Source organism: Barbus barbus (assembly GCF_936440315.1).
Source record: "Barbus barbus genome assembly, chromosome: 34".
In the NCBI taxonomy this organism is placed as follows: Eukaryota; Metazoa; Chordata; class Actinopteri; order Cypriniformes; family Cyprinidae; genus Barbus; species Barbus barbus.
In genome coordinates, this window is record NC_136762.1 from 15,344,628 (window position 1) to 15,567,627 (window position 223,000).

The window sequence follows — 223,000 nt, forward strand, 5'->3', positions numbered from 1 at the left end:
CGCTTTAAATGGAGTCGAAACACTTTAGGCACATAACCTTTTCTATGCTTCAAGGTGAGTCTGCAATCACCTGGCCCGAATTCAATACACGAGTGGTCAATTGAAAGTGCCTGCAGGTCTCCAACTTGCTTAACGGATGCCAGCGCGAGCAGTAGCGCTGTCTTGAGCGAGAGCGCTGAGGAAGTGCGTCTATTACTGGCAAACTCCGTCGAGCGGCCAGACATGAAGGCTCCATGACTCTGGATTTGGGTGCCATATCATTCCTTGTGCTTGAGAGAAGAGGTCTCTCTTCACTGGGATAGTCCACGGGGGGCTACCAGCATCTCCGCCAGTTCTGGGAACCACGGCTGATTGGGCCATTTCGGTGCCACTAACAGAACAGATTCCTTTTCCTCTCTGATTTTGCAAAGCACGCGAGGCAGCAGTTTCACTGGAGGAAAGGCATACTTGAGTAATTTCGGCCAGCTGTGAGCTAGTGCATCCACTGCCAGGGAAGAGTGTGTCAGTGAATAAAACAACGGGCAGTGAGTGTTCTCCGCTGATGCGAAGAGATCCACCTCCGCCATGCCGAATACACTCCAAATCATTTTGACTGTCAGAGAGTGTAATCTCCACTCCCCGTGGATTACCCCGCCCCTCGACAGTAAGTCCGCGCCATAGTTCAGGCGTCTGGGGACATGTACTGCCCGGATGGAGAGGAGGTGTTGGTCTGCCCACAGAAGGAGGTCTCTTGCCAGCTGTAGCAGTGGTCGCGAGTTCACACCGCCTTGGTGATTTATAAACGCTGCCACTGTCATGCTGTCCATCCTGATGAGAACGTGAAGTTGAAGAATGTCTGGGAATAAGCACTCGAGCGCTAGGTGTACAGAACGGAGCTCCAGATAGTTTATGTGCCATGACTTCTTTCTGACCATGTCCCGAAGGCTGGTCTGCCATCGCATACGGCTCACCAGCCTGTGCTCGATGCATCTGTCATAACATTCTTTCTCCTGATCGGCCTGATTGGCCAATGCGAACACCCCGGCGATACAGAGTCATTGCGCCAAGGGTTCAGCGTATGCAAACAGTCGCACGTCATTTTTATGCGCAAGGTGCCCGTGCGCCATGCGTTCTTCAGCACCCGACTCTTTAGCCAGAGCTGAAGCGGTCGCATATGTAGGAGCCCTAGATTGCACACTGTCGAGGCAGCAGCCATCTGGCCGAGCGTCCTCTGAAAGCATTTTAGTGGGGAAGAACAACCTAATTTGAGGACTGCGAGAGAGCTGATCAGTTTTTGTGAGCACTCCTCCGACAGACGCGCTCGCATATTGATTGAGTTCAGTTCCACTCCTAAAAAGGAGATGTTCTGGCTCGGTACCAGCATGCTCTTTTGCATATTTACAGTCAGCCCTAAGCTCTGAATATGAGTGAGGAGTCTGAGCTTGTCGCTTAGCAGCGCGCTCTCTGATTGGGCTAAGTCGTCGTCGAGATAGCAAGTCGTCGAGACATTTCGCTCTGCTTCAGAGAGAGAGCAGCATCCATGCATTTCGTAAACGTGCGAGGGGCCAGACATAAGCTGAAGGGCAGGACAGTGAATTGGTATGCTATCCCCTCGAATGCCAATCTCAGGAAGAGCCTGTGGCAGGGGGCTACCTGAATGTGAAAATAAGCATCCTTTAAATCCACAGAGATAAACCAATCTCCCGGTCTGATATGTGAGAGGATTTGTCTCAGAGTAATCATTTTGAACGAACGCTTTGAAAGCGCCTGATTCAGGGGTCTCAGGTCCAAGATTGGGCGGAGTCCGCCGTCTTTCTTTGGCACCAGAAAATAACGACTGTAGAAGTCGCTCTCCCGGTCTGTGAGGGGCACTGTCTCTACAGCGCGCTTTGCGAGAAGATTGTGTATTTCCTCTCACAGAACTGAGGCGTTCCGATCCTGTACAGTGGACATTAACACACTGTTGAAACGGGGCAGTCTGCGGAAGAACTGAAGCGTGTAGCCATTCTTTATTGATTTCATAACCCACTCTGATACCCCTGGCAGTGCCTGCCACACTTCTGTGAACTGTGACAGCGGGCGAGGCGGACTGCGTACCGTGAGGGATAAGTGTGAGAGTGAGTGATGGGGGATAGGGGAGTGAGAGGAGGAAAATTGCCCTGATATTGAGGTGAGTTTTGTATGTTTTTTGACTTCATTGCACTGCATATTGGAACAGTCAAAACACAAACATGGCAATTGCTCTCGCCACCCGCAACAGGGAGGGGGGCGTGTTGAGCACACACAGCGGAGCGAGCGAACTTCTTCAGTGGCTCGTCTTCGGTGCTGGGTGCAGCTTTCTTCCTCCGAGAGACAGCATCAGGAACGCGGATTCGATTCCGGTGCCGGCAGGGCAGGGTCTCTGGCCCTTCGAACCCTGATGGCGCTTCGGCCACGGTTGTCTTGACCTCACCTTCCCCAAGAGGTTTCGCTCCAGCGCGCTTTGGCAGGAAGTGCCTAATGGCTTTCGACTGCTTTCGTCTCCACCGCCGCTCTGAAGACACCTGAGGGATTCACGGGAGCATCCAGAAGGGCCGTTTTAAGTCAAGTCCTTTAACTCGGTCAGAGTAAGCCACAGGCGACGATCTAGCACCACAAGATTCCCCATATTGCGGCTGATCGCTCGAGCTGTCACCTTTGTCGCTCTGAGGGCCAGATCCGTGGTGCGTCGGAGCTCTTTAAACACTTCAGGGTCCAGCCCATCCTCATCCTCAGTGCTGAAGCTGCTTGGCCCTCTGCGGAGAAAGTCTTGCCGGCGAGGTTTGCAGTGGCGCAGCAAGGTTTAGAGGGGAGAGACGCTTTGTGTCTCACTCTCCAGTTCGCCGCAGCTGAAGGACAGAGATGGGCAGTGACGGCTTCTTCCACGGGGATGGGAGTTTGACATACCCAACTTGGTCAGCTCCGTCCACAGAAGACAGGAGGGAGGATCCCAGATTATGCACCCGACTGGTGAGCCGGGTCTCCGCGGGGTGTCTTTTCGGCCGCGATCCGACTGGAGGTACCACTCGTCTAGACGGCTTCTGACAGGATCGGCAGGAGGCACCCACTCCAAACCGAGCTCATCCACTGCCTTGGACAGGACACTTAGGAGCTCGATATCACTGTGATGGAGGTCCTCTGCGTTGCTTCCGTGGGGCGCAGTGTAATCCAGCGGGCTGTTAGACCACTCCTCTCTCGCAGACGCTGCCACCGAAATGGCATCATCCTCCTCGTCAGCGCCCACCATGGCATCGAAAGATACCACATCTTGAGTTTCAGGGGAGGGGCGGAGATCAGCGGTCATGAAGCGCACTGGAAGGAGACCTGCAGCAGGGGGGTGAGGAGCGTGTGGGCACTGAGCCGGCGCGGGCTCGTCACCTGATCCTGACAGATCCGAATCAGAAACTCGCGGCACTTTCCTCCTTGGCTCGAAAGAGGCTGCAGAGGAAGAGCGCAGCAGAGTTAGTTAGGCGAGTTCATCGCCTTGGGCGATGGCCACACGGAGCCTGAGAGTCCGGAGACTCATATCCCCGCAGTGGGGGCAGTCCGACCCCCCAAGCGCCGCCTCTGTGTGGGTGCGACCCAGGCAGAAGACGCAAGATTCGTGGCCATCAGAAGATTCGATTGGCTCCGCACAGGAGAGGCAATCACGAGTCATCTTTGCTTCCGAAGCTCACCGGAACACAGCAGGGTAAGAGAAGGCGTGTCTGCTGCAGCGTGTAGATCATGGTTAGTAGTCTTGTTGATAGGCTTCTTGCCTTTCGTAGAAGGTTGGCTGAAGAAAAAGATTCTGAATGGATGACGTACAAGCACTGCCTTATATAGAGTGGGATTCCCGCTCATATTTCAGGTGCTTGAACGCCATTGGCCAGTTTCACTGGCGTGATTCAATAAGGCTTCAGTAGTATTCAAGGAAAATTTATTTCCCATAGCAATGTAAAGTGACCGAATTGAAGGGGAACACTGTCTACACTGGATGCGGGCAGTGTGAACATGACAGATATTTTTTAATAAAATTTTAAATCCAACAGCCAACGTGTTTGTTGGAGTTTGTTGGCATTTGTCTGTGCGGTGTGAATTGGCAGAGACAAGAAAGCAAACACAGAGGGTAAAAGTGTTTGAAAGGCATCGTGAATGGAAAAAAGAGGGCATTGCGTGGGAGGATAACTAAGTCACTTAGCCCTCAAATTCATAACCATTCACACCGCACAGACAAACGCCAACAAACTCCAACAAACAAGTTGGCTGTTGGATTTAGAATTTTATAAAAAAATAACTGTCATGTTCACACTGCCTCAACAAACACCAACAAACTTCGAGTCACAGAGAGTCAAGTAACACCGTGTCTACACCGGACGCGACAGTTGTCGCATCGCGCCACATCCAGTGTAGACAGTGTCACTGATTATAATCAATAGAACCTCTATTGTATTTTGTCACGTTGCACCGCGCCGCTCGCGTCTGGTGTTGATGGTGTAAGTCTGATTGGCAACGAAACTGATGATCCTGTAACCACAATCAAAATTTTACTGTTATTAATGTCTTTGCATGTCATTCTTCGCCTGAAAAAACAAAGAATAAAACAAAAGAGGCCGAAGGTGAAGCACGCTTTAAGTGAAATATGCGCATCATCATGGAAACGGTTCATGGGCACGTCAGAATTTGTTGTAGTTTGTTGGAAAACCTTTCACGCTGCTCAGACATTCCACGACCCAACAAACGCCGATTAAGCATGCTCAGTCGGGTGAAAACAAACTCCAACCAACGCCAGCAGACGCCGACAAGGGTAACACATTGATCCAACAAACTCCAACAGACTAGTTTGTGAATTGGCCTTTATAACTAATTTGAGATTATGACCCTGATGTTGAAGCTTTGCCATGCAAAATCCTCATCTAGTCACTATGTTTTAGCAATCATGTGTCCCTCTGGATCTGTATCACTTTCTGTCATCTGTCCTCTCATCTAGTCTGTGTGAAAAAAGGAAAGAAAGAAAGAAATCGAAGGCAGGTCTCTCCTCAGTCTCACGGCTCCAGTGTTCCAGTTTCCATGGAAACACATTAACCCCTAACCTTGGCATGTTAGGTGGCTATGAATGTGAGTGCTAAGTGACTGCTCCTCCCACGCAATGCCCACTTTTTTCCATTCACAACACTTTTACCCTCTGTATTTGCTTTCTTGTCTCTGCCAACAGATTGTTGGGGAGCAATATGACTAATCGACTGGCCCTAAATGTAAAATCTTGTATATTATCACACAAGTTCACACCTATGACATCCCAGATTTTGCAGTTGCTTCTCAACAGACTGTCCTAGAGATGGACATAATGTACATCTAATCTGAACATGCAAAAAAAAAAAAAAGCACTTTATTAAAAGCATATTATTAATTATGCATTGCTGCTTGCATAGTTCATCAAAAAATTTAACTTTGCTGAAAACGTAGGCCTACTTACCTTCAGGCCATCCAAGATGCAGATGAGTTTTTTTTAAAAGATTTTTTTTGAGAAATGTAGAGATGTAGCATCACAAACAACTGATAAAAACATTACTATTTCTTTAACAATTAGAACAGACCTGCAACCAACCAATTGGAAACTACTGCTCTACTGTGTATATACAAATACCGTTTCCCTCAATTAAAACACCTTTGCTCACAGACTGAAGAATTTCTTAATCTTAATTTTACTTTGATCATTATTGTGAGGAATCACATGCTGTTTAGACGGCTGTGAAGGCCCAACTGGTCCAAGTTACTTCCGCCTCACGTCCTCTTCTTGCTGTGAGCTGCTTTCTCATACTGTACTGATATAATATGTAAACAGAGCTTTATTCAGAAGGATCAAGGATTGAGTTTTACTGTAAACAAGCAGCAATTTAAATTAAGTTCCAAACATAGGTTCAGGAGGAGCCTAATTATTCAGTTCTGTCAATCATCATTACGAGCAGCTCTCATTGCAGCATCAATTCTTCCTGCATCCCTCCACCTCCCCATCTCCTCCTCTATTTCTGTTGTTTTTTTTGTTTTTTTTGTGAATATATTGAACTTGTAAATACATACCCCTGAAGTTGTGAATATATAGTTTAATGTATTTGAGGAGTTGTATCCATAGGCATTCCTTCCCTGGCCCACTTTAAATGACTTTCATGAGGGAATTAGTGGAAAATCCAGTGTTTTTCTTTAACCCACAGTCTCTCTTTCTCTCTGTCTTCCACCCACACCTTCTGCCTTGTTCCTCTGACTAACCTTGCTCTGCTCTGTGAAGGCTTTAAGTAAAGGATAGATGTTCCTTGTCGAGGTCCTGATGACCCTGTCAGGGTTTGTTTTTGCCATAATATCCAACCTGGTCCATTCACATTGAGAACGAAAACTACACCAGCGACAACCACACCGATGCATATAAATCCCTTTCACAAGACTCATCGTAAATCCTCCAAAGTATCTTAATATTTTCTTTTTTTAATGTATGTATATTTATAACACTATACTTTATATTATATTACCTTAAATTACAAATAACTAGTTAATGCTAATGCCAGTTTCTAATACAGCGTCTATCGGAGTGATGGTAAATTTGAGTCATGAAAACACTATCGTGGAGTTTTTCTTTTGCTATTTGAGCAAATGTGAATGTAAAAATGTGTTTGTGGTAGTCTCCCATTCACTGCTATGTAAGTTTACCTAACTATGATAACTGCCGCTTTTGTCATCTGCAGTTTTTTTCAATGCTCGAATTCTTCAAAGTAAAAGGATTTTGACCAGTTATCTTTCATCAGCTGGAAGAAACATTCTTTAAGTGAGTTTTAAGGTATCATTCCTGTGTTGTTGTTGTTGTTATTTTAATACTGGTGTTTTGGCCAGCAAAAGCCAAATATGAGACATCCCGGTGCTCGTTCCCATGAGAAACGATTGGTAGGCCTATGTGTGAATTTTTAAAGATGCGATCTGAGAAAAGTACTGATGCCCAAGAGATATTAAGCAGGTTAAATATTTAGACCTGTCTGTGATCCAAGTCCTACAATGTGAAATGTCTGGAAATTACGTCAGTGATAATTAGCTAAAGTTTGGCCCATATGTGATCCGCAATGACATACCTAGGCCAAATGTGACAGCTATCAGCCACATTTGGCCCAAACATTCTTGCTATCTGGGGGACTGTTGAGTAGTGTGAAATGAACAGTAATTTGAGGACTTTAAAAGCAGTATAGAGTATGGGCGACATTACCATTAATGGTGTGAACAGGCTTTGACTGTAGGCTACATTATCACATTTAATACACAGCTAATTAAATCAACACACAACCTTTAAGTAGTAATGTGCTGATATAGTGCATTACAACATCAAAAATCTGCCTAGCAACACTGCAACATATTTATTTTAGGAGTAATCTACAATCAGAGTGGCTTGCACTATGCACTAGTTAGTTAACATTTTTACTATTGTAATAATAACTGTTTTGAAGGTGCCACAGTTGTGTATGACAAGAGAATGATAGAAGTAACACTGGAATGAATGATAAAATGAGAAAGTTCAGTGGTCACCTGACAAAACATATCATTGCCCACTGCTGTAATTGACCAATCAGAATCAAGTATTCCAAAGAGCCATGTAAAATAAGTTCAATAAACCTTCTCTCAATGTCGCTGTCAGCTGAATCTGTCTCTGAGGGTTTTCACTGCAGTCCTTGTTCCAAGGTCAAAAAGTGAGAAAGTCTCTCTCATGCATGACTGTCTTTCACTCCTCACTCTACAACAGACCCTTCATGATGCAGCGATTGAGGAATCCTAAGCCAAGAGCTCTCAGGGCTGCTAACAAAGGCTCGTGAATCATAAAAGAGCCCTTTGTTTACAAGGATTTCTGCCCAAATTTGCTGTGTTTTGAGCCTTCAACACATTGTTGAGGTATTTGTTTGGAAGGGTGTAGCCGCAGCAGTTTTTCACAATGTCCCAGATTCAATGAAAAAAAGTATTAAATTCAATACAAGATTGTATAGAATTTTTTCTTGTTTTAGTCATTTAATTAAAATTTTGCTCTCTACCAACTAAAATGATTAAATTAACTCTAATGAGGCTCACGAGTGGAAATCAGCTTGCAAATGGCCTAAATCATCCGAACATGGTAGCTGGTTTCTGGTCCAAGCTGGTCTAACCAGCTACAATGCTCAAAACATCTTAAACTGAATATGGAAAGTCACTTGTACTTGAAATATTGTCTACCTTGCTTGAATGTACTGAACCAATTATTAAAAAATTCCAAAATGGCTGCACTAAATTAGAAGCAGATATGATCATCTCGGGCGAATAACCTTGAATATTTGGTCATTTCCAGATGACATCTGGCTTCAGTTTGATCTGGCACAGAAGTTCAAATATTTAGATAAGTTGCTGCATCCTTACTTTCCACATTTGCTTTGTGTTGTCATTTGTTTTCAATGAGCCTTTCCTTTTTCTGGTGCCATCTCAGGCTTAATGTCAATGTTGAGATGGAAATATGGATTTCAGATAAGTAAGCACCTTTCACCACTGCAATTATGCCCAAACTCAAATGTTGATATTTCCAGACAGTATTGATCTCTGGTCTCCAACTGAGAGTGTCCATTTGCGTAATAATATCAGTGTGAGAAGGTGCCATTTGTGCTTTCTGTTTATCTAAGTGCTTAATTACCTTTCCTATAGGCTGTAAACAATGCCGGTTCCATTACGTCAAAGCAATTTCCAGCATTGTTTAAACAGAAAGGTGCCTTGAGGGATGATATTAATGGCAAACTGTGAGATTCTCAGAATGAAATAAAAGCATTTAAACAGAGCAGCTGTTCAAATACTTAGTAGTTTCCCTGAACTTACATTCTGAAAATTAATATGTCATTACCTTCCATAGCTTTGTCTGTCGCAGACCAAAACCCAATAATGGGGTACATTCAAAGTGCAATAAAACTGTAGAGACGCCTGGATTTTTCCAAGTGTCAGTGTTAATTGTGTGTTGCTGTGGAAGATTTCGACCTGTGAATCTCAGTCACAGGTGCCGCTGCAGTAAAAATAATGAGGTGCATTCATCCTTTATCGTCAACCTTGTGAGGTCAACCTGTCATCATAAATGACTGCTGTAAGCCTCTGAATCCCCAGACGTCCTCCTTTGGGCCTCTTTTTATCTCTCTCTTTCTGTTGCCCTTTCATGTATTTTTATGCTGAAGTTGATTAAAATAAGCAGTATGGTTAGCAATAATAGGCTATTATTAGCTGCAAGAGTTTCTCAAAATATTGTCTCAAAATATTTTTAATATTATGAATTCTTATATATTTCCGTATATATTATATATTCTTATATAAGTCCAAGAAAACTGCCATATAGGACAGCACATCAGAAAACCAAAAAAACCAAAAAAAAATTAATTTATTTGTTTGATTGTTTATTTAAAGGGATAGTTCACCCAAAATTTAGATTTTTAGAAAAACGTAGATAATTAAGATGTTTTTGATGAAATCCGAGAGCTTTCTGGTCCTGCACAGACAGCAACGCAATTAAAACATTCAAGGTCAAAAAAGGTAGTAAGGACATTATTAGTATATTCTCATAGCTTCCTAAAATTAAGGTTGAACCACTGATGTCACATTGACTATTTTAACGATGTATTTATTTATACCTTTCTGGGTCTTGAACATTGTAGTTCTGTTGCTGTCTATGCAGGATCAGAAAGCTCTCAGAAAGCTATTTTTTCTTTATTTAATTTATACTGAAATTAATTTAAAATGTATCAATTTATTAATAATTTTGTTCAAAAATGCAGACTCAGACAAACACGGATGAGTGTTCATGCATCACTAAGACGTGTATGGACAGAAGCTGTGCGGGTTGCCAGTTATACTCATTAAAACCATGCCAACTTTCATCAAAGACCCTTAGGCGGCAGAAAGAAGGAAAACATTTATTTCGGTGAGGTCAGATTGCAGGCCTGTAGTTATTTTCTCTTGAGAATCCTGTGGATGGTAGATCCCCTGTGGTTAACAGTTTTTGTGCCAGTTCCATTTCAAATTAAGCAGTTCAGCTGCTGCACTAAAGAAACTCAGCCCTAGATTTGTATTGAGAATTTTAGTAATTCAAGTAATGAACAGAAGTGATTGTTCTAAATTTGAATAAGATGAAACTCAAAAGGGCTGGCAGTTCCATATTTATTTCCTATCTAGAAACTCACAAACTGACTATAACGTTAGTTCAGAAGTTAAAAACAACTCAAATATCTTGATTGGTCTAGAGCAGGGATGCCCAAACTTGGTCCTGCAGAGTTTAGCTCCAACCTCAATTAAACACACCTGAATCAGCTAATCAAGCTCTTACTAGGCATGCTACAAACTTCCAGCCAGGTGTGTTGAGGCAAGTTGGAGCTAAACTCTGCAGGACTCCCTCCAGGACCGAGTTTGGGCACCCCTGGTCTAAAGGAAAAAAAAATATGCTCAGATGTTGATCATTTATTGCTTAGAAAGCAGAATGGAGGTCTCCGTTACATTCAATTCTCAATTTTATCTCAGATGTTTCACCTAAAATAGCGTAAAATAAATAAAAATAGACACAAATTAGAAAACAGGAAATACAGAAAATATTAAAATTAAATTAAATAAAAAAAAAATTCAGAAAAAAATAAATAATAATAATAATAAACACCATGTTCATGTGTTCCTGTGGTCTTTTTTTTTTCAAGAGAAATATATGAAAAGTCTAAAAATCTTAACTCAGTCATGTTTATGAAAAGCTACTGAGAAAGTGGTAATAATTTGGCGGCTGCCAGACTTTTGACTGGCACCCACAGATTTGATCATATCTCTCCCGTACTATGCTCTTTGCACTGGTTGCCGGTCTGTTACAGAATCGAGTTTAAAATTTTACTGCTTGTTTTTAAAGCTCTAAGTGTAACGGCTCCTGAATATCTCAGTAATCTTTTAAACCCAAATACATCTTCTAGACCACTGAGGCCTTCGAAGAAAAGAGTGTTCATGGTCCCTAGATCTAGATTGAAGTTGAGGGGTGACCGTGCGTTTTCAGTTGCTGGACCAAAATTATAGAATAGTCTTCCAGTCTCCCTCCGATTAGTTTCTTCAGAATCTGAATTTATATCTAAGTTAAAAACTTACCTTTTCTCAAGGACTTATAACTGTCCTTAGAGTCTCTTTAGTGTATTGCGGTCAAAACTGTTCATATTTATTTGTCTTTTTATGTCTATTTTATTTTTAGCAAGGTTTGTACAGCACAGTGGTCAGCTACTGTTGTTTTTATTGTGCTTTGTAAATAAATTTAGATTTTTTTTATTTAAAATAATTGTTAAAATAAGTAAACTGTATCATGAACTAACAAAGAGCAAAACTTAACAGCATTTGTTAAAGAAATAGTTCACTTGCAGAATAAAGATTTCCTGATACACAGAATTTCCTTAAAAACATTCCAGGATTTTTCTCCAAATAGTGGACTTCAGTGGGGTTGAAGGTCCAAATTGCAGTTTTAATGCAGCTTCAAAGGGGTCTACAAGATCCCAGCCGAAGAATATGTGTCTATGATGCACGTCCATGCCTTTATGCATTAATCACATTGGAAAGGTCACGCACGGTTAGTTCTTTGTCTGTGTATTTCGGTTCAAAAAGGTTGGGTAGGGAGAACAACTCCATCTCATTTTCTCCTCCAACTTCAAAATCGTCCGACATTGTTCAATCTTAAAAATAAAAGGTGCGTCACGATGCCATAGAAGAACCTCTTTTTCTAAATGGTTCCATAAAGAACTTTTAACATCTGAAGAACCTTTCTGTTTCGAACAGGAGCAATGTGGGAGATTCGTTCTAGTAACATGGGAAACTGGAAGGTAAGTACACACCGCTTAGTAACATCAGAGCGTCAGGTACTGTTCAGGGGAGTGAACGGTACACCAGACGAGGAGCGTGTGTGACGTGAGCCTTGATAAAGGGGAGCTTGATGAGCTGTAGCAGGTGCGGGGAATCAATAATAAGGTGATTGGGATCTGGTGATCGTGGATGCTGATGACTGTGGTGACTGAAGTGACTGTGGTGTTTCCCTGACAGTATATCAATATATTTTTTAATTTTTTTTAGAAAATGATGGATCGTTTCACTAGATAAGACCCTTATTCCTAAACTGGGATTGTGTAGCTGTACTTTCAGTTGAAGCTGTACTGAAAATGCAATTTGGACCTTCAACCCATTCAGTCCCACTGAAGTCCATTATATGGTGAAAAATCCTGGAATGTTTTCCTTTAAAACCTTAATTTCTTTTCGACTGAAGAAACAAAGACATTAACATCTTGGATGACATGGGGGTGAGTACATTTTCAGGAAATTTTATTTTAGAAGTGAACTAATCCTTTAATATAATTTTGATTTACAGTAGAAATATACTATTGTTCAGTATTAATTTAATTCATAATATATTAATTAAATTTATACTTAAAAGATTAAAATATATTATATGGAAATTAGCATTAACCTTGATTGATAACTGCTGTAAATCATTGTTAATTCATGATACCTAATGCATTAAGTAATGGTAAATCCATTCATACATGTGTCATCTCAGCAGCCGGAGGACCCCACTGGCTTTGTGCTGCTGAGCACAGATGGCGTTGAGACAGTGTAACCAGAGCCCACTGGAGAAGAGCACTGATGGGCTTCTGCACAAAGTGACAAATCCCCTTTCCCTGGGTGGCAGAGCCTGGGCCTGCAGCCCCACAGCAGGGGATTGTGGGTTGTGGACACAGCAGACACTGAGCCTGCAGATACTATAGCACATACCAGACGAGAGAGTGCTATTTTCCCCGATACTGACCGGCAGAATGTCTGACCTTGCACATTTATGAAGTCTCTAGAAACGTTATGGCCCTTGATTGGTCTCATATTTCGCCGCACAGGCATCGGTCGTAGCCATGAATCCTTCAGTCTTTGGAAAATTGCGGAAGACAGACAATTAAGTGTCAAATCTTGTTAAAGAACAAATCTGTTTTGTTTCATTAGCTAAATGCATAGTGAGTTTGCAGCATGCAATTTCAGAAAAAATCCCATTTGCACTCCATTTTATTTGCTTAGGCAAGGAGTGGTGGGAGTACAAATCTTGAGTGTGAGCGTGCTGTTTGCCGCTTCGCACTATTCATCTGTGTCAGTGTTTATAATCATAAGACTGGGAATAGATACCGTATCCATGCCTGATAACAGTAGAAGTGTAATACAGCTAATGCTCATAAAAAGCTCTTTAGGTTTGTTATGATTCTATAAAAACAATGACTGTTTAATTTAAGCTAATATGCACGAATTTGGTTGGGATCTTAAAGGAATATTCCAGTTTCAATACAAGTTCAGCTTATTTGACAGCATTTGTAGCATAATGTTGCATTACCACAAAAATAAATAAATAAATAGACATTAAAAATGTATGCTGTCAAATGATTAATTACGATTAATCGTATCCAAAATAAAAGTTTTTGTTTACATAATATGTGTGTGTACTGTGTATATGTATTATGTATAAACTAATATACACACATACTGTATATATTTTACAAATATATTTACATGCATATATATATTTATATTCTTATATTATACATAAATATATTTAATATATAAATATGACATATTTTTCTTAAATATATACATGCATGTGTTTGTATTTATATATGTATAATAAATATACACAGTATACACACATATATTATGTAAACAGTTTTTTTTATTTTGGATTCAATAAATTGTGATTAATCATTTGACAGCACAAAACTAAATATAAATATAAATAAAATACTAAAAATAAACATTAAATAAATATTAATAATACATATTTTATATTAATTTTATTATTTTTTCAGTTAAAACTTATTTGAGCTGTATATCAACATTTTTACAGCCTTTTTAGGTTTATGGCATTGTGCTTCAACAAAGTTGTAAAACTGGATTTAACTTTACACAGAAAAGGTTGGTAAGCATGTTTTCCATACTAAATTCATATTACCACATATTGTTGAAGTCTTCAGTCTAATGAAACGCTTACTATTTTTAATTTACAGATTGGTCCCATTTACATACATTGACTTTTTTAAGAAAAGTAAGGACAATTGGTCATTAATTTGTCAATTAAGCTTAACTTTACTGAACCCAGTGCCCTTTAAATGTCAGATTAGCTGACCTTGTCCTGAATACGACCCAGCTGGTATGAAGAAAGAACATAAACAAAATCAAAAGTAGGCTACTTATGAGTTTTTGGACAATAAAATAGCATCAAATATCACACCATCATATTTCATTATCGCAGCAACATACCAAGGCTGTTCAAACAAGCGCTGGATGGTGGGTGGATGACGAGGTTGCTGTTTGAGGCACATTGTTTGTGTGCTGCGCTGCGAGAAGAAAGGAGATGAAGAATATCTCGGAGGCTCTGACAGCCGCTCTCCTGCCAGCTGCGGTTTTAAACTTTGAATTACTGTAGCTCTGCTCACTTTAATGAATCAGACTTGGCGTTTATTTGCTCTGTAACAAGCAAGGCTTCATTTGACTTTGACTATGAGTCTATTTTGCCAGACCTGAGGTCACCAAATCTTTTTATGAACTGCGAGCTGCAGAGAATATCCGTTGTTGGTTTGTCTGTCAGCCTCCCTGATTTATTATTTCTGCACTGTCATCCCTTACAGGCTTGTGCTGCTTTTTATGGAAATATGTAGTTTACAGTAAATGCTCCTGCTATTGTAATTTCAAATCATCTTTCTCCACTGATGTCAGTTTAAAAGTATGTGTGCATTCTGATTATTTGCTGCCAAATTTAAGCTATACAACAGCACAACTGAAAGTCTTCTATTCCTGCTGGAATTTTTTCATTGTTTTGATCACTCCTTGTCCCAGGCAGACTTTAGTCTGTGTACTATTTTTCAGTTACTTTTTCTGCAGGATATATTGTTATGCAGGTGGTGAGGACTGTATTTCTAAGTCATTGAATCATTCTGTCAACCGATTCATTTAAATGAAACTACCAGTTAATTTAGAAAATAAACAGGACAATTGTGTGGTTGTTTCTTATTTTATTTAGTTTGGAAGTATTCCGTTTAGTGATTCAAAAATGGCAATATTGTGTCTAAAATGTAATATTAACTAATTAATTTGTGTTGTTTTATTGATGTTTATAGTGCTTGTTTTGTGTTATTGGGCACCTAGGTCAATAACAAGCAAAAAAATTAGGGTGACCGCATGTGCCATTTTTCCTGGACGTGTCCTTGCCAGGATTTCTTTATTGCTTTGATTCAAAGTACCCCGAGAGCGTTCGAAAACATAAGGAACCGATGTAATGCACCGATCGGTCTGCACACGCAAACAAAGACAAATCCTAGATATTTTAGGCAATATAGAAATCCTGGCCAGGATGCGTCCGGGAAAAATGGCACGTATGGTCACCCTAAAATAAATATAATTCTCATTTATATTATATATGCAGTGTTAAAATTCATTAAATTATTTAAAAATTAATTTAAATCTTACAACTGAACCACGATCAGTTAAAGGGATAGTTCACCCAAAAATTAAAATGTCCCCATGATTTACTTATCCTCAAGCCATCCAAGGTATATATGACAGTCGGAGTTATATAAAATAAATGTCCTGGCTATTTCAAGCTTTATGAAGTCCAATTAAGTGCATCCATACATAATAAAAAGTGCTCCACATGGCTCCAGGGGGTGAATAAAGGCTTTCTGAAGTGAACTGATGAATTTGTGTAAGAAAAATATCCACATTTAAAACTTCATAAACCATGATCTCTAGCTTCTGCTAACTGTCATACGCACATTCACGAGAGAGTGGCATCCAGCAGATGACGTAGGAAGTAGGCGTAGCGTAAACTCGGTGAGAAGTGACGAACACGGAAGCGCAGAGGAGAGAATAAAACAAAACAGCAGTCACAAATTAGAAGTACAAAATGAAAATTTATTTAGAAAAATGTTGGAGGATTTCGATATAAACCAAGAAGAGACTGGTTTTCATTTTCTTTTGCTTTTGTAACAAAACCTGGTTCTCACTAGACTAGAATAATCTTACCAGAGCTCACGCTGTTCCTACGTCATTCGCTGGAACGTCACTCTCTCATGGACACGCGTAAGACACCACGGTTTATTAAGTTTTAAATATGGATATTATTCTTACACAAATGCATTGCTTCACTTCAGGCCTTTATTAACCCCCCGGAGCCATGTGTGGAGCACTTTTTAGAATGGATTTATGCACTTTATTTTGCTTCAAAATCTTGACCACATTCACTGCCATTATAAAGCTTGGAAGAGCCTGGGCATTTTGGAGAGTACACCAGAACGTACTCAACATAATCAGTGTTGTTTACGTTCAGCATGTGCGCGCTGTCTACTGAACGTAATCAACGCTGATTGTGCTGATTACGTTCTGGGGTACTCTCCAAAATGGCGGAAGACAATAACTCAGGGAAAAGAATTGTTGAATAAATTATGTTATTGTTGTTTTCTTTGTGCACAAAAAGTATTCTTGTAGCTTTGTAAAATTCTGGTTGAACCCCAGATGTCACATGGACTATTTTACCGATGTCCTTGCTACATTTCTGTGCGTTGATCATGGTAATATCCTTGCTGTCTATGGAGGGTCAGAGAGCTCTCAGATTCCATCAAAAATATCTTAAATTGTGTTCCGAAGATGAATGAAGGTCTTAAAGGTTTGGAACGACATGAGGGTGAGTAATTAATGACAGAATTTTCATTTTTGGGTGAAGTAACCCTTTAATATAACTCAGATTGTATTCATCTGAAAGAAAATCAAGGATGGCTTGAGGGTGAGTAATCAATGGTGTAATTTTTGGGTGAACTATCCCTTTAAAACCATTGGACACATGCTTTTTCTGCATGTCTGCTGCCTTTCACATCAAAATTCAGTATAGTCGTTAGTGCAGGTTTTGGGATTGTGTTTCTTTGGTGCCCAAGAGATGTTAAAGCTCAGATAATTGGATCAAAAGTTTTGTAAAACCACAGTTCATTTCAAAGATATGACATGAACAGTGGCTGCTTTGAAAATGGCATATGATGACATTACCATAGCTACACATAGTCAGCTTTCAGTTTCAGCATTTTCTTTACAATTTGCATTAACTACCCAGCTAACAATGTTTGGTTCCTAAAACGTTTTGGGAAGGTTAGTTTTTGGTTAGATAAAAGAACCTACAGAGAACATTCTCAGAATGTTCACATTTGTTTTTCCCCAAAATTCAAACGGAAAACCATATGGGAACATTATGGGAATGCTCTGTGTTTGCTGGGTAATAGCTAGCAACACACAGAGTACACTTTGTAACTGAAAATAATTAGCCTGTGACTCAGAAACTGAGCTTGTTTGCTGATAAGTGTTTCTTAGAACTGTCAGGAAACTGTGGTATGATGCAAATGTTTCTCCATTTTGGAAACACGAAACCTTCCTCTTGTAATTCTTTGGTCTACTGCCTTTGAAATGCTCTCTGATCCTAACCCTGCAGAAGTCAAAGGGGGTCAGAGGTCCCGTATCTGGATGTCTCTGAAAGGACGTCCTCTCGGTTTTAGAAGGACCCAGTGGAATGCACAATGCAGCGGTAAGGCCACGGGTCTCCTGACCCTCAGATATGTTCCACCGCCCTCTGGTTAAGATATATGGTCATGCAGTGAGGTAGAGTTACCACACAAGCTGAATAATGCAACATTCTTCGACGTCTTCCTTTCCTGCATGCTGTGATCTTATTATCTGTTTTTCTGAAGACTCAATGTAAAAAAGAACAATGCAGTTACCACCTAAAATGTCGTCTTTCATTGTCATAATTTTGTCAGGCAACTTATTTCAGCCCAATTAGCGTTTGCTGAACATTAACAAACTGTATGGGCGTAGTGGAAGTGATCCCGGTGGGGCTATTTGTTCACTTTTCTGCCTGACTGAATGTTAAACAAATGAAGGACCAATTTTCTTCTCATTTGCACACATAGTTGTCTGTGTGGGCCGGATACAGCCATTTCCTGCAGCCGTGTCCGGCATGCGCTGTCCCTTTAACCCCCCACATAGACAGTCCTGTCTCTGCTCCTGCTGCCCCTGTTAAAAACTAAAACCCTTAAAAGCATCAGAAAGCTAGGTGCTGTAGAGCGATAAATTAAAACAGACACTGTGTTTGTGAGCAAAACCATGATTGACTTGTGTTAAGCATTGGGACATTTGGACATTTTAATTTGAACCATCTGAAAAAATATATTTTTAGGGTGCATTCTGTTGAGGATTGTCTCACACAATGTAAAGTTGCAAACTAAAATTTGGAGTTATATCTACTACAAACTCTACTGTTCAAAATATAAGTCTATTCTTTTCACCAAGGCTGCATATGTTTGGGCAAAAAATACAGTAAAAACTGTAATATTTGAAAATATTATTATCATTTAAAATTATTTTATCTTAACGTATTTTAACATTTAATTTGTGATTGCAAAGTGTGAATTTTCAGCTTCATTACTCCAGTCTTCAGTGTCACATGATCCTTCAGAAATCATTCTAATAAGCTGATTTACTGCTCAAGAAACATTTCTTATTATTATCAATATTGAAACAGTTGCTTAATATCGGTAGTTTACTTTTTCTAAGACTTCTTTTCCCTGGGAATTGAACCTATGACCTTGGTGTTGCTAGCGCCACGCTTTACTGTTCAAGAATTCAAAAATGTAATCCAAGTTGCCTTTTTTAACCAACTTTTTCTCAATACCTTTTTTTTCTCTTTTACAGTGCAATACCACGTAATGACCCTTACTAAATCATTCCAGCTGTGAAAGCATGTAAGCAAGTCCTAATGATGACACAGCATTCATGTAAGCAGTATCTTTTACTTAAGAAACTTTATACCTCTACTGCAGTTAAAAGCTCTCACTGGGCATGTGCAACACAAGCCTGTTTGTACTTATTGTGAACTGTGTGTCACTAAATTACGGATGTTGGTTTACCTCTAAATCTCACTAGATGTACCATCTGCCTCAGGATCATATCCCTAAACAGTGGGCAATGAAAATCAGCTTAGTCAAAAATCAGACCAGGCACCCTGCCAAGCCCGATTCACCTCAATTAAACTGTGGCGACAAGCCTGCTAATTCAGTGCATATAACATTTGCCGTGGAGTTGTACACAAACTGCAGACTTGTTTACAGTCGGGCCAGCTGGACGCACTGCTAAATTGTGTTAGAGCGCTAGATGCGGCCATTTTTTTAATGAACTAGAGTAGTACCTTAAAAACAGTTATGGAACAGCATCTAGCAGCAAAACGGCACATTAATCTTTCTTTGGTTTCTGCAGAAAGTGCTACAAACATGGCCAAATGTATGTGGACACCCCTTTCAGTGACATGTTGACATATTAAGCTTTGCCTATATTAAGTACATTTATTAATGTATTTATATATACAGCTGTTCAAAAGGTTTGTAAGATTATATTTTATTTCTTAAATTGATAGTAAAGACATTTATAATGTCACATAAGATTTATTTGCAAAATTCTACAAAAATATTAAGAGGCAACTGAGTAATGTTCCTGGAGCACCAAGTCAGCATATAAGAATGATTTGAAGATCATGTGACACTGATGACTGGAGTAATGATGCTTTATCATCACAGAAATAAATTACATCTTAAAATAAATTCAATAAGAAAACAGCTCTTTTATATTGTAATACAGGTCCTTTTCAAAAAATTAGCATATTGTGATAAAGTTCATTATTTTCTGTAATGTACTGATAAACATTAGACTTTCATATATTTTAGATTCATTACAACACAACTGAAGTAGTTCAAGCCTTTTATTGTTTTAATATTGATGATTTTGGCATACAGCTCATGAAAACCCAAAATTCCTATCTCAAAAAATTAGCATATCATGAAAAGGTTCTCTAAACGAGCTATTAACCTAATCATCTGAATCAACTAATTAACTATAAACACCTGCAAAAGATTCCTGAGGCTTTTAAAAACTCCCAGCCTGGTTCATTACTCAAAACCGCAATCATGGGTAAGACTGCCGACCTGACTGCTGTCCAGAAGGCCATCATTGACACCCTCAAGCAAGAGGGTAAGACACAGAAAGAAATTTCTGAACGAATAGGCTGTTCCCAGAGTGCTGTATCAAGGCACCTCAGTGGGAAGTCTGTGGGAAGGAAAAAGTGTGGCAGAAAACGCAGCACAACGAGAAGAGGTGACCGGACCCTGAGGAAGATTGTGGAGAAGGACCGATTCCAGACCTTGGGGGACCTGCGGAAGCAGTGGACTGAGTCTGGAGTAGAAACATCCAGAGCCACCGTGTACAGGCGTGTGCAGGAAATGGGCTACAGGTGCCGCATTCCCCAGGTCAAGCCACTTTTGAACAGAGAAGCAGCACTGGACTGTTGCTCAGTGATCCAAAGTACTTTTTTCGGATGAAAGCAAATTTTGCATGTCATTCGGAAATCAAGGTGCCAGAGTCTGGAGGAAGACTGCGGAGAGGGAAATGCCAAAATGCCTGAAGTCCAGTGTCAAGTACCCACAGTCAGTGATGCTAGTGTTGGTCCACTGTGTTTTATCAAGGGCAGGGTCAATGCAGCTAGCTATCAGGAGATTTTGGAGCACTTCATGCTTCCATCTGCTGAAAAGCTTTATGGAGATGAAGATTTCATTTTTCAGCACGACCTGGCACCTGCTCACAGTGCCAAAACCACTGGTAAATGGTTTACTGACCATGGTATTACTGTGCTCAATTGGCCTGCCAACTCTCCTGACCTGAACCCCATAGAGAATCTGTGGGATATTGTGAAGAGAAAGTTGAGAGACGCAAGACCCAACACTCTGGATGAGCTTAAGGCCGCTATCGAAGCATCCTGGGCCTCCATAACACCTCAGCAGTGCCACAGGCTGATTGCCTCCATGCCACGCCGCATTGAAGCAGTCATTTCTGCAAAAGGATTCCCGACCAAGTATTGAGTGCATAAATGAACATAATGGCCATTCTTTTATTGGTCGGATGAAATATGCAAATTTTTTGAGATAGGAATTTTGGGTTTTCATGAGCTGTATGCCAAAATCATCAATATTAAAACAATAAAAGGCTTGACCTACTTCAGTTGTGTTGTAATGAATCTAAAATATATGAAAGTCTAATGTTTATCAGTACATTACAGAAAATAATGAACTTTATCACAATATGCTAATTTTTTGAAAAGGACCTGTAATATTTTACAATATTACATAGACTTTTTTTTCAAATAAATGCAGCCTTGGTGAAAGACTTCTTTCAAAAACATTAATAATATTACTGACCCCAAACTTTTGAATGGTAGTGTTTTTTCTTTACTGAAAAACGTCTTACTGTGCTTATACGCATATATTGTAAAGCCATTAAAACCATCATTATTAATGTATATTTTCATAAACTTATACATTATACATTTTAATTTAACTACATAGATTTTAAATGGGCAGGGATAATGAATATTTAGCTTAGCTTCTTAAATTGATCTTTTGTTGAAGCTAACGTCATCATTACACGGTTCTGTGGGATACTTGATTCTGATTGGTCAGTGACTACCTTCTGAGGTATGTTACTCCCCAATAACGACCGGTAAAAACTAATAACACAGACTCATCCAGGTAACTGCAGTCGGCGATATTCACATTGTGGGAACATTTTTGGAACATACATGGAAGCTCTGTGTTTGGTTGGGCTTTGCGTTCAAATATTTCAACTCAAATCAATAAAAAAATAAAAATAAAAAATACTAATATTTTGAATAATAATATTTTAAATAAAAAAAATTTTAATTGTCTATTTATTTAGTTTTGTGGCAATTAGCTGTGTAATAAGGCAAGGCAATGCAAGACCTTGACTAGTCTTCATAAAACACCAGCCTGAACCCCATAACACACTTCTGGGATGAATTGAAAAGCAGACTGTCAGCCAGACCCCCTCGTCTATCATCAAAGTCTGACCTTAATGATACTCTTGTGTCTGAACGGGAGCAAATCCCAGTATCCGTGATGCAGCGTCTACTGGAAAGCCTTCCCAGAAGAGTGGAAGCAGATATAGCAGCATTTGGATGACTAACTCTCTATTAATGCTCATGAATTTGCAATTAAATGGTCAACAAGCACAACTGGTAAATGTCCAGGTACATTTTGCTGTGTGCTTGTACAAAGTGAGATGGTAGTTTAATCAAACAATTGATGGTGAAATACAGAAAGCTGTGGAGTGGTTTAGTTTTTGTGGGTACCCTTGAGAATGAACAGACGAGATATCTGGGCCAAGCACTCCATCACCCTCCCCTTTGTCCCCCAATTTTCTGGATTTGGCAGAGCTTGAAGGCTTTTACCTAATCAAGCCAGACACTGTGTGACTGATTAAGAATTTGATTGCAGGAGAGGAGGACGAGGACAGAGAGCTCACGCATGCACATTCATCCAGACATCCATCTTTTGTCGCAGATATTACGTTGCACATCACAAATAACCAAAGTCTTTTGTATTCTTACTTTATACACAGTGTCCTTCCAAATAGTTCCAAATACTTTAAATTTCGTGGTTTCTTAAAACATGTGTTTCCAATAAAGTATTGATTCTAACCTGAAGCTAACTGTCTGCAGACACATGATCCTTTTCTCTCAGTGCTTCTTGGTAAATGAGAGCCAACCAGCTTCATTATTGCATCAAAACTTCTTTGGATACCTCAATAGGCAGCTGAATGGTTTTAATTCAGAACAAGGCTGTGTGCTTGTGTTTTTAACGTGTTCACTGGTATGACTGAGGATCTCTATGGCACTGTGGATTCCAAGCACTGCTGGTAAGATCAGACCTAACAGAAGAGCTGTGCGTGTATGATTCAACTTCTTAAGCCGCAGTCAGTGTTTTTGTTTCTCTGACAACAGTTAACACAGTAATTTAGATTTAATGGTCAAGTTGGACTTTTTAAGGATTATTTTGAGGTTCTGGAAATGCAGCTTTAAAGGATAGCAAAATATATAAGAACATTTTGCTAACGTTCCTATAAAGTTATTTCCGCTCTGAAGTTTTAAAACATCCAGTTTTTGAAGTTATTTATTTTTGGGTTATGCAAATTGTAAGGAACAATCCATTTAATCATTTTGCAGTCATTATGGGAACGTTACTCTTGAATGGAAACTTTGGGAGTTCACCCAAAAATTAAAACTCTGTCATCATTTACTTACTCTCAGCCAAATCTATTAAGACTTGATCTATGATAAACAAAACAAGATATATATATTTTTTTTGTTAAGTGTTTAAGTTTTATTTTGTGGAACAGTAGTACAAAAAAAGCAGCTGTACAAATTTAAAACCCACCCCTTGGTAGACTCAAAAAATAAATAATAAACACATTAATTAATATTAATAGGTAAACAAATAACAATAAAATAATTTTTACAAAGATTTTAGAAAAGAAGACAACATTAAAAGCTGAATTCCATGAATTTACAGTTTTCACGTTAGATCCATGTATACGAGAAGTAGAGAGTTCCATTGAGATAATTTCCAACAAATACACAGTCCAGGTTCTTCTGTCTATTGTGTGAGGAGGATTCCAACGGTTGACTAGCATTTTTTTTGATGCTGTGAGAGCAGCTAACAGTAAAGATCTTTGTTGGACGGACAAGATGAAGTTCCAAAAGTCATTCATGAAAAAATGGCGCGGAGTCAGATCTCAGTACCCAACAAATATGATAGGTCCTGTGAGAGCTGGGTCCAAAAAGGTGAGAGAGAGGGGCACTCCCCAAAAAAGATTTTAAAAATGTGCCTAAAACTCCTTGGGAACAGAGATTAAACTTAGGAGAAGACGACAGATTCATATAAAAACTTTTCATTGGAGTCAAGTAAACCCTATGCAGCAATTTCCAATGAATTATTTGGTGATTAGGGTTTTTAGAAGACAATTTAAACATACCCCATACCTGATCGGAAAATAAAACATGCACATCCTCAATAAGATCCTTAGCCCAAACAGTTGTAATAGATAAAGGTTTGTATGAATGCTCAAGAAGAAAGAGATAGATGACTGAAGCAGAGGAGGGGGATTCCAAGGCACCCCATATGCCCGTAGGGCCGATCTAATGCACAAATACATAAAAAAGGAGGTGCCTGGCAGATTATATTGAGTTTTAAGATTCTGGAAAGATTTTAAACCACTATCATCATATCTCCCAGAGTGTTTACTTTATTACGAGTCCATTGCGGACAATGAAATGGAGTACTGCCTGACAAAAGGTTATTATTGTGGAAAATAGGTGAATGCCTATGCCATTTTGTAACTAGTTGTGAACATCTTTCAACATCCCTCCATGTGGAGAGGAGATGGGTTACAATGGGACCAAACCGAGAATTACACTGCCTAAGCAGAACTCCCGAAAAAACAAGATGCTTCAATTTATACGGATAAACAATAGATTCCTCAATTGCTCTCCAAGACACAGAAGCGTCAGGATCAAACCAAACTGCTAAAGGGCGGAGGGAAAAGGCTTGAGCATACAGTCTAAAATTAGGGAAAGACAGACCTCCATATAATCTACATCATTGTAAGGTAGTCAGTTTAATACGAGGACATTTCCCATCCCATATATACCGTGAAACACATGCATCTAGTTTATTCCAGTAGCCAACCGGTGGAGCGAGAGGAATCATGCAAGAAAATAAATTAATACGTAGGAGAACATTAATTTTAATCACCGATATATGGGCCTGAAAAGAAGTAGGAAGACGAGACCAATTTTCCAAATCTGAGGATACTTTGGCTAGAATACCATTATAGTTTTTTAAAACGATTTCCTGCAGGGAAGGAGAAACATCTATCTCCAAGTACTTAAAGACTTGAACCAATGGAATAGATATAGAAAGGGACATGGAATACATTTTAAAATTGAGGGGAAGTAAACATGACTTACTCCAATTCATTTTAAACCCAGAGAGAGATCCAAAATGGTCAAATAAATTCAATACACGAGGAATAGAATGTGACGGCTTCTCCAAAAACAATAAGATATCATCAGCAAACAAAGAAATATGATGATGAGTATTCCATATATTTATGGGAGAAATAGTTTCAGATTGTCGGACCGCTTCAGCTAAGGGTTCCAAGGATAGGGCAAATAACAGAGGAGAAAGCAGACAACCCTGACGAGTACCTCGATGTATAAAGAATGGGTTAGAGCGAACAGCACCTGTGAGAACAGTGGCTGCTGGATTGGCATACAGAACTTTTATCATATTTATGAAACTCCATCCCAGACCCAGATGCTCTAGGTTGGACAGAAAAGATGCAAAAGAGTCAGGGTCAAAGATAAGGAACAGATATCGGCATCACGAACAGCTGAAGATAAAGAAGTAGAAATGCAAATATAGTCAATTTGCGAATAGGATTTATGAGTAGCTGAAAAGAAAGTGAAAGACTTAGCAGAAGGGTTTAATAAACGTCAACTATCCACCAACGAGGATGAGGTTACACTGCTGAAATTTGTCAGAACACAAAGCTTGAGAGTGTGATTCCTTTGGTCCAGATCTATTTAGAATATGCGACATTACAGAATTCATATCTGGAGCCAATACAATTTCAAAATCTGAAAACTTCAAGAGATAGGTTGACAAAACAGAGAAAAAAGTAGGGTCAGGAGTACAAGGGGGATAAACTGAGAGATATACAATATTCCTATTCTCCACTATTGTTTTTATATGTGTTATTCTACCATCTGTATCACAACCTTTATCTAAGATAGTAATATTTAAAGTCCTCCGGACCAATATTAAGACACCCTTGGTTTTAGTATCCAAAGATGAGTGAGATACCACTTCATAAAACTTATTACACCTGTGTATATCCTCCTCTTTCAAATGGGTTTCTTGAACTAACACTATATCAAACTTTCTCAAGAAATCCAGAAAACCTGTATGTTTGTGAGGGCCATTTAGCCCATTAATATTACAACTCAGAATATTAAGGTCAGTCATAGGTATCAAACAGAATTACTGCATAAGACAAAATACAAGTTTGAAAATAAAACCAGTTGAGTCTACCATTAAACCACCACCCACCCTCCCAGTTACCATTCAAAAAAACATAAACACATTCCCATGAACTATGGCAGATCAAACTAAGAACAAACCTTGATCTGCCAGCACCCCTTAATATGGTCCGTGGTGTCAACAAAACCCTGCACATTACTGTAGCACCAACATTTGGCCCCATAGTCACATATTGACTAGGTAGTATTGTTATTTAAAAAAAATAAAATAAAAAAATAAAGAAAAGATACAGAATGCAGCTAAAACAAATAAAATATCATAATCAGTAAGCAATACTGTATGCACAATTAACTATGCATTAAGAAGTGAACATTAAAGTGAACAGTGAAAGATACAGCCACGTCGGTATCTTTTCAAAAAGCCCATAGGGACGTCCTTTTCGGAACCTTCAGGCAATCCACCAGACGCAGATTGCTGCACCTATTGCGATCCTGTAAGTCCACAACCTGTTGCTCGAGCGCGGCTACTCGCCTATCGTGATCTGCAACAACTATCTTTTGTTCTCTCTGCTCCCCTGTAAGAAGATCCAGTTTAGATCATAGCGACTGAACAACTGACATGTGAGAAGTGAACTCGTTCCGCATCGCCGTCGGTTCTTAGAATGTCCTCAAAGTGTGTAACAGTGTTCACCATCTTGTCATCATATCGCTTAAATTCGGTGACTTGGATTTCTTCTTAATCGGAGAAGCCGACGGAGACAACTCCTGCTGTTTACGACTGCATGCTATAAGGTAAAGCACAACCAATGAATACAACTTAAAACAAAAGAGAAAAAATCAGCAAAAAGAGGCTCTACTCAAGTGCGACTAGGTTCATGAGCACGTCACGTGACTCCCAAAACAAGATATTTTAAAGAACGTTTTAAATGATTTACCCATACATTGATAGTTAATACACTTACTATCTTACTATACTTACTATACTACACTTACTATAATACACTAACACTTTCTTCAGTGTTGTCCTAAACAACACTGAAGAAAGAAAGTCATACAGGTTTAATACTTTAAAGTGTTTAAATTAATAAGTTATTCCTAAGGGGATGTCTACAGAAAAATAGAAATTGTATCACCATTTACTCATCTTCATGTTGCTCCATACCTGTTTCACTTTCTTTCTCCTGTGGAACATAAAAAGAGATATTCTGAAGAATGTTATGGTACAGTTCTCATTGACTTCCAGTGAATGGTCAAAAATAGAATGCACATCAATGGGAAAAGAAACTCTGATTACCAACAATCAAGAATCACTGCTTCTTGAATCACAATAAAAATCATTTAAAATTAACATAGAAATAATTTAATTAATTGAATAATAAATCATTTTAAACTCATCCCATAACTTAAAACTGGTAAAACTGTGGTTTTCTTTAATGCACAGTTTCATTCAGTCATTGCTGTATATGTTTAGGATGCAGTGAGTTTATGCAAGCAGCCACATGAAGCAAATTACACAGTGGCCATATAGGAAGAGTGCACACTCGGGGGTGCCTGTCCCACTGCAGATTTGAACAGGTCCATACGGCGACACTCCATGTTGCACCACACAGGCTGTGATTTCCTGCCATTCTCTCAGGACCCATCTGTTCCCACACTTTGGAGTGCTTTCTCAGCACCATCCATTCCTCTCTCCAGGGACATATTGTTAAAGATGCCATGTCTGACCCACCTGCTTGTTAGTCATTACATAATCGGTCATATTTTTGTCATCTTTCACAGATGATATTTGAATAGCCGGAGCTACAGACCAGGAAAAACGGCCCCCCAGAGGGAAATTGTATTTTTTTTTTTTATTGTCATCTCACTAAAATGTATGGTGAGAATTTTTCACAACCCCCTGAACTATGAGGAACTTCCTACTGAAATGAACATATGGAAAAATCAGAATTAACTCATAATTTAATCTCAATTTTAAAAGCCACAGTTCAAAGATCTGACCACAATAATGTTTTCGCTTTAAGGCAAAAGAGAAAAAGACTCCGTTCCGAAGTGCTGTCCATACTATTATAATATACAAATTTAAAACACTCTGTTGTAGCTATTTATTTTTCTACATGTTCTCAAAAAATATGTATTCAAGACAAAGGTGTGCTGAATAAATCCGTTATTTGAAGAATGTCAGATCACCTCCACATCTCCAGTGCGTTTGACCACAGCATTAGCAAGAAACATGAAACATGGGCTGAGAAACTATGGTGATGGGAGCTTTTAGGGCCTCAAAATATCTTGGTTCTGGAGCAGCTGAGTGCTCTGTGTTTGATGTTATGGTCTATTAGTGCAGTAAAGGCTGTCAAATTAAACTTATTCTGCATGATAGTGCATGCATTCCAACTCGGGATGTCGGAATTTCCAAATTTCTTCAAAAAGAATGTTACTTGAAGCCGGACTTCCTTGGAAACTTCAAGTTGTCATGTGCTCAGGGAGATCATATTTACTAATGAACATGAATTAATCAGATAAAATGCATTATGTGTCAAGATTTTAACATTCAGTTCAAACAAGTATTCGAAACGTGAAAATACTGAACATTTAATTCATTTGATTCTAAAATATATATTTTTTAATTATGCCCTTATTAATATAACTACAAATGATTTCAGTTGTTTAATATTTTACTTTGTTCATATCAGTGATATTTGTTCCAGAAGCCACAGTCATAGTTTCAGATGCGCTTTCCCTTTAAGAACCCTGTAAGACCACGGTGCTCTCCTGCAAAACACAACCAGAGAGGGAGGGGTATAGCCCCTGGACCAATCGGAGTGTTGCTATTAAAATTTTTCTTCAGACAGTGAACCAGTAATCGTGTTGCCTGTGTGAGATAAAAGCTTCACACGAAAGACCGTTTTCAGCTCAGTTACTTATATTTAAAAAATATATATATTTAAAATAATCGTCTAATGCGATTGCGCAACTTTACAATTCACCAAAATCAGGTCGTAGGCCTACTTGTTTGCGACAGTGCACTAAGAAAAACCTCTACGGGTATCTGGCATCCTAGTGAAGGTGACGCTCTTCGATGTGATACAGTTGTGGCGAGCGCAGCGTCAGTGTCGCATTTAAAGCGGTGCATGGAGCAGCTGAAGCGTCTGTGCGTTGGTCCTCGACTACAAAGAGTTCTTGTGTAACCCGCTCATCGTCTGTCGTGACGGATCTACCAAACCAGGTGCGTTTTTTTTTACACATAATCCAAAAGTGTTGCAGCGTTACAATGTTTTTGCATTACCGTCCGTTATAGCCGCATCTCAATCTACTTTCCGTCGGAAAAGCCAAAACAACCCTTTCCCTTGTTTTAGTCAACCTTAAGTTTTTGAGTCTTTAAAAAACCGCCTGGTATGTTTTAACTGGGGAAAAATTATGCGGACTTTGCACGTGCCAACGTTTGAATTGAGCAGTATAGGACTAGAGCAGAGCTGTCAGAGACATCAATCTGCTTTGTCTGTCAAACCCTGATGTGTGCATGTCAAATAAGATAAAGATTCAAATATAGAGTTAGAGACGACCTTTTAAGCACTATTACTATTCGTCCTGATTATATAAACAGGAATAATATGTTATTAATTGTATCAAAATTAAAATTATTCCTCGCAGAAGTAGATTTGATGATTGACAAGTGATTCTGTTTAGGTTTTTGTGAACAGAGTCCGTCTGTAGCCCCATGGCCTGGCAGTCACTTCAGCCAAATTCATAATTTATGGTCAGACAGTCTCTTGAGATTCAAAAGATTATTTTGGACAATAGAAATACCTTTCACTGAAATTAGGTTGTGCTTTGGCCAAGCATTAGTCCAATGGGAATGACCGCTGACTGATTTTCTTTTCTGATCTAAGAGAGACAGATGTGCACACTGTTAAATGTGATATATGGCACAGAGATTTGTGTGTGTATGCATATTCTTGATCGTTCCTCGGAGTTTTGGCTGACCCCTGAAGTTGTCTAGTCTCATAGACTTTGGAAAAGTTTAAGTTTCTGGTCAAACTCATGAAAATATATTAAATTTGATTATAATTTATTAATTGATTTTTTTTTCATCTATTTTTATATTTAGGTATTTATTTATTTCATTGGTATATTAGCTTCATTTTGAATTTAAGTTAGATTACTGTCATACTTAAACTGAAAATCTACTTTGACAGTCCTTTTTGCTAACATTTCTGCTGTAACACTAACTTCTCTTGTGGTTTGGTCTCACAAGAGCAACACTTGCGTATTGATCTGTCCTTGCATTTTGCGCAATCATGATTGTGTACAGAGACCTGAAATATGGACTTTCAACAAAGAACTTCCTATGGTGTTGTGTCTCTTCTTTAGAGTCTAAAACATGCATTAACTGCCTATGATGTGTCATGTTTTTAATCCTGATTAATATGTGTGGTTCTTTGCATGATCACTCAGGATTCTTCCAAAAGTAAAGATCGTTCTGATCTAGCCACTAGAAGGCAGTGGGGATTGAGATGTTTTTAACTCTTGTGATTGTCAGCCAATTCTGATGCTCAAGCACTATCATTTGTACCGAATGTGAACTATGGAGAAATTACTCTGGAGGTTTTATACTTGTGATCTGATTGATTTGCCACTTCAAATCAGTTTTTGCACTGCAACACCGCATTTTTGGCATCTTGGATGAAGCATCTGAATATTAGGCCCTTTGGTTCTCAAGTCCACATTGTCATAGATCAGTTTAGATGTGCTGCAAAATGTCTTCAATATCGCACGATTCATTCAAGTTCATTCAAGAACCTAAAAGCCTCTCTCAAAATGTAGAAAATTGCTGTCAAAATGTGGATGTACTAATATGAAGTAAAGCGATCTTAAAAGGGTTTTTACAGTAATGACTTGAGGTTGGAGGTCGCAAGAAATAAGACCATCACAGATTAGCAAGTGCCTTAATGCCACTCTTTATCCCAGTGTCTGTTTCAGCTTCGATTGAAGATTTAGATTTAGCCAATGGCCATCAGATGATTACTGTTTTAGTGAAACATTTTTGACATTGCTATATTTTATGGATGCACCCTTAAAATTCTGATATAATTTGATGTTACAGATGATGTTAAAATTCTATATAGTTTTGTGCAAGCAAAAATAATAGCAAATAAATTAAAAAATAAATTAAATTTAAATACTAGGCATTACAACAATATTAACTTATAGTAAGACATATTTAAAATAAAAATTCAGTGTTATTAAATTATTAGTGTTTTTAAAGATTAGCATGAGTGATAGTTCTTTCTTCTTTTGAACATATAAGATATTTTGAAGAATATGGGTAACCAAACCATTGCTGGTTCCCATTGACTTCCATAATATGGATAAAATACTATGGAAGTCAATGGGGACCAGAAACGGTCATTTTTAGGTAAACTATCCCTTTAAGTGAGGGAAAAAGTAATCAAAATTAGAATACCAGCCAAGAAATAAAAAAAAAACTTAATATTAACTGAATTATATTCCAAATACGGATACACTGTGCAACCCTAACTCTATTTATTAAGGTTACCTAAAAGCTTTTCTCAATGCAACTGCAACGGTTGCATTGAGCTTTGACAGGTGAGATGGGTAGATAGTGGGTGCATGTGCGTGATTGTTAAGGAACGGTTGACACGTGACCTGAACACTCCTTTTGTGTCTTTTGTAATTGTTCAGAAATGCCATCATCACACGCCTGTCAAATTCAGGAATGATTGCATGGTTCTGCTCACGAAGCGCTTTCTACATCAAATGTTCCCATTCTCTCCTCTCCTTTTGAATAGAAGCCCTCATATCTAAAATGAAAAGTATCTTGCTCATTTTGTCTGTTGCTCATTCACCAGTGCTGGATTTCATTTTCTGAGGTATCTTTTCTGAAGGGTTTTGTTCAAGTGGTCCAGATTGAAGCTCCTTTGGAAGGAAGGATCAGTGTTATATGAAAGGGAAGATTACGGAGTTTGATCTTTTCCCATGTCTGAATTGTTAGACTTTCTTTTTCTGTGTTAGTCTAAGAGACGCATTTCCTGTGATACCCAAGTAACCCATATATAATTTTCTTAGGCTTTTTAAACATCCAGTCTTTGGTTTTAAAGCCTTCATGAAACAGAAATTGTGATTTCAGGTCAGAAACACCTTTTTGAACAAATTACCTTCTTGGAAAAAGTAGGGAAGAAGTTCTTTGTCCAAATGGGTATTGATTGAATTGTAGTTGTTTTTTTTTAATGCTGCAATCTCACGTAAGTGACAGTTTGTCCCGCCCTTGCGCTGGTAAACACATCATCTGAGAAGAGAAGAGATGTTGTAGCAAGAGAGAGGGGACGTTATTTTGATAAAAGATTATGAGGGCACATTAATTAAAATTATGTGCATGGATAAATCATTTGTAATAAATACAGCAGTGTTCCATAAAAAATAAGAGTTGTAAATTTAGATTTTATGGTGATTTTAAAATGAGAGAAAAAAAAAAAAGGGGATGCACTGATATTAAAATTGTGGGCAATACCGATAAGCTTGTAATTATTTTCATGTTACGGATGAAAATGATAAATAAAATAAAACTAAAATACTAAAAACTTACAATTAAATAAAATGTATTAAATTAATTTAAATCTCTAATATAAGTGATATAGACCATGGTTCAAAAGTTTGGGGTTAGTAAGATATTTATTTATTTTTATTGTTTTGATTGAAGTTTCTTATGTTCACCAAGGCTACATTTATTTGATCAAACATACAGTAAAACAGTTGTGAAACATTATTACAATTTAAAGCCTGTCTGTTTTCTGTTTTAATATAGGCTATTCTTATTCTTATTCCTGTGATGGCAAAGCTGAATTTTCAGCAGTGTGATCCTTTAGAAATTTTTCTAATATCCTGATTTTCTTTTTACTGTATCAGTGTTGAAAACAATTGTCGTTTAATATTTTTTGTGAAAACAGTAATAGATTTTTTTCAGAATATTTTTGGAAGAACTTGGGCTAGTGATGTACATCAGTAAGGAGTAACCAAGGCAAGAATGAACCAAAAGCAATGATGCATTCTTCATTCCAGAAAATAAAGAAGAGTGAGAAACCCTTCATGCCTTGTTAAAGAAACGCTTCTCAGGCTCTTCTTCTTATTAAGTGATGCTGTGGTCTGGTTTCAGCTCAGACCAGTGGAGGATTCCCAAACAGATCAATGTCAAATCCAGACGAGGATATCCGTAACAGAAGTGTGGAAGCTCGATTAATTTCATACCAACACCTTCTTGATTTCTCATTCACGAATGTGAAACGCGAGACCAAACATCGCTTAACCACAATAGTAAATCAGCTAAGAGGTTGTTCCTCGCTGGAGTGGAGAGATTTACATCCAATTGATGCTGGCTTTTAAATGTCTGTTAATGACTGAGTAAACATCCATGCCTTCCATTTGTTCAGTCTTTTCTATCTGATCAGTAATGTAGCCTTCTCATTAGCTTTACAAGTCTGAACATCCCACTCAGCTTTGTGTGAGATCCGTTTCTCCTCTGTGGAATAAACTGGAGTGGGTTTCTAGCATATGAACGTTTTATAAGTGAGCTTGAACTTAAAGCAGACAGGGAAGAGGATGAAACCGTGACTCATTGTGCGACACATTTCAGGGAAGATGTTCCTGAACAACATGGCTTCCTCCTGTGGAGAGCCTCATCCATTACACTGAGAATTCTGGGTGTGGAATTTCTGTTTACCATCTGTCAGCACTAACAGCCTGCAGCCAAGAAATCCATCACGAGCGAGGCTCCTCTCCATCAAAGTAACTCTGCGCAGACCTTGAAAGAGAGCTTTAAGTTCCTTGCACTTATCAGAGGCGGCTGATGTTCATAGGATGTCATGGTTTAATGAGGGCGACTCTGACGTTTATGTGAGTGTATGATTAATGCTGTAAGATAGACGTCACCGATAACATCAACATTGATTTCAGTGTTTGCTTGTCACAGCAGTTTTATTTCTGTGAGTGATACAGAAGGAAAGATAGTCAGTGGTTTATAGATGATGAATGACGTTAAGAATTTGAAATATATTAACGGTTAAGTTGGTATGCCTGGTTAAAAAAAAAAATATTTTGCATCATGTCATGCATTTAGGACAGGTTAATTGTTAGCTTAAATTTCCATCACATATTGCTGCTAAACGCAAAGCGTCATTTGTGATGTTGTGGAAATGATGTTGTTGTGGAAATGTTGAATTACTTTCAAATAAAATGACAAATGTTTCATTAGAAACTTAATGTATTTTAACATTGGTACTTTAGTTGAACCAACTGAAAATTTTGAGTGCTGCAAGTCGGCATAAAATTGAGTTCTGACGTCCAAAAACTTTTACAGTGCTGATTCTCACCTTTTTGCAATCCACTGCACTGTTTTTTCTAGATTGTCGTTTTTAACTGTGCGCTTAGCACTTTTGCAGCATCTTGCGAATTACACTAAATAAAATTTAAACTAAAAATTAGTTTCTATACCAATTCATTAGGGGTGGTCAGTCTTCCCAAAATATCACATCACAAACTTATAATGTAAAATCATGATCCACGATCTGAATCGCGATCTTCCAAATTTTGAAATATACTAGCCTACTGAGAATATCCAGACCGGAACAAGCCTATGACTTTCCTATTTGCATACTTTTATTTGACAAATATATCTATATTTATATACCAACTTCATCTAACTGCAATAAAGACAGTAAACATTGTGCCAGAGTGGCGGGAATCAGAAAGTATGACTTCAGTGCTGCATTTTCAACTCCTTCCTCGACCTCAAACAGGAAATCTCGCCGACTGGTATTCGGTAAATTGTTTGAGATGCCAGACGCCTCGCCTTGAATAAGGATGACAGTAGACAGAGGCAGTCATCCTCTAACCATATTTTTGGCAGATGTACAAGCGTCTGGGTGAACTCCATGCTGGTAGTGATAGCGCTTTCCTGTGCTGGCAGAAGTAAGAATACCCTGCTTCGCGTCAGAATGGAAGTTGTGTGACGTCATGTGAAAAGGGCCTATTCCTGCCGGACCTGAGACTCGAACTTGCGACCTTCGGATTACAAGTCCGACTCTCTTACCCTTAGGCCACGATTGCCCCCTTTTATTTCGGGACCACAAGAACAATCATTAAAATGTTGTATTATTAAACATATTCTGTTGCCATCCAGTTCAAGTGTCACAGTGCTAAAAGCACAGCAGATTGAAAGGTGTTTCACATCAGCTGTTACTCTATAGTGCAATGGTTGGCAACAAGCGGTTGTGGCCCAAAAGTGGCCCGCCAGCAATAATATCTGGCCCACGCCCGTACCCAGATTATTTTGATAGTGGCTGGTTCTGAAATAGATCTGTCATGACCGCAACAGTTACTCACAATCAGAGTATGTGAGCGGAGCGGAGCGTGAGTGGAGCGGTGTGATTTTGAATGAAGCGAGGAGCGGATTTTTTATGAGGACCTATTATGCCCCTTTTTACAAGATGTAAAATAAGTCTCTGATGTCCCCAGAGCGTATATGTGAAGTTTAAGCTCAATATACCCCACAGATATAAAACGCGCTGATTTGAGTGTGTTGCTTTAAATTCAAATGAGCTGTTGCTCCCGGAGAAGAGGGCGGAGCTTCAAGAGCTCCAGCTCATGCATTAGCAGTGCTAGCCTTTGCAAATAAACATTCCTCTATTAATACAAGCCTGTTATCTTTACAGAAAACTACTCGGTTTCAAAGTCAGTCATCTGATGATATTGTGCATAATAAATTCACGTTTATGAATTACACAGACGGGGAGCACGGTGGGATAAAAATAACAACATTGCTGTCTCATGCTATCACAAACTTTATAAGTCCCACTTCTGATTATGAGCTCGACAACTGCAAACGATCGACTCCCTTCCTTTCATACGCAACAGCGTCAGTGAAAACACTCATAGCTTTAGCAATTAGCCTTACAGAGTGCCAAGCAGCTCTTTCAGAAAGGCAATTTGGAAAACAAACACATGATACTTACTTTGCAGCTGACGAAGCGTTGGTATTAATTTCTAAACATATAGGGGACTTTATATGTATATATCAGTCTTTTTTCCCCCCTCAAAACTGGACTTTAACTCGCAATTCTGACTTTATAACTCGCAATTGCAAGTTTATATCTTACAAATTCTGAGAAAAAAGTCAGAATTGCGAGTTTTTATATCTTACAATTCTGTGGGAAAAAAAGTCAGAATTGTGAGAAGTCGCAATAACCTTTTTTAAAAAAAATTTATTCAGTAGCGGAAACGGGCTTCCATAGAACTGTGATATTTCAGACATAATAAAATACTTCAGATGCGGAGCGGTGTTTCTGATCTCAGTGGGCGCGGAGTGGAGTGATTATTAAATGCTTGGAGCGCGGAGGGGAAATTGTTGACGCTCCACTCCGCTCACATACTCTGATCGGACACCGCTTTTTGTTAATGACTGTTGCAGGATTTTACACAGAGTAACCACTCACTACCAGTTACAAAATACACTGGAACAGTCAGTCACAGGCAATTCTGGTTGCATTTTTCATCAATTAATATCTTAAATTATCCTTTGACTATGCTCTGGCCCGCCATCTAGTGGTGAAATTAGTTTGTTTTTTTTGTATGTGTTTAAGCAGCACAGTGGAGCTCTGTATTGGCCAATCAGGATCCAGGACGGGAACTATCCGTTTTATAAGGGAAACCACAGTCTTGGTGATCAATATTTGTTCCCTGCCACCTTAGTAGATTCCCTAATGCCAATCTGTCTGCGTGCATAAGTGTCTGCGTGTAAGTATTTCAGTCCCTCAGTGTTGGAGATTCTCATCATATGATGTAAGGTAATGCAATATTGGCCCTTTTTAATTCTTGACGTAATGAATAATGGTGATCGCACATAATCTCCTTTATGTGGACAGAGATGAAGAGCTGTGTCAATTAAGGGTCACTTTACCATCACCAGCATCCTGGAATAAATTCCCAGAAGTACCAGGCTCAGGTGTCTCAAGAAACTTTATTGGCTGGGTTCCCAGGTGGGTCATTGTGGGTAACCTCCTTCGAATGGCTTGAGAGGGTCTTGTGGGACTGTTCTGAGCCAAATGGCTTAATGCCTCCACACACCTTTTGTTCCTTTGCCGAAATCTGTAAGTAATGTAATGAACACTACAGGTGACCTTGTTTAAAATATTAGTCTTTGGAATATTGATATTAGCTATTGGAGGCCATTTTTGTATTTGACAGATTTTAGGTTTAGCAGTTAAAAGAGCTTGAATTAAAAAAAAGCAAAACAACAATTGCAGCTTATTGACAAGATCAATTTTGCGCTAAAGGCCAATGTTTCACTACCACTTGGAAGTTACCAAAGCAGTGCCAAGACACAATTGGAGCTTGTTAAGACCTACATGATGTGGCCAAACAAAAACTTTGATAAATATTATGATATTGGTTTGAAATGCCATTATACTGTAAACATATTGTATCAGCTAAGATATCAAGAGTAGGAAGGTTATAATTTTCAGTTGAATTTATTTACTTATTTATAATGATTTACTTTAATGTTGATATTTAATAATTTTTTTTATGCTTCAACTTAAAGGTGCAATAGGAGATCTCGGAAAATGCTAACTTTGCCTGATAGCACTGAAAGCGAACTTCCCACCCTCCCTGCAATCGCCGTCCAAAGCCACGCCCCCTGAACGCACATACGCTCAAAGAGCAGAATACCAGAGACAACATTAAATTACTACAATAGGCTACATCAACGGTTTCCAATTACAGTCCTCACGCCCTCCCCACTCTGCACATTTCATATGTATATCTTATCACGTCTGACGGTTGTTCTGTTCGACCGTAAGTCATAAGTGCCCTGCGAAGTGGACATCACCAGATATTTCGCCATGATTCCAGTTCAAAGCAAGCGTCTATGTTCCATACAAAGGGCATTAAAGTGTATGAGACATGAATTTAAATTGTATTTATTTATTTATAGAGGTATATTATGGCACAGTCACACTTTACACTTCTCTAGTAAGTTTCGTCTGTGTGTGAAGACGCACAGCGTAAATGTTCCGAAGTGAAATAAACTTAAACGGATTTCCCCTTCTCAGGGAGTGGGGAGCAATGGACACTGTGTAGGGAACATGTCAATCAGAACACAGTTCATGCACGTAGCTCTCTTCTAACGAGCTGGTTATCTGAACCGAGTGTGTTAACTAAGCGAGACATGCAAAATATGCAGAGCGGGGGGCGCGAGGACTGGAATTGGGAATCGCTGGGCTACAACATGTCATTCACCGGTGAGAGAACTTTATAGCACGGTTAGTAAAAGTACTACAACACCAGGAAGGAAGATTGGGTTATTGTATCAAACAGGGTGTGCAGAGGTATGCAAACACATATGCTGACAGGCAGATAGGAAAGCCAATTAAAACGCTCGGACCGAGCGTTTTGATTGGACGAACATTTCTTGGTCCTACACCTTCCACAGAATGTATAAATAAAGATAAATATATTTAGACCACTTAACTTAATGATTGCTATCAGGATGTGAGGAGACTTTCAACCAGAATAACAAAAAATGTTTCTGAAGACAATCACCTATTGCACCTTTAAACTTATTTCAGTTATTCCAATTTTTTTATTGTACCTTTTTTTTTTTTTTTTTCTTTTTTTTTTACTCAAATATTAAACATTTTTCAACTTTATTTTAATTTGCAATTAAATGTTTTTAATAGTTTTAATTTTAGCTTTAGGTAATTATACTAATAAAAACTCCCATAACCTGCTCCCATAACCAATATTAAAATGTTGCAATATTTTGTCTAAATAAAGAAAGAATATGCTAAATAATTAAAAATGAACCATTGTATTTATATATATATATATATATATATATATATATATATATATATATATAATTTTATCCTATCTATCCATATAAATAATGTTTTATATTATTATTATTATTATCATTATATAATTTATTTAAAAAAATACAGTATTGACTGAAAAAATATATTTGTGTATTTTATTGTGCATCCCTAATGCTAAAGCAACCACCTAGCTTATCAACTGCTTAGCAACATATTCAGAACACCTTAGTAACCAAATGGCAGTGGCTCACAAGACCAGGCACAGGCAGATTTCTTGAAATGTACTTGAAGTATAAAAATAAAGTTAACATCACGATCTCCAGGGATTCTCCCTTGCCGTTTCTCCTCTACTAGTGTGTTTAAGCGCTGTGCTGACACAGGCCAACATGTGCTACACTGATCGGCACTTTGGTCAGAGAATAGCACAGGAAAACCTTGTAACAAACCCAATGTGTCAGAGCCAGAACAGTGTGGTCAAGTTTTATGCTTGCTACTTGTGTTGAGTTGGCCACCCACTCCTTAAGGTTGTGTAGCACACTGTGCAAATTAAAGACTGCAAGGTCATACATTTTGTAGCTGCTGGAGATGTGATCTCTGTACATTTAGAGTGGGAGGAAACATGAGTCAATCTTAAGATATCCGACCAGATCTGTCTCTTATTTCAGACTACTATATCTCGCAAGTGTCACTCTCCAAAATCCAATTGTGCTTATCGTCCAATATGTTGAAGTCTGATACTTTTTTGTCCTTGCTATCTATATATATATATATATAACTTTTTTATTTATTAGATTTTTTTTTTTTGTTGAACAGGGTAGCTAGTAGTATTCGTTTATATTTTTTGCAGTGCAATTTCTAAAAAATACAATTAAAATGCAATTCATATACACAATTAATCGACTAAATCTATTCTACGATGAGCTTGTCTTTCATTTTTGTTTTTAATTAATTATAATATTTTTGGGTATCATGGTGATGTCCTGATATCTTAAAGAAGAGTGTGGTAGTTTTTTTTTTTTTTACCAAAAAGTGCTTTTATTATTTGAAAAACCAAATCTGAGTACACTCATCTGACTGTGCATCAAGGTCAATTTATTAATTTAAATTTAAAATATTTAATACATTAAAATTTGACCTTTTCATGACAACTATAGTTGTCATTTGGTCTGACTCCCCAAAAAAACACAAGTTTATTAAATAATAATTTGTTTAAAAAATACTATAAAAGTATAAAAAACAAAATACTTTAAATACTGTAAATACTACTGTAAATACCTAATTTGCAATCATGTGTGTTCAAGGTGTAAAGAAAATATATTTTTATGTTTTACTTGATGGTAAAATAAAATCAATAAATTGAAACCTTTATTGAAAAGTGCTTTATTATTTGAAAAAAAACAAACAGATGAGTAGACTCATCTGACTGTGCATATTGGTCAATATATTCATTTTAATTTAAAATATATTTAATAAATTAAAATTTATATACAATTTATATGAAGTAAACTAATTTGACCTTTTCATGACAAGACAACTTAGTTGTCATTTGGTGTGACTCCCCAAAACCATACAAATATTTATTAAATTATTTAACTTAAAAATACTTATAATGCTATAAAAATACCTAAACATACTATAAAAAATACCTTAAACACAAAATTATTAATGGATGTGTGCAATCATACAGTGTTTACAGAAAGTATTCAGACCCCCTTAAATTTTTCACTCTTTGTTATATTGCAGCCATTTGCTAAAATCATTTAGGTTAATTTTTTTTCCTCAATGTACACACAGCACCCCATATTGACAGAAAAACACAGAATTGTTGACATTTTTGCAGATTTATTAAAAAAGAAAAACTGAAATATCACATGGTCCTAAGTATTCAGACCCTTTGCTCAGTATTTAGTAGAAGCACCCTTTTGATCTAATACAGCCATGAGTCTTTTTGGGAAAGATGCAACAAGTTTTTCACACCTGGATTTGGGGATCCTCTGCCATTCCTCCTTGCAGATCCTCTCCAGTTCTGTCAGGTTGGATGGTAAACGTTGGTGGACAGCCATTTTTAGGTCTCTCCAGAGATGCTCAATTGGGTTTAAGTCAGGGCTCTGGCTGGGCCATTCAAGAACAGTCACGGAGTTGTTGTGAAGCCACTCCTTCGTTATTTTAGCTGTGTGCTTAGGGTCATTGTCTTGTTGGAAGGTAAACCTTCGGCCCAGTCTGAGGTCCTGAGCACTCTGGAGAAGGTTTTCGTCCAGGATATCCCTGTACTTGGCCGCATTCATCTTTCCCTCGATTGCAACCAGTCGTCCTGTCCCTGCAGCTGAAAAACACCCCCACAGCATGATGCTGCAACCACCATGCTTCACTGTTGGGACTGTATTGGACAGGTGATGAGCAGTGCCTGGTTTTCTCCACACATACTGCTTAGAATTAAGGCCAAAAAGTTCTATCTTGGTCTCATCAGACTAGAGAATCTGATTTCTCACCATCTTGGAGTCCTTCAGGTGTTTTTTTGTGTCTTGCACTGAGGCCATAAAGCCCCGACTGGTGGAGGGCTGCAGTGATGGTTCACTTTCTCCCATCTCCCGACTGGATCTCTGGAGCTCAGCCACAGTGATCTTTGGGTTCTTCTTTACCTCTCTCACCAAGGCTCTTCTCCCCCGATAGCTCAGTTTGGCCGGACGGCCAGCTCTAAGAAGGGTTCTGATCGTCCCAAACGTCATCCATTTAAGGATTATGGAGGCCACTGTGCTCTTAGGAACCTTAAGTGCAGCAGAATTTTTTTTGTAACCTTGGCCAGATCTGTGCCTTGCCACAATTCTGTCTCTGAGCTCTTCAGGCAGTTCCTTTGACCTCATGATTCTCATTTGCTCTGACATGCACTGTGAGCTGTAAGGTCTTATATAGACAGGTGTGTGGCTTTCCTAATCAAGTCCAGTCAGTATAATCAAACACAGCTGGACTCAAATGAAGGTGTAGAACCATCTCAAGGATGATCAGAAGAAATGGACAGCACCTGAGTTAAATATATGAGTGTCACAGCAAAGGGTCTGAATACCTAGGACCATGTGATATTTCAGTTTTTCTTTTTTAATAAATCTGCAAAAATGTCAACAATTCTGTGTTTTTCTGTCAATATGGGGTGCTGTGTGTACATTAATGAGGGAAAAAAAAAATAACCTTAAATGATTTTAGCAAATGGCTGCAATATAACAAAGAGTGAAAAATTTAAGGGGGTCTGAATACTTTCCGTACCCATGTATGTGCTCAAGGTGTAAGGAAATCATATTTTTATGTTTTACTGGTTACGCTACATACTTGAACATGTTGAAAACCATTTTTTTTAAACCCCATGAAACCCACATAAATACAAAGAGCTCATTTCAATAAAAATTCATTACCTTTATAAACGGACACTCTTATTATTTGTCATTGACCCTCACATGCTGTAATCATATCTGTTCTGTTGTGTTTCAGGCCTGATGGATTCAGGTACTCGACGAGAGCTGCGTACAGCAGATCCCAGCCTCCACTCGCTCCGTCACGGCCAGTCCTGAGTATTGGGCGTTCACCACAACCTCACCTTCCCTTTTTCTGCTTCTTCCCCGTCTCACTCCACCCCTGGCTCCTCAACCGGGCCTCCAGCTTGCCCTCGAGATGATCGGCAAGCTGAAGCAGAACTTACTGGTGGCCTGCCTGGTCATCAGCTCCGTCACGGTCTTCTACCTGGGTCGGCACGCCATGGAGTGCCACCACCGGATAGAGGAGCGCAGCCAGCCGGTGGTGAGTAGCCTGCGCACCACCCTGCGCACGGGCCAGAACCTCAGTACCCCCTTCATCTACAATAAAGACATGCCTCTTATATTTATCGGTGGCGTCCCTCGCAGCGGCACCACTCTTATGCGGGCCATGCTGGATGCTCATCCTGATGTGCGCTGTGGAGAAGAAACCCGTGTCATCCCTCGCATTCTGGCCATGAAGCAGATGTGGAGCCGCTCCGGCCGGGAGAAAATGCGGCTAGACGAAGCTGGAGTTACAGACGAGGTCCTGGACTCAGCCATGCAGGCTTTCCTTCTGGAAATCATCGTAAAACACGGGGAACCGGCCAACCACCTGTGTAATAAAGACCCATTTGCTCTTAAATCACTCACTTATCTGGCTAAGATCTTTCCTCACGCTAAGTTCATCCTCATGATCCGTGACGGCAGGGCCTCCGTCCACTCCATGATCTCCCGTAAAGTCACCATCGCTGGGTTTGACTTGAACAGCTATCGGGACTGCCTGACAAAGTGGAACCGGGCCATAGAGACAATGTACACTCAGTGTCTGGAGGCAGCGGACAAGTGTCTGCCAGTGCACTACGAACAGCTCGTCCTGCACCCGGAAAAGTGGATGAGAACGCTTCTGAAATTCCTGAACATTCCTTGGAATGATGCAGTCCTGCACCACGAGGATCTCATTGGGAAAGCAGGGGGCGTTTCGCTCTCCAAGTAAGTGCTGTTGACTTGTGGACTAGTTTAATTTGTGTTGGGTCAGGGGCCTCCTCTCTGATTTAAACAATAAGCTATAATTGTTTTCTTGTTAAAGACAAAGCAGGATTTTGAGCACTGCATTCTGGCATGAGTATCTTTGTGAGGTTTATGAGCCATCTGGATTATTTAAGCTCGGTTCAGTTATCTTATCTAGTTAATGTCACCAGCCATTTGTGTCACACAGGCTATGTTTGGCATACTAGGGTAATGCTTGCGGCCTACTGCTTAATATATTCTTTTTCCAAAAATAGCATGTGAAACTGCATGTGTAATGACGTTTTGAACAGACGTATGCTACATTGCTTTCACAAGACTTGCATATTTTAAAAATACAGATATTTAGCTTTTTTATAAATAAATATGTAAATATTATATACTAATACTTATTAATAATAACTAATAACAAGTTATTAATAATAATTATTTATATTGTAATGCATTTAGTTTGATCTATAAAATAAACAAATATGATTCACATTACTTGTTACAAAAAAATATAACTGTAGACTACATTGCTGTCACATAACTTGTCAATTTTATTCAGTGTTAATATTTATTATTATTTTAATTTGTATAATTTCAGTTGTAGTTTTAGGTCAGTTCAATCTTGTTTTGTGTTTTTTGTATTTAATTGTTGTTTGTATTAATTTCTATTTTAGTTTTAGTAATTTTAGTATTTCAATTAAATCTTATTTCAGGGAATTTATTTAAGGCGATATTTCATAATTTTGTTTTAAGTTTAACTCATTTATTTTATTTTAGCCTTTCAGTTTAATTATATTTTAGAACATAGGTACAAATATATGGAATTTTTTGTAAATAATTATATATTTTAGAATGTATAAGTAATTTGTGTAAAATATTCTAATTTTAGTATTCTGAAGAAACGATTAGGAAAAAATCTATTAAATATTGTGATTTGATTAATCTGTTTATTCATCACAGCGGTAAAAGCATTAGATGAGGCATTAGATCACCTGGTTATTCCATGCATGCAGAAAGTTGCATACTGTGGATTGTATACGTACTGTATACTGCAGAAATAGACTAGTCTGGTAGTGTGCTATTCCAAACATAAACAACACTTTGTGTTCATTTATGTGCAGATGTGTGTGGGTGTTTCTCTCTCTGTCAGACTATAACTGTACATGTGCTAAAATTCTCACTGACCAGTGATAAATTATTTTCAATTCTGGCTGAAAACAACTTCAAAAATCCCTCGTGTGCAGTTGAGTACACGTTCTGTTTGACCACAGTGTGTTGTGTTGCAGCTTCTAGGGCATGTTCATGAATCTAATGAGTTTTCTGCACAGTTCATCCCCTGAATAGAACAAATGAAGGGTGTAGATCACCAGCAACATTCCTGCAGCAGTAAAACATGTTGTTACATGTTGGAACGTGAGTCCTGATGTGTTTTTTCCAATAGGACGAATTTATGTATAATGAAAAGAAAATCTATAATGTCTTTGTTTGTTAAAATCAGGTCTTCTTTTTTTTTTTTTTTTGTAAATGCAACCTTGTTTTGTCAAACGCTTCTCAGAGGTAAATCGTTTCTGCACTTCAGGGAGTACATATTACATATTCAAGAACAAAACAAGGTTAATTACAGTTTCATTAATCACTCCAGAAAAATCCTAACTTCAAAGTTTTGGTCATATGGTGTGGAAGGCGTATAAGATACACATGGCCTGCAGAAGTCATTGAAATCTCGAAAGCACAAAGGGTCACTGCCATTAACACATCAATCAGTTGAGCCCCTTTATGTCCCACAAAGAAATTTGGCTTCTGTCTGGTGTCCATTTTTAGAAATAAAAAGCTTATGGTCAGAGAGGGCTCACACATTTTTTTTCTTATTTGGATGCTGTAGCATATTTCTTTCCCTTCTTTGTTCTCAAAGCATCTGTGGTCTGTGTTTCATCTGTGGTCAGTCAGATATCTGTGAGCTGGGTGAACTGCATACGTATTCTGACCTTCCTAGATATCCATCCTCTCTTTTTTTTCATTTTCAGTCCTTATTACTTCCTTTAGATGAGAGCTGGACAATATAACAACAGTTTTATTTTTTTTAACAATATTTGATACAGGTTGTTGTTGGTTTTTAATATACAATATTTGCAGTATTAAAGGATTATTCAAAATGCAAAGTTACTGTAGTTACAAAATTGTTCATACAAGAAGTAAAATACAGTGTCAAACTTTTTTCACTATACAATGGCATTCAATCATTATTTTTGCTGTATGCTATAGTTATAAACTGTAATATTTACCTGTAAATGTTTTGTTAGCAAATAAAATGTTAGCACTAAGTGATGCTGCATACAAATATATGAAGAAAAAAAATTAAAGTTGAAAGATTAAATAGGGTTTGGCTATATATTAAAACATTATATCAAAATCTACACTATATTTGATGCAGTATATACTGTATGACTCAGCCCTACTTTAGATAAGACAGCACAGAGTTTAGAACTCGTTGGGTCATTGTATCTTCACTGCATTTTCTTAAGAAGGTACCTCTGTGGGCGGAGCTAATGAGTTACAAGCACATAAGCGTGGATCGCAAAAAAAACACAGACATTTGATGCTGTTTCACTTACTATCTCGAGTTCTTAATCATGACCAGGATCCTTTATAGCTGGGACCACTCCATCTTTCAGTATCGAACGATGTGCAAATCCAGCGTCGAACTGGGCCTTGTTTATAAAACTTTTGTCAACAAACACAGTTGTGAATCTCCATTGCTGCCCCGAAAAACAAACTGCATCCACTGTTCACATAACGCTGGGTTCTTTTGGGAAGCTGAACAAGGTTGTCTTTCTCTCACAACCAAAAACGCACTTCTTTAGAGACATTCTTCCCGAGCGAGTCCCGTGCGTCCCGTAACAGTGTAAATAACTCTGAATGCATGAAACAGCATTGTACCCCCCCCCCCCCCTTTAAGTTTATTTTTATTGTAATCTAAATCACGACTACAAAGCAGACTAAATCAAGTTATTTGAGGTCTTGTGTCTTAAGCAGGGATTGAGATTTGAGCATTTAGCGTGTTATTGGTGGCTGCGGTTTTTACACTCTGTGTCCACTCCTTTGAACATTTGTGGAAAGCTAAAGTGCACACAGTTCAAAGGCAGCGTTTTATAGAATAGAATAGAGTGCTGTCAATAAAAGTGCTTCTTCATATGGTCTGCTGTGGTCAGGAAAGGGATGAGTTAAAAACACCTCAGCTGCCTGCTGAACACTGTTGTTCTTCCAAAAGCACATAATGAAGGGCTCAGGGTCACACAGTATCATTCGCCACTGAATGGACAAGTGGATTTTTGTGTGGCGACACTGACAGATTCAACCTTTCCTGAATGGATTTTCACATTAAATGAATTGAGCAAATCACTAGGCGCTTGACTACCCTATTTCCTAAGAAAGCATATTTAAGCTCATCATAAGAAAACTGTTTTAGATAATTTTGTATCTTTTTTGTTTTTTTTTTTGGAGATTTTCGAAAATTCCAAAGCATAGTTGTTATACTTAAGCGTAGGGCTGTGCGATTTGGGGAAAATATCTAATTGCGATATTTTTGACACATCTTGCGATTGCGATTTTTTTTTTTTTTTTTTTTTTTTTTTTTTTTTTTTTTTTTTTTTTTAAATTTGCGAAGTCAAGCTTCAGCTCAATATTTTCAATAATGTGCAGCACAGTATGAGTATCGTTACCCTGCTGGAGAAAAACAAAACAATAGAAACCATCACAGAAATTCTTACAGTTTCCATAAAAACCATTACAAAATTCCTTTTTGTTTTGGGCATTATTCCAATAGGAATTACTATTGTGTTTTGGGAGGGGTTCTACAGTTTTTTTGGGGGGGTTTTTCTGCAGGGAAGATTATAATGGTATTACTACTTTTACAAAATTACTGAATTTCACAGGAAAGATTAGTTTATTTTTTATAAATAAAGAACTGTATTTCTTTAGTCAGTTATTAAATTATTAGTATGTTACATGGGCTGATTTATTAATTTTTAAGTATCTGGGATTTTAAGAACAAGTGGGAAATGTGTTGAATGTTTCATTTCATCCAAGTGAAATTGGCAAGCGGTTAGACTTACTTTACTTTCATTTTAAACACGGGGCGATGTGCGAGTTGACACGGGTTGCGCGCGTGCGTCAGGCTTCGTCCATATTGCCAGATGCACTCGTGAGAGGCTTGCGGAGCAGAACCGGGCACGAGACCGCGAGTATAAAAGAGCATTACGAGACAGGCTGTGTGTAAACGGCTCGTCCGTGAGACGCGGGAGACGCGCAGCGTGGGGCAGAACGGAGTGAGTATGAGAAGCATTCAGAGATACGGGCTGTGTGTGTGGTCTTCTGAATTAGCGGACATGCATTATAAACTTATTTCAAATTAATCTGTTGGGGAGATAAAATGTGTAAGATAACGTTCATGTAGCCTACTAATAAAAACATCTAAAAATTTATCTCTTATTCTCCAGTACTGAAAGCAGAACCGATAAAGGAGCTCTTGATATGCGTTGTGACGCAGCTCTTGCAAATTACCTTTTTTGTTCGTTGTCTGTCATTTCGAAGCTGAAGCTACATAAGTTTTTCTTTAGTTTTAATTTGCCTAACTTTCGATCTGACCCTTTTTAAAATGGTGGGCGTTTACGCAGTTGGCTAGAGCAGTCCTGATCGGGGAGAACGGAGGTGCTCTCACTCTATTGGTTAGTAACAGTGTGTTCACACCAGACGCGACTTGCGCAGTCGCGCGTAGTTGGACGCTTGAACACTCTGAGTTTACTCGCTTCATTCACGCGTGAAATTCGCTTAATTTGCGCGTAATCTGCGGTTTATTTATAAAAACAGTGCCTATTTGAAAATGTGCTTCGCCGATTTCGGAGCTGTGAGCTCCAGGCGATCACCGGGTGCTCAGTGCTCATGTATCCCGAAGAGAGGAGCATAACCTCGGCTAGTCCTTCTGACATTTGCCGCTGGCTCTGATGTCTCTTTAGTGGATAAACATAAGATATAATTCGCTTTGGGTAAATCTAACAAGTAAGCTTTGGTCTATCGTACAGCTCCGGGTATCCACATACAGGACGATGATTTTGTCCTCTGTTGTTTCGGATTTCTGCCTCCGCTCGTAATCACTTCACTACTAGAGCAAGCTCCCGATTGAACGCCCAAAACGCTCAATTCGCTCCGCAGGATGTCTATTTGCGTCTTTGCAATGACTTAACATGTAAATCACTCGCGCTTAACGCTTCATTCGTGTCTGGTGTGAACGCACCATAGTCATGCATATGCTCTGAAACAGAGTAATATCGCGTCCACATCGCATGCTTTGCGATTTAGCAAATCGCAATGTCTCAAATCGCGATTGCGATTCGATTTCGATTAATCGCACAGCCCTACTTAAGCGTGAATTATGAATAATGTGGTTTAAGGTTAGGTGTGCTATTACATTTCCGAATGACTATCTGAAATCATATACTGTATGAGAAGGTGCTATACTTGTTGAAAAAACTGTGACCATTAAAAAAGTATGTTCTATATAGTATGAATATGTTTAGTGTGAGTGTTCCATGTTGGCTTTGTCATGTGGGATACGGCCAATCACATATCCTCTCCTGTGGCCCCATGGGATTGTAAAATATCCATCAGGTGATTTTCAGTGGAAACAGTAAGTCATCCAGGTACTTTGGGGTACTGCTTTGTAAAAAAAAACTATGAATTTGGACATGCTACTCATTTCATATTTTTCACCTGTTATATAGTAGGTAAATAGGTATAATAGGACACAACACAACAAGCAACTGAATTAAACTAAGTCGCATTTGGAGACCAGTGGCCTCTTTTCTAAAGATGTGCGTAGAATGGTCTTAAACGTGAATGTACAATAGTTTCCAAATTGTTCCTATGCAAAAAAAAAAATTCCTAAATGAATCCCACTCAATAAATCGCAGTTCGTCTTAAATTAAGAAGTTTGGCACTCATCATCTTTGGCAAAGAAATCCAATTGCACTCTTGGAAAACACATCTTCTACATTTATTTATATATATATATGATGTGATGCAGTTTATGTAATTGTCACACAGGAGTTAAAATGTTCATAACTTGATGCATATTAATAATACATATTGTGAATGTCTATTTATATTTACATATTTAATAAAGAATGTTGAATTATTTTCATTATTGGTATTAGGTGTGGGAGATATACTGTTAGAAATTTGTCAATCGGTAGAAATTTTCAACTAATGTCTATATCACGGTTGCATGCTCAAGTGACACTGTTATGCTTGTGGTCACAAAAACTTTTGTGTTTGTATGCGTTTTTAAGCCTTTAAAAACAAGTGATTTTAAGCTGTTTAAATGCAATCAGCAGTGAAAGAGAACTCATTTGGCTATATGTGGGAGCTGTATGAAATTTTGCTGTTTTATAGGCCTTGAACGGTTAAATACACACACTTCGAAATGCCTGTCTTTGCAAGTATCCTCGTAAAAACACCGTAAGGTCTTAAAGGTCCCCTGAAGCGTCTTGAAACACGCAGCGTTATTCTATGTGGTGACGTAATTTCGGAAGGAAGACAGGGCGGAACGTATCGAGCAGCCCCACCCCCTTTTTAAAATAGCCAATAGTGTTTTGTTTATATCTGCTCAGGCCAGAGCCTTGAGCTCGGTAAAGCCGCATTTGACAGCCACAGTCTGATAGATTACCCCTTAAGCCCGAGAGACACTCCACGATTTTCGGCTGTCCCAGACGAAAGACTGGCATCGTGAAACAATCGTGGCGAATCAGAAATTGCCGTGATTGTTTCCCAATGCCACTCTTTTGTCTGGGACAGCCGAAAATTGCACAGTGTGTCTCGGGCTTTAGATTCAATATGAAACTCTTAGTAAAATAAAATGGTGATCATAATCGCGGTGTAGTTTTAAAAGTGTTTAATATATGCTGACTCACGCATATGATCCGCTCCTTGCGATCGAAATGACGTCCAAAAAATAATTGATCCATTTTGGCGGAAGTGACGAACTGCAAGTTTTGAATGCTTATATCTTCTAAATCCGAATTTTGTCACTGTTTTGGAGCACACTGGCTTATAGATAACCTTAAGACTAACATATTGATACTAACACCCAAAAAAATTTATTCATTTTGATTTCATGGGGACTTTAAGTGAAAGCAAACATTTGAGAAAGAAAACACATGTGTAACAGTATAGTGATCCGGGAATCTCTTAAAGTGACAGCAGTCTAATATTCCTGCTGTCTCTCATTCATGTTAATAAAACACCAAAGAGAGAAAATCTCTTGCTGCTCTTGTCTAAATCCCTTTTGTAACTTTAATAAGAAATAAATATTTAATTTACGCAGTGAAAGAATACGTTTTTTATACATTTGCATAGCATTTTTTTTTTTTTTTTGTTCTACTGTAGTTTTTTTTGTCCTTTTGCTTGCAATTAGTTTATTCTAATTTAATTGACTGTTTACTTGTCTTCAGTGAGCTTGTTTTTTTGTTAGTTTTTTTTTTTAAATTAAGACTAGCATTAGTTTTCTGTAATATTGACACTGGTGACAAGGATTATGAAATTTCTATGGAATAAATTTTTTGATATCATAAAGACCTTATTTAGAACAAAAATAACTATATTATGATAAATATTACGGTGAAAAAAAATTGTCATATCATGATATAGATTATTTATTCAGGCTTTGCTGCAGCTTCCCAGCTCTCCTTTCTGGCAGGCTCTATACCACTACCACTGCAACATCCATAATGCCTCTTACTGTTGCCTGATCAGGCTTTCCAGGCTTAATGGGGATTTCTGGAGGTTTATACGATGCTGTAGGAAGAATCTCACTGTAGGATCTGTGGTGATTTCAACAGGTTCAACTGTTGTTGTTATTCTGCACCCATATCCCATGTGTCCTGAGGCAAGACTTGAGTGCTTCTTGTGTCTGCTCTAGTGAGTCCAAACCAGGCTCTGTTAAATTAACTAGAGCCCTTCTAGTGAAAAGATCCCTGTTCCGGTCCTTCACTGGGCTCTGTGAAGGGTTGGCTGGCTGCTTTAGATATCCATAAAAGTCCTTAATGAGTGCTAAGTGAGCAGTACTGCTGTTTGTCACGTCTCAGTGACAGTGAGTCTGAGAGACTGAATTCTTAACCTGGCCCTCAGGAGAGAGATGGAGGAGGAATGGATGGAGCTTGTTTTGTATCCAGACAGTAGCACATGCATTCTTCAGCACACTGTCTCCATTGATTAGAAGCAAATGCTCATTAAAAGGGGACATTATATGCAGCTTGTTGCAGATGCATTATGGACATGCTTTGTCTTGTTCTTTGAAGTTCATATGCAGCTTAGTTATTTTATCCTTGACACAACACTTTTTTTTTTTTTTTTTTTTTAGTATAATTATAACTGTGGCTGTCAAGATTAAAGTATTTAAAGGCTCCATACAATTATCATAGGTATGACTTTGTGCCTTATTTTATAAGAAATGGAGAGAATTTTAAGTTTTTATTCACTAAGTGTTTGCCTCATGTGAGATGTTAAAGGTTAGTTCACCCAAAAATGAATATTCTGTCATCTACACATCCTCAAGTTGTTCTAAGCCTCTACAAGTTTTTTTTAATTCTTCTGATATTGCTAATATATTTTGAAGAATATTAGTAACCCAACAGTTAACAATAGCCATTGACTTTTATAGACTTCTATAAAACAGAATATCTTAACAGAATATACAGAATATCTTCAGATAACAAAAGAATCTCACACAGGGTTGGAACAACTTGAGGATGAGTAAATGACTGTCAAATTTTTGGGTGAACTATCCCTCAAAATAATCAGACTAGATTATTTAGACTGGATCAGTCTGGTTTCTAAACGAGCCATCCATCCTCAAGAGCAGACTATCCCAAGATTCATTGCCCGCTGAGAGAAAATGCTATATTACACTCTTAAATGTAAGTACTGGGTTTCAACTACTATTTATTAAAAATAAATGTTGACTAATTCAAATATTGTTCTGTGAATGTTGACTTATTTCTTACTAAGATTTTATAGATTTTTTATAAGAGTTTTATAGTTTATACTTTTTACTATGTACATACAGTTGAAGTCTAAACTTTACATACTGTCAGCAGATAGATACAGGACACAGAGGTAAGTGCAATACAAACAACAGGTTTATTGAAAAGCAGCAGAGGGAAATGAGAGGAGCAGTAAGTCCGGGTAAGCAGGCGGGGAATGGGAAACTCTCTTGGGGCTTATCTGAGTGTTAATGTCCTTGTTTCTTTATCCAGGGGATCCAGAGGGAACAGCGAAGCGTGGATACGTTGGCGCACAGGCGCGATGGAGAACGGGAATAGGAACACAGGAGCAACTGGTAGGTAGACAAAAGGTAAGTGAGTCAGGTTAGTCAACAGAATGTTTGAGACCAGACAGTAAGTGAACGGGAGGAGTGCAGGGATATAGTGCTGCTGATTAGTGCTGACAGGTGGCAGTGATCAGAAATCAGGGGATTGGGATCTGGTGAGTGTCGTTGGTGGAGACTGCGGTGACTCTCTGACAGTACCCCCCTCCTCCAGGGGCGGCTCCTGATGCCCTACTACGGCGACTGGTTCGGCCACGGCCTCTGGGTGTGGGACGGTTAGGGTGGTACTGGTGAAACTCGGCCAGGAGAGAGGGATCCAGCACATTGTCTCGGGCCACCCAGGAGCTTTTCTCCGGCCCGTATCCCTCCCAGTCAAGAAGATATTCCAGGCGGGCTACCCCGTCGCCGAGAGTCCAAGATGTCTTGCATCCTGTAGACTAGGGGCTCCTCGATGATCTCGGGAGGAGTAGGTACTGCAGGCTCGTCGAGTACTGTGACAGAGGGAGAGACAGGCTTGAGGATGGAGACGATACCGTGCAGGGAGTTGGAGACGGAAGGGTGGACAGGTTCTGGCAGGACAGGTGGAGACGCAGATCCCTGGTGGAGAGCCAGACCTTATCTCCAGGATGATAAATGGGGGTGGCAGACCCACGGGCATCTGCATCGTGTCTCCGCACTGCCTGCTGGAGTTGGACATGAGCGGAGTCCCGAACTCTCTTGCTCACTCGGAACCAGTGGTCGACAGCTGGAACGTTGGAGGGCTCTTCTGTCCAGGAAAACAGAGGGGGTTGGTAGCCGAGTATACACTGGAAAGGGGTGAGGCCGGTGGTGGTTTGCTTGAGGGAATTTTGTACATACTCGGCCCATGGAGGAAGCGGTTCCAGCTGTGCTGGTTGTCATGACAGTAGACCCGGATATATCTCCCAATCTCCTGAATCTTCCGTTCAGTCTGGCCGTTAGCTTGCTGGTGATACTCTGAGGAGAGACTGACGGTGACATCGAGGAGTTTGAAGAATGCCTTCCAGACACCGGAGACAAACTGTGGCCCACGGTCGGAGACGACATCTTCTGTGATGCCGAAGGTGCGGAAGAGATTATGGAAGATGGCCTCTGCTGTTTCGAGGGCTGTGGGTAAACCCCGGAGGGGAATTAACTTGCAGGCTTTGGAGAATCTGTCAACTGCAACGAGTATGCAGATATAACCTTCTGACTTGGCGAGATCTGTGACGAAGGGACCAGGGGCGACGTGGAATGGGTAATGGGACTAATTTTCTGGCAGGTAAGTGATGTGGAGTCTTGGAGATGGCGCAGACTGAGCATCCACGAACGTACTGGGAAACATCCCGGGCCATACTGGGCCACCAGTACCGAGCTTGGAGGAGCGAGAGAGTACGCTGGCTGCCTCGGTGTCCAGAGCCCAGAGCAGGTTTTGCCCTCTGGGCCTCCCAGCGGAGCAGGTTCGGTGATGGATGCGATGCAGATCTGTTCATCCAGGGCCCACCGGATGGGGCTCTCAAGAACGGCTGGAGGGAGTATGGGTTCAGCTGTGGAGGGTTCGTCGTGGGCATGGATACGTGAGAGGGAATCTGCCTTGACATGACATTCTTATCTCTGGGTCGATACGTGATGGAAAACTGGAACCGGGTGAAGAAGAGGGCCCAGCGAGCCTGCCGGGGGTTTAACCTCTTAGCACTTTAGAGATATTCCAGGTTTTTGTTTAGGAACACCTCGTTCATAAACCCCTGGAAGACGGACAGAGAATTGGAAAGGCCATACGGCATGACCTGATATTCATAGTGGCCTGAGGGGGTAATGAACGCCGTCTTCCACTTGTCGCCATCCCGGATACTAACGAGGTTATAGGCACTCCGCAGGTCCAGCTTGACAGTGTGATCATTGAGGGTCCGGTAGTCGATGCAGGGCCGCAAGCCTCCGTCCTTCTTGCCCATGAAGAAGAAGCTCTAGGCTGCCGGAGAGGTGGAAGGGCGATTGAACTGTTGTTGGAGAGCCTCCTTGATTTAATCCTCCATCATCTTGCGCTCCGGGATGCACAGGGGGTATACTCGACCCTTGGGGAGTATAGTTCCAGGCAGCAGGTCGATGGCACAATCCCATGGCCGGTGCGGTGGTAACTTCGTGGCTGCCTGTTTGCTGAAAACATCCTGCAACACCAGGTAGTCAGTGAAGTGAAGTGACATACTGCCAAGTATGGTGACCCATACTCGGAATTCGTGCTCTGCATTTAACCCATCCAACGTGCACACACACAGCAGTGAACACACACACACCATGCCATGACTTCCCCAGATGGGATCAATGGAACCTCACGGCTCTCCACTAGGGTGGAATGAACTTGGAGCTTCAGGTTACTAACCAGGGGTACAGGGACGTTGGAGAGATCGTTTTGGATGCAGGTTTTACTCCATCGGAGGATCTCGCTGGTATCCCATCTGACTTTGGGGGAATGTAGAGATAGCCAGGGGCATCCCAGGATGATATCGACGGTGGGTCCCTCCAGTACCAGAAAGGAAATCCTTTCCTGATGAAGACAGCCTACTTGCAGAGTGATCGCGGAGACCGGAATTTGATGTGTCCACGCCCGAGCGGTTTTCCCTGTATGGTCTCGATATTCAGCTCGGCCTGTCTCTGGCGGGGTAAATCAAGTGGTTTTCGGAGGGCTTGTGAGATGAAATTGCCTGAGGATCCACGAGAAGTGAGAAGTTTTCACACCCCAGCTTTTAATGCATGGTTTTTCCTTCTGGAGCATCAGTGAGCGTTTGAACTTTCTGTAATAGTTGCATATGAGTCCCTCAGTTGTCCTCATTGTGGAAAGATGAATCACAAAATTATACAGTCATTGTTGGAAAGGGTTCAAATACACAAAAATGCTGGAAAACCAAAGTATTTGTGGGACCTGAAGGATTTTTCTGAAGAACATCAGGCAGTTTAACTGTTTAGGACAAACAAGGGACTCATGAACTCTATCACTAAACAAAAAAAACACAGCTTTGGATCGTTCAGGTAACAACACAGTATTAAGAATCAAGTGTATGTAAACGTTTGAACTGTCATTTTTATAAATTCAACTATTATTTTCTCTTGTGGACTATATGTAAACATCTTTTATGTGAAATATCTTATTCAGGTCAGTACTAAATAAACAATAACTTGCATTTTGTATGATCCCTCTTATTTTGGTAAAATAATTAACATTTTGCAGATTCTGAAAGGTGTATGTAAAGTTTTGACTTCAACTGTAAATGGATAAAGGTACACATACAGTATTTAGACCGGTTGTGTTTTGTTTTCAAACTGCTGAATATAACTTTTAAAAAAGTCCAGTACAAACATTACTGCCAATTGTTACTACAATAAGCAGGTATATACTTTCATATTTTTAAATGAAATGGCACATCAGAGCAGCCTTTTTTATTTTTATTTCATTTTTATTTTGTTTTATAGTTCAGCCTAAACGGCCCAATGATAAAGCAGGTTAGATCTGTGTAACATTCGATCTAAAGACCTCATATAAATTAGCATTGTGCACACATGCATGAATATTTCATTGCTCAGATGCAAAAACACCTCTCAAGCGTGATGTTGCAGAGCAGCTCCCATGCAAGACTCGGCCAAAGAGGCGCCTTTGCTCTCCTTGCAGGCATCAGAAAAAAGAATGCCAGCTCAAGCCTTCATGGCTCTGCAGTCCTTGAGGGGAACTGAACCACCATAGCTCATTTTAGAGAAGGCACTGATATGATTTTAGGCAGAGGGAAGCCTTGAGGGCTCTAATGGCTAGTAATAAACACTGAAACCGCCCTTTATCCCAGAGGGGACGTACAAATACAAGTCCATTAAATTTGGCCCACAACACCTGCCAGGGGAGCGGCTTTCTGCACTTAGGTTTGTTTGCGCTGGGTCTCTATCTGCTTGTTTTTTTGCTATTGATCAATGTCTCACCACCTATGAGCCTCTCTGACCAACATATGAGCCACCAGACATGAACCTGCCCATAAACATAAATTCTGAATGCATGATTTAAGCGGCTAGTGTCAGAGATATGGCTATTAGTACGAGCGGCTCATGTAGCTCAGGGGTCTGTTATTTGGTTTTAGTACTACTCCGCCATGCTAAAAAGCTCTAGCGCCCTCCATGAATAATTGACAAACAGCCAGAGACCATTAAGCCGCTCTTCCAGAAGGGAGCTCCGCATGACCTTATGAAAGAGTATGTGTGTTTGTGTACTCGCAATATGGCAAGAAAGGGCCAGCGTGTTTGTTCTGAGTGAGTGCAGCAAAAAAATCTAGTGAATCGCCACCCTTTGTGTCATCGTATTATGATATATGCAGCGTCTGCTGTCATATAGCTCCTGCTGTGGAGTAATGGATGTAGCTGTAGCGAAGTTAAATTATCTCTTTCATCTCTCTAACCCGGCCACTTATAGACAGCATGGTGATTTGTGTTGCTGTTGGAGCGGTTACTGTACATATGGGCCGTGGGTGGTGAACACACACTGAAGATATGCACCTTCTCTGGGAAATATGGGAGTGTAAGTAAGTTTTTCATGATTAAATGTGTTGTTCGGTGGAGATGTGGTCTAGCGGCTGGCCTATGTATGTGCTCCTACACATGTGGGCAACACGAGTTTGAATCCAGCTTCCATCCTCTTCCATCCCGTTCCTCTTCTATTCCCATCATTTACTTTTCTTTTTACACATTTACACTTCCTTTTTACACTTTCCTATGTAATGAGAAGTGACAAAAATGACAAATAAACTTTTAAACTTGTTTTTAATTTTTTTTTTCAGTGTATCTTATTTAATAGGTTATGATCATTTTTTTTTTTAAGAAAAAAAAAAACCATTTACTGTAGGAAATCTTAATTCCCTAATCAAGTTCTTTAATATCATGCTTTACACTATAATTTTGTGATTCCTAAATTCACTCCTAAATTCAAAATTTAAAATGTATAATTTTAATTTTAAGTGTTTTTAATTTATTTAGACAAAATATTATTGGCCCTAATATCAGTATTAGCCAGAATTTTAAAATTTGTGCATCATTATTAATATTCCTTATTAGGAATCAATTAAGGCTTGAAATACCTATATGCAAATCATATTTTAGCCAGCTTTAAATTCTTTTTTTCCCCAGTTAATATGCATATGTTTATTTGCATATTGTTGGCTCTGTAACAAATTGCTTATGTTCCTCTATTGTAAGCTGCTTGGGATAAAAGTATCTGCTAAATGCATAATGTGATTAATTAATCAACATATCATGAAAATAATTAATAAAATATGAAATATGGTGTATAGGTTAACCAGTTCTGGTTAAAGAGTTCATATGACGATGCTAAAAATAATATTATTTCATGTATTTGGTGTAATTCAATGTGTTTTATTGGTTTAAGGTTCAATAAACACATTATTTTCCACACACCCTTCATTATTGTTGGACCTCTCTGCCCTGCCTTTCTGAAACGTGTTGATTTTTACAAAGCTTATCATTCTGAAAAGCGTGGTGTGCTCTGATTGGCCAGCTATCCAGTGCATTGTGATTGGACAAATACCTCAAGCGGGTGATGGAAATGTTATGCCCCTTACCATATTTGGAAACACAGTGTCTCCACGTCATGGCGGCGGCAACAACACTACAGCGAGAATAAGTTACGTCATCTTTCTTTTGCGTAAACATTTGGGCGGTGTTATGCAAATCGTCCAACACAGTGACGTAGATATGTGGGGGCGTGTTTAAATGAGGCGTTCTAGGAAGGCCTGGACATCTTAACTTTTATAAAGAATATCTCTTTGGGTTTGAGACTTGAGTCTTTGCAACTTTACGGATCTTATATATGCACGGACAGATTGTAACACTCCAAAGTCAAAGGAAAACTTGAAATCGCATCATATGACCCCTTTAAATCAAACAGCTTATCTGCATCCTTGTTCTCTGGCTACTGCAGCAACACATCCCTGCTGTTTTCTTTCATACAGTATTTGTGCTTTTACAAAGCTTACAGATGCAAATCTCACCTCAAAGGGTGTCAGCTATGTATCATAAAGAGATTCATACCGATTAGCGTCAGTGCAGGCAGACTGCGTGTTTGGCATGTGTTGGCCATAGCAACTGCTGAACAGAGGATGTTATTTTCTAGAGAATGGCATGATGCATCCACTGCCAGGCTGTCAGAAATGGCTTTTCCTCCTGTCCACACTTGCGTGTGCTTGCTTTTTCTGTTTTTCAATGAATGATTTTTGAGTTTTCCACTGAGGAAAATAACTGCAGCAAAGAAAGAAAACAGTCCTCTCTGTCTTGGGAAACAGTAAATCTATTAATCACGTTGCAGCCGAAGTGCAATTCCAATGTAAATGGATTGGAGAAGTGAAGGACTGCGTCGGCCAGGGACTTGAACAATGAAATGTACAGCGGAGTGGCTTGCCAGTATAAATGGACTTTGTGGTGCCTGGGGAGAAAGGCCGGTCTCTAACGCTGAGGCTGAGGTCGGGGAGGGTGTTATGGGAAGGTGAATTCAATAACTCATATAGACCGCTGGGTTCCTACATTCCAGGAATAAGAGGAGACAAGGACTAGATGTTCCTCAGTTTAACATTTTTAGATTGCCAAATACACACCTCAAAGTGTTAGACCTTAGGTTTGTAATTATGAAGAGCAAATGGCAGCACGTGACTGTCTCCAGTTATATCTAGTGATGTCCTGTTCACAAACTAATCATTCTTTTTTTTTTTTTTTTTTTTTGTGAACTGGATGAACCATTTCATCAAATCGGACTGAACCGTTTGAAACCATTTGGCTCAAGTTAGCATAAAGTTATTCAATCAGAACTCACTTTTAGACATGTCTGACTGTTACGACTCTTCCACGATTCTAAACAAAACAATGTGACAAAATATTAATTGCTGCAGACTATTTAAATGTTTAATTATTTTGACTGAATTATTATACATTTTAATATACACTATTTAAATGTTTAACAAACCAATTTTTAATATAAACATTTTGAAAAAAATGGTTTGAATGAAACAGTGTTTTTGAACGAATCTCTTGAATGACTGATTCAATGACAAATAAATTTAAGTCACTTGTCGCTGCCTAGTGGTGAAACGATGTAATCAACACAAATGTTATTTGAAGCGCCAGTTACTTTCAAAAGGTGATTATAAGGTAGTTCTCATGTCAACTGTAGTATACTAAAAGTGGTTCTCTCTCAAGTCAAGAGTCGGTTAATGGTTTCAACAGTTCTTGAGTCACTGGAAACAGTTTGGACTCAGACATGTCTGAAATCGATGAGCTGTTGATAATATGAGCATGTGTGAACCAAGCAGTTGACTTGAATGAGCTTTGTAAGGCAGGTTATGGTATCTCATGGTTTATGGGAAAATGTGAGATGATTAGAACTAGTTTAATTTAGATAATTTAGATATGTATAACATTAACATTTCACATCATTATTAGGTGCATTGAAGGGATAGTTCACCAAAAAAAATTAATTCTGACATTAATTACTCACCGTCATGTCGTTCCAAGCCCGTGAGACCTTCGTTCATCTTCAGAATACAAATTAAAATATTTTTGATGAAATCCGAGAGCTTTCTGACCCTATGTGAACGCGTGTCAAAGTCGGAAACAAAATAGAAGAAATGGTTGAATAAAGGCATTATTTTTGTTTTAAAAAAAGTATTAAGTAAAATATCGTAATTTATCTGCCGAAGATGAACAAAGGTCTTATGGGTTTAGAACAATATGATTCTAAATTTCATTTTTTCATTCAGAATTTTCATTTTTGGGTGAACTACCCCTTTAATTTTAGCATTGTGTATACATGATGTCATTGTGTGATTACATAAACTAATTGGTGAAACTCCGAAGGAGAGAAAGGATTGGCCTTCCCATCACTTTTCGTGGCTCTGTAATGGATGTTTGAGAAGGCATGACGAGGTAGTTTGTCACGCAGACTGCTGGGTTGTTCACTTGCTTTTACACATACACACACAAACACTCCTAAATGTGCCAGCATGAGTCTTACCACTGGTTGTTGTGTCATTGTTTGCTGTATTCAGGGATTATAAGCGCCTCAGGGTGTTTTGCACTGGATCCACAGAGCACTCTCATGTGGGGCGGCAGTAGAGCTGATGTTCCCCAGTGTCTTGGCTGCAGATGGGGATTGAGTGTAGTAATCTGTTCCCATCTGGAGCCAGTCTTCTCTATGAGGGAAGAAATAATAAAAACAGGGATATGGCCTCAATGACTCCATCCGTCTCCAACTGCAGGCATCTCAGTCCAAACAAGAGGCAGATCCATTTAAAGTTGGAAATATATATATATATTTTATTATATAAAATAAATATTAGGGGTGGGCAAGTTAATGTGTTATCAGTTTATAAAAAAAACAATTAATAACTTTTTTGAAATGTGTTTTTCTGGATTTTTGTTGTTCTGTCTCTCACTGTTAAAATAAACCACTAAAATTATAGACTGATCATTTCTTTGTCAGTGGGCAAACGTACAAAATCAGCAGGGGATCAAATTATTTTTTACCCACTGTATATATATGTATGTGTATATGTACAGTCATGGCCAAAAATATCAGCACCCTTGCACTTCTCTCAGAAAATTGTTCCAATTGCAAATGTTTTGGTATTCATGTGCTTATTGTTTTTGTTTGCACTGCAACAACAAAAAAACAGAGAAGAAAAGTCAAACTTGATAAAATTTCACACAGAACTCAAAAGTGGACTGGACAAAATTATTGGCACCTTGTCAAAATTGTAAGAAATAATTGCTTTTCAATATAGTAATCACACTTGCAACCAGTTAAAATGAAGAAAAGTTGACTCAACCTTTTGGGTTGTGTGTCACACTGAGCATGGAGAAAAGAAAGAAGTGTAAAGAGTTGTCTGTGGACTTGAGAGAAAAAATTGTGGAAAAACATGGGCAATCTCAAGGCTACAAGTCCATCTCCAGAGATCTTAATGTTCCTGTGTCCACTGTGTGCAATATCATCAAGAGGTTTACAGCCCATGCCACTGTAGCTAACCTCCCTGGACGTGGACGGAAGAGCAAAATTCATGAAAAATTACAACGAAGGATTGTTCGAATCGTGGATAAAGAACCCCGATTTACTTACAAACAAATTCAAGCTGATGTGCAGACACAGGGTACAACAGTGTCTGCTCGCACTAGCCGTCGTCATCTGAATGAAAAGGGAAGCTATGGTAGGAGACACAGGAGGACACCACTGCTGACACAAAGGCATAAAAAAGCAAGACCGGTCAAAACCACAATCCTTCTGGTAGAATGTACTGTGAACAGATGAGACAAAAGTTGATCTTTTTGGTAAAGGACATAATGGCACGGTTTACAGAAAAAGAAATGAGGCCTTTAAAGAAAAGAACACAGTCCCTACAGTCAAACATAGTGGAGGTTCAAAGATGTTTTGAGGTTGCTTTGCTGCTTCTGGCACTGGATGCCTTGACTGTGTGAACGGTATCACGAAATCTGATGATTACCAAAGAATTTTGGGGCGCAACGTAGTGGCCAGTGTCCGAAAGCTGCGTCTCCACCAGAGGTCATGGGTCTTCCAGCAGGACAATGACCCGAAACACACTTCAAAAAACACTCAGAAATGGTTACAAACAAAGCGCTGGAGAGTTCTGAAATGGCCAGCAATGAGTCCAGATCTGAATCGCATAGAACGCCTGTGGAGAGATCTCAAAACAGCAGTTGGGAGAAGGCATCCTTCAGATCTGAATGACCTGGAGCAGTTTGCAAAAGAAGAGTGGTCCAAAATTCCAGTAGAGAGGTGTAAGAATCTCATTCATGGTTACAGGAAGCGATTGATTTCACTTATTTTTTCCATAGGGGGTGCTACCATATATTAAGTTAACGGTGCCAATAATTTTGTCCAGTGCCTTTTTGGGGGTTTTGGGTGGAATTGTATCAGATTTTACTTTTTTCTTCTGTTTTTTTTGTTTTGTTTCAATGCAAACAACAACAAAAAAAACATGAGTACCAAAACATTTGCAACTGCAACAATTTTCTGACAGAATTGCAAGGGTGCCGATATTTTTGGCCTTGACTGTATAAGTTTATGTATATGTGTGTATAATATGTATGTAATATTTATAATGAATAATATATCATTGATATTTATTTTAATGATTATTTTATATATATTATGAACCATTTTTGTCAAGAAATGTATTCATTTTATTTTATTTTGTTTGCAATTCACAAATTTGCAATTTATTTGCATCTCTGCTAAAAACAATACTTTTTAATAAAAAATTATATATAATTAACAGTAATTAACAATAATGTATAATTACTTAATTATCTTAATATATTATAATGAGATGGTGGGATAATATGCCAAGTTGTCAAGAAAATAATATCAATGCAAAACCATTTAATTTCTTCTGATTTTCAAGGGTATTATAACCCGCACATGTTCTTGACAGGCTTTGTGGGATTGACCCAATATTTGCAATTCCCATCTGTTGTCATATGAGAACAATGATGGGCGTCCAGTAGATTATCAGATTTTCTTGGAAAAGAGGTTAATCCCTATGCAAATGTCAGTAATAGGTAAACTAAACTCTCCTAAAAAGTAAGCCACTCCTATGTGTTCTCTCTAAACAAAAACCTGACATGTACTGGTTTTCCCATGGTTTTGTAAATATTTCATTTCAGACAAATGGATAATTTCCCTAGGGTGTGACATAATGCCTAATTCATATTTAATATCTCTGCAAATTTGAATCCACACGTTTTATGGTGAAGTAATGGAAGCAGCTTATTTAGCAGGTTAGAAAGTGGAATATGCGCTACAGTAAGCAGTAAAAACTAGACTATAATAATTTATTGGAGTTCAATAAAACCGGTAAGTTCATTTATGTCAGCATAATGCCTTTGAAACTCTGCCATGTTGTGTTGAAATTTATACATCTACAGGTGCATCTCAATAAATTAGAATGTTGTGGAAAAGTTCATTTATTTCAGTAATTCAACTCAAATTGTGAAACTCATGTATTAAATAAATTCAATGCCCACAGACTGAAGTAGTTTAAGTCTTTGGTTCTTTTAATTGTGATGATTTAGGCTCACATTTAACAAAACTCAACAAATTAGAATACTTCATAAGACGAATAAAAAAAATTTTTTTAGTGAATTGTTGGCCTTCTGGAAAGTGTTCATTTACTGTATATGTACTCAATACTTGGTAGGGGCTCCTTTTGCTTTAATTTGTGGCACTGCTTAGGTGGTATGGTAGCCCAGGTTGCTTTGATAGCGGCCTTCAGGTCATCTGCATTGTTGGGTCTGGTATCTCTCATCTTCCTCTTGACAATACCCCATAGATTCTCTATGGGGTTCGGGTCAGGCGAGTTTTGCTGGCCAATCAAACACAGTAACACCATGGTCATTGAACCAGCTTTTGGTACCTTTGGCAGTGTGGGCAGCTTAAAATTAAATCAGCATCTCCATAAAGCTTGTCAGCAGAAGGAAGCATGAAGTGCTCTAACATTTCCTGGTAGATGGCTGCGTTGACTGTGGACTTCAGAAAACACAGTGGATCAACGCCAGCAGATGACATGGCAGCCCAAATCATCACTGACTGTGGAAACTTCACACTGGACTTCAAGCAACATGGATTCTGTTCCTCTCCACGCTTGATTTCCAAATGAAATGCAAAATTTACTTTCATCTGAAAAGAGACTTTTGACAGACTTTGGACCACTGAGCAACAGTCCAGTTCTTTTTCTCCACAGCCCAGGTAAGACGCTTCTGACGTTGTCTCTGGTTCAGAAGTGTCTTGGTAGCCCTTTTCCTGAAGACGTCTGAGCTGGTGACTCTTGATGCACTCACTCCAGCTTCAGTCCACTCCTTGGAAAGCTCTCACAAGTGTTTGAATCAGCTTTGCTTGACAGTATTTTCAAGCTTGCGGTCATCCCTGTTGCTTGTGCACCTTTTCCTACCCAAATTCTTCCAGTCAACTTTGCATGTAATATGCTTTGATACAGCACTCTGTAAACAGCCACACCTTTCAGTAATGACCCTCTGTGACTTACCCTCTTTGTGGAGGGCGTCAATGTTCGTCTTCTGGATCATTGCCAAGTCAGCAGTCTTCTCCATTATTGTGGTTTCAAAGAACAAGAGATACCCGTAATTTATACTGTAGTGATGGTCATTAATTTTAACTCAAATGTAAATATTGTAATATTTTGAGATATTACTGATTTTTGACTTTCATCAGCTGTAAGCTCTAATCAAAATTAAAACAAAAAAACTTTTGAAATGTTTTACTTTACATGCAATGAATCTAAAATATATGAAGGTTTCACTTTTTGAAATAACTTACAAGAAAAAATTAACTTTTTCACGACATTGTAATTTATTGAGATGCACCTGTAGACTAGCAAATCAAGAAACATCCATCAATGTCATTTGCACCTCATCAAATATATGTAGTGTGGAATATGAAATGGGATGCGTTTGGGTGATGATCTTGGAGAGAATGAAATGCTGTCCGTTTAAAGCTTCATACACAGTCTAGAGCTTTCTTTAATTGCATTGCTTGATCTAATTAGACCCAATTAGTCCACAGCGGTAAGACTGTAAAGCACCTGTGCACATGTTCCTGCTCCACTGACACACTTCTCTTACTCCACAGGGTAGAGCGATCTACAGACCAGGTGATCAAGCCTGTCAACGTGGAGGCCTTATCCAAGTGGGTGGGTAAGATCCCCCCAGATGTGCTGCGGGACATGCCTGTCATCGCCCCCATGCTGGCCCGGCTTGGCTATGATCCCCACGCCAACCCTCCCAACTACGGCAGGCCCGACCCCCTCGTCCTGGATAACACTAGAAGAGTGAGCATCTCCACTAAATATCTTATTCATTTGTACCTTAATGCACCTCAACCTCATTTTCCTCCATCCTAGTTAATCATCTCACTGATATTATCAGGTCAGATATGTATCGGACACACAGCCATGTTATGTAGGTTAAAAGTGTTCCTCAAGCTAGGCTGTAATATGTTATGAGACTGGGATCAGAGGATTTGGTTTCGCTTGGTTTTTGTGCTTTTTACTCTTTAATCCAAGTATTAAAAGCCATTTACATTCCACACATACAGCAGGGGTGAGCAGCTCCATGTGTGAAACGGGTACTTAGGTGTGAGTTGCGCACCTGGGAATAGCGCAGGGTGGTTTTGCAGATCAGAGAATCTGCATGTGAGCTATTACAGCTCCAATAGGTTCTCTTGTGTCTCTCTTAGATTTTGAAGCAATGCTTATAGAAAGACCTGTTGTTTTTAGGTTTCAATTGATTAGATTGACACTGAGGGACAGGACTGTGCAATATAACAAATGTTGACAATATACTGTATTTGTTGACATTTATTGATATAGATACAGTGGTGTGAAAGTGTTGGCCCCCTTCCTGATTTTTTTTTAAGTTTTGTCACACTTTAATGTTTCTGATCATCAAACAAATTTAAATATTAATCAAAGATAACACAAGTAAACACGACATGCAGTTTTTGAATGAAGTTTTTTATTATGAAGGGAAAACAAAATCCAAACCCACATGTTGTGTTTACTTGTGTTATCTTTGATTAATATTTACATTTGTTTGATGATCTGAAACATTAAAGTGTGACAAACATGCAAAAAAAAATAGAAACTCAGGATGGGGGCCAACACTTTTTCACACCACTGTATATAAAAATAGAAAATAGAAAAAATACAGTTTATTATGTATGGATTGTTGGTCCATAAAAATAATATTAAATATTTGTCTGTTTCTGTTTCATTTAGTGAAAAACTGTGAGGACCGTATGAGTTTAAAAACTAGGGGTGGGAGAAAAAATGGATTCTCCGATGCATCGCGCTTCTCTCTTCAAAGATTTTGAATAAATTCTGAGCTTGGTTTTTTTCCCGTATATGGCACGTGTGCGCGCTAGAGACGCGGCGGGTTTAATTGCACAGAATTTGCGCTGTGAGACATGTGCGTATTTCTTGACAGTGTGTGCTTCCACCCACCCTGTTTTACTTTAGATGTGCTTTAGATATGCTTTCATTTATGCCGTTTGGAATGCAGTACTATTAGATGCACGAAACCTCGAGCACTGACAGACTTTCACGTTCGCTTTGTTTGTCCTGAAGCTTGATTGCGGCTGCGGTTAAATGCACTTGCATTTTCGAATACTTTTATATGAAATTGATGTAGGCTACACACAGTCAGTTATGTTTTCAGAGCAGGATAAAACATCTGATATATCGAAATAGATCTGTGCATTAGTGTGAATGCAGCCTGTTAAAGCTGCCACTGTCTATGATGTCATCAGTAATAATCAAACGGCAATAATGCTGAGGAAAAAGAAAAAACCTATAACTATTGTCTGTATGCTCTCGGACACTTAAAGAACACTTATTTTTAAGTAAATAATTATTTTAAAAAGTAACCTGCTTAGATAATAAAAAAAAAAAAAAGTAAATTTTGCTCAAAATAAATTTGAGAGAAAATGTATATGAAAATGTAGCCGTGTGCAGTAATATTAAAAACTGAGAATGTGACGCATCGTTATATTGAGTTGATAATGATAATCGTAATTGAGTTGAAACTTGAAACCAGTGAAGATTCACACCCCTATTTTTAAGATGGCAGTACTGACACAGAGATTCCAACTATAAAGAAAAAGCATAGAAACTGCAATTTTGGTTAAAATGTAAAGTTATAAAGATGTATTTGCACAGCAGAAGAATTAATTGGGGAAAAAATGTAGATCAAGAATCGTTTTGTAATCGGATCATCACTCCCAGAATCGGAATCAGATCGGATCGTGAATAAAAGTAAAATTGTAAAATGTAAAAATCTTTTTAAATTATATTTTACATTTTACAATAATATAATAATAATAATTATTATTATTATTATTAAAATAATAATAATATTGTAAAATGTAAAATATATTTTAAAAACTTTTATTTTACATTTTACAATATTGTTGTTGTTTATTATTATTATTATATATCTACTCTTAGGTAGACACTAGAAATCTCACATTACCCATCTCAAATAAGAAAGTTATTCTTAATGAAGGATAATACAATTAAACTTTAGTCATTTTGTTTAGTTCAAAGAGTCCCACATTATTTAGATGAAGTCGGTGTTCTTCATAAAGGACCAAACATTGATTGACACTCTACTGAATCCATCTCTCATCATCATTTCTCTGAAGTTATTGATTTGATGATGATTCATGGTTCACTGGTGGATATAGACCCAGCTTACGGCTGTCAAACCTTAATAAATGTGCGTTCTATTTCAAGCCGAGCTTGTGAATTGACCAACTATTTTTCGCATTAATCTCAATTCTTTGTGTAATTCGTTTCTCTCCCTTGTTTACTGAGCTAAAGATCAAGACAATTTGGATGCTAATTCAGTCTATGATGATCGTTCAAGAGAAGTGGTAGCTGCTTGCTCACTTTATCATCAATAGCTCAAAATGATGATCAGATGACAGAAATATTAGTATGGTGTCTCATTTTAATAAAGAGAATTTAGGCTGAGTTTTTACATCAGCAGTATTACACCATCCTCTCTCACAGCTGCCATCCATTTGCAATGGTTAATGATGAAATCATATGCTAAACCATGGCGAAAAAATTATATAAAATGTGTTTAAAACCCCGTAAGAGCCTTTAAGATTGATCAAAATGGCTCCAGGCAGACAGGTTTCGAGGTGCTGTGAGTTACAGAAAAACAATTCTGGTTGTAGAAGTGTCCCGTTCCTTACTTAATAATGAATGGCGTGCCACTCAAGGTGGGCTAGGTGGTCTTGTCATTCACTATGAAAGGCCTGATATAAAGCTTCATTCTATTAGAGCTTTTCCATGTTGAAACATAACAGAACTTTGGAAAATTGCTTGACTTGATGGAGTGCTGACTGTGGTGGAAAGCATTTTTATGCTACTTGAGCAGCGAACCACAGTCACGGTGAAAAGTGGGGCATTTTTTCCTCTAAGGTCGGGAAGAGGCCCCTGTCGTGCTCTATCAATGTGCCAGTCCGGCTCAGAGGGTTAGAGGGGAAAAGCCATGTCAGATTCCTATCCTTGGAAAACTATTAGTGGCATTGACACGGCTGCGCAGCGCAATATTTTCTGGCCACAACTTCATCCCGGTTGCCCTTTTCTCAGCTGTAGGAATGTATTTGTGGTTGGAACGTCTCAAAATCCAATTCAATTTTTTTTTTGTAGTAACACTTCTCCCAGAAATGAAATTGTCATGACTTTCTTTCTTCTGTGAAACATAGAAGAAGATAATTAAATGTTTTTCCTATACATTGAAAGTAGGGCTGGGAAATAAAACAAACTATAATTATCGCGATTTTAATTTTCCTCGATAAAACTAACAAGAATTCGATAAATGTTCGATATAATGTTTATGCAGCAAAAACACAATAAAAAAAGAATTCAAAAATGTGAAGAGTTTGTCATGTTCTGACCATAAAGAGTAGTTTAAAACCACCATTAATGATCTGGTTTCTACAACTATCACTTGGGAGAAAAAATCTGCCTTTAAACTTGAAAGGAATAAAGATTTGAAATTTATCGTGATAATTATTGACTGATATTGATATTTTTTGCCCATATTGCCCAGCCCTAATTGAAAATCAGTGGGATCCAATGTTGTTTTTCATTATAAGGTCAAAACATTCTTCTTTTGTGTTTCAGCTTTGGAACAACATGAGAGTGAGTTTTCGGTGAACTGCCCCTTTAATACTCCATGTCTGCTATGACAGTCTAAAGCGTTTGTCAACCTTGAACTATTCTGCAGTTGCACTTTGCTTTCCATGACAGTTGTTCCCTCTTTCCCACACACAGAAGATTCCTTTGTTGAGCAATTGCTGCTTTTTTTGGACATATCACTCAGCGATTCAATTGGCGCCAATCTCTGTCAGTTCCATATGTTTCGTTGTTGAATAAAACTCGTGTTGTTCTTCTCACCGAAACCCTGCAATCTTCAAAGCTCTGTTTTGTTTGAAAAGAAAAATTATTCAACTAGAAAATTCTACAAGTTGGACAAAGCATGAATGTTTGATGTTTTGTTTCAAAATGGAGCAGGGAGCTTGTAAAACTAGGCGCAGGAGTGTGTTGTTTGTTTGTAACCGTATTGTATTTTATCTTTCTTGCATTTGTTTGTGTTACTGCATATTTTGGCCAGTTTTGCGCAACAGTCCGGATTTCATTCAGCGTTCTTTTGATAAGCAATTGTTGTAGTCCCTTTCCTTCAACAGCCTGATCTTTTTGACTCAAGGCTGTGTGTGAGAGAGAGACATAGCGAGAAGCACATCTGCTGCGTATTAATGTGTATTTCCCCTGGATCAAACACAGCTGCATGGATCAGTCATTAAGCCTCCCCCTCCCTCCTTCAACATGAAGTATGACACTCACACAACAGCGATGATCTAAGATCTGCTCACAAGGTGTGCGACGCAGACAGGCCGTAACACAGAGCATGTGCAGTCAAATTTGTGAAATATGCTGTGACTCTATTTTTGAAGTCTGTGCTTGTCAAGCTGTGCTTCAGAAGGTGAAGAATATGAGCCGTTTTATTTCAAATCGTTTTAACATCCATTAAATGCAGGGTTTCTCTGTGCTTTAAGTATTGCAGTGATGTCACAATAGGTCAGTTGACATTTAATTTGCTCCTCTTGCATTTTCAGGCCTTGGATTGCTGAAATTGATGCAGACTAAGCCTGTGGGTCAATGACAAATAAGAGCTTCCACCAGGGAGGACTGGGGCTAAAAAGTGGCCCTGGACTTTCTGGCACAGAGTAAAGAAAAGGGAAATCTTTTAAAAATGTAGATTTACTACATGTGCCGTGTGAAATGTATGGTTTGGAAAAACTTTTACGTAGTTTTCAAGCAAGGTTTTATTTGAATGAATCCAAAAACAGTGAAATATTTTACAATTTAAAACAACTGTTTTCTATTTTAATATATTTTTAAATGTAATTTATTTCTACAATGGCAAAACTGATTTTTTTAACAGCCATTACTGCAGTCTTCAGTGTTGCATGATCCTTCAGATATTATTATAATTTCTTAATTATTACTGTTGAAAACTGATTCATATTTTTTTGGAAACTGTGATGCATTCTTTTTTTTTCCCAAGATTCTTTGATCAGTAGTAAAGTTCAAAAGAACACCATTTATAAGACATTATAAATGTCCTTTATGCCACTTTTGATCAATTTAATGTGTCCTTATAAAATAAAAGTATGAATTTATTTTAAAAAATCTTACTGACCCCAAACTTTTGAACAGTAGTGTATATTTCTAGGTAAAAAGTTTTACAAATATCATTCATTCATGCATACCATTAAAATTTTAGGGAGTCACCACCCCCTTTTTTAATTTCTTCAAAATTAAAATAGTATTTTAAATTGCCTTTAAAATTTCTTTTTGAATCAATTATTAGATACACACAAGAAACGACTGTAATGTCATTGAAACGTGCATTACAAATGAGTAACTCGTTTTTGAAAATAGCTTGTTGACTGGTGAAAACACCACTCAAATTACTCGCAAATGGATTTTTCTGTCATAGGCAACAATGACATGTTCTTTCACATTGAATCTCTCAACCAAATCTCACGGGAACGACTGAATGCAGTTGGTGACATTATGGATACAACTTTGAGCTGATGAGAGGTGATGGTTTATTTTTACAGGAGCATCAAAGTGGCACTATTGTGATTCGTATTGGTATATTTGCTTCTTGTTACAGTAGTGCATCCCACCGGATGAGGATCTGCTTATGTGGAACAAAAGTGAGAAGTGCACAAGAAATACTGTCGCTTGTCAGATCGCTATCAGCAATCATACCCAACAGGCTCCAACTATCGCCATGTATCACCTCAAACATGTGAAATGCTCAAAAAGTGGTGTTTAGATAAATAGGGTTAGATCAATGTACAGAAATTGATCGCTCATTGTAAGTTTTATAGCAATCGACTACAAAATTATCAAAGTGCTCTTCCTACTGCAAACATTTGCATACAAAACAACTGCCTGGAGTGTTTCAAAATGAGAGAATCCTCAATGTGAGAGGAGCGTTTAGGCTTGTACATTATTTGAATACTTCGTTTTCCCACAGCGACCGTCCATGTTTTTGATTAATTTGGCTCTAGATACACTTGGTCTCCTTCACATGATGTCCTTGCTGTAAGCAGGCCGTTGTGGCTTTTTATAATACGCTTTGAATGCAAGTCTCCCTGCCATTTCTGTACAGTATCTGGATGGCTGTTGAAATGGCTTTGAAGTCGCACGCCTCTCAATAGCAAGGTTTCCTTGGAAACAGAGGCGAACTGCAAGACTCCAGCTCATCAGAGAAAAAGCTGCTATGTTGCAGAGTCATGGTGCAGGTCTGTAGAAGAGACCTCATGAACTCAGGGTTACAGCTGAGGTCTGGGACGATTTGATTACTTTTGCAGCTGCTCTGACATTAACATGCATGGTTTTGTCTTCTTTGTTTTGAGATGGATTTGAGGCAAACCAAGTATTTGTGTTGCATTTAACTTCAAAGATTACTCAACGTTGCATCAGTTACAATATCAAATACCTGAGACAGGCGAACTGTCTAAGCATTTTTACTACTACTTTATTACTTTTATAAAGTACCTTGTTAAAGGGATAGTTCACCCAAAAATTAAAATTCTGTAATTAATTACTCGCCCTCATGTCGTTCCAAACCCGTAAGACCTTTGTTCATCTTCGGAACACAAATTAAGATATTTTTGATGAAACCCAAGAGCTTTCTGAACCTGCGTAGACAGCAACGCAACTGACACGTTCAAGGCCCAGAAAGGTAGGAAGCATCGTTAAAATGGTCCATGTGACATCAGTGATTCAACCTTAATTTTATGAAGCTTGCAAAGAAAACAAAAATGACGACTTTATTCAACAATTTCTCCTGTGTCAGTCATGGTACTGTCGTGAATACGCGTTGAAGGCTGACATGGAAGAGAATAAATTGTTGTATAAAGTCGTTATTTTTGTTTTCTTTGCGCACAAAAGGTATTCTCGTTGCTCGTAGTCTATGGAGGGTCAGAAAGCTCTCGGATTTCATCAAAAATATCTTAATTTGAGTTCCGAAGATGAATGGAGGTCTTATGGGTTTGGAACGACATGAGGGTGAGTAATTAATGACAACATTTTCATTTTTGGGCGAACTATCTTTTTAAGACCCGATTAAATCAAAAGGAAAGTTTTGCGGCTTTTAGTCTGTCTGTTAGCTTTTAGGGCATCTAAATGCTATTGTACTCCTAAATAATGAGCATTTAAAATGTAATATTTTGAAAACTATTTTGAAAAAATATAAAGCTCCAAACGTTCTGTTTGTTAAGTGACATCATTGAGTCTTTAAAGAGACAGATTACCAAAAATTAAACCTGTATGGCTTTATTCTTTCTGTGGAACATAAATGAAGAGATTTCAAATGAAGTTTCAACTGTTTTTGCTTGTAAAATAAAGTCAATGAGGTCCAAGGTATCACTGGAATTCAGTGAGATTAATTTTTATAGCCCCCGCCCCCAAAACCCCCCATTCTTCAAAATATTATATTTTGTGATTCTGCAGACAACCGCATAAGGGTGAGAAAATGATGACAGAACCCATTTCTGCCATTAAACATCAACAAGTTGAAAGGCAGTGTCACTCATTCTCAATATCATTGCACTTTTAAATGCCTGCGTTTTGTGGTAATTAAACTTGGACCCAATTTCTTGTGGCAGTAATGCACCATTTCTACAATTAAGTAATGATGCTTTACTAGATGGTAATATTGATCTGAGCACTCCAGACTAATTTGACATAATGAAGGTAGCACTGTAACATGTCCATTGTCTTACCGTTTAGTGAAAAATAAGTAGATTAGAGTAATTCAATGCATGCAAGTTACAAGGAGCACTTTTGTATTTTGAAACCGTGTCTGCTGGAGCCTGTCAATTTTGGTCCGGTTGACATTTTTACCAGGTCACAGTAAACTTGAACTGTGCGGTCATGCCAAGAGTAAACAAGAAAGGAGTAACAGCTGTTAGTCCATGGCCATGGACTAAAGGATAAAAAACTTGAATTGTATTTCAATGGACTTCCTGTCAACTGCTTCTATAGCCATCTCATGTATTGTCTTAGGTGTAAAGGCTTTGAAAAATGTTTTGTTGGTGGCCTTTGCTTATCTTGCTTCCATCTGATTTGTTCAGGCAGATTCAACATGATCCACCTAAACTATGTAGGACAGCGGTAACATGAGGACAGATGTATATAGTGACATTATCGTATCGAGGCATCTGTAAGTTTCAGTTTTTTTCGACAACATATTGTTGCTCTTCACAAAAGCTTCTATACCTTGCAGGATGCAGAGAGCAAGTGACAAGTTTTGCTTTTCCACCCTTTAATTGTCTGTCATCAGTCTCCTGTGAATTAGTCCATTTTGAATCCTGTCCAAAGCCACAATCGATGCCTATTAAGTGACTTTGCAGCTTTGTTATAATTCATGTTGGGAAATTGATATTAAGATCAATAAGTCAGTCTCAACAGTGCTGCTAGTGGCATTATGTGGAAATGGTCGTGCTTCACTGTATTGGAGGCCAGAATGATTTGGAAGTTTGTTTACCAGAAAAGGAGGTCATGGGAATGAAAAGTTTGATTTAAAATTGTAACACTTTATATAACAAGATTTTCTGAAGAAAATGTGTGATTCTTGCCCAAAGCATGTCGCCAGCAGTTGCTGTCCTTATTTAACACTGTTAAATGTAATCTTTAGCAAACATTAATTTTTCATACTGTACATTATAATGTTGTAATTACTAAATTAACTTTTTATCAGATAAATCTAAAAATGTATAGGCTATGGCCTTATTTTTATGTTATGCATAACATAAAAATAACTATTGACTTATCTATCAATTACAATTTTAGTATATTTTTTGATACTACACACAGAAATTTTACAGCTCCCCGGAAAGCCATGTTTTAAGGTATTTCAGTATTATTTATATACCATTGTAGAATATTATAAAGTTTTTGTTTACATAATATATTTGTGTACTGTGTATATTTATGTAAATACACACATACAATATATATTTTGAAAATATTTACATGTATATATTTTTATATATTCATATTCTTATATTTTATATTATATATAAATATAGTTAATATCTAAACATAACATATTTTTCTTAAATATGTACATGCATGTATATAAATGTGTACACATATATTATGTAAACAACCTTTTATTTTTGGATGCAATTAATCGTGTGACAGCACTAGTACTTTTTATGTTCGAATTTTTATTAGACTTTGTTTTAACATTTCTATTTAGCTTTAATTTATTTGAAAATAAACTTTTTTAGATAAGTCATTTTAGTACTTAAACGTATTTATTTCTGTTAGTTAAGTTTTAAGTTAGTTTTAGCTTAAGTTTTTCATCTAATATTTAGATTTTTTATTTCAGCTGTTTTTTGTTATAATACCGATATGATTTTTAATAGTTTTAGTTAATGATAACAACATTGGTTATCATTCAGGTTCATAGCACAAATTGTGTGGGAGTTGTACTCTAAAGTTTAATATATAAGCAATTATAAGTTTTTACCCAGAGTTGAATTTAGTGTGTAATAGTGTTAAATGACCCTTTCCTGCCCATAGTTCTGCCCAAGGTAAGAGAAGGTGTGAAAGAGTCATGAGTCACGGTACGGGGCTAAAGCCCTGTGCATCTGATGTGTGTGTTAACACATTGAGTCAGCAGTGTCGTCCTGCATTAGAGGAGCTGTTGGTGTATGACTGTCCTACCACAGTTGAATTCATCTTTGATGAACAGCTTTTGCTATTTCTGTGATATGGAACAGTGAGCACCAGCTCTTCTGCGGTTTCTTCCTCGCTCGGCTGCGTCTCTCGTCAGAGGCTACAGCAGGTTATTCTGGATGTGCTGCTGGGAGATCAGGACCGACGCTTCCTCTACCCGCGGATGAGACTCAGTCAGCTGCACAGATCTGTCAACATCCCTGTCTGCTCGCCACCTCTCATTGCTGACAGCAGTCTGAGCTACCATTAGGGATTAACCAGACCACCCTACTGTGTCTGAGCCATTACACTATAAGCTCTTTATACATGTCTGTACATAAGGGGGAAAGAAAACATTCGCTGTAAGTGGGCATCAGATGACAAGAAAGGTAATGCAATTTATATAAAAGTAGAAGAAACTATAAATGAAAAAAAAATAGTCTCTTATGCTCACCAAGGTTACATTTCTTTGATCAAAAGTAAAGTAAAAACAGTAAAATTGTTAAATATTGCAATTTACAAGTATTGTTTCCTATGATAAAATATATTCAAATGTAATTTATTCCTGTGATACAAAGCTGAATTTCCAGCAGTCATTACTGCAGTCTTCAGTGTCACATGATCCTTCAGAAACTACTTTAAGATGTTGATTTGTTTTTAAGAAACATTTCTTATTATCATATAGAAAACATCACAAAACAAAACCATTTTGTCCGGATTATTTGATGCATAGAAAGTTCAAATGAACAGTGTTAATTTTAAATCGAAATCGTTGTAACATTATACATGGCATTACTGTCACTTTTGATCAATGTAAGGGTCATCTTTGCGGAGTAAAATATAAATGTTTTCAAAAATCTTACTGACCACAAACTTTTGAACAGTTATACCTTGGCTTGAACTTAATTCTGTGGAACAAAAAATATGTTAGGCATACTGCACTCTGTTCCAAACAGAAAGCTATCAAAAGGCTTCAGAAGGGTTGTAATATAGTGATCAAATCATATGGACTGCTTGTACAGTTCTACAGATCCTACTCATTCATTTCGTCTTCATTCAAACAAAATGAATGAACCAGATCTAGTCACAAAATATGGGAGTCTTTCTCCTAACCATTGTTTGTTCTCTAGCCATGGTGATGTGACTTACGAATCCCCGCCTCTAGTGTAACATTCACAGGATTTAGTGTCGCTAACAGTCTTGGATGAGTGATAGATTATTACGAAATGGGAAACATTCGCGCCTTTCTCATCGCAAATGAATTCCACTCAGGCTCTGAACCGCAAGCTTGGCTAGCCAACTCGACTCAAACGAACTCACTTCCTTCTGCACCCACCGGCTGAACCCCCACCTCTTGACCCACCAGTAATACCAGCTCTCTTTAACCAGCGGCCTGGAGACTCCTCTCGGTAATTGGGTCTGAAGTCTTGCGTAACAGCTATATCCCACGGTTGAGCTGGCTGAGATGGGGAGAGTGAGCCAAATTCACTCATTTCCCCTTTACAAAAGAAACCCAAACACCCTCAGAAAAAAATACATATTTTTAAAATCAACTAGTTGTATTTAATCATGTGTATTGAGCCATTTAAAACTGTAAAGGCTGTTTCAGATTCTCTTGACCCTGATTATGCTTTTGAGGGCATTTACATAAGAATCGTAGTTAAAAAGAAAAATGGAACCGGATACTTTTTTTTTTTGACTGCAAGTTGGACTATTTTTTTCATGTTACACTGAGTAAAAGCAAAAAGACAAGACAAAGACACAACCTAATGGCAAATGTCCATCTGATTGTGTAATAAGGCTGAGTATCCATACAGATTTCCAGTTTTGATTCTGATTCACAGGCTCTTAATTCAGCTCGATTCGAAGATTCATTTGGGTATATTTCTGTATTTAATACACTGTTTGTTTTTTGCTTCAGAATCGGACTACAGTCTTATTTATTTTATTCACTTAAAGGAACTTATTCGTGAGAGTAATTTATTCATTCTTCAGAAGACTACATAGTTTGTACTGTATTTTTTGTTCACTAAAAGGATCTGGTTTGTAAGAGACATGTAATCATGAATCAGACTACCTTAGTCATGCTGAATGTTTTCGATTCACTGAAAAGAACTGGTTCATGAGTCATTTATTCATGAATCAGACTACAGTTTGTACCGTTTTTGTTTCAGACTGCATAGTTTGTGCTGTATTTTTATTCATTCACTAAAAAGAACTGGTTCGTAAGAGTCATTTATTCATGAACCAGACCACACAGTTTGTACTGTATATTTTTTGATTAACTTAAAAGAACTCCGGTTCGTATGAGTCAGCTGATCATGAATCAGATTACCTTAGTCATGCTGAATGTTTTTGATTCACTGAAAACAACAGTTTCATAAGAGTTTATTTATTCTTGAATTAAGTTGCACAAATGAATGAGTTGTTTATGAGAAAAACACCGTCATAGAGCTCCAGTAAGTGACAGCCCCAGCAGTAATGGATAAAGAGCTCAAGCTTCAGGTTTCTCAGTCTAGACCTGCCACAACGGAAAGTGTTTTGAAATAATGGCTCAATCTCCAAGTTGTCTGGCTTCTCATCAGGTCAGCGCTTCTTTCCTATGGCACGCAAACATACCCCAAAATGTTGCATGAGCTCCTCATTTGCAATTTCCTAAGCTTAGAAAGCCAGGAAATGAGATCAGCTGGATGAGTCTTAAATGCAGATTGTCATTCTCTCTGGAACAGATGTACCGGCTGCTTCTCATACCAGCATTCAGTCCAGCTCTCTTTTTATTCTCAGTCTTTCACTCTTTCTTTCATTCCTGGATAGAGCTTGTGAATTTTGAGAAGTTAGACACCCTGGGAATTGACACACAATATCCTCCTAGCAGCGCGAGAGAGCGGTTCACATAAGAGGACTCTGTTTTCCGTTCAGTGCGAGACTTTTCATTTGGCCATTACTGCTTTCTGGAGGCATATAAAACCGTTTGTATCGATGCTGTTTAGAAGGATGTTTTCAGAGATTAGAAAAGCTTCAGGTGGAGAAATAAAAACAGAAAAGGGAAGAATTTGAGCTTGAACTGTGTAATGAATGAGCAGTGCCCTCTGATTTGTGTGGAAAGACTGTAGTTCCTGTGTTTGCGCACAGTGTGACAGTCTCTAAAACCGGCTCTCTGTTTTTCCAGGTCTTTAAGGGTGAATTTCAGCTACCAGATTTTCTTAAAGAACAAACACAGGTATGTTAGATATTCTGCCTGTCCTTAAGCTCTCCATAAATTGATTTTGTTCTTCCTTTTTTTTCTGTAAATGAAACGGTGGTCATTTAATTCCCATCTGCTTCCACTTACTCTGATTCTTTGCTCTTCACGTAATTTCTGATCATAACGCTGGTTAATGCGGTGTCCTGTGCTCCTCTGATCTCATGTTTTCATCACATAGCTGTAGATCTGTGGCCTCATTTCAAATGCTCTTTCATAGTCATAGGCTGTTCTGCTGACTAGAAAAGAAGTCCTGTACTGCCCCCTCTTGGACAGATGATGGGAATGTTTTTGGGTGATTTTCTAGTATATCTTTGGTCATCAAAATATGAGTTAAAAAATAACTCATTTTATAAGAAAATTAACAAATCATGGTAGGTTTACAACTTAATATGAAGAAAATATTTTTCAATGAATATCTTAATTATGTTTTGAGTACAGTGAAAATGACAAATAGCAAAAAACATGTTTTGCCACCTTACTCATTCAGGAAAGGGGTGGCTTGCAAGAAGATCATATTTGTTTTCCAAAAAATTCAAAACCACTAGTTCATAGGGTGTTGAAAAGTTTATGAGGGTTTGAGTTGCTTTGGTTAAAAATCTATGACTAATGAATCACTAAATGCATATAAACATGAACTAATCGCATGCACTCTCATCAGAGATCTCAAGAAGAAATAAAAGCTAACATCACAACAATAGAAATACAGTGAAAAGTGTTGATTCATGCATTGCTCTAGGCTGTACTGTACTGTGTCCACACACGTGTAACACATGTTTCTCTTATCACAGCTTCAGAAGTCCCCAGAAAAGCCAAACCCAAGTTAGGAGGAGAAGACCAGAGCTTTATCAATAGAAGTGAGTTATTATCATCTTTACTGGCAAACTTTGCTCTCTAAAAACGTAAACAGGTTTGTGTAAGTAAATTGCTCAGTGCAAAGAAAGAGAAGTTATGGGAACCTGGTATTTCTTTTTTCATGTCTAATAGACATGAGCAAGTTCTTTGAAAAACATCTATGACGTTTGAAACATGTCTAGTCTTCATGCTCTGTTGACTATGGTTTCAATAATAATAAACATACATTTGCATAAAGCATCCATATTTATCCATGCCCATGCTGATTAGAGTATTAAAAACTAAATTAAGGTACATTTGGATGTGTGATTAAGTTGCGATTAATCACGAGTTAACTCATGACAGTCATGCGGTTAATTGCAATAAAAATAATTTAATTTAAAGTATTATTCCAGAAACAGACTTAAGTCTTAATATATTTGAACCATGTGGTTAAAAGTCAGACACATTCTTTGATACATTGGCATTTAGTATCATTTATTATTCATATTATTATTATTATTATTATTATTATTATTATTGTTACTAATAATAATAATAATAGTAATTTATTAATAATTTTATATTATATTGTTATAATTTATTAATGTATTATTAACAATAATAACAACAACAGTAATAATAATAATAATAATAATAATAGTATTTTGTTACCTGTATTTTAATTTCAACTTCCTATATAACATATTGAAATGTTATGTTGATGAATGGGGAAAAGATGATGGAAGTATGTTAATGGGAATAAAAAAAAGTGAAACATTTAAAAATAAACCTCTTTTTTTGCATTTTATATGTAGTCAAATCTATCAAAGAATGTGAGCGTATTCTGTGAATTTGAAGTCATTTAGCAATCAGACGTCTGGTTCCTGAGAGTGATTAGTATGTTGTATGTGTTGTGAAAGCATCATGATATTTGCTGGCATTCTGTCGCGTCAGTAGAGGTGAGGTGACGGAGCTGCTGTGTGCTTGCTCTGTTTCAGGGCTGAGTAGAAGCAGATGTCATGGGACCATGATGGACTTGCATCACCCCCGCTATGCAGGGACCTCCATGCATGGAAACACTTACACAAAAACACACACACACACACAGGCCTCTGGACCCGGACCACTCTTTGGAGGACAGTTTTGGCCTTTGATGTTGTACTGTAACAATTGTGGCCTAAGAATGTCATTGCTGAATTTTGTGTTTTCTTCTTCTTCTTTTTTTCCCACACTGTACTGTTTCATTAATTTTCCTGGCTACACAAACCTGTGATTCTGTTATAAGAAAATACAGTGGATTTAATTATCAGCAAGGAAATATTGATGGAGGAGCGTTAGCTTTAGATGACGCTATGTCATTTTTTGTTTTTGTTTTCATGCCTTTGTAATGTGCAATTCCTTGGGTACTGAATTATGTGCAAGACTTCAATCTTGTGTAGAGATAGACATGCATTTTGTTCTCTGCATTCATAATGGAGTGACCTTATGTACATTGAGAGCTGTAATAAATGAGCTGCCAGTGTTGAACAGAAGAGGCTCATTGACATTTTCTCCATTGGCAGAGAAGCGCACATCAGTGATGTTTGTTGTTGTTTTTACGATTGTTATTTTTGTACTTGCGTGTAAATCATAATTATGTACTCTTATTTCTTTCAATGAAATAAACCCCGAGCGCTGTTGGCAGCCAATGTGCTGATATTAGTCACATTCTTATATTAGTGGGCCCTCTAGTGTTTACTGTGATGCACTACACATTTTATGTGCTATTTCCATTATTTTATGTTTTAGATGAGACCGTTTAAAAGACACGATTATCTTCCAAGAGATTCAAAATGTACACTAAGTTTCTCTGCATATGAAAATGTTTTAATCTTTAGGAACGACTTTTTTTCCATAATACATGTACATTCAAGGTAAATGATACATCCGATACAGTACATACTTCATTCTGATGTTGGCGTCCAAACAAAAATGTACATATATATTTGAAACGTTTAGAAACCAGTGCACAACGTTGATAAGGGACATAACAGTCAACAAGTAACAAAGGTTTCCCACATTCAAATTGTACAGCGCTCCAGGTTAGCACAGTCTCTAAAACCAAAGTAAAAAATAGAGTCTGAAATACAGCTGACAGCCGTGTCCTCATAGAAATCCAGGGCTTTTCTCTTTATTTACAGTGCAATAATACACACATAAAGGAGGATAATAAATCTCACAGTAGAAATGAAAAGAAATGATTGGTCTTTTATACACCAAATCAACAGTCTTTGAGGTGTGGTTTAACATTGCACGTGTATGACAAGGATGAAGATGTTTTAGAGGCTTTGGTACATGAGCTCCTGCCGGAAGTAAACATCCTTCTCACTTGCCAAGAATTGAGGCAGTCACATCATAAGATCACTTCTCCCATAATCTCTGTCAGCTGTTAGAAAAGTTCAGTTGCTTTTTGTTTTGCGAGATTTCGGCTGTTTGGCATAGCATACTAGCATACTACTACTTCTGCAGTATACAGTATGCATACTAATGTGTGAATTTTCTGAATATGTGAAATACCCTGACGACCAAATGTGTAGTATATATCAGCACACTGCATGGAATATAATAGCCACACAATGCAAAGTGCTTGCCTTAACAGTCCACTTCCAATATTATATCATTGATTCTTTTGAAGAGAATGTCAAAAGTTAACATTTGAACTATAAATAAGCTTTTTTTCCAAAATGACGATTGAATGTCACACACTGCATATTGCAGTACTTGTTTGTTTCACATACTATTCAAGAAAATATCATTTGCAGTACTGTGTGAAGTATTCAGTTAGCTAGTATTTGATTCCAAACAGCCTTAGGCATTAATTACTTGGAAGATGGGGAAGGCTATATGGAAGTGAATTACACTTAAAAATGTGCAACTATTATGCAATGTTTCTTTAACAAGACACATTTGATGATAAACAACCATAATGTGGTAAAAGCAGGTCAAATGTAGTGGCATTTCTCATTTAAAATCCAATTTTTTGAACAGTCAGATCAGATCAAAAGTCGGGACATGATCAAAGTATATCATTTGCAAAATGACAAGTGTGATTAATCAGTAATAAAGATTGGATATGGAAATATGACAAGATTTATGTGTACTACTGTTTAAAAGATTGTGGTCAATAAGATTTGTTTTCATTTTTCTTTTTTTTAAGTATCTTATGCTTACCAATGCTGCATTTATTTGATTAAAAATAGCAATATTGTGAAATATTATCTTTAAAATGACTGGTTTCTGTTTGAATATATTTTAAAATGTAATTTATCCCTGTGATGCAAAGCTGAATTTCCAGCAGACACTACTCCTGTCTTTAGTGTCACATAACCTTTCAAAACTTATTTTATTATTAATGTTGAAAAGAGTTATGCTGCTTAATAGTTTTGTGGAAACCACACATACTGTACATACATTTTTTCAGGATTCTTTGAAAAATAGAAAGCATTTATTAGAAACAGAAATCTTTTGTAACATTATAAATATCTTTACTGTCACTTTTGATTAATTTAATACATCCTTGCTGAATAAAATGATCAAAAATCTCACTGACCCCAAACTTTTGAACAGTATATGCAGTGTGAACAAAGCCTGAAGGTAGTGAGCATCTAAAATGTGAATAATTCATCTCGTCACATCATGTGGAAGCAGTTTTCAGACCCCTGGAAGAGCCTGGACCCTTTCCAGACTTTAGGACACTGAGGGAAGTAGTGACCCCTGATAACACCTGTCAGTGAGGAGCATCACAGGTGTCATGGAGTGACAGATTCAAAGTGCAGACGTATGGACGCAGGTCGTGAAACGTGTTACAAAGGCAACATCAACTACTTTTATTCCGAGCTCATCGTCGTCATCACATCAACCGAAACATCGTACAGAAGTAAAGGGGCAATAGAGATGCTAAACGATAAAACAAGGCATAGAAATACTAGCACAAGGTTATTGGCACAGTCCTTTTGGTCACACACTGTTTGGACAACTTCTTCGTGGCTTAGTTAGTTATTATTTAAGGGAGCTATGCTCGACGCCGGTTTTTATTCATCGTGGAATACTTACTGTACATTTGACAGCCATTAGGGAAAGGAAACGGTTGTGCCCCTTGTACGAGGCTTCTCATTTCTTATAAAAGCAGATCTAAAAGGACCTGATTGGTGCGGTGTGTGCTGGAGGCATGTACAGCGAGAAAGGAAAAAAACCTCAGTCACAGTGTGCTCAAACACCACGAGCATGCAGACAACGCCAGGGTCTGACACAACGCATTCTGTGACAGGCAAACGATATTAAGAGTCGAGACAGATCCCGGGCGGTCTCAAGTCTTGAGGAGGAGATTTGGCCAGACGGGACTCGGTGGGCGGCAGCCTACTCTTATTCTCACTTGTTCTCGATAAGGGTCTGCACCTTGTGTACCAGCTCCCGCGCTATTCGGAGGATGTGCTGCACGTCGTGGCGCTCGGCCATCTCTGTTAGAGAAGAACACAAACAATACAATTAATCAATAGACTGATACTTTCACATGGCCACATGCTGCATTTCCGGTTTAAAACTCAGTGTCGTGCTGTGATATTTTAAAGCTGAAGTTTGCTGGTAAAACATCTCTTACTAAGGGTTCTTAAACTAGCGTTCAAGGATTCCCAGGGGGCTGCAAGGAGGTGCTGGAGGGTCAGCAAAAATGTATTTTATAAGGGATACCAAAGTTAGTGTGTTAATGTAAATATTAATTTTAAATATATTTAATGCATTTGAACACATTTGCAGTTTTTTATATTGCTATTTCATTCTGCTTTTTAAGGACTCAAGCTGAAGGTCATTTATTGAGAAGTGCTATAAAAATACATATGAATTTAATTATATTAAAAACGTTCCTTTTCAGGTTTATACATCTCATATTACTGTAATACTGGGTAGAAAAAAAGAACATTTAATTGAAAGTATTTTCTTTTATCTTTTGTAAAATTATAAGATAAAAGGCAATTATTTAATTTAGGAAACAACATTTATAGTAGCAACCTTTATATTCTTATTATTTTTTAATTTGATTTTAATTGTGTGTGTGTATATATATTATAATTTTTTTTTTTTACATAGCAAAAATATAGCTGACTTTTTGTTTTAGAAGGGGGTATTTTACAAAATGTCATATTAAAAACTAAATTCTAAAAACATTAAAAACTAAATTCTGAAATATTTGAAGATACTATACTATATTTAAATAGTATATAGTAAATATACTATATTTCAATAGTCAGTAACAGTCAGTAAGATTTATAAGTAAATGAATTAATACTTTTATTTAGTAGGCGCACATTAAATTGATGAAAAGTGACAGTAAAGATGTAATGTTACAAACAACTTCTATTTCAAATTAATGCTGTTCTTTTGAACTTTATATTAATCAAGGAATCCTAAAAAATACATTACAGTTTCCAGAAACAATTTAAGCAGAAATATCAGAATGATTTCTAAAGATAATGTGACACTGCACACTGGAGTAATGATGCTGAAAATTCAGCTTTGCATCACAGAAATAAATTAAATTGAAAAATATATTAAAATAGAAAATAGTTAATTTAAATTGTAATATTTTTTCACAATTTTACTGTATCTTTGTTTTTACTTTTGTTGCTTACAAAAAAAACAAAACAAAAAAAAAAGTTATAACACACTACTACTTTTGAAAGTTGGCTCAACCAATGGCGTGTGTTTGGGGTGGAGCTCTTCATTTTGTTTAATCGATGAAAGGCAGGGAGTGTGTTTGTAAAATCTGAAAACAGTCACTTCAGTTTACTCACCATTAAAGAACTTGATGATATCAGTGAAGTCCATGTTGTTGTCCAGGATAATGTCCCTGTACACCTCAACCAAGGCCAGTGCAATGAACAGGACAAAGTGCTTGGAGGAGATGCGAGGGGCGACCCAGATGACCTCCCATACCGCAAACACATCCTCATAGAGTAGCTCTGACACAGACACACATGATACACAGGAAGTTAAGCAATGAAGGTACAATCTGAGATACAGCATCTTCACTGTGTTTGATAACACACAGGCTCCATTTCAGTGTCTGAAAGAGACCTCACCTCTTTTGAAGTCCAGGAGGAACCAGCGGTAGCAGAAGTAAAAATGGGTGTAATCTCCATTCTGATGCATGAGCTCAAACAACTCTGAGTCAAGGATCTGAAAAAAAGAAAAAAACTTAATGTTCAGAACTCATGATGTCACAGATGGCATCAGAAGAACAGACGAATCACAGCACTGACTCAGGCAGGAAGAAGAAGAAAGGTCATGTGTCATGTTACCTGTATTAGTGACCTCATATTGGCAAAATGAGTGTCCATGACTCCTCCGGTAGGGAAATTCTGACTCATCCTTTTCATTAGCTGAGTGAAACAGCTGTAGGCCAAGCACTCTTTAGAGGGGGTAAAATAAGAAGAGAACATAATTGTAAAAATAGTATATTTCATATGTAATTTTAACCGAAAATGTTCATGTTTAAAATAGTTTCTAATATAAAAATATGTTACATAACATTTAAATACATAAAATTAGGCCAAGCACTTCAGAAGGGGTATTTTATAATAATATTTTATTTTACATAGACTTTAATCTGAATTCTTAATATTGGCAAATGATTTATATATATATATATATATATTTTTTTAGTGGTGTCAAACGATTAATCCAGTACCGCCGATCCCTATATGGAGAGTACACAGTTTACGTAGGGCACCAACTCCCGGGGGGTCACCATCCCAGTTGCTCAAAAATAAAATAAAAATACGTGATGCGCCATTCCCGTATCCGCGACCACTCGCACCTGATGTTTGCGGCTAAATGCAGATGATCATAATTGATGGACAACTATGCCCGTGAAAAGACATCAGTAATCCGGCGCCGAGAAAAAAAATAAATAAAAGATGAAAACGAAGCCCGCACGTCACTTTCAGGTATAGGCTACATTCATAATCAGAGAAGTATTAAGATAATATGTATTTTTTTTTGTGGTAAACACAGACCTAAGCCAATAACAGCCTTTAAAATGACTAAAAATGCATTATATAAAAACAGTAAGTCAAACCCTGCTGAAAAAAAAACAATATAGACAATCACAGAAAATTGTAACACCATCACAAATTAATCACAAATAAATCACAAATGCCATTACAAACCATCAACTTTTAACCATTAAAACCATAAAAAAACATGTTTTGGAACATATTCCATTAGGATTTATTGGTTTTAACAAGCCACCAATAGAAGGTGACCAATTACCAGTAGAGACCAACAAGCTCCATTACAGTTTCCATTAAAACCAATCACAAATTTTGTGATGGTGTCTATTGTTTTTTTCAACATTACATGTTATTACAAATGCCTGCAAAGGGAGCCAAAGGCCTAGTCATTGCTGCTGTTATACTTACAGGACGATCAAGTCCTTGTTTAATAGGCTATTGACCAAACATTTAATTAAAATATCCATTTAATCTTTCATTTTTGACCACCTTTTTGCTATAGATGACACAGCCTCTATAATTTCTTCAACAAAAAACATATGGACATCCCTTACAAAAATTAACCATGGTTTTCGTAGTAAAACTGCTTAACTTTCTTTTGCGTGATTTCTTAATGCTTGAGACCATAAAATCAATCAGACAACTGTATTACTGCCATATGGTAACTGTCTAGAGCTACAATTGTCATTTGTAAATAATAAAATTTAATTACAATTTATTTACTTTTATATTTTATTAAAGTTCTATTTTGACCCCTATGGTAGGTGTTTTTTTTTACTTCCATGATATTTGAGGGAGGGGGCACAACAATAAAATCCTGCTTAGGGCACCCATTTGGCCAGCAGGAGCCCTGGATTAATCGCATAAAAAAAAAAAAAAAAAAAAAAAAAAAAAAAAAACTTTTGGCCACATAATCTTTGTGTGTGTGTGTGTGCTTTGTTTGTTTATAATGTATATATAAATACACACACATACATGTAAATATTTAAGAGAAATTGGTAATGTTTATATATTAAATATATTTATATATATTATAAATTATATGATTATAAATATATAGATGTAAATACATGTAACTATTTTCAAAATATATACTGTATGTGTGTGCTTTTATATATACGTAATAAATATACACAGTACACACAACATATATTATGTAAACAAAAACTTATTTTGGATGTGATTAATCGTTTGTCAGCACTAATATATATATGTAAATTGACGAACGAACGATAGATATATACACATACATGTTTTAAATAGTCCTTTTGTGCAACAAATTAATTTAATGTAAATCAAAACTTAATTTTTGATTAGCAATATGAATTGCTAATAATTTAATTTGGGCAACCTTAAAGGCAATTTTCTGCACCCTCAGATTCCAGATTTTCAATTAGTTGTATCTCAGCCACATATTGTCATATCCTGACAAACCATACATCAATGGAAAGCTTGTTTATTCAGCTTTCAGATGATGTATAAATCTCAATTTCTGAAAATGTACCCTTATTTTTGGTCCAGGGTCACCTATAATAAATATACAAGTCAAGGACGTGAAACATTTTAAGAAGTCTGTTTGTCAATTATGTTTCAGTGTCTAAGTCTCACTCACCATCATCCAGAATGACCATCAGTGGGGCTAGAAGGTCACACATGCCTTGCACATAGCCAATCTCCAGATGTTCCCACACGTAACTGGATCATAAAACAAGGACAAAGACATGAGAGACTGAGGTAGAATGAGCCTCAGTTCAGCCAATTTAGAAAATTAGTTACAGTCTGTGATTTATGTTTCAATTAATCTAACAGACTGACTGATTTGAAATTCAATGAGCTGCTATTCTGAGAGACACACACAGCCGAATGAGAAGACAACAGATCACAGAGATCAACACGGTCCTCTACTGACCTGCACATGATGTTTCGCAGTTTCTCCAGGTTGCTGGTAGTGAAGTAATAGTAGTTACGATCACAGCGCTGGACGTCTTTGTCTATTCTGTGCAAGTTCAGTGCCACCTTGTCCAACAGCTCAATCTACTCACATTGACAAAACAATTGACCAGAATTAATCATTGGTCTTTACAATTTTGACTGTGATAAATGTAGATCTGTAATGGTGTATCAGCTTAAAGGGATAGTTCACCCAAAAATGAAAATTCTGTCATTAATTACTCACCCTCATGTCATTCCAAACCCATAAGACCTCCATTCATCTTCAGAACACAAATTAAGATATTTTTTATGAAATCCGAGAGCTTTCTGACGCTGCATAGACAGCAAAGGTACTACCATGATCAAGGTCCAGAAAGGTAGTAAGGGCATCGTTAAAATAGTCCATGTGACATCAGTGGTTCAACCATAATTTTATGAAGCTACGAGAATACTTTTTGTGAGCAAAGAAAACAAAAATAACAACTTTATTCAACAATTTGTCTCTTCCGCATCACCCTGGTGCCATTTTGGAGAGTATCACGACGCATGTGCGTGCTTTGATCTGAACATAAACAACGTTACTCTCCAAAATGGCTAACTTAAGTCATTATTTTTGTTTTCGTAAAATTACGGTTGAACCACTGATGCCACATGGACCATATTAATGATGAAAATGACCCTATGCAGGGTCAAAAAGCTCTCGGATTTCATCAAAAATATCTTAAATTTATGTTCCAAAGATGAATGAAGGTCTTACGGGTTGGAAATGACATGAGGCTGAGTAATTAATGACAATTTTCATTTTTGGGTGAGCTATCCCTTTAAACAGCGCATTCATGTACCGTATAAGAGGAGAAGGATGGTACAGTTCCCTCAGTGGTGGTTGTGAGTTTGTCCAGCTGACTGCAGAGATTGTCCTCAATCGGAGCGTCCCGTCCACCCTGCTCCTCCAATACTCCAGTGGGTGTAATGTCCCCCTCCATGCTTTGTCCGTCATCGATGCTGGACATGATTTGGGAATGTCCAGACGCAACGGAGTAGTTCCTAGAAGAGGGCAGACCTGAGTCTGGAGAGTCAAACTCCACCAGTGGCCTCTCGTCTGGGGCTAGCATGGCCGGGGTAACCACAGTGGTTAAAATGGGATTACATGAGTTGCCGTGACCTCCTGCCTCAGGCTCATCCACAGACATGAATACCTAAAGTGCGAGAAGAGATGGGATGGATGGGATATGATGTAGGAGTGTAAGAAAATATCGATACACGTGAATATCGCAATATTTTGTTTGGCGATACTGTATCGATTCGAAACGGAATATCGATATAAAAAAAAAATTTAATAAAAAAAATCATACAGGATTCATGGCAGTATGCGTTTCGTTTTGAGTTCATATCCCGACCGCTAGAGAGCGGTCTTCATCTCTGAATTTAAACAGCGATATACTAGCATTAGAGCACGCCGCTAATGTTAGCGTTAATATAGTTTGCTGGCAGGAGGATGAAAGAATTGTTCCAGTTCTCGTATCTGTGTACAAAGCGGAAGTGTGGCGTCATTTGGGCTTTTGTGGTAATGTCCGCCCCGGGACCGCGACGTGAGCGCCATCTCGGTTCCGCCGTTTGCTGCGGGGTGCGGCGGGTGGTAGTGTCGCTGCGCGGCTGCAGCTTTTCTCTCGTGTTGGGTGCGTTTTGTGCAGTTGGGGCGGTGCTTGCGTCGCAGTCTCGACGATTCCACGCGGAACATAAATACAAACTGAAAAACCTGTGAAATCCAAGTTGAAAGGATCTGAGAATGTTCAACATCTGTATTTATTTTATTGTTTTACAATTGTTAGCAAGCACTTCTTTTCATTGATACTAAGCAGATGTAATTTTTTGTTCAGATCAAAATGTTATGATATTGTATATTACAATTGTAAACTTAAACTGTGAACCTTTAAAGCAGGGTCTAAAAATATATATGGTCTTTTTTATAAAATACATTTTATACATACATTTAACTCAAGAATCATGCAAGCACTTTAATTTCCCCCCTTTACTCGTACTTTACAAAAAGTGGTTCAATAATGTTGAATGTTATAGGGAATGTTATAGGGACTGATTATTGCAAATGCAGATCCCAGTGTGTTCTGGTTAAACTATTTTTATTTGTTTATTGCTAAGGTTTGCATATTGTGGTGTGCTCTTAATGACAGCTTTCCTAAAAATATATCCTATTCCTAAAATAAGAAACATTCCAATATATATCGCCTTGCTTACAGTATCGCAATATCGTATCGCAACCCCTGTATCGTGATATGTATCATATCGCCAGATTCTTGCCAATACACAGCCCTAATATGATGACACAACATAATGCTAGATTTACCTTATGCTATCTAGAATTCGAGTGTTGAAACATGAAATCAAAAAATATTTTATACAATATTTGTGTTTGCTCAAAGTATTGAACAGCTAGCTTAGCAACATGCTAACATGATAAATAACACATTTCATTCAATACTCAAAAGTATTGAAATGTTAAATAAAAAACTGTTTTACAAAATATCAAAATGTGGCATGTATGTTTATCCATACTTATGTTCTGAGCAGTATTGAAATAAATAATAATAATAATAAAAACACAAACAAACAAAAAACAGTAGTTGTGTTTACTGTTATCAAAGTATTGACCAATCAGCATAGCAACATGCTAATAACAAACTATACTGAAATTAACTGCAAGTAAGAAAGGAAACTGTGTTATGTGTTATTCTGTGAGTGATAGGATGTTGCCTATGTAGACAGCAAGGCAGCTTGCTAGGTTTGTAAGTAAATAACCTATACTTACTTAAACAGAGCTTGCGACTGACCTCGTTGCTAATGGTGGAGTCCCTATGGATGAGTCTGAGGACGTGGCTGTCTATACTGCTCCCTGATGACAACTTGGCAAAGATGGCTGACTGCATCTCTTTTTCCCGCTGCTTCACAATGACCTCACATGCCTTCCACTCCCTCATAACCTGCTGATACCTTGCTGTGATCTTCTCGTCAATCTACGAAACACACAAGGGCACATCTGAAATTTAGCACATACACTCATGGCCACTTTATTAGGCACACCTGTTCAATTGCTTGGTAACACAAATTGCTAATTAGACAATCACATGGCAGCAACTCAATGCATTTAGTCATCTAGATGTGGTGAAGACGACTTGCTGAAGTTCAAACCGAGCATCAGAATGGGGAAGAAAGGGGATTTAAGTGACTTTGAACATGGAATGGTTGTTGGTGCCAGACAGGCTGGTCTGAGTATTTCAAAAACTGCTGATCTACTGGGATTTTCACGCACAACCATCTCTAGGATTTACAGAGAATGGTCCAAAAAAGAGAAAATATCCAGTGAGCAGCAGTTGTGTGGACAAAAATGCCTTGTTGATGTCAGAGGTCAGAAGAGAATGGGCAGACTGGTTAGAGATGATAGAAAGGCAACAGTAACTCAAATAACCACTCGTTACAACCAAGGTAAGCAGAATACCATCTCTGAACGCACAACACGTCGAACCCTGAAGAAGATGGGCTACAGCAGCAGAAAACCACACCGGGTGCCGCTCCTTTCAGCTAAGAACAGGAAACGGAGGATACAATTCACACAGGCTCATCAAAATTGGACAATAGAAAATTGGAAAAACGTTGCCTGGTCTGATGAGTCTCGATTTCTGCTGCGACATTCAGATGGCAGGGTCAGAATTTGGCGTAAACAACATGAAAGCATGGATCCATCCTGCCTTGTCTCAACGGTTCAGGCTGGTGGTGGTGGTGTAATGGTGTGGGGGATATTTTCTTGGCACACTTTGGGCCCCTTAGTAACATTGAGCATTGTTTAAACACCACAGCCTACCTGAGTATTGTTGCAGACCATGTCCATCCCTTTATGACTACAGTGTACCCATCTTCTGATGGCTACTTCCAGCAGGATAATGCATCATGTCACAAAGCTCAAATCATCTCAGACTGGTTTCTTGAATATGACAATGAGTTCACTTTACTCAAATGGCCTCCACAGTCACCAGATCTCTGTCCAATAGAGCACCTTTGGGATGTGGTGGAACGGGAGATTCACATCATGGATGTGCAGCCAACAAATCTGCAGCAACTGCGTGATGCTATCATGTCAATATGGACCAAAATCTCTGAGGAATGTTTCCAACACCTTGTTGAATCTATGCCACGAAGAATTAAGGCAGTTCTGAAGGCACAAGGGGGTCCAACCCGGTACTAGCAAGGTGTACCTAATAAAGTGGCCGGTGAGTGTACATCACACAGAACAAACTATTGTGACAAAGAAGTGTACTTATAAAACTTTACCTGAGCCATGTCTTTCTTGTCCATCCCAAACTTGTAGTGACCGAGCAGAAATGGCCATACCTCCTTTCTGATCTCATGCTCCACCCCTCCATAGTAAACCAACCTCAGCAGCTCCAGCTCCTTATAATTCTGGCAAGAGAGAAAAAGGGACAGATGGAGACAGCGGGACTACTGCAACCTACGGTACATGTCACTGACAGCTAGTACCCTCTAGTGACCGGAGCTGAAGAGTACTAGGCTAACCTTACAGTCTTTCTGATATTTACTCCACACATCTTTGCTGAGCCCTCCAGAGGCTTCACAGGGCTTGTCTGGAGGGACAATGTTGTGATTGACCAGTGCTGAAAGGTGCGTCCTCACAGTGGACAGGTGCCGACAGTAGGCCAGCCCTACAGATGGACAAGTGGCATAAGAGCATTACAGCACTGTATGCACAGCTGAGGGTGTTTTATACTAATTGATATGAAAAATTGCACAGATTTTCTTTGGACTTACAGCCATAAAACGCTCGAGACACAATCTGTCTCTTCATATTTTGGCACAGCATCTTCAGTGGAATACTGGACACAGAAGGGAAACATCCGTTACATCTTTCAATACAGGAAGACTAGTCAGATGCTTTTGCAAAAATATATGCAAACTACAGCCAAATTGCATATATATTGCACTCATTAAAATATTTAACATATGGTTGTTGTTGTTTTTTAATTTGGGTACTTATATCCCAGGGATTTTAACTTTTTTCTTTTGCTAATATAAAAGTCACTTTAAAAATACTCCAAGCTGTTTTTGTATCAGTTTTAAAATTTACATCTTAAAAAATTAAAATCCATTGACAACAAAAACAAACGAAGAAAAACTATTTAATTATTTATTGTGTGATAATGATTTATCTAAATCTTTCCAAAAAAAAAAAAAAAACAGACAGCCAGATGTGACATCATTCTTGCTATAACGAACAATATTAATATTAATAAAGTTTTCACTATGGTTAGTCTCAGAGTAATGACCTTAAGATGGAACATATACATAATTATTTCAATATACTGGAAATGACAGTAGGGTGATATTTTATAAGTGTAAGAATATTATTTATTTGTACATATTTAGGATGCATAAAATGCTGAACAAGAAAACGTTGTCTGCCATTTTATTCCAAAAAAGTAAAAAATGTCTTTTCCACCACTTAACAACACAAAATGGTGGAAACGACAATATTATACAAGATTTAATAAGATTATTATATACTCTATAAGATTTACTTTAACCTAATATGCATTATATTGACCAAACATAACAGTAAAGATAATCTTTAATGTAACAGAATATTTCCATTTCAAATAAATGCTGTTCTTATAAATTTCGATTCATCAAAGAATCCAGTAATATAATTAACCATGGTTTTTTAACACTTATAATAATTATAAATGTTTCTCTTGAGCACCAAATCAGGACATTAGAATGAATTCTGGAGGATCATGTGACACTGAAGACTGTACTGAAAATTAATTTGATGTAATTTAATTAGATATTACATTTGTATTACAATACAAAACAGTTGTATTCAATTGTATAAATAATTTACAATATTCCTGTTTTTATTGTGTTTTTTAACAAATAAAACTCACCGGTCATGCGTGCAGGTACAGCTTGCTGGAAGCTCGACAGAAGCGTTGCTGCCCCCAGTGGAGCAGGACAGACAAGATGACATATGACTGGTGCACTCTCCCTGCTGCCATGACAACGGGCTGCCGCCAAAACCCTGCATCTCCATCATGTCCCCGTGGTCTATTAGGGCGTGGGAGTGGAATAGACAGAAAAGAGGCAGAGCGAGAGAAAGAGAGAGGAAATAAGAGATGAATAAGCAAACATGAAACCTGCTCTAGTAACCTGCATTTGAAGAACATATTTGAGATATATGACTAGTAATATTACTAGGATCATTGAAAATGGGCATTTTCTTTCTTCTCAGAGCTACTCTACAATAAGAAGCTGTTGTACGGTGGAAAGCTGCCATATGGGAATTCATTTCACATCCTAGACACCATAATACATCTCTTAGCTGGACTGGAATGGCCATAAAGCATCTTATTCAGCTCAAAAGCCTCAGATTCACTGAATTTCAGGCCTCAGCTCAACCATGAGATAATTAAGGAAGAGTAAAATGCATCCTAAACTGCATTTTAATATATCTGATTTGAATGTTTTATATGTTTAGCAATTTGTTCATTTTGAATGATATGTATATTAGGGCTGTCAATAAATTAAAGAAATTCATTACATTGATTAAATTGTATATCATGTAATTAAAATGAAATACATTTACTCATATCAATTTTGATTGATTTTGATTAAAGACATTATTTTGGGAGATGCGAATAGCTTAATAGACATTAAGAAAAGTGTCTGTAGATGTTGTTAAATGTGTTTTATTTCCAACTATCTGTTTATCCATAGGGGCCATTTACACACAACTTGCTTTTGCATTATGTCTACAGTTTTTTTTGTTTGTTGTTTTTTTATATTAGTTTCTGTACGAATGTGAAACAGTAGAATCAAGTCTTGCTGTTTTTTTAGCATCTCTCGCCATGAGCACTGCAATTTTAAGACACCATATATATCTTCAGTTCAAAGTAGTTTGGCTTTTTAAATGTCTTGATATCCCTTTCTTCTGCCCAATTCTATTGTTTTTTTCATGTAAGAACACATTGCCTGCACTCCATAAGTGTGGTTTGCCAAAAAGGGTAGCCTAAAGGTTGTACTTTAAGCTAGAACTGCTCTGTTTAACGTATAGGTGGGGGAACAATTAACTGCATATTTTGTTCTTTTTAAAATAATACCACTAAACATAATAAATTGACAGCCCCAATTTAGATGTACTTTTCTTTCTTCCAGATATTTCTTCCGGTCAGAAATGTCCTTAAACACACATAATGAAATCAAAGCAAACCTCAAATATAAGGATATCCAAAACATGCATCTATGAATGAACAGAAGGAAAAGGTGTAAAACGATGCGGGGATGCCATGCCAGGAGACCTGCCAATCAATCGATCAATCAATCACAGTGTCACAAATCAAGCCAGGCACTGGTAGAGCTTGGAGAGGAGTATAGAAGGACAGACAGTAACCATTCCTACCATGCTGGATGCATCAGATTGAACCATGACAAAAATAAAGACAAATCCAGGAGAGAAATATATACCGTGTGTATTTGTATAAACGTGAAGAGAGTGAATCAACTGAACCAAAAGAGTCGATAGTAAACATAAATGCTCTTCACCTTAATTCTTCAGGTTGGAGCTGGTGACCTGCTATACACTGGTTGTAACCAAAATAACAATGTGGACGGAGAGCAAGTATTCAATATCTGTCCCTAAAAGTCTGACGTGGGCTATGGGACTTTGGTAAGGCTATGATCGAATGGGCGATGCGTTCACGGAACGATTTGTGCGTCTACTACACCAGAACCCCACAGGACCTAACCGATATAATGAAAGGTGACTGCAGTTTGTGAAGAATTACAGTGAACAGCATTGCAGAAAACCAGCTCAACACAGGAGGAACACCAAAACAACAACAACAACCACAACTCAAATCAAAGAAGAAAATAGAGAATTCATAAAGGGAAGGAGACACAGTTCTGACAAGTAAGCAGTGGAGCACATTTGCAAGTTTAAAAGGAAAAATAAATATAATACATAACGTGTGCAAACTTGACATGCAAAGCCCTCAAGCATTTGGCAGTGAAACCAAATAAAGACACAGAACCTAAAAATAACCAAGACTTCTCTAAGGACTTACTCATGTCAACCAAAGAGTGCAAAAGGAAAACAGCAAATCATTGGATGCATTGCTGCCTGGCCACCACAGTCAGACCCAACAGTGCAGAGAGGAGAAGAGTCTGAGCTCCAAAATGCACATCATACCTCCTAGGGCAGTCGGGTAGTATCGGTGTATGTGCGTGATAAGGAGAAAGGACAAAGGCAGAGTTGTAGTGTGAAAACGTGGCACGGCAGTGGAAGCTCTCCCGACTGTGAGAAAGGTTAGCATAGGTAACCCCCGGCAACGAGAAGGAAAAGAGTGACAACTGCGGAGGAGAGTGAGTCAGGGGGAGAGAGATGTGCACTGTACTGACCTCGAACACACACACACAGACATATTTATGTATAATAAAATAAAATAAAATAAAGTAAAAAATAAATTAAATTAAAAATGCTTCAACATTAATATTACGTGAATTAAATTAAGAATTAGAATTTTCCTACATAGTTATTAAAGGTTAAAACTATATACATTTTAGCAAAACAGTTCCCTGTCGATATTTCACTCGTACTGTATGGGGAAAAACTCATTTTTTCTCTTCAACTGAAGCCTTTTAAATCACGCAGTGAAACTGCACGTCCATTGGTTCGTGCAGTGCTATAAAAACGAACCAATGGCTCGGCGGCGGCGATGAGCGAGCCTATGGCTATGCAGCCCGCCAATATGGGCGGGGGGCCCTCTGGCTATATAAGCTTCACCGCCACATCTCAGATTTCTTCTCTTCAGCGACGAAGTTTCTTCCTCGCTGACTCTTCACTGACGCTGACTTCGCTGTGGAAACGCCTCAGCAGCTGGATTGGACCTTGCAGCACACAGCTCGCGATCCGGTCGATCCCCTGCCGCCATCCGGCGTTCATCTAAAAGAGTCTCACAAAAAGAGCAGTCGGCGTTGTTTCAAATGCAGCGCCGTCATTGTCAGACGTGGAGGGCTCACGGAGTGCGTGTCATGCTTGGGGAAATCCCGCGCTGATGCTGCGCTCAGCGGGACTGACTGCTCTCATTGCTAGAGTTTTAGTCTCGCCTCTCTGCGCTCATGGATAGCTTTCTTCTCAGAAAGCGACCCTGCACCTCGCATCCTCCCGGAGACGAGCGAGCTCATGTCGGCTCAATGCCCACGTGCCTCGCTATCACCTCAGAGAGAAAATTTGCCGGTCCTCTTCACTCAGCCTGATCAGCGTCCCTCCGCGGCTGCGAGTGACATGATCTCGTTCGGTGGGAGCGACGACGACATGGACAGCCTTTCTCTGGCGGCTTCGGATGCGGAAAAGTTTTTTCTGGCTCGGTGTCTGACCCTGCCCTCTTACCGCCGTCCTCCTCACGCAGCGCCAGACCCAGAACAGACGAGGAGCTCGTCCGGATTATGACGAAGGCTGTCGGTGAGCTTGGGCTCGAGTCGTCTCCGCCTGAGTAGCCATCTCGCAGCAAGCTGGACAGGGGCTGGACCCCCCACCAACGCTCGTCCCCCTTTTTTCCGAAGTCCACGACGAGCTCACTAAATCGTGGCGCGCCACCTACTCGTCTCGCATCCGACCCTCTGCTTCCTCTGCCCTCACCTCCGTTGATGGCTCCGAAGAGAAAGGATACGAGCACCTTCCTCCTCTGGATGAGTCTGTGGCCGCGCATCTCTGCCCGCCCATGGCTATAGGATGGAAAGCGAGGGCAAACCATCCGTCCAAGCCGTGCAGAGCCACGTCTGCACTCGCTGGACACGCCTACTCAGCGGCTGGACAAGTGGCATCGGTGCTGCACTCGATGGCGGTGCTCCAGGTCTTCCAGGCAAAGATGCTCGCCAGCGAGGAGCCCAGTCTTGACTGAGATGAAGGAGGCGGATAAGATCCCCTTCCTTGATGCTCCAGTCTCAGCCAATAGCCTGTTTGGACCGGCTGTGGAGGGCTTCGCGGAGCGGTTTACGGAGGCTCAGAAGTCGTCTCAGGCGATGCGACACTTCCTCCCGAAACGCTCCAGTTCCTCTGCTGCTGCTAGTAGCCCCAGACCTGCGCCGACTCAGTAGCCCGCCAAGCCAACGTCAACCACTCCCGAACCCCGACCCCCCAAGAATCGGCAGGACAGGGGGCGTTCCCGCTCGGCACTGGGTGCAGAGGGAAGTGTGTTATTGGTTCCCCAAGGGCCAACTCTAGCGCCCGGGTATCCGACCGCTGTGATAGCGGACAAAATTAAACGCATACAATTCCAAAAAGAGAGCAAATATCCTCTTCTGCCTACCATAAGCGTCCTGCCCTTATGCAGCCAGTCTTTAGAGCCTATTCAACCTCTTGCCACATGGGCCGAGGCCTGGCAGGCCATCCCTGGTGTGTCAGAGTGGCTTTTCATGCCCCTATTGCTGGCCGATCGGTGGACAGAAATAGTGCGGTGGTCCAGTTTATACGAGGCACCAGGAGAATGAACCCCCCACACCCTCGTACAGTTCCACCTTGGGACTTACCAACCTTTGCTAAGGGCCTTGAAGGGCCCACCGTTTGAACCATTACAGTCTACGAGCCTGAGATCGCTCTCGTTTAAAACCGCCCTGCTGTTAGCACTGGCATCGGTTAAGCGAGTAGGAGACCTACAGGCCCTTTCCATCAACCCTGCTTGCCTGGAATTCGGGCCTAACGACTCCAAAGTCATCCTGAAACCAAGGCTGGGTTATGTACCTATGGTGCTCTCCACTCCGTTCAGAGCCCAGGTCATAACGCTTTCTGCGCTGACCCCTTCGGCGGATGACCAGGAATTGTCCCTGCTCTGCCCCGTCAGGGCCCTCAGGGTATATATCGAACGTTCCACCTCATACAGGAGATCGGAACAGTTTTTTGTCAGCTTCGGTAACTGCGCTAAAGGTCGCCCTGTTACGAAGCAAAGACTTTCCAGGTGGTTAGTGGAGGCTATCTCCCTATCATACTCCTCCTTGGGTTTGCAGTGCCCCATTGGAGTCAGAGCCCATTCCACCAGAGGCATCGCCTCTTCCTGGGCATGGTCCAGCAGGGTGTCCATTTCGGAAATTTGTGAGGCGGCCGGCTGGTCCTCGCCGTCCACATTTATAAGGTTTTACAACCTGGACGTTCCCGCCTTGCAGGCCAGAGTCCTTTCCCCTTAATTTGCCGCCTCCGGCTAGTTAAGCAGTCTTAGGGGTTCACTTGACCAACATTGCTCAAGCCCCTCCTTCTCTTGGGCAGTCCATGTTATATGGACACCAAGTGTCAACTATACGGGACGACACCCAGGCCACGGATGACCCTCATGGCTCAGCCTGTGCTTGGTGTATTTATAACTCCCCTGGGTCTTCTCCCATGTGAGTGTTATGGTTTTGATTCATTTCCCATTATAGCACGGCATGATTGTACTGGTTCCCATACAGCGTCTTACGACGCAGTATGAGTGAAATATCGACAGGGAACGTACTCGGTTACTATCGTAACCTCGGTTCCCTGAGATATGGGAACGAGTGCTGCGTTCCTGGCCGTGCTATGAGCTGCACGCCTCAGTCACTTCATTCGAAGAAATCTGAGATGCGGCGGCGAAGCAGTACTCGTTCTCATATCTCAGGGAACCGAGGTTACGATAGTAACCGAGTACGATTTGTTACATATATATATATAGTTATTTTGGCTTAGAACTATACACATTTTAGCAAAATAGATTTGTTAAACATATATACATATTGTACTTATAACAATTTATTACATTTAATATGATAAATAAAATAAAATAATGAAATAAAAAAAAAGAACAATCAAATCTTTCACAGTTTAAAATATTCAAATAAAACCAATAATTTGAATTTTCTTACATAATTATTTTGGGTTAGAAGAACGTTTTATTTTATTTATTTTAGCAAAATAGATTTGCTATACATATAGTATATGCATGTTGTACCAATAACAATTATGACATTTAAGATTCAATTACATTTAAGATTAAAATAAAATTAATTAATAAATATTTCAACATTCAAATTATGGAAATTAAATCCATAATTAGTTTTTTCCTACCTAGTTATTTTAGATTGGAACTATACACAATTTAACAAAAAAGATTTGTATCAATGAATATACTACTACTTTAGTGTATATGCAACATTTAAATGCTTATAATACCCCACATGAGAGTGTGTGACATTTAAGACAACTTTATGATTCAACACGGAATGCATGTGTGCCCCACACACTCAGAGTCTTGTGCCACTTGACCTAGCAGCAAATATTACCATGGTTACAAGCATGCAGATCAGGCCAACAACTTTAAGAGTGACAAGGGAACCATGACGCCCGAGGCACCTACTGTGTCTCAATCTGCCCTCACTGACCGACAACCGGCCGCACTGCTGGGTCGCTGCTTGTGGGGACCAGGTAACAGTTGGGATGAAAATAAAGTGGCAGGAGAGGTAGGATGAAACGTAGGAGGGAGAATGAAGTGGGCCACTGGTGATAAAAACCTTTCATGACATTAGGATCTGTGAGGTTCCGTGAGCAGATCATAGAGATCATAGCGTGAAGTCTATCTTCCTCCTCCTCATCGTCGTCCAGAGAGGGCACACGGCTGCCCGTGATGTGGTGGTAGTTTATTGTGACTGCTTGGGCAATAAAAGAACACAGTTTAGCACCCGCCTCTGAAGCAAAGTCACGTTCCACTTACACACACTGCAAAAAAAATCATTTTTAAATCAGTTTTTTTTTCTTCTTGTTTTGCAGTAAATTATATAAACATGCTTAAAAAGAGCACAATTGCAAAACATATTAATACTTAATTTTCAGAGAATACATCTTGAATTAATAGTTATTTTAATTGTTTCGTCTCATTTTAAACCTAATTTTAAGCCTTATGAAATTTCAATTTATTAAATGTAAATTTAAAAGTTTAATAGTTTTTTTTTTAAGATTTATGATCAAAACAGGTCATCCTAAATTTAAAATTAATTTCTTAAAATTAATGATAAATTAATACAAAAAAGTATTTGAATTCAAATGTAATTCAAGATATGTTCTTTGAAAACAAGGCTTGATATCTTAAGCAATTTTGCTTCTCAAGTAAATGGATCTTGTTTTAAGGATGTTTTGATATTTTAAAACAAGACAAAAACAGTGTCTGACGATGATTTTTTTTGCAGTGCATACATACACAGATATAAAAAGGAGCACTGTCATCCCAGTCAGAACAGTTGAAAATCTAAAGGCTGCGTGTAAAACTCACATCCCTCCCAGCAGCCTCCACAACGGCTGTTATGTTCCACAGAAAAGTGAGAACAAAACACAGACAACAATAATATGCGGGGATGGTGTCTAATGCGGCCCTGTTCAGCATTCACACATCCGGGAAATCAGGTCTGGCTGAACAGTGGCTGCGAGTAATGGATATGTGAGTACCAATAGGGTTTTAAGATGTAGATTGGCCCCAAAAAAGTACTTTTGGATGCTTGAATTTAATTATAATGCAAGATTCATGCATTTTAATGTGTGACTTTTAAGTTTTTAATGCTTTTGGGGTTACTGTAGATGGATGAACGGATAGATGGACAGATACTGTATGTGTGAAGAGAGACAGAGACGTGAAGAAGACAGGCACATTTCTGCTGAGACTCACTTGAGTCGTGACGGTGCCCTGGATAGACGATGCGAAACACATAGTCTGCAGCGATCTGCTCCTCTCCATCTCCATCCTGATCTACTAAACGGGCCGTGCTGTTCCTCTTACGAAGCTTAGGGAAGACTTTACCCTGTTAGTCATAATCAAACTAAACTCAGCTTCTCACTTCAAATAAGGAACATTTTGTAATTAATTTGCAGCGTGTCATCAAGCAAAAAACTAAAATCTGATGTTTCTTCATCACAACAGATTTGGAAAAATTTTGCATTACATCACTTGCTCACCCAAGGATGCTCTGCAGTGAATGGGTGCCGTCAGTATGATGATTTTCTGGAATCTCATTCTGACGGCACCCATTCACTGCAGAGGATCCACTGGTGAGCAAGTGATGTAATGCTAAATTTCTCCAAATCTGTTCCATTGAAGAAAAACTAATCTACATCTTGGATGGCCTTGAGGGTGAGTAAAATTTCAGCATCTTAATTTTCATTTTCATTCCTTTCTTTAATGATTTGGATGTTTGAAATGTTACTGAAAAATTTCAACATTCTATTGCATGACATATGTAATAACTTCTGCAGCAAAACACTCACCTTGCCCTTCTGGGACCAGAGAGGGGGCTCAAGCTGACCCCGGGGCAGTAAACCAGTCTCCAAACAGGACAGGAAAGCCAGCAGGTGGCCCCCAGGAGGGAAGTGCAGAGGAGGCCGCTGGATCCCATCCTGACTTACTAACACCAGAGTACCCCCACAGTCCGCTGAGAGAAATTCATATGAATAAAAAAAATTAAATAGCATATAATTAATAATCGGTGATATAATGTGAATTAAATCAACAATTGATATGAGCTGCATTGAAGCTAACTCTCTGGCAAAGTTTAAACATTAAAGATAAATAAAAATGAATGATATAATATAATAAGACTCACGGCGCTGGTGACAATGAATGCAGACGATCTGTCTTAAAGGCACAGTCAAAGCATAGTCCCAGTAAATACTAAAGGGTGATAAAAAAAGAATTGAGAAAGAGAGAGGAAGTGGGAGAGAGAGAAAATTGTTCTGTTAAAACAGATCAGAAACCTAACAGTCTTTTCAATAAAATAATCAATGTGGTTTTGCTAAATAACCTCACATTTAGATGTTTATTTCTTTTTTACAAACATATCAACCTTATCATTGCAAACCAGCAATCAGCACAACAGGAAACTCATCTTATGCTTTTCCTGTACATCCTCTTTAAAAGTAATTGCTCTGTCCAACCTAGTAATCAGGGACCAATCAATTCAGTTCCTACATGTTAAGTACAGTTGTAGTAAAATGAACTGCAGTTACTGACCATCTCAAATCATTCCAAGCTCTTCCGGCCCATTTTACCTGATTAAATAATTTACCAGATTTTCCCCTGTGTATGTATATTACCTCTTCTCCAAGTCACAGTCTCCCAGAGTGCCATTGATTAGCTGATTGGGCGTCCACTTCAGCGTGAGTGTTTCGGCTGTCTGATGTAGGGACAGGTATCCACGCAGCACCTCCATGTCCTTCTTCTGCAAAGAACACATTCTATTCAATAAAACACAGTGGCTTCCCTAACTCCTCTAAAAATAACAAGCATAATCAGCAACCTTACACACTTTTCTTTGCTTATAAGTTAACACAAGGAAAAAAGCTGAAAAAAGGAGAAACAGAAGAAAAATTAGTGTTATAAGCAACAGAGTGAAATAAAACGTCTCTGACGATTTACTGTGATGATGAGAGCTGCGAAACGCATCAGGTTTCACACAGAGATCCAATTAAACCTGAATCATTGCAAACCTTTTGGCAAGGGTCGTTTACACTATTGATTTCTATTGAAGTCCTTGCCAGACCCAGCACTTTCTGTGCCCAGTTACATCAGTCACCGTTGCAAATCTCACAAACACTTTCATCATGCACACATTCAGTCCGTGCCAGACTCATTTGATGACAAATCTAATGTGGTGTAATGGCTAGTCCAGTCTGCCTTTTCCAGTTCACAAGAGTAGCCAACTAGCAGCCGGGAAGTCAGCATGGGCCGGAGAGCTAAAAATGCCAGGGAAACCCATCTGACCGTTCATTACACAAGGGAAGACAACAATTCGAACAGTTCTACCTATCTACATCACTCTGGATCAATTCCCATAACAAGTAGCCCCTGAGATCCATTATATTGATTAGATGAGATTCATTGATCTACAATCAATCCCTTGTTTTAGAATCATCAAAAGAAATGTAGATGCAAATCAAACTAGTTTTCCTGTAAGTGCATTTGCATCTGTGTGTGTGTGTATTGCCTTACCGGTTGAACGAGTACATTGTTTTTTCCGTAGAGCAAGTGAATGCGTGAGTTTTGGTGCAGGGATTCGACGTACTCTCTCGCCGAGGCTGCAAATTTGTCCTCAGACATGCTTCCAGAGGACTGACGCTTTCGGATCTGAGGAAAAACCATCAATATGAGATTTTAAATGGATTATTTACTAGAACAAAATGACTGCACAATCACCCCTATAAGTATGATATCCTCACCCCAAGTGCAGGCCTGCGGCCCGGCGACACTTCTTGGCCCCTGTGGGCCCCGTGAATGCGATGCCTCTGGACCAGCTCATTGGCTGACGGGTCCATCCAGAAATGATCCGACGTCTTGAGCTTAGTGTACTCTAGAGCGCAAGGCCCGACTATAGATGAAAAATATTGATTTTTACATAAATCAAATTGTAATGTGATAACACATTGTGATAAAAAAATATGCAAGAGTGAATTATAATAAAATAATGAATGCTAACACCATTTGAACACAATTTTTTATTGAACAACACCTATAAATCTCTATTAGCTGCATTATGAGCAGACAGAGTGTGTTTTATACATTAGATAGACTCACCCAGCAGTGCTGCCAGTATCGGGCCAAACACAGAGTCGTGCAAGAGGGCCTCCTTTTCATAATACTTACTACAGACACACACAAACAGCAAACACACACAATGTGTATGTCAATAACCAGAGACCTCTTTCAAAGGCTGAACAAATAACTCATTATTTCACAAGCTCCATATGACAGCCCAAACAATCCTTGTGGACAAATGATAAATTTCAAGCCTTGGCAAATAGCACTTTGCATAAGAGAGATGAGCAATGCATGTTATGCAGTCACTATTATTTAAGAAAAAAGGCATACACAGATATTAAAATTCCATCTGATATCAATAAGCTGATTATTTAAAAAAAAAAAAAAAAATTAAATTAAATTAAATCACTCATAAATTGATAATTTTAAATAAGCTAAAAGTGAATATAGGCATCACAACATTACAATGTACAGTACATATAATCATTTGTGGACTTGCTAAAGATAAAAAAAAGATTTAATCCTAAAAACTAAATCATACAAAGTTCCATGAACTTAGTTACAGTACTGATGCTAATTACCTTGCATTATCCACAATATACTGCACTATTTTTTCCAGGACTTTCTCAAAGAGGGCCGTGCGGACCCATATGTGCTTGATGGCCTGCGCAGAGAGTGGCTGAGGCGCTCGGCTGGCAGAGGACCCCTGTCTCCGGAGGGGCTCCTGTCCTGTGCTCTGGGTTCTCCTGAGAAAGACCATCAATCATGCACAAGAACGCAAGTGTATATGACAAAAACGCACACAAAACATAATCAAATAGAGTCATTACAAACTTATGCGACCAAATGACACAATAGTAATAATCTAGAAGACTTTTTAAGAAAAAAAGTCCCTAAAAAAGTTACCACGTACGTTTTTTGCTAAGACTAGGCCTTCCTTCAATAATTTTTGTGCTTCTGTTTGTCCTCATATAATCTGCTAAAATACCATACTTACATGGTCTGGTCTTATGAAAGAAGCAAGAGACACAAAAGGGATTATGACTGTGCCTGTCAGTGGGTGCTTCTAATTGTTTGTGAGTCCACACACTTCTCCATACAGCATCTCAACAGGATGACCTGGCTGCTCATCTACTACAGTGCAGGAGGGCCAGATGAAGTCACAAAACCCACTCGAACCCGCCAGGCCATTCAGCCAACCGGGACAACACACACATCTTCACACAATGACAGGGACAGAGCACGTGTCATCCCAAAAGACTCACCTCAGAGCATTAAAAGAGATAAATCCCACAGATAAAAGACTAAGTAACACAAGAACAGTTACTCCTGAACAGCAGTTTGGACAAAATCCCCGTAACTGAGCCTTGGTTTAAGTTGCACGATAATCTCTTCCTCTTTACTAGTTATAGCATGAAATAAACATGAGTGAATATCAGAAGGTATATTGTTTCAAGACGTCAATACACAATTTTTTCAAGTTCGAGTCCACCAATGTTAATCTACTCCCCGGTCTGGTTTGTTTGTCGGACAAAAATGTCAGTTCCGGTGTTACGATTGGTCAGATCGCCTGTCAATCAAACTCTCTGTGAAGGGTCATTTAAACAAATGATCAAAAGTCTGGAGTCAGCAAGTGAGATTAATACTTTTATTCAGCAAGGATGCATTAAATTGACCAAATGTGACAGTAAATTTCATTTATCCTATATAAATTTCTATATATTTTCTATTTCAGTGATGTTATTTTGAACACTCCATTCATCAAAGAATCCTGAGAGACATGTATTATGATTTCCACAACTGTTTTTAACATTGATAATTATATGAAATCTTTCTTGAGCAGCAAATCAGCATATTAGAATGATTTCTGAAGGATCACGTGACACTGAAGACTGGAGAAAATTCAGCTTTGCCATCACAGGAAAAAATTACTTTATATTATATTACATTAAAATAGAAAACAGTTCTTTTAAATTGTAATGATATTACAAAATATTACAGTTTTTACTGTATTTCCGATCAAATAAACGTATGAGACTTTTTTTTTTTTCCAAAAACGTGAAAAAAAATCTAACTAACCCAACATTTTAAAACAGTACTGTACTGTATGTTTTGGCTGAGATGGCATTACAGAAAGCACTGTTAGTTTTTACAGAGAGCCAGACAGATGACAGAGAGTCGTCGCTGTGCTCGGAGAAATAAGATCCAAGAAAAAAAAATATTGCTTTAGGGCACTGTCACAAGTGCAGGAATCCAAGAATGAATAGTGCTGTTTGGGGGTAAAAAAAAAATTGTGGCACCAATGAAAAAAAAAAAAAAAAAGACTTTTTCGCCACCCAAAAATCAAAGTTTTGTTATCATTTACTCACCTTCATGTCATTTCAAACCTGTATGATTTTCTTTATTCTGTGGAACACAAAACAAAATATCTTGTTTTCTATTTAGTTTTTTTCCCTTTATTGTTGTTTTGGACCCCATTGACTTTTACTATATGGAGAAAAACAGTTCTTTAGTTATTGTATGTTTAAAAAAAGACAGAAAACTAGGGTGAGTAAATAAATTATTTTGGGGTGAGAAAGGAAAAGGAAAAAAGGAAAGGGAAGTGGTGTGTGGCCAAGTATGGTGACCCATATTGGAATTTGTGCTCTGCATTTAACCCATCCAAGTGTACACACAGTAGAGAACATACACCCGGAGCAGTGGGCAGCAAATGCTGCGGCGCCCGGGGAGCAGTTGGGGGTTCAGTGCCTTGCTCAAGGGTCTCACCTCAGTCGTGGTATTGAGGGTGGAGAGAGTGTTGGTTATTCACTCCCCCCACCTACAATCCCTGCCGGACCTGAGACTCGAACCCACGACCTTCAGGTTACAAGTCCAACTCTCTATCCATTAGGCCACGACTGCCACATCTTCAGGCTCAAAATAAACCTGGAATATTCCTTTAAGCCAGTCTCTGTGACTAAGCCTGTCTGAGATCTGTTCAGAGTGTGGAGAGCTGGGAGGACTGCTGTAATGTTGAGCGCACCGATGAGAGAGTCCATCATGGGCGTAAGCCAATAACACCCCACAGCCATCAATCTCCCTCCAGCCCGAACATCACACTACACCACTGCTGCAGGCACACCAGAGATGGATGAGTCTGCTGTCTGTGCCACAGTGCCCTCATCTTCTCTGATTTACATAAGCATTGATCGCATAACGGCCTACCACTTACACTTTGTGTGTGAGCGCTGGCCGCAGCGGTGGACATTCAGTATAAACAAGCAAATAAATCCCTGCACTTGAGATGAGTATGCAGATGCTATGGAGATGAAATTGCGTTTCTGCTCCAAAAGCAATAAAGTAGAGCATCCAGTGCAGCATTAGAGGCCCATTAATAAAGATCCAGTGAGAAAGGATTCGTCGAGTCCATTATGAATCCACAAATAGCACATATTTTTGCATAATGACACTAAACTGTATATTTAACCGTTGTTCATGGCAACATATAGTTGCTACTTTCCACTGCCTCTCTTTTTATACCAACACAAATGAATTGCCATCTTTCATACACACACACACACACACACACACTCACACACAAACATATCTATATACACATATATATATATATATATAAACTTCAATATACAGTATTAGTAATTTAATACTGTAGATTATATATAGATTAATACAGCATTAATTATCTAATTAAAGCTGACAAATAATTATGTTTAAATTATGTATAAAATGTTTTTAAAATTGATAATAACTAAGCTGCATTTAGCATATTATGAAGAGATTTATGAAGGATCATGTGACACTGAAAATTCAGCTTTGTCATCACAGGACTTAATTACATTTTAAAATATATAAAAATATAAACAAGTTATCTTAAATTGTAATAATATTTCCCATTTTAACTGTTTTCACTGTATTTGTAATAAAAATGTAGCCTTGGTGAGTACAAGAGACTCTTAATTATTAAAACATTGTATTATATAAAACCTAATTATAATTGTGAAGCTAAATACGAGTGCAATAAATTAAATCATTTAAACAATGAAGTACAAATGTGTTCTGGGTGCAATATAACCTTTGCATAAAAAATTAATGACATGCAGTTGCTTTATTAGACTGAATTGCTGCGGTAGAGGTATTCAATAACCAGCGAGCATCTTGTTGCTCTAGAATGGTGACACCATGGTGTTGCTGTGGCAACGCGTGTAACCGAGTGAGTGCGGTGGGGGAGGGGTGCTTAAAATGGACAGGCAGGGAACACCGCAAAACATGTGACCTGCAGCACTCCACATTAATGCTTTAAATGTGTGTGTGTGTGTGTATGAGCTACTGTACAGACACACCAAAGTGGCTTCAACTAATCTCTGACCACAACAGAGATGTTGAGTCACCTGGAGATTGTGGCTATTAGGCCCGAGCGGTCCGCTCTTGAGTGACACATTGGCCATGTGGCTCTGCTAATGGAGAGTTAATGGGAAAATAAGAAGCTGACCGAAGCCCCGGAGCATCTGCCCAAACCATTCCTCATTTAGAGTGCTGCAGTGCCAGTCTTCTGTTTAAAGCCCAACAAAGCAGCAAATCATCCCTCTCCACACACCAGATGTGATCTGCTTCCTGCTTTCATCATTGCCTGAACAGCTTTTCAGACATAAAGCATTGCTTATATCGCTAATACGATCAGTTCCAGTTTATGGCTTTCTTTGACTTTTAGCATCTCTACTTACAGTTCATATTAATAAGTAGAACAAGTGATTGTTAAAAGTAAAGTATGCCATTTTTTACCAGTTTGTAGTTTGAAATGCAGAAACGAAACATTGTTTGGTGGAGGGGTCTGATATATTGACTTTTAACTAAACCTTTGTCATGAATTTGGGGTTGGAGTTTTCCAATTCTGTTTGTGCTATTAAAGAGTCGTTCACAACTAGAACGATCACTAAAATTATAACTAGAATGTTTCGAAAACCATTCTAATTCTATTAGAACATCGAAACCACAGCTATAATTGTAATAGTTTCATTGGGATGATTTTTTTCTATAGCTGGTGAACCATAAAAACATTAAGAGCCAATCAGATTCCACATGACTTTAAAGAGCTCAAGGATTTAAAGGGGCAGTATGACAAAACTGCAGAGCGCAATTATAATAAACATTACGTTATCGTCAACTGGTGTGAATACTACTTATCATTTTAGTTATCTTTAGTTTTACAGTAGTTCTTGGTACGAACAGACCTTTAGTAGTTCAAAAATACTACTTTTAAATTCAACATAAAATGCCATTTGCAATGTGTTTTATTTTTTATATTGACATATTTCAGAGTGAAACAGCCAATCAGAATCCACCCAACTGTAAGGACCTTGAGCATTTAAAACGATAATCAAACAGCAGTGTGTGATTATAATAAACACAACAATATTGTTCACTAGTGTGAACGGTAATATAGCTATCATTATAGATCTTTATAGTTATAGTTCTTGGTGTGAACAAGCCTTTATTGGTGCAAAAATACTACTTTTAAATATAACAGAAAATTGCATTCTTTTTTTCGTAAATTAAAAATTGTAATAAAAAATAAAACAATATTAAATGAGAAAAAAAGTAGAATGAGTTTTTTCTTCCTAAATGTCAGTTTAGCGTTGATTATGACGGCTTCTTTTTCAAATCTATTGTTATTTGCAATTATTTTCGTCAACTTCATAAATTGCAAATCTGCACACTAAACTTTCAGAAAGATTTCAGAAAGGCTACATTATCAACTAAAGCAGACAAAAACAAAAGCTATATGGCTTTTGGCTAAGATTAGCCAATAGCCCACATGGCCTAGGTCAGGGTTCCTCAATAGGCGACCCGCGGGCCACAACCGGCCCGTGAGAGAAATTTTTTTGGCCCACGCTAATTTCAAATAATGTGGCATGAAAATTCAAAGGCAGCATCAGAAAGCGACATTAACTTATCGTGTCTTCACTGGACGTGAGAAGCATGGCGCGATGCAAAATACAATAGAACCATTATAATCAGTGATGCTGTCTACACTGGATCCAGCGCAGCACGACAACAAATCTCAACAGTAAACTGCTTACTCGTTCTATTTATAATGTACTGACACAAAGTTCAAATGATTTATAATGCTTTGTCGCGTCCAGTGTAGATACGATGTAACAACAAAAACATGGCAAGTGTGAAGGAAAGAAAATTGAACACGGAAAATGGCTGATTCAAATGTGAATTGAACAACGCTATCTCACGGCAATTCGTACGTATTTTACGAGGTGGCTAATTCGTACAAATTCATACGACCTCACTCGTACGATTTAGTACGATTTGTCTAAACCCCAGTAACGGGTAGGTTTAGGGGCGGGGTTAGGTGTAGGTCATTCGTACAAATTCATACGAATTGGCAACTCGTAAAATATGTACGATTAAGCAAAAATCGTATGAATTTGTACGAGTGAGGTCGTACGAATTCGTACGAATTAGCCACCTCGTAAAATATGTACGAATTGCCGTGAGATCGGGCTGGAATTGACTGAACACTTTTGAGTGAGTGAGTGACTGATACCATCTTTGTTATGGAATAAACGTGCTGGTTCACATTGAGTTCACAGTTTTAATGTACGTTTGCTTTAATTTATTTTCAAGATCTGAGGTAAAATATCTATTGTTGCTTTCACTATGGCTATAAAGTTAACAACTTTATTAATCCCACAGGGGGCAATTCAATTGGCGGGACTTGGGCGCTGAACATGCTGATTGGTTGAGTTCACGCAGCACTGTATTTCAACCACCGGCACCATATTCGCATCATTTTTTTAAATATTACTGTTATTGTATCATGAAATGTAGTTGTTATCATAAAATGCTGTTTGATATTTCATTTCATTGTAATGTACATTCCCTGAACTACATTTCCACGGCTGTATTAATATGTTTAAATGAAAACAAAAAGAGGCAGTGGTGTTTGATATAAATCTGTAAACTAAAGTTCACATTTTTCAACTTACGCGATTCGCGCAAATCACGCATTACGCGTGTCAAACGCCCGAAACGCTCAATTCGCGCCGCCTCATTCGCAATTCATTTGTTTAATGGCATCTTTTTTATGACTGAAGGCCAGTATCACTGATACCAATCAATACTGATTTCCCTATAAAAATGTTTCCCCCTAATATTTAATCATTGACTATAGCCATTCAACTTTACATTATAATTAAGAGCTATCCATTTTTACATTTATTAGACTTTAAAAATAACTTCTGATTTAAGTGAACTTAAAACAATCTTCACATAATCCATTATAATAAATGTCATATTTAGCTACCTGTGCCCCTCAGCAGAAATATACAGAAATTAAATAAAGTTATCAAACACCAAATTCTAAACTAAATACAGATGAATCCTTAAAACTATAAAAGTTATTGATTTCCTCTTTTTTTCTTTTGTTCTTGGATGAACAGACATCACAGCAGCTGGTTATTAGGTTGTTTTGGCTTCTATTTCTTTAAGACATGTCGCTGCTGAACGTGATGCGGATCTGACACGCATTGTATTTTCTCTCAACTTTCATCAACTTTTCTGACACATTTCAGATCGGACCCATTTCAGTCTCTACTAATGAGCTGACGAGTTGAATCGGATGTGTTAGATGAGGGAGACAGTGCTGGGATGCTCCAGAACAGTTTTGAAAACCATTTCAGAGACATGTTCATATTGTAAATCATATTTAACATATTACATGCAAGCACAGTTTTATGGCCGCTTTAATTGCCTTTTTGGTAACTTCATGACTTAACTGATCACAACATTGCATGCTCGTAGTTTCTTTCGCAATTTGATATGAAATGATACAGGCTATGCGCGCGCCAGCACCTTTGTGCGTGTATTGAAGAGCATGCGTGGCGAGCACAGTAAAGTTTCTGTGCTCGTTTGACTCGTGCCTGACTCTGAAGTGAAGCTGGAGCGCGCATCTGAAACGTTTCCTGTTTGATGTGCTCGTAAAGATGTTCTGCGACTGAATAAATGCACTTCTTGTCAAGAAAAAAAGAGACAGAATCAGCAATTATGAGTGGGGTGGCCAACCCTAAGCGCCGCCCCTGCGTTAACGGCGTTAAATAATTTTAATGCGTTAAACTGAAAAAATTAATCGCCTGCGTTAACGCGCTAATTTTGACAGCACTAATATATATATATATATATATATATATATATATATATATATATATATATATATATGGTATTGTTGGCAGAATTCGGCCCTTAGCGAAAACTAATTGAGGAAACCTGGCCTAGGTGATGTCAGCTGAATCGAAAGTAATTTCACAAGTGAAATTTACTAAATTAAAAATAATAATATTAATAATAATAATTTCAAGGAAATAATGCACATTATTTGTGCGAAATCAAAAGTCTCACCTGGTGATTTCAGCCTGCTGCTGTAGCTGTTCTTGAACCTTGCGGCAGATCTCACTCGCTGTGGTGTTCACCTTGCCGATCTTGGTGAAGAGGGCGGCGATCTTATCACTGCGGAGGAATCCCGCCGCTCTTCGCTTCAAAAGGTGGCTTAAGCAAGCCTCAATGGAGCCTGCAGGAACATAGAGAGAGGAGTTCATAAGCAAAGATCAAACAAAACACTGAATAAACTTAAGCAATTAGCATCTTATTATTTCAAACAGCTTTATGAATTCCTTTAATAACAGCCATTTGTTCTCACGTCAAATTTTCAATTCCATTTCTTTCCCAGGAGGCTTTGCTATCGATGAACTTGCACGATGCAAGGGAAAATCTTATTGCAGAAGTAATTTGTGTTCTGCCTCATATTCCTCATTCGATTTTCGTGAGGTAAACAGCCATGACGGGAGCACAATTGCAACTGGGAACGAGATTTACTGCTGGTTCCTAAAGCACAGCTAAATATTTCAGGGCGAGCTACCTGTTAACGCTCCTCCTTCTGCTGGGACTCAGTCCCCTCAAGCACTGTGCGCTCACTTCAAAAACAAATAAACAACAGCAACAGTTCCCCAATCTATGGAAGCCCGTTTCCGCCAATGAATAAAAAATAAAACAAGGTAATTGCGACTTTTTATCTCACAATTCGGACTTTTTTTCTCGCAATTCTGACTTTATAACTCGCAATTCTGACTTTATAACTCGCAATTCGGAGATATAAACTCGCAATTCTGACTTTATAACTCGCAATTCTGACTTTATAACTCGCAATTCTGAGATATAAACTCGCAATTCTGACTTTATAACTCGCAATTCTGAGATATAAACTCGCAATTCTGACTTTATAACTCGCAATTCTGAGATATAAACTCGCAATTCTGAGATATAAACTCGCAATTCTGACTTTATAACTCGCAATTCTGAGATATAAACTCGCAATTCTGACTTTATAACTCGCAATTCTGAGATATAAACTCGCAATTCTGACTTTATAACTCGCAATTCTGAGATATAAACTCGCAATTCTGACTTTATAACTCGCAATTCTGAGATATAAACTCGCAATTCTGACTTTATAACTCGCAATTCTGAGATATAAACTCGCAATTCTGACTTTATAACTCGCAATTCTGAGATATAAACTCGCAATTCTGACTTTTTTTCTCACAATTGCGAGTTTATATCTCACATCTCTGACTTTCTCGCACCATAGCAAACCACTCTCCGTGTAAGGCTTTTGGACGCGGTTGGACAGTAGCCTACCATTACCGCCGGGCTTTCAGACAAAACATTCTTAATTTCTTTATAGTTCTGAGTTTGAGGCAGCTTCTATCGCGTTATTTTAATAACAGCTGTCAAGTAAAGCGCGTATATTGTAACACGAGAGTGGATATTATATGAATGCAAGCAGGTGGATTTCCTTCACTCTCCATAAAGCCCGCTTTCATCTCTATGTTCTTGCTATAGAATTATCTTATCTCCTGTATTTAATGTTGTAAGATATCGACCAAGCAAGACATCCCCAATGAAAATTATAAATAAATTATAAATAAATGAAAATTATTTAGTCAATTATATATGAAGAATTCAGATGCAAAAGCTTAAATGCCATCTGAAATTTTCTTCTAAAATTAGTATTTTTCGTTTATATTCAGTTATTTTACTTTAATGACAATGAAAAGAACCTGTTCCTGAGAAAAATGCTCATTTTAGAATAACATTTCAGATGGCACTTATGGCTTTTGCATCTGAACTCTTCATTAATAATAATAAAATTAATGAATCCTTTATTTATAATTTTCATTGGGGATGTCTTGCTTGGTCGATATCTTACAACATTAAATACAGGAGATAAGATAATTCTATAGCAAGAACATAGAGATGAAAGCGCGCTTTATGCGAGAGTGAAGGAAATCCACCTGCGTGCATTCATATATATCCACTCTCGTGTTACAATATACGCGCTTTACTTGACAGCTGTTATTAAAATAATGCGATAGAAGCTGCCTCAAACTCAGAACTATAAAGAAATGAAGAATGTTGTGTCTGAAAGCCCGGCGGTAATGGTACTGTCCAAACCGTGAGCGCAAAACACAGAAATAAAGAATAAGGAGTAATTTTTATGTTTGTTCAAAAATCATATTCGGACGCAACATTCATCTAGTTCAATATATAGTTCAGCTAATTGAACAAAGTACTGCAAAGCCTTACACGGAGAGTGGTTTGCTATGGTGCGAGAAAGTCAGAGTTGTGAGATATAAACTCGCAATTGCGAGAAAAAAAGTCAGAATTCTGAGAAAAAAAGTCAGAATTGCGAGTTTATATCTCAGAATTGCGAGTTATAAAGTCAGAATTGCGAGTTTATATCTCCGAATTGCGAGTTTATATCTCAGAATTGCGAGTTATAAAGTCAGAATTGCGAGTTATAAAGTCAGAATTGCGAGTTTATATCTCAGAATTGCGAGTTATAAAGTCAGAATTGCGAGTTATAAAGTCAGAATTGCGAGTTTATATCTCAGAATTGCGAGTTATAAAGTCAGAATTGCGAGTTTATATCTCCGAATTGCGAGTTTATATCTCAGAATTGCGAGTTATAAAGTCAGAATTGCGAGTTTATATCTCCGAATTGCGAGTTATAAAGTCAGAATTGCGAGTTTATATCTCCGAATTGCGAGTTTATATCTCAGAATTGCGAGTTATAAAGTCAGAATTGCGAGTTATAAAGTCAGAATTGCGAGTTTATATCTCAGAATTGCGAGTTATAAAGTCAGAATTGCGAGAAAAAAAGTCAGAATTGTGAGATAAAAAGTCGCAATTACCTTGTTTTATTTTTTATTCATTGGCGGAAACGGGCTTCCATACCAATCCCCTAATCTCACCGATGAAGGATGAAGCGGATGTTCATATTGGCGTAAAAGGACGACTAATGTGTTCACCAAGAACAACATAAATCAAGATGCATGAGGAAACTTGCTTGGCAAATGAAATCAAGATAATTTTTTACATGATTGCAATGAAAGGCCAGTTATAAGATTTGCATTTGTCGTGACAGCTGAGCAAAGGCTACCTGTCGACTCTCCACGTGATTGATGCTATCAATATCTCCGCAGAATCTAGTTCCTTTCACTGCCACATAATCGACTGCATTTGTGAAAGCAATCAGATGTTTATGGCGGTAATAGCACTTTTATTGCTTGGCTTGTGCCATCGGGGGTAGCGGCTTCAGGTTTTTCCTTTTAAGAGCCTGTTTGATACATTTAGACAGCTAAAATGCACATTCACGAGGGGAAAATTAGTATTGCATTGGTCTACTGTAGTCGACATCCAGGGGCCTCCCAAACAGCAGGGCCCTTGGGTATATAGTGTGAATCAACCACTTCGCCATTGGTTTTCAGTGAGAGTTTACAACCTTTTATTTTTGGAAGTTGTGCAGACAACAGAAGTTATGCAGCCAGCTTGTGCAGACAACTCTACTGCAGGTTTGAAAAAACACCATTCACATCTCCTGCAACCCCCCTCTCCCCCACACCTGAACTGCAGATAAGAGAAGATGACGTGCGCCAGGTCTTCAAAAAGAACAAGAGTAGGAAGGCACCAGGCCCAGACGGTGTGACACCAGCCTGTCTGAAATCCTGTGCTGACCAGCTGGCCCCCATCTTCACACAGATCTTCAACAGATCACTGGAGCTGTGTGAAGTCCACTCATGCTTCAAACGTTCCACCATAATCCCCGTCCCAAAGAAACCCAAGATAACAGGACTTAACGACTACAGACCTGTGGCTCTAACATCTGTGGTCATGAAGTCATTTGAAAAACTGGTTTTGGCTTATCTGAAGGACATCACTGGACTCTTACTGGACCCCCTGCAGTTTGCCTACAGAGCAAACAGGTCTGTGGATGATGCAGTCAACATGGGACTGCATTACATACTGCAACACCTGGACAGACCAGGGACTTATGTGAGGATCCTGTTTGTGGACATCAGCTCGGCCTTTAACACTATCATTCCAAACCTCCTCCTTCCCAAACTAACTCAGCTCTCCGTCCCCACCTCCGTCTGTCAGTGGATCAATAGCTTCCTGACAGACAGGCAGCAGCTAGTGAGGCTAGGAAAATACACATCCAGCACCCGTACTATCAGCACTGGAGCTCCTCAGGGGTGCGTTCTCTCCCCACTGCTCTTCTCCCTCTACACCAACGACTGCACATCTAAAGACCCCTCTGTCAAGCTCCTGAAGTTTGCAGATGACACCACATTGATCGGCCTCATCCAGGACGGTGACGAGTCTGGTGCAGCTCAACACGCTCAAAACAATGGAGATGATCGTGGACTTCAGGAGAAACACCCCCTGCACTCCCCCCACTCACCATCATGAACAGCACTGTGACTGCAGTGGATTCATTCAGATTGCTGGGCAGCACCATCTCTCAGGACCTGAAGTGGGACATTCACATTGTCAAAAAGGCCCAGCAGAGGTTGTACTTCCTTCGCCAGCTGAGGAAGTTCAACCTGCCACAGGAACTGCTGAAACAGTTCTACTCTGCCATCATTGAATCTGTCCTCTGCATTTCATTAACTGTCTGGTTCAGGTCCGCAACCAAATCTGACCTCAAAAGACTACAAGAAGGTAGTCCGGACTGCTGAGCGAATCATTGGTACAACCCTCCCCAGTCTTCAAGAACTGTACTCATCCAGAGTGAGCAAAAGAGCTGGTAAAATCACTCTGGACCCCTCACATCCAGCACACTTCCTCTTTGAACTGTTACCGTCTGGTCGACGCTACAGAGCTCTGAGCACCAGAACGGCCAGACATAGGAACAGTTTCTTCCCTCAGGCAATCCATCTCATGAACATTTGAACTCTCGACAATAAACATGAAACACACAACACTATCATACTTTTTATTTTTTATTTAACATGCATACGTATTACATTTAAAATTTTCACCTAACATACCTGTACATACTGAATTGTCCATTTTGTATATTTGTACATTATTTGTATTTATTATCTGTGTCCTGTCCTGTCGAATAAATTCCACGTATGTGCAAACATACCTGGCAATAATGCTAATTCTGATTCTGATGATCAACAAGCTGCAAATATGTTGCTAATCTACACCTCTAATTTCAGAGCATACAAGAAGATGAATCATCTAAGTGGCTGCTGAGTGCTTCCCCCTTGAGAACCCAGCACGAGAACTGTCTGCTCCCAAAAGCAGCTCTGATTTGAACAGTAATGCCCTGAGAGCCACTAAAAGAAATGGCACTTCCTGTGTTTCTCGGATCCATCTTCCATTGAGCAACAAACGTGTAGACAAAGCACTGTGCAGTTGAGAAACGAACTGAACGCTCCTGAAGATGTATTTACATAATCTCTCCGTGCCTGCTGGTTTGAACGTCTTCCTGCATGCATCCATACACCCACAAGCTACTGGTCTCATGCTCGAAGCACACATTTGAATGCATGCAACAGTATCAGGCAATAATAATGCATACATACATAGAAATAAACTCTTAAAACACACTATTCACACTTTCAGTACTTTATTTAATTTGTCCTTGGACTAATGTCCAGCTCCAAAATTGTCCAACTACTTTTGTCTTGCTAATGCTAATTTCATAGCTAGCATTATACTGAGATACTGAACAAAATTATAAACACAACACTTTTGTTTTTGCCCCCATTTTTCATGAGCTGAACTCAAAGACTTTTCCTATGTACACAAAAGGCCTGTTTCTCTCAAATATTGTTCACAAATCTGTCTAAATCTGTGTTGGTGAGCACTTCTCCTGAGATAATCCATCCACCTCACAGGTGTGGCATATCAAGATGCTGATTAGACAGCATGATTATTGCATAGGTGTGCCTTAGGCTGGCCACAATAAAAGGCCACTCTAAAATGTGCGGTTTTATCACACAGCACAATGTCACAGATGTCGCAAGTTTTCAGGGAGCATGCAATTGGCATGCGGACTGCAGGAATGTCCACCAGAGCTGTTGCCCGTGAATTGAATGTTCATTTCTCTACCATAAGCCGTCTCCAAAGGCGTTTCAGAGAATTTGGCAGTACATCCAACCGGCCTCACAACCACAGACCACGTGTAACCACACCAGCCCAGGACATCCAGCATCTTCACCTCCAAGATCGTCTGAGACCAGCCACTCGGACAGCTGCTGCAACAATCGGTTTGCATAAGCAAAGAATTTATGCACAAACTGTCAGAAACCGTCTCAGGGAAGCTCATCTGCATGCTCATCGTCCTCATCCAGGGCGTCTGGCACTTTGGAGAGGTGTTCTCTTTACAGATGAATCTTGGTTTTCACTGTACAGGGCAGATGGCAGACAGCGTGTATGGCGTCGTGTGGGTGAGCGCTTTGCTGATGTCAACGTTGTGGATCGAGTGGCCCATGGTGGCGGTGGGGTTATGGTATGGGCAGGTGTATGTTATGGACAACGAACACAGGTGCATTTTATTGATGGCATTTTGAATGTACAGAGATACCGTGACGAGATCCTGAGGCCCATTGTTATGCCATTCATCCACGACCATCACCTCATGCTGCAGCATGATAATGCACAGCCCCATGTTGCAAGGATCTGTACACAATTCCTGGAAGATGAAAACATCCCAGTTCTTGCATGGCCAGCATACTCACCGGACACCCATTGAGCATGTTTGGGGTGCTCTGGATCGGCGTATACGACAGCGTGTTCCAGTTCCTGCCAATATCCAGCAACTTCGCACAGCCATTGAAGAGGAGTGGACAACCTGATCAACTCTATGCGAAGGAGATGTGTTGCACTGCGTGAGGCAAATGGTGGTCACACCAGATACTGACTGGTTTTCTGACCCCCCTATTCCACCTACTTTTTATTATTTTTATTTATTATTTAAAAAAAAGAAAAAAAAAACGTTACATGTTACACTGGGACGTGTCACAGCACTTATATATTGTTGCTATTTTGTTGATTTGATTGCTTCTATTGTCGATATTTGAATTGTCGCTTTTGGATTGTATCTTGAGCACTAAATCACCCTATTAGAATGATTTTTGAAGGATTATGGCAATGAAGACTGGAGTAATGATGCTGAAAATTTGCAGAAATGCAGAAAACTGCTATTTTAAATCACTGTATTTTTGACTTACTGACCCCAAACTTTTGAACGATAGAGTATACAGTATAACAAATCAACCACAAAGTTGAAGAAACATCCAAATAGATTCTACCATCTCATATTGGTAGGATGCTTTGTGCATTCAACTGAAGAAACCTCTGAAACGATACATACAGGAAATCATCCCATCACAGATACATTAAAAGGCTTCATCTGATTCAACTGTAACAACCTCCACTCAATAAGAACAGCACTGAGAACAGCATCTGACAATGGGGATTTAATGAGCAACAGATTAGACATATTACCCCCATAAATTATGCCCTTTTAAATCTTTGCTAGTCTTAATGGTGCATTAATGACCAAAAGCCTCCCGTGTTCTTTCAGTCATGGAAAGTGAAGTATGTCAGTTTTAAATACTTATATCCCAGTTTATACAACTATGTAAGCCATTGATAGGTTCCTTTTCTTCATGACAAATTACAGAGGGGTTCGCTCATATATCAACATTGGCGTGTTAGAGAGAAAGATCTAATTAGGCTTGTAGCACAATTAACCATAATCCTTTGTCAAGCTCGTACCGAGCATGTCGATAGAATACAGCAGAACACGTCATCTAAAAGCCATAGTATTGATGCAGATTTCAGCCTCTGAGACGCTATGACATCACACACGTGAACGTGCTCACAAGTGACTGTATACACTGATCGATGGCTGTAATCTGAGCTACTATCATCTCTGTGAGAGGTGGGGGACTGGATGCCGGCGGCTGCATGCGATCGCTGCCATCCGTAGGGAAACGCACCTGTGACTGTGCAGTCAAGCTGTGTGTCACAGTAATAGACAGTAATGAACTGCAGTACTGAGGTACTAGGCAGCTGCATAGAGCGTGGGCGACAGGGGGAGGCAGGGGGCTCGACAAAGAGTTGGAGGACCATAGGAAAAAAAAAGGATTAGACAAGGACTGAAAATGAGGGGCAGAGAAAGGCAGAGTTAAAGTGATGAAGAGTGAGGAAACGAGAGGGGAGAGAGCGTGAGAGAAACTGCAGACCAAAAACAAGAGATTAATAGAGTAGAATAAAAAGGGGAGAAAGACAACGGCAGAGGCTCAGTGACTCATCGCTCTCTGGCATGAAGAGGGTTTAGCACTGCTGTACTTATTAATCAGCCTAATCTTTGTCCCTCAGTCTGGACTCAGGCTCTGTCCATGAGCGCCGGCCTTACGGAAAAGAGCATGTTCACAGAGACATCTGAATACCAATGTCATCCGGAGAAGATGAGATTTTCCACTGGACGGCACTACATGATCATCCCCGTATGAAAGCGTTGGTTTTGAAAGTTTGAGAGAGTACTCAATTCAATTTGATCCAGTTCCATTATTTTAATGAAATTCAATGAAATAAGCTGAATTACTCAACACTTTCACACCAAAATCTAATTTTGAGTTAGGGTTATTTCCTTGTCATTATTTATGCTGTTAATGTTAACTTAAACTAAAATTGATTTCAGTAGGCCTAATTTAAATAAAGCAGAAATGAAATAAAATACAAATATTAAATGAAAAACTAATGAGAATCAGAAATTTTGCACTGGCAATAACTGAAATAACATTCATTTTAGTTGATGTACTAAAACTAAAACTGACATGAAAATAAATCAGCTAGATAGAAATATAAAAAAAACTAATAAAAATGACAAAAGCTAAAACCTAAACTAAAATTTTTATGAAAACTGAAAATATAAGACTTTCAAAATATGAATAAATACTAATAGTATATAAATTATATTAAAATATCATTGTTATTTACTCATCCTTCATTCCAAATTCATTTGCTGTTATTTATCTCTGACAGGACTGAAATGAGACCATGAGGGATAGCAGTACAGTGCATTCAATAACATGCCAATTGTTCAGCTGATGAAACGTCTTTCTGATGTTATAAAACAGTTTGAAAATTATGTGATCTAGGACTTTTATACAGTATATGCAACTGTAAAGACTGTACGTCTATCCCTCAGCATCAAAATCATCCACATTATCTTTAGTATGGAGTCTATTTAAGGTCTATGGTGAGCTTTAAACCTGCCATGACAAGTCACACTTTCAACTGAATGACATTGTAATGGAGAATTTTCTCCAAAGGGAAAGATTATGTCAACAACAATGTAAATTACAGTATGGAAAATTAAAACTAAAAGTTTGAGTCCACTGACTTGCATTGTGCGGAGGTAAAAAGGAAGAGACATTTTTTTTTTTATATATTCTTTTATGTTCCACAGAAGGAAGAATGCCAAATGGGTTTGGAAGATACCTTGGGAGGAATTGAGATAAGGTAAACACAGAGTCTTCATCATGATGACAAACCACTGTGCTCTACAGATGTTGCGTTCAAAAGAAAACTTATTTTTGTAAAACTGGCACCCACCAGCACCCACAGAAGTGCCCTGCTATTTTGGTGAGGTGAGAATGAACTGAGTTAAGACACCTCTATTAATAGAGGCATCCATAATTTTTGTGAAAGGATTCAAGTATGAACACAACCCATTCCTGTCACCATGAAGCCTTGCAAGATGACAGTCTAAACACCCCCCACACACACACACACACCTGTGCCTCCTGCTTTCATGATCAAATACCTTCTCTGTGTCTCATCCTTCCAAACCAGTGACTCCCAACCAAACAAACCTCACACGGCTGGATTCATCTTTGTACGAAAACAGTATAGACCGATAGTAAATCCAGCAAGTGGATTACAATGTAATCCAAATATCTGAGGCCACACTGAAAATCTGGGATTTGAAATCTAATTTTAATAATAATTGTTTTCAGAAAGCTGTAGGACTTTGAGAAATAAAATAAAAATACAATAAAAATAACTTCAAATGAATAAGAGATATTTTCAATTTGGCAATATTTCTAGGTCCTTGAACAATCAAATTAGTGATCAATCAAATGATGTGACTTCAAATATCTTTCTATTGAAATTTAAGATGCTTTTTGGATCTCAAATCATGCTGGAGAGCATAATCATCAGTTTTGACACAAATTTGTCAAATTCATGCAGCTCAAGTACTGCTTTTACAAAAAGATGGACGAACCAAAAACTAAAACATTAAAGGTTCACTAAATGTAATTTTCATTAAATTACTTTTTTTTAAATGAAACTTTTAATCACAGTTTTTATCTTGCTAATATATATATATACAGTGCCCTCCACAAGTATTGGAACAGTAAAGACAAAATTGGTCTGTTGGCTGTGGAGTCAAGACATTTACAAATATTATTAAAAGATGAATATGAGACAAAACTACAGAATGTCACATTTTATTATTAGCCGTTTCAACACATATATGCTTTACCAGCTAAGAAGTTCAGAACTTTTAGAGTTTCATCCCTCTATCTGATGTGAGCATAAGTATTGGAACAGTTGCCTCACAGGTCTTTCTAAGTGATCAGCTGTGTCCTGTTGCATTAATTCTTCAGGTATTAAAAGCAGGGAATGTGTCGGAAGGGTACAAAACCATCTTGCCAACCAATATTCAAGAAAATGCCACCAGATTCATTGGGAAGTGCTTCATATATAAGGGCAAAGAAATGGAAAGTCTTAGATTGCTAAAGTCAATCTCCAGATTTAAATCTGAACATGAATTTCACCAGCTGAAGAGGAGAGTAAAGGCAGAAACTTCCCAAAACAAGCAACAATTGGAATTGGCTGCATTAAAGGCAGGGAAAAGTATTTCAAAGAATGAGACCAAGAGTCTGGTGATGTCTATGGGCCAACAGAGCAATTCTGTTTTTACTGTTCCAATACTTATGGAGGGCACTGTATGTGTGTGTATATATATATATATATATATATATATATATATATATATACACATACAGTGCCCTCCAAAGTAGTCACAAACATTTGCATGCATGCCTGCATAAATCATAAATTTAATGAAAAATCATTACTGATCCATAAATGTACATGCTAAGACCTTAAATCTGACACAGATACTATTTAAATGTGCTTCCATTTCCAATGGCCTTTTAGGTCCTCCTCTCACACCAGGTGATTAAATATTGATTTAGACTAACATCAGACCAGCAATCTCATCTGAGATACGTACGGCGGTGATCACAAGCCTGAGTTTTATCTAATCTCTCTGGACTGAAACATGCAGTTTGAACAGAAATCAATCTGCATGCACCTCCCTCCATCCACTGTGTGAAAGAGAGCGTTTACTTCATCAACGCTCTCTTTGTCTAAGCACCTTCAATCAGCTGAGGGATGCGCAGCGCTCAGTCGCAGCTGCTGACACTATGGGGAAGAGCAGAGCGGTAACCAAACACCTGTTCCAGAGACGAGAAAACATGATAATGCTGGCATTCACTTGACAGAAACACCCACAGAGAACATTCCCTGATACTGCTGTCAGAGATAGCGATGCGTTTTAGGGACTATTATTAAAAAACAAGTGCAAGTAGACCTTGTTTTTTGGCACTGATACCAGTACTTTTAATAACACCAGTAGTAATGGTGAGACAGTTTACTCCTTTATGTGGAACATTATAATGTTAGATATAAGCAGACTTCCTTTCACTACATTATTCAGTGACATGCTCTACTTGCTTCAGTCATGACAAGGCCCATCTCTCTTCTCTTCAATCTTTTACAGCATTTCATAGATAAACACCATGACAAGAATTATGGGGTAATGATTCAGATCAGCAAGGGCCCGTATTGACTTTCAAAATTAAAAAACATCTGTTTTAAATGTGTCTACCATGTGATAACTATCCACAGTCATCAGCCTTTGAAGTGGAAATATATCTACATGTTCCCAAAATGAAATCTAAAAGCATTTTAGGCCAAAATTCCAGTGCAGCATCCCTATCATATATAATGATGGAATGAGGAAAAAATTAATAGGGTTAATTAATTAGTGCTTAAAAAGAAACAGTGAGATTTTTGTGCACTTTGGTTTTCACACTCCACAGGAAATGGACATGCGCTAGCTCTTCTCAATCCCAAAAAAGCACCTCTCCCACTGGGGAGTCACTCCTACGCATTACCTGTCTAACACCCAGCTCTAATTAAGGGAAACAACATCAACTAGTCCAGTCCCAGCACTGAGACACTGAGAGAATAAGAACATCACATGCAGCTATAGATTAACATCTTAGAGGATGCTGAGGAGCATCAGGAGTCATGTCTGTCTGGCAGCTAGAGATCGTGGGATTTGATGAGGGTTTAGGGAAGACAGTGGAACATCTCAGGCTAACACAATATACAGATGTAATGGATCCAGTTTGAGAACCTGATTGTTTGCAAATAGGTGTGTAATGAGGACTGAATGTGTTTGGTAAAGGGTGTATTGTGCTGTGTGTTTTGTGCGTGTTACTTTTCAGTTGTCTGGAAGTATAAGTAGTATAAGTTCTGGAAGTATTTATCCATTAATTTTTTCCATATGCATATAAAGATCCTTTAATAAATTTGATTTTATGAACTAAATCAAACAACCCTGGTTAAAAATGAATATATTTAAAAATAAATTTATTCCATACTAAGCATATTTCAAATCTATGAACATATTTACTGACATATCGCTTGATGCTGATATAAATATAATTACATTTTATTTGGAGTACTACTTGTGCACAATACACATTTTTAATATTAAGCCAATGACCGAACAAACGATCAACAAACAGACAGACATACCGACTGACAGACAGACAGCATGAACTACAGAGAGACAGACAGAATGATAGAACGACAGACAGACAGACAGATGAACTACAGAGCGACCGACAGACAGACAAGACAGATAGATAGCATGAACTACAGACAGACAGACAGATAGCATGAACTACAGACAGAAAGACAGACAGATGGACAGACAGATAGATGAACTACAGAGCGAGCGACCGACAGACAGACAGCATGAACTACAGACAGACTGACAGACAGAAAGACACAGACAGATAGACAGACAGACAGAAAGATAGCATGAACTACAGACAGACAGACAGATAGATAGCATGAACTACAGACAGACAGACAGATAGATAGCATGAACTACAGACAGACAGACAGATAGATAGCTAGCATGAACTACAGACAGACAGACAGACAGACAGACAGATGGACAGACAGATAGATGAACTACAGAGCGAGCGACCGACAGACAGACAGATAGCATGAACTACAGACAGACTGACAGACAGACACAGACAGATAGACCGACAGACAGACAGATAGCATAAACTACAGACAGACAGACAGATAGATAGCATGAACTACAGACAGACAGCATGAAATACAGACAGACAGACAATGATAGAACGACAGACAGACAATGATAGAACGACAGGCAGAATGACAGAACGACAGACAGAATGACAGAACGACAGACAGATGGATGTACAAACAACAGGCAGATAGTACAAACGATCAGCTCATCAATCTAAGTAGGGCACCTTATAGTCATGCAGTCACACACCAGCGCACACACACACACACATACATCATTCCAACAGGTGCACTGATCACGACTGAATGTCCCCTGGTGAAAATCAGCCGCAAAACCCAAAAGGCAACACATAAATAACAATCCATCTAGACTGCCAGTCATCAACAACCTAAGACAGGTCTTCCCATCAACACCAGTGGACTCATGTGAATCCATGTCATCCAACATCAAGCGTCTCTCAGCATAGCCTCCTGGCTGACGAAATTGGCAGGAATATGACGCCGCTCCTGTCCTCGTGAACAGAGCGAACAGTACAGCCTCAGTGGAGTTCAAGCTGTGAAGGTCATATGGCACCTGGTCCCCCTGCAGACAGCATCAAAACCAGAGCATGCAGGGGTCCCTGTGAGCTCCTCAACACCGTGGCAGGGATAATCTCATCGATTGTGTGCACCTGACGCTATTTATCAGCCTGGCACCTGTATCGCTGTCAGGAAGCAGGGATGGAGCACGAAGATATTCCAGGATGCACTTTTACCACAAATCTGGAGGGCGATCAGTGGCCTGCTGTGGTCCCCTTCACGGTCACCTCAGGCCACAGCACGTTGTCTTTAGAAATAACCCTAAAGAAGACCACCAGCTGAGGGGGGTTACATAACCATGTGTGTTTGTTTCAGCAAATTTGTGCGTAATAGCCTCTGACATGGCCGAATCCCTGTATAGAAACTGTGTTGTCATGGAGATAGACTGTAATTAGTGGAATACTAGAGTCTTCTGCAGCATCTGTGGTCCCCTAAATGATGCCCACAAACACATATGTGGAAATACAGGAATGGCTGCCAAAAAGGAAAGCTAGATTAGTGATGTGCCGGATGATATTTAACCATTTTGACACTGTTTGCATTTGGGGCATATGAAATATAGATCATAATGAATCTAATCAACGTCTCTTTACAAGTATGACATAATTTTGAATACCTAGTTGCCACAGATAAACTCATATAAGATATTACATAAAACCTCAAGACATTACATTGCAGAAATGTCAGTTATTTATTTTTAGACTTTTTGTCATAAATGTTTAATAATTAGCCATCACTTTACGCCAGCAACACTTTCACGGTCTCTCCAATTCATTGAGTAAAAATTCTAAATTTACTGCAAAAGTGTATGACTCTGTACACCAGTAATATTGTTAAGTGGCTTTGAAATGCAAGAATGATAACAAAAGTATACAACTGTTCAAAAGTTTGAGGTCAGGAAGGTTTTTTAAAGAAATAAATACTATATTTTCCAAGGATGCATTAAACCGATCAAAAGTGACAGTGAAGATATTCATATTGTTAGAAAAGTTTTCAAATTCAAATAAATGCTGTTTGTTTTCTTTTTCTATTCACCAAAGAATGCTGAAAAAATATTTCCAGAATTTCAATAGAAAAATAAAAAATATATTACAAGACATTCTATTTTTACAAAAAAAGAAAATATTGATAATTTTAAAATATAGTGTAATATTTAACAATATTTCTGTCTTTGGTGAAAACAAGAGTCTTCTTTTAAAAAGCAATTAAATTTTTTTACCAATCCCAAACTTTTTGTAAATTATGGATGCGCTAATATTAAAAGTGAGATTTTTAATTTTTAGATTTTGAAGGATACAGAAAGTACTGGTGGCTCATTACCACAACATTATCCATAAATTTTTCAGACATTTCTGTTGACTCTAAAATGCAACACAATGCAGTGCGATATTCAAAATAAAGGAAAAACACCTTTAAAAATAAATACAGAAAATTACTTCGAAAGAATACTTTGTGCCCTATTTTTACAGATTGTAGACTGCAATCTAAATGTACAAATAGGCTAAATGAGACATGCATAAATAAAATATATCGGTTAATTAATTGACCAGTAATCAATGATACCAATATGTTGTGCATCCCTAATACAAATACATCAGTATAGCTAATATGCTAAGATCATCTTGTTATAGGCCACACTTAAAATGCAACACTCTCTACCAAGGGAGTTTCTAGAACTGCACGTGACATGTTAACTCTCCACTGAATACATCATATCACTGATAACTAAATTAACAGTTTTATCTACCCACATGTAGCTTGTCCCGGTGATTCAAACAAAGACACAGCTGTTTTAGATACAATCGTTATTAGTCTATTAATCATGTGGGCTCTACATTCATAACTCATTCAGAAAATAGCGCTGCTCCATCTGCTCCTTAACTTAAGAATCTGCAGTAGTACAAAAAAAAAAAAAAAAAATCTCTCTGACTTTTCAAACTGAATTTAACTGTCAATTCTGAGTCAATTAAGGAGCAACCGATCTAGTTACTACCTGTTCTACATTGGACTTGGCCATATCCGAGCGAACAGCTGTGCACTTCACAAATAAAGTCTGCTCGCAGTCTAATTTGAATCTGGGTCTCAAGTAAGACTCATTCGCAAGAGGCTTCACTGTGAGCATCAGCTGAGGGACGATGGGTAAACAGACATGACTCACAAGTATATTCATTCACTAATTAGCTCACAGTGGTGCAGGTGTTCAAGAGAAAATCTGCAAACTTCCGTCTCAGCTCCTTATGATGTTTAGAGATTTAAAACCGCAGCACAACTGCAGTAAGTTGGGCTGGGTGAAATGAAAAGACTGGTATTTTTTATAAAAGGAAAATAGGAAACAACAACACAATGCTTTACTTCCTTGACTAGCTTTCCAGTATTGTTTGCATTCCACGAATCAGAAAGTATCGTCTCTCATTCCTTTCAAGTCTCTGATTTAAAGGAACAGGTGACCCAAAAATTGAATTTTTGCTGAAAATTTACTCACCCTTCAGACAATCCAATATGTATATGTATATTATATGTTGTGTATGTGTATAAAGCAATGGAGTGAACTTAAAAGCATCTTAAAGGTGCCATAGAATGTATTGATACAATATTTTAAATTGTTCACTGATATCTACATAGAAGGTATGTGGCTTAGGCAAAAATTCTCCAGAAACGTTTTTACATGTGCATTTACAACCCTAGGATTTCTCCCTAGAATGAAACGGTCTGTTATTGGCTTATTTGGAAGGGTCATGAATAATAATGTTGAACTCTGATCTGATTGGCTGCTTCACGGTGAGGCTCAATGTTCAGCTCTGCTCTGATTGGCTGTTTCACAGTGAGAAACAGGAAGGAAACACAGGGAGGAAAATATCTATTTCAATACTTTGTCTCGCAGTTGTATCGTTGGGTAATTATACTATATACAAAATGCGGGCATCAGGGAGCCAGTATTAATATGCTGGGCACTGAAACTGCTTTCAAATGCACGATCGACTTTACTTTCGAGATTCGCGATCACACAAACTCTGTTTATACTATGGAGCGGCAGTACTTACCACACATTTTACAAGATCAGATGCTTGTCAGTGGTGCTCAGGATCTGTAAATCATTAGCCATCATCCTCAGTCATCTCTCCTTATTCTGTTTATGTGGTTAGTGAAATCTGATGTACTGTAATGTAATAGGCTACCGCTAGCAAGGAGCTAACCATGTCCCTTTAGTGGCTTGCGTTATTTTATTAGAGCGCGTTATTTGCTTTCCGTGCCTTCCTGAATACAGACACCACACCAACCCATCCCTGCACTTCACACCCCCTGCACAGCCTGCAACATAACATTTATTTCCATGATCTGCCATTTTTGCTGTTGTCCTTGCTTGTTTCTTCATAATACCTGAAGGCTGTGCAGGTTCGGCTGGCCTAGAACATGGGTGGGTATATGCAGATGTTGGGGGCGTAACTATTAGTGATCCCGACTGTTACATCACAGTCGGTGTTATGTTCTGATTCGCATATTTTTCAGTGGTCTGTTTTTATTCACAAGATTTACATAAGGAGGAGGAAACAATGGTGTTTGAGGCTCACGGTATGTCATTTCCATGTACAGAACTCTTATTATTCAACTATGCTATAATTGATGGACTGAATTTATGCGAATTATTTGTGGATTATTGTGATGTTTTTATCAGCTGTTTGGACTCTCATTCTGACGGCACCCATTCAATGCAGAGGATCCATTGGTGAGCAAGTGATTTAATGCTACATTTCTCCAAACCTAAAGAAACAAACTCATCTACATCTTGCATGGCCTTGGGAGGTTCTTCAGAAAATATTTATTTCATGTCTCTTCAAAATATTTTCTTCTGAAAAAAAAAAAGAAAAAGAAAAAAAAAAAAAGTCAAACAGGTTTGGAACAACATGAATTTTCATTTTTAGGTGGACTATCCCTGTTTTGATACATAATGTAATTTAATGCATATACTTTTAATCAATATAAAACTGCAACACCGCAGATGTTGCATTGATTTTAGCAAACCAGCAGATAACAGCAGAAAATAAGCATCTAATGGCATTTGACTTGTTATCTCTGTATTATTCATGAATGGCACCAAATTCCAGCATAGTCCCTATCATTTCAAATACTTTTTAATTCATATTAAATACGTACATGGCAATTCGTGCTCTCACCCTCTTCTGCTGACCCCTGACCCTGCCCACACTCAGCTCTGGTGTGAAACAGCATGAAGGATTTACAAGGTCTGTGTTTTTCCTTCTATTGATCAGCCAGTGGGCTACAGAGCTTGGAGCCAGCTGACCCCCGACACAACCCACTGCATGTTAACTCTGAATATGCATGGAGGATGAAAACTTTTACAATATGCTGGCCAAAAATCTTTTGAGAGACAAAATCAGCACATATTTAGCCATATGCTAGCTTCAAGTCGTTAAGTTGACAGTTATATTTGCTAAATGAACACAAATGAGGAACTATGCAGAAACTACTCTTGCATGGGAAACCAGTGGGATATTTATTTTTGCTGGAAGTGAGTAAATGAATCATGGAAGTTATATTGTCATGTAGGAAGTTACAGTGATATTGTTGATGCATCTTTGTAAATTTTATATAGAGATGGAAACATACAGAACTTGCCTGAATATGAATATAAATAACCTCAAAAGTGGTTATATTAACTGAAACAAACTGCACTCCAGACAATTACTATAGAAATTCTGGTAACGCTTTACAATAAGGTTGAATTTGTTAACATTAATTAATTTATTAAATATAATAATAAATGCTGTAAAAAGGTCGTTAATTTTTAATTCATGACACCTAATATTGACATTTTACAGCATGTCATTTATAATGACATGCTGTAAAATGTCATGATATTTTATAGCATTTATTAATCTACGTCAATTTTAATTTATAAATCTATTGTTTATTGCTAATTCATGTTTGTTTATAATATATTGATTAATTAATTTATACTTAAATTGTTAAAAATGAACTCTACCATTAAAAAGTTTGGGGTCAGTATTTTTTTTTTCTTTAAACAAAATTAATACTTTTATTCAGCAAGGACACATTAAATCAAAAGTGACCGTTCAGACATTTATGATGTTACAAAAGATTTCTATTTTAAATAAATACTACTATTTTGAGCTTTGTGTCACATTTTCCTGAATTTTTTTTATCAGTTTAGACAAAAATATTAAATATTTCAACACTGATAAACATTTCTAATATATTAGAAATATTAGAGAGAAAAAATATCTATATATAACATTTTGTTAGAAAACTATTTTAAATTACAGTATTTGACAATATTCCTGTTTTATCAAATAAATTCAGCCTTAGAGATTTCAAAAATAATTAAATAAATAAATAAACGCCTTACCAACTCACCACAAACTTCTGAAGGGTAGTGTACATGTAAAAATTATTAACAAAATTAACATAATGCATGATACCAAAAGCATTAAATATTAAAAACTGAAATTTTGATTATAAAGTCTAACTTAAACTCCTTTCAAAGGGTCAGCCCCCTTAAAGATCATTGGATGATTTGTAACACTGAATGAGCAAGCTTTATCCTGATTAAGAATGAGATGTTTGAAGTTTAATTTTTTCATTTTACACTAAATACACAGAGAGATCTGTGAGTGCACTCACCCATGTAAATCTCAAACAGGCCTTAGCAGTGGCAACATCAGAACAGGGGCTATTATGCAGCTCTGCCGTGCCTAATGGCTCGGCATCATGAGGGCATGTCCGTACAGTGTGTGCTCTGCATTATGGGAAGGCAGCAGGGTACACGCACATGATCCGACAGCAACACCAATATCAAACACACAGAAAAGGACGCCAGTGGGATCAAAGCATCTGACAGATGCTTTCTGGGAAATCCAGTTTTAGGACTTTGACTTTGAATTTCTGAAGAGAAGCCAGAAAAATTGCCAATTTGGGAAATAAATATCAGCATAAAATGTCATTGCCATCAGGCTTGATTTAAAACTCTTCTCTCTTTTTGCACATAAAAATGGTTTAGTTTTTCAAAAGCCATCTTTATTATGGACTATATCTATTATTTTGCAAACTTTTGAACAGTGGTGTGTGCTTTCATTTGCCCTTTTTTCTTATTAAATGAATGTGAGAAATATGCCAAAAGAAACGATTGTCAGAACCGAGCAAGGTTTGGTTGGTTAGCACGGCACAATCCAGCCAAGCAACTGCTACGGAGACAAACAGGAAGGTTAACGGAAAGTTTCTCCTTCTAGGTAGGTACCCAGATTTTTTGTTGGTGCTCAAACGCACTCTGCCGCCACGTTCAACCAACCCACAGAGCACAGGCACAATTCCTTTTGATTTATTCCCCTGAAACTTAATTTAGCTGGGAAGTGCATTGTCATATGCTGGTGTGACGTGGGTGAGTGCGTGCTCCAGGATGAAAGTGAGGGGGAGGGTGACTGCGTGGGGAATCCGTGCCCGGCAACTGACTGGAAAACAGGGGAACTGCACTGCTTTTCGGTGGTGACGACAGACTGGCAGTGCTCCCAGACCAACCCTCCCCAGCCACCCACACACACACACACACACAAGCTCTGAACAGCATTTATACTGAAACCTCACCCCGCTTATGGTCACGACTCAGGCGTTCTTACCCTCAGACACCCAAAAACACTCCAAATGATTATGCAAAACGCCTGCGATGCATGAGAGAGTGTGATAACCGGCGTGAGGGGAGGAACGACTTTGAAGCAAGCACTAAAATTACAGTTTCTTTCAGTGTTTTCCTTCGACGCTAAAACTAAAGAAACACTAAGACTAAAAGAAACAAAAAAATGGATGTGGGAAAACTACACACTAAGACACATAACAGTCCTAGATCGAAATTCTCCTTCCAAGACTATGAAGATCATTACCAGAGACAAAACCAACCAACACAGAAGACTTAACAATATTATAATATACATATAACAGCAATAATAATATAGTTGAAGTCTATAATTCTTTTGAAAACATATGTACATCCTATGTGTATCATCAGCATATAAATAATTACATATATGCATATATACTACACACAAACACACACACACACACTACCAGTCAAAAGTTTTTGAACAGTAAGATTTTTAATGTTTTTTAAATAAGTCTCTTGTGCTCACCAAGCCTGCATTTATTTGATCCAAAGTACAGCAAAAACAGTAAAAAAAAAATGTTGTATTTTTTACTATTTAAAATAACTGCTTTCTATTTGAATATATTTTAAACTCTAATTTATTCCTGTGATTTCAAAGCTGAATTTTTAGCATCATTACTCCAGTCACATGATCCCTCAGAAATCATTATAATATTCTGATTTGCTGCTCATAAAATATTTATTATTATTATTTTGTTGAAAATAGCTGAGTAGAATTTTTTTCAGGTTTTTTCGATGAATAGAAAGTTCAGAAGAACCGCATTTATCTGACATAGAAATCTTTTGTAACATTATAAATGTCTTTATCACCACTTTTGATTTAAGCATCCTTGCTAAAAAAAGTTATTACTATAATTTAATCCCAAAAATATAATCCCCCAAAAACACTATAAAAAAATCATACTGACTCCAAGCTTTTAAATGGTATAGTGTATAATGTTACAAAAGCTTTTTATTTCAGATAAATGCTGATCTTTCCGTTCATCAAAGAATCCTGAAAAAATTTTACTCAGCTGTTTTAAATATTGATCATAATAATAATAATAATAATCATCGTTTCTTGAACAGCAAATCAGTATATTAGAATGATTTCTGAAGGATCATGTGACACTGAAGACTGCAGTAATGATGCTGAAAATTCAGGAATAAATTTCATTTTAACATTCAAATAGAAAAAAGTTATTTTAAATAGTAATATATATATATATATATATATATATATATATATATATATATATATGCAAGCTTTAAAGGACATTAAAAATCTCACTGTTCAAAAACTTTTGGCTGGTAGCATATCCTCCTAGATACCAGCTAGAGTGGAGTTTTTGCCTCTGTAGTGGACATTCTATTTCAGTGAATATCTCTGAGACCTCACGTCACAGTTATAAGTCTGGATGTCCTGTACAGAGCACATTCAGGGCTTTATAGAGATACTAAATGATTGGACGTTTCACCATGACCACACCCTCTCCTAGGTCTTTAAAGATGGCTAAATTTAATTTAGTGATACATTTTACATCCTTACGGAAATATGATTATATTTTGTAATTGTCATTTAAATCTGAATAATTTTCTAATTGTTTGTCATAAAGCAACATCTCAGGAAAATGTTATGGGTTTTCAAATTCAAATATGACTTCCTGTTATGAAACAGGACATCATTTCATACATGTCCACTGTGGAGGACACCAGGACTAAAATCATGTTTATGATGCATTTTGGGAGACATAATTGAATAAGAAAATAAAATATATCTATTTTGTTATGAAATATTAGATATTATTATGAAAATCTGGCCAATTATTACTCCCACTATGACAATTATTTTTTCAACATGCTGTCCCAACAGCAACATTAATATGCTAATTAGATACAGTATAGATACACTGTGTTTAAAGGGAAAACCAGTTTATGGAAATTTGTACAGACATATTGCATAAAACAAAAAATCAAACATTTTGTTATATATTTTATAACATAGTTGAGAATCATCCTTAAAGTTTAGAAGAAAAATATCCTGAAACCTAAAAATGTATTGGTGATTTAAAAAAAAAATCCCCTTGTTTTTGCCTTTTTGATGTCTATTCATGCCATTTTATTTTTAGAAAAACTTAGTCCTAGTGTCCTCTACAGAGGACATAGAAAAAAACATGAATAAAATAGAATGTCAAATTTTAATTTTCCATTTTTTTCTAATGATCTAAACAATGTAATGACATGAATACTAAATTCACAAAGCTTTTTTAAAGAAATTAAAATTATTAAAAATAAACACTTAAAAATAACTATGCTTAAACATTTCATGTACAAAATATTAAACTTAATAAATACTAAGTGTGTGTATAATTTAATTATTTTGATTCACACAAGCTGTGCGCAAAACTCTTTTCCTCAATATGCACACTTCTGCATAATCGAGCTTAGTGTCGCTGTTCAAACATTAGACAGCACTTGGTGAAGAATATTAAGCATTAAGAAGGTTAGATCTGCTGTAGTTATGAAGTTCAATAGCTATTGCAATAGCATTTACACAGCAAATCTCATATTCCAACTCCTTGTCATTTAGAGCTAATGAGTGAAGATATCCTCATTACAGTGTCCATAAAAAAGTGACTGAGTAACAATTAATAATTCAAATTTATTAACGGATGTTCCACAATTAAACAGTGCTAACCGGCTAATGGAAGGACAGAGATAGCTGAGGGCTGACATCACTGCATGCTATCATGATGTGACCTTTAACCTCGATACACAGAAGCCGTTCCAGTTTAGCCTTCTAAACGAGAGCAGTCAGTGCCAATAACATGCATTTGGATAAATTTAGCATTCTGTATAAACATGGCAGCACTACACACTTATAAAAAAAGTTCAGGCCACTCAGGCAAACATGGGCACGCTAATTTTTGATTTATAGTGACGGGTTCTGATGTTTTGTACATTGCTGCTTAGATCTTACAGCTCTTCTGGGGTTTTGAAATTCACACAACACAACAACTGAGCCTCAAAGCAAAAGCTGGCACGCCATATTGGATGACAAGAGACACAAACTGTAAATATCAACAAGCTCAAGCAGCGGCAGCGCAAGAATATCTGCTATGTGTGAAATACAAATTCACCACAAATGATAAAAGGAATTCATATTTGCATAAACACTTAGAACAAGTGCTTTCTGTGGACAAATCACTACTCCCCTACTGTACGAAAGCAAAATGAGGTTGTAAATGTTAACAAAGCTGTGCAATATTGCAGTACATTACTTTTTCCATTCATATAACAACTGCATTTATATTTGTAGATTGAGGAAACTTGACTAAGCAATATCTGTGGTGCCACGCAGCACTGGTGTGTCACTGACGTAATGAGGCTGAGCCTGGGTTAATGTTCCGGCCTGTCTGTGTGTCACTGGAGTAAAGAGTGTGAGTCACACACACACACTCCCAGTCATCCGTACTGGACAAATCAACCTTATTGTTGGCAGTGATCCAAAGCTCCGGAACTATCATCATGCCACCGAGCCCCAGCCATCGCGTCTAAAGTCTTTCCTGATGAGGAGTCTCATCTGTAAAGGCTCATCAAAAATGATTTTTCTGTTTAGATTAGTGCTAGTACCTATATTATATATAAAATATTACTAATTACTAAAGTTTTTTTCTACAAATTCAAATTTTAGCAACAATTTTATGTGTCTGAAAGAAACATTTTTTCATCACATGCTGTCTTTATACAAAAATTTATATTAATATATAATAATTATTAATTACTAATTTAATTAGCAATTTGAATTTGTAAAACTGGGAAATTTGCATCTATTTTTAGCGATCAGAAAAAAAAATTTTTTGTTTATCTCTATATATTTTTTTCAATATTTCTTAAGTGATTATTAGGCTCTTCACAAAAAGGTTACATGCATGCATATTAATTATTAGTTCATTAATTTTTTATAATTTTTAATAATTAAATTTGCGATATCAGATGGGAAATTGTGCAGCAATTTTTACATGTCAGAAATAAATATATTTTTACTTTTATTTATATTGATATATTTTTACATATTCGTAGTTATTATTAAGTTTTCTTTACAAAATGTTTTATTTATCTACATTAATTTTTAGTTAATCATTTAAATTCACAATATGAATTTGCAATACCAGTTTCTGCTATTTTTCAGAAAGAAATACATTTAAGTTCAATTTAAATTTGTATATTTGTAATAATTATTTGATTTTATTCTATATACTTTAATAGTAATTATTGGGTTTTCTTTATAAAATGTAATATGTATATTAATTATTAGATGTTTAAAAAAATTTAATACTTTAACTTGCAAAAATCATTAGGAAATTGTGAAGCTACAATTTAACTCCACAACAGCTCTAAACTCACTTTTACTACAGCATGATAATTTGTTAACGATTTTCAACTTGGAAGACTATTACAAATTATTCTCACAATTTCGAACCATATCTATGTTAACCAGCAAAATAACTTGGTGACATTAAAATCAGCACAATTAACAACATTTTATGTGTCACAATGCAAATGCAAGGCATAAAAACATCAGCATTGGTCCGTGTGATACAAAACACCTCTTCTCTCAAACTGTACTCACTGCAAAGTGCAATAATGTGGCTGCTGTCTTCATGTACAAACTTCTTGGTCACCGCCTCCTCCATAATCTGCTTCACCTAGACATGGAAAGACATGTAATTAGGAGTGGCAAAGACTGGCAAAAAATAATGGCAAGTCAAAATTCTTGGAATCAGATGCACAAAAGCAACTATTTAATCATGACAGCGTAACCACAAATGCTTTAATTAGCATCATTCAATTGATAAGTTTCCCTGGGAGTGCAAGGAACTGTGTAGAATGAGTCTTTGTCACATTTTTCTCTTCCAACTGTCAGTACTACAGCAAATCCCAGACTAATTAATCACAATCCTTGCAGGCGGCTTTATACTGTTTATGTAATTTGAAGAACAGCAGAAGGTTAATTGTACCAATGAGGAGCAGCAAATTATGGGCATCTGCTGATTATGGGCGTGACTTGTGTGCCCCCTATGGTATGAGATTTGCTACAAGGCCAACAGTCAGCAAAATCAGGACAATTTAAAGAAATGGTTCACTTAAAATATAAATTCACTAAAAGTTTACTCAACCTTAGGCCATCCAAGATAAGTATGTTTTGTTTTTTTATCGAAAAAGATTTGGAGAAATGTAGCTCAGCATTGGATCCTCTGCAGTGAATGGGTGCCATCAGAATGAGAGCCCAAACATCTGATAAAAACATCACAATAATCCACACATCTCCAGTCCATCAATTACTGTCTTGTGAAGTGAAAAACTGTGTGTTTGTAATGAACAAATCCATCATTAAGATGACTTTAACCTCAAACCACTGTTTCTAGCTAAAACAAGAGTCATCTATCCATAATAGTGCTTTCTCCAGTAAAACAATTATAATCTTGTCTGAATCAGGAGAGAAATATGCACAGATCAAGCACCGTTTGTGGAAAGGAAAACAGTCCAAAATGAATATGTCAGTGAATTTTGATATGCGAGGACAGACTTTTTCACTGGACGAAGCATTATTATGGATTCATATGTTGGCCAGAAGTTTAAAAGTTTAAAGGTAAAAATGTCTGATGAGCTATTTGTTTCTTACAAAACATTAATTGATGGACTGGAGTGGTGTGGATTACTTGTGGATTCCTGTGGTGTTTTAATCAGCTGTTTGGACTCTCATTCTGACGGCACCCATTCACTGCAAAGGAACCATTGGTGAGCATGTAATGTAATGATACATTTCTCCAAATCTTCTCCTATGAAGAAACAAACTTATCTACATCTTGGCTGACCTGAAGGGGAGTACATTTTCAGCAACATTTCACTTTTGGATTTACAGTTTTTTTAAAGGCTAATATAAATATTTGCTGTTGTCCTTGGGATGAAATGAAAAAGAAAAAATTAAACAGTTTTAAAATCAGTTCACTACAGCAGCCTGTTGCATTACATAACATGTCTCGAAAGACACGAGAATGGTTGGATGCAAATGCTTCACATGATTCAAATGAACACAATGGCATTAAAATCCATTTCCAGCCGAGCTGACAGCGGTAACAATGGCGTTAATGAAGCCATCACAAGGATTTTTACAGCTGAAATAAGGGGCAATCAGAGCTTGTCAGTCCACACACACACAACATGTGGAGGGATATCTTCACAATATGCTCAGTTAATACACCATCCAACGTCTGAAAATAGAAAGAGCTCTGGCATCCTCTTCCCAATTTAAAAGGATATAGTGAAAACCTACAAAGACAGACTCAATCACATGCACAGCTATAAAAAGAAAAGTCTACGAAGCAGAATGCAGTTCAAAATCTAAGCTCTTGACAGAAAATCTAACAAAAAAATGGGGTATGCAGTTCTGCAGACGCAAAAATAGTTCGTAAATATTAAATAGATCATTGCAAAATGGTGTAATGTAGCTCAATTCAGCCAATAAATATTGATGGGGGAAAAAGCAGAGAACAGGAAAATGAAACTAAGTTGTTTTGCTCTAATGGGAGCCATGTGTGACGATCCCTGCTTCATGCAGCTGTATTAATCGTGATGCAATTTAATTTCTTAGGTAGCTGCTGATGCTTTCAGTTCCTAGGCAACCAGAAGGCGGCTGACTGCAGCTTAAAGTGACAGAGACCTGGGATGTTACACAAAGAAAGTCAATGGAGGAATAAAAATCTAATCCTGTGTGTATAGGACTGTTATAAGCTGAATGCATTGTAAATATTCATTCAGATACTGAATTTCCTCGCTATACATATAATGCTTAAAATAGCTGAAAAGCAAAAATGTGAGGTTTTTTGTAGAGTTATATATTTCACATATACACCATATGTCATAAATAGATTCCGATAGACATATAAATGTGGAATGACCTACAAGAGAAGCACTATAATCAATGGAAATCAATGTTACTCTATGTTAACTAAAGAGTCCAGTACATCTCTGTGGAGGAAATGACTCATTTTAGAGGTAAAAAATAGGTGATTTGAATGAATATGACACACAAAAGTTCTTTAAAACTTGATGAATGAGATTGTTAAAAATTTATTTCCTTATAAACCCAGGCCACTGAGCCACCTGAGGCCATATACCTTAAGAATTTAATTATCACATCCATGATATTAGACATGCCCTTAACTATCATGAGAAATTATGGCTGCCAGGACTGTGCATTAAGTTCAAGAGGCTGAATCAGCTATGTGGACACAGTCTGTTCTGACACATGAGATATGCTGGTACCAATTTAGGACATCTATTCTTTGCAGCAATTCATTCAAGATTTCTATTATTTATGAGCGCCGGATTTAAAACTAGCGTTCCCTGCACTGTGGGGGAAAAGATAAGAATTAATTACACTGATACAAAAGAATGTAACAGCTTCTCCCGCTGTACATCCTGGAGTGAAAACATTCGAAACTCTGTGAATGTGAAGTCTTATCAAATAATTATTACAAAATACACTCATGAACAGTTCATTCATATTTATCGCAGTCTACTTATTTTGAATTGGCATAAAATGGTTCGTACAGAATTTTTAATATATGGTTTTACTCCTTTTTTTAGGTTAAAATAATACCTTGGATGAATCTTTTTCCCATTACAAGACTCTCTTGAATACTTGAATCTGATTGGTCGATCACAACAATGACTGGGTTAATATATTTGTATATTAACTAAACTAGATATTTCTGCTGCACTGTCCAGAAGTTAAGATGTTTTTTAATTGTTTTATTAGACTATTATTCTAAGAGGAAGTTTTACGCACAATTAGAAGTAGAGGAATAATTTCAAATGAATGTCATGTTTTTATTTATTTTGTAAGCAATGTAGTAAGTGCAACAGCAAAAATATTTCATTACACTTCATGTACATTATTGCTTACTTAGTCATGTTTTTAATAATGAGTTTGAATTAGTGTGTAAACCAACAATGGCCATACTGGTCTTATATAATGCAGATACGAATTTAACTGTATGATAACCCCCTCACTTTAAACTTTAACGTGTAACTGCTCAAAAATGAAGTTACTGTTGTATTCCACATGAGAAAGTTTCTCTGCATGTGACAAAAAGAAAATAAGCCCAGATCAAAACAGGTAACTTGCAGAGCAATCAATGCAACGATCTCTTCAAATCTAGTCAAACAATAAAGTAGCGCGCTTTCTCTTACAGTCGCGTTATAAATAAACCTAGCGTGCTCTGAGCGCTCAGACCCTCAAGTGTCTGTCAATGGAAATTCGAAGTCAACTCGTTTTTGTTTACATTGCAGCAGGCTATGAGCATATTCGACACTAAAAACGTACTCGGTTTAAACTGTATTTAGCCATTTGCACAAGTCAGAATCTATTGATCACCGCAGAAAGCATTGATTAAATCACTGTCTCCCATAGCTACATTAAGTTACAGGCGGATGAGGAAGGAAATAGCCGACCCATCCAGCGCTACAGGTGAAAGGGTTTTAATGTGAACCTATGAGAAATATAATAGCCTTAACTGAGCACTCGTAAATGCAACTCGTTACACATTAATTCATCACTGTAAGCATCAGCGCATCCGAAACTTATATGCATGCACTAAATCAGATGCAAAGCATGCATGTGAGCTGATCGTGCACGCATGTTTTAGCATCCAATCAAAACTAAGACAAGAAATAAATTGACTGCACTTACTTCTCTTTTGACGTTCCATAGTAATTTCTCTTTAAATTCTTCATCTGTAGTCGAACCCATTGTCCCTGACTGTTAAACAACCGAAGTGCAGCATAAACTGGCTGGAGACATAAATCTGTACGGCTCGCCTGCCTTCCTCCCAGTACTTCTTTACCCTTCCTTCCTTTTCATATAAATGTGTGTACTGACAGCTGAGCGTTGACGCATCTAAGCACTGCCGTAGCGCATCGTGAAGCCATCTCCTGTTCCTTTATGACGCAATCACCGCTGGCCCCGCCCCCTTGGCATTGTTGATCAATGGGATAAATCTCTTCACGCGCCGTGCGCCGTTCAGGCAGTGACGGCGATTTATTTTTAGCTCCCCTCCACATTTGACAGCTCAGATGAGGGCGCCTGTGGTGGTTGAACTAATCAGGCATTGTCATTAGGCGTTCATATGACCTACTGGATGAAAAGATACGTGATGCATGATGGTTATAGTCTCACATCCTATCATGGAAGGAACAGTTGGGTATATAAATGGCACAGGTGCAGCCAACTGGAAAAAATAACTACCGAGATAATATTAAATATTTCAAAGCTGTTTAAGGGGTTTGCGGTACAATTTATTAATAAATTAGTTAACCCAAAACGAAGATATAGATTAGTTTGTTTCACAAGAGATTCAGATAAATTTAGCATTACATCACTTGCTCCCCATTGGATAATCTGCAGTGAATGGGTGCCGTCAGAATGAGAGTCCAAACACCTGCTAAAAACATCACAATAATCCACAAGTAATCCACAGGACTCCTGTGCATCAAGTAACGTCTTCTGAAATAAAAAGCTTTGTTTGTAAGAAACAATTCCATCATTAATGCGTTATAACCGTATCCATAATGCATAACTCTTCTTACATCAGAAATCCACTGACATATTTGTTTAAAACGGTTTTTGATCTGCGCAAATTTCTCCCCATTCAGCAGAGAAGACTTTTACACTGGAGGAAGCAATATTATGATAAAGGACTCATATTTTGGTTAAAAATGTCTTTTTAACTAAAAATACAATTTACAAACATAAAATAGAAATAAATGGAATTTAAACATGCAAACAAGTAGCTTTTCACTTCACAAGACATTAATTAATGGACTGGAGTGGTGTGGATTACTTGTGAATTATTTTGATGTTTTAATCAGCTGTTTGGACTCTCATTCTGACGGCACCCATTCACTGCAGAGGATCTATTGGTGAGCAAGTGATATAAACTTCTCCAAATCTGTTCCTATGAAGAAACAAAATCATCTACATCTTGAATGGCCTGAAGGCAATACATGTTTTAATTTTGGGGTGAACTATTCTTTCAATATCTACTGTTAAAGTTACTAGATAAAAATAAAATACTTTTAATTAAAATAAAAAAACCACGAAAGATGACACTTTGATTTTTTTTTTTTTTTTTCTTGGTTCATACGTTGACAGGCAAAGGGGTCCAATGTTGTTTTTGGACCATATTAACTATAAAGGTATAGGCAAATAAACCTGAATTATTGTTTAAAAGATTTTTCATTTTTGGGTGAAATTTAAGAAAATATTTTGTGAGTGTTAAATAACTAGAGCAGGAAACTTTTAGGTCACATTCATTCATTCAAGTATTAAAAACATTTATTTTCATCTTACTAGACCAAAAAAAAAAAAAAAACTACAAACTGATTTTCCCAAATACAACACCCCAAGTCCATAAACAGGATTTCTCTTTGATCAAATCACAGTACTTGATTAATGTAGGCATAAGGCAGGATTGTAACGGAGTATATGATCCTGTACAGTTAGCAGAAACAGAGTGATGTACTTCTTGGCAAATTCATCTTGGCAAGATGTTATCAAAACATTTCATGATTAGGTTATTAACTACTGTTTAAAAACAGTGTTTTCCTAAAAAAACTAACAATAATGAGGTAAATAAATTAAAATATAGGAACTGATTCTAGTTCATGATCAACTTTTTGTGTTATGTTCACATTAATGTTCAAGCCGGATTTCATCCACAACATTGATTGTCAAGCCACCTACAAAAAAAAGAAAGACAAAGCAGCAATTTGTTCAGGCAGCGAACTACAAAGTGGTTAACGGTGCTGGTAGTTTAGTGTTCTCCACAGACAATGTGAAAACAGAGGCATTGGTTGGAAGGATATATATAAAATGTCTTGGATGCCTCAATTCACAGTTAGGCTAATGTCCAAGTGGTCTGTCGTCATAAGTGCTGTATCTTTTAACGTGGATGCGCCGCACACGCTCCCTCAGCTCCACGGCCTCCTCCTCTTCACTGTGCGAGCAACAATTGTTCCGTCTGCGGGTGGCCTCCAACAGCGAGTTATCTGGGACTGGGAGAGTCTCATAAAGCAGGGCATTTAGCGTCTCCTCGTAGATCCGCGCTTCTGGAAACTCAACCTGAGCGCATTACGAGAGCTCTTCTTTGACACGTTCAAACAGGCTATGAAAGTGTCTATTGAAATAACTTTTCAACAAGACTTACCTTTGTCTGCTTCTTCTCAGTAGCATAAACAATGGATGTGCAGCAGACTTCTGCTAGCTTACGGCTCTGTCCGTAAAAGGACCAGCAGCAGATCTCGTCTCCGATGACATCTTTAATGAAGAGCACACGACTGCTGTAGCTCAGAGACAGTTTCTCAAACAACTCGATATTCTTGAGTAGGTTGTCATCCGAGTTGCTTTTGAGGAAGATAAACACCAATCAAAAAGACAATAAGAACACTAGAAGCCAACTTAATTTCTCAAAAAGGTAAATCATGTTGAATGTTAAAACACTAGTGTTTACCTTGTATAGGAATATTTGTTGTTACCTCGGTTGTAAAGCAGTTTTACAACAGGCTATATGTGGAAAAATAATAAAGGCAAAAGACATTCAGAGTTGCAGATGATCTTGCTTTATATGTGAACATAAAACAAACACCAAAAAACAGGGAATATTTGAAAGCCTCACCCTTACGCAGCCTTGTATCAGCCTCTCTTCCTCTTTAGGAGATGTTATGACTGGGATAACACACAAAGCCTTTTCTTCATTATCCTACCAACAAACAAACAAATAATAAAAAAAAAAAAATGGAACAATGTCACAAAGCCTGCCAAGAAATATCTGGGTCATATGTCACCCCCATTTTTGTAAGCATGTATGTATATTTCTGACAGAAAGACATTCTATACATACAAATACATACAAAAGTGGCAGTAAAGACTTCAATAATGTCACAAAAGATTTCTATTTCAAATCAATGCAGTTTTTAAGCTTTCTATTCGTCAAAAAACCCTGAACAAATGCCTTACAACTTTTTACCTACCCCAAACTTGTATATTACTATATGATATTACAGAATTTGCCCCAGCTTCCATTACCATAATGCACCCTAAAATTTAATATTCCCATTATTTTCAAACAGGATTATCATTACTACAATACACATTTTATTTTACTGCTATACAGTACGCGATGATTAACTCTAACCCTAGAAGCAGTAAAACAAATTCTACCCAGATGTAAAGTATTTAAAAATGTAAATAATATAATTATTTTTCCACATTACAGTAATAAGATTGAAAGAATCTTATTTGCATTACAACAATAAAAAAAAGGCTTTAAAATGTTAAATATCTAATTTCTTTCTTTTAATTTTGGAATGAAATATAACCTGATTGTTTCATTAAAGTCACACAAAAACAAGAATAATCAGGAAAGTCTCAACCAACCTGCAAGGCTCTCTGGCACAAGTCTATCAATCCCTGGATCTGGTAATACTTTGCTTCTGCTAGGAGCTCCATGATACCCTGTCTGCTCTTGGGCAAGGTCACAAGTCCATCACGGAGATAGCTGAGAATCGAACCAAAGTGTTTCCCACAGCGATCTATTAGAATCCAACCTTAAAAAAACAAAAACAGAATTCACATAACATCAGCATCGCAAACCAAGGCTAAAATGGATACATCGTATCTTGGCACTGTCTAAATAACTCACCTTCCTTATCAGTGAGCACATCTATCTTGCCGCTGAACATGGATCTCAAGAGGGTGTCCTGACGGGTGAGCACTTGCAGTGTGGAATAGTAAAGATTTCCGCCAACATTGAGCTGCACGTACTTGTTGCTGGTGACACCGCGGTATGTGCAGGTGTTAGCCTTAGGGCAGGCCACTGAAGAGACTGACACAATGGGCCCGGTTTGCGGTTGAAGCTGGTGCAGGCAGCTCTCCCCTGACATGTCCCGCTGTAGGTAGATAACCACCCTGCACACAATGGGTCTGATTTCCCCCGCCGTGGTGAATGCTGCTGGGCAGGCTGCTAGTGGTGCAAAACCTACATGCTACACGTCACATAAAACAACATGCATACAGCTTCATATATCACAACTGGCATGATATTTATTTTTGATACATTTTTATTAAATCTCTCTCTCTATATATATATATATATGTGTGTGTGTCTTTTTGTGACAAATGAGGATAAATTTGTATAATGACACAGGTATGACATAGATATTACAAGGTGAAGGTGACTTTTCAGGACATTGGCCCATGTCCCCACTTTTCAAAACGCTTATAAATCATACAGAGTGAGTTTTTTGGGGGAAAGTAGAAATGCACAGTCTCTTGTGAGGGCTAAGTTTAGGTGTAGGGCAATAGCACACACAGTTGGTACAGTATAAAAACCATTACGCCTATGGGATGTCCCCACTTTTCACAAAAACAAACATTCGTGTGTGTGTGTGTGTGTACAATTAACAAACACATTTACATTAAGTGTGAAAGATTTCCAATATGGTAAAAACATGCAATGACTACCAATGATAACATCAAATATGACCTTGTACTGTAAAGACTGAAAAACCACCAAGTGACACATATTGAATTTGTATCGTGTATATCTTGACTATTAATCTATTAATACATACACTTTTTCTGCTGTTGCATTGCTACTAAACTAATTTAGAAACGTCTCTAACGTAACTTTACAAACAGGCAACGCAAACGTGTCTGGTTAATATAAGGACACAAAAAGCACAATGACTTTGGATTAATTTAATGCTAAGCTAGAAGTAGTTTAGTTAGTTTATTTCAAAATAGTTATGAGTTAAGGTAAGTTTGTCGCCATGAATAAACTTTCCCAAGCTAGAAAACTCACCCACTGTTCTTCAGTAACTCGTGGGCGTTTAACTGAACCCGAGGACTTGTTCAGTTCGACAGTTTTTATTCAACCATATATGATAAGAGAACAAATAGCTCTATCTGAAGATATACAAAAATAAAAAAAACACGTTTCACTTCTTCCTTCAGCGATAACAGAACGGTGTTGATTGCTCTTCTTCTTTGAACAGGTTATATCGAGATAAGGCTCTACTGCCACCCATAGGCTTGTGCAGGGACCGTCAACCTCGCCAAACCCTTTTAAAATATCTTTCATAAATAACATAAGCAAACAATACGACGTTAAACCGATTTTCTCAGTTAACTAGCTTACCTTTATATCAATTCCATGTCCTGAAATCATGTTTATTAATGATCTATAACAGGCTTTTTCACATGTAAATACATTATCCATCATTGTTACTTTATATTTTTACTTTATATTTTTGCTTATGTTTATTTGTTTGTTTAAAATGTTCTATTTATTCAATATTATATGTTATACAATATATATAATACATATTCTATAATTTGTTTTCATTCATGGATTCCTACAACAGGCTTGGCATTTCGAAATAGTAATTAAACTTCATAAGTATGAAGTACTTTTATTTTGAAATTAATGCCCATATCAGTGAATGTTCTAGATTTGTCGATATGTATTATGCATCTCTCCATAGGATGCCATCTTTGTATCATTATTATATCTGTTAGCCATCTGCTTTTATTATTAAACCAAGCATTGCATTTAATTATGATATTTGTAGTTAAAATACTGGGAACTTTTAACAGCTTTTGACGGCGAACATGACGACATTCCAAGACCAGCCTTCGCGTTGCTGTTCCTGGCTCCGATTGGCTCTCTCTGCCTGCCAATCACAACAGACGCAACCAATCAAACTCGTTTGTCCTTTCCGCTCGCGCTCAGTGCTCTAGCTGCATCATATTCAAGATGTCGGCGGTGTCTGTGTATCCCATGTGTGTCCGGGCGAGCCGGGGCCTCCTCAGACTGAGGCAGGGGGCTAGAGGCTCCACAGCTCCTGCGGCGCTGGATGTTGTCAGGGCTCTCTCCGCCGACACATCTAGTAGCAGTGCCACAGGAGGACTGGCCCAGGCAATACTGCAGGAGAGGCTCCAGCAGCAGCAGAAAAGCCAGGTGAGCGCTATGACCGCCTGACATTCCTGCATGACAGGGTATTAGGCAGCCAATTATTGCGTTATGGAAAAAATACTTATATTCTTACATGTTAGTACTTAGGCGTCGAGTATATTGATGAAAAAAATACCGCAATTTGTCAAATGTTTAGGTCTGGTGAGTGAAGGTTGACAGGTGGTGGTTTGAATGAAGTCAGACATGCTGTCCGAGTTATGTATGACAGAGCAGTAACGTTAAGTAACATTGATTACATTTTCACATAATCAGTAGAAATCAGTGCATGTTATAACGTTTATTCTTAAATATGTAGCATAAATGATTGTAAAGGACAGAGCTGGATTACAAATGCTAGTTATATGAGTTTCTGTAAACCTGCTTATGAAATAATAGTCAGAAAAATCTATTACTTTTAAACTTTGAAATTTATGTTTCAAATATGATGCATGCTTTATTGAGTTAAATTTAGTTTGTTCATAATGCAAAAAATGCAACATTTCAATTCAGTGTGGTTTAAATTTCTTTCACATTGGAGCTGTATTATGCAAGGTCAGAAGCCCTCTTTAATGCAGAAAAGGGCTGAAGGCTGAATGTCTGTCAAAGGGCAATGGGTCTCACTGAGTGACAGCTCCTCAGACCGTTCAAAATAATGGAATTGGTGCTTATTAGAAATTAGTCACAGAAATTAATATTCAATCTGGCTGTTGTATAACGTAAGATTTGGGATTCTTGTTGAGAAATTGGCTTAAAGGTTTGTCAGTTAATGCTCAGGATCCCAGGCAGATGTAAAGCAGGATGCTTTTGACACATCGTTCACAGGGCCAGCTTCCTCCAGAGGGTGATGACTCTGGTGACAAGAAAAATGAACAGGGTGAGGACAAGAAACAGAAAGAGAACACCGCATATGCTAAGAAGGTGGTCCTTCGGTTAGCAGGAATTATGGGACTTGGAAGCACAGTTGGCATTGTGTACATATTCGGTAAGTTTGCCTGTTGCTTTCTTACGTTAAGGATGGGCACCAATGGATTGGAATGTTATAAATTTGACTATACGTTTTGAACATTGTTGGATTATTTGGATTATTTTTGACTGGCATTGTTGGATTATTGGGTTGTTCTTTGGATTGTTCTGAATAATCATGAGAATTTTTGGATCTTACTGTATTTTGTATAAAAAACATCATATATGTGCTACTATGGTGAATATTATTTTTTAAATATTTTTATTTTATTAAATTTTATTTTTGTATTGCAGGATTAAGTTTTATTAATATGCATATGCATAATGCATATTTACTATCATTTATTTTATTTATGTGTTTTTACTGCTTACTAATATATATTATACAAACGTTTATATAAATACAAACACATGCATGTATATGTTTAAGAGAAATGTTATGTTTATATATTAAATTTATTTGTATATAATATAAAATATAAGAATATGAATATATAAATGTATACATGTGAATATATTTTCAAAATATATACTGTATGCGTTTATTTATGTACACTTAATAAATATACACAGTACACATACATATATTATATAAACAAAAACTTTTATTTTGGATGTGATTAATTGCGATTAATCATTTGACAGCACTAATATATATATATATATATATATATATATGTGTGTGACCCTGGACCACAAAACCGAAATTGTGATTTATACATCATCAGAAAGCTGTCCAAATGATGTTCTTAGCAATGCATATTACTACTCAAAAATGAAGTTTTGATATATTTAGGGTAAGAAATTTACTAAATATCTTCATAGAACATGATCTTTTCTTAATATCTTAATGATTTTTGGCATAAAAGAAAAATCGATAATTTTGACCCATGCAATGTATTGTTGGCTATTGCTTCAAATATACCCCAGCGACTTAAGACTGGTTTTGTGCTCCAGGGTCACGTGTGTGTGCATGTTTATGTGGTTTATGAGGACACAAATTTGTATAATCATAATGACATGGGTATGACAGAGGTATTACAATATGAAGGTGGTTTATGAGGACACTGCCTATGTCCCTGTAATTCAAAAGACTTAAAAAACATACTAAATTGTGTTTTTTCTGAAAATCTAAAAATGCACAAAGTCTCCTGTGAGGGCTAAGTTTAGGTGTAGGGCAATAGCACACACAGTTTGTTCAGTATAAAAACCATTACGCCTATGGAGAGTCCCCATAAACCACAAAAACCAACATGTGTGTGTGTATACTTTTTATTATTATTTTTGCTGAAACTCACAGTTTAAAATCATGACTCATTATGAATGTTTTGGTCTGTAGGTAGCAATTCTGTGGATGAACAAGGAAATAAGGTAAGCATGAACTTTCACAAAGTCAGGTTCTAAGAATTAATAGTTATTTTTGGCAAGGCATCGTTAAAGCAGTAGTTCAACGTATGTTTTGAAATCACCAATACATCTTTTAGACATATTCTAATGAGCTAAGAATTTCACCACCTTCTAAAGAAAGAGAAAAAAGTTAATACACATTAGCTGAATAGATTTACTTAGCAGTTTAAAAGTATCTTAATGATGATAGTTAATGCCAAAACGCTTCCCAGCTGTCCATCTCTTTCCTCCATTTTTTTCTGATGTGGTAATTTTAAACAAGCTCTAAGCCACACTATTTCCCATGGCACACTTTCTCACCTGCACTCCCCCACCAGACTCTTTCTATTGATAGGCCTACTACATTCGCGTTTGCCTGGCAGACAGTTCAATCAGGTATCGTTGTGAAGATTTTCACTCTGTATGGCACACTTCTCAAAGTGCTGTGAATTTCCTTTCTTCAGCGAGCAGACTTCTAGCACCTCTTGAGGTGGTCCACTTCAAATGACTTACTTTACAAAGGCAGTCTCGCAGGAGACCAGAGTGAAATGTGCTTTGATTGTTGGTGTTGCATTTTATACCTCCCTTTCCTATGCAAGAGACATGTGCTGTATTTGTAGCTTGACCATGATGTTGTGACAAGAACCGATTATTTTTTTTTTTTTTTCATTTCAAATTCTCAATGTCATATTGAATTATTATTGTATATTGTGATTTAATGCAATGTCTTCACCCAAAAATGAAAATCCTGTCATTATTTACTGACTTTCTATTCCAAACTTGTATCTTTTTAAGGTGTTAAAGGTGTAAACAAGCATTTAAGCTTGTTTTTCTTATAAAAGCTCAAATTAGCAAGGTCTTGTAATCTTTCTGGAAGCCACCCACTTTTAAGGAGGCACACTTCACAAGTAGATGCCAAACGCATCTAGTCTGGAGGCATGTGCCAGAGGTGTGAATTCAGGAAGGTGGTCACTTTAAAGAGCACACCTCCACCTTTATTAGACATCCTGTTGTGTTACCTGCTTAAGTTAGAGCTCAGTTGTAAGGACACACTTCACATGTCAGTGTGATCTCACAGGAGTTCAGAGGGCCATCGGTGCCTGGTCGCACACCTCATCCATTATATTGCTTGAGTTTTACTGTTCTCAACTCTTGTGATCTTATTGTGAGCATGAGACCTTTATCCTGTTCCCGTACTATACATTTTCATTGTCTCGGGGACTGGCTTTAATGATCGGTCTAACACATTTTTTTATCTTCCTGTAAATTACAAGAAGGGAGAACAAAGGTAGTACAGAAACATCTGTACTATTATACATTTACATTTAGTTATTTAGCAGACGTCATAGGAAGCGCTATGACAAGTCTCGGTTAGCCCAACACAGTACTCGTAGGTAGCAAGTGTTTTTTTTTTATAAATAAAACAAGTAGATATGAATCAAAAAAGAAAGAAAGCTAGTATTAGAGGGTCAGATATAAAGACTAACAAAGAAGACCGATAAATAAAACCGAATTAGAATAGAGAGTGCTAGAGTTAGAGCGTCAAATAAAGATGGAAGAGATGTGTTTTTAGCCGTTTCTTGAAGATGCCTAAGGACGCAGCTGTGAGTTGGGCCGGCCATTCCACCAAGAGGGAACAGTTAATGAAAAAGTCTGTGAAAGTGATTTTGTGCCTCTTTGAGATGGTAAAGTAATGCATTGTTCACTTGCAGAACGCAAGCTTCTAGAGGGCACATAGGTATTATATAAACTACCATTAAACTTTTATGTTCATTTATTTTATCCAAAATACAGTAAAACAGCAATGTTTGTGAAATATTTAGGGGTGACCCTGAATAGTCAAAGAATTGATGCTTCAATAGGAGGAGCCTGATTCAACTCCAAATCTCACAGTCGAATATTCGCAGAGGTGTTATGATCATGGCATTTTGGCTGTATGGGGGTGCTCAAATGTCTGATTTCACATAGAACTACCGGTTTTCTCCCAATAAGTTAATATACAGCCAATTATGATAATGCTGTAAATAAGAATCTAAAAAGAAAGAAGCTTTTAATAAATTTTTTAAACGTGCATGAATATATCCAGCCACCCCATGACAGATTTAAGTTTCACTTTTCATAATCCATGACCGACAGAGGAGCATCTTGGTGGCATGGATTTAAATCTTTAACAAGACTCAAACTGACAGGCAGAGTGAAAGACTGGATTTTTTTTTGATCAGGTAGGGTACAAGTGATTTGAAAACATTTCAGCTGGTTCTAATTTTACTTTTGCATGCTGTGAACATAGGCGCTGATCCCGTGGGTGCTTGGGAATGGCTGAGCACCCATGTAAAAGCTCGAGATATTATCTATCCACTATCACTTTGGCGAAACTGATCTGGCAAACTATCTAATGCATATTTGTGTTTGCGCTTTGGGGAAAATCATAAGGTTTAATTTTGTCCAGTGCAAGCTTGCAAATCCTCTCGTTATAACAAAACTTAATGAAGTCACGATATAGACAAGTTTAGGGATTATAAAAATGCAGTGCTGTCTGTGTGCTTTCTACGCTATAGCCTTTAATCCATTTAGAATTTGTATTTTTTGGCCACCTACATGCTGCAAAGTTTCAAAAATGATATCCGCATATTTATGCAGGATTCAAACTTGAAAGAGCAATGGACGGGACAAAAATACACATGGAATTGTATGTGAATTGAGGCTAGAGCACACTTTCTGAAGCACCCGCAGTAATTAATTCTGGAACCAGGCCTGGATAAAACTATTAGGCAATCGCATGGAGTTTTATGTGGCAGTAGGCTATGCGTCAAAGTCAGAAAAATTAGCAGGATATTTGTTCATTTCCTCTGTGAAAATCTCTATACAGTTAGAGTAAACATGAACATGGGCTTCGATTACTGCTTGCATCTGTTGATTTCATCTTATGTGAATTATTTGCTTTTATTTAGTGCAAATCTACAGTTTCATCAGCTCTGATAAGTAATAAACAACATGATATGCTGCCAGCTAACGTTAACTTTGTTATCTTTTAATCAAAACATAAAACATTATTTACCCCATTGTATCTGCGAGGCATCCATTACACATTTTCCCTGTGTGTTAACGTCAGTATTTATAACTGTCAAATGTCTGACTACATGGTAATGTATTTTGGCCCGCCCCCAAACAAATGATTTGGCTATCAGTCGACTATCGACAATTCTGATTCAGAAGCCATTAATCAAGAAAATAGTTGTGCTGCTTAATATTTTTATAGAATCCATATTCCAGTTTTCAGGAATCTTTGATCAATAGAAAGTTAAAAAGAACCTAATTGATTTAAAATAGAAATCTTTTGAGACATTATAAATGTCTTTACTGCCACTTTTGATGAATGTTGAATATTAAGGCATCCTTGTTTAATAAAAGTATTAATTTAGTTTAAAAAAAAGTATTACTATGTTTTACATATGCCTCAGTTTCTTAATTCCTTCTGCCAAAAAGATCTGTTAGCTCTAAAAACATTTACACAAAATGTACTTTGGATAGATAAATTATGAGCAACATTACAGTAGCCTAAATTTAGTGCCGAGATTATCTGGTAAAACTTTAGATAAGATTCAATTAGTTAACAGTAGTTAAAGCATTGGTTGTTATGAATACTAGGGATGTAACAATATCTCACGATGCGATAATATCTCGATATGAAGTCCACTAAACAATATTATTGCAATATTTATTAAAAAGTAAAAAAGACAAATGAAAACAAATATATTGTATATTTTAAAGTTAAATTATTCTGTCTAATGCACTTTGAGAGTTCAAAATGAAGAGCTTCAACCCATGTTCTTAATTAAGAAAACCTAAGTCAGAAAAAAGTCAGTGAATTGACTTGAAATTTAAAGGGAACTCAACCCTCTTTTTATTTGCGGTATACTGTCTCAGGGTGTGTTCACACTTGTCATGTTTGGTTTGATTAAAACGAACTCTGGTGCGAGTGCTCTGTTGTGCTCTTTTGTTTAGGGTGTTCGGTAAGTTCTGTCACGAAATGCAGTATACGTCATTCAACCCGACCAATCAGGTTGTGAACCGATCACCATGCCTTTAGGTTCGGTATCATTAGGTTTACTGTCAATAATGCCAATGTGAACGCTAAGCGGACAAGGACCAAGTGTATCATTTTCCTTTTTGGTCCAGACCAAATGAATCAAACACCCTCAGTCTAAATTACATTCACACTGGCGTTTTAGGAAGCCAAATAAATTGGAATACAATAATTATAACAACAATTTTATAGTATTGTTATTCCTATGACAGTAATAGCCGTATATTGTAAAACAATTGCACTGTAAAATAAATTAAAATGAATTTCATAGGTATATTATTTTTGCTTTACACTAAGTAGAAATTACAATATTTTTTTCCTAAGTTCTAAACTTAGATATTTTGGATTTGGACTGCAGTAACCTAACCCATTTAAACCACTAGCTGTCAGCAATTCATACGGCATTTTTAAGCTTTTATTTTGATGGAAACGGCATCAAAACTCCAGCTTCAGTGAAAACAGTCTTACAAAAACAAGTCTCAAAGGTCTAGTGAAAGGCTGTAATCTTCCGTGAAAATAAAGCAGAACTGGTGGCCGTTGCGTTCCCAAACTCGTCATAAACTTACAGCACATGCAATAACGAATTCCCTCCATTCAGTGTGAACGGAGCCGTTCTGAGGTGCGGAAAACACCGGATCCTGAGCTGATCGCCTGAACGATGTGCGTGCTTCGCTTTGAAACGGGCAGCGAAAACCGACTTGATGAAGGGATTTAGCCATATTGTCCTTTTAGGTTTTAGTTCGTTTGGCAGATACTGTGCCAAAGCATAATGGCCCAAAACACAACTTTAAAGACCTTTTATGGTAGAATAAGACGTTTAAATATATTTTAAAAACTACACTTTTTGCCCAGAAGACCTATCTTTTCATATCGTCATGTGACCACGACAATATCGAGACAGTTTTGCTATCGCGATACCATGATATTGATAATGCTGTTACATTCTTAATAAATACGCAATTCAACTAATAATGAGCATCAGTTGTTTTTTTTTGCAGCATTTATTAATCTAGGTTAATTTGTTTATATACTATTGTTCAGTTGTTAATTTGTGTTGAACATAATACATTACTGTTCATTTACAACTACTACTTTTAGTTCCTACTATGGTACTATTTGTTCCCATAGCTAGTTTGGTTGCTGCAAAGTAGTTTAATTGAAAGATCAAATTGTATCAAAGGTAATGTTTTTTTTATATATATTAAAGCAGTTTCTCTCACATTCTTCAGGAATGTGAGCGTCTATAAATACATTTGTAGGAAGCTTTTAGTCATATTAGAAAAGTTAGGTTTGCCAGGTCTCCTAATTTTGGGATTTAGACCCAACTGTTAATGTGTTCATTTTCAGACCTCTTTGGTTTAGTGTCCGCTGCGCAGACACACTTCTCACAGCATGCCGGGTCTGATCACAGGTGTCACCTCATTGCCTCTGTGCTCTATAAACCACACACCTTTCAAGCTTTCTTTAAACTGTGGCATGTGCTGGGCTAAGGTGTTTGCACGGGAAAACTGTCTTGTTTGCTGGTTCCACCTCACCTTTCTTAACTTATTTCAAAAGGCACACTTTAACATGCATATAACCATATAGGAGACAAAATGTGAAGTGTGCCAGACATTTTGTTGTAAAAATTGTCACCTCTACTCCTCCAATTGGATGTCAATTAGGTGACCGTGTGGGACTGGAAACCTGGCTCTTTTCCCATAGACAGGCTTTTGTCTTTTTTTTGTCTTTTTTTTTTGCTAGGACAATTCAGAACCCTTTGCTAAGACAGAAAGTGCTTAGTTTGGTACCATGTTATTTTCAGTGTGCTTTGAAGTTTGAAATGTTTGTACATGTTTTTACCATTTTAAATGTTTTTAGTTCTTTAAGTAATTGTTTAAATTGCTTTGTTTATTTTTAAATATGGTACCTTTTTGATTATTTTTTTTCTCGTCAGAGTTGTTTAAATTGCTTTGAGTTTGTTTTTACTTTTTTGTTTTTACCATTTTATTTATTCTTTGAGGGGTTGTGTAAATTAAAAAGTACCTTTTTGCCTTGTTTGTATATTTTTGATATTTTTTGAAGTTCTTTTTAAATAACCTTTTTAACCTTTTTTTTTGAGGGGGGTTGTGTAAATTGCTTTTGAGCTTATTTTTAAATATGGTACTTTTATTTATTTAATTTTTTTCTCTCTCTGAGGAGTTTTGTAAATTGCTTTGAGCTTGTTTTTCACTTTTTTTACCATTTTATTTATTTATTATTTAAGGGGTTGTGTAAATTGCCTTGAGCTTGTTCATACTATTTTTTTTTTTTTTTTTTTTTTTTTTTTTTTTTTTTTTATTATTTGAGGGGTTGTTTAAATTAAAATACCTTTTACCTTGTTTTTGTTCTTTTTAAATCACTTTTTTAACCATTTTATTTAATTTTTGAGGGGTTGTGTAAATTGCTTTGAGCCTATTTTTAAATATGGTACCTTTTTACTATTTTTTTTGGAGGGGGGGGGAGTGTAAATTGATTTGAGCCTATTTTTAAAAACAGTACCCTTTTGCAATTGTTTTTCAGAGGGGTTGTGTAAATTTTGTAGCTTGTTTATACTTTTTACCATTGTTTATTTATTATTTGAGGGGTTGTGTAAATTAAGTACTTTTTTCTTTATTGTTTGTTTATTTTTATTTATTTAGTTTTTGAAGTTCTTTTCAAATACCTTTTCTTTAAGCATTTTTTTTTTTGTAGGTCTGTGTTAATTGCTTTGAGCTCATTTTTAAATACAGTGCCTTTTTACTATTTTTATTTATTTATGAATTTTTTAAAATTGTAAATTGTAAAATTGTTACCATTTTATTATTTATATATTTATTATTATTATTTTATTTTTTGAGGGGTTGTGTATATGGTGGTTCAAAGCTGGTAACCCTAAATTTGCCGGCTCAATCTGGGGGCTGAAAAAAAATTCCACAGTTCCTGGTCATATGCCAATATGATTGACATTAGCAATCATTATAAAACATTGCAGTATTTTCCAGGCTCTTAGTACATTTTTGGATGAACTATCCCTTTAAAGGCTTACCTCTCACATCAGTGTGCTATGTGTAAAGGCTTGAGGTGTTTCCTCGGGAAGATTGCTGCCTCAAAGATCCTGTAGGCTTTGAACGGGCACATTTCTCAGGCAGTTGAGATGTCGTAAAAGTTGTGAATGGAGTGTGCCAGACCTTGCTTCTCATGCTGAAGACCTCACTTATTAGACTTCTTGCCAGAAGGTATTATCACCCTGCCACGATGTTTTGGATATGATTCACACCTCAGTCTTTTAGCTATTAGACGCTCTCAAAAGATCATTCAACCAGTTCAACCTGTAACGGTAAAGTGTTTGGGGAAAACCCGCATGAATGGATTGTTTGTCATCTCCCACTGTTACACATTTGACATTAGCACACATTTTACTTGATGTATTTACAAAATAAGTGGTTGGCTGTTGTAATTTCCAGCGGGCAGTAGCTGATTTTATGCTATACTTTAGCTCAAGGACTGTTTTGAAAACAGGAACCTTCACCAAAGCCACAACCTTCAAACAGACTGTTTATCCAGCATTTGTCATGTGAATTAAACCCTCATAATAATGTCCTACAGAAACAAGTGACTTGAAGGACACGCTTAGCACAGTGTGGTGATGTTTGTTCTCTACACCTCTTTGGTTTAATGACCCTTTTGGCTTGCTTGCCTTTTGGACAAGTGATGGAACTGGGCACACTTCACATGTAGTCAAGACCTTGTTGGGGATATACGTGGAGTGTGCCAGGCTTTAGGGTGCCATTTCTTACAGCCAAAGTTCTTAATTGAAGGGCGCTTAAGGGAGGTGACAGCGTGAGAGCAAAGGCTGAATCCTCTTCTCATAGAACAGAATTGAATGAGCCACTATGGCTGTTGGAGTTTGGTTCTGTGCTTCAGCATGTGCACCATTTCCTGCAAGGATTTCAATTCAAATATTCTTGCTAAAGAAACATTTCTTACTTTATGATCAATGTTGAAAACAGTTGTGCTGCTTAACATATTTGTGGAAACCTTAATACAGAAGAACATAATTTATGTAGCAGTTTTTTGTTACACATTTGTGTCCTTCCTGAATATATTTTTTTTAATATTCTTACTGACCCAAAAATTTTGAACGGTAGTGTACATCCAGCTGTATGTTGAATAGCAGTGTGTTTGTGGGTAGATATGAGTATAGTGCACTCTGTATGGTTACAGAGCTTTCATCTTCAGTGGTTGTGGTTTCTCTTAGAATTCAAATATAAATACAAATTCATAGCTTAGTCATATTGAATAGATAAAACATTTTTGCTTGCATGCTCATTTGCCATAGTCAACACTTGCATATACTGCGTTAGTTCCATAACCATGAAGTTTATCCATTGCTCTTTTTTTTTTTAAACAATATGACTTTAATATAAACAATGATCTCCCTCTCTGTATTATCTGTCTTCTTTATCTCTTTGCAGGCAATGACTGAAACCTAAACTGATAGTTCAGTCAAAAATGTAAATTCTATCATAATTTACTCGTCCTTGTGTCATTCTAAACCTGTTTAAATTTCTTTCTTCTGTGGAACACTTTGCAGCATGTCGGAAACACACACAGAGAGAGAGAGAGAGAGAGACGTTTCTCAAATTATCTTAGTTTCACAGAATAAAGTCAGAAAGAAAATTGGAACATGATTGACTGAAGTCTGATCAATTGCAGAAATGTAGTTCACCAGCAGGGGGCAGTGTGTGTTCTTCATGTTTAACAAGTTTTCTTTACTCCACTTATTTATATTTTCTGTTTTCACTTTATTGTTGTTTCTGTTTCAACATATATGTTTCTGTTTTTTATTTATAATTAAGTGACATTTTCATGTGATGAACCAGAAAATTGAGGCTTGAGTCAGAATATTCTCCTTCAGCCTAAAATCGCACTTGGCCCTTTGTTCCTGCATACTGGCTGTGTGCAGTGTTGTCCAGTGGAGGGCGCCAGAGCGGTTTCTGTACAGTGAATGAATGCAGTTTGCCCATGTTGTACTGTGAGCCGTCCCACCAGGCAGCATGTGGGGTCCTGAACCCCATGAGGGGCAGAACCTGCTCACAGATGCAGCTGAATATTAATTGGTTTGGCACCTATTGGTGGACTAATGTGAATTGCTGTTAAAAGACTAAAGAACTATGTATGTTTACATTTAATCTCTGACAGTACTATGCCAAAAGGTATTTTAACTGTGCCTGATGTGCCATGTTCAGTAGTATTATAGAATAAATGTATTATACATATAATATATATAAAGTTTTATAGGTAACTAAACTGAAACTTCAACTAAACATTAACTTAATAAACTTATTTGAACTTTTTAGCTAGCTGCCAAAGCAACATTTGTCATTTTCATTTAGTATAACATGATGTACTAAAATAATTAAAACTGAAATAAAAATGAATATATAATATAAAACAAAAATAAGCTTAAGAAACTAGTAAAATAATGCAAATCAAAATGACTAAAATGTTAACTAAAAAGGAAAATGTAAAATAAAATAACCTGTCAGTCTAAAAAAAGAATCGAAGGAGTTTTATCAAACCTTTTACTATTAATTTGTTGTATTTCTAGTTTGTATGCAAGCACTCTCCTCGTACCCACATGTGATGACTTGATGTGCCAGTGTGCATTGAAAACAATGTCTACTTGTGTCTCACCTCTCTGTTTTCTTTTTTTTCAGATTCCAGATGAGTTTGATAATGGTAAGTCCTCCCTTTATCTGAACACATCAGGCCCTGAGGCTGTTATGAAATGGTTTGGACATTTCATGCGCTTACAAAGGCTTTTCACACTGTATTAAAAAGTAACCTTAACGTAATAACCCAAGCTGAGGGCCTGTTGTGGTGGGCATTTTATTCCTACATACAGATTTTCATCTAATTGATAAGACAGTTTAGTTTCACTTTAAGTGTGTTTAAATGCACTGAAAGCATTCCTCAAAGCTCAGGAGGAAGTTGGCTGGACAAAAATAAAGTAGAGAACTCTCATTATTATTTATTGTAGACCTTCAGTCTACAAGCGCAAAATGCTGTAATTCCCCCTCCTTTTGAAAGCAGAATATTGTTAGCCACATTACACGGCCTTTTTAGCAGATGAGGACCCTTCTGGCCTGCTTGTTGTGTGTTTGTTCACCTGTCAGGTTAGCATGGCACATGATGGATTTCTGGTGCCATGCAGCACCTTTTACCCAGTGCCAGCGGGTGTCAGCCCATTTCACAATCAAATGCTTCATGGGGCCGAGCCCCTGCACATGACCCCTGCAAGCATCAATCTCTCACACACCCGGATTGGCCCTTAACCAGTGGCATGCGGCGCATGTGCCAGATCACATTGGCAGTTGTTTCACTGCATTCATTCACGCTGCATTGACTCTTAATTGTGGGTTGTTGAATTATGAGGCTTGTATCTCTTTTTTCAGTTTTAATGGGATAGTTCACACAAAAATAGAAATTCAGTCACCATTTATTAACCGCTATGTTGTTCCAGATCTGTATGACTTTCTGTGACCTGTAAAACGCACATTGTGAATTTTTAAAGAATGTCCATTTTTTTAACACGTACATTTTACATTTGACATCAGTTGTTTTTTGGGTTTTTTTGTTCATTTTGGAGCATGAAACTCTGAGCTTCACTACTTTTAAATTTGTGGTCAGTAAGATTTTTTTAAGGTTTTTGAAAGTGTCTTCTAGAAGTCTCTATAGTAAAAACAGTAATATTGTTAAATATTATTACAGATAAAAACAACAGATTTTTGATATACTTTAGAATGTAATGTATTTGTGTGACGCAAAGCTGCATTTTCAGCATCATTACTCCAGTCTTTAGTGTCACATGATTCTTCAGAAATCATTCTAATATGCTGATTTGCTGCTCAAGAAACATTTATTTTTATTTTCTATGTTAAAAACAGTTGTGCTGCTTAATATTTTAGTGGAAACTGAGACGCATCTTTTTCTTTGATATTTCAAAAGTTCAGAAGAACCACATTGATTTTAAATTGATGTCAATCACAGCATTATAAATGTTTTTGTCACTTTTTATGAATTAAATGCATCTTTGCTGAATAAAATTATTAATTTCTTTTGTAAAAAAAAAACTTACCGCAAACTAGGGTTTATTCCTCAGAATTTAACAGACAAAAGTCATACAAGTTTGAAACTAAATAAGGGTGAGTAAATAATAATTGTATTTTATTTTATTTTTTAAGGTGTACTGTTTCTTTAAGTTTGGCATTCTGTTTGTGGACCTTGGGTTTTATAGTGATTTTTATGTGGTTATTTGACTGAACCATTTTTATATTTATATTTAAAGCATCAATCGAGTACAGATATGCCATCTTCAGAGCATTACATTATTAATAGAGTAAAGGTGGAGACGCCACTTAACAGCGGTAAATGCAGACCACCTGCGCTTTTCATTCACTGCTGATGTCAGTTGAGATAGCAAGCTGCTTTCACTTCCTCTGTGATCGCACACTCTTATCATAATTACGTAATTAATTCCACGCATTCCCTGAAGTGCCCCCCCCCCCGACCTCGATTTATTACCTTTGAGCCCAAAGTGCTGCTGTCCAACACTAAAGCTCTTATAGCTTTTAATGCCATAACGAAGGGCCATGATTACTTTAGGGAACGAGGTGAAACGCCTACTCCCTCAAGGGAGTGGAGAAGCAGGTTTTCTGCATCCTGGGCCCATGCTTACCCTCCCTAACACAGCAGAAGGGCAGTGTGGGGATGAAGAATGGACCCTTGATAGACGCCGTCCTCAGGGAGAGGAGACGAGGCAAACAGGCGTGCCTCCAAAAAAAACTTTTCTGCCTTGCCAAGTGACGGCATTCAATGGAAGACACTTATATGCACATCCTGCGCCAACCCGCCCCCTATCAAAACCTGCATCTCTCAATTTGTACGAAATGGCAACTGGCCAGTGATCTAATTTATGGAGTCACAAACTGTCGTTTTTATTAGATCACATCACCAAGACTACAAATAATTATTTGTGTCTGTTTGTTTAAAACTTTAGAAACCGCATGGTTTCGTACTTGTGTCACTGGTGTAATGAATGAAGTGAAATATAACGACCGGTTCACCCATCAACTGGGTCTGATCTTTGAAGAACAAGTGTAGTCTTGTTTGCTGTGATACTGCGTGGATTCAAATGTGTCAGGAGGAGGGGTTGATTTGCTTGAGCTTAAACACAAAGATTTCATCACCAACCGATAGCAACAACAATAATCAGGAAATAAAAGGGAGGGCTGTGTAATACTCAGGTGTGAAAGCTCACTTTCCCTTGAAGGCATTGGGCTTATTCGGTTATCTCTGTAATCCCTTTTTAGTGTGCTAGGCATGGATCTCATAAGCCTGAAAACTCAAAAAAAAAAAAAGGTGTGCAATCTTACAGCCTGTTCACATCTTTAAGAATAACTATATTAGCGTCCACACCAATAGGCGATAATGTCAATGTTTTTATCATTAATCTGCTAGAAAAAAATCATGCTGGAATTTATTTAAACAATATTGTACCTCTGTGTTGCTATCGTTATAGTTGTGGTATGACTATTCTCATATAGTTGGAATAATTATAAAAACTTATGCTCACCAAGGCTGTGTTTATTTGATCAGAAATACAGGACAATTAGTAATATTGTGAAATATTGTTACAATTACAATTTACAATTTAACATAACTTTTCTATTTGAATGTATGTTAAAGGGATGGTTCACCCAAAAATGAAAATTCTGTCATCAATTTCTCACCATCATGTCGTTCCAAACCTGTAAGACCTTCGTTCATCTTCGGAACACAAATTAAGATATTTTTGATGAAAGCCGAGAGCTCTCTGATCCTCCCATAGACAGCAAGGTTCCTTACACGATCAAGGCTCAGAAACGTAGCAAGGAGATCGTTAAAATAGTCCATGTGACATCAGTGGTTCAACCATAATTTTACGAAGCTACGAGAATACTTTTTGTGCGCAGAGAAAACAAAAATAACGACTTTATTCAACAATTAATCTCCTCCGCATCACCCTATAGTGCCATTTTGGAGTATCACATATGTAAACAACGTATGTGCGCGGATACGTTGTTTACTTTCAGATCAAAGCGTAAACAGTGTATCCGCGTATTGTGCTGCTGACACACAACAGCATACGTTGTTTACGTATGTGATACTCTCTAAAATGGCACCAGGGTGACGCGGAGGAGACAATTTGTTGAATAAAGTCGTTATTTTTGTTTCCTTTGCAAAAAGTATTCTTGTAGCTTCATAAAATTACAGTTGAACCACTGATGTCACATGGATTATTTTAACGATCTCCTTACTGCGTTTTTGAGCCTTGATCGTGTAAGGAACCTTGCTGTCTATGGGAGGATCAGAGAGCTCTCGGATTTCATCAAAAATATCTTAATTTGTGTTCCGAAGATGAACGAAGGTCTTACAGGTTTGGAACAACAGGAGGGTGAGTCACTAACGACAGAATTGACATTTTTTTGGTGAACTATCCCTTTAAAATGTAATTTATACCTATGATGCAGAGCTGAATTTTTAGCAATCATTATTCCAGTCTTTAGCATCACATGATCTTTCAGAAATCATTCTAATGCATTATTTATTGTTATTATCAATGTTGACAATAGTTGTGCTGCTTAATATATTGTGGAAACCGTGGTAAATTTTTAAATGAACACAATTTATTTGAAACAGAAATAGTTACAATCTGTAAAATAATAAATGTTTACTGTGACTATTTATCAATTTAATGCATCCTTGTTTAATAAAAGTATCAGTTTCTTTAAAAAAATTACTGTATGTTCAACAATTTTTTCATATACCTTTAATGAATTCATATTTTAAGTGAAAATTTAAAATGTTTCTCTTCAGGTTTAAACATCTAACATTACTCTTATAAGTTCCAGGTAGACTGTAGAGTTGTCCTGTGTGGTTGTAGGGAGGAATAGGTTAGTGGGTCAGAAATGTTATTTCGTCCTCAAGCACAAAAAGCCTCCAATACTCAAATCAAACAAATGGCGAGCTGTAGATGACCCAAGAAGACACAAGCATAGGCTTGGTACTCTATCCACAGGACAGTTAGATCCCCATATGACAGCAGGGAGAGAGGGGCTGCACCTAAAGACCACTTTTCACGGATGGAGAAAGGAGCGATTGACAGGGAGGAAAAAAGTAAGAGGCTCCCAAAGAAAGGGATGGAAGAAAGGCAATTGAGTAATGGCCTTTGGCAAACTAGCGAAGCATATGCTAACCCAGTGCAGGATTAAAGGAGGCCTTTGTTGTGTCCAGAGGCCTAGCCATCGATCTTCCTCTCCCTCACTCCTTGCCTTAGACTCAATGGGCATCCCTCCAGAGAGCCGCAGACCCTCTGTGAAGCAACAATGGGACTCCTCGCATTTACACTGACAAACAAGTTTAGCACAAGAGACTCTTCAAAGTGCACCCAGTTGTTCTGCGCTTTTCCGGTGTCGTCTTGAATCAGTCTTGGTAACGGTTTCTGCAACTGTTCACCCTTTGTATTGATCTTGGTCTAGTGGAGAAGGAAGGACTGACATATGTGCCAGTTTGGATGGAGTGTGAAGAGGAATAAACTTTTTCCAGAATCATACAAAAAGTAAAAGAAATGGTTACTCTACACTACCATTCAAATATATATATATATTTTTTTTTTTTTTTTTTTTTTTTTTTTTTTAATCAAAAATGACAGAAAAGATAGTCAAATAAACTTTTTTGTACCTTTTACCTTTTTTGTTGTTCATCAACTAATCCTGAAAAAAATTCTAATGTATCAGTTTCCACAAACATTAAGCAGCACAACTGTTGATAATACTGAAAATTCAGCTTTGCCATCACAGGAATAAATTACATTTTAAAATATATTCATATAGAAAACTCTTATTTTTAAGTTGTATTAATATTTCACAATAATTCTGTTTTTAATCAAATAAATGCAGCCTTGTTGAGCATACCAGAAACCAGTTAAAAGATTTTACCAACCCCAAACTTTGCTCTACAAATATGTGATGTTATAACAAAGCCATCATATGGCTTCAGAAGACTTTAAATATCATGCATGGACCACTGCTATGGTGGTTTGAATATTTTTATTTTGGGTTCCTCAAAGCAAGAGTGTCTTTAGAACAATATGTGGGTGAGGAAGTGATAACGTTTTTGAAGAACTATTTGTTGTTCAACAGTTGTTTTTGTCTAACACAGCTTCAGGTTTGCTTCATAAATCAATTACTTTATAGAAACAAATCTGTGTTGCTAATGCCATATATATGGCACCTACTAACACACCACCACTATCTCCCTTCAACATGAGTATGATGACAAGACGTCCATCTTGTCTCACTCATTAGTCTCAAGGGAAAGCTTATTCCAATGGAGGCTGCCCACAGGCACATACTCCCTCACAGAGTGCAAACACTCCCCCTCCGAACTAATCAAACAGGGGAGAAAAGGAGGGAAAGGGCTTGAGTGGCCGGAGGAGAGGGTGTTTAAGCAGTTTATATCGTCCCTCCCCCGATGTCTCCCAATCAGCCTCCTTCCTCGTGCTCTGATGTTGTTGACAAGGGCCCCTTGGCAGGCTGGCTGCCTTAACAGACGCACAGCGAACCGTGTGGAACCTGTGTGCTGCCACTTTATCTGTCCTTTCTGCTGCTTGAGGTGACATATGGCATGTGGCGACTGGAGGGAGCTGAGGCCATGAAATGGGGCTAATAACTTTAGTTTGAATGATGTGGGGATGTAGTAAATTGTCTTGAAGTGGCCATTGTTGGATGTGGGGCTGTAATATCAATAACCTATAAATGGTTTAAAACGACTTGACATTTTTGCATTTTATACAGTAAGTTGTAGGGCTGGGTTTTGACACATTTCATGATTCGATTCTGATTGTCAAGCTTTCGATTCAATTTCCGATTCAATTCAATATCGATTTTGGATATCCGCTACGGTACATAAAATTTCCTCAAGGAAAAAGTGTTGCAACTAATGCTGTAAAATATGCATGCAAATTAACTGATTTGTATACAAATGGTTATATTGCACTCAATTAAGTTTTTTATAATACAACCCGAATTCCGGAAATGTTGGGACGTTTTTTTAAATTTGAATAAAATGAAAACTAAAAGACTTTCAAATCACATGAGCCAGTATTTTATTTACAATAGAATATAGAGAACATAACAAATGTTTAAACTGAGAAATGTTACACTTATCCACTAAATGAGCTCATTTCAAATTTAGCTACAGGTCTCAAAAAAGTTGGCACGGGGGCAACAATGGACTGAAAAAGCAAGAAATTTTGAAAAGATTCAGCTAGGAGAACATCTAATGAAGTTAATTGACATCAGGTCTGTAACACGATTAGCTGTAAAAGGGATGTCTTAGAGTGGCAGAGTCTCTCAGAAGTAAAGATGGGCAGAGGCTCTCCAATCTGTGAAAGAGTGCGTTAAAAGATTGTGGAATACTTTAAAAACAATGTTCCTCAACGTCAAATTGCAAAGACTTTGCAAATCTCATCATCTACAGTGCATAACATCATCAAAAGATTCAGAGAAACTGGATAAATCTCTGTGCGTAAGGGACAAGGTGGAAGACCTTTTGTTGGATGCCCATGGTCTTCGGGCCCTCAGACGACACTGCATCACTCATCGGCATGATTCTGTCATTGACATTACTGAATGGGCCCAGGAATACTTCCAGAAACCACTGTCGGTAAACACAATCCGCTGTGCCATCTAAAGCTCTATCATACAAAAACAAGCAATATGTGAACATGGTCCAGAAGTGCTGTCATGTCCTGTGGGCAAAGGCTCATTTAAAATGGACTGTTTCAAAGTGGAAAAGTGTTCTATGATCAGACTATTATCTATGTTCTATTGTGAATAAAATATTGGCTCATGTGATTTGAAATTCTTTTAGTTTTCATTTTATTCAAATTTAAAAACGTCCCAACAATTCGGGTTGTAATAGTTACAATTAATTATATTTCTCTTCCAATTCATTTTTGCAATATAAACATTTAAATGGTAGCTGTCAAAAAAACTTTATTGAATTAGACAATGAAGAACAGTACAAAAAATATAATGAATATATTATATAGTGCATATATTTAGCAAAATGCTCCTCTCCATAGTTAATTTCTCTAGCTGTCTAGCGGGTTTATGGTCACCGAATGTTTTTTTCTGAGGTATATGTGAAGTTGCGTGACATTGTTTGCAAGCTGATATATTGACATGTTTCCGCGGTCGAAACACTGATTAAGTCATTGCATGAGATAGGATACGGATTTTGGTAAATTGTACTCTTTCTTTTAACATACCTTCGGACGTTCATTCACATTATTTTCATGCAGTAACTAAAGCGGAGGACATGATCAGTTCACGTGAGCTTCGCGCTGCCGCTTTTGAACTGAGGTGCTACAGCAATCTGTCACTCCACATTAAACAGTGTCAAAATGGTATTTATTGTTTGAATATAGTAATAAAATGAAAAATTTAATATCAATTTATAATTTATTATTTGTTTCATATCAAAAATAGGGCATAATGCTACTTGCTATTTATTTGGACTGGAGGCGCGCTACAATTTTCCGTTCATTAACTGAAAACAAGCTAGACTAATGATTCTTCAGATTTAAGAAAAGATATCACTTTGTGAAAATGAGAATAGATTAAAATCGAGAAATCAATATTTTTTTTTTACCCAGCCCTAGTAAGTTGAAGGCATTTGAGGAGCTAAAATAAACATGAATATTTTATTCTTCTGACTTTACCAGTGTATGATTTCTGTCCTCTAGATGTTCCTGTCATCCAGCAGCTCAGAAGAACTTTTAAATATTTCAAAGATTACAGACAGGTTAGAGTATACTGAAAATATTCCCAATCTATATCTGCATAGGAAAGAATCTGAGAAAAAAAAAATGTTTTCTTTCTGCTTCTCTGTAGATGATCATCGAGCCCACAAGCCCAAAGCTTCTTCCAGACCCTCTGCGAGAACCCTACTACCAGCCTCCATACACTCTAGTGCTGGAGCTCACTGACGTCCTCCTCCATCCAGAGTGGTCGGTAGGTGTCAGCTCAATTAAAATAACAATGAGAGAACCTGCATTTAAGGAATGAGGAAAGACTAATGCACACTACTGTTTAAAATTTTCAAAAAGGGGTGTGTGTGTGTGTATACATACACACAGTATCTCACAGAAGTGAGTACACCCCTCAAATTTTTGTAAATATTTTATTATATCTTTTCATGTGACAACACTGAAGAAATGACACTTTGCAACAATGTAAAGTAGTGAGTGTGCAGCTTGTATTACAGTGTAAATTTGCTGTCCCCTCACACAGCCATTGTCTAAACCGCTGGCCACAAGAGTGAGTACACCCCTAAGTGAAAATGTCCAAATTGGGTCCAAAGTGTCAATATTTTGTGTGGCCACCATTATTTTCCAGCACTGCCTTAACCCTCTTGGGCATGGAGTTCACCAGAGCTTCACAGGTTGCCACTGGAGTCCTCTTCCACTCCTCCATGAGGACATCACGGAGCTGGTGGATGTTAGAGACCTTGCGCTCCTCTATCTTCCGTTTGAGGATGCCCCACAGATGCTCAATTGGGTTTAGGTCTGGAGACATGCTTGGCCAGTCTATCACCTTTACCCTCAACTTCTTTAGCAAGGCAGTGGTCGTCTTGGAGGTGTGTTTGGGGTTGTTATCATGTTGGAATACTGCCCTGCGGCCCAGTCTCCGAAGGGAGGGGATCATGCTCTGCTTCAGTACGTCACAGTACATGTTGGCATTCATGGTTCCCTCAATGAACTGTAGCTCCCCAGTGACACCATGACACTCCCACACCATGACACTCCCACCACCATGCTTGACTGTAGGCAAGACAAACTTGTCTTTGTAGTACTCCTCACCTGGTTGCCGCCACACACGCTTGACACCATCTGAACCAAATAAGTTTATCTTGGTCTCATCAGACCACAGGATATGGTTCCAGTAATCCATGTCCTTAGTCTGCTTGTCTTCAGCAAACTGTTTGCGGGCTTTCTTGTGCACTAGGGGTGTGCTCAAAATATCGATTCTTAGATACATACCGATATAATAAAAAAAGATCGATATAGTATATATATAGTATATATATATATAGTATCGATATTCTAGCCCTTAGTATCGATACTCCGCCCAGCCATTAGGGGGCGCAGCGGCGCCCGCGAGTTTCAAAAAAACTCATGGAAAATGTTAAAGCAAGATGTAGCATTTAAGTGATTTCATAGTGAAATATGTTATGGCAGTACATGGTGTCACAAAAAAGAATTATAAGAAGATTTAATAAGAAAAGAATAATAAGAAGAAGATTTTGTGCTTGTGTGAGCTCAGACTGTACCCTTGGAAAGTTAAATGTTGACTTGTGGTAATTTCCAGATTAATACAATTTGTGTACAATTAATCAGAGCACTTAAAGTTGCAAATATTTAAGCAAAATGCACTTTGTTATAATGCACTTTTGTCTTCAATAAATTGAAGAAAAATGCAGAGTTCTGTTTGTTGAGTAAATGTGTTCAGCATTAAATAATTGGCTCTGGCCCATGTATTTTTATTGAATCGTATCGAATCGTGTCACATTGTATCAAATCGTATCGAGACAGCTCTGTATCGAGGTACGTATCGAATCGTGACCTGTGTATCGAGGTATGTATCGTATCGCCAGGTTCTCCAAGGTATACAGCCCTATTGTGCACCATCTTTAGAAGAGGCTTCCTTCTGGGACGACAGCCATGCAAGCCAATTTGATGCAGTGTGCGGCGTATGGTCTGAGCACTGACAAGCTGACCCCCCCACCCCTTCAACCTCTGCAGCAATGCTGGCAGCACTCATACGTCTATTTCCCAAACACAACCTCTGGATATGACGCTGAGCACGTCCACTCAACTTCTTTGGTCGACTGTGGCGAGGCCTGTTCTGAGTGGAACCTGTCCTGTTAAACCGCTGTATGGTCTTGGCCACCGTGCTGCAGCTCAGTTTCAGAGTCTTGGCAATCTTCTTATAGCCTAAGCCATCTTTATGTAGAGCAACAATTCTTTTTTTCAGATCCTCAGAGAGTTCTTTGTCATGAGGTGCCATGTTGAACTTCCAGTGACCAGTATGAGAGAGTGAGAGCGATAACACCAAATTTAACACACCTGCTCCCCATTCACACCTGAGACCTTGTGACACTAACGAGTCACATGACACCGGGGAGAGAAAATGGCTAATTGGGCCCACACCGAAAGAGATTTTTTTTTTTTTTTTTGCTATTTTCGGACAAATAATTTTGGTTGCCGAACATTCAGTGCGTCCCTAATATATATATTATTCAGATACAACATATTCATCAGAATTGTCAGGAAAGACATTTATAGTATTACAGAAGATTCCTGTTTTAGGCAAATGCTGTTCTTTTGAATTTTCTATTCCTCAAAGAATCCTGGACAAATGCATCACGGTTTCCTAAAAACTATTAGGCAACACAACTGCTATCAACATTAATAATCAGAAACATTTTTGCATACCAAATCACCATATTAAAATTATTTCTGAAGGATCTGACACTGAAGACTGGAAATGATGCTGAAAATTCTACTTTTTTTCACTACCATTTACCTTTAACATTAAAACAGTTAAATTATAATAATATTTCACAATATTACTGCTGTTGTGCGTTTTTAATCAAATACATGCAGCCTTGGTGAACATAAGACAGTTCTTTGAAAAACTTGTACTGTGGAATGGTAGTGTAATTTAATATTTTTGTTACTTTTTGTTTTTTGTTTTTTGTTTACTCATTTTGCCTTTAATTAAATTTTAATGGGCTTTAATTTGCGAGAAATATGTTTTTAAAAGTACAATTAATACGAGGAAAAAAAATTATTATTATTTCTAGTAATATTCACACCATAGACCATGTCAACTCCCAGTCCCAATGAGCCACCTTGAGCTGTGAGACATAGACTTCACATTCTCAGAACTATATTCATAGAGCTATCATGAAATGATTCTTAAACCTAGATTGGTTAGATTGAACGCCTAGTAAACTTTTCGTGGGCGTTTGGCTCGTAATTGCATGCTCTGTCCTGTTCCAAACTAAACACAGCTGCGCCTGCTCCCGTATATTCTGTAGATACACTCTTTTTGTGCAGTGCTGTATAATGTGTATTTTTGTGCACTCAGATCCAGACTACAATAAAGTATCTCAATTTGATCGGTTTGATTTACTATTAAACAACCCTTAGTAGCCTATCATTTTATCCTTATCAATTTCTGTTAATCATATAAGGCCATCTGGAACGCTGTTTTGGGCCAACCACCTGTCACCTCCTTTACCTGCTCCCTCCTCCCCTCTGTTCCCTCTACCTGGCCAGCTGTGAGGGAAGGGCCACACACAGGTGACAGGTGGATTATAGCCGACCTGTAACCTGACACACCTCAGCAGACTGTTACCGTGGCGCACGGCACAGTGATTTTTGTTAAACCTCAAGTGAAGCTTTGTCTGTGACTGTATTCTTATTTTTGGTTTTGTCTGACATGTATACTCAGGTATAGGTGTTTAGTGGCATACGAAAGTGCAATTAAAGTATCTGTTACTCTAAACTAAACAAAAGGGTTCTAGCTCACAGTACAGAAGAGATTGTTGACTTTGATGCTAAAATACAACTTACTTTACTAAAGACATTTAACAATCAATTGACATGAAAAATGCTTCTTTGCTCTGTCTTTATTCTACAGGCTGATGATCGCAATAGTCACGCTCTTGTTTTTCCAGTAAATGACTGAGAAAGACTGTTTAACATTGTTTGTTAAAAATGCATTCCAGATGGGACGTCTAAAGATGTTTGAGATTAAATAGCAACACTCTGGAAATCTGAAAAAGCACCTATGAGCAAAACACGTCAGAGATGGCATAAGGAGACTAGCAGTGGGCTGCTAATAGCAAAAGTCTGTTACATTTTATTTCCTTTTTTCTTTGTTTCAACAAGGAACTGAATGAATTCAAATAAATGCACTGTATTCTGAAAGGCAATTACGTACATTACCATTCAAAAGTTTAGAGTAAGAAAGTTGTTTTTTTTTCCAGATGTCTCTTGTTCACCAAGGCTGCATTTATTTATTCAAAAATACAGGAAAACCGTAATTTTGTGAAATATTTTTACAGTTTTAAACAACAGTTTTCTATTTTAATGTTTTAAAATGAAATGCATTCCTGTAATGCAAAGCTGAATTCAGCATCATTACTCCAGTCTTCAGTGTCACATGATTCTTCAGAAATCATTCTAATATGCTGATTTAGTGTTTAAGCAATATTTCTTACTATTATCAATATTGAGAAATACTGAAAAATACTGTTGTGCTGCTTAATATTTTTGTGGAAACATATTTTTTCAGGATTCTTTAATTAATAGAAATAGAACTCCCTTGAAAAATTATAAATGCTATAATTATTTAAGGATTAGTTTCTTGCAAGAAATTGTACTGACCCCAAACTAATGTAAATGTACATGCAAACTGACCAGTTAAAAACAAAAATGGTAAATAAAAAAGATGAATTACAATTTATAATCCTATAAATATTATAAATACTTAATGAAAATTGTTCTGCTATAAAACTAATATTAAACAATATTATTCTAAATCCTATTGATAGCCCTAATAAACATATACACATTTTTAAACTGTGTTGTAATGTTTTCTGGATCTCCTTTGCCCCTCTAGTTGGCTACAGGCTGGCGTTTTAAGAAGAGGCCTGGCATAGATTACCTGTTCCAGCAACTGGCCCCGCTTTATGAGATAGTCATCTTCACATCAGAGACGGGCATGGTGAGGACTGCCTATTTAACACAATAATGCAAGAGTGAAGTGCTTGTTATTTGTTTTTGCACACACTGTTTCAAATGCAATTGAAAGGAAAAGTTTCTTGAACCATTCTTAGCATTTAACCTGCTTTCAATGGATGTTATTTTGGATACAGTGGCACACCTTCTTATCTGTTGATTCTACAAACACACAGTCTTGTACTCAAATATAATGTTTCCTAATTGATGCCATCAGTGAGACATTTGTGCTCCGCTTTAGTCTGCTAGTGTTTGTGTATGTCTGTTGTCGTTTTGTTGGTGTGGCACACTTGTAAAGTCATGCAAATAAGATTTGTTTTGATTGAAGAGCCATTTGCTGCTGCTACTGCTGTTTTGTTTTGTTTTATTGTAATGAATGCGAAATGTCAATTCAGCTTTTCAGCAATGTAAAAATGGCCCATCTTCTGTCTTGATGGGCTGCTTCACAAATTTTTGAGCAACTAGCATTTGTAATTTAGGCTTTTGACAGTATTTGATGGCTAAATATGATATAAGAAGTTATTTTAGATATCTTGATTCCACTACATCCACCATCTGTTCTGTAGATGAGTTTTTCTTCATTGGAACAGATTTGAAGAAATTCAGCATTACATCAGTTGCTCACCAATGGATCCTCTGCAGTGAATGGGTACCGTCAGAAAACTTAATAATAATCCACAAGTAATCCACACAACTACACTTCTTCAATCAGTGTCTTGTGAAGTAGAAAAACTGTTTGTAAGAAACTAATCCATCAAGATATTTTTAACTTCAAACCATTGCTGAAATATGAGTCCTCTAACCATATTATTGCTTTCTCCAGTGAAAAAGTTCTTGTCTGAATCAGGGGAGAAATATGCTCCAATCAAACACTGTTTACAAGTGAAAACAGTCCAAAAAAATTCTAAACAAATATGATGAATTTTTATGAGGGGGCAACAGGGACTTTTTCTATAGAGGAAGTGGTATTATGGATTATGGAGCCGTATTTTGGCCAGAAGTGATGGTTTAAAGTTAAAATGACTTAATTATGGATTTGTTTCTTGCAAACACGCAGCTTTTCACTTAAGAAGACATTAAATGATAGACTGGAGTTGTGTGGATTACTTGTGGATCATTGTGATGTTTTTATCAGATGTTTGGACTCATTCTGATGGCATCCATTCACTACAGAGCGTCCATTCATGAGCAAGTGATGTAATGCTGAATTTCTTCAAATCTTTTCCAATGGAGAAACAAACTCGTCTACAGAATGGATTGCCTAGATGTTCAGCAACTTTTGGTTTTTGGATGAATGATATCTCTCATTGTAAAACATTTCATAATGTGCATGAAAATAATTCCTGAACGTACAATATTGCAGACGGCGTACCCCTTGATTGACAGTATAGACCCTCAAGGATTCGTGATGTACCGGCTCTTCAGAGATGCCACACACTACATGGAGGGCCACCATGTTAAGGTAAACTACCCAATCTGCTTGTCTGTACATCTGCTTCTCGATATCATGCTTTGTTGGTGATGTGCACAAACTCACTCAGTATTTAGGATACTTCTCTGTTCCTGTAAACAGTGTCGCCACTTACCGTAAAAAAATTCAGCTGTCTGGTATTTCACCCCTACATGACCAAGGGTCTTTTGAGTCACAGTGCTTGAGATGAGCCATATGTCCCCCAAAATAGACGCTGCTCTTTTGATCATAAATTGTAATGTCTTTTTATACAGATGTTAATAGTTTTGTTTTATCAAAGTGCACATGTTCTGTGGAAACCCATTCATAGAACTGTGAAGTCTCAAAATGCTGCAATTCTGATTCATAGACGTGTTTTTGCTAACTTCCTAATTTCTTACAAATGGCATTGAGTAAAGCTCCTCCATGTGTATGTAATAAAGTACAGTCTGATCTTATTGCTCAAGATCCCGCCCCGTGGGCCCCCTCGCCTGAGTGACCCGGACAACATTATGGCGCGATGCCCCCCGTGTCTCTTCTGCATGCCGTCCTTCTGTTCACCCATTGATTTCCCCACTGCTATGTGCTTTTTCTTTTCTTTTTTTTCATCAACAGCCCAAGACAATAGCAGTTTCTTCCCCTCCTTCTCTCCTCCTCCTCCCGTCTCTCTTCTCAGGGCTCATTAAGCTTCTACCCCCTCCTTTTTTCTTCGTTAGGCCGTCCGCTTTCTCCTCATTAGGCTTATGAATGGTGCACAATGCTTTAAATCAAATTCACAATTGCAGTTTACAAATTCAAATTCAGTTTTAAAATGAACTTTAGCATCCACAATCATATTACAGTGAAAGTGAAAGTGACGTGACATACGGCCAAGTATGGTGACCCATACTCGGAATTCGTGCTCTGCATTTAACCCATCCAACGTGCACACACACAGCAGTGAACACACACACACCGTGAACACACACCCGGAGCAGTGGGCAGCCATTTATGCTGCGGCGCCCGGGGAGCAGTTGGGGGTTCGGTGCCTTGCTCAAGGGCACCTCAGTCGTGGTATTGAGGGTGGAGATAGCGCTGGACATTCACTCCCCCCGCCTACAATCCCTGCCGGCCCGAGACTCGAACCCGCAACCTTTGGATTACGAGTCCAAATCTCTAACCATTAGGCCACGACTTCCCCATGTTGCATTGTATATTATTTTATTCATTATACACTACCCTTCAACGTTTGGAGTTAGTTTTTTTTTTTTTTTGAGAGTGAAATTAATACTTTTATTCAGAAAGGAAGCATCAAATTGATCTAAAGTGACAGTAAAGACATTTATAATGTTACAAAAGATTTCTATTTTATTATTTTTAACTTTCTATTTAAATAACTCTGGAAAAAAGTTCTGCATCACTAGCATCAGCATATTAGAATGATTTCTGAAGGATTATGTGACAATGAAAACTGGAGTAATGATGGTGAAAATTCAGCTTTGCCATCAGAGGAATAAATTGCATTTAAAAACTTATTCGAATAGAAAGCGGATGTTTTAAATTGTAATAATATTATACAATACTACTGTTTTTACTTGAGTGTTTTGATCAAATAAATGCAGCCTTGGTGATGAGGCATCTTTCAAAAACAAAAGAAAATCTTACCAACACTGAATGTTGTACTGTGTAAAACATTGAAAAGTAATTATTTTAACTCCATTTCTTTAATTGCATGTTGTTAAAATATTATTATTAAAACATTGCATTTAAGCTTGCAGAAAGTTTGCTAGTAATAGCCCAAAACAAGTTAGAGTAAATTTCTTTCTTTTTTTTTTTTGGTTTTTTTGATAATGCAAATAATTGTTTACTTTATAGTGGATAACTGAAAAATGTCTGATATTATACTTCTTTGTCTACCTTTAAAAAAAACTAAATCTGAAATAAAAATTAAAAATCAGTCATTAATCAAAGTAAATTTACACAGTATTGTAATGTATTAGTGTTGGGCGATATGCTTAACTTTCATATCGTCCTATCATCAGCCTGTGAGATTGCCGATACACAATATTATCATTCTAATTTATTTAATTAATTTCATTGTCAGAAAGTGAACCAACTCCAGTGCAAGGTTAAAAGCAGCCTAAAGTTAATATGACTGAATTTGTATTTAACATAACAATTTCATAAAAACAATGCAAGCTAGTAATTATAATGCTTACATTTCCTCAGTTATTCAAAAAGTAGCTACAGAAAACGAGCAAAGAACATTTACATTACCAAAAAACATTGACGTTCTAGAGCGAGTATATGCACTTTAAAAACACTCCCATTATAATCAGTGATTTTGATCAGTGATCAGCTGCTTCTGATCGTACACAAGCAGACATGAGTGTATGCATGCGTATTTGCGCAATAGGTCTTCGCTCTGGTCACATTTCACCACTGCCTGTCTGGCCTTGTCCACCAGACCCCATCAGCACTCTCTCTCCAGCCACCTTCTGCCAACCCATGTTTATTTCACTCCGCTTCACCCTCCTCTCCTCCTCCCTCACCTCCCATCTGGCTCTGAGAAGCGGGTGGGGGAAGGAGCAAACAAAATCAGATAAGTGTCTTCTAAAGAACTGAATTAACGCCTAGTGCACTTACTAAAAACATGGTGCCCATGGCAAGACTGACACTAAAAGTGAACGCTAAAGCAGCAGAATGCATTATGGGCCAGCATGAACTTGATCTTTGAGTGATGCATGACGGAAAGGTTCCCTGGTATTTGCGATATCGTCGACCGGATTGCAAAGACACTATTTAAACTGAACTGAGCTGGATGATGACATCACTGAATTCAATAATGAAATGCCTTTAAATGAAAATTAAACTGAGTGTTTAATCTTGTCATTTTACATTATTGACACACTATTTTCCTATTTTGATATTGTGCAGTTGCTTTGACACAATTTGCATTGTTAAAAGCGCTATATAAATAAAGGTGACTTGACTATTTATGTAAAACACAACAGTGCTCAGTTTCCCAAGATAGCCTTTCTGTGAACCGTTTGGTACAGATATGACACCAGTAGATGCTGCTGCTCCCCACCCCCAACACAGAAAGGGGGAGGGGCAGACTTTGATTGGCAGGTGCGTAGCGTGGCACGTGCATTTAGTTAGCGGCACGCTTCCTCCGGCTCGTGCTTCAATGTTTTACCTGGGGAATTGGAGAGACTCTGCAACATGACACTCTTACGCCCAGCTGCGATGCACTGCTCTAGTCACACACACACACAAATACACACTAGCTACATAAACGTACTAATTAACATTAGGTTTCACATTTTGAATGCGATTTAGACTCCATTTAGATCACGTGTAGCTATAATCCATAAAAATCTCATTATTTATACATGCACGCTCATACACTCAATAACAAATACAGTGAAACACACACTCTCACTCCCGGTGGGGTTCAGGGCGTCCCTCATTGGGAGGCAGATGCGGGCAATTTATTGTAAATGCTACGGAGTGTGCCTCTGTCAAGAGGGCTTTCCTTTCGAGGCCCCTCCATCTCTCCCGCACACGCAACTTTTTTTCGGTCCCTCAGGGGGATTCTGATGACCTCGGTGATAGAGAGAGTGCAGCGTCCCTGTCCATCTGCTCTGTAGGACCACCACTGAGACAGCTGGCCCGGAGAGAGTGTGTGTTTGTGTGTGAGCGAGCTGCTGAGCGCGGGGGCCAATGGGCTGGTGTTAAGTCTTTGCACCCCTCCACAAATGCATAGGTGTAAATATGGTTTGCATCAGTGTCACACAAACGTTCAGGGGTGAGAAAGGTCACATTTAACCTCAATTTGTATGTATAGCTGGGATAAGTAGACTGCAGCTAGTTTACTAGATGGCAGGGCTTCTGAAGCAATAGTCTGCAAGAGGCAGAGGGTTACAATGATTTTACCATGGTTAAGGTGTTTTGGGGATTTAACCGTAGTAAAATCACTGTACCACACAGCCTAGAGTGGCTTTTATCACATTGCTGTTGCTAACATTAAAAAAAAAGGCCGCACTGTTAAACATCTGTACAGATAAATAGAAGTCTAAAATTGTAAATGAAAAAAGAAACCGTTACATATAATATGATTACATAGAAAGTAAAAATATAATATTACATTATTTGATTTGTATAACTTCATATTTCCATTTATTTTCTTAATTTTAGTTTGTTTTTTTATCTAAATGTTTTAAATCGTTAAAATGTTATTAACAAATAAGCAATATTTCATGTTGGTAAATATGGTGTTTATGCTTAAATGATATTCACTAATGACACTAATTGTCCTGCAGGACGTGTCTTGTTTGAACAGAGACTCCTCTAAAGTCATTTTGGTGGACTGTAAGCGAGAGGCTTTTGGTCTACAGCCTTTCAATGGCCTGGCGCTGCGCAAGTGGGATGGCAACTCCGAGGATCGCACGCTTTATGACTTGGCTGCTTTCCTTAAAAGTGAGTATGCATGTGTGAGAGAAGAGTTCGGGGGAAATTGGTGTTGTTGGATTACTGTTCATTTGTACAAATCATTTGATCTCTATAGCTATAGCCATCAGTGGAGTGGAGGATGTACGTTCAGTACTAGAGAACTACGCCCATGAGGAAGACCCCATTGAAGCCTTCAAAAGAAGACAAGCGCAGCTTGCACAGGTGCTCATCACATCTCTTTTTCCTTGTCAGATGCCATATTTACTTCACTTCACTTCACTTAGTGGTGTTTAATAATACAGCATAAATATTTTGCACATACAGGAAGAAGAACAGAGACTTTCGGAGCTTGCGCAACAGAAGAAACAGGGATTTTCTTTAGGTACCATCGCAGGTCGTTTCTGGTCCCGGAAGCAGCAGTGAGGACTCGTCCTGCTCACACCCACCTGATACGGTCCCACCTGGACTGTGACCAGCCATTGAGATGAGGGTCATAGTCAAAAAGGTGGACAGTGTATGTGGGAGGGAGGGAAGAACGGGAGCAGAAGGGCATGTGTGGAAAAAAACATCTGAAGAGATGCTACCTTCCAAAAGACGTTCCATCCCTGTGGAAAATAGCACTTCCTGGACAGCAGACACACAGATATGGTGCCCTAATGTATGATCTCACTGAATAGAAATTGTTTCAGAGTGGTTGGACCAGTTTCTGTCCACTTCTTGGCTCCCTTATCTCTGCAAGAGCAAAGAACTTCCATGTGAACTGAAAAACTGATGCTGTTTCCATCAAGTAGATTCTATTTCAAACCCATAACTGATGCTGTAGGCAATAGCCTGATATTAGACTTCAAAAATGGCTGCTCAGCACACGGCACATGATGCAAAACCTTGAATTTGTGTTCGTGCTGCCAGTGACACTGTCTTTGTCATGGTGATACTGTTGCAGTGTGTGGGGAGAACCTCGCAAATAAAGAGCTCAATCTGGTGCTATTTCTCTTCATGACAGAAATGGCCCATCATGTCTGAGAATGTGCTTGTGGAATGTTCTTTGTATTGCTTTTGTTGTGACACACCCAGAATATCTCCAATAAACAAACCATAACATAATGTGTGTGCAATGTTTTGCCATGGATTTATTTATTTTTTCTGTTTAAAGATCTCATCCAGAGCAAATCAGCTTGAACTATGATGCTTTAAATGATGAACTTGTACCGTAGTTTATTAATAATCATAATTAGTTGCAGATAGTTATATAAGGTGTTTTTGAGAAGACACTAGATTAATTGCAACACTCAATGTTAAGGAAGCCTGTTTCACAATTCTGAGGAATAAAATTATTATTATGAGAGAACCCGTAAACAATTCTTGCAGCTGTTTATATTTCACAATTTAGGCTTTTTTTTTTTTTTTTTAGAGTTTATATCTCTTACACTGTAAAAAAAATTGTTTCAACTTAAAATAATTTGTTACCCCCGCTGGCTTAAAATTTTAGTTTAGTCAACTAAAATAATACAGTTGTCCCTTAAATTAACATCTTAAAATTAGTAACTTAAAGTAACTTAAAATTTCAAGTTGACTAAACTAAAAAATTTAAATCAGCGGGGGTAACATTTTTTTTAAGTTGAAACTACTTTTTGAAACTTTGACTTAAAATGAAAATTATGAAAATTTGAAAATTATGACAATTAGAATTCTGAGTTGATATTTTGCAATTCTCAGAACTGTTAACTTGAATTATTTTTTAATACAATGCATGTTTAGTTTGATTTATTAATCATTAATTGTGTTTTGTTTTGTTACCAGTGCACTGTTTTGGCCCAGATTTTTTAAATATAAATAGTGTGAATGATTTAATGTTAGTGATTTTATGGAGTGGATGCAGCACTTATTTTGGGAAACAATATTGAAATGAGACAAATATCATAATTTCCTGCCATTTTTATTTAATGTTCTGTGCAAAGGGTTTTGATATAAAAATGTAATTCAGTTCTAGCTTTAACTAAAATATTTCACATTTCTTTAATAATATAACCAGAATTAAAATAATTAAACGGTTGAATTTAACTCGTGTTATTTGTTCCAAAAATATTAGATTTGAAATCACTGTATCTACCAATATCAACAATATCTAAAACTTTCAAATCTATTTAGACTGTTTGTGTTCCTCCGTTTGTCTCGTGTGTATTAGAATCCAGTACTAAATCTGTTTCATTAACTTCAACCCTCTTAACTCGATCTTTGTGCACTTAAAATAACACCCATATCAACTTAATGCGGATAACCTCTCTGACCGAGCCGATGCAGCAGCACGTTTCCGAACGAACACAATTTGAGGCACAGAATGCGAGGTGTTAAACTTTTGTCTTTGCGTTTGACAGAGGACACGTGCCATTATGGCCTCACTGTAACCTCTGTCTGGCCTCTGCAAAACCACACCACGTTTTGCTTGGGGATAGGAGACAGAAAACGCAGTCCCATAATTGTTCCCAACCACAGAGAAAACATTCAATCAAAAATATGGTGACATTTCATTAATCTATAGCTATAAAATAGCCTAATTACACTGAATATTTTTAACTAAACGTTGTCATATCAACAACCAACAACAAAGCCTGATGAGCCTTAAATACATCATTTAGATTAGGATATGGCGACCTTTAGTAAGTAACAACTCCGACCAATTGAAGTGTTTTTGATTTAATAAAAAGAACCGGTTCGTAAGAGACCGGAGGTACGCTCTAATATCTGTGATTCATTTAAAAGAACCGACTCTTAAGAGTCATTCGTTCGGGAGTCGAACTATCGCACTTTACTGATCACACTAAAAAGAACCAGTAATTCGTTCGCGAATCTGAGTACATAATTCAGTCATATTAGCCTACGATGTTGCGTACTGTATAGGCAGTCCAACACTATAACATAACTGTAAATCATTCGGTTCATGCATTTTAAACGGAACCTGAGGGGAAAAAACGCTCTCAACTTTAGCACATCTGTACAAAGTGTTTTCGCTGACCTGTTAATGAATTCGCCAGTGCCATAGTTTAACCCCACCAGACTGTTTCCCAAAGGTGTGAACAAATGACATGCGAATAAAGTGACGCCTCAGAGCCCCGCGCACGTGCAGGGGTCCTGGGAACCGGTCTGCGTCGAGCACCGCGTGTCGCGCTTCACACCTTGGCAGAGGAGCACCAATTCACATTTATGGATGCGCCTTCTGCCACTGGCTAACACCTCACCATAACTGTCGCCATGTGTCATTTCACCCCCATGTGCCAATTCTCCTCCTCCTCCCCCCAGAATTCACTAGCACCCAGTCCCAAACACGCTTTGTCCCAGCCAAAGCGACGGCTCTTACACCGTTCGGATGTGAGACACGTGGATGGGAAAGTGTTAAACACTGGCGCGCAAAGCAAAACATCTAGTGCTTCATTTTGTAAGCCGCAAAACCAGGCGATGAAACAATTACAGTGGTGACTTTATTACATTTATGTCCCTGGGGAAAGGGGGTTCGTGTAAGTTTGATCTATCATCCACCTATATCAGGAAACATCATAGATGTACCATGCGCGTCTTCGATTGAGCCAGATGGCTATTGATTTTGTGACTTTTCCCCGCTTTCCCCTCATCACTCACTTTGTTGAATGAACATAATGAGCACACGACACCTATTTTGCTGAACATGCACCCCATATAGCGCGCATCAATACGAGCGTAGCCAGGCCACGCTTCACAGGACAGGCAGGTAAAAAAAAAATCAAATTGTAGTAGTTTTATATGCCCAATGATCTATGGTTAGGCCGCAGATGACTTGTAGTTCAGCAAAATTATACTCTTTTCAGCAATAAACATTTATATTGTTTACATAAAATGTTACATAAACATTAACAAGTAGGCTAACATCTTAATAAGTTAAGCATATATTCTTCTTTACATTTAACAAATAAATAGCTTATCAGAAATACAAAAAATATTTTCATTAGAAAGAAAGTTTATATCGTCTTGTAATTTACGGAGACAGGAGCATAGAAAATGTTATCCTCTATAGTTATATTATTTTTTTAGAGTTTATGTAACATTTTCTGTTATTTAGTTGACATTTGCTGGAAAGTCTTTTCCCCCTTCCACTTGTGTTATGAAGAGTTAATTTGCAAGAACAAATAACTCAAAAATTATGTTTTTTTTAAATCCTGCATTCCAATTAATATAAATCAGTGCAGTTGGGTTGTTTTGATTAAATAATAATAACTACAAAAACACAGCTAACTAACACAATAAAACACAAATAAGAACATGATAGGATAACACAATTTAATAATAATAATAATAATGTATAAGAAAAACGGATTTATCTGCTTTTGCAAATAAACCTTCCAATATAGAAATATAACTCAAATAGGTTGATATATTAACAAATGACATATTATCCATTAATAATCCATTATGGTTGCATTAAACCACATAAAGCTTGTTACTCAACCAAACTCCATGATTTGTTTATTTGCTGTCACAGTTTTCTTGTTTACACAGATAATAACTCTCGTTTATTCATCCTTGTGTTCATCAGAAGCCAAGAAACCAGACTGCCTTAATAATTATCCGACAATAAATTAACAATAGCAGCCATTCTTAACCCCCCTAATCATATGATGCCGTCCAGTGGGCAAAGCGTGCCTGGGGTAAAGATGGGGCCAGCGGAGGCACGCGTTGCTCTCATTAGAATCACAATAGAAAATCACTAAAGCACGAGCAACAGTTTGGAACGCTGCGCATTGTTCGCGCGTGTCTGTCTCCTCTGTTTACATTTAACATGGCCCGGACAGAAGCTCTCTTTCTTAAATGAACTCACAAATGGAATACCTGCAATTCTTAATTTTGAGTTTCTGCTCGCATAATACTTCAATTGCTGCTGCGTGCTCTAATTCAGCGCATTTGTCTGATAAACCTTAGAGTTATACAATAAATTAATTATTTTAATTATAATAAACAGAAAACGTCCTGTACTATGCATATTTTCGTGTCCTGGTGACAAGGTGATGTGTGTGTAGTCTACATATAAAGACTATATCAAGAAAGCGAAGCGCAAACATGCGCAGGTGCAAGGATTATCATACAGCTGTAGCGAGAGCCCCCTCCTATTACACGAACACACACTCTTACTCCAGAAAGCAATTATCTGCGATCTTAAATGCCCTGCGCAACCCCCCACCATTTCAGCCTCTTTACCAAAGACCCACAATCCAAACCCAAGATAACAAAAGAGCCCTCCGGATCTTTCCAGGGCACAATAAAGCGCTTGCCGGTTTAACGACTCACACGCGTCAGAACAATTACAGATTTTAGGGCTGAATTAAAGGGGATGTACGAATCCCCTCCACCAAAGAACACCCCCTGTCCGCGATCGGTGACGAAAACAAACTTTTTTCCAAAATTGCGTGGCACGTGACGTCGTAGAAAACACCAAATGTAGCCTATGTAGTTTTAAAGAATAAGAAAATTAGTAGCCTACAAGTTGACATAAAAAGGAGAAAAACGCACATCTTTAAATATATGACAAGAGGCACAGGTTTAATTAGGCCCCAGATATATTTAGAAAAAAGTTCAGAATTTGTTCCTATAAAAGTTCAGGAACAAGACGCGGAGCAATGTCCAACAAATTTGTGATTTGGCTTTTGAATTCACTTAGTAAATGTTATATAACATGATAACAGTGTTAATATTTAACGAATGTCAGGTTGTTGTGTTGAATGTCAGAAACTTTTGTAAAGTTTCCAAATGCCTGTGTTATGTAGCCTATACAGTTTATGTTGTTCTCTAATATCTCTATAAACTGAACTTTAAGCGTCCTGATGTTCAGGGAATCTTCAAGTAAATCCATTAAAGCACATTTATGAGCTGGTGCACAAGCCACGCCTCCTCTTGGCTGTATTTAAGAGCACACACACACTAGTCCACACTCCATGAAACTAACTGACGGGTCCAAAGTCCCCTGGAGCAAGAAATCTGGTTCTCTTTGCTTTGTAAGCTCCAACATAGACAACATTAAGATTTTTTTTTTTTTTTTTTTTTAAATAGTTAAGTAATTTTTCTTTGAATTCCGATATTTTTAACTACTTTTTTTTTCTTAAATCGTGGATAGCCTGCCACCACAAACATTCATATCGGACTACTCTCTCCAAAGATCCAAAATGGCTCGTGTTTTATTAATGTGTTTTTTAATTGTGTTATCAGCGCATCTGGTGAGTATTTCACACATATTTTAATGTAAGCCGCTCCTTTGACAAGTGCTTTCCCAGCGTGCTAATATGAGTCTTGTTTTATATTTCCATAGGCGGAATCATCCGGTGTGTTTGAGTTGAAAGTGCACTCTTTTACAAGCACAAGCAGTGTGTGTAAACGATCCAGCGACTGCCAGATCTTTTTCCGTGTTTGCCTGAAGCACTCACAAGACATCATATTACCAGATCCGCCGTGCACTTACGGCACTGGAATGACAGGAATATTCAGCGCAGACTCCATCTCCAGCAGTGCGCATATCCGCGTGCCTTTTAATTTCAAGTGGCCGGTGAGTAGGCTAGCTTAAAAAAGCCATAGCCTACTATTCATTATCAGTTAATATTTATGTAGCCTATACATGCACGCATGTCTAATGCATTTAAGTAATTGTAAACAGAGTGTTCTGGCTTTACAGGGAATCGTCTCGTTGATAATAGAAGCCTGGAATGCAGAGTCCTCTGACCAGTCAACAGGTAGCCTATGTGCTCAACTTTTGCCCCACCTGCGTAGTTTTAATAGTTTACACAACACGTATTTGTTACCTCCAGATCAATAGCACATAATTTGTTGTATTTATTTCAGAGAACATCAACAACATGATAAGCCGTTTGGCCACTAAAAGAAGACTCGGCATCGGCGAGGACTGGTCCCAGGACGTGCATCTTGGAGAGCAAAGTCAGCTGCGCTTTTCTTATCGTGTTGTGTGCGATGAATTCTACCATGGCGAGGAATGCTCGGATTTCTGCCGCCCACGGAACGATGCGTTTGGCCACTTCAACTGTGACGCTGCTGGCAACAGAATTTGCCTGCCTGGATGGAAAGGCGACTATTGCGCGAAACGTAAGTGTTGCTGAGTTTTGGAGCCTACGTAATAATTAGCGCGAAGATAAACGAACATTTGCAGTAAAAATAAATAAATAAATAACGCGGGCAAGTTCAACGGCTTCTTGCCGACACATAAAACGTCTAAGTTGCTTTTGTTCACTGTAACAATAGAAGCAAAGAGCATGATTTAACAAGGACACTCGCTGAAACCTAATATGCTCTACCTTCCGTGAAAAAGACGGCATGTGTTTCTTTTGTGTGAGTCCCAGCTGCTTAGTTTAGTACTTAACAAATACTTGATGTGCCTGAGCCTCCAGAAGGGGGGTTGTTTTATGATGCTCAGTCATTCTAACGTCCCCCTTTCTCTCCCTCTCCTTTTTAAACAGCCATCTGCTTGTCTGGCTGTAGCGAGGAGCACGGTTATTGTGAGGCCCCCGGTGAGTGCAAGTGCCGCCTCGGGTGGCAGGGCCCCCTCTGCGACGAATGCCAGCGATACCCGGGGTGCCTGCATGGCACCTGCAACCAGCCCTTTCTGTGCACTTGCAAGGAAGGCTGGGGAGGCCTGTTCTGCAACGAGGATCTGAACTTCTGCACCAATCACAAGCCCTGCATGAACGACGCCACCTGTACCAACACCGGTCAGGGCAGCTACACCTGCATCTGCAAGCCTGGCTTCAGCGGCAAAACCTGCGAGATCGAGACAAACGAGTGCGACAGCAACCCGTGCAAGAACGGAGGCAGTTGCAATGTAAGATTGCGACACTACGTTCGAGTCTTGTCCTTGGTGGAGCTTGGACGTTAATACTAACGGCTTTAGCTTTTTCTTCTCAGGATCTGGTGAATGATTACACCTGCACATGCCCTCAAGGCTTCTACGGGAAGAACTGCGAGGTCAGCGATATGACCTGCGCCGACAGGCCCTGCTTCAATGGAGGAACCTGCGTGGAGAAGGGAACCGGTGGATACTCCTGCCGCTGCCCGGCTGGTTACATGGGCTCCAACTGCGAGAAGAAAATTGATCGATGCAGCAGCGACCCCTGTGCTAATGGTAAGTATTTTTTTCCCTTATCTTCAGTCCTAAATGCAAAACATTCCAACGTCATCCGCCTCCAGCAAAACGCTGAACCTTCAGTTATTTTTGCTTTCCCAAGGGTTATGATTACTCGCCCTGGTTTACTCCCTGAAGTTCCCTCAGTTTTAGGCTAATGCTTTAATATGGTTCCCTTGTGTTCCCTTTTTTTCAAGGTGGCCAGTGTCTCGATTTAGGCAAAAAACTGACATGCCGATGCCGTCCCGGCTTCTCAGGCTCACGTTGCGAAATCAACATTGACGACTGTGCAAACAGCCCTTGCCAGAATGCTGGCACCTGCATGGATGGCATCAACGGCTATACCTGCACATGCACGCTCGGTTTCTCAGGCAAAAATTGCGCCATCCGCTCTGACGCTTGCAGCCTTATGCCTTGCGAGAATGGAGGGACCTGCTACACCCACTTCTCTGGGCCCGTCTGCCAGTGTCCACTAGGCTTCATGGGCACACGATGCGAGTATAAAGACAAGCCTCCTGTGGCCAGCCCTCCTATTCCAGTGGCCTTGGTGGTCTCATTCACTCTAGGCTCCATCACTCTTACTCTAGTGGCCTGCGCCGCCATTGTGGTCCTGAGACAGATGCGACAAGGCCACAAACCAACCTCCACCACCGTGCGCAACGACTTGGAGTCTGTCAACAACCGCCTTTCTTTGACCCCGACTTCAACTTTAGGCAGAGAGAAGGAGGCGTTGCTTATTCCTGGTGGTCCGTTTAAGGTGTCCAATAAAGATGTGGCACTCAGATGCACCACTGTGGACACTCATTCCAGTGACAAATCAAATTACAAGCAAAAGATGGTAGACTACAATATGAGCATTGACGAAAAACCTACAAACAACAAACTAGACATGTAAGTTTTTGTCTTCCTTTCTTTTGGTCTTTGTTTCTGGTCTATTATTTGCTTGACATAAATGTGGCATAACATAAATTCTTAATTTTAGGAAAAACTCGGAATCTACATTACTGGTTCCACCACTGAACTATCCAAAAGAGGGAGTGTATCATCCTGTGTACATCATTCCTGAACACATAGAACAATGTGTATTTGCTACTGAGGTAAGCATCTTCAGACATATTTTTTTTAAAAGTGCTTTTATTGTTATTTATCATGATTTCAGTGTGATGCTTTGAAAGAACGTGCGTTAACGCATTCTCTTTTCGTTCTTTCTCAGGTTTAACAGTATTCGTCAATCTGGAGCACCTCAATCACCAATGGGCCTGACCCTAAAATGTTTACAGTCTTAAAGGACAAAAGAAAGACGTGAAGAGAGTATATATATTATATCTACATTTATTATTTATTTATTCATGCTGCTGAGTAAAAGGACTACTTCTTGATATGGACAATAATTTTGCGAAGAGAAAGCAAGAGACTTGAAGACTTTAGGAACAACTTGCATTATTTGCACTATTTTCTTTTCCTCCTTTTTTTTTTAAATGACCCAAAAATTATTTCTATATATTTCATCATATTTAAAATGTACATAAAGACCAAGAACTCTCTGGAAGAGCTGAGAAGAATCAAGGATTTGTTAATTACAGAGGCCTTGAAAAGGAAGCAAACAGGCATCCTGAAGTTCATCTCACTCTGTGAATCACGTGAAGCCCAATCAATCAGCCTTATGGGTGGAGGAGGTGCAACTGAAGGATCTGGAACTGTGACCATGGAGTATTTTAAATTTTTTAAATTTTTTGGATATGGTTCGAAATGTTATTTATAAACGGATCCGTGATGAAAAGCAATCAAAGATATCGAAACAAGCTGTTTCGACAGTGAACAATGTGAACAACTGTCTTCGGAATCTACAGTTATATATGACTATGATTTTACTTAGTGCCTATAATGGATTTGACTATCAGTGATGTTCACTTGAACTAAACCCAATCTTAATTAAGTGCCTCATCTTTTAATGTGTTATGGAAAAGGTACTCCTTAGAAACACTGAAAAAAAAACTTTTAACTCTACTGGAGTATGTTTTTCGACAGACGATGTTTGGGTTGACTTGGGTACAAATTGTTTAACCAGCAGTGCATGATGGATCCTGTTGTGTACAGCTTTCATCCTGTCAACATTCACTGCTGCTAAGCTATTTCCGACATTCCCAAGGCTCGAAAGTACCACTTGGTTCAAACTGATAGCCTCATCATTGTCAAGATTTCCTGGTTTTGTGAACCTCTGCATTAGGGTCTTTTTCAAAAAGAAAAAAAAAGCAAGATCAAGATTCTTAACAGAGTAGAATTTTTTTTTCCCCTTTTTTTTTGTACGTGGCATTTGTTTCTTTAATTTTTGTAAACCATTTAAACCAAATAGATACTTTTATATTTTATACGGTCTCTTAATTTAACAATGCAATATTCTTGAGATATTCACACTATTTAATTGGACTGTAAATAATGTGTATTTATGAAAGATAAATGTATATATGTTTATGTATTGTGTTGTTTGTAACAAGGCCAGAAATATATATTTTTTCATACAATAAATCCTGAAATAATTTACATTGTATCATGACTTATTTTCTTTAACATGAAACTGCTGAGATAATACTGGGATGGATATATTCAGGTTTTAATTTTAAGCAACTAGCTATAGAACTTGTGACACATGTTTATGAATCAATGTTTGATCACCATTAGAAAAGGAAATTATCTTGACAGCTGTAGTGAACTATTATCTAGTAACATTTATAGAAAAGCTTTCTAGTATGTCCTTTACTAATCCACAATTAAGCAATTACTGTGTTTTTTGTTGTTGTTGTTGTTGTATAACTAGGATGTCTATATGATATGCTTCTCTGATCAGAACAGTGCAGAAGAAGCCAGAGATAATTGTGAAGGGTCATAAATGGTGCTCAGACAGGATCACCTGCCATTCACCCCCATTCTTCCTCTTCCATTCAAAGAGAGAAGCCGAGGCTTGAAAAGGGGGAGGGAGGCCTCACTCTCGCTCTCCCTGGGGAGCGTTGACATGTGGGCCCAGCCTGGCCTGACACCTGTCCTCACCACCAGCCTACAGACACTCGGATATGTCTCTGTACTGAGACCCACAATGAAGATTTTCTGTTTGCCACTTTCAAACTCTCCAAAATACACACAATTATAAAAGCATCCTGAGGTTACAGCGCATACAGAATTTTCTAGAACAGGAGAAAGATTATGAGAATTTATGTAATTTTTGGAAAAAAAATTGCTTTTATTCAAAACATTAATTCAGAAGACATTAATTCAAAAGTGACAGTTTTTGAATGTTCTTGGGAAAACAAAATCACAGTTTCCATAAAAATATTAAGCAGCACAACTGTTAATAATTTGATAATAATAATAAATGTTTCTTGAGCATCAAATCAGCATATTAGAATGATTTCTGAATGATCACGTGACACTGAAGACTGGAGTAATGATGCTGAAAATTGAGCTTTGCCATCAAAGGAATAAATAAAACTTTAAAATATATTAAAAAGGAAAACTGTATACTTAACCCATTAAATGCAGCCTTGATGAGCATAGGAGTCTTCTTTAAAATACATTAAATTAGAATTTTGATCAATTTAATGCATCTTTGTTGAAAAAAAAGTATTTAAAAAAAAAACTTTCCAAGGAAAAAAAACACCAGGAACACAATATGTTTGCGTACTTTAGAGGTTCCTGTGTGAGGTCATAGAGGGGGAAATGTTGATTCTCCTTTATCGTTTATATCAAATTGAAAGAGAAAGAAAAGAGAAGGCCAGTTAGATTTCAGGCAGCAATAAGTACCTTTGCATTGAATATCACTGTCAATATTTAACTTTTAAACGGATCGTTTTTGTTTTCGCTTTCAAGCTTTGTATGGTCAGGATGTGTGTCAGCGCTTGAACCCACACCCTGCTAATTTTATTTGTGATGGTTATAAGGCTGTATGTTTAACTGCTTTGGCATTCTTATGCCATGATGTACCAGAAGTGCACCACATTGTCAATGTCCAACTTTGGTCACTTAACACTGTTACGTTCTTATGAGCTTTTTGGAGAGCAGTAACAAATTTGAACTGGCTATACGGCAGGCCAAAAGAGGACGTATTTGAAGGAGTGGCCTCTAACCTACTAACAACAGGTTTTGGACTAACAAGGCATGTTTGATAAGAGAAAGTAATTTTGTAGTATATTCACGATAAGTATAACTAATTATATTAGCATCCACATGAGCACACAAAAATGTTCAGTTTAAAGGGTTAGTTCACCCAAAAATGTAAATTCTGTCATTAATTACTCACCCTTATGCCGTTCCAAACCCCTTTTGGTACTCTCATGAATGGCAAGCAGACTGACCTGGAAGAGAAGAAATTGTTGAATAAAGTCATTATTTTTGTTTTCTTTGTGCACAAAAGCATTCTTGTAGCTCATGTCACATGGACTTTTAACGATGTCCTTACTACCTTTCTGGGCCTTAACGTGGTAATTACATTGCTGTCTATGGAGGGTCAGAAAGCTCTCGGATTTCATCAAAAAATATTTATTTGTGTTCCGAAGATGAATGAAGGTCTTAAGGGTTTGGAACGACATGAGGGAGGGCCATTTACTATATTTTGTATGTTCTATATTTGTGCGTTGTTCAATGTTTAAATGTAAATAAATGCCTACATGAAATCTGTTCATGAAATAATCGTGTCTTTTCATGATTACTTTAGATTTCAACGGCTAAGTTTATTTTGATTACAATTACAATGTTTTTATCAAGTTTTTGAAGCATCACAGTTTGGTGGAATGGGCTTTTAATGGAGGTTTCATTAAAAATAACTTAATTTGTGTTTTTTGAATATGAACAAAAGTCGCATTGGTTTTGAACAACATGAGGGTGACTAAATGACAGAATTTTCTTTTTCGGGTTTATAGGCTTTGTCAGCACTAACAGTCAAACAAACTGCTCTTCTTAGAAAACTAAGCTGTTGTTGATCAATAATGGGATTTCCATCATCCTTCCTTTTTTTGTTTCCTTGACTATAGAATGGGGGATGTCAGGGTTGCTACTTAGTATTCACAGTAAAACACAGTGAAATACATGCTTGACACCAGTAACATGCAATATGGATACGACATTCATCCCTGCAGGGTGAACGTCTACCGTTGTTATGGGGCGAACGAGATGTGAGACATGCAGATCCATTTGCAAGGATTTTATTCAGGAACGTGGTCACAAAACAAGCAAGGCTCATGCAATGGCAAACTGGTAAAACACAGGCAAGACAAAGAGTAATCCTAGGGCAAGTGTGGGTCTACGATCGGCGAACAATATCCAACAGGGCAAGGCAGAGAGATAATCCAGGTACACGAGCAATAGTCCAATCGAGGTGCAAACAGAGTCCGAATGGCAAGGCAGAGGGTTAATCCAGGAAACATGGGCAAGAATCAAAACACTAGAAAACAGGCAAGGCAAGACTATGACAACTAAGTGGGCTCCGTAGAGTAGCTATCGCTAGGAGAGTGATATACGCTATACAATACTCGGCAATCTGACTGAGGAAGTCCATGACTTAAGATGGGAATCAGCTGTGTGATTAGTGCAATCAGCTGTGTGTGTGTCGTCAGAGCAATGGATGATGGGAATTGTAGTCCGGGGGTGATGTGCAACAGTTAGTGTAGTGCAAGAGTCAATGTGGTGAGCGAGTGACCTCTGGTGGTGAGTGAACGGACGGAAGTTCATAGACCGGATTCGTGACAACCGTCACTGTCTCAGAGTGTTTTCACACCTGGCCCGTTGTTTCGGAACCTGGCACGTTTTCGTGCTCGGTTGGTTTGGGCATATGTGAACACGGCAATCGCGCTCGGATCCATGCCAAAACAATCAGTCGATTGAAAAAGAACTCAGGAGCAGTTCAGTTGTAGTGAGAAAGCAATCCGATCCAACGGACACACTGGATAATGGGTAATTACGTTAGTTCCGTGAAAAGCAGTGGGTGTGCACGTCTTCGCCATTCAAAATCAAAGTGTGCCTTTTCATTTTATAATGCCGTCTTAATGCTCTTCGTATAGGTGCATTTTAACAATGTTTTTCCAATGAATCCTGGACTCCTGCTCAAAATTATAAATTAATATATATATTGACAGCTACAAAAAATAAAATAAGCCCTCAAAGCTGTTATCATTCCATCTTGTGTGTGTGAGAGAGAGAGAGTTTGTTTGCTTCTCTTTCCAAATTAATCATTGTCATTCCAGGTCCGTGGAACTTTGACCAATGAGAGGACAGTTTACTCGCACATGACATGTATTAACAATTTTGGTCCGTTTAGAAACTTTGCCGTGTGAAAGCGAACCGCACCAAGAATAAAAAGCAACACTGTAATAATTTGAATCCCCTTTTCGGAACAAAGCAATTGATTTACAGGTGTGAAAACTCCTTTAAACACTGTATTCAAACATTTACAAGTTCCAGTTCCAAATTCAAACAGTTCACAAGAACATGATGTCATAATGCCTATTCATAATATCTACAACTGTAAATACTTCCTTATTTACAGACTCGTTATGCTAACAGAACACCAGCTTCCAGTCATAGCCTCCAGTGAAGTGATATAATTATCCACTGTAATTACTGTAAAACATAAATAGGAAAGGAGGACGGAAGCAACAAATGAAGGCAGAAAAAGCACTAAGCAGTAAAAGGGAGAATCCCACATAGATTAAAGACACACCTGTCATCACTACATCACTGCTGATTTCACCCTTCTTCCTTCTTTTCATGACCCTGAGAACCCCGTCTGGCGTCTGTCCTGTGAAACGGAGAGAGGAAATGCTCAATTCACGCACATGCTCTGAAAAGGCATATTCTCTTTTATTTCTTGATGGACAGTGACAAAGATTTACACTCTTAAAAATAAAGGTTCTTTATAAGAATCAATGGTTCTATGAAGAACCTTGAACTTCCATGGAACCTTTCAAATGCAGAAATGGTTCTTTATAGTCACTGCCGTAGAAGAATAATTTTTGGAAGAACCATCACCTTTTGGAACCTTTATTTTTAAGTGTGTACATGGTGATCTGATGGTCATAGCATTTATTTGACACTGAAACTCTTATTAAAAGTCTTTACTGTCACTTTTTATCATATTAATGCACCCTTTCTTAATAAAAATATTCATTTATTTCATATGTAAGCCATGTGTCAGTTGTTCTGTTAGTTTGAACATCCTGGCCAGCCCAACATAGCAAAACTGGCTCAACCAATAGTGTGAGTTTGGGGGTGGGGCTGCCTGTCTGTCTAGCCAATGACAGATGAGGGGCCGTTTAAGAAACGTATTTGGAAACAATCATTATTTTTGCTGTTCTTTTTGGTGTTGCTAGAAATTAAACACTTTACTTGCAAGATTACTCCAATGTTGATTAATCCATTTGAAACATTGATATTTTAGGTATAACTTTCAAAAATCAATTTAATACCTCAGTACTTAAATGAAGCTATAGATTATTGTACTGTGTTTGTGTGTGTTTGTTTATGAAGGAGGGCTCTCTAAGGGGTCATTTTGAACAATTTTATGGCTATTTAATTGAATTTTTGATAGCTTTGTATGAATTTATGACTTGTGTGAATTTAGTAATGAACTTCCAGAAATGATACTGTCAAAATTCCAATATTTTGGGAATTTGCAAACCAGATTTCATTGATTGAACTTCACTGTGAATGAATCACTTTCTTGATTGTGGTTTTACCACACGAGGGAAGTTGTTATGGATAAAATAAAAGAGGACAATAAAACTTTGCAGTACAGCTCTTTGACCCATTACCAAACCCAAACAAGTTGTGGTAAGAATGACACTCCACCTGCTCCTCCACTCACAAGTCTGATAAATATCAGCTACACCCTGATCTATATATGCATGATTAAAAACTTCAAGGAAACTCTTTATTCTCAGTGCATTGGTATGTGTCTGTATATGTATTAGAGTGTTGGTGTAGTGAGAGGTCGAGGTAATGGGGGGAATGTAGCGGGGGGGGGGGGGGGGGGGTCGTCTATCTAGGATTGAAGTTTGCCCACAATTCCTTCCCTCCTAACTTCCTGTTTTCGGAGTATTTATAGGTCTTGACATGGGAAGGGAAGTGGACCTTATTCTGGCACACTCATCACTCCTAGGCCCTTATTCTTTCCTTTAGCGAGAGGAGGAAACGGTGCATCTTCCTGACCACACACACTGAAATGCACACGTTCGCTCATACAAACTGCCGAAAGCACTTCATGGTGGTTTCATATGGTTTTGATATTTATACCATTTTCAAGAAACGTCTTAAAGGATCATTTCACTTCCAGAGTAAACATGATCCCAGCTGAGGAATAAGGGTCTTATCTAGTGAAAATATATATTTTTTTTTAAATGAAAGTATACAAAATAAAAAAGGTATACAAAAGCACCTTATATTTTATCCTACAATAAACAGGTAGCCAGTGTAAAGAGGCCAGGATAGGGGATACATGATCCCTCTTTCTTGTGTTAGTCAGCAACCTTTCTGTAGCATTTTGGACAGCATTTGACTTTCTTTGCACGTTCACTTTGTAAACTTTGGGACTCTGGAACTTCCGTATACCTCACGCGACCTTTCCAGTGTGACTACGTAATGTGTGAGGTTGGGCTGGTGCAAGATGAGTATTTGTGGTTAAAGAGTATATCAATTTTTTATTGTTTTAAGAAAATGATAGATTACTTCGCTAGATAAGACCCTAATTCCTCGGCTGGGATCATGTTGAGCCCTTTGAAGCTGCATTGAAACTGCAATTTGGACCTTCAACCCTTTGGCCACCATTGAAGTCCATTATATATATAAATTCTTCGTGAATGAAGACAGAAATACATGAACATCTTGGATCACATGGAGGTGAGTAAATTATTAGGAAATTTTTACTCTCCAAGTGAACTCATCCTTTAATTCAGTTACGCTAAAATGTCATGTGGTCTAACCACCAAGTAAAAAAGTGTACACATATAACATAAAATGTAATGTTTCCCTTACACCCTGACTAGTTTTAAATATATTTTTCAAGGTATTTTTCTTTTTTTGTGGGGGGGGGGGGGGGGGGGACGCACCACATGACATTTTACAGACTGAACAGACTTTTCCTTGTCATGAAAATGTCAAATTATACACTATTTTAAGAGGCTCATTGAAGAAATAATATTAATAGGAAATTAATATTCTATATATATAATAGGTTTTCTTTTTAAAACAATCGAAATTATTTTTAATTCAGAAAATAATCAAGTTTTTTGTCACAGCAGGTATTAAAACCTTTTTTTTATCCTTTTTTATAGATAAATAAATCATTTGATTATATAAGTTTGAGATCAGTCAATTTTTAATTAATATTTTTATTCATCAATAATGTTTTAAACTGATCAAAAGACACAGTAAAAAAATTATAATGCTCCAAAAGATTTCTATTTCAAATAAATGCTGTTCTTTTATATATTCATCAAAGAATGAAAAAATGCTAATAAACTATATTAAAACAGAAAACAGTTACTTTAAATTGTAATGATTTTTCACAATATTAATGTTTTTACTATATTTTTGATCAAATAAATGCAGCCTTGCTGCACATAAGTGTCTCCCTTCAAAAACAATTAAAACAAAATTGTGACCCCAAATATTTGAACAGTAGATATTTAGTAAAGTAAATGACTAAAAAATGAGAATCATGTCATTGACCCACCAACAGGAGACTTCACCAAGTAAAAAGCAGTCATTTTGGGAATGTGGATGCAGAGATGTCTGTACTGAGACATGGTGAGGTCAGGGTTTGACACCACCCTCCACAGTTCAGCTGCCGGGGCTCTCAAAGCCAAAGGGCAGAACAAATAGGAAGTGCCCAACACAAATATAGGTGATATATTCGGATGGGATGTGGAGGGAGGAAAGGGAATGCAGGAGGGGTGGGCTATGACAGCGGGCAATAACAAAACAGAGAAAAAAAAACATGCCAGAGCGAGAATCAACAAACCTAATTTCAAAAGAAAACAAGAGACCCTTCCTTCTCACTGTAATTAGTGCCACAATCTCGACGCGCACTTACAGAACAGAAACACAGCGTAACAAGTGCATTGTCCCACATCAAACTTAAGGAAAAAAACAAACTGAACGGTCAATGGATTTCCGGCTATTGTCTCAGAGGGAAACAAGTGAGTCGAAGGTGCTTATGTGCATGTCTGATATATACGAGGAATCAGATATCAACCAAAACAACACTGGAACCCAGTGACTTATATTATTCACAAAGAAACACCCCTGAGACATTTTTCAAAATATATAGTCATGAGGGTGAGTAAATGATGACAGAACTTTCATTTTCGCTTGAAATATCCTATTAAATGGTTGTTCACGCTAATGTTGTCTTTTGTTGCTAATGTTTTTCCAGTTTCCAGCAAAAAAAAAACAAATGGAGGCTTCTTGTCTGCTTTGCAAGCCCGAGAAAAAGCAGCAGCAATATAAACTCCCACACATAAATCTAAACAAGAACAGTGGGATACAGACCAAGAACATTATCCCCCCCACGTGCCTGCCCTCCAGACCCCGTCCCAAGAGAGGATCTTTCATTGGGGTTGGAGGGGTTCGTAAATCAGTGATTGCCAGTGATGAGATTGAGACTGTCTCCTTACATTCTCCCTGAAGAATTATGAGCTCTCATGCTTTTCTTTCAGTTTGTCCAACACTATGATACAGCCTCATTTATGCATGCTTTTGTAGACTCAAATCGAATCTGTTTTGCATTGAAATTAGGACTGTAGCAATATTCAAGTGTGTGTTTGCATATGAGAGGGTCTGAGAGCTCTCTAATGGTCATTCTGAACAGCTTTACTGGCATATTATGGATCTTGTAACAAAGTTGAATGACCCTTCTGGTAGAAGGATTCTGGTCTAAGTGTATCAGAGAGAAATGGTTTGCAGGAGTCATCTGCCGGACATAAAAGTTGCACTGGCTTTGGCTGGAGAGTTTTAGGGGGGATCTGTGAGGTGGATGGTTTTTGGGGGAGGCCTGTATCCGGCAGGCTGCTCCCCTCTGACCCCAGGCAGCGTGGGAAAGAAAGTACAGGGAACTGGCGTGACCTGGGACATTAACACAGATGACTCTAGCAGATCTGGGCGAACACCTGTCCTCCTCCTCTCTACCTCAGACATCAGTTAGTGGAGCTTCACCCAAAGAGACAGGGAGGAGGACTGAAGAAATCCATGCATTCATTCCGTTTTCTCTACATAATGATAACATTAAGAATTGATTGATTTTCATCACATATAAACAATTATAAATTTGAAGACGCAAATCATGAAATGATTTAATTGTAAGGCCATTTTGTTATCAACAGAAAAAAAATGAATCATCAAATCAATTTAGCTATTACAAAATGTAATATATGTTAATTTTATATTAATTTGCTTTATTATAATCATAGTATTAAAGGCCCATTAAACAAACAAACAAATATATTTTAAAAAGTCAATTATTTTATTTATTTTTGTAATATCACACTTAATATTTTTCTCATAGTGTAAAGGGGTCTGCTTAAAAATGGTATATTTCATATAATTTTGCTTTATTCTAATGATAGTATTAAAGGGCCATTAAACAAACAAACAAACTAACTAAAATAAATACTAATACATTTTAAAAAGCCACTTATTTTAATTAGGATTCAACTTTTTTTTTAAATCACACTTGACATTTTTCTCACAGTGTAAAGGGGTCTGTATACTTAAAAAGAAAATTGTATATTTCATATAATTTAGCTTTATTCATGAGGGCCATTATACTTTCAAACAAAAATAAATACAAATACAGTTTAAAAAGCCACTTATTTTCTTTATGATTCAACTTTTTTAAAAATCACACGTAATAGTTTTCTCACAGTGTAAAGGGGTCCGTATGCTTAAATAATTTTTATATTTCATATTATTGTGCTTTATTATAATGATAGTATTAAAGGGCCATTAAACAAACAAACAAACAAAAAAATAAAATAAAAATAAATGCAAATATATTTTAAAAAGCCACTTATTTAAGATTCAACTTTAAAAATGTATCACACTTAATATATTTCTCACAGTGTAAAGGGCTATGTATACTTAAAAAATGTAATATTTCATATTATTTTAAGCTTTTCAATCGAATTGTTTTGTTGAGACCATGTGTATCAAATTTGAAAACTGCAACAGAAGCATTTTCACTATTGATCTTTCTGACACACTGTAAAATAATAATAATAATTTAAAAAAATAAGTTAAGTGAACCTGACAATTCACTTAACTTATTTATTTTAATTATTATTTACTTGATCATTTTAAGGCAACGCGTTTCCAAATTTTTTTTAAGTTAAGTCACTTATCACTTTTTACAGTGCACAGGTGAAGTGAAGTGTGGTGACCCATACTCGGAATTCGTGCTCTGCATTTAACCCATCCAACGTGCACACACACAGCAGTGAACACACACACACACAGCAGCAGTGAACACACACACCGTGAACATTGCTCAAGGGCACCTCAGTCGTGGTATAGAGGGTGGAGAGAGCGCTGGACATTCACTCCCCCCACCTACAATCCCTGCCGGCCCGAGACTCGAACCCGCAACCTTTGGATTACGAGTCCGACTCTCTAACCATTAGGCCACGACTTCCTAGGTGTAAATAGCACATTCTGACAATCAGTGAATCAGATGGTTTGATGAACTTAAAGCAATAGAAAAACATCAGACATTCTCAATCAAGCACGTCTCTCTTGCCAATCTTGAAAAATGAGGACAGGACTGTAGCCAAGCATGAATGCACAGAATAGTTTTGGGAAAATGTTTCAGTTGCATCATTTAGGTTAACTGATCACTGAGAAACAAACATGAAAGTACATCAAGTTGGAAGTCACCATCTATAGATGAATATCACTTCTCCCTGAATACTTTCTAACAGTGAGATCAGCAATATCTTGTACTTTATTTCCAAAACTGCTGAACAAGTGGATCTCATTGTTACACAGTAAGTTCTTAAAACTCCGACAGCTCCATCAACTGCACAATGGAGTCCAGTGTGGGAAAGGAGGTAGAGGAAGGAAGTGGGTTTCAGTCTCACTCAGAGAGAGAGAGCTATGATAAGCATCTACCGAGTGGAGCAGGAAGCTTTTCCGTGGGGGAAACACATTGAAGGACAGCTTGGACTGACCCCTGTGCTGGATCCCGAAACTGGGTATTCCAGTCTGACCAACCCACTGACCAATGCGATACACAGGGTTCCAAAGGGAGAGTTCAGGGGAAGCCTGTTCATCTTATTTGTCAATCAGACAAGCTTATCTCACAGAGTTGCAGTGTTAGCGATTTGATAACCGAAAGTAGCTTGACAGCAGCTCAGCTGTTAAATAAAAGTTGTGTTTCCAGTAACAAGCTACTTTCCATATGAGTATCAAAGTAGCTACTTTAGTTATAGCGGACAGAGGTATTACTCAGTGAGCTCGCTAAAAATATTCATTCTTTTATTTTCTGGAAGCATTTGTCGACTGATTGATTGATTAATTTGGGTCTCACTGATACACAATTTACATATATTTTTACCGATATACACAGTTTTATTACAACAACTTTACTAAATAATATACTATTTAGTTAAATACTGAGGTTAATTATGTGACTTAAATTATGTGTTTAGTCTTTTTTTTGTCATATTTAGTATAAAAGCCTAAGCCATGTCTCATCAGGCAGCAAGTCATGCAGACATTTATATTTATAAGACATTATTTATTTATTATATTATAGACAGTATTTATTAATATTTTCAATTAACTTTTTATGTTTAGATTTTCCATTTTCATTTTAATTTCAGTTTAGGTTTTAGTAAAGTTGTTACTTTTACCGTTATTATTTTGAAATATTTCTAATTAGCTTTGTTTTAATTTCAGTTATTGTTTTAGTACTTATTTCAGTTTTTTAAGTGATAATTTTGGTTACACTTTATTTTAAGGTGTTCTTGTTACAGTGTAATTATACATTTAGGTACTGAGTAATATTAATTAACTACATGTACTTACTAGATGCTTAGGGATAGGATTAGGGTTTGGCTTAGGGTTGCCTGCATGTAATTGTGCATAATTTATTGTTATTATAATAGTACATAGGCTACATGAAACGTGTAGCAAGGGCACACATAAAATAAAGCTTTAACAATTTTCTAAATCTAATATTTGTTTTATTTCAGCTTTTTTTCAATTAATAAATAATTGAATAGCTTTAGTTTATGTTAACAGTAACAAGATGGGCATGTGAACTTCACCTAGTGAACATGCTTAAAAATCTCAACAAAACAAACAAAAGTGAGATGTGTTTGTACTGTAAAAAAATTTTTTTTAAGGCAACCAGCTTCAGCAGATTTTTGAGTTTTCTCACCTTGTTGTTTTAAGTTTATACAACAAAAAGTTGAGAATCTCCTACAAAAATAAGCTGAGAGAACTCAAAAATCTGCTGAAGCTGGTTGCCTTAAACATTTTTTTAGGCCTGTAAGTAAATACACAGTAAACGCTGCATAGAACATCAGCCAAGGCCTAAATTCTGCTAAAACAAAGGACGTGATATAAGTTGCTTATCAGTTCAGGCTACATTTCCTCTAAGATGTAAATCAAGTTGCAAGACTTGTTTTCCAGACATGTACTTTTCCAAAAAAGTATTTTTCTAGTCTCACTGAGTAGGAAGGCCATCTTCAACAACATACACACTAGGGTCAGAGGTCACTTCCACTGCAAACAAGCATCAGCTGAGTCTTTCTTTAAGATTAGAGGGGCGACGAAAAGCCATTTTCTAACAATAAACACCATACTCCTGCAACACCATCTTGTTTTCATAGATTTTAGATGTTATGCTTGTCACATGCAGACACAGTTTCTGGATTGGTTTTATGGGTTAGAGAGACAGCCGTGGGAAGTCTTGGAAATAGCTGTTCTCCCTGTACCGTTCAGTTTTACTCCTCTCGGTTTCCTCAGGACAGACTTTTTCTTAATAAAAATAACATTTTCTTTTTTCTCCTATTATGTAATTTTCTATTTATTCCTGTATACACTACTGTTTGTTCACAAGAAAAAATAATAATCAAGGATGCATTCAATAGTTTAAAAGTGACAGTAAAGCCATTTAGAATGTTTGGAAAAAATTATATTTCAAATAAAAGCTGTTCTTTTGAACTTATTCATCAAAGAATCCTGAAAAAATTTTACAGTTTCCAAGAACATATTAAGCAGCGCGACTGTTTTCAACATTGACAATAATAAAATAAAATGTTTCTTCAGGATCAAATCAGCATACTAAAATGATTTCTGAAGGAACATGTGACACTGAAGACTGGAGTAATGGCTGCTGAAAAATTTGCTTTGCCATCATAGGAATAAATTACATTTTAAAATATGTTAAAATGGAAAATATTTACTGTAATAATATTTCACAATATAAGTGTTTTACTGTATTTTCAATTAAATAATTTCAGCCTTGGTGAGCCTTCTTTCAAAAACATTAACAAATCGTACCAACCCAAACTTGTAAACAGTAGTCTAGTATTCCAGTTGTGTCCCAAAATATTACTGAAATCATCCTGTGAAAGAGTCTGAGTCACCATACAAATTGCTCTTGTGAATATACTGAGCATTATCTCAACAATTTAGATGCAGCTTGACCGGAATCAGATCACATCAAAGTAAAGCGTTTCATTATGGACGCTGATTCGCTCAGACCAGATGTCTCTATTTAACTTCAACTCAAAATTAAGGCCAAATATAGTTCCTTCATTTCATCCCAGTGCTGTGGATAGGCACCCATGAGGGTTGGTAGAGGTTTCGTCTGTACTATATTTGGGTGAAAGGGCAGCTAACTCATACAGACACCTTGACTGTCCAGAAAAGACTGTTCCCATGAACATGAAAGCCCAAACTGAGTGAGAATGAGGGAGGCCTGAGGGTCTAAAGTAATTTCCTGTAGTGGTGGCCCTCTCTTGCCTCCTTTTAGTCACACCTCAGGAGAGGTGTAAGAAAAGTGTGCCAGCTAGGTTCCCCAGACATCAAAGAGTCTGTCCCAGCATCTGGATCTAAAGCTCCTCTACACTTTTGTCTCTAGATATTTGCCAAAGATGTGTCAGGATTTTCCCGGGAATATGAGCATGTTGGAATCTCAAGGATCTTATCGCAATGTTCCTGTTAAATCCGTGTTACATTGGAAATCTGACTCTAATGAACTAGCACTTACTCTTACATGGTTAAGTGGCTTCTCTCCACTTCAGTTCAGTTCAGATACAACAGTATTTCCTCATTTCCTCAAGGCAGTGTGTTGGAACTTCTCGCAATAGTTTTAAATGACATCTCAAGCAGTTTTTAAGTAAGGGCCAACCCTTTTCAGAGAAACGTCTTGACAAAATATACACAGAAACACATGGACAACAAAATGACTGCTATTTATCGAGAAATATCTGAGTAATAGTCTTTGCAGAGATTTTGAGAAAGAGTTTCCCATTCTTAAAAATCTTAGACATGCAAGAAAATGTGCAGCTGTCCACACATGGTTGCTTATAAGACCATGTACAGTCTCTGGGAGGAGATGGTGGAAGGAGGTGGGTTACAAAGGTGAGGAAGATGGGCGTGGACCACCTCATTCTTCCAAAAGGATCAAAGGCTTCATCTGACATTTCCCATGTCAACACATCCCATTTATAGAGGAAAGAGTGATTAAAATTCATTATGGGGAAGGGTATCCTGCGTAGGGGAAGTAATGTAGTTTAGTAATGTAAACTAAAAAATGATCAAAGCGAATGAGACTGTATAAATCTATTTATTTATAGCCTTTGAATGAATGACACTTGCATCCCTACTAAAAAAGCAGCAATTTATTTCATTATATAATATTTTATTATATGTAGGGGTCAGTAAACATTTTTGTCAAATGAAATTAATACTTTTATTCACGAAGGGTGCATTAAATTTATCAAAAGTGCCAGCTTTTTACATTGGTAAAAAAAACTAATGCCATTTTGAAATTTAATTTATTCAATAATAATAATAATTAATATATATATATATATATATATATATATATATATATATAGTCATGGCAAAAATATCAGCACCCTTGGTAAATATGATCAGAGAAAGCTGTGAAATTAATCTGTATTGTTAATCCTTTTGGTCTTTTATTTACAAAATTCACGCAAAAATCTAACCTTTCATTGGAGAATAAGAATTTAAAATGGGGGGAAATATCATTATGAAATAAATGTTTTTCTCTAATACACATTGGCCACAATTAACGGCACCCTTTTATCCAATCCTTTTTAAAACCTCCATTTGCCAGTTTAACAGCTCTAAATGTTCTCCTATAATGCCTGATGAGAACACCTGACATGAGCTAGAGCAGTGAAAATTCTCATTTTCACCATCAGGGCAATAATAAAGAATTTCCAATCAACATAAAATGTTACGAAACTGCCTGTAATTATTATGTACGGTGCCCAGGAGGGGCCGTCTTCGGTTCACATAATTTTGTCGTGGCCACGAGATATTAATTTGTGGGGCCTCAAGATGCTATGTTGAGGGAACGACATCCATTTCTCATGGCCACGAGTTTAATGTGTAAACAAACCTACGTGAGCATAGCAACGTGGGATTATCAGGGATTCATTAATATTTTATTTTGAATTAAGAAATGATTATATTAATTATTATAAATATAATCTTGCTAGATGTGTGTGTCCATTAACTGATTGCATTTGTCCGTAATATTTGTATATTATTATTAGCTATTATAATCATCATTATTATTATTATTAGCCTATTATTATATTTTTATATTCGTTTTTTCCCTTCATTTTGATCTCTTTACATAACGCTCTGACGTTTTGAAAATAAGCTTACTGTAAATGCTCGACATAAAGCTTTAATTATGCTGACTGGAATTTATAGCCTATTGGAAATGCAGTTTAAAGGTTGAATTGAACATATATTTCTTTTTTCTGCCTAGTGTTTCATTGAGGAATGAATCATTCACGTAGATTCATTTGTAAATGAAAACACAACACGCTCATTTATCATCACGAACGCATATATAGCCTACAATCATAAAGTATTGGCATAACTGTCAGGCGTTTACAGCATTTGCAAAATATATGGTAGCAAATAGCATAATTATATAGAACGTTAATTAGGTAAAGCGATACACGAATTGAAAGGGGAAATAATAAAATATTATATTTATATTAAATAAATATAAAAATATAGCCCTAACAAGTTAATATAACCTAATAATAATAATAATAAAATATTAATGTTTAATGTTAATAAAAATGTTTTATCCATCTCTGATAATATCAGGTTGCTATGGTAACGTAGGTTTGTTTACGCATCTATGGCCACGAGAAAAATATGTCGTGAGAAATGGATGTCGTTCCCTCAACATAACATCTCGAGGACACGACATAATATCACGTTCCCATGACTTAATATGTCGTGGCCACCGAAGACAGCCGCTCCCGGGCACCGTAATTATGTTATACAACTTACTGTAAATACACATAAACAACTGCATGATAAGGCAAAGGCCTATGCATAAGTAGCCTTCAGGTGAAAGTGCACACGCTCTCATGGCAGCTGCCACTTCACCCAACAGGAAAGGCTTGTATTTTGAGCCCAGAGAGAAAGAACAATATGCTGATCAGTCACCTCAGTACAAACATATAAATACTTATTTTGCAACTGTTTCCACTAAACGAAATGATCAACAGATGATCTAGTTTAAAATGTGTATCATAGCCATAAAAGCTTCTTTTATGAATCTCTTTTAATAGACCACACGAGAATGACTTTATAAATGAACATTCCTTAGATTGATAACAGATAAAAGTCAACGTCACCACTGCTGGTGGGCCTGATTCGATGTGGCCCCTTGACAATCCTTAAAACATTCTCTAGAAAACAGGACAGCTGCTGCTGGACCTGTTCTCTGATTTGTTAGACCGGGAGCTGACTGTGAGCTCTGTGACCTCTGACCTCTTGCTGGGCCGCTAATCTGCCAACTGTTGTCAGGAGTCAGAGAACACGATTTATCCTTCAGGTCAAAGACCTTGAACACAGCAGAAGAGAGGAAAAGATAAATATATATAAAAAGAAAGAAAGAAAGAAAGAAAGAAAGAAAGAAAGAAAGAAAGAAAGAAAGAAAGAAAGAAAGTTACTTTAGGGCAAAAACCATAATGTCTAAATTTAAGGTTGCAAGCAGGAAGACCTTGAAACTACAAACAGGAAGAGGACACTGGAATAGGCTATATGCTGAGGTTATTCTAGTTCCTCTGGTAGTGCCCCAGAAAGCATAATAAACTAACAGACACTTCCTTCTCAGTAGCATGTGGTGGAAACTGGATATTACTTTAATTAATTTCATAAAATAACTTAATTTCCTTATCAAGTGCAATAAAGTATAAAGAGAATTTCCAAACAAAACATACACACTTCCTGTTGTAGAACGTTGGGAAATTTAAACAGTTAAAATGTAACGTGTAACTAATTTATTGTTATGACTTATAAAATAACGCGTACATTTGATGAAACAAATATGTGCTGTTTAACTTGTTTAACTGATGCAATTATTGCAGGGTTCTTTTTTCCCGCTTTCTGTGAGGCCACGCTAATGTTGTTTCTTCACGCTATAATTCATCGGCGCTAAGTAGCTACTATACACATTTCCCAATAAAGCGTCCGATACAGGACATTCTGTAGCATCGGCATCCGTGGGACCCGCGTGCAGGCCGTCTGCCCTGGTTTTGATCAGTTTTAGCCACAGGTGTAAATGCGGTCGATAAGGTGAAACTGTGAAAGGATAATTCAATCGGTAGGTTATGGATGCAAGGTTCGATCCACACATAAAAATGATTGCTAAATACATAAAAATTATTAATTTTCTTGTGATTGTATTATTTTACGAAGGATTTTACTATTCATTTATGTAGGCCTAATGAGTGTGTAAAAGTCTTTGAAATCAAAAACATTAAATTAAAATAATAATAAATCATAAGAAGAGTCTAACAGTTTACTGAGTGGGTCTATTAAGTGTTTTCTTTTTTATATATACTAAAACGGCTCATTTAATAGAGGTAGGCTATTGGTATCAATGGTAGCCTACTGATAAATTGGCTATAATTAATCATTATTTATAGGCTAATTAATTATAATGATTTCATTATAAATTAATAACATTTTGAAAATAAGCACAATTAAAATATAGGCTACATAGCCTACTCACAGTTTCTTATTTCTGTTTTTAAAATTGTCCAGTTTATATGCAGAGTCGTAGTTTTAAACTGTGGCATAGCATTTTAAGAACATTTGTTTTGAATGAAGGGAAAGTAAAACTTAAGGTCTTAAAACAAAGTAAAGGTATGGGTGGTCTGGGGTTTTCTAATTATTTTGCATCCCAGGTAGAGACAATTTTAAATTGGAAACAAGTGGATATCAAATCAAAGTGGAAATGTATAGTGAAAGAGTTAGAAAGGAAAAGAAAAGAAAATTAAAAAGGAATGAAGTAAGACGAATAAAAAAAATGTCCTAAAAAAATGTTTATGAAGTGAATTTAATGGAAAGATATAAAGTATATATAATTCATTATTATTATTCCTAATGCCTTTACTGTGCTCACTTCTTTTCACTTCTGTGGTTTTCAGAAGTTTTCCATTTTTCCCGGCTGTCAGATGACTGATGCAATGGTATGTGACAACTGACCTGACAAAACGGCTCCGAGGACAAAAGGACAAATCACTCCTGCTGATGAGAAATACACGGCAACGTTTTATTGCATTTCTCTATCAATTTTATAAGTTTACCTAAAAACTTATCTCATCATGAAACTTCAAGTCTCATATCCAAACTTCTTGCACCTCTTGTCTGTTGTCAGCACCATAACACAATGTGATCTTTACTTCAAATTATCGTCTTCTGGACCTCGTCCACGTTCATCGACCTCCCGTGCAGTTACCCGTTTTTGCACAAATAATGGGAATTTAGGGAATGTGCTTTTGGAGAAATGGTCCAGGCGTCTGCTGCTGATGGGTTGGCCTTGTGCCATCTCTCTCCCCCTCCTCTCGTTCAGGCCTTCTAAAGTAAAGCATTAAGACACAACCTGCCAGCTTCCTGATCTCCTGTTTAACTTGTACAGCGAAAACAGGATGCGTGCTGAAAAACACCAGCAGGCAGTAAATAATGAGGATATGTTGGTAGGATACGTTAATGATGAGGATGTTTTGAACGGCGTTCTCTATTTATATTTGATGTCCGAATATCTTTTGAAGGTCCTTGTTTTTTGTAAAGGATGATGACTGGGCAAGTAATGTGTTAATTCAATAAAATTGATGAAAAATCAAGCATCAGGCAACATCAGGACTACATTTCTGTTAGGACTTCATTGCAGTTCTGAGCTCATATTTCCCTGTTAGCTGTCTTATGAATCTCCAGCTTTACAATCTTTAGGGCAAATCCAAACAGGATCAGATGTTGACTTGAAATGCATACATTCATGCACCAGCTGCAGAGGAATCCAAACACTGTTTAGTTTACCCTGCAGTGATGAATCTTAGTGTTCTTCCCTGCACTTTGATCATTTAACACAAGCATAACTAATTACATTAATGACATTCATTTTAGAACAAAGTAAACGTGCAAAGAAACAAAAAAAAAGGATGTTTTACAAATTAGTGAAGTTTTACTTAGACTTGTTGCATGACCCACACAAAGGGAACGCAGATTTTGTCGGCCAACCACAAAATATGCACTGTAGATGCCAGCAGTGTTTATTTTGGCACTGAGCACATTGCATATGGATTATTATCTTATTTATAGGAAGTAACAATCTATCCAAATAAATATCCTATTCTTTGGGTTTGCAATCCATTCTAGGTTCATTTGAATAATTTAAAAGTGACGATTTCATTACATCAAGTTTGCAATGATTTTTATTAACTCACTCTTGAGAACTGTTTTCTGATTTATTATTATTAAAAACATGCTCGATGTAGTGACCTTGAAGTTTTTGGAATCGTTTGATGGTGTTACAGAACGTTTTGCAGAAAGGACAGACATAGTGAAATTGGACACATCCTGTTGTCATTGTTCCAAAATCTAAAGTAATGATGCACGCTGGTCTGAATTGAGATTGAGTGGAGTTGCTAATCTTCTGCTCTTATGATGTAAGATGAATATTAAAGTTGAAATATGCTATTAAAGGTTTTTCCATTGACATGTGAAAACCGTGGTGAATACAGACTTCCCTTTTCAAATTTTTATTTATAGTAGAGTTTCTTTTCTGTTGTTTCTGCATGTTCAGTGGGAAACTATTTTATTGCCTTTTGTTTTTGTCACGGTTTAGTTTCTGTCTAGTTTCCCTTTTGCCCATATTTGGTTTTTCCTGTCATTAGTTAAGTATCAATCATTCTCATCACCTGTGTTGAATTAATTATCTTGTTTGTTCCTTTGTCCTGATCCCTTTAAAAGTCCTCAGTTCTCCTCATGTTTTTGTCTCGTCTTAAAGTTATGTTATTAAAGATCTGGTTTTCTACTCACCTGTTCGTTCCTGCATTCCTTTGTGGAGCAAACCATAACAGTTTCTGCAACCCTCCTTGTTTCTGCTACTTTGCAACTTCCTGATATTTGTCCTGAAATATTTTCTGGCATGTAACAAACATGTAATTTCTGCTCAGTGAAGAGGGTTTTCCAAAAGCATTGTTTTACGTTCAAGAATGTAGATTTCTCATAAATGTCTGGTTTATCCGGAGACGCATCTTTATTCTCCTGATATAATATGTCATTATGCCATAAATTAAATGACAGATAGGTTTATTGTAGTCACATTCTGAATGAAAGTGTTGTGTAATGAAAGTGAAAATACAGAAGTATTTACAACTGAAGCGAAGTGACATACTGCCAAGTATGGTGACCCATACTCGGAATTCGTGCTCTGCATTTAACCCATCCAAAGTGCACACACACAGCAGTGAACACACACACACCGAGAACACACACCCGGAGCAGTGGGCAGCCATTTATGCTGCGGCGCCCGGGGAGCAGTTGGGGGTTCGGTGCCTTGCTCAAGGGCACCTCAGTCGTGGTATAGAGGGTGGAGAGAGCGCTGGGCATTCACTCCCCCCACCTACAATCCCTGCTGGCCCGAGACTCGAACCCGCAACCTTTGGATTACGAGTCCGACTCTCTAACCATTAGGCCACGACTTCCCATTTACGCTCTGATGTACGCATGTATAACTCAGCAGACTTTCATTGATTCTATGAAGTATGACTAATAATCCTGTCTTTGGTGTTTATCTTTAATTATAGGGTGTAGTCTGTCTGTAATCTAGTGTCTATTCAGACCAGAATCACGTTTGGTTAAATCAGCAAAAATCAAAACGTTGAATCTGTTTTTCTTTCTGTTCATGATATCCAAATGGTAATTAATTTCAAAATCAAAATCCTGCATTTTATGTTTTTAGTTAAACAAAACATTATCTATTTAAATCACGGTCAGTTTTTAAAGACGTCGTTCCGGCCATGTCCTCTTGGTTGCCGTTGTTTTCTGTCCTCCATCGACAGCCACAATCGTTGTCTTCAGTGTCTGGGCATCCAGCACACTGAAGCTGCATTTGTGGATGGTTTATGCGTTCGTTCTGAGCGTGTAACCATGGCAGCGCTGCGATCGCGCCTCTCTCTCCTCTCTCTCCTCATGGGGATGGGAAGGGCCCCCTCTGTCGCTATCCTCTGCCACGAGCAGAGAACCATCGGCTAGTGCTCTGGGCGATCTGAGGGTTACAGTGAGAGCTTTCTGCCGGCGTGCCCAGCATTTCATTCGACGCGCCGATAGCGGATTAGATGTCGATTGCAGCATCGGGGGATGGGCTATCCCAGAGCTGACAGCCGTGCTTTCCCGGGCCGCCACGAACATCGGGCTGGAGGCGTGCACACCTCCCAGTCCCAAGCCCTCGCGGCGAGATGATTGCTTCCTCGGCACGTGGCTCGCGACCACGCCCTGCCCTGGTTCCTTTCTTCCCGGAAGTGCACGAGGAGCTGATGAAGTCGTGGACGGCCACTTTTTATGGCCAGAAGCGGCTCGTCTGCCACCCCCATCCTCGCTACCCTCGATGGTGGGGCGGCTAGGGGGTACGTTGACATTCCCCAGGTGGAGAGTGCGGTTTCGGTGCACCTGTGCCTGCAAAACGCTGCCACTTGGAGGAATCGTCCTCATCTCCCGTCCAAAGCCTGTAAGCTGACGACTGCTCTCACAGCCAAAGCTTACAGCGCTGCGGGCCAAGTGCACTCTGCTCTCTGCTCTCTGCACTCTGCTCTGCATGCCATGGCTATCCTGCGAGTACACCAAGTCAAGGCATTAAAATGCACGAGGGTAGTACCAACCCGAGCTTGAAGCAGGAACTGCGCTCGGCGACTGACCTCGCCCTACGGGCGACGGAAGTCACAGCACAGTCCCTCGGGAAGGCGATGTCCACACTTGTGGTCCAAGAGCGCCATCTATGGTTCAGCCTTGCTGAGAGGAGCGATGTCGACAGTGCATTTTCTCAACGCTCTCATCTCCCAGGCTGGACTGTTCGGCGACACTGTCGAGGATTGTGCCAAGCAGTTCTCAGCAGTACAGACGCAGACCGAGGCCATCCAACACATCTTGCCCCGGCGTGATGCACCATCTGCCACCGCTCCGCCTTAGGGCAAGCCCCAGTCTGCTTGTCGCCGTGGGCGCCCTCCTGTGTCCTCCAGAGCTGCTCCGCCCCATACTGAATCGTCACCTAGGCCGGTGCGTCGAGCCTCTCACGGGAGCACGGCGCCCCCGTGTTCCAGCTGGCCCTGATGTTGTCCAGGGAGGCAATAAAGCGGCCCTGACGCGGGCAACCAGGAGATGTGGTAAGTTGCTCGATCTCAGGAGATGGCGAGGACAGCGCCGCTCCTTGCCCCGAAGGAGTGCAGGGGGAGAATCATTTAATTCTGTTCTGCCACATTGTCAAAGAAAGAGCAATTTCCCTTTCCTCTGGGTTCTCAGGCTCGCGGGCTGACCGTGTGCGACGCACTGTCTCCTCACTCTTGCCTGCGACGGCCCCTCTTGCCAGCAGCCAAGAGATTCGGCGGGGATGTGTCAGAACGCAACGCCTTCTGTACCATCCAGCTCTGCTTCCCTCCGCTGCACCACCGTGTATGTCGATTGTCCCTTTGGTGCCACTCGCACGGAGTTTGGGGGCGTGGCTTGCGCTGCCCAACCCGTCCTGCTGACTCATTCGCAAAGTCCGACTCGGCTATGTGATTCAGTTCGCCAGGTGACCTCCCAAGCTCAGCAGCGCTGTCCAGACTTCAGTGGCAGTCTGAGACGCACTTGTCTTGTGCGAGGAGATTGCTGTCCTACAGGCAAAAGATGCAATCAAGCCGGTCCCTCCAGCCGAGATGAGGCAGGGGATTTAATTCCCTTACTTCATCGTACCTAAGAAAGGCAGTGGCCTTCGGCCAATCCTGGATCGGCGAATCTCGAATAGGGCCCTTCTCAAGCTCCCATTCAAGATGTTGACACAGAAGCGCATTAGCAGATGCATCCAACCCCAGGATTGGTTTGCAGCGGTCGACATGAAGGACACTTACTTTCATGTCTCGATTCACCCTCGACACAGGCCGTTCCTACGGGTTTGCGTTCAAGGGTCGGGCATGGCAGTACAGGGTCTTCCCTTCTGGGCTCTCCCTGTCCCCTCGTGTCTTTGCAAAAGTCACAGAGGGCACCCTTGCCCCGTTACGGGAAGTGGGCGTCAAGATCCTCAACTATCTCGAGCATGGCCCGCGTGTGAGAACAGTTGTGCGATCACAGGGACCTGGTGCTCCGGCACCTCAGCCAGTTGGGGCTTCGGGTCAGCTGGGAAAAGTGCAATTTCTCCCCTGTGCAGAGAAACTCTTTTCTCAGTATGGAGTTAGACTCGGTGAGTGTGGTGGCGTGTCTCACCAACGAGCGTGCCCAGTCCATACTGACCTGCCTGAGTTCCTTCAAAGGCAGGATGGTGGTACCACTGAAACACTTTCAGAAGCTCCTGGGGCATATGGCATCCGCAGCCGCAGTCTCGCTCCCCCAGGATGCCGTCCACATCCTGGGGGAGCTCAATCGTGCAGCCGATGGGCTCTCACAACAGCACACATTCCCCAGAGAATGGTGACTCCATCCCGAGACAATCCAGCTGTTCTGGAGTCGATTCGGGGAAGCTCAGGTAAACCTGGTTGCCTCCCACGAGTTCTCCTATTTTTCCCTTCATAAAAAAACCCTTCGTTTAAAAACTGCATGTTGTGTTTACTTGTGTTATCTTTGATTAATATTTAAATTTGTTTGATGATCTGAAACATTAAAGTATGACAAACATGCAAAAAAATAAAAATTCAGGAAGGGGGCCAACATTTTTTCACATTTTTGAAAATGTTATATATATAATTCTTGATAATTTTGGTGCTTATCTGCATATCTTCGAAGCTTTAATCTTCTGGTGAAATATATGAAATTGAGTGTCATTTTGGTAATTGTAAAAGCAGAGTATGAAAAGTGTTTCAAGTTGTCCATGTTATAGCCATTTATTACTATGCAAAAGTCATATGTGTGTTGACCATGTAGTGTACTGAGTTGTTGTAGTGTGCATATGCTCTCATCGAGTTCATTCTCAGTGAATGCAGACACGTGAAGCCATCACACCAGCATTCTGTCGTTAATTCTTTTACACTTCTTTCCAGGAGTGCTACACTGGCAGCTTTTAGAGCCTGTCTATAGCTGGACTCCTTAAGTAACTCTTCAGTGTCTCTGTATGCCGCAGCTTGGTGTCGTTAACCCCCACGTGCAGCACGACAGCGCCGATGCTCTCGTCGCCCTTCAGGATTGCGGATATCTGCGCAGAAACATCGAGAACACGAGCACCGGGGAAACATGAGTGTGCACTTTACCTTCAGCTAACGTAGCACGGACGTGCTGGACGATGGAGTCTCCAACGATCACAGCGCCGCGTTCCGTCTCGCGGAGGGGAGCGAAGCGGTTCCGGGTGGAGATCTCGAAGACCGGAGGCGGCGGAGGGGGAGAGGTCGTCGCTCGGGGCCTGGCTCGCGTCTTCCGCTGCTGGTGTACCCAGGGTCCGTGGCGTCCCGGCGCCGCAGTGAAGGACATCTGGGAAGATCGCGTCCTGGGTGCACAGGTCTGTGCAGAGAAACACACGGAGTAGAGGTGGTGGGTGTGTTAGCAGCGCTCTGTATACTTACCCCAGACTTGTGAGCGTCAGCCCGGGATGTTTCCAGTGTGGCTCTCCCCTCTCTCAGCTGGGCCTGCTTTCCACCAGGTTGCGGATCTGCTTCTCCACGGCCTCCAGCTCCAGCTGCAGCTCGAATGTGTCCTCACCTGCACTCAAAGGTAGACACAAACAGTGAAACAATGGTAATGTGTGTGAATAGAGTATTAACAATGTAAGCGAGATTAGCTAACGGGCTATAAGCTAATAGTAGACTCGGCAAATCAAAATAAAACTAGTGATAACAAGGCGCTCTGATTGGCTTTGTTGTAGAATGCTATAGGGGATATATTCACACGTTATAAAAACGAAAATGATAGTGTATAAAATAGATTTTAAGATAGAAAATAGACGATAAAGAATCAGCTTGATGGAGCTCAATCTCAAAACACGCAGTCAGGAGGATCCCTCAATGGGTGGCAATCTTCTCGCCGAGAAGACCCCTGAAGATGCACGACTGGAGTAGTGCTTTCTTTCCTGCAGGAAAGGTTGGAGAGTAAGCTGTCACCCTCCACCTTGAAAGCGTATGTGGCTGCTATAGCAGCACATCACGTTGCAGTGGATGGCCGGTCCCTGGGAAGGCAAGATCTCATGTCAGGTTCCTGAGGGGTGCCAGAAGGTTAAATCCTCCTAGGCCACCCCTGGTGCCCTCCTGGGATCTCTCTATTGTCCTGGCTGGACTTCAGAGGGGTCTCTTTGAGCTGCTGGTTTCAGTCGAGCTGAAGTTCCTGTCTGCTAGGACAGCGCTCCACACGGAGTGTTGCCTCCTCCTATGCTTGGTGCACGGCGCCTCTCTGGCAGACATCTGTAGAGCTGCGGGCTGGGCGACACCGAACACCTTCACAAGATTTTCAGTCTCCGCGTTGAGCCAGTTTCTTCTCGTGTGTTGGGTAACAGGTAAGTGGCGGGAAGAGCTGGCCGGTGCCACGCTTGCTACGCCATTCCCCCTCACCCAGGGATGTGAGCGCCTTTTTCCTCCTCCAGTAGATTTCCCCGGACGGTGAACCCTGGTGGAGTTCCTCCAGCACCCTCGGCAGTCGGACTGGGCGGAAACAGTCTGACGCCAGGCCCAGTACTGGTGTTAGCTCGCCCGGGTCTCCGGTCAGCCCCTGTACTGGGCTAGGTGTCCATATGGCTTGATTCCCTACGTCAATCTCATATTCTTCCACGGTAAGGTTTCCCCCTCTGTAAACCCATGTCTTCCCTTTGACAGAGCACTCTGTCTGCCTCTGTTGGCAGCTCTCCTCCCTACTCCTAGGTAGGATCTGCCTCAGAGTCCCATTTCGTATGTAGTACTGCCCCAGGCCTGGGTCAGTCCATATCAGTGTCTCCACATGTTACCTCCCTTCGGGCAGGAAGGAAGGAAACTCAGGTTTAAAACAACTTTTGAGTGATTAAATGAAGGTATAAAAATAAAACACTAGCCTATTTTAATTCTTGGGTGAATTATTCCTTTAATGTTAATAAAACACCAAACACAAAGAGAAAAATCACTCACTACTCTTGACTGAAAAACTTTATTACAGTTTCTTTAATAGGAATCAATCTATATAGTGTTTTATTTTTATATTTGTTCATTCAGTTTCTTGAATGCTCCTGCTAAATACACCGATTGTACCTGAAAATAAAACACTGTTTATTTTATTTGTATATTGTGTGTATTTGTAATGTGTATCTTTGTTCTAATTTTTTAATAACAAAGATAAAATAATGACAAAGATTTCAGATACCTCCCGGTTATTGGTGTTAATACATGACGCTAATTTCCTTAATTGTCTGACAAAATCTATTTAACTGGCAGCCTAACTTTTCAATTTACAGTTCCAGACTTGTGAGATGGGGAGCTGTTTCAAAGTGACTGAAACCCTCCAACAGCAGGTTGTCCAGATGAAGGCCAATAGCAGCCATAACAAGAGAAGTTGGTCATTCTAAATCTGTGATTTCTAGAAAATTGCTTCTTTACAATGTCACTAACTCATTCAAGTCCCCCAAAAAGGCTGGTCTTCCACAAAAGACAAATGCACGAGTGGACAGGATAATGGATAATGCAGAGACTCTCAATGGGCAATCGGTTCAACACTGCAGCTGGAATTGCTTGCCAATTCAGCACTGAACAGGGTAAGGATCTGTCTCGGCATACAGTGTCTCAATGTTTAAGAGAATTTGGACTGAATGCTCTGCAGTGACCAAACCTCTCATCAGCATAAAGAATCGAAAGACTAGATTAACTTTTGCTGAGTAGAATGTTGTGTGGACAGAGGAGAACGGGTCCAAAGTTCACTTCAGTGATGAAAGCAAGTTTAATTTATTTGGGTCTGATGGGAAACATTATGTTCTTTGTCAAACTGGGGAAAGACTGAACCCAAAGTGTGTCAGTGAAAGGTGGAGGAGGAAGTGTCTTGGTTTGACGGATGTTTTCTACAGCAGGAATTTGGCCTCTTATAAAGCAACATGCCTATGTTTATCAGAACCTCCTTTCAGCAAAATGAGGTTCCTTCCCTGCGTTCATGGCCCAGTTATCCTGCAGTTTTCATGCAGGACAATGTCCCCGTCACACCACAAAAGTTCATTGAAGCTGTAAACATCGATCAAGATCACATCACACCAGAGCAGTGTGAAAGACTAGTGATGTCCTGTGGACGCAGATGTGCTGAAGTCATTCAAAGCAAGGGCTTCTACACTTACAACTAATTTTTGACTGCTGTTGTCAATAATCTGGTCTATGAACTTCCGTTCACTCACCACCAGAGGTCACTCGCTCACCACGTTGACACTTGCACTACACTAACTGTTGCACGTCCCCTCCGGACTACAATTCCCATCATCCATTGCACTGACAACACACACACATCTGATTGCACTAATCACACAGCTGATTCCTATCACACGCCTTACTTAAACCATGGACTCCCTCAGTCAGGTCGCCGAGTATTGTATAGCGTATATCACTCTTCTAGCGATAGCTACTCTACGGAGCCCACTTAGTTGTCATAGTATTGTCTTGCCTGTTTTCTAGTCTTTTTTGCCCGTGTTTCCTGGATTAAACCTTTACCTTGCCGTTCGGACTCTGTTTGCACCTCCCTTGGACTATTGCTCGTGTACCTGGATTATCTCTCTGCCTTGCCCTGTTGGATATTGTTCGCCGATCGTAGATCCACGCTTGCCCTAGGATTACTCTTTGCCTTGTCTGTGTTTTACCTGTTTGCCATTGCATGAACCTTGCTTGTTTTCTGACCACGTTCCTGAATAAAAGCCTTGCAAATGGATCTGCTCGCCTCTCGTCTTGTCGGCTCCGTAACAGCTGTAACCTTCAGACATTTTACTAATAATCTAATAATCTATCTTCATGCTGCAATCACTGCTGTTCTCTAATTTTGATCACTTTGTTTTCCACAAAATCAACGGTTTTTGTAAAACACTGTTCTACTAGCATGGTATAGCAACCACTAAAATTACTTCAAATTTTAAACGATAAAGATTACATTATTTCTGAAAAAAAAAATCAAGTGTTTTTCACTGTATATTGTCGCTAACAATATGTGTTCTTATAAATTTATCACAACAATGGAAGGATGAAGATATTCCCATTATTCACGTTTTGTCTCATCTTGCTTACGGACAACTCTGAAGTGAGCTCACATATTGTTGTAAAAGGCACTTAGGCTTGCCAACACCAACAGTTGTGTTTCTGGTGCCAGTTAAATTCAGTCTGGCATCCCTCTGCATTGATATTGATATTGAAAGCATTCCTAACAATACATGGTTTTAGGGTAATCATTTTCTAATATGTTTGCTCTTTCAAGAAATGGTTGAACTTTTTGAAAATGTTCACAGTAAATTGCTTAGGAAAATTCCTGGAGATCTGTGTCAGATAAAGGTCTGTGTGTGATAGAAGACTCCCTTTAGAGACCGATGTGACGTTATAGTGACGGTGACAAAACAAAATGAAACCAAAAGCATGTGCGCTGCACACCTTTTCCTGCTACATGTATTGTTTATAATAAGAATAACATGTGATGTTTATTGTGCTAATTTGAAAGCAAAATAATTGAACGCTTACTGTCTGAATAACAGTCTACAGGAAATTTTGGCTGACTATTGCAATAAACTTGTTCAGCAGCTTATCTGAAGAGTACAACTGTTAAAATAAATTACGATTTCCGATAACAGGCTTTTTTTTCTCTACAAGCAGAATTTTAAAACGTGCACCTCTAAAATCCTTACTGACTCATCACTTATGAAGAAGTTATATATCACTCAAATTGTGCAAAATGTTTGAGTTCAGATAACCCCCTTCAATTCTTTTTAACTTTCTGATTATTTGTAATCTTGGCATTTTGAGATTAAATGGGTAAAATTCCTGATCAATGTAAACAGGAAGGGAAGTAATTTTGAAGCCGGGGGCTTGCTTTGGCTTTACTTCAAGAAAAACTTTCTTTGTAAATGCATTTGGATAATTAGAGCTCTTTTACAACTGAATGACAGGAACCAGTGTAAAGATACTGGAAATTCCCCCTCAAACCTACAGCGGATTTTCTTTTTTTTTTTGTTTATTTTGAATAAAGAAAACAATACACAAATTATGTTTATATAGAGCGAGCTTCAGGTTGTTTCAAACTTTTCCCGAGCATGCCAGAAGTCATTAATGAAAGGCAAAAAGCAACTGGTGAGGTCTGTTCTGCTATTTCAGCTGAGACTTCAAACATACATGTCATGCACTGGTTAGTGCATGATTAACCAGTGCATTAAAAAAATATCAAATAAAATAAAGCTTTTCTGTTCATAATGTTTATAAAGTCTGAGAACACACTGAAACCATATACGTTCATTTTAATACAAAGAAACAATGTAAAATGAATAAGAAACTGCACTTCTATAGTCACAGATTAAAGTAAATTTGACTCTTTGTATGGATTGTCAGTTGTTCTCGCTTCCATTGATTAAACAGAATTATGGTGAAGGAAGGCACATGTCTAATTTTAATTTTGTTCACAGACGTCGCTGCCCAGGGCAAGAAACTTGTATATATAAAATATATATTATATATATATAAAAAAATATATATAATCATATTTACATTAAAAAAAATATGCAAATCTCATCTGATATTCATGCATTTAAGAGAGGGGAAATCAGATAAGCCATTTCCCCCAGATGTTTGATCACTGGAAAATATTTTGCTCCCTGCCTGTTTTCTCACAATGATTTTTGAGTTTACACAAGTCAGAGGAAAAGGCCTTTGCACGCTAACTTATTCCCAACACCATCCTTCATCAACGGCACAATAAGAATGAAAACGTAAAAGATGGTCAGTTACTTGTATAATAATTATAGATGTACATTATTATCATTATTATGTGTCTCAATAAAGTTCAAAATCCAAGTATCCAGAATGAACACATCGTCGACTTGTTCTGCACTAATGAGACGTTCGTCCTCCTTTTAGGCATGTGGTAATTAAAAGCTGGTTGTTTTCCAGTTTTTCAAGGCACATTCTTCACACCACCATCTGTGAAAAATATAATTCAGCTTTTTGTGCTTCTTTTCGACAGTTTTATAATTGCAATGCAGAGCAATTTGTACTTTTATGGAATGTTTACATTTCCACATGACCTCTTACCTATATTTAGTTTCAGTTTTGCAGTTGCTGTTGCTTTAGTTTGTCTGCAGTTTCAATGACACTGGTTTCACTGAAGTCATTAGGTAATGCAGTTGTGCAATTAGTGTCGTACACGGGTAAATATCCCATAAGCCGAAACTGTTGAACAACAAATGATGCTTTTTAAATTCACTAATAGCATTGCATCATTTACCTCTAGACCTGTTCCTGCATCCATGTTGATCCTGAAAAAACATTCAAATCAACTAATCAGAATTGAGGGATAAGTTTACAGAAAATGAAAATTTTAGTCTTACAAACAGAGTTAGGTGTTTCTATCTACACCCTTGTTATTCAACCATCATTTCCCTATGATTTTAGGGATAAATTATGGGTAGGGTTAGGTCTATTTTTGGACAATAATGTTGATCCAGGATCAACAAAAGATGACTTTAATGGACAGGATAGTGGGAAAAGAGAGGGGATCAAGACTAGGAAAGGCCTGAGGTTCAGCAAATGTCAGACTATGGCACATCCCATTCCATCCCATCCCATTTATTTATTTTTTGGGTCAGCAAGGTTTAGGGACTTCACACATGAAATAATGGGTAGCCTAATTTATCATGCATCACGTTTGTCACCGCTCATATTAACTTCTCTGGCGTTAATTATTCATTCGTGGTATTCATAAAATGAAATTTTACGATGTACATTTCTCAACCCCAGGTTAACGTTCTTGTTTGCATATTAGCGGTGTCATTGATTGGACTAACGCAGCACGCCATTTGTTTGCATAACGGCTCTAGCATTGCATCCTGTTATTATATCTTACAGTATATGTTTGCCACTATCAAGTTTTTCCTGAATTTCTCGGTGAACTATATAGGTAAGAATATAAAGCAGTCATTTCTTCACTCCAATTCACATGTTTTCCGTCACCGTTTGACATTTTCGCATCAAAAGCTAAAAGTTGTTTGTTTGACTGTCCAAAGCATGTGAATATGACATAGGCCTATGAGTGTCTGTATTCTCAAAGCACAGCCCAATTGTGAAACCTTTACCTGGAATTAAAAAGTGGTTTACCATAATCCACGGTTAAGTGCAGTGTAAAAAGCTTTTATCTGTCTTCATAGACATAAAGTGACATTTACTCTTAGAACATTGGCAAAATCCCAGGTAGACCAAAGTTATTTGTTTGTCATTGTGACT

General features: G+C 38.1%; 5 protein-coding genes across 6 annotated transcripts; 3 read left to right on the forward strand and 2 right to left on the reverse strand.

Moving 5' to 3' along the window:
• Nucleotides 1-28,836: 28,836 nt before the first annotated feature.
• On the forward strand, nt 28,837-82,609 carry LOC306854312 (protein-tyrosine sulfotransferase 1-like). 2 transcript variants are annotated; one of them, XM_079392208.1, is made up of 6 exons: nt 28,837-29,243; nt 42,385-43,397; nt 65,492-65,690; nt 78,850-78,900; nt 79,713-79,778; nt 80,757-82,609. In XM_079392208.1, the coding sequence occupies exons 2-5, from the start codon at nt 42,565-42,567 to the stop codon at nt 79,746-79,748; spliced, it is 1,119 nt and encodes a 372-aa protein (XP_079248334.1). In that variant the 5' UTR covers nt 28,837-29,243; nt 42,385-42,564; the 3' UTR covers nt 79,749-79,778; nt 80,757-82,609. The 2 variants fall into 2 exon arrangements, with proteins under 2 accessions (XP_079248334.1, XP_079248335.1); XM_079392209.1 differs by lacking the exon at nt 78,850-78,900 and having other exon boundaries at nt 80,757-81,475.
• Nucleotides 82,610-82,815: 206 nt separating this feature from the next.
• On the reverse strand, nt 82,816-143,395 carry LOC306854311 (small G protein signaling modulator 2-like). The gene is made up of 24 exons (XM_079392207.1): nt 143,152-143,395; nt 139,027-139,102; nt 113,747-113,915; nt 105,922-106,086; nt 105,377-105,444; nt 105,022-105,170; nt 104,795-104,929; nt 103,900-104,024; nt 103,410-103,477; nt 103,075-103,238; nt 102,479-102,611; nt 101,334-101,471; nt 94,706-94,865; nt 93,573-93,637; nt 93,321-93,466; nt 93,078-93,206; nt 91,583-91,765; nt 89,579-89,932; nt 88,714-88,838; nt 88,417-88,499; nt 86,091-86,200; nt 85,872-85,968; nt 85,584-85,751; nt 82,816-84,254 (listed from the first exon to the last, which is right to left on the reverse strand). The coding sequence occupies exons 1-24, from the start codon at nt 143,209-143,211 to the stop codon at nt 84,166-84,168; spliced, it is 3,159 nt and encodes a 1,052-aa protein (XP_079248333.1). The 5' UTR covers nt 143,212-143,395; the 3' UTR covers nt 82,816-84,165.
• A 1,206-nt stretch (nt 143,396-144,601) lies between these two features.
• On the reverse strand, nt 144,602-148,519 carry LOC306854326 (BTB/POZ domain-containing adapter for CUL3-mediated RhoA degradation protein 2-like). The gene is made up of 7 exons (XM_079392236.1): nt 148,322-148,519; nt 147,161-147,503; nt 146,896-147,065; nt 146,135-146,218; nt 145,970-146,022; nt 145,667-145,862; nt 144,602-145,581 (listed from the first exon to the last, which is right to left on the reverse strand). The coding sequence occupies exons 2-7, from the start codon at nt 147,399-147,401 to the stop codon at nt 145,363-145,365; spliced, it is 963 nt and encodes a 320-aa protein (XP_079248362.1). The 5' UTR covers nt 147,402-147,503; nt 148,322-148,519; the 3' UTR covers nt 144,602-145,362.
• A 432-nt stretch (nt 148,520-148,951) lies between these two features.
• On the forward strand, nt 148,952-181,828 carry LOC306854115 (mitochondrial import inner membrane translocase subunit TIM50). Its single transcript, XM_079391946.1, has 11 exons — nt 148,952-149,479; nt 150,296-150,455; nt 151,776-151,807; nt 161,630-161,651; nt 169,765-169,823; nt 169,913-170,032; nt 174,713-174,817; nt 176,195-176,293; nt 180,586-180,742; nt 180,831-180,937; nt 181,040-181,828. Exons 1-11 carry the CDS (start codon nt 149,276-149,278, stop codon nt 181,136-181,138), a joined length of 1,164 nt encoding a protein of 387 aa, XP_079248072.1. The 5' UTR covers nt 148,952-149,275; the 3' UTR covers nt 181,139-181,828.
• A 4,839-nt stretch (nt 181,829-186,667) lies between these two features.
• On the forward strand, nt 186,668-191,409 carry LOC306854526 (delta-like protein C). The gene is made up of 9 exons (XM_079392646.1): nt 186,668-186,951; nt 187,044-187,277; nt 187,404-187,461; nt 187,571-187,828; nt 188,200-188,561; nt 188,645-188,861; nt 189,059-189,752; nt 189,844-189,958; nt 190,075-191,409. The coding sequence occupies exons 1-9, from the start codon at nt 186,901-186,903 to the stop codon at nt 190,078-190,080; spliced, it is 1,995 nt and encodes a 664-aa protein (XP_079248772.1). The 5' UTR covers nt 186,668-186,900; the 3' UTR covers nt 190,081-191,409.
• Nucleotides 191,410-223,000: the final 31,591 nt, after the last annotated feature.

Bases quoted from the DNA above. Each gene is read 5' to 3' on its own strand.
- LOC306854115 (XM_079391946.1), top strand. From the start codon at position 149,276: ATGTCGGCGGTGTCTGTGTATCCCATGTGTGTCCGGGCGAGCCGGGGC. The intron at 149,480-150,295 runs GTGAGCGCTATG...CATCGTTCACAG, and splicing joins AGCAGCAGCAGAAAAGCCAG to GGCCAGCTTCCTCCAGAGGG. The intron at 169,824-169,912 runs GTTAGAGTATAC...GCTTCTCTGTAG, and splicing joins ATTTCAAAGATTACAGACAG to ATGATCATCGAGCCCACAAG.
- LOC306854326 (XM_079392236.1), bottom strand. From the start codon at position 147,401: ATGTCAGGGGAGAGCTGCCTGCACCAGCTTCAACCGCAAACCGGGCCC. The intron at 146,023-146,134 runs GTGAGGCTTTCA...TTCCACATATAG, and splicing joins TGATACAAGGCTGCGTAAGG to CCTGTTGTAAAACTGCTTTA. The intron at 145,863-145,969 runs GTAAACACTAGT...CTTCCTCAAAAG, and splicing joins AACAAATATTCCTATACAAG to CAACTCGGATGACAACCTAC.
- LOC306854311 (XM_079392207.1), bottom strand. From the start codon at position 143,211: ATGGGTTCGACTACAGATGAAGAATTTAAAGAGAAATTACTATGGAAC. The intron at 139,103-143,151 runs GTAAGTGCAGTC...TTCCATGTCTAG, and splicing joins TATGGAACGTCAAAAGAGAA to GTGAAGCAGATTATGGAGGA. The intron at 84,255-85,583 runs GTGAGTAAACTG...CTTCTCTAACAG, and splicing joins TATCATCAAGTTCTTTAATG to AGATGGCCGAGCGCCACGAC.
- LOC306854312 (XM_079392208.1), top strand. From the start codon at position 42,565: ATGATCGGCAAGCTGAAGCAGAACTTACTGGTGGCCTGCCTGGTCATC. The intron at 43,398-65,491 runs GTAAGTGCTGTT...CTTACTCCACAG, and splicing joins GGGGGCGTTTCGCTCTCCAA to GGTAGAGCGATCTACAGACC. The intron at 78,901-79,712 runs GTATGTTAGATA...CTCTTATCACAG, and splicing joins TTCTTAAAGAACAAACACAG to CTTCAGAAGTCCCCAGAAAA.
- LOC306854526 (XM_079392646.1), top strand. From the start codon at position 186,901: ATGGCTCGTGTTTTATTAATGTGTTTTTTAATTGTGTTATCAGCGCAT. The intron at 186,952-187,043 runs GTGAGTATTTCA...ATATTTCCATAG, and splicing joins TTGTGTTATCAGCGCATCTG to GCGGAATCATCCGGTGTGTT. The intron at 189,753-189,843 runs GTAAGTTTTTGT...TCTTAATTTTAG, and splicing joins ACAAACAACAAACTAGACAT to GAAAAACTCGGAATCTACAT.